Consider the following 260331-nt stretch of genomic DNA (forward strand, 5'->3'; position numbering starts at 1 on the left):
AATCACATTAATAGTAGACTACTTAAAAACGATGAACATACATACATTGTTTAAATGATGGCACTCGTATTGTTTGGGCATTATGTGCTAACAGGTTTATTGGTGAGAAAAGTATCATTACAGGAACAAAGGACAATTTACCTCACTGTTAGTAATTACTATGTATTATCGACCTTGGAAAGAAAGTTGCTATAGCATGGTTCATTTACCCTACTAACCGGGACGTAATAATACTAATTATTGCTGTTGGTGGTACCATATGTGATGATTTGGTAGTATTTACCTTTGTCATCGGCCTACCGTTGAAAGTAAGGGATAGAGAGCTTTTATAGGCAGATAACGCATATTTGATTAGTATCTATATTCATCACAAGTCTTAAGCTGTTAAAACTATTAAAATACATATTAAATGTATGTTTTTGTATATAATACTCACATAATATATTCCAAATTTAAAGTTAATACCTTGTCCACGTGGTCGTGATTTGTATAGTTACTATCTTTTATTTATATTTTTTTATTAATTAAGGTCTTAATGTCAATGAATCTTATATAAACAAATGTGGTATATAAAAACATTACAGTCGTTTTGTTTTTAGCGTAAGCTAATTTAACCTTGAGATTGTTTAGTCATTAGTAATCTTTAACTGATAATTGTTTTTTTTTCGACACAGCGAGTCAATACGTCACGGCTGTTAGAACACGATCTTAATTGAAATTTGAATATTTAAACCCAGACAAACATTATGGATAAGAAAACGTGTAAAAAATATCAAGAGAGAATCTGCTTCGGTTGGATGACATTTTACTTCAAGTATTACTAAACAATTTCGGAGTAATATAGCAGCATATTCAAATATTCCCAAGAGAAAAGGAGATACTTACCACGCCCCTTCCCCCTATAAAGACATTTACAGACTATTACTTTTTTACATTGTAGATAAACTAAACTAACGCCCTATAAAACATTTCATGGCCTTCTTGTGTCATGAATTTATATAACTAGTAAACGGGGCCATTGCGATATGTATTGTACATAATTTATTGATATCATTCATGTATAGACTGACAAAGATATTTGGGTGAAGGGTTAACAAGAGCATATAAAACTAGTAATAACCAGTGCGTTTGATAAGGAAGTTTACTAACAAAACGGTGAAGACATACCGGACGCGTAATGTCGTATCTACGCGGTAATTAGGTCTGAGTTCGAAATTTAAATCAAATATATAATTAGGTGAATAGAATCTGGTTTGGGATTTGTTCAGTAGATAATAGTGCATATGTACTCAAAGTAAAAGTCAAAACACTTACTTATTGATAGTCAAAGATATACCGGTTTGGAATTTAACACCTCGGGCCTGAGAAGAACCGGCGAACTCAGAAAACTGTTATCGGTTAACACTAGTTTATTTAATACAAGAACTCTACTTAACAGATACATACTCCACGTCAATGAAGGAGTTGTAGTGGTAGAGTTCAATAAAAAAATTTCGACTAAGTTTCATGTATTGAGTAATAATAATACAACTGAATGTGAATAGACAAACTGTAAAATCGAAAGCGATTTTCGGCAACGAATTGCAAAAATATAGATTTCAAATAAGTTTGAGGTGTTTCAAGTATTTATATAATAATTTCTTTAAAAAATATTCATAACTTCTAAATTTCAAGTTACTAAAATATTGTTACCCTTGTAAGTCAAAAACTGCAGGCCTATAAATACTGCTGCAAATTGATGACAATTTAATTAGCTTTATATAGAGTTTTCACTTTGTATTACTTCCAGTAACTTTCACTTCATGCATGGATCGAACAGTCTTGATCGGTTTTCAAAATAGATAATAGCATCACAACAATTTTTTAATGAATATGGAAGAAATTTAAAATGTATTTCATTTGGAGTCTATATGCAGTTACATGATTTGGTTTTTTCTCTATTCTAAAATGTCACAAGTCTCAAAAATTGCAACCCATTGATGCTCACTTTCGAAGCCAATAGTCTATCTATATTTATTTCCAGTTAAATATGACAGTATAATCTTCTACGTATCTAACAAAGTAAGAAGTATGGGCATGCTAAAAATATCGATAGAAATAAATGAACCGTTCAATGTAAACAAATAGGTATACGAACTCATTAGTTGAATATGTATTTATGAAAAGAGCGCGTGCAACTTGTATCACGTGACAAAATAACGTGAGAAATGTTATATCGAATTGAACTATCGTTATACTTTAAGAGTTTAAGTTATAAGCTCGTTCCGCAGAAACTATACTTCGAAAGTGTATTGGTTATTGCTTTTTGTAAGGCAAATTAGCAAATACGATTAATTTTTTCAACAAATATTGTGACAAATAAAAACTCAATCTTTTTTAATCTTTCTCTTTTGTAAATTTACTTGGTGGTAGGGCTTTGTGCAAGCCCATCTGGGTAGGTACCACCCATTCATCAAATATTCCACCGCTAAGCAACAGTCCGGTTTGAACGGTAAGTGAGCCAGTGTAAGTACAGTTACAAGGGACATAGCATCTTAGTTCCCAAGGTTGGTGGCGCATTGTCGATGTAAGGAATGGTTAATAATTCTTACAGTGTCATTGTCTATGGGTATAGTGACCACTCATCATCAGGGGGAGAATATGATCGTCCGCCAACCTATTTAAAAAAAATTGTATTTCAGTAGATATGTTTTTTGTGCCACTGGTGTATTTTATTTTGCCCGCACATTTTTACCATTATTATACTTTAAGTGTTATGTTTTTTTTCTATATGCTTTAAATGAGTATACAATAGAAGTTGTAGATTCAGACTCGGAAATGACTCGGAAAGTATCCGTTAAGATGCATTGGTCTTCTTAGACATTCAAAACGTACATTAATTGAATATATACATTCTTGCTTAGTCAAAAATGTATCAATAATTCTGAAAGATATACCTAATCTGGCACTGACGATATCATTCCATAAAATTGTATGTATATTTGTAAAATAGTACATTTTCTGATGTCACATTATATGTTACAAAATTGTAAAACTGATGGTTTTATCAATTATTTCTAATTTGGTAATTTCTCTCACACCGCAATTTGCTCCAAAACTTCTCATCAAAGGGAGATGAGGTTTTAGCCCAGCGGTGGGAAAATTACAAGATAATATATGAAATGTATGTAAGTGATCGGTTTGTTTACCATATTTACATATAAATTAGTATAACGGAGAGCATTTCATTGACTCATTTATACTACACATAAAAAACCAGCTATTCTTGTCTAATCTATTTCAAGAATTGTAATTTTCCTTTCAATTAACCGTTTTTCTGTTTATCACCATTTTTTCACGAACAACTCAAGGCTTACGTTTATAATACTCATTCTATTATAAAAAATGTACGTGAATCGCTAAAGCAAGCTATTCATGAAGTTCTTATTTTAGAATTATTTTTGCATAAGTAGTACAAATAGCAATAGTACAATCGTTAGCAAAATTACATTTAATTAATATTTTATACTAATTTAACATATAATATGACACAATATCATTTATTTTAAACGGTTTAAAAACAACATCTAAATTTATGTGTTATGTAAGTATTTACTAGTTATTTTTTTTTGGAATTAATAATAAAGTTATTTAAGTCTTATTTAGTTATTATAACTTGTTATATTCGTGAATATTATTTTAACATCCAAATAAATAGAAAAAAAATAAAAAAATCGCTTAGAGAAATACTGAAAAAAACCTTTATTAAAGGTATAACACCTTATAATATAGGGTAGTCTAGAGGATGGGAAAACGATTCAAAGCTGAAAATGCTGCTGGCATTCTTACCACCATTACACACTAAGACCTTCTCCTCCATTTAAATGGGTGTTTGAATTACAAACACAAATAAAGCACATGAAAATACAGTGAAGCTTGCCTGGGTAAACACGCGTTCTAACCCCTGGCCGCCACGGCTTACATTATTTGTACATAAACTATTTTTATTTGTATTCAATTAAGGCATTCATAAATGTTTCAGTATCTAGAACCGGCTTATTTTAAATATGTTTTGCACCAAAAACATTTACCCATTTATAATTACTTCTATAATCATTTAGCTGAAATGGACTTAAAATATAAATTGAAATGAGTAATAATTAAAATAATAAATCCAATTTTAATTGAGTATTATATCAATTGAAAAGAGAACACAACACTCATATTTCAATTAAAACAGCTTCATTTATGTTACGATATAATGTTTAACATACTTTATAACTAGAAGATTAATTAATTTTAAACGAAATACGAATGTATTCATAGTTTTAATCACTCTTTAACGTTTAATTTAAAATATTTGTACACTATATAATAAGTACAAGCATATAATGTGAAAAAATTGGCAGACGATGGAAATTATTAGGAAGAGATTGATGGCTAGTGTGGAAGACATGCCGTAGCGTGACCGTTTATCCTGGATTAACTGACAAAAGGGGGGAATCTTACAGTACAACGAAGCTAGAGAACTGTAAACTTTAAACATCTCTTTTATCATATTAGTAGAGGCCATATATGTAGATGTTGAAAATGACAAAGATGACGATAAAAATAAACATATTTCATTACAATAGCATTGATGTGATGATGGCCCAGTCGTTAGAACGCGTGCATCTGAACCGATGATGGTTCAAACCCAAGCTAGCAACACTGAATATTCATGTGCTTAATTTGTGTTTGTAATTCATCTCGTGCTTGGCGGTGAACCTGCATGTCTTATCTCGTGCTAGGTGTAGAAGGAAAATATTCTGAGGAAATCTGCATATATCTAAGCCCAGTTGTGGGAAATTTACAGACTTCTGTTGTTGTTTTTATTGCGTTGATGTTAAAATCACTTAATAATAAGGGAACTTAAGTAAATGTATGTATTTATTAAATATTAACAACTTGCCTAACCCGTGTATAACACAACTAAGAACAAACTCACTACTAACTAAGTCATCTTCTAATGAATTATTGACTTCGTAATTTGATGGATTAATATTTACAACAAAGTTTTAAGAACATAGTGAAATGTGGACGACATTAATATCGTTAGATATTGGGATCATATTAAAGCTATTAGAATGACATATAAAACAAACTAATTGATAACAATTATATTTGGTTAATTAAGGCGTCTATGTGTTCACACACACACACATAAAAAATATGTTAGAACAGAATTAAAAAATAGCTCAGAGTTTTAATGATCAGCTGACTTTGGAGACTGTTTTAAATTCTTGGAGAGTTTCACATTTAAAAATATAAATTTTTATCTATTATGAATTATAAATAATTTATAACCATCGAAGATAATAATAATGTTTAATTGTTTACAGCTTTTTCCACCTAACTGTACCAAGTGCCTCTGAAGTGAATTGATCTTAGTATTTCCATAGATAAGGCGTTTATGCGTGCACTTGGAACTATCGATTACAATATCACCTATATATTGGACTGTCTCGCGGAGCAAACGATCAGTGACACATAGTCGACTCGTTCCGAATTAATCGATTAAAAAATCGTTTATAACGGAAAAATGATCGAGACCAACGTGCCCGCTTTTGCTGAACTCAGCGAATTTGCAAGTTTGACTGTAAGTTTTTTTTTTATTTAATTATACATTAAAACCTCTTTTAATGTATTAAAATATATGTTAATTTTTTTAAAAAGTATATTTTAACGTTTTTATTAATTTAAATTAATGTTAAATTATTATGTATTATGTATCGGATATAATTGTATTGAGTGGAATTTTATGTGTTCCAATTATGTTCAGTGAATAAATTATTACTTCTGAGATAAAACTTTTGAATTGGAATAGGTACAATTAAAAAAGTGATATCTGTAGTATATATGGAAATAAATTAAACTATATCTGTGTACCATGCACAAATATGGAACTCACAGTGTATGATGTGTGTGTGTACGTGTCAATACACGTAGCAACTATTAGTTACCCTGTATTCTAATTCATGACGTAATCAAATAAAATGATATTCTGAACATCTGTTTGAGAACTATTATGCGGTATCTTAATATTATAATTAGTACCGGATATAGTTAGTAATTTTTAAACCGTCGCTTATGAGGCGGTTCCCAATTTTCGGGAAATTGGATCCAATCTTGGACAATTGATTGGATTTTTCTGTAAAACATTCTCAACACCAGTATTTTTATTACGTACATTCTATGTACTCACGAGCTTTTACATTGCCACATACATAATTGTGAGTTGTAGTAGTATTGATGTGTTGAGACTTACATATCTTATTTATCTCCAAAATGTTCTACATTAAAACAAATAGTTTTTTCTAACTTAGAAAAGCTAGTCAATATATAAAATTTTACTTTGCTTCGCTTCGCAGTTTCATTTACTTTAAACTAAGTATATCAATTCAACTCTGTTGGATTTCATATCTATAATCCATCTTTATGTGAACAAATATATACCAAAGATAACTGTTTCACAAATAATGTAAAAGTTGATTTATTCTTGACAAAAGTTACATAGTACATAACTCCACAAGCAACAACTCTGAAGTAAGCATTTCTTTAAAACGTTACTTTATGGTAGGGCAAGCTCGTCTGGATAGACCACCAAACATTATTACTTAGTATTGTTGTGTTACAGTATATAGGGTAATTGAGCCAATGAAACTACAGACACAAGAGATATAATATCTTAGTTCCTAATGTTGGTGGCACATTGGCGATACAAGGAATATTTCTTACAGCTACATTATGACCTTCGTTATCTTAGTCGTCTCGGACTCGGCTCGTATGCTTACCTGTAAAGGTTGTCATGCTCAGATTACTCAAAACTAATAATATTCCAGGCCGGTGGATCGGTGATCTTCGCAACTGATGATTTCTTCGCCCCGTGCGAGAACATGTTACTCGATACAGAACCAGTTTTCATCGCTGATAAGTACACTGAGTTCGGAAAATGGATGGACGGCTGGGAAACGAGACGGAAAAGAATACCTGGCCATGATTGGTGCATCCTGAAACTTGCCACCAAGTGTGTCATTCGAGGTAAGATATATCATAGTGACAAAAGTAACAATAGACAAAAGTAAGAATAGGAAAGGATTAGTGAACAGATTCCATTTTTGAAAAGCAATTGATGATGATTCAACCGAAAAATAGAAATGTACAGTTAAATTTCAATGATAAATGATTTTAAGGTTTCCAAACGAAATGCCAAATTTTAAAGGTTTACCGAGAAATTCGAATAAAGAACATTATTTTGGTTTCGGGCTAAATTTTCTTTACAATTTAAACTAAGGCTGGTTACAGAACTAGGGTCCTCCCTCAAATATCGTGACGCTAATAAATCACGATTTATTTTAGATTAACGGACGATAAAATGCCTCGGATTTTCATTGTAAACACGGACTCACTTTGTTACAAAATCACTGATAACATTTGGTTACTTGATTTATTTTTTTAATAAAATTCTAAACGTTGTTGTGAGTTAAGAGGCTATTAATAAAATACAGTCTTTTATAAATTTAAGTGCTAGTATTTATTATCTGTCATCAAAATGAAAAAATATCCCTCATTGCAATCATCGTAATTAATTAACCCTTCCACGTAACGTGAACTGCATCATTTCTTTCTGATCATATATATATATCTATATATCATTACCAGCCATATATTATATAATATATACTATCAATGCCTGCCACTTCTTGAAAAGGTGACTGCCATCTTTATCATCATCATCAATATCATTAATGTCAGTATTTTCTGCTTTATTTTATTACCAGTGCATTTGAAGGAAAGCGGAAAAATACTTTTTAACTTTATACTTAACGAAATAAACAAGGCTTTTTTTAATTTGGAATACACAGTAAATTACAACAAGAGCAAATCCGAATCCGATATAATTAATTTTTTTACAGAATCTTGTAAAATATTAACTAAAGTTTCGAACACGTCATATGTAAAATTAGTTGAACGATAGTCTTTAAGGTGTTAACTAGTAAAAAAAAATGAAAATATAAACGAATATATAAGGAAATTAAAAGTTAATAATTAATCTAGCAAAATTTATGTTACAGATATTCTGTCCTTTTTCATCAAACGTAAAATTACCGACATATGAGCGAGATAAAATATTAACGTAACTCACTATGCATCGTTCATTAGTAGAGAGCAAAGGCTTTGTATTAAAACTTTATATTAAATTACATCTATATTACATATATCTTCAATATCATTGAAGTATTAATATATGTTATTGAAATATGATATTAATAAATGGATATTAATTAATCAGATCCATCTGAGGTGGTCATATTTGCATGGGTAGTATTCGTTTTAATTATAAATAATAATTACTTTAACCCGCCAGAAATAAATAATGCATATTGGTTTCATTTGACAAAATGAAATTATGATTTAATCACCACGTCGTGCTTAAGCATTGGTGTTCCGTTTTTTTTTTTTAATTTTAACAAGCTCATATGCAGCAAGAGTGTTTTAATTAAATTTGTTTTTTTTTTTTAATTATGTTCGACCATAACCTGTGTGTATATTGAAACAATTCCTTGTTTTATTTTGACAATTCTATCTTATGACATTAAAAAATGTTTTTTTTTTTAATTTATATTGAAAAACCACGGTACCACCTGATGATAAGAGACAATACGCTGCTTCTTTCTATCGTTACACTGGCTTACTCAGGGTTAGTAAGTAACCCAAGTGAAGTACGACAATACCAAACATTAATGTTTGGCTGAAGAATATATGATGTATTGGTTGTACCGATATAGGCTTGCACAGAAACCTACCAAGTTAAAATACGATACAGTTTTTTTATATTAGGATATTTTGTACTGATTAATTGTATTCATAAATTTTCCTCATAGGTCTACTGGTTGATACGGCATTCTTTACGGGAAACTACGCGCCGAAGTATTCCATTCAAGCTGCGTGCTTAACACCTGAAGGTAAATATATATAACTTTAATATCATATGTAACGTTTTATCAGCTGCCAAACAAACTGCCACTTCATCCAAGTTGACATTAAATAGTGAAAATTATATTGTTTGAGATTGATTCGAAATAAAGAGGCTAAATGTATACATATAATAAAATTGGAGTGTATGTATTATTAAAATACCCCATTTTACTTAATGTTTATATATATTTTACACGGTAAATATACCAAAATAATATTTTTTACAATTTTTGTCGGTCTGTCAGTTCGTCTGTTTGTTCCGCCTAATCTCTGGAACGGCTGGACCGATTTTGACGGGACTTTTACTGGCAGATAACTGATAAAATAGGGAGTAACTTAGGCTTCGATAATTTTTCTTTTGTTATATTCAAAGGCGTACAAGGTCGCAGGCAGAGCTAGTTATTTGAATATAAAGAATAATTACGTATAAGATTAAACTTAAGAACACATCTGCTAAAATTATGCTGCGTTTTGAAACAGTCAGTAGAAGGGTTATAATAATACATTTATTTACTAGAAAAACCAAAGCCTTAGTTCCAAATGATGTCGAGAATTAATCTAAAGATATTTTAACTAACTTATTAAATATTGAAGTCAACGCGTAATCTTAAACATATAACAGTAAAACAAGTATAAAATCTATAAAATAAAACAATAAAATATTACTTATAAAATAAATATTACATATTTACAAAGCGACAATAGTTGATGCCTTGTTGTATCAAAATATATATTTAAACAGACACAGTAAAAAAACAATGAAAGATGTTAACAAAACCTGTGTTGATACAGTTTGCGGATTTTGAATTCATTATTTTATTAATTTAATACACAATACAAACTGTCAACACCGATTATTTAATTGTTTTTACAATAACATATGTAGAGAATAACAATTTTCTTTTAATAATTGAAAAATAAGCTATTTAAAAGAGCTGATATGGCCCAGTGGTTAAAACGCGTGCATCTTAACCGATGATGCCGAGTTCAAACCCAGGCAAGCACCACTGAACATTCATGTGCTTAATTTGTTTTTATAATTTATCTCATGTCAGAGGTGAAGGAAAACATCGTGAGGAATCTTATAATCTAATTTCATCGAAATTCTGCCACATGTGCATTCCACTAACCCGCATTGGAACAGCGTATTGGAATATGTTCCAAAATCTCTTCTTAATGGGAGTCGAGGCCTAAGCACAACAGTGGAAAATTTACAGGCTATTACTGTTTGTTACTGTAAGCTATTTAAAACTAAAAGGTTGAAAGCTGCATGTTATAAGGTTTATTATTAACGTGATATATTACTTTTTAATCGTGAGATTATTGGATTAACTTCATATTTTATTAAAAGCGTTATAGTTATAGTTTAATCAGTGGCTGTCATCGGAAATGTTTATCGCTTTTGCACGCGAATTTCTACGGATAAAGTAACTTGGTATATTCGCGCTGCATATTAAACTACTCATATCAGTAAAATGTATATACTAATTCACGTTTATTTTTAAAAAAAATCGTTTTACTAAATAAAAATTGTACTCATTTGTACTTGGTAATAAGGCTTATTTATCATATTTTTTACTTCAAAGCAGCAATTTTTCCAATTTGAAGGATGTGTTTATTTAGAAGGACGTAATATTTTGATTCCTAAGATTATACTAATGCGTATAGATAGTGGTGACCACATACCATCAGATGGCTGATATTGTCAAATCAAACTGACTACCCATATGGTATAACTTGCCTATATGGTATAAAGTTCAAACTTGCATTACAATTTCATACATTTATCAATCAATCAATCAAAATATATTCTATTAATAAATATATTTAAGTATACTTTTACAAGCACTTTTGAATCGTTATTTAACAACTATATTATTATACAAAATACGAAGTGATTTTATAAGAGAATTTTCAAAACAATTAAATATGTAATCACGTAAAAAACAATTGCCCTTTTTTCGAAATCCGTTTCACGCAACATACGGCCAATTATTTGGAATTTATCTTAACACAGTCCGAGCACTAAACGTCGACACACCGCTAATTATTTACCGTAATTACAGAAGAAGCATTATTGCCGAGGAGGGACACGCAAATGGGGGCAGCGTGCAGTGAATGTGACTTGAAACGGGTAGAACAGCTTAAGTCTGACAAATGGGAGGAAATCGTCCCTATAACGGCGCTGCGACCCGGCTATGAAGAGTCCAGAATGAACTATCAGAAGGTATTTTTCCTCTACTTATATAACCCTCGACAGATTTGGACATTAAGAAGTACTCTGATCCAACTGTAACTTATTAGCACATGTTATTTATGGAAAATTAGAAGTAACGATTTTACCACAACACTACTCGACCACGGATGTCGAGGAAATTTGGATATTTATGTATGGTTTATATATTATTTAGTTATTATATTTATTTCTTCTATCTAAGATAAGGATCGATACTTACGATTAATAAAAAAAATAGTTATGATAAAATGTAGAATATTTTAGAAATATATTTGAAGGGTAAATTTATGATAATACAGTCGAATTGCTAAATTATACTTTCTCGCAACTACATAGCCGTTTTGAAGATGAAAAATGAAAAATATGTTTCAAAATTTCTATCTAAAAACTTAAGCATAATACGTCAGCTTAAATTAATGATAACCCTAAAAACTATATAGTATATATATTTTTTTAGGTACTATGTGATGAAGCTTGGACATACATAAGAGTGAATATATACCCGGATGGAGGTATCGCTAGATTGAGGGTTTTCGGTGAAGCGAAGCCAGAGGCGCCCCCCGCTGATCAACTCGTCGATCTAGCTTCAATGTTATCAGGAACTACTTGCTTAGGTAAAATTAATTCCCAAATTCATTGTACTATTTTATAAGCAAATCGGATCAAATCAGAAGTCATATTTGTGAGGATTAAAATTTTTTAAGACCACTATTCTTGGTAGGGCTTGGTACAACCGGCTGGATAGGTTGAACCCAATTATTGTATACAAACGCCGAATATCCATAAAAACATCTGTATTTCATAATACTAATATTATTATGTTCCGGTTTGGTAACCTAGTACCAATATGAACAAGGGACTTAACATCTTAGTTCCTATGGTCGGCGGTGTGCTGGCATAAAGGCCTCAGTGCCAAGTGTAATCACTCACCCAATTAGGTGGTCCATTTGTGCCACCTATATTAGCTTTCACGAAAATATATTATGAAAAATTAAATAAGGTTATATTACGTTGAAAAAAATCACAAAAAAAATACACTTATCAAATTTAATGCGTTTTTACATTACTTCTAAAATACAAACAAATAGTTCCAAATAGTAATCTCACTGTACAAAAACAAGTTCTAAGTTTTAGAATTGTATTTACGTGGAGAAATTCGTGTGGTTTAGATATGCGGTAACTAATAGTATCGCGTCCACAAATTCTATCCCAGGGCGATCCAAACGAATCGCTGCAATTTCACAAACTGCACTCCTTAAGACGCCTCTTTGTCACGATAGCATTTATGCATCTAAAATGTGAATCGTCCCCGAAGCGAGCGAACAAGTTAACAGACTTAACGAGATCCTCTCTAATGAATCTGAATCTTATTAGATTTTCTTATGGTTTATACTTTGTTGTATTTTTATACTATTTAACATCGTATACGAGAAAAGTATTACTGAAATATTTAGATAGACATGTATCTAAATATAAATAAATCGGAAGTATGTTTGTTTGTCAGTTACGCATTTATAGCTAAACCTAATTTTATGAAGTTTGCCTCAAGTGAGGACATTGACCTCCTTACGCTGAAGTCACGAGCATAACTTATAATATATAAAATATACCAAATTTCTCTAAGAACACACAAGTGTATCCATATACAAATCATTTTAGGTATTTTAATCCTCCAAGAGTTCCTTCTGTATATATAAACGCACAAAGAAAATTTCTCAACCAAAATAATAAAAAAACAAGACATTTGGCTTCGTATAATTCTCATGCAATATAAACATTTTATGTTCTTTCCTGTACTACAACACAATACTTCTGTTATAGGTTATTCCAATGCACACTATGGTCATCCTAGAAATATTATCAAGCCCGGTAAAGGAGACACGATGGCTGATGGTTGGGAGACAGCCAGGCGTCTTGACAGACCTGACGTTCTTGAAGCTACGGATGATGGCACTTTAATAGTAACAGGTATACATGCCTTAAAGACATATGAGATATTTTATTCCATCTTCATGCATCTAACTATCCAAATGAACCTAGTTAACTTGAATTGATTTAACATCAGTAATTTAAGTCATTTAATTCTTAGTGGCTGGTCTTTGTACAAACCCGGGTAGATACCACCCAATCATCAGATATTCTACCACCAAATAACGGTCCTCAGTATACTACAGTTTTTCGGTTTAAAGGGTGAGTGAACCAGTATAACTACAGGGACATAATATCTTAGTTACCAAGGTTGGTGTCGCATTGGTGATGTGAGGAATGGTGAATATTTCTTACAGTGCCATTTATGACCATTAACCATCAAGTGGCCTATAAGCTCGCCCGCCAAAATATCCCATAAAAAAACGGTTTTTATTTTCGTATCGTAATTGTTAATATTGTTCGCAGGAGAAGAATGGGCAGTTTTCAAGTTAGGTTTCTGTGGAAGAATAAAAAACATATGTGTTGATACAACACATTTCAAAGGCAACTTCCCTGATTCCATCAAAGTCGAGGGAGCTCTACTGGATAAGGAGTGGTCAAACACAAGATCGACCAAATGGTACAACATTTTGAAACAAAGCAAGGTAATTGAAGTTACCTTCCTAAAAAATTACTTGGCGGTAGAAATTTTTGCAAGTATGTCTATGCAAAATGAATCCTATCTAATATAATAAATGCGAATGTAAGTTTATTTATTAGTAACGTTATCGAATTAACTATTTATGACAAGACTGCAAACATATCGCAAATTACACAAAATGAAATAAAATACGTAAAATTGACGTGTGAAGTCGAGGGAGAAAACTATTAAAGAAAAAAATAATTACTTTCCTAAGAGCGATTCCATTGAATTTATTTTAAGTCTTATTATTTTTTTTTCCAGCTCTCAGCGAACAAAGAACATTGGTTCTCGTGCAATTCTGACGCTATCTCGCATATCAGAGTCACAATGGCGCCTGACGGTGGAATTAGCAGAATAAGGACGTTCGGCCACGTTGAACCGACAATCCTTTGATTTTTTTATAGCTGGAACGCTTTTTTTTAATCTGAAAATATCGCACTTAGGGATTACTGATATGAACGAGTTACACGCAACAATGAATAGCGCAAACTTTTTGCACAGTCAAACTAAAAATGCAGAACGATATTAAACTGTCAACGGCTTCTAAAATTACAATTGATAACCTACCAACAACAACATTATACAAGTATATACAAGTATTATTCGTAGATTGACTGTGCAAACTATATAACATTAATAAATACAGTTTTAAACATAACGTTTTAAAATTTGCTGTTTAAATGTTCTTCGCGATTGAGTAATTATTATTGTTAAAAACCCCAATTAATTAATTGTGATATTATTTATGTTAAATTTTAAGTATTCTTATGGTGCAATGTATTTTTTGAATTAAGTTAATGTACTCACTCGTAATTTTGTTGTCGATTTAATTAAAATAATTGTATTGTTTGTTTAAATGTTCACTGAAAGTATTATTAATTATTAATAAATGATAAATATGTTATAAAGTTTCTTTTTTTAATTAATACTACTCATAGGTGTTGGAAAAAACTTGTGAATAATTATTTAATTATACGTTCTACACATAAAATAAAATAAGGCAATCCTGAATTGCTCCCCTAAGTCATACGATGACAAGTAATTATTATTAATAACATCATCAAAGAAATGAATTCTTGATTTTAAGCGCATATCACACTTAAATTTAAGCTGTGATACTACTTGGTGATAAGGCCTGTAAACCCAAATTACACATAAAATATATATATCTAAGTAACGAGTGAAAAAATAACTATAAATAAAATTAGAGCCCATAATTATATTTTATATTTTATTGTTCCAAATTTAAATGGGCCGAAAATGTATGTTTATCTAACAATTTGATATATTCCAAAAAAAGACGAGCTATGATGGTCCAGTAGTTAGAACGCGTGCATCTTAACCGATGCTTGCGGGTTCAAACCCAGGCAAGCACCACAATATAAATGTGCTTAATTTGTGTTTATAATTCATCTCGTGCTCGGCGGTGAAGAAAACATCGTGAGGAAACCTACATGTGTCTAATTTCATCGAAATTCAGCCACATGTGCATTCCACCAACCCGCATTGTAACAGCGCGGTGGAATATGTTCCAAAACCTCTACTTAAAGGAAGAGGGGGCCTTATCTCAGCAGTGGGATATTTACGGGCTGTTACTTTACTTTTTTTACTTTACAAAAAAATACTGATTTGATGATATACTTCTGTGTTCTGTGAAAAAATCATTAAAAGTTCGGATAAAAATCAATTAAAATCACAAGAAATAAAATTTTAACAAAAAGAAAAACCGACTTCAAACAAAATATTATTTTAAAACAAATAAAAATACACTAAAAAGCAATCAAAATAATTGCATATTTAATATATTTTTTTAGAGTCCTAGGTAAAATGAAATGAAAAATATTAGACTATTTAAAAGTCGATTTACGATTATATAACGTAGTTATAGTCATTGTTATATTTGGAGCCGGTGTCAGCCAAGAAAACCCTTTAGTATCTATCCAAAAACAATTCAAAAAAATTATCAAAATCGGTCCACCTAGTAAAAAGTTATGAGGTAACAAACATAAAAAAAATACAGATGAATTGATAATCTCCTCCTTTTTGAAGTCGGTTGAAAATGATCAGTCGCCCTAAAGCAACAGAGGCGTGGAGGCACAAATAATTATATCATGAATTAGTTGAATCATTTAATTTCAATCAGTAATCTATAATTTATTTACTTATATTTAAAACAACCTTTAAAACAATATTTAGTAACGTTATTATAATTTGACTATATCGAGAAATTTATTAACTCGTCGGAATTGAAGACCTCCGTGGTCGAGTTATGTGTTTACCGATTTTCATGGGTACGCCACTCCGAGGTCACGGGTTCGATTCCCGGCTGAGTCGATGTAGATTATCATTAAGTTTCTATGTTGTTATATGTACATATTTATTTATTTATGATTAAAAAAAAGTCCGTGTTGAGGTCCCAGGGAAAATGCCCCAATTCCCCAAAATCCGGCCCTGTAGAAATTGATAACACTTCGACCTGTTTCAACTGTACGAAAAAAGAGCCCTTGATCTTTCCTCTGTTACTTGACCTGAAGGAGACCACAAATACACTTCACATTTATAATATTAATTATAATAACAAAGTACGATAAGATCTATTATACCGAACCCTCTCCCTTCTATTGTCAGCAAAAGTAAGAAAAATATGAATTCTCCCCCCTAAGCCTGCTACGTAATACTTGAATGACCCCTTTATAGGCTTTTATTTGTCTTGTGTATGATGGCATTTGTATTTTAGATTAATTGACTTTGATATCGCTTAACCGATCTATACTTCTATGACTAAAATAAAGCATTAATATGTTTTTATTTCACAAAAATGTAGGAAATGTTTGTCAGTGGATCTTTCTTTACTTATTTTATAATTTAACAACTTCCACGAGCTCACTTTAAATCACTTTGACATTTTATATTACGCTGGACTTCGAGCTAGTTGTCTTCTTGGAAAACGTGGTCTACGTTTTCCAAGAAAAGTCACTGCCTTCCTTGGAAAATATACATTTTTTTTTTCATTATAATTACGACAAATAGAGTAAGTAACTACAAGCTACCAGTTTTATAAATTACGCCTCTTGAATTATAAGAATTAGTGTTTTAGCACAAGAGTATTCGAACTTATGTTTGCAGTACCGTCCTTAGCGTGAAGGCACAGGGGACCGGATCTAGCAGCCTTGAAATCTGATTTATATTTTTGAAAAATACAGGAGGCTTGTAGTACCACAGATCAAATGTCAGACTGGTTCTAGTTTTATATGCCGAGTCGATAACACTAAATCTTGTATTGTGAACTCTTATTGTGGGAGATGGACCTGTTTTGCTGAACTATCGACTTGGTTGCGTTTGACTATCGATACTTGACCTTGGATACTATTCAGTACATCGATACTCCTATCGATAGTATAGTTTCGATCAATATCGATACTATCGACAGTCTTGCTACCTCTTATTGACAGCGAACTATGTTATGAACCACAGAATTCGACCACCATTCTTACCAACAAGCCCTCATTATCTCGTATACTCATGTCATAATCCACCAAGTGGACGAACGTTAGAAATATGTCGTCACCGTAACTTTATTCGAAGCAATTTTAAAGCAACTCCTGGCCCGTGTTCCGTTCTATGACAAATAGGGTTATAGAACCCAACACGAGCCGTGGAACAGGTCTGCGATATCTAGACACAACTGACACTAAACCGGTTTAATTCTGATCTGAATGCCAGAGGTCAAGATGAGGTTAGGTCATGTCTGATAAGAGACACGCGTTCCTATCTTGATACCTAGGATTCAATGTAGTTATTAATTAAATACTTATAGCAACAGTTTTGTATTTAATATTATTATTGGAGCTATTACTAAGGTCAAACTTCTATGAATTCGGTAAGAAAAAATTTAGACCACATTGACACTTGCTTCCCACAACTTATATATTTTTAACGTAATATTTGGTTAATTTCATATTAATATTTGGTTCATGTACATAAATAATAAATATATATTGGACAACATCACATACATTAATCTGATCCAAACGCTTAAGCACTTGTGTTATGGAAAATCAGAAGTAACGACGGAACCACAAACACCCAGACCCAAGACAACATAGAAAACTAATGAACTTTTTCTACATAAAAAAAAATCTCATGTGAGGGACATATCGTAGTGGGAAAAAAATAAAAAAATAATATAATAACTTTCTAAAAGATAAAAAATGTCTAACAGCCTACCTGCTTCCTGCTAAGCTAACTAGGCCTTTCTTTTAAAGACAAGAAACTTTTCTTATGAAACCTATTACAAAACCTTGCTACAACGCGAGATACACGTGATTTGAGACTGATTTGCATTCGCTTAACACCAACTTTTTTCCCAACGTGTTAATACAAGGTTTACACTTAAATACATATTACAACAACAGCCTTCAAATTTCCCGCAGCTGGGTTAAAGCCTCCTCTTACTTTGAGGAGAAGGTTTTTGGAACACATTCACGCTGTTTTAATGCAGATTGGTGGAATACAAATGTGTCAGTAATTCTATGAAATTAGACACATGCAGATTTCCTTATGAAATCTTCCTTCACCACTGACCACGAGATGAATTATAAACACAAATTAAGCACATGGTTCCATGGTTTCCAGTCGTGCCTTTCCTCGCGTTCTAACCATTGGACCATCTCAAATTTATCATATGAAAATAAAGCCTCGATTGTCTAGGTTAGAACACGCAAACACCGGTTAAAATTCACGAGTGCAAACCATATCAACTTAGATGTTTAATTATAATTTACTTCGTCCAGAATATTTGTTTCTATTCACAAGTATCATTTCATACTAAACGTGCTTGTCAATTTTAATTTAATTCCTTAACCGCTGCCTATGAAGACGTTTCAAAGAAATACAAGGACGCACAAATCTGAATAGTGCCGTACGTTTTAATGAGGCACCTGCCATTCTATGTAATACCATTTAAACTATATGAAAGACGTGTTCTTTCTGCAAAATATACCCGTAATTGGAGGAAATTTGTAAAAGTCGGAAAATACTTGGAATCTAGTTATAATTCGGTAATAGAGATTATTTCTTACTTATTTCTGTATTTCCTCGTGTCGATTTTTCATCTGTAAATTTAATTCAATCGAATATTCAAAATCGATCATTCGATTAGGTTATTTTTTAAATTGACATGTCCCTAAAAGATAATTGGTTATAGCAAAAACCTGAACTAAGGAGTTTTGTTAAGCGTATAAATCGAAGACGTAATTTTTCAAAAACTACCAAAATTTATCAACCAACAGTAATCTAATTTTCCGACAGTTAGCATAAAACTTTTAGTCAGTCTAATCGTTAGTTACTGGTATGAAGTAAGGCCTACAAAGATGAAGCTAATCGCACATGATTTTTGTTTTATAGAATACTTATTGATACCCGCGGCTTTAATCGCGTTTCGTTGAAAGAGTCGGTCTTCAAACATAATATATAAAAAACATATGCCATTAGTAAGCCCATCTGGGTAGGTGCCACCCACTCATCAGTTATTCTACCGCCAAATAACAGTACTCATTATTATTGTGTTCCGGTTTGAAGGGTGAGTGAGCCAGTGTAACTACAGGCACAAGGGACATAACATCTTAGTTCCCAAGGTTGGTGGCACATTGACGATGTATGGAATAGTTAATATTAAAAAAAAAAAACAAATTTGGTTCAATAGGTTTCTCGTAAAGCGAAACAGAGACACAGAGTTACTTTCGTATTTATAGTATTAGTAAAGAATTATAGGATATCGTTTATTCGAGCCAGTTCGATGGTTCAACCTTCATGTTATTGAGGCAGGTCTGATATACTCACTCAGGGAATTCCCCCTAGGAATTAAGGCCGACCGTCAGGACGCTACGTTAGAATGCGAAAGCGATACTGTGGCGTCCACCGAAAAGACAGAGGATACTTTAGTGGTTTTTAGTGGGTATTCTGGTGTACTAAGGGCACTACACGTTTTGTTCATTGGTAAAAAAGGCGTATTATTCGATACAAGATTTTGTAGATGATAAAAAGGCGTGGAATGAATACCTGTTGACTTCCAGGCAGGATATATTAATTTAAATAATTGTATTAACTAACATGATTGTATTTTTTAAATGTTGAAAAAGAGTAACTACCGAGTTTCTCGCCGGTTCTTCTCGGTATAATCTATTTTCCGAACCGGTGGTAGCTTCACTTAATTGTTAAATGACGATTCAAAAGTGCTTGTAAAAGCCCACTTGAATAAATTTTATTTTGATTTTGATTTTTATTTTTGGGCATCGGTGATTCTCACATATATAAAAAATAATGACAAAAATATGTAGAGCATATCAACATAATCTATACTAAATAATATGAATGCGAATGTGACTCTGTCTGACTATTGATATTTCACGGTCAAATCACTAAAGAGTATTTAATGCATGAATCAAGCTTAAATTCCAGAGAAGGACAAAGGCGTTATTTAATGCATAACAAATGACGATCAACCTTTAAAATGCAAGCAAATCCAGGCAACTGGCTCGTCACGTATTTAAAGTAATTCAAGACAGTTTTTGCTCGAATTACTTTGTACAAAAAGTTGCAACTGTTTTTTGTTATATGATAAACTGCTATTCCAAAATGTTTACGCTCGGATTGCTTGGAGTTCATTGTTGAATCTTAGAATGTAAATTGTAACAATAGCTTCTTACGTCATCAGAAAACAATAACAGTTTAACTAAGTACAGTAAAGTAAGCATTAATAATAAGAAAAACACTGAAATAAAAACGAATTTGCTGATTATTTAGAAGTACAATTAAAGAATACCAATAAATACGTATTCTTTTTTCAATAACGATTTACATCAACAAGTATAAAGTAAATACACATAGAGAACAATGGCGGAACCAATGACGTCATACCCCGTGTATTATGTCATTAGTGATGGTCATATTGGTCAAGCCAGTTGAGGTATCTCAAGGTTTGTCAAATATCAATATGTTTCAGACATAATATAATAATGCAGTTACTTAATAGTTAAATCGCAACACGGCCAGATTCTATTTATTTAATCTTTGATATTGAAATTATCAAGGTCACTGTGTAGTACCACTTCAAAGCGGTGCATATGTTGACTGTGTGTAAGAAGCGTGAGTTTCATATGCCATTTCGAGAGGAAACAGACAAACAATGCCAGAGGCACGATCTATATTCAAAGGTATATCGTAGCTGCTTATCAAGTCGACAATAGACTGAAAAGCTGGCATTATCTCGGCCAATATATAAGCTTATAAAAAGGAATATTTTCCAAACATTTCGGATATTTTACGTCGAAAGCTGTGATTTGTTATCAATAATACTTTTGAATCTCGATTACTCGATATGTAAGAATATTATTTACAACACGGCCTAGACTAGTTGTTGCCCACGGCTTCGCTCTTGTTTTAGTTTGTTGGTTGTCATGTGTCAAGCAAAAAAGGTAGTCTATGTCCTTTCTTAAAGGTCATGTTTGTTTCATACAAAATTCGATCAAATTCGGTTCATTGGTTTTGTAGTGAAAGAGCGACAGATAGACAGAGTTTCTTTCTCGTGTTATAATATTAAGATAAATTCCTAATATCACTTATTTGCCAGCATCCTTTAGAACAGTAGTTCCCAAACTTATTTTTCTCGTAGATCACTTTCAAAATTTTATTGGTATCGCTGGACCCCCTGGACATTTCTACCACATTCTTAAAGTCGCCAAAAAATAAAAATCGTGTCGCTTCTGAGCTCTGTCCCTATAATCCTATAGGTAAAATAAAAACGAAAAATAGTAATTTTTCTAACACTTTACTTATTAAAAGTATAGAATTACAAGAAAAAATTAACAAGGACATATAACTAAGCTTACAATTTTGCCCTTTACTATCAAGAGCAGATAAATTACCCATTAACATCTTATGGACCCCTATTTTTTATTCACGCCTATGTAGACCCCCATCATGTCTCCCGCGGACCCCTGGGGGTCCACCTGGACCACTTTTGGAATCACTGCTTTAGAATTACGACATAGAAACTGCAGTTACACTTACAATTTAAGATAATAGAAGTATCTTAAATAGTACGTGCTATATTATCGAATTGGGACACCGTCCTGTAATGAAATGTATACAGTTTAGCATTATAAATAAATAAATACTTTTACATTTTAAACCCAAACACAACAATACTAAGGATTGTTGTCAAACGTAACCTGGCCGGTCTGGCGCCTATTGGGTAGGTTATTGTGCCAACAAAACTCTACCAACAAGAAATGTATCACGAATAAAAAAATTTTTGTCACTATATTAACCTTTATAATTATTGTAGTAAATGTATATGTTTACAGATTATATATAACTAATACGCCTGAAAAGTGGAGTGTATTTAGATTTTATATTCAACATACAATTAGGGTTCCGTACCTAAAGGGTAAAACGGGAGTCAGTTTTTGGTTACGGAACCAAAGTAATAGCTTTTTTACGAAGACTATTATCTATCTCAACTATTTCTCATGAACCATGATATTCAGACACTTGAAATTTTCACAGGTGATGTATTTCTGTTATCGCTACAATATAAAACACAGACTAAAAGAAATATTTAAGGGAGCTCCCATACAAGCGACAGTTTTTTTTTGTCGTTATAAATGAGTGGTACACAACTCTTCGTGCGCGAGTTCCATTCACGCTTGGCCGGTTTTTTTAGAAATGCGATTTGACCGTCTTATATTGATTTAAGATTCTTTATATTATGACATCACTATTTCTAATATATAAGATTCTGTTACATATTTTAAAATAATCAAACGTTAGTTAAAAATGAAATATCTGTTTTCTTGGTAAAATTGTTCAAAGTTAGGAGCTGATATGTCTCGTTACTATTGCTACTTACGACATCTTTATTTATTGAACGAAATGGCATATCCAGAATATATGTCATGTTGGCTCACTGCCAGAAAGAAAATCACATAATCCCCCATCGGTGACGCTGTGGTCGTGATATAATAGACAATACATAAGTAATAACACAAAGAATTGTTATGATATATCGTGGTATGCATAACAGCCATTAAAAATCCCACAGCTAGACTAAAATCCTCTTTCGTCTTGAAGAGTTTTCTTTTTGGCGGGAGGTGGCGCGAAATACGGTCAGGCGTATCATTATTTTAGTGTTTTTGTAATATTATTAAAAAAAAACGGAATTTGATGCGGGTTTTTTTAACAGAAAGAGTGATTCGAGAGGAAGGTTTCGTATATATTATGATACATGGACAATATAGTAAATAAACACTAATGATTTTAGAAATTTCTAATGTGATGTCGTATATAAACAAATTTTGTAGTATAACATTTATTTAGTACAACAACAACAGCGCGAAGCCAGGACGGGTTGCTAGTTAAATATATAGATCGTCGAGACTTAATGGATGGCACGGGTTAGAGAAGCGTCACGCGTTGTTTCCTCTTCAAGTAGCATTTGAGTGTGGTCAGCAGTGCGATTCTGTAAGATATCACCTCGTATTTCACTCGTGAAATAATGACAGCCGTCTTACTGTGATACACAATTTTGGTGCGAGTATCTTATAAATTTTATGATTATTATTGTTAATGTTGTGTATCGTTTTTTCTTGGTGGTAGGGTTTTGTGAAAGCCCGTCTGGGTAGGTACCGACCACTCATCAGATATTCTACCGCTAAACAAAAGTACGCAGTATTGTTGTGTTCCGGTTTGAACTTTGGAGGGTGAGTGAGCCAGTGTAACTACAGGCACAAGGGACATAGCATCTTAGTTCCCAAGGTTGGTGGCGCATTGACGATGTAAGGAATAGTTAATATTTCTTACAGAGTCATTGGTGACCACTTACCATGAGGTGGCCCATATGCTCGTCTGCAAACCTATTCTATAAATATATATTTATATATATATTTCAATTAGAGTGCTTAGTATAACGTATTTTTTTTCTATGCTACTCTTAAAGAAAAACAAATCTTAAAAAAAATATCTTATTATCTAAACGCTGGTAAGTCATTTAATAAATTAGATGAGTATGTGTAAAGGATAATGATAGTAAAATTATTATTTTTAGATATATTTATATTGAGCTTGTGTGTTCGTAATACAGCCATAAATTCTACCTACATTTCTCAATTTGTGATAAACCTTTGACTTTGTGGTGACAATAAAGCCTTTTTAGATTTTTGTAACAAATTTAATTAATGGCAGGGTTTCTGGTAGGTACCACCCACTCATCAGATATTTTATCGTTAAACAACAGTACTCAGAATTGCTGCGTACCGATTTGAAGGGTGAGGGAAGTGATACTAGGAATATAATATCGTAGTTCCCAAAGTTGGTTCGCATCGGCTATGTAAGAAATGGTTAATATTTCTTACAGCGCCATTGTCTATGTGTGGTGGTGGTGACCACTAACCATCAATATGTAATGATAATCCCTCTTATGCCTGTAATTATAAATTCTCACCAGTCCTCAAACCAGAAAACAAAAAATAGCTCTATCTCTATGACCAAGCATATATATACTTAATAAATTTGTGTATATGAGGGTATATACACAATTTTTTCCTATACTAATCCTGAACGTAATTTCATTACGGAAATTAGGAAGGGAATCAGAAAAGGCAATTAGAGTTTGCGGCGTAGGATGAACCACATGGTCGAGGTTTTAATTTATCTCCAACGAGTTATGGATACAATGAGATGGCCCAGTGGTTAGAACGCGTACATCTTAACCGATGATTGCAGGTTCAAACCCAGCCAACCACCAATGAACTTTCTTGTGCTTAATTTGTTTCATCTCACCTCGTGCTCGGTAAAAGAAAACACGGTGAGTATACATGGATATCTCTAAGTTTAACAGAATTCTGCCACATGTGAATCCACCAACGTGTATTTGAGCAGCGTGGCAGAATATGATCTTAAACTTCTCGGGAGAGGAGGTTTTAGCCCAGCAGTGGGAAATTTACAAGCTGTACGTTGTTGTTGACTTATACATAATGTTTGATATAATTGAATCAGTATATGTTATTACAATTATCGTCTAGAAATCTATCAGAACAGTAGACAAGCTTAAGAGGTACGAACCATTTTTTTTCTTTCTTGCCGTAAACTTTTCAGTTTCCTTACTTGGTTTTAGAAAATTGTATGATTCGAATTAGAGCAGTTATAGGATGATCAGCATTGTGTCTGCGAGAATCTCGCGATGTGAATTATTTGACCATCAATATCTACCGCGAAGAACTACATCGTAAGATCGAACTGATGACGAACCGTAGAAAACGATCGTTCAATATAAAAACGTTATAAGCGACATTGATTTTAATAACAATTCTGACATTTATAGGCGACAAGAATTTCTCCTGTTACTAGGGAAACGTATGTATTAAATATTCCGACACTTTGGTATGCTATAGAACGAAATTAACTATCTGTCTTTTGTGTGAAATCTTATTGATACCCTCGCGGCATCATAAAGCCAATACCTCTGGAATATTTCATAGCGAATGGCATCAATTTGACAAGGGTGTGACATGGGTTGGTCGACAATTATACATCTGGAAGCGCACTTTCAAGAATCAGTATAGTTATGGAAATGTGAATGAATTTTGATTTGCGATCGCTTTTATGAAATTCTTGACTTTTTAAATGTAATCTTATATAACACGCTTTTTTTATTAAATTGCTTTTTTTAATGTCGATTTAGTTCTGGAATTTTATACGTGATACATTTTGTGAAGATAACTAGTACAACAACAGCAACAGCCTGTAAATTTTCCCCTGGTGGGCTAACACCTTCTCTCCCTTTTGAGGAGAAGGTTTAGAACATATTCCACAATGTTCCAATGCAGGTTAGTGGAATACACATGTGGCAGAATTTCTATGAAATTAGGCACATGCAGGTTTCCTCATGATGTTTCCCTTCACCGCCGAGAACGAGACGAATTATAAACAATAATTAAGCACATGAATAATCAGCGTTGCTTGCCTGGGTTTGAACCGGTAATGATCGGTTAAGATGAGCGCGATCTAACCACTGCCCAATGTCTAGTGGTAATAAGTAGTAAGAGTTGCGAAATTTCCTAAACTTGTTCAAAGGCTTCCTGTATACTTGTTATAGTGAGGAATACAGCTGATGTATGACAGTTTATTTACGATATAATACTTTATCTCTAAACACACGTATAAAGAACTTTCGCTCCGAGAGTGTATTTTAATAGTATTAACGTAGCGCGTAGGTGTAACTGCTACGCCTTACTACTACGCCGTACTAAACATTTTTGTGTGTTAAAAAGTAATAATAAATATAAAATAAAGCACATCATTTGTAAAATGTTGTTGTTTTAAATAAAAAAACTAGTTTTAACGCAAGAAAGAATTATATATTATATATAAGCAGAATCAGTCAATTACATGCTCTTTCGTTCAATACTGCTCTATTGGTTGATTCCTTCCTTCCTACAAGACATTGCGTGACACGTGTCATTGAACCATTTTTTTCCTTGAACAGATATATTCCGTTATAGTACGACACAACCTAGATGTAGCATCGACAAATTCAGTAAAACCGATTACTTTCGATTTCTACGACCAATAGAAATAGCTCCCCATCGCGCCATTCGACGCTATTCGTCACTGTAGATTCTCGCGTCACTTCATCCCAAGAAAGAAAGTGCTTGTAAATCGACGTGTCAAATTGACGAATATTTTAAATAAACATTGACAATGCGGGATACCGTACTTAATTCGGCTGTGATAGCTTTTACAAATTTTGCAGGTGCTACATCTAAGTTGTGTCGTACTATAACACCCCACGGGGCTGCAGATGTATGAGAAAGAGCGAGAAAATGCCTTTATTAAATTCGCGTGGTCGTTTTTACGAATTATGTTGTGATACAGCGAACATATACCGTCAGAAATATATATTGTAGCATATTATTAATTTAATGTAATGTGTAAATTGTAATACTATATTTCAGACTAGTGACCCTGCCGAAAATTTTATGGTATTATATTTATATCCCACTCAGAAATAATGTAGATTTCCACCTGTGAGTTCGATCGTTACCAAACCTTTCCCTAACATAGGTATTAAAAAAATAAATTGCATATTTTTAAATATTAGTATAGAAAATTTAATTCGTTGTAAAGTTTGGTGTTGGTTTGGTGGTTTGTAAAGTTTAGCGTAGAATTTAGTTCAAAACCAACATTTTTATATTTTTCTCTAAAAATAAACGACTAGTGTAAATATATTTATACTAGTCGTTATACCCATTTTGATATTTCCTGCTCCATCAATATTATGTATAAATTAGTAATCCGGATTTATAAACATTTTATTTAACTTAAAACATTTAAGTCGGCTTAAAATATTTTTTAGAATATTATTTTCATTTACATAAGTACTAGTATAATTTATTCTAGGAGCAGTTCAGTTTGGTTTTTGACATATTACTTTCCACTCGGGCTTCGCGTGAGAGAGGTGGTCAGGGCCTTTTCCGTACCTCTGACAACGTGTATGGAAATCATAATGATCAGTTGAGTAGATGAAACGCAAAACACTGAAAATAAAAACGAAAGTAGCAGGAAACCTAGTTGGAACGATGTTGCTATCGCTATTTAGAATATAGAATTATATAGAATTTAGAATACACTATACATACACTACACTATATTATGTATTAAATAACACACACTAGAAACCCATGATAATAAAAACAATTACAAAAATAAGTATAAATATCTAAAGTAATATTAGAAATGTGAAAATTGTTCTTTCTGTCTGTTTGTCTGTCTTTGCTTTTTCGCGAACAAACCAATGAACCGAATTTGATAAAATTATGTGTGAAGCACACTTGAACTGCAAGAATGGACATAGGCTTGTTGCCTAATATATAATAACCAGCTTCTAAAACTCGAGCGTAGCCGCGTGCGACACCTAGTATTATATAAATATGTATATAATAGAAAGAAATAGAGAGAAAGAGAAAGAGGACAAAATGTCGCTTAAAGGAATTTTCCTTACAAGGCGAATTCAGCCACTTTATTGTGAGCCGCGTAAAAGGACCCCGAATTTATAATATTAATACATAAAACATAGTAATATATGCTTGTATTAGCGTTCAAATGAACAATCATTTGTACGCTAATACAAGCATATGTTACAAATAAATAACGATTAAAGTGGGAACAAAGTAGTGACCCGTAAAACGGGCACACATCTTGTTGGTCAACGGCACCCCATTCGGCTCGTTGCCAGATCCATATATGGCCACTTTGGTAGCTCATTTATACCGTGATATTACCGCAAACAATGGTCAAAATATCTGAATCACATACATATATTTATCGAGCACGAATACACTGAGATAATCATTAAATATTATAAAACAAAGCCACTCACCGCTGTCTGTCCCTATGTATGTTTTGAATCTTTAAAATTTCGTAACGTATTTTGATGCAGTTTATTTTAATAGATGAATAGATGATGATTCGAGAGGGTTTTGTACATTATACATGGATAATATAGTAAAGAAACAAGATAAGTTCTATCGTATATTTAGTATCATAATATATGTAGTACCATAATATATGCATGAGATAAAATAATTATTAATAATTGTTAAGATGACATTCGGTGAAGCTATATTTCTCTTTCTATCTCTATTCGTTGCCCTCATAAGAGATTTTTAGATGTTGGCTCCTCCGAAATAATTGTCGAGACGTCTCCTCCAACGACAATTTATTGATTAGGAAGCGCTATAGTTCTGTGTCTCTATTCGAATCAATTGCTTTTTCTTAGAACCGTTACAGCCGTCCCACCCATGGTAACCACCAATTTCTTTTTCGATGTTATTTCTTTACAAATAATGAATGCTGTCGTACATTAATAGCCAGAAACAATCAAATCGAGTACAGTTATTCTATTCCATAAAAAGAAGCTCGAAACTTACCGCAGAACACGAGCTTTAAATTTCAAAATGTGATATATATATATATATATATATAATTTTATATGATTATAATAAATTTATATCTATGTTACGTGCTTGCCAACTCACTAACAATATATTTTCTTAAATTGCAAATGTTGTTAGTAAGCTGTTTGTTAGAGCTGCTTTAAATTTAATGAATGGATTTCTCGTTCAACTTAAAAATGTACAACTAAATCCGTCGCCATTTTTTTCGTAATGTAATTAACCGCTTTATTCAGCAGAAACAATTCCCACTTAAATCCCAAAATGGCGGCCAACGTAAAGGTGGAATCTGGTCGCTATTTTGAATTTATTACCAGTGACAGATTAATGTTACAAGTTTATTCAACTCGACTATAATTGGATATAAATAATTATTGATACAGAGGTTAGATCGCGCTCATCTTAACCGATGATTACGGGTTCAAATCCAGGCAAGAACCGCTGATTGTTCATGTGCTTAATTTGCGTTTATAATTCATGTCATGCTCGGCGGTGAAGGAAAACATCACAAGGAAACCTACATGTGCCTAATTTCATAGAAATTCTGCCACATTTGTATTCCACCAACCCTCATTAAACCTGCGTGGTGGGATATGTCGGAACCTTCTTCTCAAAGGGATAGGACGCCTTAGCCCAGCAGTGGGAAATTTACAGGCTGTTGTTTGTTGTTGTTGATACAAAAACATTAAATTAATAACCAACTTATATTAATGAGAAACTTAATAATTTGTATGCTAAAACTCAATAATTCTGTTCATAATAATAAGGTTATATTATTGCAAACCAAACTTAACGTTATAAAAATAGATTTATACAGCAGAGACATTTTTCAACTTAAAAACACCCTGAACTCTTTATGGCTGTCTCTTTGAATAAGATTGATGATTCTTTGTTATAAAGCTCGACATCGTCTTGTTATTTTCATATTCCTCATTAAATTTCTGAGGTTAAAAATGTTGGGAAAACGGTGAAAAAAGTTAATTGTTTTCGAATTACGTAGTTACTTTTTAAGACACATTTTTAATTTTTATTCATTTTAACAATGTTTTTTTTAATAATAATACTAACTTATAGCAGTTGATTTTTAAAAAAAATGGAGTAGTGTACGACTTTTTTAGCAGGAGACATGAAAAAAGGATGACAAAAAAAAGACTCGCTGCGTTTCTTGCGGCGTTTCTTCTCAGGTAAATGTTTTTTTTTCTTTACCGATCTGGAAACAACACCAGTTTTTCATTTCACCATCAATAAGTGAGTTTAATACTTCCATATTGAATTACAGTATTTGATGTTGAGTTTGTGTTTGATAGGAGCAAAAAAGAATAGTAAATATAGTAAAAGATCCAAAATACTGGATATAGATATAAACAGCAACAATGCACTAGCTAATAATGTTAATTGTTAACAACTTATAATGTTTTCAATCAATTTGTGGCTTGGACCTAAATATTGTCCACAATTAAAGTGGTGTTTCTTTTTTATGATAAATTTAGGCGGACGAGCAAATGAGCCACCTCGTTGTAAATGGTCACCACCGCCCATAGGAAATGGTGCTGTATATGTAATATGTAGATATATTAACCATTTCTTACATCGCCAATGTGCCACCAACCTTGAGAACTAAAATGTCCCTTGCGCGAGTTGTTACACTGGCTTAATCACCGTAAAAAATGGATCACAACAGTACTAGGTATTGCTGTTTAACGGTTGAATATTTGATGAGTGGGTGCTAGCCTACCCAAGTAGGCAAGAAGGAAGCGGTGCGACAGAAAAAAAACTTTACATAATGATTATCACAAATATGTGAAATACTCGATAACTATATACAAAGAATGAACTAACCTTTTTTTTTTTATCGCTGGAAAAACGCGTTACGCGCTTCCCCCACGTGATGGTATGTGGGGGGGGGGTGGCACTCGGCGTCCGGTTTCCTGGACGCCGAGTGCGCCCAGGTCCACCGGGTTTACCCACTAAAAAACCAGCGGTATCCTCTCCGTCTTTCGGCGGGCGCCACGGGATCGCTTACGCATGCTACCGTGACGCCCTGACGGTCGGCCCGCCTATGCGGGCCTCCAACACCTAGGGGGTAGTCCCAGGGTACTGAGACCCCCCCTGGACCCTGCGGCGCCTATTGAGGCGGGGGGAGAAGGTGCGCGTACAGCCTTTTCCTCCTCCCCGGTCGTCTACGGCGGAGCGGGTCTGCAGCGGCATCCTCTTCCCGCTCCCGCTCCGCGGCTTCCTTCTGCGACATCACGTTTTCTCGTTTCTCGTTCAACTTAAAAATGTACAACTAAATCCGTCGCCATTTTTTTTCGTAATGTAATTAACCGCTTTATTCAGCAGAAACAATTCCCACTTAAATCCCAAAATGGCGGCCAACGTAAAGGTGGAATCTGGTCGCCATTTTGAATTTATTACCAGTGACAGATTAATGTTACAACTTTATTCAACTCGACTATAATTGGATATAAATAATTATTGATACAGTGGTTAGATCGCGCTCATCTAAAAAACGCGTTACGCGCTTCCCCCACGTGATGGTATGTGGGGGGGGGGTGGCACTCGGCGTCCGGTTTCCTGGACGCCGAGTGCGCCCAGGTCCACCGGGTTTACCCACTAAAAAACCAGCGGTATCCTCTCCGTCTTTCGGCGGGCGCCACGGGATCGCTTACGCATGCTACCGTGACGCCCTGACGGTCGGCCCGCCTATGCGGGCCTCCAACACCTAGGGGGTAGTCCCAGGGTACTGAGACCCCCCCTGGACCCTGCGGCGCCTATTGAGGCGGGGGGAGAAGGTGCGCGTACAGCCTTTTCCTCCTCCCCGGTCGTCTACGGCGGAGCGGGTCTGCAGCGGCATCCTCTTCCCGCTCCCGCTCCGCGGCTTCCTTCTGCGACATCACGTTTTCGCAGAAGGAGCGCACCTCCGACCAACACGTCTCGCTGCCAAGCATTTCATGACAATGCTCGACAGCGAGAGGTCTCCGCCCATAGACGCCGCCAAGGAATGCCTCTGGGGCCCCCACGCGGCACACTCACTCAGGGTGTGGTGCGCTGTGTCGACTGGCGCACCACACTCGTGGGAGGAGGGTGACACCTCCCGCCGCGCTATTCCGTGCAGGTACTTACCGAAGCATCCGTGCCCGGTAAGTACCTGCGTCATCCTGAAGGTGAGCGTGCCCTTCTTCCTCGCGACCCAGCGACTCAAGTGGGGACGGATCGCCTCCACTGTCGCCAGGCCCGCCGTGGGTGACCCCAAGTCCTCCTGCCATCGGGCGATCAGGGCTTGCTGGGCTAGAGCCCTGATCCGCCCGACCTCCGCCGATCCTGGACGGTCGCCGCGGTTCCTCGCCTCTACCCAGAACCGGTACACCTCCGTGAGCACCTCCGCCTGGAGCTCCCAAGGCGGATCGCCCGCGAGAAGTGTCGCCGCAGTCCAAGAATGAACTAACCTAACCTGTCTGACGAAGAGTATAAATTTTCACCAAATCAGATTTTCTATTAGATTTGAGATAAGGACCTGGAAACAAACATTTCTTTAAGTTAAAAGACGAACAAGGTAATTGATTTTATCATATATATCACTTAACATTATTGATAAAAGATTCTAACAATTAAATGTTATTAGTATAATTATGTTTTGTCTTGTACATATAACTTAAAATAATAGGCATTTTTATTTGATTTGTTTAGTCTTTTCTATATATATTATTCATGTCGTACGATAAGTAGCACAAAACTTTGGGATACCATGTCATGACAACATAAGGTCTAAAATATCATATGACCTTGGTTCTGTTATTCATTTAGAAGACTAACTCTTTAAACTGCGCCAACGATATACATGTCACTATTGTTTTGCTGTAAAATAATAGTGCAATGGTTGGTTTACTTAGTGGCAAGGTTTTGGAGCAAGATATCCTACTGCTAAACATCATATATTCTACTGGCAAGTAGTAAAACTTTTTGTCATGTTCTGGTTTGAAGACTGAGGGGGCAGAGTAAGTACAAGTCTGAGGCAACGTAACATCTTATTTGTCAAAGTTTTTAGTGTCATTATGTAAGAAAAGGTTGGAATTTCATGGGGTGCCCACTTATTATCCAGATATTTGCCAATTACACAAACGTGACAGAAATAAATAAAAACCAAGTAACTTCTTAAAACTCAATATTAGCTCTAAAAATCCTATAATCTTGAATTTCTTACCTTTTTTATATAAAATTGATTTTAAATTTCAATGAAACACCCTACCCCCTGTAGGGGGTTTCATGGGCTTACAAATAATGGAAGCAATTGTTTTGATGGATAGGGAGAGTAAAAAAGACAAATTAGGTACGTTAATTATTACATTAATGAAACTGTCTAAAATAATTATTAACTAACATTTCGTACAACTCTCTCGCATCAAATTCCTTGTGCCTAAGTTTTATGATCACCACTCATAAAGTTTTACCTGGTGATGGTACGCCATCAGGAACTACTCGTGGTTACCAGATATTGTCAACGAATGTATTGAATTTGAAAACGTGATCTTTTTCCTGCGTGTTGAGCCAACATCTTCTTGATTAGAGATCGGAATTGCGATTCAAGGGGGAAATGCTGATAGCATCTTGCCACCATTCCACTCGTTAAAAATTTGTAGATACAGTAATTATTTTTAATTCATATTTGTATATATTTAAGCACTTATTGTAATATTTGAAAAAAAAAAAACAGGATCATTACAGTTATTTGATACGGAATATTTACTATGTTGTTTATTTTTAATTTGTGGAGCTCGATTTTTCGACACTATCTACGAATGTCTTGTTCACGAGACTGATGAAATATTGAGCTCCACCAACTAAAAATAAAAAGCATGGTAAATATCCCGTATTAAATAACTGTTATAATAAAGATAACCACGTTAATTTAAAATCTTGTATAAAAATACGATCATTGAAAGTTGAATAATCCCAACCTTGTCAATATGGGTGTAGCCGGAACCAATGTAGTCGTTAAATAAATGTTTAAGGAAAATTCGACCGACCGAATTTTCCGTAAATCCCTTCCGTTATCGCTGTCACGGAAATGCGTCCGATTGCACATTTGTAAAGGATAATATCTTTCTCTTAACTCCAATTTCATTGTAACCGTTCAATGTTTAAGAGAAATAAAATCTCAAAGTACACTACGTTACGAGTTGGTAATTTTTTTTTTATCTTATTAATGATCGTACATAATTATGTACAGTCAGAGTAAGAAAACCTTCGTCAGTTTTCAAATTAATTCCTTCATCAAGTCTTAAACTCTCAGTACCTTTTGAATCTAAACATCAAATCCTTGCGACGCAATATGTCATTCTCGATCGGTACCACAGATTTTTTTATGAGATAATTGGCAAACGAGCAGGAGGCTCACCTGATGGCAAGTGACTACCACCGCCCATGGACATCTGTAGGATCAGTGGGCTTGCAGGTGCGTTGCCGGCCTCTAAGTATTTAAGTGCGGTCAGCGTGCAGATATAATAAGAAACTCGATATAAGTTCTATTAACCGGATTCAAGCGGTTACATATTAATTTATTTTTGATCTTATACTGTCTAATTCGCTCTACTATTAAGACCAGAAAGACTATAATTTTTCTCAAAGAGGTAACTAGTAACACCGTCAACCATCAAAATACCAAGTTACCTGTAATTATCCGAAAAGGCACCCCCCAGTTAGATCAAAAATCAAATCAAATCATTCTACAAACAAATAACCCGTACTCTGAAACACGTAACGTATTTTCCTACTTTTTTCAGGATAAATCTAAAATATACAAATACATACATGGTAGGTTCGATACAAAATAATTTATTGCTATAATATTTCTCTTTTCGCGGTCATTAGAGCGGTGGGGTAGGTTGTTAGTCCCTTTAAGAGGCAGGCAATGTATATAAATGGATTTATATTGAGCCACTAAAAGATTCTTTAAAATAATAATAGTAAATATGAGACAACATCACATACATTATTCTGATCCCAATGTAAGTAGCTAACGCACTTATGTTATGGAAAATCAGAAGTAACGACGGTTCCATAAACACCCAGACCCAAGACAACATGGAAAACTAATGAAAATCTACATTGACTCGGCTGGGAATCGAACCCGAGACCTCGGAGTGGCGTACCCATGAAAACCGGTGTACACACCACTCGATCACGGAGGTCATCAAAGATTAAAAATGGTTATTAAAAGTATTTCTATCTTCAAAACGAACCTAATTGTACATATTTCATTTTTTATATACTTATTTTAAATTCTTCCTTGGGATTCAATCTTGCTTTATCCCAAATTACATCCAATTTAGTTCAGTGTTATAACCGTAAAAGCGTAAGCGACAGATAGAATTATCAAGCCAATCAAGATCTCTCAGACCAATTTTTGTCAAACAACCTTATTATTTTTTTGAGAAATAATTTAGTGGTCAATTTAAACATATTGTGCACTGCTAAAGAAGTTAGCACACAGACGGAAAATTTGCACTTTAAAGACGGTAAAGTGGAGAAGACTTAGTCGGAAGGCTGACCCTAGAAATAGCTGGGATTTGTATTGGCAGAAGAAGAACACTTCGATAAATGAATTACAACCTTATATACTTCAAAATTTTCATACGAATTATATAAAAAACTATGAGTATCATACGACTTAATTTTAGATAAATAAAATGAGGATAAAAAATCCAAAAATCTTTTACTGAGAACCTCAAGGCGATTTCATTATGTAGACCACCGTTCGTATTAATATAATCGTTGGCACCTCATTAAGTTTTTTACCAATAATAAAGAAAGCTGGGAATTATATTAAGTCGCATTGACCTGTGACTTCTCACGCGATATCCGACCTTGATGTAATCAGATAATTATTTGTAACAAATGAAAACATACTCATTTTACTTTTATTTATGACTTGAGACTGACTATATATTTGTTTATTTATTAGTTAACACATGTCAATTTTGGATTAAATCATTTTAAATTCGGAACAAAACATTTTAAACAAGTAAAAAAAAAAGAAATTAATACTTATTTTATTTCAATAAAAAAAAGTATTTATTCCTATTTTTTTTATTGATAAAAAAATATTTATTTTGTTTTCAATTTCAATAATTGTAATCCTTGGAGTAGTGGTGCAAAAAGCTTCATCAAAAGTATAACACCTCGCCTCATTGCCTCCCCTGGTGACAGGAGGGCTGGTTCGTTTTTTGCCCAAAGGATCGGAATTGCGATTCAACGGGGAAATGCTGCTAGCATTCTTGCCACCATTCCACGCGGTCAAGATTTATACAGTAACTAGTTTTAGTTCATATTTGTATATATATATTTAAGCATTTAATGTTGTTAATTCTTAATTCAATAATTAATCATAGTGGAATATGCTCCTAACCTTCTCCACAAAGGTAGAGGAGGTCTTAGCCCAGCATTGGTAAATTTACAGATATACATATCGTGTTATTATTTAAATATTGATGGATTATTTGGCTTAGATTACTTTAGATATATTTTTGTGTGATAACCACTACCCATAAACATAATTGCCGTGAGAATTATAACCCTTGTGCCTTTGGTGACACTGGCTTACTTACAACAGTGCTATTGTATAACCCGCTGAATAAATAGCGCCGTCGACTACATAGCGATTATTGAGGTTGAAAGGTTTTTGTGTCGATTCTTTGTGTGACCAAAGAATAAAAATTCGTGAATATAAATTCGCAAACAGTAATAATTCATATAAGCGTAACAGCTAGTTAATGTGCCAAAACGACAGCTTTGACCCTCCTGGCAAGAATGAGCTACAATATCCAATATGATACTTGAGATGTGTAATGGTAAGTTTTGCAGAAAATGGGAATGAGTTGCCACAATACATGTTTTGGCATCTATGCTCAAAAGCGAACAAATGCCAAATAATAATTTGACTGCGTTTTGAAGCGAAATAAATATAAAATTTGAACCCAGAACCTCAGGATTAGTTTAAATATCAAAATAAAAGGATATATGTATTAAAGTAGTGTACAATTTAACTGAGTTATTAGCAAATTACACGAAAACAACAGCCTGTTAATTTTCCCAGTGCTGGGCTAAGGGCTCTTCTCTCTGTTTAGAAAAAGGTTTGGAACATATACCACCACGCTGTTGTAATGCGGGTTGGAGGAATATGCATGAGACAGAATTTATATGAAATTAGACACATGCAGGTTTCCTCACGATGTTTTTCTTCACCGCCGAGCACGAGATGAATTGTAAACACAAATTAAGCACATGAATATTCAGTTCAAACCCAGGCAAGCGCCTGGGTTTGAATCCGCAATCATCGGGTAAGACGCAAGCGTTTTAACCACGGTGCTAACTGACTTATTAGCTATTTACAAAGAATATGTAAATCTAAGTTTTGTTTATCTTTGTTCTTTCTTTCATTGGAATTCGATCTATTCATCAATAACGGATTAACACACACTACAGAGTCAATGATATAATTATTATTATTGGCCGGCATCTTGTAATTAATATTTCGATCGATGTTTATTTTATTGTTCCACGGGCATTGATCTATGAATTTTGATTCTCAAAACTCCAACCACGGAATGATACTTATTCGAATTCGTTGCATGAATATGTATTTTACAGATACATCAATTTTGATCGAGAAAAAGTTAAATAATTCGTCGATACCAACAATTTGATCAGAGCAGTGACCCCGCCTTGGTAATATTTTGAAAGCAAAAATATAAGCTATAATATTTTACAATATTCGTCAAATGTATCAGAAAATTGCATTTTTATTGCACTAGCTGCTCGTCCTGACTTTGCTTGGCTATATACAGTTTTGTGACACATGACTTTTTGCGAACAGTTTACACTGAGCATGCAATGAAATCTCTCAAAATGAATGCTATCTTCCTGTTTTTGCAACAATTTTTATTTGTAACTATTGGTCGGATATCTCGCCACCAAACTTTTACAACCAATAATGGGCTATCTAACACTGAAATATTTTTCCAAATCAGACCATACCCAGAGTATCTGCACGTGCAGTTCGCGTGTACAATCAAACAAATAAACAAATCAGCTGTATGATATTTGTATAGATACCCTTCACCTTTACAAGTTGTCTTTATTATAAGCAATATATTCTTATATAAACATGAATTCAGACGAATATACCAAATTTTTAATTGTAACGGCATTTATAAAAACAGATCACCCAATAAATTAATCGTATTTTTCTCAAATACAATCAAGAACGATTGGTTGCCGTGTTATCTAACAAGAGAAAAGTCAGAAGAATTCCAGGTATACGGCGTACAAATCAGTCGCCCCCAAAATAACAAAATTATCTTACGAACTTCTTGCGGAATTCGCCCTAACGACAAAGATCTTGTCTATCTTTTTTCATTTTACGTAACGTAATAAGCCCATTCCTAATTGGTTATGGTTTAAGTAAATTCTCTCTTTTCCGGATTTCATACAAAAATAGTCTTTAAATACATCGTCAATAGGTATTATATTTCCACCATGTGAAAATGTTCCACTCGGCTTAATTTTTAGCATTAATTTTCTGAGACAGAAATGAAAATAAAGTACAAACAATTTGTGTCATAGTAATAATACCTACTCAGTGCATATGTGTAAAGTTACGCACACAATTACAAACTATATATTATAATGCTGTAAAGTTGAAGAGCCAAACACCACATGTTCAAATATCAACATTCAAGCAAGTTGATATTACAAGTGCAATATGTCTTGTTTCATCAAGAGACGAAATATCGACTTTCGTGCTTTGCATAAATTTCCATCACAATATGCTTTCAGCTTTGTGCTTACAACACTGAACATGATATCGCCCTCGAGAGATTATTCGTCGATGGGATGTTCACCTTTGGTGACATAACAATCAAGAAAATATGCGAATTATATTTAATATTTTTGACCCGTTTTTAAGAAATCCTGATAACGAAATTCTTATATATAGCTTCACTGACTGAGTTGGATGAAATCGTCTCGTAAGCAAAAAGTCTTATGCAACGTTCGCCTTTCTTTCTCTTTCCGTTTCTTTCTATCATATACAGTTATATTATACTAGCGACCCGCCCCGTCTTTACTTTACTGCTAGAATTATAACTGCTCTCAATAACCTTCCTCTCGAATCATAATCATCTATCTCTTATAAGAAACCGCATCATAATCCGTTGCGTAATTTTAAAGATCTAATCCTAAAGAAATATAGACATATAACGATAATGATGATAATTTATGAAAAAAATTTTTGGCAAATATTTTATAATCATTCTGCCAATGTCATGTCATAGTAATACAACTCTACTCAAATTTATACTTCATTTATGAAGCAGTTGGACAATTTTAGTGACTGCCTAATGTCGCGCATGTATTATAGAGCGACATATTATATAACCCACCATAATCACTTCTGCTTCTTGCTTCATTATCAACTTCACTTCTCCATAATCGTAAAAAAACTGTTAACAAGAAAACTACACTTTTATTAAATGCGATACTAGCTTAAAATACTTACAAAGATAATGAGATAAGTTTCACTGTTTTAACGATTGTTGAAAGTAATATTGCTTGAAACTTACAATAGACATTGTAATTGTATTCTACCTCTGATATTATAAATGTTGTAGTAAGAATGTTGCTTTGTCCGTTTTATTGTTAAAAAACAAACACAAACACGCATTAATTACTAGTCACTGCGTGCGGTTTTACATTTGTGGAGAGGAAGGCAGATTTTAGGTACGCTATGCATTTTTCTCTACCCCTGATAATTATTTAGTATACAGGTGGTAGGGCTTTGTGCAAGCCCGTCTGGGTAGGTACCACCGACTCATCAGTTATTCTACCACCAAATAACAGTACTCAGTATTGTTGTGTTCCGGTTTGAAGGGTGAGTGAGCCAGTGTAACTACAGGCACAAGGGACATACCATCTTAGTTCCCAAGTTAATTTTCTTACAGCTTCATTGTATATGGGTAATGGTGACAACTTACCATCAGGTGGCTCATATGCTTGTCCGCCAAGCTATACCTTAAAAAAAACAGTTTCACTCTTTTAACCGTCCAATCATAATTAGTGTGAGGAAGTAGAGAAGGCACTTGTGACTTGTGTTAGCGCACAAACTTGTGTACTGTAAAATGTGCGTAGTCTCACACGAGATCGATTACTGTGCTAGTATCGATCAAGAGTAAATCAAATTTATGTTATAATTTTGAATCATATTTACTATAAACTTTTTTAGACAAGATTTTGGACTAGTTTTTACATTTACCGAGTTTTATATAGTATTAATTTTATTAGTATGTAAACACAACTTATCAAAACAGGAAATAATAAACGTATTAAAAGAAAAATATAATTAATACACAGCCTTTTTTTTCGAAAATATGTAGGTGAGTATGAGCGCTGCATCAAAGTTGTTATCTATAAACGCGATTTTTATCGCAACAACAACAACTGCCTGTAAATCCACTCATTTACCACAGCTGAGCTAAAGGCCTCCTCTCCATTTGAGGAGAAGGTTTGGTACATATTCCAACCACGCTGTTCCAATGCGGGTTGGTGGAATACACATGTGGCAGAATTTCTATGAAATTACACATTTTCTACGACACATGCAGGTTTACATACATGAATATTCAGCGCTGCTTGCCGGGGTTTGAACCCGCAATCATCTGTTAAGAGGCACGCGTTCTAACTGATAGGCCATCTCGGGTCTAACTCTTTATCGAAAAGATTATTATTATTGTTTTGACGAAATTAAAGTTCCAAGCTCTCTTTGTTATGTGGAAATGAAATAAGCAATTCACGCGCTATCGTTTATTGCGCAACTAAACATTTTACTATAGTTACTGCTTCTTACATGGCTACCCAAAACATTAGTGGATTTTTTTAGGGTTTTAATGTATGTCAGTTTATTACATTTCATTATAGACAAGTTGTCGCCCACGGTTTCGCTCGCGTTTTAGAATATTGCTTGTCACGTGTTAGACTAAAAACGTAGCCTATATCCGTTCTTGAACTTCAAGGTTGCATCACCCCAAATTTCATCAAATTCGGTTCATTGGTTTGGCCGTGAAAGAGCAACAGACAGACAGGCAAACAGAATTTACGTTCACATTTATAATATTAATATACACTCGCTGTGCCCGTAACTTCGTACGTGTTTGAATGTAACAAAAAAGTAATTGTGTTAGCCTAAGTTACTCCCTATAAAATAAGCTTTCTGTCAGTGAAAGTCCCGTCAAAATCGGTCCAGCTGCTCCAGAGATTAGCCAGAACAAACAGACGGACGAACCCAAAAAAATGTTATTTTGGTATATGTACTGTGTATGTACATGTTCATGTAATAAAAAGCGGTTATTTCAATATCACAGACATACACTGAAATTTTATGATATGTACACATGTCTTCTATATAATAATTTTGAATAAGTATAATATGCACATAGTGACAAGTGATATAGATTTATGAAATCTGTATGACGTCACTATGATCTATTTAAAATATTATTTATGTGTTAACGGCAGTTTATTATTTTATTCGTCGTTAACAGCAAACATGAAATTTTAAAATCTTATTTAAAAAAAAAAAGCAATAAATAAAATCATATTTAAAAGCTAATTTCAGATTTATTTTAAATTAATAATTGACCCCGCTATCGATTGTGTTTCACGTACACAAACATATAGCTGTTTAATAATAAATAATATAATATGCATGTTTCCATGAAAATTAAAACTACAAGATCTCTTATTTTATTTTCATTCCGTATGTACTTCGTAATATATAAACACACTCGACTATTTTGTAGAATGTTGATTAATTATTCTTTCCTAGAAGTATAAAATATTATTATTAAAAAAAAATATGAACGATCATAAGCATATCTATATTAATTTTATAAATGTGAATGTAACTGTGTCTGTCTGTAGCTCTTTCACGACCAAGCTGCAGAAAAGAACTTGATGAAAACCTTTCAAGAAAGGACATAGAGTACTTTTTTGCCTAACACTTGACAACCAACACCCTAAAAAGCTAGCAAAGCCACGCTGACTACTAGTATGATATAATGAACTTTAGTATTTTTCTAGATTTAAGTAAATACTTGAATATAAAACTAAAATATTTATGTCTGAATTAATTAAATTTCGTGATTCTCGTGATGATTGACTATACGTTAAGTGTAAAGAATGCTTCTTTCTGTCAAAAGAGCAATGGCTCTTTTGACAGATTGCCACAGCCAATCACAGCTACATCACATACAATAGAAAACCAGCCCAATCAATTTGGAAAACAAATTCATAGCTTATCAAAGCTTGCTTATTAAACCTCCTTTTTGTTATTCTTTTCATAATTGCTGTTTTTGTAATGACTAAGTTGTATATTCATTATTTATTTTTTTGTTGTCAGGTTTCAACAACAACAGTCTGTAATTTTCTCAGTGCTGGCTTAAGGCCTCCTCCTTTGAGGAGAAGGTTTGGAACATGTTCCACCACGCTGTTCCAATCCAAGTGAAATACGCATGCAATTTCCTGACGATGTTTTCCTTCACCGTCGGGAACGAGATGAATTATAAACACAAATTAAGCACATGAATAGTCAATCATCGATTAAGATGCACGCGTTCTAACCACTGGGCCATCTCGGCTCTGTTTATATTTTTTTCAATTGTCCCGTTACCTAAACAAACTTTGCGTTCTTTTTGTTAGAACTTCGTATCTCACTTCTGAAACATTGAAAAACGACTTAAGGAGACACGACTCTTTGATGCGTGTAAACTTTTATTTATTGTTGTAACTCCAAGTCGACTTTCTGATATTTCACGATCGTTTCCTACTTTTCGTGTTGTTTTTATATAGAACTAGCGTCCCGACCCGACTTCGTACGGATGGTTATTTTTTTAACTTAGATCTATAGATTGACGACCTCCGTGGTCGATTGGTGTGTACACCGGTTTTCATGGGTACGTCACTCCGAGGTCTTGGGTTTGATTCCCGGATGAGTCGATGTAGATTATCATTAGTTTTCTATGTTGTCTTGGGTCTGGGTGATTGTGGTACCGTCGTTACTTCTGATTTTCCATAACATAAGTGCTTCAGCTACTTACATTGGGTTCAGAAGAATGTATGTGATGTTGTCTCATATTTATTTATTTATAGATCTATATATATATATATATATATATATATATATATATATATATATATATATATATATATATATATATATATTTTCCCCACACATTGTTTTGTTATATCTCAAAGGTCAAAGGACAACGTTTCCGATGAAAACTCCCTGACGGCTTGATTTTTTCCGACATGTTTAACAGTTATCGTTTTATTTTAACTTATTAATTCAAACACCTTAATAAATTATACACCTAACACTTTCTCGTGAACTACTTCATCTACTAATGAAAACCGCATTAAAATCTGTTCAGTAGTTTTTCGCAAACATCCAGAAAAACAGACGCGGCTGGGGGACTTTATTTTATAATATGTAGTGATGATTAGTTAAGTTTTACTATTACATTAAATAAGTATTTAACGCCAGTTTTTCACTTCGGTTCAAGGAATGTAACCATTCCTTTAATCACCAAGATTAGTTGACGTTTATAGTTACTAATCCAATCCGTACGATCTTAGCATAATACTACTCTAATAGTCTAAAACTTATAACACCATAAAACTCAATAATCGCTGAATTAAATTTTCCTGTAAATCGAAGTTGTAGTTTTTGAAATAAAAACTTTCAAACAAACTTTCCGAATTTGTAATATTTACATGTCTTACTATACTAAAATCTATTACAATTCGTTTAATTTTTAAATCATTTAGATATCAATATTGCACAAAGACATCTTAAAAAAAGCATTTATTTTTTATTGGGGACTAGCAGCAATGCCCCAAATTAATTAAGAAATTACTATTAGTCCTATTAACCGCTCTGTTCCAGCTTATCACTTGAGTTAGAAGTGGGTTCGACAGTAGCGCAAGGGGTCAGGATCAATCCTGAGACCCTTTTCGATAGGCGACCCTTAAACCATTGCCCTAATGATACTTAAATAAAATTTAATAAAACATATGAATATTATTATTAAAACTGAGTATCTTCTGCTTTTCTTATATCTAAATGTTTTGTATTCTATAAATCGGCCTGGCTATTTTAAAATTGGTAAATGATAATTATATCGTCACAATGACGCTGTAAGAAATATTTACCATTCCTTACATTGACAATGCGCCACCAACCTTGAGAACTTAGATTCTACTACCCACCCTTCAAACCGGAACACACCAATACTACGTACTGTTGTTTAGCGGTAGAATATCTGATGAGTGGATGGTACCTACCCAGGCGGGCTTGCACAAAGCCCTACCACAAAGTGAATTAAATAAAAAACACCGTTGGATGGTTAGTAAACCAGTGTAAATAGGCACACACCACATAATATCATAGTTCATAAGGTTAAGGCGCATAGACGACAAAAAAGGTTTCCTATACAGTGCTACATCATCATACTCCCGCCCTTATCCCAATTTTATTTGGGGTCGGTGCAGCATGTCTTCTCCTTCCATACTTCTCTGTCGGACGTCATCTCACAAGTAAAATTCTAACTATATCCTCAGTCTATCTACATAAATAAGAAAATACGAAGTGTTATTTTACATTGTAACAAAGTATTGTTATGGTAACTTAGTAAAGTTACCATACCACGAGAGCCAGCTCCTTATGGAATTTAAGTATTTTTAACGGTCGTGTTTGAATCGTCTATTTGCGAAGGTGACGGACCAGGAATTTCTAAACAGGCGTACACAAAACACTTTGTTTTGTTCCGCAGTAAAGCTCGTTGAATTTGAATTTCGCACGTTCGCTATTTTATGTGTCCAAAGCTTTATTATAATTACAGTTCTATGTTATATCTGTATCCGTAATGTAAATACTAGTTATATTCATTTATTTAAAGCGGTTATTTAAAATTAAAATATACTTTCAAGTAGGCTTTTACAAGCACCTTTGAATCGTTTATAATAATTTTTAGTAAAGCTACCTCCTGTCCGGAAAGTAGATTCTTCCGAGAAGAACCGGCAAAAAACTCAGTAATTTCTCTTTTTCAATATTTAATAATACAGTTATGTTAGTTAAATAAAAGGTAAAAATTTGCCAAAAAAAAGTAATTTTATTAATAATTTTAATTCCATTATATGCTTGTGTTAAATATTTAAAATCAACTGTCCAACCAAATTTTGTATACAAAGTATTTAAAGTCCTCAGTAATTTGTTTTAAATACTCATTTGACATTTATTGCTGATGTTCCACTTCCTATATGTGTTATGAATTTGGCGTAGTCTGTGATTTATCTGAGGCTTTTGATCGTATAGAGCACAATATGCTTCTATTTGTGCCAGAAAATTACGGCCTCTAACGCAAAGATTTAATGCCTTTAATATGTACTCGTATAATATAGATTTGACGTAGGTATACTGCGTATTGGGTACAAGATTTTTGCCTCAAAATACTACAGATATTACTTTGCCGATCAATAAACTTATTTCATAAATATAACAACATTAGTTAGACTAGAAAATAAAATCTGAATCACTTATGAATTGTTATGTTATAGCGTTGAATTAAATGGAAAGCTTCTACCGGTTTGGTAAGATTATTCCAAAAACAACCTGCAAGAAACACGTTTTAATTACAGATTTTGTCAGTAAATTAGTGTTATTTTATATTAAAAGCCATAAATACTAAGTCGTTATCCTAAATATAATCCTGTATACATAATATTTGTTGCTGTTTTATGTGTGTTATGTTTTTTGACATGAGCTTGAAATATATCAGTAAGCCTAATTAAAAATAAATTGTTACGCCTACAGATGATAAAAAGTTTGAAGTTTTCATTGATTTCCATACAGGATACTTTCACAGGATGGATTATTTTATTCATAATAGTTCTTTTTAATAGAACCTTTATTCTGAATTTGTAATAACTTTACAAATGTAAAAATATATGATAATTTCACTAAATACATACGTATATACACGGTACATATGTATACCAAAATAACATCCTTTACAATTTTTGTATGCCTCTTTGTTCCGGATAATCCTTTGAAACGACTGAACTGATTTTAACAGGAATTTTACTGGCAGATAGATGATGTGATAGAGAGTAACTTATAACTATTTTGTTAAATTCAAATGCGCACAATTTTGCGAGCACAGCTAGTCTTAAATAAACCGTTATGAATTTTAATTTACTTCTGCAACGAGACCAATTAAATAATGAAAGTGAAGTAACAGCCTGTAAATTTCCCACAGCTGGGTTAAGGCCTCCTCTTCCATTAAGGAGAGGGTTTGGAACATATTTCAGCACGCTGTTCCAACGAGGTGTGGTGGAATGCACATGTGGCAGAATTTCGATGAAATTAGACGAATGCAGGTTTCCTTACGATGTTTTCCTTTACCGCCGAGCACAAGATGCTTCCTCACGATGTTTTCCTTCACCGCCGAGCACAAGATGAATTATAAACACAAATTAAGTACATATATATAGTGGTGCTTGCCTGGATTTGAACCCGCAATCATCGGTTAAGATGCACGCGTTCTAACTACTGGGCCATCGCAGCTCAAAATTAAATAATGAGGGACCACCTTTATTTTGGTATATATGATATACTTTTGAATACTGTCGAATAATACTCTCTAATGTTATAGTACGGTATTCATACTGCAACAGTGCATTAAGTTGTGTCAGTCCGTGCTAATAGAGGGACAAAGGACGTAGCAATTTAGATCCCATGGTTGGTAGAACATTGATAATGTTAGGAATAGCTAATGCGTGTAACAGGCCCAATGACTAAACCAAAGCACAACCAACCGTGAAATAGGTGATATAATAATTTTAGAATAGGTATTCGAAATTTAATACGATTGCACATTTTATACACATGTAATGAAATTTGTGTGTTATAATTTATACAAAATACATACGTGGTACATATACCAAAATATTTTTTTTTACAATCTTTGGCTGTCTATTCGTGTGTCAGATAATCTCTGGAATAACTGGACCTATCTTGAGCATTAATAGAATGTGTTCTTTTAAAATTAATATTCAATTATACTTGTAAGCGCCTACTCGATTTTGATAGATAAAATTTATATCTCTATGTAATGATTATTGATGTTAATTTAATATATATATTTAAGCAATTTTCAAACCTAGCCTTAAGTAGGTATATGTTACATATGCAATTTCATATCACTAGTTTTTCGAATGAAGTTATTTTTACATGGTTTACAGTAAAGAGCACTGGGAGATACGGTCAACTAAGGAAAGCCTTATGCCCCTCCTCGCTCTCTCTCTCTCCCTTTCCTCTTCTTCTTTGTCTGTCTCTTTTTATTATATGTGGTTTTATATGACATTATTTAAATTTATTTTGTTATATAAAACAAAATAGCGAAAGCAACTTCGTTCCAACTAGTGGCCCACAAAACTTCTTATTTTATAAAAATAAAACTTCAAATTTTATTTCGATTCTTTATTAAAATTAATTCAAAACATTCATTTATAATATACAGTTACATTTATCGTAATACATAATCAACACGTTCGTTATATAAAGCTGTGTTTAAAATATTTACAATCGAAAGATTTGCAAAGTAATACACTATACTATTGTATTGGTTGCACACTATCGGAAAGTTAGACTTTAAAACAAATTTAATATCACAAATACTTAATAAAATCATCGCTGACTCTACTAACATTTTAAAAATTAATTTAAATTTTCGAATTAAAATATAATCTAAATAGACTTAGAAAATATATTTTTTTAATCTATTTACTGTTTCTTAAAAAAAAAGTCATCGTTGCAAGCATTAAAAATCGCGGAGCGTTGTGTGACCACAGATTAAAATTTGAAAATGACTTATGGCGAATTTAACTTTAGAACAGAGCGAATGAAAGTGCAGACAGTTTAATTAATTTCGAATCTTAAATATCATAGAAATAACTTATAAGGATGGGGGCTTGAGCTCTTGGGTTCAAACTCTGGGTCGCATAAAAGTAATCATTGACTATTTCTGTCAAGAAAATCGTAGTATCATCCCAAAGTTGGGAATCTTTTAAGCCATCTTCAGCTACGTATACCATGGGAGAATACATCGTTAGAAAGTTTTTGTTCCCTAAATTTAGATAGAAGACAATATGACGTACGAGATTGGGATAATATAAGTTATATATGAGGTTTACATTAGGCCAGGGAGTATTGGCCGCCACGCTGTGTCACTAGTAAGTCAGTTTTACCCCCAAAACGCGCCAGTTGATGTTTCCATTAAATGATCCGGAACAAGCTATCTTTTGTTGCAATCTTTACGTGAAAGTAAAAACTATGCGTACAAGAAATATAACATTTCCAATTTCCAAGGTTGGTTGCATAAGGAGTATTTAATGTATCTCGGTCCCAATGTACCATGTAATGACCACTTCACATCAGGTTTCCCATTTGCTCAAAACATACAGAATAAAAATCTTTCGCTTGGACAAATTGTTTTATTGAATACTCGTAAATTAAATTAAATTCGTTTTGATAATTGATTTAGAATTATCTTAGACACGATTATGATATCGCAATGACTTCGCTCCGTTCTAAAAGTTATGTAAAGTACACCCTCAGTCATATTCGGTTTCCAAAGTAACCTTGAGTATCTTTATTATATTACCCCTTGAAGGTACTTTTCTATCAGATTCATGACTTCAATACAATTAATTTCTACACAAAATATTGGTCACTGCAATCAAAACAACGTAGCTAGTCTTAAGGTAAATCTTATTTTCTAGTTGCTCCTCCATTATAAATTGAGATCTAAATTACATATATTTACAGTTTTCTTTTCATTGAAAAACAAATAACGACTTACGGCTTTTTGCCTTTGCATTTACAAATACGAATTTAAGGCAACTATGAATTTATTTATTTTTAATTTATTTTATCATAATTTCGTTTTAAATAATTAATTGATAATGTAAATTAATAATTATTATTTAAAAAAAAAAACGGAGTTCTCGAATAAATTTCTGCAAATATTCACAAAAGTATACTTATATTTATTGATACTTATTATTACTGAATGACGTTTACGCCGAATACTGCCGTATAAAAAATTTAATCACCTATAATCTATGAGTATAATTTCGCTACTTATTACAGCATTAATGAACATATAATTGAGCTATAATCTAACAATCAAAACGAAACGAATCAAAGTTTGACACATTTTAAACTACGCAATTTTAAAAACCTTAAAAATTATAAAATTAACATAACAATCGTACGTTATTATTTCACCAGCGATTAATTAAAATACACTAACTCGTATTAAAAGGTAAAGTCACGTGTTATCACAAAGATCCTGAGCATAACTAGCAGTGTATGTTTAATTACACACATTATAGTTTTATCACCACATAACTCCTTCATTAAAGCACTGTTATTTCTTCATTCCCTTATTCAAACGATAAAATAATTAAAGCACAACGATACTTATTATTAGGGTTAATATCATGTTCACAAGCGGAGCGGTGAGCGAAGCGGAACGGCCAGATGCGGCAAGAGCGCTGGCTGCCGCTTCGACGCACTGACGGTACGCGATATGTTCTAAGCACGTGATGGCGCAAAAGTGTTGATGTGCGCATGCGCCGTCGCAGTTGTCAGCACTTTCATGCCTGACATTGTATGCGCGTAAATATCTAGAGAAAACAAAAAATATAATAACATTGCATTACAACCCCCGATATAATGCTATGTCTATTCTACTTATATTCATATTCAATATATTTATTAAGTTACATTGACAAAAAAAGACCTGCTGAGTTTCTTTCACCGGTTCTTCTCAAATCAGACTGTTTATTTTTCCGAATCGATGGCTTTAATTTGACCATCAATAAGTAAGTGTAATGCTATATTGAACAGAGGAATTTGAATTTCTGTTTGATTTAACATATCCAACGTTAATTGAAATCAAAACCAAAATGTTCTATTTACATCAATTCGTAGATATGACTTACTTGTAAAACATGGTCATTTCTTGAGTCGTGCCTATCCTCAGCTTGTCAGCTAGATGGTGCAACGATTCCGCAGACACGTCCCTCAGCACGTAGTATTGTGTCAGATTGTATTCCGCGACCCATTCAGCGCCCGCTACCGCTCCCGCTCCCGCCCGGTTAGCAACGGCCAAATCCAAATAAAACTGCGTGTAATCTAATACCTGTTCAATCACATTTATTATTTAAAATACTTCTTAAACTTATTATTATTCATGCGATGATAATTATCCATTACAAAATTACAAGCAATTTAAAACATGTTTAGGTACATACCTAAATATATAAATTCAATTAATTGATTTAGAATTCATCTTAATGGGACGATAAAAATTTACATTGATATCTTTGTATCAAAAGGACAAGCGAATAAAGAAAAATATAGATAAGATAAAAATAAATATTTTCCTCAACTGTTTATTTTAAATTATCAAATTCAATATCGTCGTTGTTTGTTTTATCTTTTCTTTCCTTTATTTGACTTATATACTTTCTAATTTCTATAATTATCAAAGTACTATATCATTCAAACGAATTCCATATACTATATGTCATATGGCAATACCTTATTGTTTATTTATTATGTTTGATATAAACAAAGACCTATAAAAAACAATGTAAACACAAATGTCACTTGAGGTTCTACTGTCAAATAACAATGCTTTCCTGTGTCCCGGTGTAATTGCTGGGTGAGCTGGTGTAATTATAGGAACAAAGGACGTTTCCATTCATGTACGTTCAGTACGGTTAGTAGTTCATTGTTAATTGAAGGTATTCTTAATAACTTGATATTGCTTTATAGGCTGTTCAAACGTGAGTGTATATCAAACATTTGAGGTCAGGTGATCAATTATTGACATTACTTAGTCTCGTAAAACGTAACGCTTTTTGTCAATAACAGTCAATAACAAAAAATATTAATGAATATATTGCAGTTTTTGATATACGTTTTTTTAATATTTCGTAAATTAGATTTTAAAACATAGAATTCTATATTATTCAATTTGTTTCTTTAATATTTCTTTTTCTTAATTATAAAACAAAGAAAACTAGAAAGTTGGGAAAAAATAAAAAAAATATAACTGGAAGCTAGCTGAACTGTAAGCCTTAAAGTCTAGCATAACTGTCATATTTACAATAATATTTCAAGGAACATTTTTTAATCCACTAAATTTTACATTATAGTACTTGGTAAGGTACCCAACATATTTTGTTGCTTAGTAAAGAATTGAAAAAATTGTGAAATGATACAATATTTTGTTTTGCTTTAATTAAACTGTTCTAGATTTTCAGATGCCGTATTCATTCAAACCAGCGTTCAAAAAGCATTAATGTATAAAAAGCCAAATTTAAGCACGATTTGATTCGAAAACGACTCATAATTGTAACCATTAAATACCACTTAAAAACTAGACATCTTTTTTATTTTACCTTTACATATTCTAGTACGGTAGTAGGTCTGTAAATTACCTTATAATTATAGGTTACTGAGCCGAGATGGCGTAGTTGTTCGAACGCGTGCATCTTAACCGATGATTTCGGGTTCAAACCCAGGCAAGCACCACTGAATTCATATGCTTAATTTGTGTTTATAAATTCATCACGTTGTTAGGTCATGAAGGAAAACATTATGAGAAAACTTGCATGTCACATGTGTATTCAACTAACCCGCATTGAAAAACGTGGTGGAATATGTTCCAAAACTTTCTCCTCGGAGAGAAGGCTTTAGCCCAGAAGAGGGAAATTTACAGGCTATTGTTGTTGTTTTCAGTTACTTACCTTACCATTGTCGGAGTCGAATTTGTAAAGTCTAAGACCTGGGTTGGACGATCCCGCTGGGTCGTGATGAGGGCTCACAGAGGGCGCGAGAAAAGCCCATGAAACGGGTTGTTCTAAAACAAAAGTAAATATTCATGGCATTTTGTTAAAGTAAATACTTTAACCTAAATTTTATTCAATATAATTTTCTTTTTCACGTGCCTCAAGGTAATCACGATTTGTTGTCGACCATAATTATAACAATATGCCGTATAATAATCTAAATGTTGTGTAGGTTGTTGTGCTTAATCGCGCACATTTAAAAAATAATGCTCAAGCACCTAATATAATTAGGTGCCTGAGCATATGTCGAAGCATCAAAAAGTTTATTTAGGATTTTTTTTATCGTATTAGCTGGTGACGTCAGTATGACGTAGAACACATGACGGCCAAAAAAGAGATTTTTCAGGAATATCGAAAAGAAATATTATTACGAACGTAAACCTTATATTTTGGATATCATCATATCTGATAACGAGTATATACCAAACTAACCTTACATATACCAAACTAACCTTACTTCTCGTTATATATATTATTAATTTTAGTCTAAGTTAAAAAAATATCACTGAAACTTACAATGTACAGTCAGAGTAAGAAAACCTTTGTCAGTTTTCAAAACCATTTCTTTATCAAGTCTCAAACTCTTAGTACGTTTTGAATCCAAACAATGAATCATTGCGACGAAATATGCCATCCTCGATTAGTAAAGCAGATTATCGCTCATACGGAGCACACGAAAATAGATCTTAAGGTGACAAACCTTTTCTTACCCCGAATGTACAATGTACATAAATTTCTCCCTTTTAAAACAAAACGATAATAAAACACAACTTAATAAAACAATTACTATAACTTTGGCATTTCATATGAGGTATATGTGCATGAATAAACTTTTATTACCAAGAGTCAAACTATGTATATTCTCTATAAATATATTTAGTACCAACGTACAATTTTAGTATGCAGTTACAATCATGAAAATATTTTCATTGAATTTATGTGTATAACATTATAATAAAACAATAATATATAAACAGAAATTGAAAAGCGACGGGGTGTTGTAAGTTTGACGTGTTTGTCTGTCTGTCCTCAACATCTATATCTCGCAATGTAGACATACACACATTGAAAAAAACACTGACATAATATTTCTGTTAAAAAAATATTATGATAAATAAAATTACATTTCAAAGAGTAATCGGGTCCCTCTGATAAATTAAGTGAGTAAGTATGTCGAAATCTAATGCTATGTCCACACGACACAGACTTGGCACAGATCTCTATGGCAATTTGTCTGTGCAACATAACAGCGAAGTCAAAAGTCGGTGTATTGGAAAAGTCTGAGCTTTGCATGAAAAAATCGTAGCTATTCATGAAAGCCTCTATGTATGTCTGCGTATTATTGGAAGCAAAATTATAAATAAATAAATATAAAAACGATTAGAGAATAATTATTAATTTGATTCTGTATTTTATTTTGATATTATATAAATATAAAAGTATATAAATATTGGAAAACATCACATACATTACTCTGATCCCATAGTAAGTAGCTAAAGCACTTGTGTTATGGAAAATCAGAAGTAACGGCGGTACCAGAAACACTAAGACCCAAGACAAATTATAAAATAGACTCGGCCGGGAATCGAACCCGGGACCTCGGAGTGGCGTGCCCATGAAAACCCGTGACTCCACCGCGGAGGTCGACGTAAAGATAATTAAGATTTTTTTTAACGATCTATCAAGTGATTTAATTGAAACAATTTTGTATAACACGAGTGCTTTAACTCCTAACTGGTATCAAAGTAATGAATGTGATGTTGTCTCATATTTATTTATTATTTATCATATCGAATTTAAATGCAATAAAATTTGTTTTATTGTGTTATTATTAATAATTATAGTAATTCGTATATATATATAAATCTGTTAATCCTTTCAATCACGAAGCCAGTTATATACAAAAAAATAAATAATTTAACAATAAATATAAAACAAATGAATCTGAATCCTCTAAACAATAAATAACAGAAGCGTGAAATAAAATTAATACCTTAAAAAATATTTTTTTATCCAGCACTTATCATCAAACGATATCGATTCAAAACGTTCCCGTAAATTGTAGGCTGTGTTCAACATGCAAGGCTTTGCTTCACGGCATCATTAAAGCGGTTTCGAAAAAGTTAGTTCGTGTTTTAAATACACACGCAATTATTAACTATGTTTAAACATTTTATGGTCTCGAACTAGCGTGAAGAGTTGAATTGTGTTGTTTAATATTGGGAATCGTTGTGAAAATTAGCTTTATTTGTTATTGCTAATTTTATGTCTACTAAATGTAAAATAATATATATTATTATATTTGTTTTTGATTGCACTCACAAAAGCACGCCCCTATCAATTTTTATTTATTAACAAAAAATAAAGATTTGTCGTGGGCGAACCGGTTGGAACAAAATTGCTGTCGATATATATTTTATATTAAATTAAAAAAGTTTCAGAGTAATAAAATGGCAATAAATAAAATCGTTATTAAAATACCGTGTACCTAAAAATATATATATATATAAAAAAATATTTTATATTTTTTGTTGTCTCTACTCTTAATAGCACGCACACTAACACACATTGAACACGTGGTGTTACTCACTCATCTTAATTCACGCTGAAAATAAATTAACATATTTCTTACATTTTAATTTTTAAGTTATGTAATAGAAATTGGTACATATCAAAATATGTAATCGAATATTATAGTCTATGTACTTTAGTAAATACATTTAGAATTAATTGACTCTTCAAAATTCAAGATATATGATATTATGTAGTAAGTAGGATCGCTCAAATACCAGAGGAGGCTGCGAAGGCACGGCCGGATTAGTGTCGATAGCTGTTTGTGTATTCCGAGTCCATAATAGTACGAGATGTTTCAGATTGTGGATTGCCGGTTATTGTTTAAATATAAGATTATTAAATAGATTCACTATACAAATCGTAAGCAAAATAAAAATTTATTTTATAGTAATTCACGTGTATTATTAATAATAATAATTGAAAAAAAACTAACTTCAGACAATACACAATTTCAAACCAAATTAATATGATTTAGTTACAATTATTGTTTTTTTGGAATCGATTTTTGGAGAGAAAGATCATAAAAATCGGTTTACCCATTCGTAAGTTAAAAAAAATAGTCGATTTGAGAATTTCCTCCTTGTTTGGCATCGGTTAAAAAGAGTATCAATTACAACTTAATTCTTAATGAATATAATTAAATCATTAATTAAAGGTTCATTAAAATTCATATAAATAATATCGATGAGACTTATGCTACTCGATTTAACATTCCAATAAATCGATATTTATATTTTTAGTACTGGCAACACTACACGATTATTATGTGTAGGCATTCATTAAACTTATTTTAATTCTTAATTCTATATTTAAATAAAACCTCAACGTCTTTCACACCAGTATTCGTATTTTCTTATAAAGATAGAAAACACTCAAGTAACAGTTAGACGTTTAAATCCTGGTCTTTATTCAAATATATTTCAAAACGGCTTATCGAGTCAACAGGGCACCTAAGCACTGTCCCCTGTGAGCTACCCGACCAAGGTCTAAGCTTGGCCTAACAAAGACTAAATACTGCCAACATTTCGAATATTTAGCTCCACCTAAATTCTATATGGTTGGTAGCTTACATCGAAGATATTTTTGATTTTGGAATACGATATGAATTAAATTTTGGTGTTAGGGCTTTGTGTAAGCCCGTTTGATATTTAAATTGATACGTTATAAAATAAAATCAATATAACTACATATTAAAGAATAAACTCGTAACCCTTACTTTCCGTTTGTATAAGATACAGAGAACGTTTTTTGGGCAATGGTATACGCATATACGCTGTGATGATAAAACAAAATAACTAATTCCAGTTACAGAGGTTTGCTTCGTCCCACTAACAGAGATAATTCAACGTCAAAGTGATGGGACCGCAGCATGAGACCCAGTTATGGAGGTATCCCAGTTACCCAGGTCCCACTTAACCAAGTTTCACTGTATAATAGGATACCGGGAAATAAAATAAATTTACCATTACCAACACAAAATTTAAAAAGTTTACACCAAATTAAGAAAAAAAAAAGGCCTGGATTTAGGCTCAGGTTCCATCACAGGACACTAAATATTATAAAGAACAGCATTGTAAATCTGTTAATTCGAAAAGAACAACTATACGAGTTTCTTGCCGTTTCTTCTTGCTATTGACTGCTTTCAAAACGGTGGTAGTATGTAATTATAGGCGATCCAAAAACGCTTCATTGTGAAATTACTTGAATAAAATTGATTTGATTACATAAAATGTAAATTAGAACCTTGTGAAGCCGCGACTTATTAATAATCTGTATATTATAAAATTTTAATAGGCGATGTCAGAAACGGTTCTGTACATTTTCCCCATAGGTGTCAATTTTTTACGGTTAATTTTTATGATTTTCTATAATACAGTGTTATTATTCCCGTGCCAGTACATAAAGCTGCCTAGCGCTTGATATTTCTCTGTTCTATCAGATGGGTTCAACGTACTATGAAAGTAAGGGAATGAATGCATCTGTATTTGTGCATATACTTGTGCAATACCTCCTGGTCTATTATCCGCGTGCCTATATCACAAACAGTGATATAAGTTAGCACAATGAGCAGTTTAATTTTTTTGACAGATAAAAATGACTCGTCATAGCATGACATAAATAGGTTGACTATTGACAATGGGTGTACTGTCAACATAAAAATTTTATTTGACAATTTTGGCAAAATAAATATATTTTTGCAAGCTATAATAGAAAATAACATATATATAGTGCTAGTTGACGCCCATAGCTTCGTTCGCATTTTAGGAGGTTTATTGTTACTTGTCCGGTAAACAATAGCCTATGTCCTTCCTTAGAGTTTATGTTTGCTTCACACCAAATTTCGTCAAATTCGGTTCATTGGTTTTGTCGTTAAAGAGCGACAAACAGACAAACAGATTTACTTTCACATTTATAATAATATAATAGATTATTAGTATCGCCATATACTAAGTTCCTAACTCTGCTCGTCATACTAGCTCGCAGCTTGGCTTTGCCCGCTTATAATATGTTAGCTGGCTCTAATCAAAATGTCATACAAATCACATTTATATTAATTATAGGATTTGCATATACATAAATACAATTCCATAAATCACTGTGGAATTTCCTAATTGTATTGAAGTCAAATATAATTATTATGCATTCATGTAGCGGGGATAAGTCGAATCCATTTACTCGGCTCATTTAATCAAATACCTAGAAGCATCTCGTAAGTCATAACATTTGATTATTAATTATACAATGAACCTGGAAAAGGTACATATATTTTAGCAGCCTGAAGAAAAATAGCGATGTAATAGGTGTAACGTGAATGTGTCTGTGTTATGTTTTATTTTAAAAAAATCAGCTGTTTGAAAATAATCAACTCTTTTCTAGCAGTTGAAGGGGTATGAGCAACTTCTACTAATTTGATCAATGATTTCTATAATATAACAATAACATACTGATCTGACATCTGCCCTTATGGTGCAGCATCATTTGGAATAAGCAAGATCCATTCCTTGCTAATTAACAGTAGAATAGATAGATTGTAAATTTACTTACTTCCAAGAATTATTTAAATAATAAAATTTATAAGAGATTTTCAGAGTTGTATTATTCAGTTTTAATCCAAAATATTTAATACGTAATCAGCATTAAAATTCATGATTAAAATCGAAGATTGAATAATATAATATTTATTAACGTAAATATTTCGCAGATTTTACATCTGTTTCATTAAAGAAGGCAAAGGTGTTCGTTTAAAACGTACTTTAGTTAATAATACCAATGTAATGAAACATAGAAAAGTCAACATTATAAATCTATTCACTTACGAAACCACACCCTTAAGGTTATATTATCAGTGTGCATTAGTGTGAGTGAGTGCTCGTGTTGCAAAATTTGCTAGTGTGCGTGAGTCAACTACGAGTGCCGATAGCAAGAAAAACCAATGAATAAAAAAAATATTTATTTCATTTAAACAAGAATAATTTTAGGTGGAATTGCACGCAATCATATTTGAGTAGATCTAAATGAAAAACAATATTGACCTAAATATATCGTTTATATATTGTAGGAATATGGGAGGGTAGTAGTGGGAGGAAGTGTATTTAAAGGAGGGTGGACGGTAGACAGCTCTCTTTCTATTATCGTGTGTTCGATCGATTGGTGTCATAGTGTGTTATTTTTTGTAATCCATTGCGATTAAGTTTCTTAGTGTCTTGTTGCTAGGGTTAGTTTAGAATTAAATTAGGAGAATTGTTGTTACATAAAATCATTAGTAAAAATTGTCAAATAGTTTGTGATTTTGTAAAATTGATTAAATTTATTATCTAGTTTTCTGTAATTTTGTTTTTTAAAAAAAATCCCTTCTGATCTGGTTTCTAAGATCAGAAGTGGGATACTAACTTATTCAGCCCACTACGGCTTGGCCTAGCTCATAATCTTTTTTTTTTTTTCCTTTTTGCTTTTATTATTTATTTTTGAATTACCCTCATGTGAAGTAATATTTTTTTTCTTTCTTCTTTTTTTTATAATTTTCTTTATTAGTTGTTTCGCTGGATTACTTTAAATATCATGTCGTATTGATGTTAAATATATTTGTTAGAGAAAATAGTTAAGATTAGGAATAGTGTGTGCTGAGATCGAGTGATTTCGAGGTGAGTCTTTTTGATCATTATTGATATTTTTCTTTTTCTTGAAAATGTCTGAACGTGTGCTTAATCGTCGTCGCAGTGATAGTGATCCTCGTCGTGATCGTTGCGATAGTCAGGGTAATAGGTCCCGCGAAAAATCTCTTAACGAGACTGATATGTTAAGACTTGAAATTAAGGCAATGATGTCTCGACTTAAGGCGTTAGAAGGGAAAACAAGGGCTTCACCCTTGCCGGGTCCATCGTCTGGTCGTACATTAGCGTATACTCACGACCGCGAGAAGGAAAATGTGATAATCACTAGTGCTCATGGTAGGCAATCTTCACGGCAATTACGTACGCCATCGCATGAGGGTGGTAGGTCCCGTGTACCCAATAGGATGCGACAGTTGTCTCCGTTAGGTCGCCGTTCAGCTTCACGTTCGCCTTCGCCACAACGCAATGCAACAAGCCGTGACCGGGAGCCTTGCCACAATTCGCGACAGCGTTCGATTATACCGCCGTTGCGATCCGCAGGCTTAGGAATAAGGGACGAGGGTATACCGTCGAACTCGATACAGGCTAGTGTTAACGACTACATTATTAATACCATGCGTTCGATTAGCGCGGCGGGCAAATCTTCTCAGCATTATTACATATCAAGCTTTGATCCAAACATACATAACTTTGATGATTGGTGTCTAGAGGTAGATCGTGCAAAAGTTTTAAATAATTGGACCGATTATGAATGCCTTTCACGAATAGGGAATTGTCTACTAGGGGACGCGAAATCATGGCTCAATGAATGGGTCTCCAGCGATCGTAGTTGGACGAATTTCAAGAAAGAGTTTGTATCTCTGTGTCCTAAAGTACCAGACTTCGCGTGCATATTGTTCGAAGTAATGACGAAAAGCTCTGATGACTACCCGACATATGCGGAATATGTACGGCGATCGTTGCTTCGTTTGCGTATAGTACAAGGGCTTAGTGATGAGCTTGTATCAGCTATAATAATTCGCGGTATAATCTGTATCTGTATGATCCGAATATTAGAGCCTCAGCAACGAACGCTAAACTTTCACCTAATAATTTAGTTGAGTTCTTTTCGATTTACGTTAAACCTACTACAGGCAATGCTTCTAAACAATCGTCCTCGCGTCCCGATTTACAAAACAGTACGATAGGTAAACGCTCTATGGAATATTCACGTAAACGAAACCTCAGTGACGTTAGGTGCTACTCCTGCGGTCTGTTAGGGCATAGACAGGCTTCATGCAGTAAGAGAGTCAGGCTAGAGCAATCGTCGAATAGTTTGTCAAATAGTGAAAGGGTTAAGCAGTCAACTTCCACATTTGTGCCGTCTAAACCTGAGCCATGTACGTATTGTAGGAGACCAGGACACAGCGCTGAAACTTGTTTTGCTAAGCAGCGTGCAGAAGCTTCGAACAAAGAGCGAATAAATTTTTGCAGCGAATCTGTCCAGCCAGAGATGTCATAGCGGCTACTATACAGAACCAGTCGGTTGATGTTCTCATTGATAGCGGTTCTTCTGTGTCATTAGTCTCATCATCGTTGCTAAAGTATTTCAAATGTTCCTACACACCAACATTTCGGGTTTTAAAAGGCTTGGGTAGTCAAGAAATTGAGAGTACTTTTTACGTTACCTTACCAATCAAATTCGACACTTTAACCCTTGAAGTAGATCTCTTTGTGGTGTCCTCTGAGTTTATGAACGTACCGATAATCATTGGGACAGATATTTTAAACAGGGAAGGTGTTAGATACGTTCGCACAAAAAATTTTCAGTTACTGACAAGAACAAGGGATAATTTGAAAACGGTAATGAATGTTTGCTCTGAGCCTTCAACACCAATTAATACACCGTTGGTAGGTAATGATTTGGACAAATTACTGGGAATTATCGGTAAATTCTCTCAGTATTTCATTACCGGGACTGCAACATCAACTGTAAATACAGGGTACATGTCGATTAAAGTTAAAACGAGTAGCCCTGTGTATTATCGACCGTATCAACTGTCACATTCAGAAACTCTTCGCGTGCGTGATATAATAAAAGACTTACTTGACAAACAGATAATAGAGGAGTCTGAGTCTGACTACGCAAGTCCAATCCTGCTCGTTAAAAAAAAAAGATGGGTCGGATAGGATGTGCGTCGATTATCGGAAACTCAACGAAATTACTATCAAAGACAGATTTCCTTTGCCTCGTATAGATGATTGTTTAGACCGTTTGGGTAATAATAAATATTTCACATCTTTGGACATGGCAACCGGCTTTCACCAGATTCCCCTAGATCCTCAATCTATTCCGCTTACGGCATTCGTCACACCGGAAGGACATTATCAATATCGGAAAATGCCTTACGGTTTGGCGAATGCACCAGTCGTTTATCAGCGTATCATCTCTAAGACTCTTCGCGAGCTCATTAATTCAGGGAACATTCTCGTATACATCGACGATATTTTAATTATGAGTAAAACCATCGATCAGGGCTTGACTTTGCTTAGTAGGGTACTTCATACGTTGACAAGAGCTGGCTTTTCCATTAACTTAAAGAAATGTTCGTTTTTAGCTACTAGTATAGATTACTTGGGTCGCACGATTAGTGAAGGTCAGGTTAGGCCGAGTCATGAGAAGGTGCGAGCTTTGATTGACTCAGCCGCACCGAAAAATGTAAAGCAAGTAAGGCAATTTCTGGGGTTAGCTAGTTATTTTAGGCAGTACATCGATATTGGGTTTTGCACAAAAGGCTTCCTGTATCGCAGCTCTTACCAGAAAGGGAGTCAACTTTCACTGGGGTACCGACCAACAAGCCGCGCGTCAATATTTCATAGATTGCCTTACAAGTGAGCCAGTACTTGCCATCTACGACCCTTCGCTGCCAATAGAAATTCATACTGATGCAAGTTCTATTGGTTACGGAGCGGTGTTAATGCAGGTACATGAGGGAAATCGTAAGCGAGTGGTATCTTACTTTAGCAGACTCACCCGGGGGGCTGAGAGTAGGTACCACTCGTACGAGCTTGAGACCTTGGCAGTAGTGAAGGCTCTTGAGTATTTCAGACACTATCTTGTGGGTGTACACTTCACCGTGGTCACTGACTGCAACGCTTTAAAACTAACACAGCGTAAGAAAGACCTGTTGCCCAGGGTGGCCCGGTGGTGGGTATACCTCCAAGACTTTGATTTTAGCCTTGAGTACAGAAAAGGTTGTCTGCTGTCTCATGCGGACTACTTTAGCCGGAATCCTGTTAACATATGTACGATTCAAAAACCTTTGAACTGGGCCCAAGTTGCTCAGGCAGCTGACGAGGAGACGCAGTCTTTAAAGCAAAGGCTATCGGATGGACAGTTAGACCCTAGTCGTTATATAGTTAAAAACGATATCCTTTATGTTAAGGTTACACCTACTGGTGAAAGTTCTAAACTTTGCTGTTTTATTCCCAAAGGACATAGGCTTAGCCTTATGCGCATTTTTCATGACGAACACGATCATCTCGGGGTAGATAAAACAGTAGACTTAATTACAAAACATTTTTGGTTCCCAGGGTTGAAAAAATTTGCACAAAAGTACATTTCCCATTGTATAATTTGTCTTGCTCACAAGAAAGTAGCCCGTGCTCCTTTTCAGCCAATTCATTCTTGGGAAAAACCAGATTTACCTTTTGAGACAGTGCATATAGACACTTTAGGCCCCCTGCCAGAAAGTGACGGGTATCGTCACGTACTCATTATGGTAGATGCGTTTTCTAAATTTTGTTTGCTATACCCCATGTACCGACAAGACACTGATGAATTGAAGCGACACTTTACGAACATGATTTCAATCTTTGGAACGCCAAAACTGATTGTCGCTGACAGGGGCCGCATGTTCCAAAGTGTCGATTTTCTTAATTGGGTCAAGGATATGGGTTGTGATACTCATTTTATAACACCCGAAATGCACCAATCTAATGGACAGGTTGAACGATATTGCCGTACAGTACTCAATATGGTCCGTATTGAGTGCAACCATCGACAGCAGGAGTGGCCAGCGGTTATGTGGAAGTTACAACTGACTCTCAACATAACAAAACACAAGACGACGCGATACTCTGCCTTGAACTTGCTCATAGGAGTCGAAGCGGCTACACCTCTTATACGCAGCTTGATACGGGACGTAGCTCTTGAAGGCTCCAGTGGTAATCGGGTAGCCCTTCGTGAGATGAGACGTCAGAGAGCGTTTGAACATATATGTGACAATCAAGCCCGTCAGGACGCCTACGTTAACAGGAGACGTAAGCCAACTCAAGCCTTTGAACTACACTCCTTAGTATTTGTTCGTAAGCAGGCGCAGTCAACCGGGAAGTTAGACTCGTGTATGCGAGGACCTTACCGGGTGGTGAAGATACTTCCGCACGGTCGCTATGAGCTGCAGTTACTGGCTGGCTCGTATGGCAAGTCGACTCAAGCGGCTGCGGAATATATTGTTCCGTGGCGTGGAGAATGGACTCCTGATGTTTGTGCTGCTTTCTTTGATGGTGAGTGTCTGCTCTATTTTTGCTTGCAATTTAAGATCAGCTTTGAGAATTCACTGATGATTTAAAAATCTTTATGAGCCAATATGTTTTGTTTATTTGTTATGATTGGAATACTATCCTATGGTCTCAGGGCTAAAGTAAGGCAAATTTAACAAGTTGACACGGTGAGCGATTGTCTTGGAGTGTATCGGACACGCTACTGTAGGATCCCTGACCTGGGGATAACCATTTGTCTTGGAGTGCATCGGACTGTGGTTATCCTCGGGAGGCTGGGCGGGGATAACCAATTGTCTTGGAGTGCATCGGACTTTGGTTATCCCGCGGATAATTGTGGGCCTGTGATAACTGTTGTCTTGGAGTGCATCGGACGCGTTATCACAGGAGTGACTTTGGCCTGGGATAATTGATATCTTGGAGTGCATCGGATTCATTATCCTAGGTAATTGAGTTGCTTAGTTTTGAATATATCTTAGAGAGCATCAGACATGCTATCCTTGTGTATTCGACAACTTGACTTTGTGGGTCAGTTGTCTTGGAGCAGGTTTCCTGTAAATAGAGAGCTTAGCTTATGATGGCTATCAGCATCGACAACATTGTTGATTTGCAATATGCAGAAAAATCTGTGGTTTTATTTTCATGTTACAGACGCAGATACTGAAGAAGAGGAATTAACTGCCGGTGTCGACCTATGTCCCGATGCTGTACAGCCTGTGGAAGCGACCGAGCCGCAACAAGGACCCTCAGGAATACAGAGATTCTCAGAACTAGCTGCCTCCACTGTGAACGAAGAAAATCCCCTGCTCTCCGTCCCAATCGTGGAAACGGATCATGACAGTTGAAAATAAAGAAGCCCGGGGACGGTCTTCTGTCAGGAAAGGCCGTGTAGGAATATGGGAGGGTAGTAGTGGGAGGAAGTGTATTTAAAGGAGGGTGGACGGTAGACAGCTCTCTTTCTATTATCGTGTGTTCGATCGATTGGTGTCATAGTGTGTTATTTTTTGTAATCCATTGCGATTAAGTTTCTTAGTGTCTTGTTGCTAGGGTTAGTTTAGAATTAAATTAGGAGAATTGTTGTTACATAAAATCATTAGTAAAAATTGTCAAATAGTTTGTGATTTTGTAAAATTGATTAAATTTATTATCTAGTTTTCTGTAATTTTGTTTTTTAAAAAAAATCCCTTCTGATCTGGTTTCTAAGAATATTTTATACGCACGTATCATCCCATCTTGGGTCTAGTCATTTGAAATTGTTTAGGTTTAAGCCGACAGCGATTGAATTTTCACTCGCATAATCTTAGTTATACTTACTGGTAGGGCTTTGTGAAAGCCTACCTGGGTAGGTACCATCCACTCAACAGTTATTCTACCGCCAAATAACAGTACTCAGTATTGTTGTATTCCGGTTTGAAGGGTGAGCTAGTCAGTGTAACTACAGGCACAAGGGACATGACATCTTAGTTCCCAAAGTTGGTGGCACATTGACGATAGTTAATATTTCATACAGCGTCAATGTCTATGGTTGATGGTGACCACTTACCATCAGAAAAAAAAAATAAAAAAAAAGTTTGTAATATTCATGAGTTTTTTATTAGTACGTGTAACTAATCCGTTAAGCATTTTAGAACAAACTCAGAGGTCTCAACTCAGCATTAAGACATTTATAGACTGTAAAATAACTGATGTACATTTGTGATTATGATTAAAACTATGAATAAAAAATATTATTTATAAATTAATTTACCTTTATCATAGATGACTCTGAACGTGTCAACATGTAGATGGCCAAAGAACTGTCCGGCTATGATCCGCGCGTGTCGCCGTACTAGCCGGAGGTATTTAGTGTTGGCGTCGACGGAATATGCATTATATCTGGAATCGGAGCCGGGCGCTGCGTGCCCCACTATATAGACCTATGAAACAAAAAGTATTTAGTATCGTATCGTACATAATTAGTGAAGATATATCCATTTAGAAAGTGTTACCTTAATTATTAATCAATACTAATTTTATAAATGTGAAAGTAACTCTGTCTGTCTGTCGCTCTTTCACCAAACCGCTGAACCGATTTTGAAGAAATTTGGTATGAAACAAATTTGAAGCCCAAGGATGGATATGGGCTACGTTTTAAACTAACGCATGAAAACAAACCCCTAAAACGCGACCGAAACTGCGGGTAACAACTAGTAACTTATAAATAGCCTAATATCCTTTCAAATATCTACATAGTTCATAAAAAAAGTCTGTATGCTTAGATCTTTAAAATTACGCAACCAATTTCCATGTAATTTTCATAAATAAATAGACGGATTCAAGAGAAAGGTTCATATATAATACATGCATAGTATTGAGCTGGCCAGAGTTTCCAGTCGATTTTTGTTCTTGTTCTCCAGTCTTTAAGTTCTGTTTGAAACTCTTAAAATACTTGATGACTACTTTATTAGCCAGAGATGTTCAGAATTCTACTCATTCCTTCCATCACCAATGCGTCATTGATCTTCAGAATTAAGAAGTTATGTCTCTTGTACTTGCAATTACGATGACTCAGTCATCCTTCAAATCGGAATATAATAATACCAATGAGTACTGCTCGGCGATATATTATGTCATTAGAGGATAGTATCTACTATCCAATTTATTTGAGTTAAGCGTGTGTATGCTTAAAATAAACTTTGGCGGTAAAAGTAAAGTAACAGCCTGTAAATTTCCCACTGCTGGGATAAGGCCTCCTCTTCCATTAAGGGTTTGGAACATATTCCAACACGCTGTTCCAACGCGGGTTAGTGGAATTCCAATGCGGGTTGGTGGAACCAATGCGTGTTGGTGGAACTTTGGCGGAGTTTTTAAAATATAGTCGAACAGTTTCTAAAGCTAGTTCTGGTTTTTCGACCAATAAAGCTTTTGCAATGAGGGCCCTCAACACGGCTGCAGAATTTTTTTACCGTATCCACTCTAAATCGCGTCAAATTGTTCTATACATGTTTATTCAATAAAACATTCTAAAAACCAGGTTCCTTATCAAAACGCTGAATAATAATGAAGTATATAAATTCAACAGATTCCCCTTAAAAATAACCAAGACATTCAAATGATGCTTTCGATTTATTCGAATAAACAAAACAACATCTTCAGCCTTGAAATATATTCTCGTTGAAATTGCCTCCAAATCCCCGGTTTCTCGAGGCGACAAAATCAAGCATAAATTGATTTCGCGAGCCCTTTGTAAGAAAAAAAAACGTAAGTCAAATATTTCCTTATATTTCTGAGTCTCGGAACCAAAACCAAACCTTGACATATTCGTAATCCCTTATATTGAAAATCGGATTTATTTGCATGCAAATGAAGTAAAGATAGTTTGTAAAATAACAGAAGGTAAATATTCTTGGACAAAATATCTCGTATTTCAAGAAGGTAACTTATTCCATTTGACTTGTCACTGAAGCCTAGTAGAGCTGGTCTCAAGTGGTTCTGGACATCATTCAAAACTCCAATAAAGTATGCTTCTGTCCGAGTTAAATTATTTATAAAATAACCTCGGCAAATCACAAGGGTGTATGGTTGGATCGGAAATCTTCGGGTAACTTCGGTTTTGAACACAAATCACAACGTTAATTAATAGAAACGATGAATTATTTTGTGTGATAAACAACACTGTTTTACATTAATATATTATTGTAAAATGAATCTTGTAATATAAATTTAAATTTTGTTAGTAGTCACTAAAAATTCCATGACAATATTATGTAATGTTCGAATATGTAATTTACAAAAGTAATGGTCATACGTGATCCAAAGTTGGTAAGAGTTGGGCCAGTTGAGGAAGAGCTATGTCTAGAAATAAGGTTTAATTTTGATCATCATCATAGTAGAAAAAGCATATTATTCGATACAAGATTTTATAGATGATAAAAAGCCTGGAGTTAATACCTGTTGACTTCCAAGGAGGATATATTAATTTAAATAATTGTATTTAACTAACATGACTTTGTATTTTTTAAATGTTCTTGCCGGTTCTTCTCGGTAGAATCTACTTTCCAAACCGGCGGTAGCTTTACTTAATTGTAAAATGACGTTTCAAAAGTTCTTGTAAAAGCCTACTTGAATAAAGTTTATTTTGATTTGATTTGATCTGATATGACGATTTTCTTATGTCTCTATAGTCACTGATACGGACACGGACTTCCGAAGTTATCCGCAAGGTGACAAAAACGTAGTGATAATAAAAACACAACACCTGATTAAAGAAAGAAACCAAAATCTTCCAAAAACGAACTTTCTACAACGCCTTCTATATAAATATGACACACATATCCCTTTCCTTGTCTTCACAAGCAAGCATTCGTAACATAACAATAATTATAACAACTCTTAATGTTTTGCTACCTTGTGTAACCGTGAAATATGGTTACCATATCGTTATGATTCATAATTGTGAATGCGGAAACGTCCTGAATGTAACAATAAACATGGGGCTTCTAAAATAATATTTGTATTTGCATATTTTCTTAGACAATGCAACGCGCGACATGAATATGCTAAAATAACGACGTTTCCTCTAATAAATATATCCGTTTAACATATTACAAGAATACGTGTTTAACAAATACACACATACCTGTCTTTTAAATAAATACTAAAGGTAAAAGTAATGAAGTAAAGAACAGTGACGGCCTTTTAATACCCACTGTCAAGTCCAACGCATCCCATTGAGGAGAAGTTTTGGCGCTAATTCTATGCGGCTACAAATTGGGTTTATGGGCACACTTTTAAAATATGAATTGCACTGATATTTACAGGTTTTCTAACAACGTTTTCCTTGCATGATCACCGAATTATAAAAAAGTACAACATTGCTCCACGTAAAAAAATTAATCTTCAATAATATTTTTATATAACAAATATAATTTAAATTAAGTATTATCAGTCCATTAAGTGTCATTATAGGTCGGTAATTCAAGTTTGGATTGGTTCTTGTTAGCTGACGGTATCATAACTAGCACGCCGGAACCGCAAAGGAATTCCGGATCTAGGTTCATAAATTACGAGATTAGAAACTCCTTCGTGTAATTCATACGAAATCTTTAATAAATTGGTATAATTTTACGACTTATCAGAGAATATTTGTATTACGTGATTACTTGCGATTTGTTCGTTTGTTTTTTTATTAAGGAGTCTGTTTGAATGACGTATATTTTGTATTTGATTTCTATTCTTATAGAAATAAGTTAAATCTATAACAAAAGGTCATCCATTCGGAGAGCTGAGTAGGTAAAACGCGTGCATCTTAACTTGATTGCGGATTCAAACCCAGGCAAGAATCACTATATATATTATATATATATCTATGTTATATATATGTGTGTGTATGTGTGTGTGTGTGTGTGTGTGATTATAATTAAGCATAAGTTAATAATTCATCTCGTGCTCGGCGGTGAAGGAAAACATTGTGAGGAAACCTGCAAGTGTCTAATTTCATCGAAATTCTGCCACAGGGAAGAGGAGGCCTTAGGCCAGCAGTGGGAAATTTACAGGCTGTTACTTTACTTTATTCGGAGAGTATTATTTGAAAATCCAAAAATAAAAAAATTATGTTAAAATATACTTTCGAACCAAGTTCATTACTTGTCATGCTTCAATTAATATACAGACTATAAGCGAGAAATTATTGTTCCTATTCAGGTCTACTTAGTGACTGACTGTCTATTAATATCATTACAACACTAAATTAATAATCCCAGCATCAAAATAAATGTTTTATTTGCTGAAAGAAAAAGAATAAATCCTTGTGACATCCAGGCAGGATATATTACATAAATATATAATTGTGTGTTTAAAATAGTTATGTTTAAAAATAGTTTTTATTATTATGTCATAAAAAAAGTTTATGTTATATGTCAATTTCCCTTTTGAATTATATTTTAAATGGAATTACTAGAATTTTCGTGCTGATTTTTGTTTTTCTACAATTGATTCACCTATGAATGTTGTATGCAGTAAATAAAACGAGTTTTTAAAAAGAGCATGGAATCTTTAATTTATACACATAGTATGAACAGAAAAATAGTGCAGTGTTGAACATTATGGTGCCGAAACCCGGGAAGAAATTCAGACTTGATGAAGATTGGACTTAAAACATCGTGCATTCAGTGAAAAACGGATCCTACGTTAAAATAAAGTGCGGTAAAAGACTAGAAGAATCTGTGCAATTGTGGGACTTAGAAAAATAGATTGTGTTCATCTGAGACTACGGATTTTAAAAAATGTGTTATTGATATTAATATAAAGACTGAATTACGTATTTTCAAGATTTCAAAATATAAATTAGTTGATATTGACAGTTCAGAAAATCAAATTATAAAATGGAGTCTACGATTTTAAAACAAGAAGATCAACTAGAAAATTTACAAAAAGCTTTTCGAAATTATAAAAAATCACCAAAAGAAAGGATTACACGGGCGTTCATAGAAACGAAGCTTGAACATATAGAAAAATTATATACAATATTTTTTGATCAACATGCGGAAATAATATCGAAAGTGACAGTCGCCGAAAAAATTAAATTAAATTATTTTAGAAATGAAATCTTTGATAAATATGATGAAGTTTATTTTGAATTTAAGGTAAAGTTAAAAGAAGATCTCGAGCAAATAACATCATCGATGTCAAGGAAAAATTCTTCAAATCAGTCGACGAATTTGTATGAAGTACGATTGCCGCAGATCAATTTGCCAACATTTTCAGGAGATTATGATGAATGGCAATCTTTCTATGATCTCTTCGTTTCGCTCATCCATGAAAATGGAAATTTAAGTGGAGTGCAAAAGCTGCATTATCTAAAGAGCAGTCTTTCGGGAGAACCTGCAAACCTTCTTAAAAATTTATCTACTACAGAAATTAATTATGGTGAAGCATGGAAAATGTTGATAAAGCGATACAACAATTTAAGATATAATACTAATGAGATTATGAAGAAGCTGTTTTATCAAAGAAATGTTATCACTGATTCGGCGGTTAATTTGAAACAACTCTTGGATACCACTACGGCGTGCCTGAAATCGCTTAACAACTTAGGTGTAAACATTGAGAATTGGGACTTATTCATTAATTATTTAGTTGTGTCCAAGTTAGATCAAGAATCTCGCAAACAATGGGAAGTGCATGTTAGTCAAATTGAATCAGACGCCTTACCGATGTGGAAAGATTTATCAAAATTTCTAGAAACTCGCTTTAGAACATTAGAGATGATAAATCCATCAAAACAACTAATCAAGCAGAAATCATTTCATTCTACTTATGAGAGAAATGGAGATATTTCACATACAAATACCTGCACTATGTGTTCTGGATCACACATACTACACCATTGCGAGCAATTTGCAAATAAATCTCCTGAAGAAAGAATTGAGTTTGTGCAAGAAAAGAGATTGTGTTTTAATTGTTTGGGACGTAATCATACAGTTAAGTTTTGTCGCCAATCAACCTGTTGTCGACGTTGTGGAAAACGTCATCACTTTTTGTTGCACATTGAACGAAAACAAGACTTAAATCCTTACGAGTCGAAGGAGCTTAACATTGAAACTGAAACGGAAACTAAGATATCAACTCACTTTACACAGGAGAGACGCAGAGAAGTAATATTGGCCACAGCAGTGGTCAAAATCAAAACCAAAACTGGCTATTGTCAATTTGCACGTGCTCTTATAGATCAAGGTTCTGAGGCATCATTTATCAACGAAGCTACTGTTCAAGCTCTGGGTCTAGAACGGAAATCAGTTAATGGCCTTATAACAGGAGTGGGAGACGGGGAGACACATACAAAGAGTTCGGTTTCATTTATATTAGAGTCGAGATATCATTCGTTTACAATGCCAGTTGAAGCGTTCGTCTTGAGTACATTGACTTCGTTCTTACCAAATAATAGAACTTTAATCACGGACTGGCCAGAAATGGAGAATTTATTACTGGCAGATCCGCAATTTGGAGAGCCAAACAGAGTTGATCTTATTTTAGGTGTGGACATCCTTAGCGAAATCATCTTAGAGGGTCTTAAGAAACATCCATCGAAGTGTGGCCTTATTGCACAGAACACGCAATTAGGTTGGATCTTATCAGGACGTATCGGTAAGACTAATACATCAAATAGAATTATCAATTTCCACCTACAATTGGAAGAGGATCAGCTCTTAACTAAATTTTGGGAGATAGAAAGAGGACCAGAGAATGTAGTTAAGAAAATGACAAGAGATGAGAAAATTTGTGAAGAGTTTTTTGAAAAAACAACAAAAAGAGATGAAGAAGGACGGTACATAGTAAGGTTACCATTTAATGAAGAAGATCCACAGTGTTTTAAAGGTGAAACAAAAGAAATTGCTCTTAGAAGATTTAAACTACTCGAAAGAAAACTAATTAAAAATCCAGACTTATATGATGACTATAAAAAGGTGATAGAAGACTACATAATTCAACATCACATGATTAAGGTTTCGGATTCAGAGATGAACTCTAGAGTATTTTATCTTCCACATCACGCTGTGATAAGAGAAGATAAAGAAACTACCAAGGTTCGATGTGTTTTTGACGCTTCTTGTAAAGGATCTAACAACGTTTCATTGAATAGCTGCTTTATCATAGGACCTAAGCTTCAACAAGATCTTAGACATATTTTAATGAGATGGAGACTTCATCCATACTGTGTTGTGGCTGATATTGTGCAAATGTACAGGCAGATTCGTGTACATGGTGATGATTCAGATTGTCTGAGAATTTTGTGGAGATTTGATCCGAACAAGCCCATAGAAACCTATAAACATGTAAGACTCCCATTTGGTACCTCATGCGCCCCATATTTAGCTGTAAAATGTCTACAACAACTAGCAAAAGATGAAAAGTCCAAGTACCCAATAGCAGCCAAGATAACTTTACAAGATTTTTATATGGATGACCTACTAACAGGTGGTGATGACGAAAATGAGATTATTGAGATTTACGATCAAATGAATAAATTGATGAAGGCTGGAGGCTTTTGTCTACAAAAGTGGTGCACAAATAGCGAGAATTTACTTAATCACATCAAAGCAGATAAAATAAGATCAAATCAAGCTGTAATTTTTAAAGAAAATAATATGATTAAAGTTTTAGGTATATGTTGGAATAAGAATACAGATAATTTTGAATACTTGCATCATGTACCTGAAGCAGATATGCCCATAACGAAAAGAAATGTATTATCGGATATCGCAAGATTATACGATCCATTGGGATGGATTGCGCCTGTCATTATTACAGCCAAGATTTACATGCAGAAGTTGTGGAAGTCTGGCTTAGCTTGGGATGATAATCTTACACCAGACTTGTTGAAAGAGTGGTTAGCGTTTCGATGTGATTTGGTTAACGTAAAAAGCATAATTATTCCAAGATGGTTGCAAGTAAAACGTGGCTATTACGTAGAACTTCACGCATTTGCAGATGCTTCGCAAGCTGCCTATGCTGCTGCAGTTTACATGAAAAGTAAGGATGTAAAAGGGAATATTAGAGTCCATCTAATCACGGCAAAAACTAGAGTTGCTCCAGTGGAGAAGGAAATATCCATCCCACGTCTTGAACTATGTGCAGCTCTTCTTGCAGCCCAATTAATTTTTGAAGTGTCGCAAGTTCTAAACATTCCAAAGGAACGATTACGAGCCTGGTCTGACTCTACCACAGTATTAGCATGGATAACCGGTGAACCAAGCCGTTGGACGACGTTCGTCAGTAATAGAGTGTCAGAAATATTGACTATTCTGAATAGAGATCAATGGAATCATGTCCATTCGAAGGAGAATCCTGCTGACTGTGCATCAAGAGGTATTCAAGCCGAAAATTTGAAGGATCTCAATTTGTGGTGGTTTGGCCCATCATGGCTCAAAGAGATAAATGAGTACGAAACATATAAATCCAGTGATTTTATAACAAACGAGGAACAAAGATCCATTAAGAATATGAGCGCAGTGGTTCAAATAAAGGATGAGGAATTTCTGTGGACGAAATTTTCGAATTTACAGAGACTATTGCGAGTGTTATCTTATTGTCGAAGAGTTCTGCTTTGGAAAATACCAAATAAGATAAGATTTCTACCAGAAAACATTACACCAGAAGAGAGGAACATAGTTTTACAAATTTGTATAAAAGACACCCAAAATTTTCATTTTAAGGATGATATTAATATGCTAAAGAATAATGGATATGTATCAAAATCTAGCAAATTACATACCCTTTGTCCTATTCTTGATGTCAATGGTGTCTTAAGAGTTGGTGGTCGCATTGAACATTCTCAAGCAAGTTTTGATACGAAACATTCTATTATTTTACCTGGTACTAGTCACCTCACAAAATTAATCATACAAGATGCTCATTTAAAACTCTTGCATGGTGGACCGCTGGCAATGCTGAATTATTTAAGGTCAAAGTTCTGGATATTAAGAGCAAGAGATAATATTAAAAAATGTTACAGAAATTGTATTACGTGCCTCAGGTATTCACAACAAAAATCTCATCCATTTATGGGTCAACTACCATCAGTGAGACTGAAACCTGAGAGAGCATTTAAGTCTACGGGAGTAGATTTTACTGGCTTCATAAAATTGAGATTCGCGTCAGGTCGTGGTTCAAAATCTTATAAGGGCTATATATGTGTTTTTATATGTATGGTTACCCGCGCTGTCCACTTAGAAGCAGTTTCCAACCTGTCTACTGAAGGGTTTATAGCAGCCTTTCGAAGATTCGTGTCCAGAAGGGGCTATTGTAAGGATCTGTACAGCGATAATGGTACCAATTTTGTAGGTGCTGATAAAGAATTGAGAGAGATGTTTAATAAGGCTGTTTCTGACTTTTCTAAGGAAATAAAAACGTTGCTAGCAAATGAAGGAACTACGTGGCACTATATACCACCTCAAGCACCAAATTTTGGAGGGCTTTGGGAGGCTTGTGTTCGCTCTACAAAGTATCATCTCAAAAGAGTTATAGGTGACACTACTCTAACGTATGAAGAGCTTTCTACGTTACTAACGCAGATAGAGGCATGTTTGAATTCACGACCGTTGTGTCCATTGAGTGATAGTGACGTATTGCCACTAACTCCGGGTCATTTCCTTATTGGAGAACCATTAATAACAATTCCAGATGAAGATTACTCCAAAGTCAATATTACAGGTCTACAGCGATGGAAACTTGTACAAAAAATGTTAAATGATTTCTGGAAGAGATGGTCAGCTGAATATCTGATTACACTAAATCAACGGTATAAGTGGTCATCGAAGGGAGCTGAACCAGAGATTGGTGATATAGTAATTATCAGAGACGAAAATTTGCCACCCGCCAAGTGGCTACTTGGAAAAGTTGAGAAAAAGCACACGGGGAAGGACAACATCACTCGTGTTGTTACAGTTAAAACCAAGAGCGGTCTATTCAAAAGAGCGTGTAACAAACTTTGTTTTTTACCCATGAGTGAGTCTGTCAGTGATAATTAATTTTAGTTTTCTCATTGTGATTCAGAGTGTTAATATAAATTTATTTACTATAATTATTGTTATACTAGTTTAGTTTTACTGTGTCATGGTGGGCGGTCTTTATATTGTTTAATTTAATTTTATTTGTGAGTAATTTAAAAGAACAAGTTCTTGGTGGGCGGAATGTTTAAAATAGTTATGTTTAAAAATAGTTTTTATTATTATGTCATAAAAAAAGTTTATGTTATATGTCAATTTCCCTTTTGAATTATATTTTAAATGGAATTACTAGAATTTTCGTGCTGATTTTTGTTTTTCTACAATTGATTCACCTATGAATGTTGTATGCAGTAAATAAAACGAGTTTTTAAAAAGAGCATGGAATCTTTAATTTATACACATAGTATGAACAGAAAAATAGTGCAGTGTTGAACATTGTGTTTAAATAACAAGACTTTATATTTTTAAATGTTGAAAAGAGTAACTACTGAGTTTCTTGCCGGTTCTTATCGGTAGGGTCTACTTTCCTTCCCGGTGGTAGCATCACTTAATACATTTGTTAAATGACGATTCAAAAGTGTTTTCAAAAGCCAACTTGAATAAAATATAATTTTGATTTGATTAGACATCGAAACATAAAATGAGAATTACCCATCAATAATATATAACCTAAAATTGACATACAATGTCGTTTTTAAAAGCAACAACACTCTTTAAATGAAAATATCTAAAAATATACGCGAATAATTGATAGTCAAATTGCCAGCTGAAGTTTGATGTCAGCTAAAATAGCAAAGCAAAATCGACAAAACACGATCGAGTACAAACAGGCTATTAATAAAAATACACGTTCCGTAACAGTACAATATCAATACATTTATTGTCTTTCGTATAGACTGTTTCTATAGACAAATAAAATTCTTTAATCAAAAAAAACAAAAAAAAAATCTTCGTTTAAGGTTGGTTTTCTCTAATCAAAATCAAAATAAACTTTATTCAAGTAGGCTTTTACAGGCACTTTTGAATCGTCATTTAACACTTAAGTGAAGCTACAATACCAATACATACTCGTGTCAGAGGAACCCACTCTTATATATACAACATATTTTGTTATATAAGCAAGTAATAAATAAACAAACTTTTAATTAATGTAAATAAAATTAAAGAAAGAATAATACAAATAACTGAAATTAATAATTATTACATGTGTTTTTGAGCTAGGTGAGTGTGATGTAAGTGTATGTGTGTGTATGAATGATTCATGTACATGTGGTATGTGTTTTTTATGCATACAAAATATTGTTTATCTTCTACGAACGAGTAGATCGATCTCGTCATAGCTTTTTATTATAACCATTAATAACCTTAACAAGTCCTTTAAAAATTGACTACAATACATATCCACTTAACATTCGAATTAAAAATCAAAGCAGACAAATAACTGTCTTTCATGCAAGCCTCTAAGCCTCCTCACTATTTTGCAATTATATGTTTGGTATATCTCATACAAGGTCTGACGACCTGGTTAAGGTCTCGAGAAGCCGCTGGTTGCGGGCTGCACAAGACCGGTCGTTGTGGCGATCTTTGGGGGAGGAATATATCCAGCAGTGGACGTCTTTCGGCTGACATGTATGTATGTGTGTATGTATGTATGTATGTAAGTATGTATGTATGTATGTATGTATGTATGTATGTATGTATGTATGTATGTATGTATGTGTGTGTGTATTTATGTATGTCTCATGTGCTTAGCATTGTGCGATAAAGATTTTTTTTTGTCGAATTATTTAATTAATTATTTTATTGAATTATGCTGGTCTTATCGCCGACGCTGCCTCCAGCGAATCTGGTTTCAGTACTGAGCAAATCAGAAGATATCTTAATAAACCTATATAAAAAAAGAATAAATAACAATATCAGAATTAGTAAGATCGAGAGAGTCCACAACGATAATGAAGTCTCAGTACTTGAATCCTATCATAATATGTGACCTAAATCAAAGTTGAATACAATGTTGCGTCATTAAAACGAAAACAAAAGCCTAAAAACTCATAATTGCATCGGATTTTCAGACAATAAACATAATGATACATTTTTAAACATCATTAATTTAAAAGAAACCTCATTAGCTATCTGTAATAAATGCACTTTACCAAATCATTAACATCAAAATCAAAATATTTATTCAGTATAGAATATGATTATGTTTTTATTTCTACAATTGCTGTTTGATAAATTTATATTTTTTGTAAATAAACAATTAAAATGTTGTTGTTCCATGGATGAATCAACCGCTTTATGTATGTATAAGAGCCGCTGAATTGCGGGTTCAAACACAGGTAAACCACTGAATTTTCATGTGCTTAATTCATCTCGTTTTCGACGATGTATGAACACACCGTGAGGAAACCTGCATGTGTCTAATTTCAATGAAATTCTGCCACATGTGTATGCAACAACCTGCATTGGAGCAGCATGGTGGAATATGTTCCAAACTTTCTCCTCAAAGGCAGAAGAGGCCTTAGCCCAGCACTGTGTCACAGGCTGTGACTGTATATATGTGAAAAATAGAAGTTAAGAAATTTTAAAGTAATCATTATCGTATATCGTGTATGCATGTACTTTTCTGTAATACTGCACGAAAACCTCCGTCATTTCCTGGCGCCAACTATGAGAATAATATACAATGAATATGCTTTGATTTCGACTTTATTATTGATTGAAAGTTAAGTTTTAGTACATAGTAATTTACTGGCCAATATTTGGTCGAATTATACGTATATCACGTTATTCTAAAAAAAGGTAAATTGAAATAATTTTCCATTTTACGTCATATATAAGACAATATCCGTCACCTCGTGTTATACTAACATATGATTATTCAAGCCTCGTGGGAGGACGTGTGTTTAATTCAAATTAAATTATACAAACATTTCTTAGAAATCTGACTTAAGTAAGATCGCGCTGAACTCTTATTGTAGAAGCCTTTCTTATTTCGTATTATGTATATATGTCAAAAGATATTATTTTTTAACGTATAATATTTATGTATATATGTAACAGAGCTGAGATGGGCATGGATGTATATGGATAAGAACGCGTGCATCTTAACCGATGATTTCGGTTTCAAACCCAGGCAAGCACCAATATATGTGCCTAATTTGTGTTTATAATTCATCTTTATAAACTTGCATGTATCTAATTTCATCAAAATTCTGCCACATGTGTATTCCGCCAACTCGCTTTGGAACTGCGTAGTGGAATATGTTGTAAACCTTCTCCTCAAAAGGGGTAGAAGGCCTTAGCCACTGCTGGGTATAGTAAAGTGAAGACTTTACTTTTACTATATATTTCAAAATATATTTGTTTTTAACGTGTAATATTTATGCTTGTTTTATACATAAAAACGCCTTTACCATAGCAAGCGGCATGACACTCTCTCTTATACCATGATTTAGGTGTGTATCATTCCATACTATAAAACAAAGTCGATTACCGCTTTCTTAGATCACGCAACGGATTTTAATGCGGATTTTTTTAAAAGATAGAGTGATTCCAGAGAAATCGTTTTTGTGTATAACACATGGACAAAATAGTAAATAAGCCAGAAAAATATTGTATTATATTTAATATCAACATTGCACCAAGCCGGGGCGGATCGCTAGTACTATAATATGGGATACTTGATTAATTCATATTCTTCTTTTTACTGTGAACGAATCACCGATTTAACATCCGATTATCGATACATCGTCGTACATATGTCGAATGCCAATGAGCAATTAAATTTTTAAAAATAATTCAGACATATTAATTATTTTACCGAATGATAATTTTTAAAAACGATTTTACTTTCATTTATAAGATAAAATTATATATAAACATGTTTTTACTTCAAACGCTTTATAATTATTCTTATAAACAAATTAAGAATTTTATTTCAAAAGTTAGAAGCCAAAATGTTACCTTCCCGGTTTGAACCAAAGTTTAAGCGTTAACAAATGAATGTAGCAGAACATAATTACGTAAATTGGATAATAATTATCGCTTGAGAAAATTTAATTCCACAAAACCTTTAAAGGTACAAATACAATATTACACACATAAAACATTTCTATGTGTAAATGTTGTCTGAAGCGGTTGCGTCACTACACTAGAGGATACTGTAAAGCTGTAAATCACGATATCTTGAGCTGGTATTGCAGATAAGATTAATAAAAATATTTTGATTTGTCACTGAAACAATTCTAGAATTATCTAGAAGCAACATCTGCTTCCGTTAGTAGTATTACATTAACGTAGATAGGGAAGCACGCAAAAATTTCCTGTGTGTGATATCGTACCAGTCATATTGTTATCCATTTAGACAATGAGACTAATGAATTTGTATATATTCCTATATTCAAGCTACATACTTGAGTACTGTCTTCTACGAAAGATTGACCAACATAATCAATGTTTGGTCAAAATATACTAAACTAGTAGGCGCCTGCGACTTCGCTCGTTTTAGGGTGTTGTGTGTCATATGTCAGACAAAAAGGATCATTTGTTTCTTGGAGTTCAAGTTTGCTTCGTACCAATTTTCATCGAATTCGGTTCAGCGACTCACTTGGTGGTAGGGCTTTGTGCTCGCCTGGGTAAGTACCACCCACTTATCAGATATTTTACCGCTAAACAACAGTACGCAGTAATGTTGTGTTCCGATTTGAAGGATGAGTGAGCCAGTGTAACTACAGGCACAAGAGACATAGCATCTTAGTTCCCACGATTGGTGGTGCATTGACGATTTAAGAAATAGTTAATATTTCTTACAGCGTCATTGTCTATGGGTGATAGTGACCACTTGCCATCAGGTGGCCCATATGCTCGTCCGCCAACCTTTTCCATAAAAAAGCGATTTAGTTGTGAAAGAGCCGGAAACAGATAGACTTACTTTTACATTTATAATATTAATATAGATTTAATAATGAACTTATTTCAAACACTTACCATTTCGTTGTTAGTAGTTGCTTTTTCCAGTACTTGATCCAGCCATTCCCATTGACGTCGTGCATGCACGCCATTTGCTTCACTGAGGCTAAAGAGGTTCGTGTTTAGAGCTACAATCCTCAGTTTGCTGTGTGACTGCTCTATTGTGTAGTAACCACCTGTGGGATAGATATAAAAGTAAATAGCTGTACAAAATAAATGCAATGCATAATTTTATAAGAGTATCTTTTACGTTATTCTTACTTTATCTAAGATGGCCCAGTGGTCAGAACGTGTGCATCGAAACTGATGATTTCGGTTTCAAACCGAGACAATCACCAATCTATATACATATGTGCTTAATTTGTATTTATAATCCATCGCATGCTCGGCGGAGAAGGAAAACATCGTGAGGAAACCTGCATGTGTCTAATTTTATCGAAATTCTGCCACATGTGCAATGCATGTTCCAAACCCTCAACTCTCCTTACCCCAATAAGTCTCAAATTAAGAGTGGTATGTTAGAAGTAGAACACACATTCACACAATCAAACAAACATGAGCTGGTATACGCGCGTGCACACTTAAAATTTTGATTGTCAAAATTTTGATGTACAAAAATCAAATCAACTCGATAAACTTGTAATTTAAAAATGAAAAACTCAATGTAATGTTTATTTGCATTTTAAATTCACCAAGTTTAATCAAATGTGTACAAATAAGTTCAAAACTGCATAAATTGAAACTAGAATTTACTCTTTTTCAATTTCAGTAAACATTTCGGCGGAGTCAAAGCAAAAATCAAATCGCTTATACCAAAACTCGGTAAAAATCAAGAACGTTCTGGCTGTTTTATCTTTATCCGATTAGCAAAAACTCAGAATAGCTTGGCGTCAAAGTAAAATGCACTCCATTGTAAAGTACCATTCAAATTGAAAGGACTTTTTTTAGGTATTGCAGCGAGCTATTTTGCAAAACAATCAACTGGGAACGATAGGAGATATTTTTAGTAAAGAATTTTAAAAACAGTTAAATAAACGCTAACTTTAATTCAATTTTGATAAAGCTTTTCGAAAAGGAACGGAACGAACATGTTATTAATTGAACAATGAAATAAAGGCTTTTGATATACGAATGAAATGTCCTTAGTAATAATTAACTCCACATAGGTGTTCAATAATTATAAACCGACGTATCATTCCTTCATTATTAGACATTCAAAAATGTATAACATATTTTTTAATGAAACAACTACGCAATGTAAGAACTAATCAGAAACAGACAATAAACATTGTATTGAGCTTTGATATAATTATTATATATACTTGTGCACTCAATTTCAAAACAATCTTTCGATGCATAACTTTGGGGGAGTACTTTGTCTCCGGGTATATGCTAAACAGCAATACTTTATACTCTTGTGGTCTACTTTTAAAGATGATTAAGCCAGTGCGACTGGCACGACAAGTACAGGACAGGAAGCAAGGGACTTAACATTTTAGCTGTCAAGGTTAGTTTTTATGGTTTCAATGCGCTTGCACTAGTAAATATTAACGCCCGAAATACATGCAAAAATTATGATATCAGTAAATATGATTTTTATTATTACGTACCATTTTTCAACGTCTGTAAAGCTTCCATTGGAAGCCAATGACTCCAAAGGTTGGTTAATGTTTCAGACGGTGCGGGATCCGTGTGGCCCAGGACAGGAAAAACGAAGTGGGAACTAAATGTCATTCGAAGAAGCTCCGTCACGTTTCTGATCGCCTGGTACCTGTTCTCTTCATTACTTGAATATTGATCGGCAACGATATCACTAAAATAATTAATCACATATTATAATATAGTCACAAAGTCACCAAATCACTTTTTAAGAGGTAGGTGCTATGTGGTGTGTCAAAATCGGACAGGTGATTTTTACTCCAAAATTGGAAGCCACAAAAAAGTCTTTAAGCATAAATCGATCTTCAAATTTGGATAAAAAGGTAAATCAGACACAGTGCCACAAATGAAACAGTAAAGTACAAAAGCCGGTCTTATCGCTAACGAGCAATGTCTTCCAAGTAACTTTGAAAGTGATCTATGGCGATCGTGATACATAAGTTTTTTTATAACTTTAACGACGCGAATTCTGGTATAAGTGTCTACACTCCTGTTAATTTTTGATATAATGTTTGTGCAATTATAAGTCACAAATTACATCAGACATTATTGTTAAGAGATTTTTTTAAACAATTGGATTCCACATAATTTCCTTTTATAGTCAAGCATAATGTAAGGTAAATTGAGTTGAAGATATTTAGAAGACATCAAGCAGGGATCTAAAGAGATTTGGGTATTAAGGCTTGTAGCGTTTCAAGAGAAGCTTATATCCAGTAGTAAGCTAACATGTACTGATCATTAGGTGATGATCATGATGAGAGTCAAACTATTTTCCAGTTTAGTTGGCATTAAATGGCCACTTACCCCGTCCATAGTACGAATTCAACGTTTTCCGAGTGTCTCGTCCGCATGTATCGTAACGCTGATTGGATGAGTTCGAGAGAGCTATCGCATGAGTAATCGCCGAGGCGCCCGAGTGCCCGGTGGTGACCTGAGCTTCCTCTTTCATCTGCTCTTCGACAATCTACAACATATATCTTATTTTACTATTTGAATTAGGTTTATTTATGATCTCGTTAAAAAATTTAATCAACATTAATGAATTTTATTAGGTTAATTAGCTAGCTATTCCCTACGCTTCCATCCATGTCAACGTAATTTATATGCCCTCGTCCAAAACAGGCTACCTCAATGTTAAATTTGATTACCATATGTTTAAGGTAATCATGTTTTAACAAATAGCCATACATAGCTAATTTTGGATATAAAACACTGGTTAGTTTGACGACCTCCGTGGTCGAGTAGTGTGTACACTGGTTTTCATGGGTACGCCACTCCGAGTTCCTGGGTTCGTTTCCGGGGGTCGTTCGTTAGTTTTCTATGTTGTCTTGGGTCTGGGTGTTTGTGGTTCCGTTGTTACTTCTGATTTTCCATAACACAAGTGCTTTATCAACTTACATTTGAATCAGAGTAATGTATGTCATGTTGTCCAATATTTATTTATTTATTTATATTTATTATTTACTAGCATAGATAAGACAATTGCCCTTTTTTATATACATTTCAGAAAGTGAATATTAATAGTTATTTTATGAATTTCTTCGCTATAATTTTATACCTACGTCTTCTAGTATCACCCTGTGCGGTGTAAAGTGGGTCGTAATGAAAGTCCGTTATATGCCAGAAGTATCCTGAAACAAAAACTTAGGTTATAAAAAGTCTCAAGCATCTATTCAGACCTGGAACATTTTCGCATGAAGAATAGCTCGACGAGAAAGAATGCATTGCTTATGATTATTAAATCAAAACTAAGCAAGGAATTCTAGTTGAAATGAATTAAATAGTATTTTCACTTCCTCGTTAATTTCATGGCTTATAACACTGCAAATTTAAGGCTCAAAATCTGAGTGAGTCATTAAAACGTTATAGAATTTTTCTGTCAATACCAACTCTTGGCCCGAAATTTGGAAGCCTTTAATATTGTACCCGCCCTAGAAAGTAGGTTATTTCTGTACCTAATACCTGAACTGTCTTCCATTGTGACAGACGGTCGAATTGAATTATGAGAGTGATCAAAAGTGTATCTGTTTTGCCCAATACTTATGTAATATATAATCTTCTGGACATCTGACTTGCCTCTATAGACATTCACCGTTGCTGAGACGCAACGATATACAGGATAATGAGATACAGAAAGACAGCTGCACATATAAATCCGGCAATGATTTCACTTTGAAGAGGTCTAACCGTAGGTGTGCAGAAAAGTAGAGAGGATTCTTGATTCGAATTCATTAAATTGTAACAATTTAAAAAAAAATATTAATTTTAAAGAGCTGAGTAAAGTTACTGACCAGTTAGAAAGCGGTGCTAAGCTGTATAAGAAAAAAATAAAAAAATCGTAAACAAAATTAAAGAAAATACCGACAGACTCCATCTCTAACTTAACTAATGTATACCATTTAAATTTTCATTCAAATAAAGTTTTATAATTTTGCCACCAAATTTAGATGTACATATGTGAATTTTCAGTTTAAAAAATTAAAATAGAACCTGTCAAGTTTTGAACTTCCTAAAACTCTTTTGATTTTTCGAGCGACCTCCTTTTTCAATTTTAATTGCAATGACGTAGACATTAAAAATAATTTGATTTTTATTTTTTAAGTGTTGCCATATTATGATGGTTACAATCAGGGTCAATCTTAATGGATGCAAATCGAGTTAATTTTATAATACAAAAATACATTTAGCTTTCAAATATTCATAAATGATTCAGACCCTAGTTCCAGTAATTTAGAACTGGATAAATAAAATGTACATAAATTCAAATATGTATTCAGCATCGAATAATACTATAAATAGTCGTATACAAGGTCCAACTAATTACTACATCCTAGAGGCTTGTCCGATTCCCAGTTAGCCCAAGGGAAAGTCCGGCCTACAAGAGCCTAAAACAACTGCATATTTCATATTCTAATTTAACTACGCTCCATAGCTGTATGTTATTTCAAATCCCAATTATATTACTTTGATATATAACACCGACGTTTTATAGGGTAATCATTGTCCATCACGATTTTGTACAGGTAAAATTATACAGAGTTTTCTTCCCATTCAGCTTTAAATGTAAGAATAATCAAAAAAAATCTCTGAATTTGGGCCGCTTTGACACAGCACTTAGGTATAGTAATTATTAAAAAGATTAAGATTCATAAGATGGTCATAATGCAAAGGTCTACAGGTCGCTTAGTGATGTAAAAAGGTCATAGGATTGACCCTGACCCCTTTGGCTATTGTCGTCACCACTTTTAACAAGTGATATTCTTAAAAGGAGGGGTAATAGGAATATTAGTAATTATAGTATAAATGAGCGCTTATATATATAATGTGAAAGTAAAGGCTTTGTACAACCTACTAATCAGAAATTCTATAGACAATTACAGTCAAGGTAATAAAAGGTTCGTCACCTTAAGATCTATTTTCGTGTGCACAATATGAGCGATTATCTGCTTTACTGATGGAGAATGACATATTGCGTCGCAATGATTTGATGTTTAGATTCAAAAGGTACTAAGAGATTAAGATTTGATACAGGAATGAATTTGAAAACTGACGAAGATGGGCTAGTATAACAACAAATACAAGGGACATAAAATCTTATTTTCCAATGTTCACATATCCAATTGACAATGTGATTAATATATCTTACAGCGTTTATGTCTGAGATGCTGGTGACCACTCAAAAGTCAGAAATCTTTACTCAAAATAGAAATGTTTACACATACCTATTGATAGTCAAAAATCTACCACCGGTTCGGAATTTATCACCCAGGACTCGAGAAGAACCGGCGAAAGGATCTCAGTGGGTCTATTTTTTTTATCTCATGCTTTCGACGCGATATGTAATTTATCAGAGACCATTGACCAATTTGAGAAACTAATATCTTGAACAAAAAAAAAAACAATAAAAAATAGCAGATATATTTTAAATGGCAAATATAAAGAGCGCGACCCCAATGCGAATGGATACACAATTCTAAAAATGGGGCTTGTAAAACACTTAACACAGTAGCTCCGGCCCGCTCCCTCTTAACATTCACTCTTGACATAGAATTAGCGAGCACATTACTGCTCCACAATACGAAGTTGGTAGAGAACTGCCCGGTGCTAATCGAATAGTTTTGTTTAACTCCATATTTTATGCGACGTAATTAGATACGATTTGAACCTATATGTTGGCTGACACCGGCTCCAAATATAGCAATAACTATAACTACATTATATAATCGTAAATCGACTTTTAAGTAGTCTAATATTTTTCATTTCATCTTACTTAGGAGTCTAAAATATATGTTGAATACGCAACAATATCAATAATTATTGTTATTACTTTTTAGTGCACATTTATTTGTTTTAAAACAGTGTTTGGTTTGAAGTCGGTTTCTCTTTTTGTTAAAATTTTTATTTATTCAGTAGAGTTCTATTAAATATCAATGAATGTGTATTATCGGTGAGTGTGTGTATTACGCGTGATGAAATTTGTTGCATCCAGAAAAATGGTTTGAAATTTATGTTTTTATTTCGATTGATTGTTAATGCATACTAGTTTTATAAGTAGCTCTTTATTTAAATCAATAGAGTTGGAAATTTTATTTATTTATTACTATTACCGACTATTATATATTTCTATTTATCACTGTCAAATATGTGAAAAATAAAAGGTAAGAAATAAAACTAGCTATAACGGATTTGAATCGCGTATATTAATTATTTTTAACATCCCGACGTTTCGAGCACTTTACAGCGTTCGTGGTCACGGGTAGAAGAAATATTTCATAGTATTTATTCAATACCGATAATCATATAATAAGTCGAGATGGCCCAGTGGTTAGAACGCGTGCATCTTAACCGATGATTGCGAGTTCGAGCCCAGGCAAGTACATATACATGTGCTTAATTTGTCTTTATAATTCATCTCATGCTCAGCGGTGAAGGAAAACATCGTGAGGAAACCTGCATGTGACAAATTTCATAGAAATTCTGCCACATGTGTATTCCACCAACCTGCATTGGAACAGCGTGGTGGAATATGTTCCAAACCTTCTTCTCAAAGGGAAAGGAGGCCTTTAGCCCAGTGGTGGGAATTTACAGGTTGTTGTTGTAATCATATAATTGGTTACTTACAATCTTAACAGTATAAAATATAATCGTCAATGTCGTTGGTGTCTTATCACAAGCAATTGCTTTATTCATTCAATTAAAATTATATATAGAGAAAACAGTTCGTAGCAAAAGATTGTCCCCTGTGGAATCCTTTCATACAGCAATATCTGATATTTAATCACTATTAGTTTCAATGAACTAGAGGATTTTCGGTACCGAGAATTAAGTCTTTCATTACAATATATTATGAACCTCCGATCGTTGTGTTATTGACGAAGGTAGAGGAAAATTGCTGCCGTCTCGACGACGAATATAATTATCATTGGATAAGTTTCTACGGTGAACTAACAAGTATTTTGATATGAGTCAATATTATATTACTTTCATTGGGCTACATGTGTATGTTAAGGTATTTATTTGATTGTGAAATTACTGTTTATTCAATGATGTGAGAGGCTAAGTAGATAGTTAGTACGTATCTTTAATTTGTGTTTATTGTTGGGTTTTTATAACGTTAAATATAACAATAACCATAACTACGTTATATAATCGTAAATCCACTTTTAATTAGTCTAATATTTTTCATTTCATTTTACTTAGGAGGACTCTAAAAAATATGTTGAATACGCAATTATTTTTATTACTTTTTAGTGCATAAATTCATTTGTTTTAAAATAGTGTTTTGGTTGTAGTCGGTTTTTCTTTTTGTTAAAATTTTTATTTCTTGTTCCAGTGATTATGGCACGATGGCAAAATATACAAATCTGTTATGTGTCATTTTGAAAAACTCAAATAAAAAAACGTTACTTGTCGGTTACAAGGGATGCTACGACTGTATAATATAAAAACAATTAAAAACGTAAATAGAACTAAACGTAAACTAACGTAAAGTTAAATGGTATAGACAAAATCCAATTCAAAACAGAAACAAAATATTAGACATTAAAATTTTCGATTAAACAAATTTTATCATTTTGCCGTCAAATGTTAATGAGTTACTGCAGTTTACAATGAAATAAAAAAAGAAAATATGTCATAGGATTCGAAAACCAAAACCTTTTGAAAAGAGGAAAAGTTTGGGAGGAGACCCACTAGTAATTTCTTAATGGTTAACGTTTCTTACAACCCGAAAGTATACGAATATCACTTACTGTCCGGCCGAGGCCAGTTTTTATAAACAAAAACCTATAGTGAATAGTTTTGCTGGTAAATTGGTTCTCCGCCACCATACGGGTTATCGAAGCGCTCACGTCTTGATTGATAGATGCGCTTAACATAAATTCCCTCAGGCGGCTCTTACGATATCGACGGCTTGAGAACTGCCTCCATTTTGAAATAAGTCTACTGATAATTGATTAATTTCAATTTAGGACGAATTTTGGTCGAGTAGTGTGTACAACGGTTTTCATGGATACGCCACTTCGAGGTCCCGGGTTCGATTCCCGGCCGAGTCTATGTAAAAAATTCATTAGTTTCCGATGTTGTCTTGGGTCTGGGTGTTTGTGGTAACGTCGTTACTTCTGATTTTCCATAGCACAAGTGCTTTATGCGTGCAAAATTTTAGTATTTTAATTAAAACCCCTTTTGATGATTACGGGTTCAAACCCAGGCAAGCACCACTATATAAACATGTGCTTAATTTGAGTTTATAATTCATCTCATACTCGGCGGTGAAGGAAAACATCGTGAGGAAATCTGCATGTGTCTAATTTCATCGAAATTCTGCCACATGTGCATTCCACCAACCCATTGGAACAGCGTGTTAGAATATCTTCCAAACCCTCTCCTTAATGAAAGAGAAGGCCTTATCCCAGCAGTGGGAAATTTACAGGCTGTTGCTTTTACTTTACTTTAATTAAAACCCGATGTATTCAAGCTGAAGGTAAATAACTTGTGAATTTCATCCTTTTTTTGAACGAATTATTAGAATCGTGAAACTTGTAGTCCATACTTATATTATTAATGCAAAATAACTGTCTCTTTATCTGTAGCTCTTTCAAGGCTACGCTGCTCAACCGAATTTGATTGAAGGCTTCTTATTATGTCTAACACCTAACAACTAACCCTTAATACACAAGCGAATACGCTAGCAGTAGCTAGTATGTAAATTTCATATTATTATAAACAAAATCATAAAGAAGTTTTTCATTAATATTAAAGAGTCGCATGCTAATATATGTAATGTTCGTGTTATGTTTTGGTCTAACATTTTACTATCTCGATTTGTTCTTTCCTAACATATGTAAACAAAAACGGTAAAACTGCACACGACAATAACTTTAACATACATACCGGCCCGGCTTCATATAAGTGCAATTTATTTATAAAAATAATGATATGTTACAAATGTAGCTTTCAACTATAAATAAATAAATAATAAATAAATATGAGACAACATCACATACATTACTCTGATCCCAATGTAAGTAGCTGAAGCACTTGTGTTATGGAAATCAGAAGTAACGACGGTACCACAAACACCCAGACCCAAGACAACATAGAAAACTAATGGTAATCTACATCGACTCGGCCGGGAATCGAACCCGGGACTTCAGTGTGGCGTACCCATGAAAACCGGTGTACACACCACTCGACCATGGAGGTCGTCACGTATTTCTATTTGATCACTGGTTCCGTATACAACAAATAAAAATACTTCTATTTTCCTCGTTATAATATTGATAAATATTTATAAGTAAAATTATAAACCGTTTTCAGGGTTCCGTAGCTATAAAGGAAAAAATACCCCTTTTAAGGTCATTTCGTTTATCTGTCAAGATTCTTTTCTTAGGAAACAAATTATAAAGTTACATAGATATAAGTTATACAGATATGGTGGTATATGTAACATTTTGTGTACATTTGAAAAAAGGAATCTAAACATACAGGCATTTATAAAATTTTGGCGAGAAGCAATACCTTGTAAAGGTATATAAAAAATCCGAAAATCTTAAAATATTATTACAACAGTATCTGTATCTTTCAAGCGGTACGGAACACTCAATGCGCTAACTCGAATCGCCCTTATCCATTTTTCTTTTATAACAAACGGATTACAAATTAAAAGGACTTATGTGCTTCTGCTTTTATTTACATTGCAATACTGAAATGATCGAATGTGTAATGAAAATTTGATATTGTATTATAATCAAATACGATTTTGTAGTTTAAATTAATTGTATTTATTGCTCATTACGTTTGTTTTGTTATTTAACTATTATACTAATAAAATAAATCTTAAATTATTGAATGTCTATATTATACCTAGCATTAAAAATTGCAAAAATTTTGTTTTTATTTGTTTAAGATTACTACACCGGACGATCAACACGAATTTATCAAACTAATATCCAAACGCTGGCGATTATCATCCAACACACCATCCAACGTTTTAAATCATTACATAGTATAAAAAAACGCTTACAGCTACTGTCAATACGTATGCTCCGACCTTTAACATTACACAATGAATTTTGATGCGAATTTTGAGTTTTTAAAATAGATAGAGTGATTCGAAAGGAATTTTGTATATATACATGGACAATATGGTTAACATAATCTTAGATTAATAATTTTAGAAGTTTCTGATGTGATGTCGTAAATAAACAAATTCTGTAGTATATAATCTTAGTATTACACCCACGCGAAGCCAAGGCGGGTCAGTTTTAATGGTAGTATACCATTAAAACTAGTCTAGTATAACCTTCCATAAAGAAAAAAAAAATACTTCATGAATAAACATTTAATATTAAAATTTATAACTCATTACATTTTAATCTAACCGACTTTCTGACGTTTATTAATGAAACCTTCTTTCTGAAACAAAATTAATTATCAGTTATAAAAATACGAAAAATCTTTTCCCGAGTTAATACCTAAACGTTTAACAGAACGAGTTTACATAAAAACATTAGCGAACAAAATGGTATATATAAAAACAAATTGCGCAGAATTCTCTAAGCCATAAGAAAACCGTGTCGCTGTAATTTGAACTTATCTGCAACGACCCAAGTTGAAGCAAAAACAGCTGATTAATGGCCCTTAGGAGAAAATGCGTGTTCTAAGCGGGAACAAGTCTATACTCTATATAACTTATATTATACAGTTTTATTGTTTAACCTGAAACTACAACAACAACAACAGCCTGTAAAATCCCACTGCTGGGCTAAAGGCCTCCTCTCCCTTTGAGGAGAAGGTTTGGAACATATTCGACCACGCTGTTCCAATGCGGGTTGGTGGAATACACATGTGGCAGAATTTCTATGAAATTTGTCACATGCAGGTTTCCTCGCGATGTTTTTCTTCACCGCTGAGTACGAGATGAATTATAAAGATAAATTAAGCACATGAATCAGCGGTGCTTGCCTGGGTTTAAATCCGCAATCATCGGTTAAAATGCACGCGTTCTAACCACTGGGCCATCTCGACTCTTCTGAAACTAATATATAAAGAAATATTAAACACGAAGTGTTACTAATTCAGTTGTATATAAGTCAAAAATACATATATTTAGATATAGATAGTAACGATGGCGAAATTTAATTAAACAGAAAAAAAACCGTTGTTGTGAGTTGACCTGCCTACACTATTAAATTCCAATTTGACGCATTAGAGCTCTGGTTTCCTAGAATAACAGACGCTATACAGGACGTACACACGCCACCGTGCTTGAGGTTACGATGGCGAAATTATTGCCAAGAAACCAAGCCATTATGTAACCACGGAAAACGTTTCAGAAACAATACATTTAGGTGCGGCTTAATTTTGTCACATCTATAAAAAAAAATCTGAAACAATAGACTAACTTTAAATAATGCAATGTGACGGAATTACTTAAAATAACGCAAAATAGAATTAATAAAAAAGGTGAATTGAATATTAATTTAGAAATATAATAAAAAGTCATTACACCTGCGGTGAGTAGATCAGATCATATAAGCATTGTTAAACAGCGATGCGTAACGTTGCGTTCCGGTTTGAAGGGTGAGTCTATATTTACACATACGAGGGAATCTATAACTTTGAACGTATGGTGATGCACTGTCAATTTAATAGATGCTTACATATAGTGTTCAATGCCTATGGTCGAGTAACATTTGTCAATCAGTGTAATTCAGGCCACTGCTGGAAAAATGGTACTGATATGTAGATATATCATTGTCTTAAACCCGTTTCGTTTTGCAGACTTAAATGAATCATAATCTACGGAGTTCTGTCCTAATTGATGCGAGAGATAAGTTTCGTTAAGGATTTTTTATTTTCGTTGTGCATATCAAATCAAATCAAAATAAACTTTATTCAAATAGGCTTTTACAAGCACTTTTGAATCGTCATTTTACAATTAGGTGAAGCTACCACCGTTTCGGAAAGTAGATTCTACCGAGAAGAACCGGCAAGAAACTCAGTAGTTACTCTTTTTTAACATTCAAAAAATACAAAGACATGTTAGTTAAATACAATTATTTAAAATTAATATATCCTGCTTGGAAGTCAACAAATATTAACTCCAGGCTTTTTTATCATCTATAATATTTTGTACAACTATCCTACTTTCCGGTCAGCGTTAAAAACGCATGCGTCGCGTAGCACATCGTTGTCTTGACTATAGCTCACGTTGTATGAACACGAAATACCTTCCGAGTATCACGTGACTAAATAAAACGTTACATAGAAAAGCGGTTCATTAAAATTCTACTTAAAATTTAAAAAACATCGCAAACGAAGAGGTTCACTTAATGGAACAAAAACCAGTATCGCGATGCCGCAACACCTTAAATTATGTATAAGCGAATGAAAAAAAGCTATTTTATGTGTAAACTAGCGACCCGCCCCGACTTCGCACAGGTGCAATGCTGATACTATATATACTACAGATTGTTTCTTATTTCATTACTATAATGTCCATGTATTATATATAAAAACCTTCCTCTTGAATCATTCTGTGTAAAAAAACCGCATGAAAATTTGTTGTTCAATTCCAAGCCTTTTTTTCTAAATGAAAGTACATAATATGACATGACGACGTCCGTGGTCCAGTGGTGTGTTACACCGGTTTTCATGGGTACGCCACTCCGAGGTCTCGGGTTCGATTCCTTCTGATTTCCGATTGTCATTAGTTTTCTTTGTTGTCTTGAATCTGGATGTTTGTGGTACCGTCGTTACTTCTGATTTTCCATAACACAAGTGCTTTAGCTACTTACATTGTTTCAGAGTAATGTATGTGATGTTGTCTCATATTTAAGTATATAATATAGTAAGTTCGATCTTATTATTTATCATTTCTGAATAATTGAAACAATAATCTCATATCTCATTTCTCTGAAAATAATATCACTGATGAACAATAAATTAATAGTCGAAAGCTTTTCTTTTTTATTAGTTGTCTGTCTATTATTACGTCGTGGGCGTAAACTAAAATATAATATAACAAGTAATATCTTTTTTTAGTCAAAGTCAAATTCTATATTCAAAGAGCCTGTTTTAATTCCTTTTGTATTGCCAAAAAAGTATCACTGATTCGTTGAGAAATAACTCTAATGTAAAAACTATCTAATAAAAGTCAGCGGGATTTTTTAATTAACAACTTGTAAATTTACCACTGTTGGTCTAAGTCTTCCTTTTCCTTTGAGAAGAGGATTTGGAACTTATTCTGCAACGCTGCTCCAATGCGTAGATATATATTTGACAAAATTTCTTTGAAAATCGACACATGTTAGTTTCTCTTAACGCTATTTTCTCTTAAGTCTGTGCACGAGATTAATTATAAATACAATTTAAGGACATGAAAAATCTGTGCTGCTTGCCTGGGTTTGAAACCACAATCATCGGTTAAGATGTACGCTTGTTATCCGCTGGACTAGCTCCGCTCTTTATGTTCATATGTCGGCCACCTTACGGCGAGTGATCATCATTACCCATAGATGCTTCATTAAGCTGTGAACCAAAGATGTTATGTCCCTTGTGCCTTGAGTTACACTGATTCAGTTAGCTGTTTGTTGAGAGAATATCTGAAGAGTGAGCTGTACCTATCCAATCGCACTTGCATAAAGCTATAAGCAAATATAGGAATTATCTTTTAAAAATGAGCTAAAATAATAAATTTATTCGTAATGGCCTAAACATTACACACTTGTTACGCCTAAAACCTAACGACCAACCGCTAAATCGTAAGCGAAGCCGCAGGTGACAAAAAGTATTTCATGTTTAGTGTCGACACTCGTATACGGAGAAGTATTTAAATAGATTTATATATGTTCCAACGCGACCCGAATGATGATATATTAACATTACAGCAGGTGATGAAGATTCGTCTTATTTATGGCTCGTAAAAGGATATTATTTCAAGAGTATTACGCGTTAAATATAAATATTGTGGCGCTAACGTTCTTATTACTAAATATTAAATTACCTGACGATTTATTCTTATTTATTTAGTATATTTATATAGCTAGAATACAATTTTTAATTTAATTTATCATAGCCACTGAATTCCTGAATAGTTTTCTGCATTAAATCAGATCCAATAGGTGGCACTGCGATCGATTTTTTACGATTTTTCTACGTAAATCTCTACAAAAATATGACGTTTGATGAATCTATTTTGACTCAAGCGATTGATATACAACGCATAGAATAAACCGCTGGTGATTGACACATGTTATAACATAGAAGTTTTACCATTCCTTAAAATTAATTCAGAAATTACTAATATTCCACTTCTTTTTAAGCTTATTATTTATGTGTTATTACGATGTGGGTTACGACGATAACCCAAGGGATCAGAATCGAACTTGAGACTTTGAAATCGCTAGGCGGCCCGTGAACTACTGCGCTATTCACGCTTAAAAATAATCGTTATGAATTATTAAAGGAATATTAAGTAATACATAACACAATTAAACATACTTGCACACATACATCTACATCACACTCGCCTCACACAAACACATAGGCACTCTATAATAATTATTAATTTCAGTTATATTATTTATTTTATGTTTATCTATATTAATTAAAAGTTTATTTATTCTTTGGTTGCTTATAAAACGTACGATGTAATGTAAGAGTGTGTCTCTTTGATACGAGTATATAATAAGATACATATTTTTTATATGTAAACATTTTTATATGGCTCACAATATTACTGTTTAATCCAATGTATACAACAATTGTATCATTATATATTTTTATTATATTGTTGTCCTAAATAAACTTATATTTATTATATTTCTTATTACTACAAAGCTTTATTAAAAATACCTTGCAAATATTACATTTATTACGGCGCTTGAATCTGAGAATATAATAAACATACCGAGAATTCCTCGACAAATAAACATAGTAAATGACGTCACTATAACAATCACCAACATCAAAAAAGCTGTCGTAATCGGTTTGTGTAGTTGTTAGTATGAACAATCTTGCCAATTTCACGTTCAAGTTTCTAACGATTCTATAAACTTCATTAGCGTACTGCAGACTTAATTAGTTTACACTAACCTCAACGTTGAAGCTCTGAAAAGTCAGGTTTCTGAGCATCGAGATATAAAACGTTGCAATTTAACGATTTAAGTTTTCTCAGTATTATAATTTTAATTTAATATCTCTGAATAAAATACTCGAGCATTCAGTTTTAATAATCTTCTCATTTTGGTGGTTTTTAATGAAAAATTTCAAATGTTATACAACAACTAACAAGACCAAAATAATGACATATTTTAATATCTCAAGTACTGGCTAACTACGCAGAAGATGATACAATTGCCATTATCGTATTCTTTATTTTCTTTCTTCCGCACAATATTCGATCTACTACTAAAAACTCCTTGGTAGTTTATTTTCTTTTTTATTGTTAACAATTATTCCTTTCCATGATCTCAGATAATATAATCCAAGCTGACGAGGTCGACCAATGTATAAATGCAAAATTAAATAGACGTACAAATCCTCGGTATCATCTAAATATATATAAATGGATATTGTTATCTGTTAGAAATAAAATAAGTCATAAACATGAAATATATATATTTTATGGACGAGGTTTTTATACTATGTTTGTTATAATTCACCACTAGGTATCGCTGCAGAATATTAACTTCTAAACCATCCATCTATACATATAATAAAATTGGAGTGTCTGTCTGTATTCCGGCTAATCTCTGGAACGGTTTTGAGGGACTTTCACTGGCAGTAAGCTGATGTAATAAGGAGTAACTTTTAGGTTAAAAAACCTTTTTCTGTTAAATTAAATCGCACATGAAGACACGGATACAGCTTGTTTATTTAAATAATAATATTTTATCAATGTCAAGTGCAATGAAGAAAGCAAGATGGATGTTGAATCACACATTCGACGATAGGGTTTATTTAAATTTGAATTGTTAATAGTAGTCGATTCAATACACATACATAATTAAATAAATATAAATTGTTCATATCAACATACGTCAATAATAAATGTATCTTTCTTTTTTTTTATACGTTCCAGGATGGCATATGACTCCACTCCACCTGATGGTAAGTGGCAGTGGAGTCCAAACGCGAAGACGACTAGTACGGACAGCAAGAATGAGCTGCATTAGTCACCCTCGCCATGCCAGACCACAAGCCTCTCCACGCCTCGTTTGAAGTTACAAAGGTTATAAAGAATAATAAAATAAATCTTTCATTTATATATGAAAGAAATTTCTACATAATTTTATATATAAGATTTATTTTATGCACACATGTCAACAGATACAAATCTCCCATCTGTGTATACACAGTAATGGTTCAGTAAATAAATACACGCAGACAGGACATTCTCGGTCGGCTTTCGCTAGTAAACTATGAAATATTAATTCGCTTCCTCGTATTTTAAAAGTACTCTTTGTAGAACAGCGGAAAATTATTTTTCACATTGCCATTTCTGCATTACATTACATCCGTTGCTATGATGAGAACGGGAAATTATTATTTCGAAAGAATAAAAATAAGATTTTTAAGAATCTGTTTCGAATTTAAATTGAAATTCAAAAAAATCTATTAATAAAAAAATTGAAGCCTTTATTTTACCTTACAAACCAAATGTTATCTTCTCTTGGGGGATAAGAGAAATACATTAAACTAAAAACCTTGAACTGGCCCCTTGAAATCAGCAACGACATTAGGTAGTCAAAAAATATATAATCAATAAATCATCACCTATTTTTAAGCAAAATTCCTACCCATTAAAAGGCTGTGATATCGTGTTGATAAAATGTATCCGTGGCCTTACTCGTGACTCAGCGAAACTCTTCTTAGGGGAAACAATGAAGATTAACTCAACGTAACTACACGCCTCTTTTCTGTATAGATAATCGGGCTAACAAATGGGCCAGCTGATGTTAAATAGTCACTGCTAAGAATATACCTGTAAGAAATAATAATCATTTCTCATATACCAATGTGCCAAAAACCTTGGCAACTAAAGTGATATATCCCTCGTGCCTGTAGAAACTGACTCATTCATCCTTCAAATCGGAACAGAACGATCCTTACCATTTCTGTTTGGCTGTAGAATATGATACATCTCATTTTTATATTTCCTTTCTTTTTTTGTATATATATATTTTTTTGCATTACTTAGACGCGCACGCAACACCACCAGTCATAACTACAAAATAACAAATATAATTCAGAGGTGCAAATTAAAAAGAAAATCACTCAATTACCCACACTTTAACGAGTCTAGTATCTGTCAGAAAGTTCCAGATTCTGAGCCGTTTCACTCGATTAGTCCTTCTTTCGAAGTCTATGAATAATTCAGGCACATTGCATCCCGTTTCATTCAATGCTATTCCGAACAAGTCGCCTTTGCATCAGTATCTTGTAACTTACTAACAACTAAAGATTATTCACTAGAGAAAATTGTTACAATGTAGAAATATATTCTACATTGTGTTATCAATTAGTACTTCCGGTCCTACATATACGGCTACATCTTGATGATTATTTATAAGTATAGACTAAAACTTTTGTTCAACAATTTAATTAGTAATTTCATAATCAAATAAATAGTTGATTCATATTTGTTTATACTTGGAACATTTTATTATATATTATTCTATTTATTAATGGCGCCTTCTGGTTGTCAGCTTCCGGCGCAATTAATAAATAGTGCTTGTTATATATATTTTCTCAAATTATGTCGATTAATCAATGCTATAATAATTTTGTTTTATTATGTATAATTTAAGGATTAAACTACTAGAATCTTATTTTACTGATCTGGCTAGGTTATCTGCTGCTTATCAACTTCCGGTGTAATATATTAAATCTTTAATATTTAATGTTACATAATCCTGTCTTATTAAATAATATTATTCCGTAAATAATCATTAGAATAATTAAGATAAACAATGTTTAATATTATCTTTTAAGTTTGTGAATTTAGTATTAAATTAGGTCAAGATGTTTTTGTATAAATACCGCCAGTTTTAAATATATCGGGCATTGGTATTGTAACCGTTGTAACAAGCATTACAAGTGTTTTCCTATATAACGTATCGTCATTTTCGCCGCCACCCTGATAACCCACCTTCTATACTTCAGAAGTGGGATGATGTCTGGCCCATATATCGACGGACTTGGTACGAAGAAAAGGAGACGCTGTGAGAACGCTGTACTCGACAGCGACGAATCATCAAGTTTTTTTTCTTCATCCGATGACGAAGAGATCTTGGAGAAACACAGGCGATATAAGAAGCGGCGTGTCACCCAAACCGATGCGGAGGTTATTCCAACGTTCCGGCCGGATGAAAAATCTAGCAACGTCAAGGGATGGTTGCATAAGATCGACCAATTGGGCGACGTGTACGGATGGGACAACAAAGATCGACAGTTCATCATGCAGATACGTCTTCGAGGGTCGGCTAGAGACTGGTATGACGATCTGGATGACTATGATCTCACATGGATGGAGTGGAAGGACGCTTTAGAGACCGCGTTCCCACGTTCTACTGACTTTGTGGATCTGCTTGAATCTATGCTTGCTAGAAAGAAAACGAATACGGAAACTATGACAAAATATTTCCACGACAAGGTTTCCTTATTAAAAAAATGCAATATCATTGGCGAGTCTGCAATTTCGTGCATAATTCGAGGTCTACCCATGGAAATAAGAGCCAACGCGAAAGCTTTCCAATGCAGTACTCCACAGCAACTATACTACGGGTATTTGTCGTCATTGGAAAACTACCGACAAATTGAAGCCAGCCATCCGCGACCAACTACCACGTGGCGAAGAGCGGGCGCCGTTGCTACAATTGCAAGAGGGAGTGACTTTCAACCGAAGAAATGTTACGCCTGCCGAAGAGAAGGTCATGAAGCAAAGGACTGCAAGGTGCCACGCTGCGAGGTGTGCCATCGTCCGGGTCACACGTCTGCCAGCTGCTGGCATGCGGCCAGCTCTTCACATCAAAAAGTAAGTGATGTTTTATTTACAACATACAACATATACATAGATTTGTATAAAAAGGTAGTGGCAATTAATAGTTGTAGTCTCATCGCATACATAGATACGGGCAGCAAATTAAATATTCTCAGTATGGCATATGCTGATATGCTAAAACTAAAAATTCAGCCGTCCGTTGTTACAATGAGAGGTTTTGGAGGTGCACATTCGATCTCTTTGGGAACATCCCACGTGGATGTTCACATAGACAATGTTGTTCTAAGTGGATTCGTAGAATTAACCAATTACGATATAGGTGATATAGATTTAATAATCGGACAATCAATGATAAATCAACCTAATATCAGTTTAATTATATCACAAAATTCTGTTAAATTTATTGGTAGTAGTGATAATTTTAAAAGTACCCTCAGTGATATAAAACTATGTGATACAGACTTTATAACAAATTTTCCAGTGTATTTGATACACAGTTGTATAATACCACAACAAAGTGCTGCTTTGGTACAAGTTTATCTCGATACTAATAGTAATGAAACATATCTTGTGAGTTCTGTATATGTTGAGTTAGGCTGTATGTCCTATGTAATTTTAGGGGGACTTGTAAGGTCGAAAGGTTGCTTTTTAAAAATAATTAATATCGGAAACGAAATTATTGAATGGGAACCGAATAGATTAATAGCACGCGCGGAAATTGTTACTGATAAACATGATAGTTTACAAAGTAATACGAATATTATGATACTTGACCAATCCACTGACGAGGAATTGCAATTATCTGATATAGATGTAGGCGATTTAAAAAGGGATGATTGCAGTCAACTGTTACGGTTACTGAATAAATACAGATATTTATTTGCCAAAAATACAAAAGATTTAGGATGTACAGATTTACTGGAAATGCATATTCAAACCAAAACTGAGGAGCCTGTCTATTGCAAGCCTTATCGACTCTCTCATAAAGAAAATGAAATTGTAAATGAAAAGGTTCAAGATCTCATTGATGCAGGTGTAATAAGGAACTCTATGTCTGATTATGCAAGTCCAGTGGTTCTTGTAAAGAAAAAAGGTGGTGATTATAGGTTATGTATAGATTACAGAGCTCTTAATGCACGCACTATTAAAGATCGATACCCTCTGCCACATATAGACGATCAGGTATCCCGCCTCTCTGGTAAATCTTTCTTTACAACGTTAGATCTGGCACAAGGCTATTATCAAATTAGATTATCTAAAGACTCTATTCACAAAACGGCATTTGTTACACCATCTGGGCAATATGAATTTTTAAAAATGCCATTTGGCTTAGCGAATGCACCGGCTGTATTTTCACGTCTAATCAAAATCGTTTTAGGTAGTTTAGATAATGACATAGCTACATATCTCGATGACGTCATGCTACCTACATCATCTATTGGTGACGGTCTTAAATTACTAGATAATGTATTAAAGCTCTTATCAGAAGCGAATTTGAAACTGAATCTCGGCAAATGTTCGTTTCTAAAGAAAAGCATTAATTACTTAGGTCATGAGATAACTGCAGGCACAGTGCGACCAGGACAGGCTAAGATTAGTTGCGTAGCTGAATATAGGAGACCTCGAAACGTACATGAAGTAAGACAGTTTATAGGCCTATCATCATATTTTAGGAAATTTATTCGCGGTTTCGCTGAAATAGCTAGACCTCTCACGCAGTTAACAAAAAAAGATGTTCCATGGACGTGGGGCTCTACCCAAGAAACTGCATTTCAAACGTTAAAAGACCGTCTTGTCGAGAGACCAGTGTTAGGTATATATGATAGGAATGCTCGCACGGAGCTTCATACCGATGCTAGTAAGCTAGGGCTAGGAGGTATCCTCTTGCAATACCAAAGCGATGGCATCTTAAAACCAATTGCATATTTCAGTAGGGTGACGAGTAAGGAAGAACAGTTCTACCATAGCTATGAGCTGGAGACATTAGCAGTTGTAGATTCCCTGAAGCGCTTTAGAGTCTATCTCGTAGGGATTCCCGTTACTGTAGTGACAGATTGTGCCGCATTACGGACAACTCTAGTAAAAAAGGACCTAATCCCCCGTATAGCCCGCTGGTGGCTTTCAATCCAAGACTATGATCTACAAATCGAGTATCGATCTGGTGATCGAATGAGACACGTTGATGCCCTGAGTAGGAATCCAGTACAGGATCATGTCCTATTAATAGATAACTCTGATTGGCTTGTGACGTTACAATTGCAAGACGAAAATATTCAGTCTCTTTTAACTCAGCTACGAAATGGTACAGACAATAAAAACATTATTGCTAACTATGCTTTAAAAGAAAACATTCTCTATAGAAAAACTTTTAACGGGGACCGTTTCGTTATACCTAAGTTGGCAAAATGGGGATTGTTACAAAAATTTCATGACCAGATAGGACATGTTGGTTTTGACAAATGCGAAAAAACTATTAAGGCACAATTTTGGTTCGAGGGTATGACAAGATTTATTCGAAAATATATTAAGTCATGTCTTCAATGTGCTTACGGCAAAGGGGACCACGGCAAATTGCAGGGTGAACTGCATCCAATCGAAAAGGTGGCTATCCCAATGCACACGCTACACGTTGACCATTTAGGCCCATTTGTAAAGACACGTAAAGGAAACGCATATATACTAGTTGTCATAGATTCGTTCACAAAATTCGTATTTGCAAAACCTGTTAAAAGCTGTAATTCCATAGAAACTATAAAACAATTAAAAGATATTATTTCGCAGTTTGGAAATCCTCACAGGATTATTACAGATAGAGGCAAGGCGTTTACTAGTCGATATTTCAAACAATTTTCAGAAGAAATGCAATTCAAACATATTTTGAACGCCATTGCCAGTCCTAGGTCGAACGGCCAGGTGGAACGGGTAAATCGAACCTTGATTAATGGATTAAATACAATGTCTAATAGCGAATGCACCTGGGATGACCACCTAATTGATATAGTTTGGGGCATTAATAACACTCCTCATGCAATTACTGGTTTTGCTCCTTTTAAGTTATTATTTGGGCATTCCAACTCGCGCTTACCGGCATACCCTAGTGGGGAACCCAATGACTTCGAAAGCCAGGCAAAAGCGTTAGAAGAAAGGCGAAACGCGGCTAAATTGCGTATTGACAAACATATGACACTAATGAAGGATAGGTTTGATCGATCTCATAAAAAGTGCATTAAGTACTCAGTGGGACAATTGGTACTTTGGAAGGGGGGAATAACCAGAGAAAGCACTAATATAACTAGGAAACTTAATGGGTTATATACAGGACCCTATAGAGTAAGCAAAGCAGAACACTCGTTAGATCGCTACACAATATGTAGTATTAAAGGCATGAAAGGTTATCGAAAATTTACGGCTGTTGTTCGCGGTGAAGTCCTCCGACCTTACAATTCTTCCATTCCCGATGATAGCAGCGGCAGTGACCATGAGGTTGATAGGGACGACTTGATAGATTTATTAGAAAGTTAATTAATAATCATATATGTTAGTGAATAAATAAATATGTTAAAATTTATTTTATTATTACAAAGTTATGAGATTTATAAAACAAAACTTGTGTAGAACAAATATTGTATTGAGAAAAATAAACTGTTATACAAAATATTTATCTATTCTTTCTATCAATTATCCGATAAAAAAAAGCGAACTACTTTAGGATAGAGGTTGTATAAATTACATTAAATTAAAGCTGTGTGATGTAGAACAAATAAAAGCTGTGTGATATAGGACAAATAAAAGCTGTGTGATGTAGGATAAATTAAAGCTGTGTGATGTAGAACAAATAAAAGCTGTGTGATATAGGACAAATAAAAGCTGTGTGATGTAGGATAAATTGAAGCTGTGTGATATAGGATAAATAAAAACTGTGTGAGCTAAGACAAACGAGGACTGTGTGAAGGAGGAATAATAAAAGTTGTGTTATCCAAGATAAATAAAAGTTGTATACTTAAAATTAGATAATACAAGATTTAATTACGGCTTAGACATGTCAATTTCAGGTGCCGTACAGCAGTGACAAACCAGGCGGCAATAGCAGCGCTGATCGCCGTGGGACACGGCATACGCAGGATGGCCGAATGTTATCAATTAGTACTTCCGGTCCTACATATACGGCTACATCTTGATGATTATTTATAAGTATAGACTAAAACTTTTGTTCAACAATTTAATTAGTAATTTCATAATCAAATAAATAGTTGATTCATATTTGTTTATACTTGGAACATTTTATTATATATTATTCTATTTATTAATGGCGCCTTCTGGTTGTCAGCTTCCGGCGCAATTAATAAATAGTGCTTGTTATATATATTTTCTCAAATTATGTCGATTAATCAATGCTATAATAATTTTGTTTTATTATGTATAATTTAAGGATTAAACTACTAGAATCTTATTTTACTGATCTGGCTAGGTTATCTGCTGCTTATCAACTTCCGGTGTAATATATTAAATCTTTAATATTTAATGTTACATAATCCTGTCTTATTAAATAATATTATTCCGTAAATAATCATTAGAATAATTAAGATAAACAATGTTTAATATTATCTTTTAAGTTTGTGAATTTAGTATTAAATTAGGTCAAGATGTTTTTGTATAAATACCGCCAGTTTTAAATATATCGGGCATTGGTATTGTAACCGTTGTAACAAGCATTACAAGTGTTTTCCTATATAACGTATCGTCATTTTCGCCGCCACCCTGATAACCCACCTTCTATAATTGTCATGAATATTTTTCTATTTTTGCTTGACTAATTTATTGTCATTATATTCCATTGTTCCGTGTTACACTTGCTTATCAATGTCTGATCTCCATGTTAAATACATGTAATTCTATCAAATAGCCTGTGTAATGACACCTGACGTGCGCTTTATTTTGTCTTTTTTTAATTGCTATGGAAATTTTTACGCGAATGAGAGCAAAATCTCAATTTTAGTATTCACGTGTATATGTTTTCTAGTCAACTTTAATTAAAACAACAACTCTCCCCTTTAAGGTGAAAGAATGGAATATATTCCATCATGATGTTCCAATGCGGGTTGGTGGACTACACATGTGGCTGAATTTCTATTAAATTAGACACATGCAGGATTCCTCGCGATGTTTTCCTTCACTGTCGAGCACGAGATGAATTATAAACAAAATTGAACACATGAATATTCAGTAGTGCTTGGTTCGCAATCATCCTCGGTTAAGTTGCTCTCGTTCTAACCACTCGACCAATTCGGCTCAATTTTAAAAATATTAATTAACTTTAATTAATCAATAAGAAATATTACAATGAAAGAAAAAAAATTGAAAGAGCTTACAATTCCGAAGCGACTCTAAATAACCCTTTCAAATACCTGGCGTTCATTCGTTGGGTATTTGACCCTCATATACAACCCTAGTAATTTCAGTTCCGTACAAATTATCCTCGCTAATGGGAGCCTAGGAGGAAGTCATTGGCAGCGTCAGTCAGGCCTCATCACACAAACTCGGAGGGATGTATTCATCAATCAAGGGGTTATTATGTGGTTACTGGGCGTGCGTGACCTCTATCTGCAAACGATCACGCTACCATCGCGTGTTCTATCGAAACGATACTACTCATTGTAACATGTAGGGTAATTTATTAATCGTTTATCGAACGTATATCGACAGAAATCGAATAATTTAAATATATATTACATATAAAAAAAAAAACTCACAAAAAGATTAAATTTCCGATACTAAAAAACCATTACTTTTTTTAATGGGAGGTTAGATAAATAGAGCTGTTTTCTTTTTTCAAATGTCAAATCGATGTTGTTAGAACGACATAAATAAGTGTTTAACTAAACGTAGCGTATAAATAAACTGTTTACGTGTATGGGAGAAATGTTTTTGTAGTCCCGTGTTAAAACAAAATTGAATTTTTTTTTGAACGCAACAAAAATAAAATTTAATAATATATTTTAACTTTTTACAAGTAGGAAAGATTTAAAAGCATTTACTTGACTATATAAAACTATACAATATTATACAGAATGGATTTCGAAGCAGCTACATGTATAGTACAGTCCATTTTATTTTTATTCATTATTTCTTGTTATTCCATAGGTGTGTACGTAAAGGTAACTTGAATATTAAATTCTCAAATACATTATATTTAATATACTAGCTAGGAGCTCTTGATTTTTTATGATGTATTATATAAATTTGATTATATTTATTTGATATAATTGTTTTTTTTTTCATCCATCGTTCCATCGACCAAGGATACGATGGAACGATGGATGGATTGTGTGAAAGACGATATGGCTAGAAAGAATGTTACTTGTGAGATGACGTCTGACAGACAAGTATGGAAGGAGAAGACATGCTGTGCCGACCCCAAATAAAATTGGGATAAGGGCAGGAGAAAATTTATGTATAATTGTTTTTTTTTTTGTTGGAAAAGAGTAACTTTCGGACTGAGTTTCAAGCCACTTCTTCTCGGTAGAATTTACATTTCGAACCGATGATTACTCGATTCATTTAATTTAAGCGATATATATGTTAGACCACATATAACTCCATTCGAAATTTAAACGCTCTAGATAACCAATTGTCAAATATTACAAAGAATTCTAAATCAAATCACATTAAATAAAACCACGAACTCCACTCCGAGGTGCCGGGTTCGATTCCCGGCCGAGTCGATGTAGAATACTATTAGTTTTCTATGTCGTCGTGGGTATGGGTGTTTGTGGTACCGTCGTTACTTGCGATTTTCCATAACACAAGTGCTTTAGCTACTTACATTGGAGTCAGGGTAATGTATGTGGATGTCTTATATTTATTTATTATATAGTACACATACAGTACTACTTCATTGGCGCTCCGTTACGTTATGAACCGATAAATAATATGAAGCTAGTATCTTCGTAGTAAAATGAAAATCATTAAATGTTACACAGATATAAATTATACTACTATCACGCACGTCATATAGCTAATAATTACGAAGTTAAATAAAGCCTTCATTTTACAAGTAACAGTTTAGTTATGGTTTTTAATAATGGTGTCAATTTTATATGTTATGACGTTAACGTTTATGGTTTTTAATTATGGTACTTAAAGTAATCTTGTTTAAAATATCTTGAAATAATAATGAAACCAAGTGGTGTGTTTTTAACATATAAAAAACGTGATTTTCGCCTTGTTACGTCAAATTATATTGAAATTCGACCTTTAAAAAAACATAAAAACCAATTATAAAACAATTATAAATAGGAGGTATAATGTAAGGTATAGTGGTATGTGGTAGTGGTGACCACGTCCAAAATATATTGATGCTTATAAGAAATACTAATCATCCTCATTGAAGCACAAATCTCACGAACTAATCCCATGATGGTAGAATTTATGATGAGTAGGAGGTACCACCCAGACGTACCACCAATTAAACAATTTAACGATTAATCAGACAAAAGCTAAGATATTTTGTCCTGTGACTGGAAAATGTATGACGAGTGGTACCATCCCTATTGACCACCAAGTAAACAATTTGACTCATAATCAGAAAGATATTTTGTCCTGTGACTGTTGAATGTATGATGAATAGGTGGTACCACACACCTACCACCAAGTAAATTATTTGACGCATAATTAGAGAGCAGAAGCCAAATAGCCGACTTACATAAAATGAAAGCAACTCTCCGTACCAATTCAGATAGCTCCTGAAACATTCAAAAGAGCTTGTAAAAGCCTACTTGAATAAAACATATTATTTGAGTTCGAGTGTACTTGCTTTTCTCACAAAGAACATGCAAAGTATTATTTAACATTAACTGCAGTTCAAGAATGGAAAGTCACGAATAAAAATTTTACAATATAACGCTATTTATTAACACTTCACTTGTTATTTATTTCTCATTGAAATAAGACGTAATTGTTTTTCTGACGTTTCCAGTGCACGGTTATTGAAATATTTAATACGACTATCACAATGCGAAAGTCTCATATCGAACAGATCAATCGTATATAATAATTTTTCAAAAAAAAAACTACATAGTGCACATTTTTTTTTATATTGTCACCTTTTGTTTTATCCGACAAGATTAACAATTGTCGTTCTATTTCTTATTTACAAGAACCTTTATAAACTGTATACCTAAACCTTCCTTATGAATTCCTCAGTCTATTAGTTAAATTCACATGAAAATTCGTTCAGTACCTTACGAGTCTATCGCCAACAGACAGATAGACACGGTTCGGAGACTTTGTTTTATAATATGTATTGATAGGCTGACTATAAATTGTATCACGTACTAATAATCAATAGCAATAGGCATTGGCGTTATAAGAGATGACAACCATTTCTAACATCTTGAATGCGCCATTAAGTGAAATAAGAACCATTGTTTGTCTGATTCCTCAGACTTCAAACCGGATACTAATACTAAGTAGTGCTCTTTCGTTATAGACTAGGATATGAGTGGGCATTGAGATATGAAAAATTATATTAAATCTCCCAATTGTGTCAGTTTTACTTGATTGGTTGGTTTGAAGGATAAAGGTGAACTACAAACACAAGGAACATGATAGATTAGTTCCCAAGTTTAATGCTGAATTGGCGTAGTTGAGAATGGTGACAATTTCTTAAAGGACCAATGACCACTTAGCAATAACCTTGGTCGCCCATTTTCTCATCCAACTGATGAATTACGAAGATATGCTTTATTATCAATCCATCATAATGCTTAATTAATTAAGCATTTAAACTTAATTTTGATAGAAACTAAATTACTTCTGTAGACTTACAGTCAATTTTGTATTTAGTGTACATTGAAAAACCATTTTATCGATTCTCAGTAATAAATATTTTTTAACAAAAGACACACTGTAATATTGCTTGACCCGGTCATAAAATGAATAAAATTTATATAATAAAATAAAAAATATATATACGAAAAATTTGACTCAGTAAGAGTCGTTTTTAATCAATTGACGAATATATTCCAATTAGCCTACATACTATATCGTAACTGTTAAAATTTTCTGACATGATGTTCAATTTTTCGTACACATCTAGAGTTTACGATTATACCTATCAGCCGATTCAAAACTGTATACAAAAATGTAGGTATACATTTAATATATTACATATAATTTACTAAAATAATTATAAACAAAATTCACGATTTTTGCCTTGGCTATATAATAGTATTAATAAGAACTTAAATTTTATGAGCGTTAGTTTCTATATTTTATATTTAAAAAAAAATATATTTTACATAATAACACATTGAGATGGAAATAATCGCAACCAAACCGTTTAGAATATGAATATATATATAATTGCATAATAAATACGATTTGAGGTTATACAGAGGTTGAAAAAATATATTAAAAAAAAAGGCTCGCTGAGTTTCTCTATCCAATGCTTCTCAGGACCGAGGGTTTTCAACCGACTTCCAAAAGGAGGAGGTTATCAATTCGTCTGTATATTTTTTTTTTTATGTTTGTTACCTCATAACTTTTTACTGGGTGGACCGATTTTGATAATTTTTTTTTTGTTTGAAAGGTAGTGCTTCCCGTGGGGTCCTATTTTTTTTTATTTTTTTCCGATGATGGTATCCATATGAAAATGACATAAGTCTTAAATTTGCATTATGTATACGCGCGACAAATAGGTGAATAACTGAAAATCACGTTAACCAATTTTGATAATTCTTTTTTTATTATAAAATATATACTTCAAGGGTAATTTGGTGAAAGTTTGGTAAGGTTCTGAGCACAGGATCCATGACAAAGTAACGGAACGGAAGGGAACGGAACAATTCTGAGGAGCACGTTAGCGATACTCAGTCGAATCTTTTATTTATAGGTTATTTGGATATTTGAGTCACCTTCCGTAATGTGGTTATGTTTATGTAATTATCATAGTCGAATATTATAATCAACTAGCTACCCACCCCGGCTTCGCACGGGTGCAATACTGATACTAAATATACTACAGAATTTGTTTATTTACGACATCACATCGCAAACTTCTAAAATTATCAGTGTCTCTTTACTATATTGTCCATGTATTATATACGACAAACCTTCCCCTTGAATCACACTATCTTTTAAAAAAAACCGCATCAAAATCCGTTGCGTAGATTTAAAGATATAGGGACAGAGAAAGCGACTTTGTTTTATACTACGTAGTGATGGAACTCCTATACGGCTCGCAGTTAGGGTGCGATATGGGGCAGAATTTCTTACTATCTTTAATCAAATTTTGTGTATGTGATGTGATGTCATATGATGTGCGAAATATAATTGGTCTTTTTCAAAGTTTTTTTGCTGAGTTTGATTACAGCTCTTTCGAGGGATCCTTGTAGTTTACGCCGCGTGACGTATTAAATCCGCATTTTCGAAAGTCCATTTTTGCTTTATTCGCAAGTTTCCTTTGAAATTGTCCTCGAAGTAGTTTCTGACTCATATAAACGGAACGCTTAATCTACTCATAATAAAAAAAAATAGTTAGTCAACATCAGCTTCACTTAAAATCAAAAAATAAATAAAAATTTTAACAAAAAGAAAAACCGACTTCAAACAAAACACTATTTTAAAACAAATGAATATGCACGAAAAAGTAATAAAAATAATTGCGTATTCAACATATTTTTTAGAGTCTTCCTAAGTTAAATTTAATGAAAAATATTAGACTACTTAAAAGTCGATTAACGATTATATTATGTAGTTATAATTATTGTTATTTTTGAAGTCGGTGTCAGCCAATAAAACCCTACAGTATATCTATTAAAAAACAATACGAGAATACTAAAGTATTAAGGTAAGTATTTAGATAATTTGTAAAAAACATATTTGTTAAAACAAACATGTTTTTACAAATTACCTTTTACACAATAATATACTGGATCAATCAAGGGGCTCGTATCGCTTCTTTCTTTTGATTGTTGGGGCAAGGGCACCGTGGCTGACACCGGCTCCAAATATACCAATAACTATAACTACATGATATAATCGTTAATCGACTTTTAAGTAGTCTAATATTTTTCATTTCCTTTAACTTAGGAAGACTATTACTTTTTCGTGCATATTCATTTGTTTTAAAATAGTGTTTTGTTTGAAGTCGGTTTTTCTTTTTGTTAAAATTTTTATTTATCTTTCCGAACGTGCAAATGAAAACTAATATATTTTATTTAGACCTGATCTATATTAAATCGTCATATATTAAATTATTAGTAATTTTAGTTTTATATTATAATTTCCCCATCAAAGATTGTGACCTATTTGGTTACAGCTCGTTTCTCGTATAACCTCATTGTCAAATTCGTTCCCCCAGCTCGAACAAATGATTCGTCATTACATGTTACGATTACTATTAAAGATAAACCGTGGATCGATATTGTTGATTATATTCTTTTCGTTTCGAAATAACAATATTAACTAAGGAATGTACGAATATAAATATAGAGAAATAGTAAACCAGTAAAACAATTTCAAATACTTGGTGGTACGGCTTTGTGCAAGCCCGTCTGGGTAGGTACCACCCACTCATCAGTTATTCTACCAAATAACAGTACTCAGTATTGTTGTGTTTCGGTTTGAAGGGTGAGTGAGTCAGTTTAACTACAGGCACAAGGGATATAACATCTTAGTTCCTAAGGTTGGTGGCATATTGACGATGTAAGGAATAGTTAATATTTCTTACAGCGTCATTGTCTATGGGTGATGGTGACCACTTACATTTAGGTGGCGCATATGCTCTTCAGCCAACTCATACCATAAAAATAAATAAAAACGTCAAGTGAAAGTGAAAAACGAATATTTCCGTATCATCCGATCTATTAAAGCGGCCAAACAAATAATTTGGGTAATAAGGGTAAATTCTGTTGTATATGAACCACGTAGTATTTTGTTGTTATAGTGGTAACAGAAATAAATCATCTATGAACTTGAATTGTCTAGTTAGTCATAGATAGTCATGAGATCCGGACAGACAGGATGGAGAGTGAAGTCTTAGTAGAAGGGTTTGTTACACTATACGTACGGAACCTTAAAAAAGCTTTCAATAAAAAAGTTATCAAACAAACAAATAAAAAAAGATTCCAAAGCCATTATTGAATGTAATTTGAATGTTAGTAATATTAGAGGGTTCAATATCGTAAGGCAATTTGAAGATTACCGTTCAAACTAGCGGCGTCATCAATCAAGTGCGCCCTTCGACAAAGAGACGGCCGGCCTGTGATTAGCAGGCCCAAATTATCACATACGTTCGTATTTGAGAACATAATTTTACTAATTATCCAGAATAAATATAAGGTAATAAAATAGATTTTACGAGGTTTCTTGAGCTAGAAATTATTGAGAATGTGCCTTATTTTGCACATATATTCTACCACAGATTTATTTCAAAATCCTAATAAACTTTATTCAAGTAGGCTTTTACAAGCACGTTTGAATCGTCATTTTACAATTAAGTGAAGCTACCACCGGTTCGGAAAGTATATTCTACCGAGGAGAACCGGCAAGAAACTCATTAGTTTCTCTTTTTCAACATTTAAAAAATACAAAGTCATGTTAGTTAATACAATTATTTAAATTAAATATATCCTGCTTAGAAGTCAACAGGTATTAACTCCATGGTTTTTTATCATCTATAAAATCTTATATATTATTATAGTATGCTTTTTTCACCAATGTATTTTTTAAAAACGATTTGTATTTACGAAACGGCAAAGTTAAAAATGTCTGTGGTTTTTTTTTATAATAAATACAATTATAATACATTTATAATCGAATGCATCAATACCTTAGCGTAATACGAAGAAAATTAAAAAAAAAAGGAGAGTACGGTCGCCTGTCAGTGCCAGTGGCTTGAGTTTACTTTTTGGCGGGAAATTTTTGTGCGTCGCAAATATTATTTTTAGGTACCAGGAAATATACTATTTCTATATTTTTTATTTATTTTTTGGTTAATCTTCCGATAGCTTATAATCTCAGAAGATAGATTTATCTAAACTAAAATATTTTAGGTATTAAACTGCATATTGATAACCATGTCATTAATTATGTATTATAATTAAATGCTTAAATATATACAAATATGAACTGAAACTAGTTACTGTATAAATCTTGACCGCGTGGAATGGTGGCAAGAATGCTAACACCATTTCTCCGTTGAATCGCAATTCCGATCCTCTGGAAACGAACCAGCCCTCCTGTCATCATTGAAATTAATTATAATCATAAATAAAATTTTAACAAAAAGAAAAACCGACTTCAAACAAAACACTATTTTAAAACAAATAAAAATGCACTAAAAAATTATAAAAATAATTGCATATTTTACATACTTTTTAGATTCCTCCTAGGTAAAATGAAATGAAAAATATTAGACTACTAAAAAGTCGATTTACGATTATATAATGTAGTTATAATTATTGGTATATTTGGAGCCGGTGTCAGCTACGGTGCCCTTGCCCCAACAATCAAAAGAAAGAAGCGATACGAGCCCCTTGATTGATCCAGTATATTATTGTGTAAAAGGTAATTTGTAAAAAACATATTTATTAAAGTATTCTCGTATTGTTTTTGATAGATATACTGTAGGGTTTTATTGGCTGACACCGACTCCAAATATAACAATAATTATAACTACATTATATAATCGTAAATCGACTTTTAAGTAGTCTAATATTTTTCATTTCATTTTACCTAGGAGGAATCTAAAAAGTATGTAAAATATGCAATTATTTTTATAATTTTTTAGTGCATTTTTATTTGTTTTAAAATAGTGTTTTGTTTGAAGTCGGTTTTTCTTTTTGTTAAAATTTTATTTATTTTTTGATTTTAAGTGAAACTGAAGTTGACTAACTATTTTTTTTGAATATGGATAGATTAAGCGTGTCGTTTATATGAGTCAGAAACTACTTCGAGGACAATTTCAAAGGAAACTTGCGAATAAAGCAAAAATAGACTTTCGAAAATGCGGATTTAATACGTCATGCGGCGTAAACCACAAGGATCCCTCGAAAGAGCTGTAATCGACCTCAGCAAAAAAACTTTGAAAAAGACCAACTATATTTCGTACATCATATGACATCACATCACATACACAAAAATTCATTAAAGATGGTAAGAAATTCTGCCCCATATCGCACCCTAACTGTGAGCCGTATAGGCGTTCCATCACTACATAGTATAAAACAAAGTCGCTTTCTCTGTCCCTTTATCTTTAAATCTATGCAACGGATTTTGATGCGATTTCTTTGGAAAGATAGTGTGATTCAAGAGGAATGTTTGTGTATATAATACATGAACAATAAAGTAAAGAAACACTGATAATTTTAGAAGTTTGCGATGTGATGTCGTAAATAAACAAATTCTGTAGTATAATTAGTATCAGTATTGCACCCGTGCGAAGCCGGGGTGGGTAGCTAGTTGATTATAATATTCGACTATGATAATTACATAAACATAACCACATTACGGAAGGTGACTCAAATATCCAAATAATCTATAAATAAAAGATTCGACTGAGTATCACTAACGTGCTCCTCAGAATTGTTCCGTTCCCTTCCGTTCCGTTACTTTGTCATGGATCCTGTGCTCAGAACCTTACCAAACTTTCACCAAATTACCCTTGAAGTATATATTTTATAATAAAAAAAGAATTATCAAAATTGGTTAACGTGATTTTCAGTTATTCACCTATTTGTCGCGCATATACATAATGCAAATTTAAGACTTATGTCGTTTTCATACGGATACCATCATCGGAAAAAAATTAAAAAAAAAATGGGACCCCACGGGAAGCACTACCTTTCAAACAAAAAAAAATTATCAAAATCGGTCCACCCAGTAAAAAGTTATGAGGTAACAATCATAAAAAAAAAAAAAAAAAAAAAAATACAGACGAATTGATAACCTCCTCCTTTTTGAAGTCGGTTGAAAATGTCAATAAGGGCGTAAGCCCAACCAAATTGTAGAAATATTTTTATATTAATTCTTATTAAATTGTGACCAAATTTTATTAAAAAAAAGTATTATCAACGATTATATAAACACAGATATTTCCGTGTGTTTAGACATCAAATTTATCACGTCGAACACGATGAATCCTTTAGTAAACACACACTTAATTTGAATTAGTTTACTGTGTGTAGAGCATATTTGCTAACCAGTCGATAAATCGATAAATAAACATTCCAATACTTTTACTGAACAAATTTATGATTTTTTTAATTGTCAAAATATACTTTATATTTTAATTTTGCCCGATGAAGATTGGCAATTGATAGATTTTAATCATCGTCGTATCTATATTAATATTCTAAATGTTAAAGTAACTCTGTCTGTCTGACTATTACTCTTTTAGAAACACACCGCTGAACCGATTTGATAAAATTTAGTATAAAGCAAAATTGATCTCCAAGATGGGACATAGGCTACTTTTTTGCCTAACACTTGACAACCACCATACAACGCAAAAAAAGAAGAAAAGTTGCGGGCGACTACTAGTTTCTGATACTAATAAAAATATCAGTACACTAACCATCTTCATAAATTTACAAACTCAAACTCAAATAACTTTATTCAATATAGAAGTATTACACTTTCTTATTGATGGTCAATTGAAATAGTACCACCGGTTCGGAAAAGAAAATACCCTGACCTGAGAAGAACCGGCGAAAGAAACTCAGCGGGTTTTTGTGTCTCATATATTATATAAACAATTTAATATGAAATGAAATAGCCAGGAGGCGATCGTTTCATTCCCAAGGTGTGCTATCGATCATAAACTCATTAATTACATAACCTTTTGCACATAAGCGTTCCTTAATATATTTTTAAATTAGGCAACAGAGGCATTTCTAACCAAATACAAAACTACTCAAGCTATAATAAGCCAAGAAATTACATCCAAGCAAAGATTTAAAGTAAACTATATACCACAAGACGTCCGACCGCGATAGTGCGAAGGGAAGTTTATGCTATGCAAACTTGACGCGCTACTTCTTCAGTTTGTGTAATTGTGTTTAACTAATATGACTTTGTATTTTTATATGCTGAAATTTCTGAGTTTCTTGCCGGTTCTTATCGGTGAAATACATTCCGAACTGGTGGTAGCTTCAATCGTAAAAGCCTACTGGAATAAAATAAGTAAGTTTATATCTGTAAAAATTCTTGTAGTGTAGTCAATTGATATATTCGAGGTGTTACCTACCTACTATTGATACCTAATTAATTTTTTTTCTCAATATCCTGTAATTTATTTTTAAAATACTTTTATGATATTTGAGTATGGGTGACGTCATCGTTTTAAAAATGACGGTTTTTATACTATGTAATTAATATGCGGTATGTGATCTAATAGTAGTAACAGCCTGTAAATTTCCCACTGCTGGGATAAGGCCTCCTCTTCCATTAAGGAGAGGGTTTGGAACATATTCCACCAGGCTGTTCCAATGCGAGTTGGTGGAATGCACATGTGGCAGAATTTCGATGATATTAGACATATGCAGGTTTCCTCACGATGTTTTCCTTCAACTGAGCCACGAGATAAATTATAAACACAAATTAAGCACATATATATAGTGGCGCTTGCCTGGGTTTTGAACCTGCAATCATTGGATAAGATGCACGAGTTCTAACCACTGGGCCATCTCCGTTTGAGTGTGCTCTAATATGTGCTGCTGTGATTTGATATGTAGTGGCGACAGAAAGTCCTGAGCCATTTATTCTTTATACATTTTTATTATTTTGTTTGTTTTTTTTTGTATTTTATATAAATAAAAATTACATTACATTTAATTTTCAAAGGTTATTATTAGTTCCAAAGAAATTCGGCACAATATTTATTTTATTCCAACAGTTCTTATTTAAGACAATACATTTCATTTGATTAAATAGTAATATAATTTCGGACTTCATGTTTTATTGTGAACATCAGAAAATTAATAAGATATTGAAGAGTTGTTCGAAATAAGAAAATGCTTATCAAATGAAATAATATTTGTGTTTTTTATTTGTATTTAATTTTGTTTCTTAGATGATGAAAATAGAATATAGGAGTAGGTACTCCAAGCCATTGCTCCGTGAAATTAAGTGTCTTTGAGAAAGAAACACGATGGAGTAGTCCCTTGAGATTTTTATTTTGTAGCACTTTTAAGGGTATCCACTTTCAATACTTCGTTTTATTATTTTATAAAATCGATCGATGATTTAATAATGCGAGAAAAAAACAGTTTAAAAAAATATGCATTATGTAAATATTGAAATATGTTTTGTACAGTTAAATTTATATACTCTTGGTAGGTGAGTGATGACAAATGGAATACTACTGACAATTTTATAACTAAAAAGAAATTGTTATTAAATATCCCACTGCTTGGAGAAGTCCTTTGAGGAGATGGTTGCGAGCTTCCCATCTCGTTAATCCAGTGCAGATTAGTGGATACACGTGTGGCAGAATTGATTTATATTGACACATGCGAGTCCTCACAATGTTTGTATTATGGCTTAGCACGAGATGAGATCAGTACCACAAATTAAGTAGACGAAAATTCAATAGTGCTCATCTGGGTTATAACCCCCAATCATCTATTAAGTTGGATGTGTTCTAACCATTCTACCATCTTAGCTCGAGCTGTTCAATCGGAAAACCTAATTTAATTGGCTAATCCCAGCGCCTAAACCCAGGACCTTGAGATATATGCATTATGAGCCAACAGCTACGAGGCAGTGAAATCATTTAGGTACATATAAGCTTGCAGATATTCACACATCCTTAAACTAACGGAGTGAATACATTAGCAAATCTATCAAATGCATGGCAATATTCCAAGATCGTTATAGATGGCCGATATTCTATCAAGCGGTGGAATGCTTTATCATAGGGAGAGTAAATGTGAGAGGTCATGTGAATTTTGAACGTCAGGGATGTAACAGTACCACAGCACATGTTATACTCGTAATATTTCTAAATAATGTATTTCTATAAGCTTGTATTTATTTCGTAATGCTTATTAATTCTTTCACTTCATCATCAGCTGCCCATATTCTTCCACTGCTGGTCACTGGCCTCTCCTAATGCACGCCACTGTAATCTTTCTTCGGCTACACGCATCCAGCTCCTGCCAGCCGTCTTACACAAATCGACACTTCACCATGCCGCAGTCGCAGCCGCAGTCTCCACTCTAGAACACGTTTTCCCAAACGTCAAAATGTTTAGCCATGGTCAAATCGTGGAAGCCCAATTGTATCTAATATTTTTCTATGGCACTGTTATATAACATGTAAAATCAGGATTGGCTTCAGGTGATGGTACCTCAACGGTCAATGAAAATAAGAATTTTGAAATTTGAAGATTGCTCAGTCATTTTTGTAGTTGAAATATTTAAATAAACAAACTTGCTCTGGGTAGGTTATCGTTCATGACGTCTTATATTAAGTATATCTTCAAGGTGAGAAACATCTAATAAGTACCAACACAAAGCAAGTTTGTACAAAATCTTTGAAAGCCTGAAGCATCTGTTAAGTATACTTAACGTCTACGCGATTGCGATGATAAGTTTGCTTTAAAGAATATTATTTTCATTGCGACAGAGTACTTAGAAAGTTATATCTTGAATAATTATTTATTATTATCACAGTTTTAACAATAAGTAACAAAGAACATCTTTATAAATGAGTCTCAATAATAATATTTATTTTTAGATTTTCTTGATTGTTTTGGCAAATTGAGATTTGCTTCTACAGAAGTTATTATGAAATAATTATGTTACTTAGTTACTATGACCCTGGCATTAATTTCAAAGAAATCTTGTTATTTTTCTGTAACACGCGTTGGTGATAAGCAAATAAGCCGCATAATGATACTCTATTTAAACATTGACTGCAATAAATTTTAACTATCTTTTACATATTCAATGCACCATCAACCTTGAAAACCAATCTTTAATATCTCCTATTACTTATATTTTATAATGTTAAATAAGTGAGTGGTACCTACCTCAACAGGTTTGCGTAAGCCCTACCAAAAAGTAAAAATCAAAATCAAAATAAACTTTATTCAAGTAGACTTTTACGAACACTTCTGAATCGTCATTTTACAATTAAGTGAAGCTACCACCGGTTCGGAAAGTAGACTCTACCTAAAAAATAACCGGCAAGAAACTCAGTAGTTACTCTTTTTCAATATCTTCTTGGTTCTATGTTTAAAGTCATATTTTCATTGAACGACATATCAAAAACAATAACATAGAAACATGTAAGAAGAGATTTACAAAGGCGGTCTTGTTTCAGAGAAAACTATCTATATCAAACAACCTTTGGGCAGAGAACTCGACGTGGCTGTAAATGTGTCAGCGCTGAGCTGAAGCGCTTTTTCCTTTGAAAGAGGAAGTAAGAGATAATTCGACCACACTGCTATAATGAGGGTTATTATAAACCCATTTCCAAGTTTCCTGACGATGTTCCTTAACTGTACACGCGATAAAATTTTAAACATTTAATATTAAGGATTTCGAACGGACTTTTTTTTGTCCGTTCGAAATCCGAACGGACTTTTTTTTGTAACATTCACGTCTTGTAACCACTTTGCCATCTCCCAGAACCCAATCACGACTTAACATCATTTCTAAGAAAATTTCTCACAAATATTTTTATTTAAATATATAAAGAAAATATATAAAATATGAGACCTCTTTAATGGGATGTTATTCATGTATTTTATTTCAGTTTAGTGTAATGTCTTTTAAGACCCTTTTTTATTATATTAATACTAATAAAATATTTTTTTCCACAGATCATGTGTCCTTTACATTGACATCATTACGAAGTAATATATCGAGCACTGTAACTTGATAAAATTAAATATATATACAAGAAGAACTAACAAGACAATCAATAAATGCTCTTTTATTTTACAATATAAACCTTAATTGTTATCAAACATTCTTCAACTAAGTCAGTGTTATAAAATCATAAAAAAACCTTAAGTGAATTTGAAAAAAAAAAGTAATACTAAGAATTTCTCGGATTATAATTAACTGTTATTTGACTAGCCCGACTACAGAGCTCTCGTTAAGGGTCCCGAACTAAACGAATATTGTATTAACAGGAAATCAAAGTAACCTTAGCTCCTAACAATACTTAATTGAAGAAAGTTTTTTTGAACGTATAGAGAGTACAGTATTAAATTAGATTACAGGTTTCTGGGTGAATTTCAAAATCAAATACATAGTTATTTTGTTACACTGGATTTTCTATTTTAATCAATTTATAATATACACTTGTAAATAAAAATGGAAAAAATAAAATGCCGTATGTTTTTATTGTTGTAGCCTAAGATACTGCTTATTACATCAGCTTAATGCCAGTAAAAAACCTGTCAAAATCGGTCAGGCCGTTCCAGAGAGGTAGCAGACAGACAAAAAAAAATGAAAAACATGTTATTTTCGTATATGTACCGTTTATAAACAATATTATAATAATTTGAATACATTGATTTTACTCCAATTGTAATATATGTTTAAACAATATTTAAATTAAGCACGAATAATTTTAAGTATCATTCAGTATCCGCCCTTATAGTCTGATGTTTCAAACATTAGCTGTTTTACAAGACAATTAATGGCAAATTATAGTATATGTTGTTTGTTCTGTTTATATATTACAATGCTACAACTTATTGCAAGATATCTAATCATTATAGCAAAAAATGAATTAACGTAACATATCGTTCGTTATCATTTAAATTTTTATAAAATTATATCTAGATTCATAAAACGCGCAATGTACCATCACCGGTCAAAAATCTGCTCTCTGAAACTTTCAAACTTAAACTCACGGTTAAACCGTGAAAAAAATAATGGTAATAAACTATTTCCATAACTTCAACACAGTTTTCGTTTTTTTAATGGTAGCTGTATTCATATATAATATGTTCCAAACCTTCTCCTCAAAGGGAAAGGAGGCCTTAACCCAGCAGTGCGAAATTTACAGGCTGATGTTATTGTTGTATTTTTCTGACGCAAGAATAAAATGTTAGAAAAGTCCGCACTTATATATAACCTCGCAACTAAATCAAAGCGACTAAAGACTGTTCTCACACGTGTCCCACAAACTGTAACACCGGCAAGAACCTAAAATCTCAAAGATCCATCAAACATTTAACAATTCAGCGAAGTTACAAGCGAACTGAGGTGCAAAGGTAAAATTAATATGAGAAGACGAACTCACTAAATCCTCTTACGTTAAAATTTTGATAATGTTCACCGAAACTCTAACGATATGATAATCCTTAAGTATATAGCGATTTGGAATGTACACGAACTAAGTAATTGAAGTGTTATTTGGTATGCATGAAGTTGGAATTAGCAGCTAACATAGAACGATGTTAGTGCTTTGTTAATTTTCGTTGGCATTTAAACAGCTGGCTAATTATCTATTTTATACTAGCAACACTGCTTCCTGTCTTTGTTTTTAATAAATAGTTATGTTTTTGGTTTATCTTTTTTTAAATAATGTTGGTGTGTTGGTCAAATAGTTCACCTTCGCTTGGGTCGCTTCTAACGGACACTGTAACTGACCTTTTTTTAATTAATTGTGGGTATAAAATTTGTAAAAACTAAATGTTTTGTGTTCAAGCATATACTTAAACTAGTAGTCACTCGCGGTTTTTCTCGCGCTTAAGGGTGTCATGTGTCAGGCAAAAAAGTAGCATATGTCCTTTATTGGAGTTTGAGTTTACTTCATACCAAATTTCATCAAATTCGGTTCAGCGGTTTGATCGTTAAAGAGCGACAGACAGACAGAGTTACTTTCATATTTATAATATTAATATAGATTGAAGCATTTACAAAACAAACACTGACGTTCGACGATTGCGAATATTAATAAATTATATAAAATTGTCGAAATGGCCCAGTGGTTAGAACGCGTGCATCTAAACCGATGATTGCGGGTACAAACCCAGGCAAGCACCGCTGATTCATGTGCTTAATTTGTCTTTATAATTCATCTCGTGCTCAGCGGTGAAGGAAAACATCGTGAGGAAACCTGCATGTGGGAAATTTCATAGAAATTCTGCCACATGTGTATTCCACCAACCCGCATTGGAGCAGCGTTGTGGAATATGTTCCAAACCTTCTCCTCAAAGAGAGAGGAGGCTTTTAGCACTGCAGTAGGAATTTACAGACTGTTGTTGTTGTTGTATATAAAATTATAACGACCATTACGACACGAATCATCTCCTCAGTAAAGCGCATGCTATTTCAGTTAACAGTAAGTTGTGTGCCTGTAGCAACCCTTAAAACTGGAGTCCAACAATACTTAGCATCATCGTTTTGCGATAGAATATCTGATGATTGGTTGGTATCTATCCAAGTTATCTAAAAGTGATACCACCCAGTTATCTTGTATATCTTATCTTGCAGCAGCAGAAAGAAAAGTGAATAGTATAAAAACCTTTTCCATGACAAACATTTATATTTTTTTAAAGTCATAACTCATAAAAATTTGGTATTATTACGAATATATGAAATCACTACTAATTTAATAATCACTTAGTATGTGAACTTAGGACCTGTGGACACGCAGCCGTTAACAAAACGAACGAATCAGTCAATACTAATAAATTTGAAAGCGTACTCGTGTAAATTCGCATCAAAATTTCCTATTCTAAAATACATTTACGTATATCAGAAATGTTTTTATTATACTGCAATCCAATTGACGTATAGAAAATGTATTTACGCTTAAAACATCCCATTCATTTCAGCATATAGGATTTAACCGACCGTATTTCATCTGTCATGAGGTAAAACATCGCGAATGGCTGTATATTCTCTCAAGGTCACGGAAAATACGGGCTAAAATAATCACGTATATATAATGCCGGAATGTAATATCACGTGGGGCTCGTAACAAGTTTTATCCCTCTATGAGCTTTAGTTCATTATATCTCATAGAGTTTTATAAATGTAGCACGCCTGGTTTTAGAGACCCATAGTTTTGAGTTAAGCTTGCATAATAAAAGCAGAAGAGACTGTATACTAGGATCATTAAACCAGAAATAGTGTATATTAAATGATAAAATTTTAAGATGAATTCATCAAAATCCAGATACTTTCTGGGTTGCAGCGTCATTTTTCGACATAAATAAAATATAAACCAACAGCGTGGAACGTAAATTCGGGGTAAGAGCACGCGAATCTAGACCGAATTGCAGTTTCCATATGCTCATATTCGTAATTCAGTTCAGCAGTGAAATAAAACATCGTAAGGGAAAGCTAGGGTCGGTTCAAATCCTGACACATATGTAGGTGAAATGAACTTTCTTCTTAAGATAACTGAAAAGAGAAAAGACTGGCACGGTATTGGAAAATTCCTTGGCTCTTATTTTACTACTAAGTTTTTTAATCTACATATGTCATACTGTAAACAGACCCGTTTTAAGTACAACCAGTTCTTAGGTGTAAGAAGTATCCTTTTGATACAGCCCGAAAAACGGACCTGATTGTATAGGGAATACGTCTTATTTATTAATGTTTCTAATTTTTTTTATTATTTTATTACTATGCAAATTTATTACTAAGTATCTGTATTATAGAGACGTCGCACCAAGCACACTATATATTATACGGCAGAACTATTTTATAAACAGAAACTCGACACAAAATATGAGTAAAAATGTCTAAAATTTATGAGATAAAAGTATCAAAGCAAAATGGCGTATTACAGTAAGTCAGTTGTCAACATTTCACGATTCTGTAATAAGTGAATACTTAATCGCACCGCTGCGTGAAATTCTTTTAGTGAATTTGTATATACAAATATTCTAGAGCTATCACTCAAATACATGAGAGTAAAAGGGAATACCTATATGTGTTTCGTTTTCTATTTTTTATTATAACAATAATTTATATAGTTGGCAACCAAACATTTTAAACGGTAAACAGAATCGGCGATGAACCTCTTTGCGTTGCTTTTTAGATTTTTTTTTAAATGTTTATCAAACACGACTTTATCTAACGGTGTGTTTGACAGCTCACGCGGTTTGGAAACCCAAGGTACTGGATACAAGCCTTAAGTTTTTTGAAGAAAATCCTAAAATTAATACTCAACAGCAGCCTGTAAATTCCCACTGCTGGGCTATAGGCCTCCTCTCCCTTTGAGGAGGAGGTTTGGAACATATTACACCACGCTATTCTAATGCGGGTTGGTGGAATGTACATGTGGCAGAATTTCTATGAAATTTGTCACATGCAGGTTTCCTCACGATGTTTTCCTTCATCGCTGAGCACGAGATGAATTATGAAGACAAATTAAGCACATGAAACAGCGGTTGCCTTGCCTGGGTTTGAACCCGCAATCATCGGTTAAGATGCACGCGTTCTAACCACTGGGCCATCGTGACTCTACGCAATAAACTAAACGAAATTACTAAATTAATACACATGGTTGATTAATTAACACGTTCGTTAGTTTTGAAAAATTTCGTACCATCAGTACTATTTTTGAATCTCGAACGAGTTCAATAATATTTTTATCATTTTTGCGTGTTGTTGCATTTACATTTCGGTACAGACTGCTTACTGATCACCTTCACATATGAAGTCCGCCTTTAACACAAACACTCGTTAACTAATTTGATCAATAATAATTTCTAAATAAAACAGAAATCAGGTCATAAAGAGAAGTTCGAACAAGTATATATAGAACACTCAAACTAATGACTCGTTATTATGTTAATACGACAAAAGTGCTTTAATTAGGTATTAATTATTGTTAAGGCACTGTACTACCGGGACTACTTTGTTTTATAATCTGAGACGTTACACTTGTTTATATATGCATAAGTAAATGTCTGTTTATCTGATACGCTTTTGTGACTCTGAAAACATTTTGAAGAAATTTATAACGAAGCACGCTTGAACCCAAGGACATATGCTTTTCACCCATTCAGGGTTTAATATCGTCAACAATCAACAACAACAGCCTGTAAATTTTCCCCCTCAGCAGTGAGAAATTTACAGGTTAAGGCATCTCCCTCTGAGGATAAGAAGGTTCGAAACATATTCCACCACGTGTGGTAGAAATTTCTATGAAACAAAGCACCACTATATATATGTACTTAATTTATATATATAATTCACCTCATGCTCGGCGGTGAAGGAAAACATCGTGAGGAAACCTGCATGTGTCTAATTTCTTCGAAATTCTACCACATATACATTCCACCAACCCGCATTGGAACAGCGTGGTGGAATATGTTCCAAACCCCCTCCTTAATGGGAGAGGAGGCCTTAGCCCAGCAGTGGGAAATTTACGGGCTGTTACTTTACTTTACTTTAAGCGCAAGAATAAATAATCAATGGTGCCTGGGGTTAAACCCGAAATCATCGGTTAAGATGCATGCGTTCTAACCACTGGACCATCTCGGCTCATGTTTCATCGTGACTGAATACAAGTCGTGCTTAATAAAAAATTTAAGCAAATTTGAAAGTCAAATTAAAATTTCTTTTACTTTTTAAACTAACAAACAAACACAGTTTAATTAAACGCAAACAAAACAGCTAGCGACGAATTATCTTCGTCCTAAATATCATACCGGTCTACGGCTTAGCCAGGTGCCTAAAAGGTTTCGTAATAGGCCGACAGTCCGTTAGCAGTGTATGTAGCTCATGAATAAATAAAATCATGTGGCCAACGGGGCATCAGTGTTTGCTGTAAGGCCCTAATCGATAACTCAATGGCAGACCAGCCAGTCCATCAAATATCGGAATGAGAAAACTGTAATCAATTTTAATATTTAAATCTTCAATTATATTTATGTATCTAGACATGTGTCAAAGCGAAAAGTAACAGCGTGTAAGTGAGAACGTGACATTGGCTAAATAATCTGTACCTTCTTTGCAAAAAAAAAAAAAACACGCACACCAGTGAAGTAGTATGACGTTTTGCGAATGTCAAGTGTGTAGCTGTTACGCACACTAAGATAATAAGTTGGCTCAACAACAACAACAACAACAGCCTGTAAATTCCCACTGCTGGGCTAAAGGCCACCTTTTGAGGAGAAGGTTTGGAACATATTACACAACGCTGCTCCAATGCAGGTTGGTGGAATACACATGTGGCAGGTTTCCTCCCGATGTTTTCCTTCACCGCTGAGCACGAGATGAATTATAAAGACAAATTAAGCACATGAATCAGCGGTGCTTGCCTGGGTTTGAACCCACAATCATCGGTTAAGATGCACGCGTTCTAACCACTGGGCCATATCGACTCGTATATAATCTAAGATTTTTGCCAGTCTCTTGTTCTTTGAAGTTCAATTGTGTTTCATATAAAAAATCCAACAAAGACAAATTCAGTGGTTTGTCAGTGAAAATCGACAGACAGCTGGACTTACTTTAGATTACACGATATTTTTATTTACTTTTTATGGTTCAAATTGTCTTGCGTATATTTATTAGATAATGACATTTCATTCTTACCATTAATCAACAGTTGTGTATTTGTTTGTTAGTTAATAATTCTATAGACACATTGGTTGAAATTTGACTGTAAATGAAATCGGTGGTAGAGCTTTGTGCAAGGCCGTCTGGGTAGGTACCACCAACTCATCAGTTATTCTACCGCCAAACAACAGTACTCAGTATTGTTGTGTTCCGGTTTCAAGGGTGAGTGAGCCAGTGTAACTACAGGCACAAGGGACATAATATCTTAGTTCCCAAGGTTGGTGGCGCATTGACGATTTAAGGAATATTTAATATTTCTTACAGCGTCATTGTCTATGGGTAATGGTGACCACTTACCATCAGGTGACCCATATGCACGTCTGTCAACCTATATCATAAAAAAATTGAAAATATGAGGAAATCATATATTACTTGATATGTGAAAAATATATCAGTCAACTTGCTGAACTGTTTTTCCATTGTCTATCTTTAGATAGATTAAAATAATAATAAGTATAAATTTAGTAACATAATATTTAGTATACAATAATACAAAGACAAAAGTGAAATGGATTATAGAGCACTAGCGACACGCCCACACTTCGCTTGGGTGCAAAGCTGATACTAAATGTACTATAGACTTTGTTTATTTACGACATAACATTAGAAACATCTAAAATTATCAGTGTTTCTTTACTATACTGTCCATTTATAAACAAAAAACCCTCGAATCACTCTATCTATTAAAAAAACCGCATCAAAATCCGTTGCGTAGTTTAAAAGATTTAGCCATAAATTGGGACATAGGAACAGAGAAAGCGACTTTGTTTTATACTATGTAGTGATATACGCGTTACTATATTGACAATGTTTGTCATTAAGCGTATTCAAGTTGGTTAGACGAGTTCAGATACAGCTACAGATGTATAAACACCTACAGACCTGCTTAATCTGGGCACAAAACTTCTGCCGAAATTTGCTCAACAGACACCCAGAAACGCCCAGTGTTTAAACCAAAGGTATCGAATTAAGCCAATAGATCAAAATAACAACGGCTATAACTAAAACACAATTTGAAATATAAATTTTAATAAATATTAGTTACGTTTTTTTTTTATTTTTTGTTTGAACAAAGGGTCAAATCATCCCACCGTGTGACATAACTTTTAATACAAAAACAATTTAGCCTAATATATTCCTTTCGAAACAATCCCATAATCTCGTTCAGCGGTACGGAGTGTACAAATAAACAATATCTAAAAGGCAAAAAGTATAACGAAGCTAAACCAACAAATCATTCACATTTACATATGGAAAATACGCAATTACTTTACCTGTATTTGAAGCGATGTATTTTCATAGGATTGCTGAAAAACAATCGGCATTCCTTTTATGAAAAGCTTTCAATTTTGTTCTAAAATTAAAACGCGATTGGTCATCTACGTATTGTATTTTCAACGGATTTTTAAATGACCAATCGTAATTGAAACGAAATTTGTATAGAGGTAATGTTTGTCAGAAGGCAATCTATTCGTTAGTTCTATTTTTGAATGCTGTATTTTAAATCAACGCGTATTTAAAGATGGAATGTTATTGAATCTTGAAATCGAACTTTATGTGATTTCTAAACAGGTTATGTTTTATTCATTTTTTAATTTCGAATATTATCTTCTTTTTTAAATTTCATTGAAAAGAGTTCTTTATACATTATTATTATTAATAAATTATATATAAAGACATCAACCAACGGAAATTATAATAACTTTTACAAATAATTGTTTTATTTCAGTACTAATGTATAATTTAAATTTTAAGATTTGTTAAAACCTTTAAATTAATCTATTTTTTTTAAATACGTAAGCAACTTAATATATATAATAGTAATAAATTTAACGCTTCACTTGAAAATCGCTGCATCAATGTCGAAGATTTAAGCTTTTTTCTGTGACTGTTGAGTGTAATATATAATTTGTAGTTTTTCTTTTAGTTCTATATTTTTTTTTGTAGTATAAGAGAACATTTTAAGAAAATATGTCTCAATAACGTGACAACCTATTTCATATATTAAAACTTCTCTATATTTTTAGAGACTTAAGTAAAATTAAATTTATTTTCATCAACCGATTTCGATGAGAATACTGCACAAGCACCAATTTGAGATGGTTTTTTATTAGATACCTATATATGTAAAATCATTAAAAAACCACTATTGATATAATTTCAAATTTCAGTAAATCCTTGTTTTTATTCGTTTGCAAATAGGTATTGTACAAAATAGCTATTTCAGTGTTAACAGCTAGCTAAGTTGACCACTTCCCACAGATCACGTATTATATGAGGTCCCATTTGTAAGCGATATATCTCAAGTACCGGCACATCATTTAACTAAGGAAGTTTGCTAGCCATATATCAAGACCGTCATTAAAAAAATAGTTCAAGTGAATGTTCAAGTACTTTAAGTGTATATATTTTTATTTAATTAACAAATTAATTACAACTAAAACATCACCGAACGTCCAAACAAAATTCATATACATAATATATAATGTAAAATACACATAGCGTATAATTAAATATTATGTATAAATTACTAAAATATATTGCATTTGAATGAGATAAAACAAAAGTTGAAATGACAATAAAAGATGAATTATAACTAAAAAGTATTTAAACCTCCTTTCGCAATTTACGACAAAAATTGTTTTATTAATTTATTCAAATAAATAAGTACTTTTCATTGATAATTTAAAACATCTTTATACAACACCAAAAGCTGTAGTGGTAATTTGTAGTTAGTTATGTGAGTTTATAACGGTACATTCAATGATAGAATTATTAAGCAAGATTGAACTCCAAAAAAGGATGTAGACTTAGACATATTAACCAAAAATCTGACAAAAAAACTCACTCACTCTTTATATATAGTAACACTTTATGTCTCATATCTAACAACGCCTAAAACGCAAGACAATAGTAATATATAAGATCGCGTGTTTACCCTATTTCAATCTAAGAAGTAAACGTAAACAAAATTTCGATTTACATATTCCATATTATTTGCTAATAGCTTCGCTATATAACTACAAACAGTTATTGATTATTATAAATGTATAATAATACAACACCTTGAAAGCTTATATCAACTTTATACTTCCAAAATTGCTATAACATTTTGTTTGTAATATTAATATTTTTCGGGAATTCATAAAACAATAACAATTATTCAAGATAAGCATTTGTTTATACAATAATTATTAACATGAAGTCCTTAAATACATACAAAAATGAATTAGATTTTTTTTATGGTAGGTATAGGTTGGCGGACGAGCATATGGGCCACCTGATGGTAAGTGGTCACCATCGCTCATAGACAATGACGCTGTAAGGAATATTAATTATTCCTTACATCGTCAATGTGCCACCAACCTTGGAAACTAAGATGTTATGTCCCTTGTGCCTGTAGTTACACTGGCTCACTCACCCTTCAGACCGGAACACAACAATACTGAGTACTGTTATTTGGCGGTAGAATAACTGATGAGTGGGTGGTACCTATCCAGACGGGCTTGCACAAAGCCTGCACCATATCCACGATGAATTACAACTCTCATCCTCTGGGCAAAAGCGAACCAGTCATGTCACCAATGGAGACAATAAGGCGTACACTTTTAATGAAACATTTTGTTCTGATAGATGAGACGTGATGGGACCTGAGATGACACAGTGGTTAAAACGCGTGCATCTTAACTGATGTTTTCAGGTTCAAACCCAGGCAAGCACCACTATATATATGTGCTTCATTTGTGGTCATAACTCATCTCGTGCTCCTCAGTGAACGAAAACATCGTTAGGAAACATGCATGTGTCTAATTTCATCGAAATTCTTCCACGTGTGCATTCCAGCAACCCGCATTAGAACAGCGTGGTGGAATAAATGTTGCAAATCCTCTCCTTAATGAGAGAGGAAGTCTTAGTCCAGCAGTGGGAAATTTAGAGGCTCAGGTTACTTTACAAGGGGCTAATTGTAAAATTTGACGGGAAAATGCTGCTTGCATTCTTGCAACCAATCCACGTGGTCAGATATTGACCAGTGACTTCCAGGAAATTCATCGAAACTTTTTGCTTTTTTATCCTTGTAGTTGGGATGGACAGTTGTAATATACGTCTCTGTCACATTTCTCTTAACGTGAGCTGACACGTAAACGTTTTTGTTTAGCTAATCTTGTATACAAACATTCCCTCCATCCGAGCTGTATCTCAAAGTAATCTTGCAATGCAACTCTCTCGGGAAATTTATCTCGCAACGCAAGGTCGACTGAGGCAAATGGAAAAATACGAGTGGTAAATATATGCTCTGAAAACAATTATACGACTTCAATGACGTAAACTTTTACAATTAGTTCGAAGACATATTAAAAAGAAAAAATAAAAGATTAATCGAATATAAAAAAAAAACAATTATTTTTAGTGTCACATCTCAAAGCTAAACAAAAATAAATAAAATTTTAACAAAAAGAAAAATCGACTTCAAACAAAACACTATTTTAAAATAAATAAAAATGCACTAAAAAGTAATAAAAATAATTGCATATTTAACATATTTTTGAGAGTCCTCCTAGGTAAAATGAAATGAAAAATAATAGACTACTTAAAAGTCGATTTACGATTATATAATGTAGTTATAATTATTGCTATATTTGGAGCCGGTGTCAGCCGGGAAGCACTACCTTTGAAACAAAAAAAAATTATCAAAATCGCTCCACCCAGTAAAAGTTATGAGGTAATAAACATAAAAAAAAAGAATACAGACGAATTGATAACCTCCTTCTTTTTGAAGTCGGTTGAAAAGCAGTTCTGTGTCGTTTTCTTTATATTTCTTTTTTTGGAATATTATTATTTATCATTAAACAATACTAAGCAACGTGCTACTAACATACTTGCCACCATTCGACGCGGCCAAGATTAATACAGTAACTATTTCTAATTCACATTTGTATATATTTAAGAACATTTCAGAATTACTGAATGGATTTTAATGAAACTTTAAAATAATATGGATTATTTATAGTATATATAGGTGTTTCTTTTATAGAAATATCGAACGAATTGTAATTAAATAACTGTTAAGTAAGTCCTATAAATTCTGTCACCTACGGGCAGTCTCTTATATTTATTTCTAAGATTAATCTGTATTCATAATGTTATTATAACGATGTGAAATTTGTTCGTTTGTAATCTCCTGAACAAATGATCCAGATCCAGTGTTATAAATTACACTGACACGCTACAACACGTGTGAAGTCGGCGCGGTTCGCTAGTATTTTATATAAACATATTGCTGTATTGAAAAAGTCTTAGACTTTATATTAATATCATGACAAAAATATGTTTTAATATTTTTAAACGCATTACAGTTCGTACCAGGTACATATAATACATAAACCGATTATTCCATTAGTAATTTCCGCCAAAAAATAAAATACTAGGTAAACTTTCAGCTTTACTTTGAATTTATAAAACAAAAACATTCAAAACCCATTTTACCCCCTTGGACATTCGCTTTAATTGTCTTCACGTTTTTTCACGTTCGATTGTAGGTATACAGAGAGATTTCGTGATTAATCAGTGAGTGATACTTCGCTGTTATATATGTATATAGATTATACATGTATCTACATCTAAGCCCATGGGTATCGTTAGCCGAATTTTACTAAGCTCATCCATCAATCAATCTTGTAAGCGCCAACCACTAGTACTGGCAAGAAATTATTTCACCAGAAAAAACATTCGCTACAAAGGTTAAGTGTCAGCTACGAGTCGGCATGACTGAAAGTCTGACAGATTACTATCTATATATATAATAAAAATGGAGTGTATGTTTGTTATATTAAAATAGCCACTACTAAATTTTACTAAATGCGTAGGTAATGAAAAGATTAAAGTTTCTAATGTGATGTCATATAAAAAACAAGCCTCAACTCTTCTCTACTATATTTAGTATCAGTATTACACCCGTGCGAATTCAGGTCGAGTCGATAATGTAAAAATATATGCATAATCACTTTTGAAACGTAATATTAGATTAAATTGAATGTATTTTTATTTAGTACTATTTTTATTAAATGGAATACACGTGGTCAGTTATATGAAACTAGGTGCTGTCTGTGACTTCGGACGCGTTTTTGGTTTCTTATCCGACTCGGCATAATACTTTATTTGGAGTTCAATCTTGCTTCATAGCAAATATTATCAAAATCGATTAAGTGTGGTCATGAAAGAACAACGTTAAATTAACCTTTTCCCTGGCCCGTGTCATAATATGAATAATGTCTATTAAAATATATGTATATACTGCATATAGTCCAACGTCTAAATAAAAAGACTTTTAAGGGCAGTTCCTCAGAGGCTCTCTTCTTCAATGTGTGATTCAGTTTTGAGCATTCGCTTGCAGTAGAGTCAGTTGTAATAACAATGGAAAAATCGATATAATGATCGGTTCTTTTCTGACTGATGTAATGTTCGAATCTCAACTGTTACAATAGAGGCGAATCCTTCCGCTAAGGGGCTGCTATAAGTCTTCGTATTTGGTCGTAAAATTGATTGACTTCGATCAGTTAGAAGAACCTCCCTTCTTGACTTTGTTAAAACGTGTTCAATTATTTTAAATAAATCGAATAAAATAAAAACAATCTTATAGCAGACAAAATTTTAAGCGTCATTAAATCCATCTATATTTCTATATTATAAAATTACATATGTGAAAGTAAGTCTGTCTGTATGTCGCTCTTTCACTACCAAACTACTGAATCGAATTTGTTAAAATTTTATAGGAAGCAAACTTGAACTCTATGAAAGGACATAGGCTATTTGTTTCGACTTAACGTGACGATCAACACCCTAATACGTGGGAGAAATCATGGGCGACTAATAATATCGTATAAATCACTATCTGAAGGCCATACTTTTACATAAACAGATAATATAGTTATAAGGTGTTTCGTTTGATGGGTAATAGGTAAGCATAATAAAATCATTTTGACACAACTCACCAATTTTAGCGTGCGTGACCTTGAATGCCATGACACAGACGAGTGTCAGAAGCAAGCTAACGATCTTCATCGTGACACTCGCTTACGTCATTTTCACTGGATATCTGGAAAAATAAAATTAACGTCAGTCATATTGAAGGTTTCGCGGTTACATATTTAAATATTATTAACGATAACACTGACGAGTTTTAGGATTGAAAATAAACAATAAAATTTAACTAATATGACTCCAACGACTGTTTCAAAACAAATTTATATATACTAAAAAGTAAAAAAAATCATCGCGTATTTTTATAAGAAATAATAATTCGTATCAAAATACGCAATGAATGAATGAATGAATTAAACTTACTTCCGCTACTCATTAATATGTAGATGCATATATATACGATCTACAATGATCAAAATAATTTTCGAGTTCTCCTAAGTAAAGTGAAATGAAAAATATTTATTAAGTACTCTACTTAAAAGCCGATTTATGGCTGATTTACCAATGTACAATAGTTGATAAAAAAATTCTATCAAAATCTGTTCACGCGATCAAAAAACGATGATTCAAAAGTGCTTGAAAAGCCTACTTAAATAAAGTATATTTTGATTTAGATTTTTTGAAAAAGTTATAAACTAATAAACATAAAAAACAGTCTAATTGAGAACCTCTTCCTTTTTTTAAAGTCGGTTAATAAAATACTTTCTACTTCTTCTCTTAATCCATATATTTTTGACAAACTTTTATGACGTATCTTAAAAAAGAAAACTAAAATGTCATATGCACCATTTTTATTTATACTCTATTCGCTAAGACAAGCGAATACGGTCGTAAATGTCTCGTAGTAAAACGTCTTCTCAACCTTAACAACATCTTCGTCAACGAGTTATTTTTGACTTTATTTTACGTTACACTATAGGGTTATGTATATTTTCCTGCATTTTATATTTTTCATAATATTTTCTTCCAAGGCGGATGAAAGATGGATTACAAGCACAAAGCATGTAGAAGCAAGCACATAGTGGAAGATCACTTTCGAACTAGGGTTTAGACCGACCAATTTTAGCCTTTACGCCTTCACTCTTATGTGCAAACAAGAAAATAAATATACATATATACTTTTTGAAACGATGTTCTTTTAACAGCTGTTGGTGAAATTAGAGAAGTGAAATGACAAATATCGACACGTAAGGAAAAATCATTAAGTCCCCTCCAGGCGACCCCTCCCTCTCCTTTTTTATCTCGCTGTCTTTTTCTTTTATATACGGTTTAATTGAAACTTTTTTTTGTTTTTAGTCCCACAGGACTTTTAAAAACAATCTTATTTCTTGTCATATTACTCTCAAATTTTGTTATTTTATCATTCTAAATGTGATTATTTAATATAGAATATATATAAATAGCAAAAGCGACTCCTTTCATTCCAGGTATCCCACGAAACTTGATATAGATATAAAAAAAATATTTAAACAAACATCACTACTTCCTTATACATACACCTATTTATAATATATCCATCTATGTGTGAAGATATTTCAAGGAATGGTTACAAATCCATCACGGTCGACAATTTTGAGTGCCCAACCTAACATAAACCCTACTAGATATCGGTTATTTTATTATTACAATAATAACTTTTGAAATTGATATATTTGGTACGTTTCATTTTCTACCTGTTTATTTCTTAGTGAACAGAACACTCACAAACCTTTGAATTTCTATGAAAGTCAGTGATAGTATATAAAATAAAAGTGTCCCGAGAGAATATAAAAGAACGTTATCTCCATGTTTACATAAACACAATGAACGCCGCTCGCGATTCTAAAATATATATATGTATATCTTTCTTGTTCATTCCCCACGTTTGTTATAGACCGGTAGGAAACCTAGCGTCTCAGTTCTTCTTTCTTCTTTTAAAAGCAAATGAAAGTTAGTTGGTCTGATATGGAGAGAGAGATATGATATGGAGCTTCTCAGGAGTTGAGAGATAAGGCGAGATGGCCCAGTGGTTAACGCGTGCATCTTAACCGATGATTGCGGGTTCAAACCCAGGCAAGCAACGCTGATTCATGTGCTTAATTTGTCTTTATAATTCATCTCGTGCTCAGCGGTGAAGGAAAACATCGTAAGGAAACCTGCATGTGTCAAATTTTATAGAAATTCTGCCACGTGTGTATTCCACCGACCCGCATTAGAACAGCGTGGTGGAATATGTTCCAAACCTTATCCTCAAAGGGAGAGGAGGCCTTTAGCCCAGCAGTGAGAATTTACAGGCTGTTGTTGTTGTTGTTGTTGTAATGCTAGCACATGATATGTCATTAAAAAGAAATAAATTAATAATTTGTAATCAATTAAAAATAAAGACGTTATAAATAAAAAAAAATAACAAAAAGACAAAATGACTCCAAACAAAACAATATTTTAAAACAAATCAACATGCACTAAATAGTAATAAAAATAATTGCGTATTCAAAATATTTTTAAGAGTCCTCCTAAGTAAAATGAAATGAAAAACATAAGACTGGTTAAAAGTTGATTTACGATTCTATAACGGAGTTACGATTATTGTTATATTTGGAGCCGATATCAGCTTTTGGCTGGCTTGGTTTTATACGATACAAAAACATTAAAAAAATATATAGACGATTTAAAGTCGGTTGAAAATAATGATACAGGTAATACAAAATCAATTATATGGACAGTTATAAAATAATATAATATGTCTTTTCTAGATCCCCAAGCGAAGCTCCACCAACTAATCCCAGGATGAGCTAAGTCTCTTTGTAACGTGTTCTAACCTTCGCGTATGGACGTAGTTTTAATGCGGCTAGATTCGCCTTGGCGAGGTGCGAAGTGGTAATATACAATAATATTGTATTATATAATACACATCATATGTTTACGTTCAAACAATATGTTTTATGGTAAGGTATGGAATAGTCCCTTTGGATCCGTATTATCAATTAGTTTTTCCAATTATTTTGTTTTGTTTGAGATTTCTTTTTATTTTAATTAAATCAATAAATGTAAAAATGAGAATATCCATTTGGAAATAGCTGTGTCCGTGATATTCTACGCATTTGAATTTAACAAAAAAAGAATATTATTGTCGCCTAAATTACTCCTTATTATAACAGTCAACTACCAATGAAAGTCCCGTCAAAATCGGTCCAGCCGTTCCAGAGATTAGCCGGAACAAACAAACCGACAGACAACAAAAATAGTAAAAAAATATATTTTGGTATATGTACTGCGTAAACGTGCATATGCATTGAATAAATAAGGGTTATTTTAATATTGCAAACAGACACTCCAACTTTATTATATGTATATAAAAAAATGAATTTACTGCATTTATAAGGTCGATATTCATTCAGAACACTTGAAGTAAAACAAATATATTCGCTTAAGAGGATCTCGATTTATATGCGGACGCAGAAGAATTCAATTTCCTATGTAAAAATCTCTTGAATGGTCGTGCAGCTAGATAGAATAATCTTTATTTTGTCCAGCGTTTTACATACTACTGGGACTATTCTGGAACAAAAAACTCGAATCTCACCGCAGAACTCGAGTGCGAATAGTCAGAATATATGTGACATTCACTAAAACAACATTTACTTTAACTTTGCCGTTTCATAAATTCAAATCATTTGTAAAAATACATTGGTAAAGATGGCATATTATTCAATTCAGACGATAAAAAAGCGTGGAATAAACTGATAGAATGTATTACATACATATATGATTGTATTTAACTAATACGAGTGTATTCTTAAACGTTGAAAAAGAGTAACTACTGAGTTTCATGCCGGTTATTCTCGGTATATTCTACACGCCGAACCGGTATTAGCTTCATTTAATAGAGTTGTTAAATGACGATTCAAAGGTACTTGTAAAAGCCTACTTGAACAAAGTAGATTTTGATTTTTTGTGATAAATTATAAAATTTATAAGACACACGTTTCAAAATGGCGTAACACTGCGTTAGTCGTCAACCTTTCACTAGTGATATACGAAGTGAATTTCTACAGAATTGGACTTCGGTTGCCAACCACTCCTGTCACAGTTCAGGTAAATGTAAACAAAAGCTTCAACTTGTACGTTCAATTGTTTAATGTTTATTACTATATTCAAGAAACAATTGTTTTTTTTATTATAGCGTAAGTATTTGGACGTGTGAAATGGATCAGCTGATATAAAGGTCACCGCAGCCCGTAAACACAAGCACCGTAAGAAATTTTACATCACCAATACGCCACCAACCTTCGTACTTACTGTAGTTACACTAGCTTACCAATAGCTATCAAATATAGTAATACATTGAACTCTTTTATTTCAGTTTGAATGTTAAATATTGGTTTCCAAGGTTGGTGGCGCATTGGCGATGTAAGCAATGATTAAAAAATTACAGCACATATCTGGACCTATTATTAGTTGGTGTATTTGCTCGTTGTTAAACCATGTTATAAAAATGAAAATGAAAATTAAAGTTTCGCCCAATAATAATTTCTTTGTTGTTCCAATAGTCCAATCGAGTTTACTTATAACACCTGTTCCTTTTCTTTAGTTATTATTAAAAGTGAAATTAAATTTAGTCCCTCATGAAATATATACCCAATTATTTTCTCGTTTACAAAGAAATTAGTTTTCATCACTATATAGTATAAAACAAAGTCGCTTTCTCTGTTTCTATGTCCATTTGTATGCTTAAATCTTTAAAACTACGCAACGGATTTTGATGCAGTTTTTTTAACAGATAGAGTAATTCGAGAGGAAGGTTTTTGTATATAATACATGGAGAATATATTAAAGAAACACTGATCACTTTACAAATTTGTAATGTGATGTCACAAATAAATTCTGTAGTATCTTTAGCACCAATATTACACCCGTGCGAAGCCGGGGCGGGACGCTTGTTGCAATATAAAGCTTTGCAGGTTCAAATGACGCGCAGGTCATTAGTGATGTTTTTTTGCACGGAATAGTGCAAGTCTATTCATTTTCTATTCATTTGCACAATTGCAATGAGATAAACGACTGCTAATGAAAAGATTGCGTGCTGGATTTATTCACACATTTAGAATTGAATTTTCATATAATGTTACTTTGAAATTGAGATTCGTGAATAGAATGATTTAAAAATGAAAAATCGATGGTACGGTTATTATCGTTTAAGTTCGTGGTCGTAGATTTTAGGTGTGAAAAGGTAACCGATATCCTTCTTTGGGGTTCAAGCTTCAAGCAAAGTTTGATCAGATTTCGCTCGTTAGCCACAAAAATGTGAGACAGATAGACAAACAGATGAACTGAGTGACTTTCACATTTATAATAATATTAATAAAGATAAATTTTCAGTATGTTATTTTCAGTAATGAAGGTTCAAATGTATACGTTTATATTAAATATATATGTATATATATTACTAGTAGATAGTAAAGTAAAGTAACAGCCCGTAAATTTCCCACTGCTGGGATAAGGCCTCCTCTTCCATTAAGGAGAGGGTGTGGAACATCTTCCACCACGCTGTTCCAATGCGGGTAGGTGGAATGCACATGTGGCAAAATTTCTATAAAATTAGATACATGCAGGTTTCCTCACGATGTTTTCCTTCACCGCAGAATACGGAATGAATTATAAACACAAATTAAGCATATATATAGAGGTGCTTGACTGGATTTGAACACGCAATCATCAGTTAAGATGCACGCGTTCTAATCACTGGGCCATCTCAGCTGTATCATTTAATTTAAGTCAAAATCCTGTCAACTATGCAGCAACATGGTGGTGGAATGAGCTCTTAAACCTTCTCCACATATAGAAAGACAAGTCCTTAACCCAACAATGAAATATTAAGAGGCTGTTACAAAGTTAGTCAAAACAGAATTAAAAAAGCTAAATTATATATTTTGTTGAATGAAATGCCTTTATATGGCAAAACGAAAAACGACAAGCACATATTCCAATGGATACATTTTATTACTCATATTTAAAATAAACATATGTGTAATTAGAACATACGCAAACGAATAACATACATGTAATTAGAAGGTATTTCGTTTGACAGGTAATAGATATGAATAATAAAACCATTTTGACACAACCTTGAATGACATGACACATACGATAGCAGCAAGCTAACGATCTTCATCGAGAATACATTTATAATTAGCTTTGTATTTCTAGTTTGGTTGTCATATTGATCACACAATAACTTCATGTATTATAGACCACTAGCAACCCTCCCTGACTTCGCACGGGTGCAATACTGACACTAAATATACTAAAGAATTTGTTTATTAGCGACATCACATTAGAAACTTCCAAAATTATATGTGTTTCAATACTCTATTGTCCGTGTATTATATACAAAAATCTTCTTCTCGAATCTCTCTGTCTACTAAAAAACCGCATCAAAATCTGTTGCGTAGTTTTAAAGATTTAAGCATACATAGAGACTTTGTTTTGTAATATGTAATGTAAAGAAAATTTATAATAGTTTTACATATAACTTCTATATTAATTTTCTTATAGTTAAATTTGTATTAAAAATGTTTGTGCTACATTGAGCAATTACTACCTTGGTCACCCATTTGGTGACCAACTCACCAATCAACCAACCTACCACCAAATCTTTCGTAACTGACCTACCATTAAAGTACGCCACTATTATTGGTAGAGTTTTCCCATAACACAATTCGCCAACTCAAAATAAATAAGATAAGATCAATGAAGCCTGAAGTAATGCCTTGAAAATATTCAAGATTAATTACGAAATAGCAGTTGGAATATTTTCATGCCTTAATGAAATATTTTTAAGAGCCAATCATACATAAATTTCGAGAATTTTCTACGTAAAAATATTCGTTAACGAGAGTTGTTTAACAATTTCGTTTTTTTTTTTATAAGTGAAAATACCACTAAGAAGTATGTATCGTTTTTTTATTTGATTGAAGTCGTTTTTTTTTTTAATTTTAAAATAAACTTCAGCAAGGAGAATACGGACGTATAATATTAAGTCATTTTCATCATCATCATCATCATTTCAGCCGAAGGACGTCAACTGCTGGACATAGGCCTCTCTCAAAGATCGCCACAACGCCCGGTATTGTGCAGCCCGCAACCAGCGTCTTCCCGCGACCTTCACTATGTCGTCGGACCACCTTGTGGGGTGCCTACCCACGCTGCGTCTTCCGATCCATGGTCGCCACTCTAGTCACACTCACTCACAGAACTAGTCGGCTCCATCAGCCGTCGGTTCTTCGAGCAATGTGTCCAGCCCACTGCCACTTGAATGCGGCAATTCTTCGGTCTATATCGGTGACCTTAGTTCTTCTTAAGTCATGTGATTATTAATTAAATCTTGCATTTCTTATCTGTCACACACTTGTTTTATTTTTGTTGTGATAAAGGGGGACTAACAATTGGGACATCTGGTAACTCATCGTTTTACTGGTGCTGGTACTCATAGAATATCGATTCATATCACCAACCATGGCAACTAAGATGTTATGTCCCTTATCGGAACACAACAAAACTACGTTTTGGATATTGGCGGATATATGGTAAGAGAGTGGTACCTTCCCAGACTAGCTTGCACTAATACCACCAAGTATCCATGATAGTGAGAACTTTTGAAGTGTAAAAGTATACTTTTACATTATTATGCGACTCGAATAAATGTAGTTTGAGTTTTGTTTTCATGATATTCAAAATATTTCGCATCATATTATTGACAAATACACATACACACACACATATAAAATCGATACACATATATATATATCTATCCTGAAAAAAAACTGATTTCGAAATTCGAATTAAATTTCATTTTTAAATTACGAACTGAAAATAATACATTGCCAGATTTTTATATTTTCTCAAGCTAAGCGGACATTTACGATTATGCGAGATATAAAATAATTGGCTACTAAAGTGGCTACTTGTACATATTAGAAATGTTTTGTAAAAATTCATAAAAGACAAGTAAAAAAAATTGCTTTTCAAATTGTACAAAGAAATTCAGGATCTAAATTGTACAAAGCACGGTTAATGCGGACAGCAATTCTCTTCGACTGAAAACGTGCACAGATTCTGTATTTTATCTTTTTAATTCTCATTTCGAACGGAACAACTGAGCAATATTTTTTTTAAATATTATTGGTGTTCATGATGGCAGCATAAATCAATACAGGCTACTTTCATGACAGAAATGTTCAATCTTTCGTGACGTAAGACTTGAAAGAAAAACTTGTAAATTAAAAAAGAGGAACGAATAACGTAAAAACAACACTTTCTGTGACATCGCAATTTACAACCTTAATAGTTTTAACAAGTTTTTAATGATAACTATGAATTTGCAGAGTGAAGTTTTGCTTAAATAATATACTAGCGAGCCGCAAGTTTCGCACGGCTACAATTTATTAATAAGCAAAATAATATGGCATAATTATAATTTATACCCAATGACGCACGATTTACATCTTAACTTGGAGGTATGTTCAAACCCGTCTGGGTAGGTACCACTCACCTCTCAGATATTCTATCGCCTACCAGCAACACTTATTATTGTTGTGTTTAGGATTTGACAGGTAAGTGAACAAAAACAACTATGTATAGTACGACACAAATTAGATGTAGCATCGGAAAATGCAATGAAATGAAATGTAAATAAAACCGATTACGGCCGATTTACACAACCCATAGAAATAGCTCCCTATCGCGTAATTCGACGCTATTCATTGCTATAGATTCTCGCGTCAGTTCAACCCGAGGAAGTAAGTGCATGTAAATCGACGTGTCAAATTGACGAATATATTAGGTCATATGATATTACAAGTTATTACATTTATGTAAAGATCATATTCACATGATAAATATTGATAATTTGGGATAGCGTACTCAATTCGGATGTGATCGGTTTTACGAATTTTGCCGATGTTACATCTAAGTTGTGTCGTACTATACAAGATACTTAACATCTGAGCTCCCAATATTGTTGGTGCATTGTTGTGATGTAAGGAATCGTTATTATATCTTACAGAACATATCTCTGTGAGGTGATGACCAGTTATCAGATGGCTTTACCCGATCGCCTATGTAACATATATTTTAGCAGTAAATAATTCGTATCGCAAATCAAAGCTATACTAATATGGTTGTATTAAAAAACACACAAAACTCAAGTGTAAAACAGTGTTCTGTTTAGTCAGAAAAAAGTCGAGCCATTATCCCAAACTGCACTTAAAAGCGTGGTGTTATGTTGTAAAAAAAAATAGCGAAAAGATTACCTCTCCGCAATGCAGGACAAAAACGTCGCTATAGGAGCGTTCTTTTTATTAATTCTAGCAAAGCAGACGTGCAAATGGGCCATTTGATGGTAAGTAGTCACCACTTGCCATTAACATTGGCATTCTACGAGGCTTTGGCTACTCGTACTAAAGAATTTAAGTAGATACCTACTATATTTCTCTTTGGTCCTATGTATCTTTCTAACGTTTATTCAGGATATTGTTAATGCCTTTCTTGTTTTATTATTTAAAAACTATTTGTATGTAACATATGACTCAGACATTACGGAAAAAATATTGATTGTTTATTCTTTGAGTAGATTTTATTGTTTTTTCACAAAATGTTCCGTCTGCTTATCACTTTAGTATATATTAAGAAGTACGTTTAGTGAACTCAATATAAAATGCTATATATAATGTATACGTATGAAACAACTGACGACACCCGCTTACCTCTAAAGGCGAGAAATTATTTATCGAAATAATAAGTCGATGAAACCATATATCATTTATATTGTATAAAATTATAATTTTATAATAATAATTTAATAATTATTAAATAATCTATACATATATTATAAATGTGATAATAACTCAGTCTATCTGTCTGTCTGTCACTATTTCACGATCAAACCACTGAACCGAGTTTGATAAAATTTATTATGAAGCAATCTTGAACTCCAAAAAAGTAAATAACCTGGGTACTTTTTTGCCTAACAACCAACCAACACCCTAAAACACGAGCGAAGCCGCGTGCGACTTCTAGTCACGTATATTCGCTTAAATAAACTCTACAGAATGTGTTGACCCCGCTTAAGAAGAACAGGACATTAAAATATTAAACGCCCCGACGCCTCAGATTCCTGTCGCATTCGTGTTTGCGGTGAAGATTTTTCTATTTTTAAAAGGAACGACTCTTCTTAAAGTTAAGTAGCCCTCTGTATCTTGGCATCAGTGTCGCTGTACTCGAGACTAAAATTTTGACATTGATGTACTTGTCGGATGTTTTTGCCGTCTTTGAAGACACGAACGACGTATTGAGTTTACGTTGCTTGGTTTAACATTCAACAAGTAAAAATAGAGCCGAGATGACCCGGGTTCAAGCCCATTCAAGCACCAGCATGTGCTTAATTTGTGTTCATAAATCGTCTCGTGCCCGGCGGTGAAGGAAAACATCGTGAGGAAATCTGCATGTGTCTAATTTGATCGAAATTCTACCACATGTGCATTCCACCAACCCGCATTGGAACAGCGTGGTGGAATATGTTCCAAACCCTCTCCTTGATGGGAGAGGAGGTCTTAGCCCAGCAGTGGGTTATTTATACGCTGTTACTACTGTAACTAAAAATAAGTGTCATTTTCACGTATCATTTTCATTTGTATCTAAAACACGGATAAATGTGTATTTATTACTTATTCTTTTAATTCATTGAAATTTGACAGATGCAATCTGAATTCCCATACCGATGATTACCCTCAACCCTATTTCACGTGTAGGTGAAAGGCTTTTTTCCAGCCGAAAAAAGAAAACTTTCGAAAAGAACGATGTTTCAAGACAGCAAGAAGCTAAGTAGTTACTCTTGTGCGAAAACCAGTTATTATTATATCCATATATGTGGTTGATAGGAATGTTTCTATTCAACTCTGAATCAAAGGTTTTAAAGGCGTAGATGGAAAACCAATGGGAATGGGAAGGGAAAGTCATTATGTAATTAATGAGTTTCCCTTCAATCCCTTTCATCAAAAACACTCCATTTCTCAACTCGTGCACCCCCACCAGCGGAAAGCCAGCAAAGTTATAAATGTATATCAATTTGATAACTCTCTTGTGTTTATATAACATATGTAGATGACCCAGTGGTTAGAACGCGTGCATCTTAACCGCTGATTGTGGGTTGAAACCCAGGCAAGCATCACTATATATATATATATATATATCTGCTTAATTTGTGTTTATAATTAATCTCGTGCTCGGCGTTGAAGGAAAACATCGTGAGGAAATCTGGATGTTTCTAATTTCATCGAAATTCTGCGACATGTGCATTCCACCAACCCGCATTGGAACAGCGTGGGAAAATATGTTCCAAAACCTCTCCTTAATAGAAGAAGAGGCCTTATCCCAGCAGTGGGAAATATATTTCCCATACAATATACAGATAAGGCCTCTGTTAGTTTTTTAACTTAAATATGTAGATGGACTTGCAAATTGACCACATGATTATGGTCACTGCCCATAGATATTGGCGTCGTATATACCATCAATATATGATGACTAGTACCTATACAGAACCCTACCTACCTAAAATTAATTTTCGTAAAAAAAACGTCGTACAATATTAAGAATCCGTGATGTAATTTTAAACAATATTTAAGGTTTCATAATTCGTTATAGACCTTGTTACAAAAAGCAACGTTGAATTCGACTAATTTTGAATTTCGAATACAAAAAAATTAACTCTATGCATCGTTAATAAAAGTAAAGCAATTTCATTGCACTTTATAAGTTTTTTACTGATGGAAATTCGCTTCATAAATGCAAAAGTAAAGCAGAAACACGATCTTTAAAGCCATCATGACTGCAATAAGGCAAGCTAATGACTGTCGTTCAATAAAGCGATCGGCTGATCGACCGTTTAATCTTAATGTGTCTCCTGTTTTTTCATGCTTCGAACACGCTACGAGTTTTCCCTGATCAGTTAAATTCGAATTTTTTACCAAAAACAACATCAAAATATGTACTGCTTTACTATATATTTTCAAATCTGCTCTCAGTTGGGTTTAATGGTTCAGTAAAACGAGTAATGGATTTTGTGAATCAAAAACAGGAATGGCAAAGTAGATAAATTACGTGAATCATAACTGAAGCAAGTTACTTCAAACCAGAACTGGTTGATTTTTAGAATGAGTAAAATCTGCATGTTTCAAATGACATATTACATTTTCATTCACTTAGTGGTAGGTCTTTGTGCAGATCCGTCTGTGTAGGTATCGTCCAATAATTAGATATTCTGAGGTCCCACAGGTAAAATGGCCCAATCATTTTTAACAGAGCTGTTTCTAAAATTTTTATTTTCATTTAATATTTGATAAAGGTGAAAATTCTGTACATCGAGCACCAAAATGTCCTGATAAACACCTATCTTTCTCAAAAAAAGAAAGTTTACAATGCTTTGCAGCACAATGCCAGTCTAGTTGTTATACAGTCGAGATGTTCAAAACAAATATATCCATATGAAATATAAATTCGTAGTATGTGAATCACCAGCAAAAAAAAAATAAGTAGTTCTATTAATGTGTGTGTTTGGAAAAAATAAATAAAGAAGCTAAAAACTATATGTTTACTCAGATAAAGTGGGACTGCAATAACGATACCACTTGTAAAGATAAAATACTATTTTCTCCGCGAGGTCACTAAGTGCCTCTTAAAGACTCAAGACGTAGAGAGTTTTAGACTATTATCTAAGAACACTTATCGCAAGGAATATTTACTAATACAATACTTACACCAAATTATATGTAATTACATCAGTTCAATTGAATCAGATAAATCCTATATAAATAGATATAGAGTATATACCGTTTTAAATAACTGTAACTATAAAAAAAAATATCATGAATTGACTCAAATATGCAATATAGCCCATTATGATGTCATCCTGGCCGATTGCGCAATGCCAGATTTTGGGCCAACTTGTCAATTGAACCACGGAATCTAAAGCCATATATTTGAACCAACAGACCAGCCAACATACACGATATCTCGGTAACACCAATATCACGGAATACCAATCAATATTTACCCGCGAAGTGTTTGCCCAACAAATCCAATTTCCAATCTTTGTGTTTCTTTGACGTATTACCCCCGAGATTCTATTAAAAGTTAGCCGAAATCATTATCAGACTGAGGTAACGTCGGAACTAGTATAATAATCGGTTAAACTTCCTAACGGTTCGAGTTCGCAAAGCGCAGTATTTTCGGTAATCCCCCATTCGTTATATCTCCATAGTTTCGGTGATTATACGTTTGGTAAATTTTCCTACATTAACTTAACTTTTTAGACAATTAATGATAAAATATGATTCTTCTCATAAAATTTGAATGGATCGATTTAATTTCAAGCAATAAAAGTATCTTGTAAGTAGTGCCAGTTACTACTAATACTCTATTATCATGAAACAGCGGCTGTCTTAATGCAGGCGATACTACGTTGTTTTTAGGAATAGCACTGGATTCCAAAATTCAGTGGAATCCTCATTTGGTGATATGACAGGAAAACTCTCCGAAGAAGCTCCGCAGTATATTTTTAAATAGAAAGAGCTTTTCAAGGTGTATAATGCTAAGGTACAATATTTTGATTTATCTTGACGGATTCAGCCAGATTTTGCAATGTAAGCGCAAAAAAGGTATGTTTATTTACGACATCAAATTAGGAACCTATAACATTATCAGTGATTCGCTAATATATTATGAATGTATAGACTAAAACCTTCCCCTCTACTTTATCTATTAAAATAAACCGCATCAAAATGTTTTTAGGAAAATCAATAATCACATCAGATCTGCCATCGCCCGTGACGCATTTTTTTAATACATTAAAGTGGCCTCACTGCTGTACTCATATATGGTATGGCCCTTTGTCGCATAATAGTAGCCAAATGATAGCCCATCACGCACATATGTGCAGAGTCCCACCATCTATAGAATTAATTTAACGCTACTTTAATGTCGGGCCCACGTTTGTTTTTAGTTTCTATTTTATGTAGAATTTTATCAAACATAAATAAATTGATGTTGGAGTCCATTCAGATGGACACAATGAAACATACATACACATACACACGATCTGATTGGAATTCCTGTTCTCTATATGTATGAATGAACTAAATTTTAGCTTTGGTTGAACGAAATCAAATGCCAAAACTAGTTTACATCCACAGATTCAACCGCGAGTAAGGATTAAAGAATGGGGTTAAATTAAACAAGAGGCGAGGTGTATTGACACATAGTACCTTGTGTCCTTTTCTCAAAGTCATGTTATTTAAACCATACATGTTCCCCACTACACAACTTTATTCAGTCTCTGGGATACTTTCTGTCAGAAAGTTATACGTTTTCGGCATAGTTATAAGAAAGCATAAATCTATACCTTTTATACCTCGTAGCAAGAGAAAAAGATATGATGTTGCCAAAACACCTCGTACGAGAACAGCTTTTGCCCTTAACCAATACGCTTCGCAATCAAGCTACTTGTATAACGTGATGAACAGGAAACTAAAAATATATTCATTAAAACTTCATGCTTGCAAAGACATCTTAAAAAAATATTTACTAACCCTCAATTATGATGACGTAGAATCACTTTTAAAACGCATATTATAACTTATATATGTAATATATGTTAAGTAGGTACAAAAGACACACACACACACACACACACAAACACACACACACACACACTTAATATATGTATGCTTAATTAATATTATACATAATTAATATATGCTTATGTAAGATATTGATATGGGAGAGCGGTGTCTTCTGGCACAGGTGCCCTGCTGCACTTAAAAGAAGGCTCCAACATTTACTGTTTAGACGAAATAAGCTGAATGAATAAAAAATATTTAGTTTTTTTTTTTTTTTTTTTTTCTATGCCCTTGATGACGTGTAGTGAAAGCGTAACAAACATTCAAACATTTAATTCTTGTGCACAAGAAGTAAGGATAAGTTTATAACGGCGCAAAGGCAAGATATCCTATATATTTCTACGGTAAAATTTTACAGATTTTTTTAACTTTTTTCATTTATAAATTCCAATCATTCGTAAAAAATACATTAAAAAACGATGTATATTATTAAACATAAGATTATATAGATCATCTACTGCTCCGATTTTATCACGTGGTTTATTGTGAATCTGCCTTTTTACTATAAATTATTAAAATTTGGAACACTATAGTAAATTCGTCTTAACTGATTTAACTACAGTAGGTAATTATGAATAGTCAACTACGCAGTACGTGTGTAAGAGTACAAGTGTGTACGCCAGCAAAGATGCTCTTCCTATTATATAACTCTCATAATCTGATTGGACGTCAAATCTGACATGATGGAAAATGTGTCTTAAGGCGCAGCACCAAATTTACATGTTTACCGAGGCACCGGAGTACGCTCTTCCAACACCAATCTGATTATCAGCCTGACCTCTATTGAAACCAGGTCTTCGATATTAGTGGGGACTTATAACGAACAACTAAATCAATTTTTATGATGACTATAGTATCGAAATAATAAAAATTCCTTTATATAATATTTCTAGCAATAAAACTCAAGAAAATTGAAAGATAAATACAAACATTCCTTATGTTCAGGAAATAAGCGAATATCCTGCACTGCGCTTCACAGCCGGAACCTGAGTCAGCGGTTACGCTGTACAAGCGGGTACGCGAGACATACGAATAAATATTTCTAAATAATATTATTTTATATACAACCATAAAGTCCAAATAGACTCAATAGTTTTCTTTCTTAAATCACTTGAGACAAAAGATTTTAAATTTAATGTGTATTTTGAACGCTCATGCATGTGCACGTATCCTTAGATGTTTGTTGAAAACTGCTTTATCAGACTTCAACCTGATACAGGTTTGGTTAACACCATGTTGGAAGTTGATGCTGGAACGATGTGCATAAATTCTCTATGTCAAATCTCACGAGCCCAAAGGCTTTGGATGGAGAATATATTCCAGAATTAATGGTAATGAAGCAAATAATAATCTATATATCGAAGCGAAGTAACACTCACTAAATGATTACGAAATGTCAGAAACAGACTTGAAATTTTTGAGGTTTCCCGTTAAGACGCTAATATTTTTACTAAACGCCATCCTAAAGTGGCCAAAACGCCAAATCCAAAGGGGTAAAAGTGTGGATTGGGAAGTTGGATTTTATAAATTTCGCACGTAAAAAGCCGCAGGATAAACAGGTTCAGCTAGTTGCTTATATTACAAATGCCACCCCTCCCATTTCCTCCTCTTAAAGATCCTAAAACTCCTTCCTTAATAGCAACGAAAGAAACGGCTAAGACAAATTTGGAACCAATCAGTCAATTCAAGTTATATATGTCATAAGCGACTAATTAAATTAGCCATTAAATTAACAACCTTTTTATTAAGTTCCAATAACTATCTTTTATATGCAATACTACTTAACCAGTTATAATACATATCTACATACTATATGTGCTATATACCTATTGGCACTCGAGCGGTGTTACGGAATAAGCTCGAAGGCTTATTTTTAATAGGAGACGAAAGCGTCAATAGCTCAGCGCAATACGGCGCCTAGAGATATGAAAATCGCAAGTTTGATCCCGACCCTTAGAACTATTATCGTCACGAATCCCAACACAGTTTTAACGCTTAACTGGACGAGAAAATGAGAATAGTTACTCTTTGAAAAATAATTGATAGTTTTATTTTTAAAGACACATCTGATCTCGTCCCTAAGGGAATTGCTTTTTATAATGGCCACTGATTCTACTCAAAATCAAAATGAACATTAATCAAACAGGTATTTTACGAGCACTTTCATGTTAAGTGAAGCGGCCACTGTTTCTGAAAGTAGATTCTACCGAGAAGAACCGGCAAGAAACTCAGTAGTTTAGTCTTTTCCAATGTTTAAATATACAAAGTTATGTTAGTTAAATACAATTGTGTATGTGTCTATGTATATCCTACCTGGAAGTCAACACGTATTAGATCGACGCTTTTATATAAAAAAAATATACGTGTGAGAAAAAATAAGATGAATTATAAACACAATTTAAGCACATGAAAAATCAGTGATGCTAGCTGTATTTGAACCTGCAATCAAAGTTAACACCATTGTTCTTATCATTAGACCAACTCGGCTTTTCTATAGTAACCTATAGTAACCTATATAATACATACACCTCAGTCACGACTAAGTAACCTTGCCTACATTAATTTTTCTGAGGAATAGACGAGTTACACGAAATCTAAACGAAATCGTATTGGGAACCTATCATACCCCCTTGTTTTTTACATGTCATTTAAGTTGGTGGACTGGTAAATGGACCATCCTATTTTAATTAATCAACGTTAGCACAAACATTTGTACTTTAAGAACTATTAATCATGTTTTGTCATTTGTGTCTGTCGCTGTGATTTTTGTAAACAATACAAGTAAAGATCTGCTTAGAAATGTAACAACAGTTTCTCTTGTTCGAATTTTAATAAATCAATTTATTAATTAAAAATTTTCAATTCAACGGAATTATCATCATCATTATTTAAATTGAAATTCTTATTATTTTTAGATGTAATGTATGTTTTAACGTATATTTTCAGTTCTTATTAATATTTAATTAATAAGTATTTCCTTTATCTACCTACATAAAATATTTGTATGGTTCGTAATGCTTACGTGATATATTTATTTATAAATTTCATAAAGGTTTGTTGTTGCTGAAAAAAAAAACATTATTTTATCCCACACAAATAAACTGAATCTCTATTTTTGTCTATAGTCCATTTACAGACTAAATAAAATCATTTATTATTAACCGAATAAAACCTCTTTTGACTGCCTACGCCATCTGTTGGCTAAGTTATAAATTAAATTTAATATGCTCCAGCTTAGTGAAGCATATAGAATAATATATGTTTAACATCTTGTTAACATAGTTTTAGGAATAAAAGTAATAATTACATACAAATCGTCTCAAACGCAATATAAATCCAAGGAAAATTCTTTTACTTCTATAACCAAACTTTAATTTATGCATTCGGTAGCGAGTTGACAGGAATAATTAATAATAATGACACTCGGAAATGATGAGAGAATTTAATGAATGGATGAATATTTATACGGTTCGCATTTAAGGCATTAACAGAAATGAATAGTTTTTATTTTATTTTATTTTATTTTATTTTGCAACATCCATAGGCTGGCAGTTGTCCGTGCTTTTTTACACTATAGCACATTTTGACGTTTTAAAGTTTTATTTTATTGATAATAATATTTAACAAATCTTTACTGGACTTCCAGCTAGTCCGCTTCCTGGACTTTAATTTAGTTTTCGTACATTATAATTACGATAAATAAATAGTAACTAATTTCTCACATTCCAGCATCAATGCTTAATTTGAATAAAGAACAGATGATAATAATCTAATTATATACATTATTCAATCATTCGGGGGTAAATTAAAAATCTGAAGTTATTATATTTACAATATAATAACAGGAATTTCAGGAAAAAAATAAGTAGATATTGACTAATATGTATAATGGTAAACAAAAAAAACTTTCTCGTAAGTATTTATATTATATCGTAAGTATTATCTTTAAGGCGCCATGTCACCACTGGGATATTACATCCTAGTGTTTGTAAGCACTGGGATGAGAATCTCGACTGATGATTCTGAGTTCAAATTCGAGCAATTCATCTTGTGTTCAGTGGTGAAAGTAAATATCAATGCAATCTAAACGTGGCGTATGAAAAACTGCCACCATACAACTACCCGGATTGAACCAGGTTAGCGGGGTAAGCAACTCTTTGCCTACGATGAAATGCTAAAAGATTTTACTTTACTTTTACCTTGTCTTTGTGATTGAATATATTCATATTATCACTAGACGAACGAATGATGGATGAAATATCGTAATTGAAAGTTATTGTAAGAATCCATAATGTGTATAATTACACCGACAATCATTATCATTACATAGTATAAAACAAAGTCGCTTACCACCGTCTGTCTTTATGTATGCTTAGATCTTTAGAAATACGCAACGGATTTTGATGCAGTTTTAATAGATAGAGTGAATCGAGAGGAAGTTTTTTGTATATAATACATAAACAATATAGTAAAGAAACACTGATAATTTTAGAAGTTTCAAGTTTGATGTCGTAAATAAACAAATTCTATAGTATATTTATTATCAGCATTGCACCCGTGCGTAGCCGGGTTGCTATTGAACTATAGAACACAACAATATTAAGTATATCTTTAATGGTATAGGTTGGCGGACGAGCATATGGGCCACCTGATGGTGAGTGGTCACCATCACCTATAGACAATGACGCTGTTAGAAATATTAACTATTCCTTACATCGTCAATGTGCCACCAACCTTGGCAACTAAGATGTTATGTCCATTGTGCCTGTAGTTACACTGGCTCACTCACCCTTCAAACCGGAACACAACAATACTGAGTACTGTTATTTGGCGGTAGAATAACTGATGATTGGTTGGTACCTACCTAGACGACTTGCACAAAGCCCTACCACCAAGAAAAAAGAAAACTGTTTCGTTAAAGAATATTCTATGAGTGGATGATAACTACCCATTGCACAAAGCCCACTACAATATTTACCGGCACCTTCGCGTTTTAAGTAATAACAGACATCGTTGATGTTCCGACAGGCAGGCCGCTTCCACCGTATTACTTCGTAGTATTACCGTGGAAGCGGAATAAAAACAAAAAACTATTTCGCATTTTATTTATACGTTATATGGAAGGTACACGTGCGCTCAATGTACTGCGTGACTTTACCCCGTAACGATTAAGGCGGCTTTATTTTCTCAACTCGGTTCGAGTAATTCTTTAATAGTTTAAATGTTTGTGAAGTAAATTATCATAATTTAGTTCTCACTCAGTTGCCCGTCATGTGTTTGGATAATTATGATTGTGTAATAAATCACTTACAAGTAGTGTTTATGTTGATTTTGGTAAACTCGGTTGTAATTTATTGTTTTCGCTTTTCGATTATTATTTGTTTATCTATACTATATATTATAAATTCAAAAGTAACTGTCTGTACTGTTAAAATCAAATTAAAAAAAAATTGAAATAACCTTTGACAAGCTCTTTTGAATCGTCGTTTTACAAAACTATATAAGTGACAGCCTGTAAATTTCCCACTGCTGGGATAAGGCCTCCTCTTCTATGAAGGAGAGAGTTTGGAATATATTCCACCAAGCTGTTCCAATGCGGGTTGGTGGTATGCACATGTGGCTGAATTTCGATGAAATTAGACAAATGCAGGTTTTCTCACGATGTTTTCCTTTACCGCCGAGCACGAGTTGAATTATGAACACAAATTAAGCAAATATATATAGTGGTGCTTGCCTGGGTTTGAACCCGCAATCATCGGTTAAGATGCACGCGTTCTTACCACTGGGCCATCTCAAACTATATTAAGTGAAGCTAACACTGGTTAAAGTAGATTCTCAAACTAAGTAATTACTCATTTGATTTGACACTCTAGGACTATATTTCTTACAGCGCCATTGTCTATGGGCATTGATTACAAACTGGATCACTTACAATAAGGTGGTCTATTTGCTCGACCTATATTATAAAAAAAGAATATGCTCCGAACCTCAAAAAAAGAAGCCCTTTTACAGGATATTAATATACTTTTATATTTTAACAATGACAAAACCGGAGTTAAAATAATAAAATAATTTATGAAAAGTACCTAATGAATACGAAATGAGGGCTTTTAATATAAGATGAGACGAAGATGTAAACGGGGCTTTATTAGCCTATTTTATACAAGTCTGAAAGTTGTATTAGGTATCAAACATAGCATGATCTACTGGAATAAATACAGTTACGCATGGTACTTGTATTTTATAAATTGTAATAAAAGAAAAATTATATATGTATAAATAACATTATATTAAAAACTAAAAGAAAAGTAGGTCTATTATATAATTTAAACAAAATATTACCGTAAATAGACTAGACTAGGACAACATCACATACATTACTCTGATCCCAATGTAAGCTAAAGCACTTGTGTTATGGAATATCAAAAAAAAACAACGGTACCACAAACACTCAGATCAAAGACAGCATAGAAAAATAATGAACTTTTTCTACATCGACTCGGCCGAGAATCTCACCCGGGATCCGAAGTGTCTTACAAATGAAAACCGGTGTACACATTACCTGACCACAGAGGTCGTTATTAAAAAGCTTTATTATTAAAGATAACCTATGGATAAATAAAGGCTTAAAAGTTCTTATTATAATATATATAAAAGTAAAGTAAAGTAATAGCCTGTAAATTACCCACTGCTGGGGCTAAGGCCTCCTCTTCCATTAAGGAGAGGGTTTGGAACATATTCCACCACGCTGTTCCAATGCGGGTTGGTGGAATTTTGATGAAATTAGACACATGCAGGTTTCCTCACGATATTTTCTTTCACTGCCGAGCACGAGATTAATTATAAACACAAACTAAACTCATATATATAGTGGTGCCCGTCTGGGTTTGAACCCGCAATAATCGGTTAAGATGCACGCGTTCTAACCACTGGGCCATCACTCAGCTCATATAATATAACAATAATTATGTGAACCTAAAAGAACACTTGTAAACAGAATAATGTTTTCTATGTTTTTAGTAAATCTCAAAGATAAATGAAAATACTATGTATGTGTAAAAATACAAATACATATTTTTTTTGTTTATTTATCAATTATAATTGAACAACACGAGCCATTCGCAATTAAACAATTATTAAGAGAAATTTATATTAAATAATTGAGCTAATTAATAAGTTTTTCTCAAGTTACAATGTTTTGAGGTTTTACAATTGATTAGAAAAAGTTTTGGAACTAATTTGATATTTACTTTACATTTCTATCACATTAAAATATTGTTATATTACAAAGAGTCGTGTATTTGTGTACAAGTGAGGAAGTAGGAAGCAGAGCCAAGTATGAGAGCGTATACCGTGTGCTATATCGATATACCGACACCAACAATTTGTACTACGCTAATTCGCTCCGCTAATAATTGATAGCGTAATTTAAATCAATTGATTTCAAAAATGGCCAAGATGACCCAGTAGTTAGAACGCGTGCATCTTAACCGATGATTGCGGGCTCAAACCCAGGCATGCACCACAGTGGAATACGTTCCAAACCTTCTCCTCAAAGAGAGAGAAGGACTTAGCCCAGCAGAGGGAAATTTATAGACTGTTGTTGATTTCAAAAAACATCTTTAGTCAGCGTTGTATAAAATCGACAATTTTGTATATTCCTTCACGATTTTTTAATAATTTAAAATAACATATTTCAAGCAACTTGGCTTAAAAAGACGATTTTCACTAAAATTCGAGTTAGCGTAGTATAAATTGTTGGTGTCGATATACGTCGGCCTTACACCCAAGGCGCGCCAGTAGACATCTCACATCAATACACACTTTTTCTATATATTCAGGTTAAGTAACGATGGTTTTACCTTCGCGAAGATGGAGTGTATACAATATTTTAACCCTTGATAAAGTTCCCCCAGAGTACGTACGGAAGCTTGGGTAACTATTTCCTAATTTATTTTACACTAGCGACGCCCCGGCTTCGCACAGGTGATATACTGATACTAAATCACGGAAGACATCACATTTGAAACATTAAAAATTATCAGTGTTTCTTTACTCTATGGCCGATATTAGTTACAAAAACTTTCCTCCCAAATCATTCTATCTATTAAAAAAACCGCATCAATTTCTTGGCGTTGTATTTTTTAAATGTTAAAAAAGAGTAACTACTGAGTTTCTTGCCGGTTCTTCTCGGTAGAATCTACTTTCCGAACCGGTGGTAGCTTCACTTAATTGTAAAATGACGATTCAAAAGTGCTTATAAAAGCCTACTTGAATAAAGTTTATTTTGATTTTGAGTAATTTTAAAGATTTAAACATACATAGGGACAGACAGCGGTAAGCGACTTTGTTTAATACTATGTAATGATGATGATTAGTTACGCTCGCGACATCAACTCTTAACTAATAAATACGAAGGTTTGTTTCTTAAGTTTTCAGCGTTAAACTATTCGGTCGATCGTAATCAACTCTATATATATAATAAACTCAACTCAACTCTATATATATAATTAAATTGCTTTTTACTAAATGAATATAAATGCACGGTACATATACTAAAACAATCTTTTTTTTAATATTTGGGCGTCGGTTTATTTCGACTAATCTGCGAAACGCCTGGATCAATTGTGACGGGATCACTGGCAGATATCTGATTGTAGCTTTTTTTGACAGAACATGTGAACTATTATGGGCTTATGCATTTTTTTAGATTTACAAACTTAAGCAACTGGACTGATTTTGGTGTTTGTTTAAAAATTTAAGTTTCTGGGTGGTTAAAATACAATATTACATTTGATGATCTCCGTGGTCAAGTGGTGTGTACACCGGTACGGTACGCCACTCCGAGGTACTGGGTTCGATTCTCGGCCGAGTCAATGTAGATTATCATTAGTTTTCTATGTTGTCTTCAGTCTGGGTGGCTGTGGTACCGTCGTTTATTCTGATTTTCCATAAAACAAGTGCTTTAGCTACTTACATTGGGTACAGATTAATGTATGTAATGTTGTCTCATATTTATTTATTTAATATGAGATTAAACCCACTTAATTCTCTTAACAAAAATTTATAATCTTCATTTCACCAGTACGAAACCGGGGCAACCAGTCTAGTCTAGATTAAAAAATAACATTACAATAACACTTTTATTCAATTTCCGACTCGACCTTCATCAGCTGATTTCTTTTGTCGCGTCACGGGCACATTTTGTGTGAAAATTTTCCCTTTAATGGTTGACGACGAAAAAGTGCTTAGCACTGCGACCCTTTTAGGTACAGATGAAAGTCGCTAGATATTTTTACCGTTGATATAACAGGTCTTCACAAATAAAGGCAACTGAAAAACTGCTTTTTAGTTCGGCCACGGCATAACACTCAACGTCAACGAAGTTTTAATAATCGTTGTACTATGAATTAAGTATGTTCTTTCTCTTTCTTTCATTTGGTTCATAGAATAAACATATGACAGTTATTCAGACAAAGGATGAATGAACGTATTTTTAGCCTAACTTTTGTATGTTTACCTAAGATTGATCTGAATGTAAGTATATTTATATAGATAGGTAATATGTCAAATCGAAGAAGTGTTCTCAAATATTTCGATAAAAAATGCTGTAAAATTAAACGTGGTATAAAAGTAGTAAGTAATAAATAGATTGCCATTTTTTGATTCGAAATCGGTGATTTTTTGCTTCCAGTAGGTACAGATACATATTGAGAGATATTTACTTAGAAAATGAATATATAAATAAATACCTCTAAACTCAAATTATGATGTTGGTAATTGAAATACATGCCAGCACATAAAACATAAGACAAATCCAAGACTCCGAAAACTTAAGATGCAAATATAAGAATAATAAATATACACAAAATTTTAATCGTTATTAATTATTTAAAAACAACAGCAGTTACGGCGTCTTTATTAAATATTTAACAAAATATTTCATCGTTTGTAGTATCAGTACAATTCTAAACATTTGATACTCAAAAGTACAAGTAGGTCACGATAACTCGACTACTGCACCATTTCGCCAAAATTCATTTAAATGTTTGTAAGATTCTCGGAATGGACATTCTAGCAAACGATTGAATAGTGGTTGAATGCTTATTTTATATGGGTATGCAATCTTTATAATCATTATGATACATGGGCCAAACATAGAAGCAATGGAGAGCCTTGACTCTTAGGAAACGGGTAGGAGAATATACCACGCAGCTCCCTGTATAATGTATATTGCATATGGCAACACTATAATATTATACTTGGTGATATGGCTTTGTGCAAGCCTGCCTGGGTAGGTACCACCCACACATCAGATATTCTACCGCTAAACAACAGTACGCAATATTGTTGTGTTTGGGTTTGAAGGGTGAGTGAGTCAGCGTAACTACAGGCACAAGGGACATAGCATCTTAGTTCCCAAGGTTGGTGGCGCATTCACGATGTTATATTGTATAGTTAATATTTCTTACAGCGTCATTGTCTATGGGTGATGGTGACCACTTACCATCAGGTGGCCCATATGCTCGTCCGCCACCCTATTCCATAAAATAAAAATATAATCTGAAGTTACCACTATATGATCCAAAGTTATTTCGTGAGTTTCGTATGATTATAATGAACCATAATGTCACGGTAATGTATCTGAATCATCCTCCTGCCCTTATCCCAATTTTATCTTCTTCTATACTTCTTTTTCTGACGTCACCTCATAAGTAACATTCTTCCCAGTATCGTCCTTCACACAATCCACCCATCGTTTCTTTCTTTGGTCGTCCCGTTCCTCTATATCCATCCATGTCCATGCTCAAAAACTCCCTCACAACATGGTCCCCATTCCTCTGCATAACATGGCCATACAAAGACTGCCGGCTTTTCAGAATATCTATACCAATTTTATAAATGTGAAAGTAACTCTGTTGAACAGATTTAGGTGAAGTTTTATATGGTAAGAGTTTGAGTATAGGAAAGAGTTAGGCCTCTTTTTTTAATTCACCCCTTGAGGGCGTAAAATAGGGGGCGATGGTTTGTGTGCTATGGAAAAAGTTTAATAAGTTTCGTGGGGGTAAAACTGCAGATCCAGCTAGTACTGTCAGATAGCTCTTTTTTACAAACTATCGGAAAATCATAAAATAGAAAAATCATTAACTTGGATAGTTGTTTCACTAAAATACCGACTGGTATTATTAGATAGTAACATTTTATATGGATATATTTTTATATAGAATACTTTTTTGTACATGTCACACTACTTTGTATTGATAAGATAATATAATGATAGTATTATAAACTAATTACTTATACAATCTGATCATATAAAAATATTAACAAACTGCTTTTAAAACTCATAACAGTGATGAATTACTCGGGTTAACTATTATTCGTACCGTATGAAGTATAGTTAGTTAGTTGTTAGTACAGTTAGTTAGTACAGTTGTGTATATATCACATGTTATATCTATTCAATTATATACGATCATTAATTAAATTGAAATTATTTCATAATTTACGAATTGTTCCATTGTATTTATTTATTATTTCATCAAATAAACATGTATCAAACGTTTTAATATAACAACGTATATAATAATTGGCGTCTAAATAGTCACCCTGAACATATTTATAGAACCTCTTTGTTACTTATATAAGACTTAATTATATTAACTAATACTTATAATCGTTCTTTTATACAATTTATTTTGCTGTAATCTTGTTATCTACTAAGGTACTTCGGCTTCATACTTCTATACTAATAATATAAATCTGTCTGAACCAAAAATCTGAAAAAACATACACATTAGAGCTGTAACTATACACTAATCTTAGAAACTGAGTTGGTATGGTTCTTGTGCCCTTACTACTATAGTATTACTGTTTGGCGGTAGAGTATCTGATGAGTAACTGTTAGCTATCCTGACGGTCTTGCACAAAGTCCCACCACCTAGTAAATAGCAGTTACATTACTTCCTGACTAATTCATTTCATTTAAATTCTTAATATAATATTCGAGACAAATAAAATAAAAAACCCGCTGAGTTTTTTCGCCGGTTCTTCTCAGGTCAGGGGATTTTCTATTCCGAATCGATGGTACTCTTTCAATTGACCATCAATAAGGAAGTGTAATACTTCTATATAGAATAAAGCAATTTGAGTTTGAGTTTGAATTATATGTTGAATGTATATGTATGATGAAAACATCGTATGGTTCCAGTGAATTAGAATAGAGCCACTTCATCTCAACCCGTCAGTGTCGTGAGAGCCGACTCAGGGAATTTTTGTTAAGTGCATCCATCAATCGAGTACTTCAGCGAGTCGTTTGGGAACCGTCTATATTACACATACGTATAGCCGTGATGTTCGTCTTCGCTTTGCATATCTCGGAAACAAATGAAGGTGTCAAAAATTTCAACTGAACGTCTAAGACGTTACCTATTTGAAAGGTCGATATTATTATGCGTAATTTCGTATTTCCTATATTTTTATTTTAATCTCTATGTTAACATTTCGTATATAACTTGTTATTCCGTGGCTTTGCTCGCGTTTTAAGGATTCGTCATCAGATCTTAGACATCAAAAAGTCACCATCATCCTTCCTTGGGTTTCACACATAATGAAATTCATCAAATTCAGATCTGTATTTGGCTGTGAAAAACAAAGGACAGACAAAGTTACTTCCCATTTAATTATATTGGTGATGATTTCAAAACAGGATCCCGAAAGCATTCGAAATGCATCTGTTGCTGATTTAAATAAATATATATGAATATATAGCGCATGTGTGCGAAAGGTTGTTCTAAATTAAGTTCTTTGGTGACAACTTAGTAATGAAACGACCTCCTTCTTAATAATTATTTGTGTTTATACCATAATAAATATTTTTACATAATTATAAATAATAAAAAACTAGTGAGTTTATTCCTCCAGTTTTTATGAGGATATTTTTCGTAGAATAGAAGTATTCCTTACAATTATATTCATTAATGTAGTTGGGATGGCCCAGTGGTTAGACCGCATTCATATTAATCGACGATTGCGGGTTCAAACCCAGACAAGCACCACTAAATATTAATGTGCTTTATTTGTGTTTGTAATCCATCTCATGCTCCCACCGAGCAAGAGAACAAAAGGAAAACCTGCAAGTACTTAACTAAAACCGTATTAGTTAAGTATCCTCAAATGAAGATGCCTTAGCCCAGCAGTGGGAAATTTACATACTATTACTACATTACTGTAATAACTATAATCCAGACTAGTTATAAATTCAATCCTAAATTCAAGGAACTTACCTAACCTACAGTTGTATAGAAGAATTCGCTATATAGAGATAAGGTTACCATAATAATTGTACGACTCTTTTATTTAGATTGGATTCATGTTGTATTTATTTATTTTCTTCGTGTAGTGTATAATTCAGTACAAAGTAAAGTAAAGTTAAATTAGACTATTAGATAATGAGTGAGCGAAAGCTTATCAATTAAATCCATCTAAAGAGAAAAAAAATAATAGAATTCCCTATGTGATATTTTGTGCTTCGATTAAACAAGCTACGCCTATTCTTGGCAATAATAATACTCCTATTTTCCCTCCAGTTATCAGGGTTCTATTAAGAGTAGAGCCGACAATAGCCCAAGGGGTTTTAAGGGCTTTATAATTCATCCTATACACGGCAGTTTAGGTAAACATTTTGAGAAATCGTATATCGAATAAATCCAGAGCATAGAGTGGAGTACAATATACTCCAAATATTACTTAAAAGCAAAAAGCCTTTACCCCGTAGACATTTAGATGTAGCATCAGCAAAATTCGTAAAACCGATTACATCTGAGTTAGGTACGCTATCCCAAATTATCAATATTTATTTCTTATGTGAATATGATCTTTATACAAACGTAATATCATATGACTTAACATATTCGTCAATTTGACACGTCGATTTACATGCACTTATAGTAAGACACAAATTAGATGTAGCATCGGAAAATGCAATGGAATGAAAATAAAACCGATTACTGCCGATTTACACAACCAATAGAAATAGCTCCCTATCGCGCCATTTGACGCTATTCGTCGCTATAGATTCACGCGTCAGAGAAAGCAAGTGCATGTAAAACTACGCGTCAAATTGACGAATATATTAGGTCTTATGATATTAAAAGTTATTACGTTTGTGCAAAGGTCATATTCGCATGAGAAATAAATATTAATAATTTGGGATAGCGTACTTAATTCGGATGTGATCGGTTTTACGAATTTTGCCGAAGCGACATCTAAGTTGTGTCGTACTATACTTCCTTGAGTTGAACTGACGCGGGAATCTATAGCGTCGAATGGCGCGATAGGGAGCTATTTCTATTGGTTGTATAAATCGGCAGTAATCGGTTTCATTGAATTTACCGACGCTACATCTAAGTTATGTCGAACTTTACCTTCCTTTTTAGACTTTATTTATTATGATTTTCGTTCTTAGTATATTAGCAAATATTCGTCAAAAGATATATAATCCTTAGAGACGGAAACATCACAAGTGTTGTGATTTGTATTCAGTAGTACTCATAACTCAGCAAGACTTTTCTGACAACTGTATAAAAAATTTATAGCGACGTATTTAGTTGTTTTTTTTTTTTGTGAAACTTTTGTATTACTTCGATATACATTAATCTCTCTCCCTGACTGATATATAGATGCGAGGTAAATTATTATTTTGTACATGGAAAAAAATATACGTAACGTAAATTTTATATTTCAACATTTTAATTTCCAAACACGGCTTGAAATAGTTTCTCGTTTTTTTTTCGTCATAAATTTTTGTCGTTGATTTATTACGCTTTTATATGTTTTCAAGAATAATTAGTGTGAAAAAACATCGTTCGGCTTTTTATTGTACATCATCCACCACCATTTAACTATGAGGTGACATATCACCAATTTCAAGAAAGAACATACATATTGATTGATACACTTCCAAAAGAATGTAATTTAAATTGCATAATGTATTTTCTAAACATTTAAATGACATGAAAATGTACTTTTTCAATAGGCTCTTACAAGAATTTTCGAATCGTCATTTTAGTAATTTTTTTAACGAATATAAATATTTATAGATACGTGTTTAAATGCTTAAAAAATATGCTGTACAGAGGATAGTCCTGTAGAACTTTATTGCAGATTGGCATCTGCAATAAATTTTATTATTAATAATACTCTTATATTTTATCCTCCTCCTTATTAATAATACTAGGAGTATTATTGAAAAAAAATTGTAAAAAAAAAATAATAATACCCAAAAACATATTTGGTCAAAGTAAAAACATCATAAATCATAATTTAATATCCAATACCGATTAAATTTAACTAAATCGAGTTGAGCCCTTATGTAACCCAAAAAGGCAAGTTAAACAACCGTTTATGAAAATAAGCCCCGCGGGACAGAAAGGCTTCATCCAAGTTAATTGGACCGGATGTTCGTAATAAAAGCTTTGAATTCAAGGTACTTTTGGTAATTTAAGAATTAAATTATGTCGCGTATCTTCCCTTTCTTTAGAATGTTATTACATTATACATTATTATACTTGTTTACATTTAAACAGTAACACTAACAGTCTGTAAATTTCCCACGGCTGGGCTCAAGCCTCCTCTCACACTAAGGAGAGGATTTGGAACATATTCCACCACGCTGTTCCAACGCGGGTTGGTGGAATGCACATGTGGCAGAATTTCAATGAAATTAGACGCATGCAGGTTTCCTCGCGATGTTGTTGACGATGAAATAAGCCACCTGATGGTAAGTGATCACCACCACCCACTGTTAGAGTATACCTACATACCGTAGTAGTTATACCCTAAGAATAATTTACCATTCCCTACTTCACCTTCTCTTACCACCAACCTTGGAACTAATATATACACTTGTTCACTCACACTCCAGATAGGAACACAACAATACCGAGTACTGCTACCGAGTAGAAAACTTTGCACAAAACCTTACCACTAATATATTAAGAGAATATTAAGAGTGGGTTGGGTAACCTACCCATATGGTCTTGCACAAAACCCAACCATAAAAGAAAGAACACCTAAGTCCTAAGTGGGGATTAGTGGAACACATAGATATTAACATATTTTATTATTTATTTAGTATAAATTTTCAATTCAAAATTCAGTATTGTAAGTGTTAGTAAGATAACACATAAAGATTTTACAGTTTCGGCATTGCAGGTACATACACTTTAAAAAGAAATTCGAATCTTACCACAGAACACAGAGCCTAAAATGCTAGAATTTATAATATGCGATGACGGAAATAATTGTAAAACTTATGGGATACACGAATCAAAATGGCAGTCCATGATAAGTTGGTTATCAATATTTCAAGAGTGAAATACGAAATGAAATCTTACAGTATTGCCATGCCGGACTTGAATGAAGCAAAAAAAAATATTTATTTATACATACAGAAAATAAAAATAAAATTATGTCAGTAATGTAATAAAATAATGATTTTTTTATTACTTTAAATCTGATATTTAGTGACGAATCAAATTAATTTACATTCCAGTTAATAATACCAGTAAATATTTATATATTCGATGTAACAATACGTCTACGCCGTAGACCCTCTACGAAAAGTTATGTACTATACGTACAACCCAACAATAAACGGAGTTATTTTTAATACCTTTAAAATAATTAATATATTAAAAATCAAGACTCATTTCTTGATTTTTTTTTTAAATTACACTAGTTTCTGTTCGCTGGTTTGTCCGTATTTATCGGAAAGGATGTCGGAGTGCTTCCCTGTCGTATTTAATATATACCCCTAACAGCATGTATGTCAATAAAGTCAATTTCAGTCATTACATAATATATAAAAAGCCGAATTAATGGGGAACATTGACCTTAACCAGAGAGGTTCCAATCTGAAGAAGTATCAATTGTTTTAAAGAGTCGAATTACTATTGATTTTATTCACCTTTTCAACCGACTTCCAAAAGGAGGAGGTTATCAATTCGTCTGTATTTTTTTTTTTTTTTTTTTTTTTTATGTTTGTTACCTCATAACTTTTTACTGGGTGGACCGATTTTAATAAATTTTTTTTTGTTTGAAAGGTAGTGCTTCCCGTGGGGTCCCATTTTTTTAATTTTTTTTTCCGATGATGTTATCCATGTGAAAACGACATAAGTCTTAAATTTGCATTATGTATATGCGCGACAAATAGGTGAATAACTGAAAATCACGTTAACCAATTTTGATAATTCTTTTTTTATTATAAAATATATACTTCAAGGGTAATTTGGTGAAAGTTTGGTAAGGTTCTGAGCACAGGATCCATGACAAAGTAACGGAACGGAAGGGAACGGAACAATTCTGAGGAGCACGTTAGCGATACTCGGTCGAATCTTTTATTTATAGGTTATTTGGATATTTGAGTCACCTTCCGTAATGTGGTTATGTTTATGTTATTATCATAGTCGAATATTATAATCAACTAGCTACCCACCCCGGCTTCGCACGGGTGCAATACTGATACTAAATATACTACAGAATTTGTTTATATACGACATCACATCGCAAACTTCTAAAATTATGAGTGTTTCTTTACTATATTGTTCATGTATTATATACACAAACTTTCCCCTTGAATCACACTATCTTTTAAAAAAAACCGCATCAAAATCCGTTGCGTAGATTTAAAGATATAGGGACAGAGAAAGCGACTTTGTTTTATACTATGTAGTGATGGAACTCCTATACGGCTCGCAGTTAGGGTGCGATATGGGGCAGAATTTCTTACTATCTTTAATCAAATTTTGTGTATGTGATGTGATGTCATATGATGACGAAATATAGTTGGTCTTTTTCAAAGTTTTTTTGCTGAGTTCGATTACAGCTCTTTCGAGGGATCCTTGTAGTTTACGCCGCGTGACGTATTAAATCCGCATTTTCGAAAGTCTATTTTTGCTTTATTCGCAAGTTTCCTTTGAAATTGTCCTCGAAGTAGTTTCTGACTCATATAAACGGAACGCTTAATTTATCCATATTAAAAAAAATTAGTTAGTCAACATCAGCTTCACTTAAAATCAAAAAATAAATAAAATTTTAACAAAAAGAAAAACCGACTTCAAACAAAACACTATTTTAAAACAAATGCACGAAAAAGTAAAAAAAATAATTGCGTATTCAACATATTTTTTAGAGTCTTCCTAAGTTAAATGAAATGAAAAATATTAGACTACTTAAAAGTCGAATAACGATTATATCATGTAGTTATAATTATTGCTATATTTGGAGTCGGTGTCAGCCAATAAAACCCTACAGTATATCTATCAAAAAACAATACGAGAATACTTTAACAAATATGTTTTTACAAATTACCTTTTACATAATAATATACTGGATCAATCAAGGGGCTCGTATCGCTTCTTTCTTTTGATTGTTGGGGCAAGGGCACCGTGGCTGACACCGGCTCCAAATATACCAATAACTATAACTACATGATATAATCGTTAATCGACTTTTAAGTAGTCTAATATTTTTCATTTCATTTAACTTAGGAAGACTCTAAAAAATATGTTGAATACGCAATTATTTTTTTTACTTTTTCGTGCATTTGTTTTAAAATAGTGTTTTGTTTGAAGTCGGTTTTTCTTTTTGTTAAAATTTTATTTATGTTTTTCCATGACAACAGAACAGGGCACCATTATTCGGGGTTAATGGCATTTATAACACCTTATTACCAACAATACTTATTACTTAGTATTGAGTGACTCATTAACTACAGGCATACAGTACATAACGTCTTATAACAGGCACATTGAAAAGGAATAGTTGATAACTCTTACAGCGCCAATGTATAGGGATGATAATGGGTAATTACTAACCATCAAGTCGTCTGTTTGACAATCTTACCTAAAAGAAATATAAAAAACAGAGAAACCTTTAACTTCATCGTGTTAAAACATAATTGAATATTTATTTAAAAGAACATTTATTAATCTTATTATTTAAAATTATACATAGAAATAAAACATGAACAAAGGAAAGATAAAAGAACTAGTAGTACCAAAGGAAAATAACTGCTATGATTCATGCTTCCTTCTAATCGAAATCTCACTGACTAAGAGAATGAGAGAACAATCAAGTTCTTATTATTTTAAATTATTTTTACTCTACAATGATAAACAAAAATATATGACATAAAAGAAAGTTCATAAGTACGTTCAAGAATCTGCTAAGTTTCTACTTGACCAATATTATAATCAAACCTGTAAGCTTCCTCTTTCAGTTCACAACTGTTATATTGAATCAATCTTATTTATATCAATACTTGAATACCAAATATCATGGTATTTTATTTTAAAAAGAGGTCAATGACTCTGAAATCATTGAAATGCATTGAACAATCGCGAAAAAAGATATAATACAGTAACGAAATATTCCTCCAAAATTCCATAACATAATAAAGTATAAATATAAAACGTGAACATTTAAAATTATCGTATATATATTTGGTATTTATAAAAGGGCAATGACACTTAATTCATTCCAAAGTTATTGTCCCAAAATATACATACAAAACAGAATAAATTGAATTTTATAAACAAGATAACTCTGAAATCCTACACACAATATCGGCTTTAAAAATAAAATAAAAAATACTGTCATAAATGACAATATATTAATAACACAAGGCTTAGGAATATTTTATTTTAAGATACATTTGTAACGGAAAATAAACGTAGTATTATAACGTAGTATAAGTGTTTTATAATTATATTTTCTTTATAGTAGTGCTAAGTAGAAACGACTTCGAAATAAATGACAAAAGAAAAAGTTTCGAAGTTATAGTAACAAAACAAAAACTATTTATTCCATTATCAAAATGACCTTTTATTCAACAATACAATTATGAAAAGTACATATTTGTAACAAAAATGTTATTCTTAATCCCTCAATAAATTATAATTGTTAATGATTTATCAAATGGGTATCAATATAATGCAGGTAACATTATAAAAAAATAAAATTATTTTTTATAAGTATACTTAATATATACAAGTAATCAATGTAATAAACCAAAAAAAATCAAACTACATAATAACAATTATTACTAACCTGAATAAAACCACAAATTTGTTTATTGAAATCAAACATTCACTTAAAATTATTTATTCGAAAATCTCTTCACGGAATAAATACACTCGTTCATTTCACAATCACAGTCGCGTAAGAGAAAAACTATGAAAATCCAACACGTCCTCTCGCCTCGACGGTTGAGGGTAAACTGCGCGACTTCTGTTCTTACTGCACAAGTTTAACTTCGGCTGCAATCGGTAAAGCTCGGGTGCAACACCAAACAGTATTATATAGCTCTAAGGCCTTCCTAATTGAGTTACTAAACAACAAAAACTTATGCATAGTGAGCGAGATGAGGAACCGTAGTATTTAGAACTTTGTCACAAATAAACGGACGAGTGTAACTATTTTGATCAATGGTATGTAACAAATATGAACTAAAATTAATGTAATCTATGAAATTATTTATTTAATATATATTTTTATTAATTACACCAAAAGGTACATCACATACATTACTCTAATCCCAATGTAAGTAGCTAAAGCACTTGTGTTATGGAAAATCAGACGTAACCAAGATGACGTAGAAAACTAATGATAATCTACATCGACTCGGCCGGGATCGCACCCGGGACCTCGGAGTGGCGTACCCATGAAAACCGGTGTATACACTACTCGACCACGGAGGTCATCAAAAGATGATTCAAGCTAATAACTGAAAGTCAGAATATTTAAAATATAATCTAAATGAGTATGAGTATTGGGCGCTACATATATTATAGTACCAGTAGTTACGTTTTAGAGATTGGTAGTCACGTGTTAGGCAAAATAAGTAGCCTATGTCCTTATTTGGAGTTCAAGTTTGCTTTATACCAAATTTCATCAAATTCGGTTCCGTGGTTTGTTCGTGAAATAGCGACAAACAGACAGACAGATAGTTACTTTCACATTTATAATATAGATGATTCTTCGATATAAATAAAAGTACGTGTTTGTTTGTTATATTTATTAATAGTCATTTTTTTTTAATTTGACAATCAATACATATAAAATACAAAGAACAAAACCGGTACTACGCGACAGTGTGCTATACAAAATATCGGAAAACTTTTACGATATCAATACTCGTGTACACCATAACAAATTACAGTACAATGCGCACGTATGTCCCTCTGCTTACAGTCAAGTATAAATCAAGTGCCTATTGATATGAGCAGCGCTATTCTGTAAGCACCTCGTATCCCATTCGTGAAATGTTCAGAACCGACCTACTATATTACTAGCGGCATGTCCCGGCTTCAGGGAGACATAAGAAGTTTTTATATTTTTAACCTTTTTTATTTTATTTATTACGAGTCGAGATGGCCCAGTGGTTAGAACGCGTGCATCTTAACCGATGATTGCGGGTTCAAATCCAGGCAAGCACCACTGATTCATGTGCTTAATTTGTCTTTATAATTCATCTCGTGCCCAGCGGTGAAGGAAAACATCGTGAGGAAACCTGCATGTGACAAATTTCATAGAAATTCTGCCACATGTGTATTCCACCAACCCGCATTGGAACAGCGTGGTGGAATATGTTCCAAACCTCAAAGGGAGAGGAGGCCTTTAGCCCAGCAGTGAGAATTTACAGGCTGTTGTTGTTGTTATTTATTACTTATGAAATATCTTGTCCTTATATTTCAACTTACGAATAAAAACCTTAAATTATATACTAAAACCTTTCTCTTGAATCGCTAGCCATTAGTGAAAATCCCATGAAAATCTGTTCTGTAGTTTTGGAGTTTATTGATAACATATAGACTGGGGGCTTTGCTTTATAATATGTAGTGATTTTGGCACTCGTATGCTTTGAATGACACATTTATAGTGAATGCCGCATATTACTTTTTGTCTTTTCACGACCTTATTCATAGTGAGCTCATCGGTATCATCGGCAAAATTGGTTAAAAGTATCGCATCCGAATTAAGTACGCTATCCCGAATTATCAATATTTATTTCTTATGTGAATATGATCTTTACACAAACGTAATAACTTGTAATATCATATGACAATATATTCGTCAATTTGTCACATCTATTTACATGCGCTTGGTTTCTCGGGTTGAACTGACGCGAGAATCTATAGCTACGAATAGCGTCGAATAGCGCGATAGGGAGCTATTTCTATTGATTGTGTAAATCGACAGTAATCGATTTTATTGAATTTATCGATGCCACATCTAAGTTGTGTTCTATACAGAAGTAGGTATGATGTTTGGCAAGCGTCAAGCGTAGCTGTCAAGAACACCGAGATAAAAAAGTTAGATTATCTATTTTAGTTTTATTGTTGTGCAACACTCTATTCAGATATATAAATCAAAAATCAAAATCAAAGTATACTTTATTCAAGTGGGCTTTTACAAGCACTTTTGAATCGTTATTTAACAATTAAGTGAAGCTATCACCGGTTCGGAAAGTAGATTCTACCGAGAAGAACCGGCAAGAAACTCAGTAGTTACTCTTTTTCAACATTTAAAAAAATACAGTCATGTTAGTTAATTTTTGTTAATACAATTATTAAATTAATATATCCTGCCTGGAAGTCAACAGGTATACCTTGCCCCAAGAAAGATTTATTGACTTTGCGGAGTCGGAAACTTGGCGTTATAAGCTTATCCTTACTTCTAGTGCATATACAATTATTATCACTGATTTTATCAAAGTTATCAATGTTACTGTGAATATACATGATATTGTTGTAAATATATTGCGACGCAACAGTGAGTATTCCTACTCTGTTAAAAACATCCCGAAGAGAGTCTCTAGCTCCAAGATTATAAATAAACCGAATTGCTCTCTTTTGTAAAATAAAGACAGATTAAATGTCTGCAGCGTTACCCCAAAGTAATATGCCATATGACATAATACTGTGAAAATAACCAAAATAAACTAAACGAGCGGTATCAATATCAGTTAGTTGTCTAACTTTTCTAACCGCGTATGCTGCGGAGCTGAGTCTCCCTGTTAGGGACGACAAATGGGGACTCCACTGAAGTCTGAAATCCAATTCTATTCCCAAGAACACGGTAGTATCGGCTACATCAAGCGGGCCACCGCTTAAAGATATATTATAATTTTGCTTCCTAACATTGGGTAGGGTAAAAACTACACATTTTGTTTTTTGAGTATTCAAAACCAAATTATTTACATTAAACCAATCTTGTATCCGTGATAAGGCACCGTTCACATCGTCATAGTCAGTTTTTTTCCTGTCAACCTTAAAAATCAGTGAAGTATCGTCAGCAAACAATACTATATCACAAATACCTTTAACAAAGAAAGGAAGGTCATTTATATATACTAGGAATAGAAAGGAACCCAAAATTGAACCTTGTGGAACACCCATTTTTAGCGTAGATCCAGTAGACTTTATTCCATTAATGAAAACTTGCTGGATTCTTTGACTTAAGTATACATAATCTAAGCTTTTAATATTGTAATCATTAGATTAGTCAATATCGTGGATCAATGTGATATTTTGCGATTGAATCCTGAAATAATTTTCGAGTTTATTATTACAAAATAGCTCTACCTGGGTAGGGCTTTGTGCAAGCCCCCCTGGGTTAGGTACCACCCACTTATGAAATATCCTACCGCCAAACAACAGTACTAATATTGTTGTGTTTTGGTTTGAAGGGTGAGTGAGTCAGTGTTACTACAGGCTAGTTCCCATCTCATTCACATGAACATCTTAGTTCCCAAGGTTGGTGAATGATGTAAGGAATGATTAATATTTCTTACATCTTCATTGTTTATGGGTGATGGTGACCACTTACCATCAGGTGACCGATATGCTCGTACACCAACCTATAACATAATAAAAAAAACCTGAAGGGAAGAATCAAATTGAATCGCTAGGGTGGATAGGCTTATACTTATAGTATATATTTTGCTCCAGCGTTTTTATTGATGAAAAATTAGTGCTTTATGTTATACCCTCTTTGGGGTTGATTTGAAAAGGCCTTAGTTAACTACCAATGTTTTTTCCCCTCAATTCAAGACAATTATTATAATGGGTTAGATGTTTTAATCACGAAAGCTATACATAATCGGACGGAGTAACGTCAAAGTTATATCATTGATATGGAAATAGTTGTGTCTTTGTAATGATCCTCATAACATCTTTAAGTTAATTAATACAAAAATAATTAATGTATATATCTCAATGAACTCACAAGGCCATCTAGAATATATCTATGTCACGAAGAGACTGTTTTAAATAATATCATTAAACGTGGTGTAGTATCGAATTGAGACAACCATGTCTCATAATAATATGTACACAGTTTTGTATTGTAAATAAATGAATATTTTCTTTTGACAAATCTATTCTTTATAACTTTTAAGTGCGATTTTTGAAGATATATCATACAAAATCGTGTTAAAAAGTCAGTGGTTTCGGGTATAATGAACCTAATAATAATAGAGTATTACATACAAGAATCCTAAACTCTCCTCATAAGCCCTTGCCATTAAACCATCAATAAAATAAGAAAGTATAAACTGAAGGTAAATAAATAATAAGACAAAATTAATATCATGTTTGTCTTTACTTTCTCCTAACCTTTAGCCTATTCATAAGTATAGTAGTATAGTATAATGTAACTTATATAAGTAGTAGTATAGTTATATAAGTTTATTATGAATGAAAAGTAAATAATGCCTTATTTTTTAATTCTATAATTATTTCTAGTACTGTTTCAATTCAAAGTAGTCGAAATACAGGTACTTTATTGAAGTAAGTTCGTACATGCAAATTCGCATTTTACAATGTTAATTAACGCACACATCCAGTAGTTTACTTTTCATCAATCATAAAAAATATACAACGTAATAAATTGATGTATGTTTTGTCATTATGTAATAAAATAGAATAAGTTTAGTGAAGTTTCCCACGCAGAGTTGGCAACAAAGTATCACAAAGAAAACAGTTCACTAGCTTCTCTTAGTTTAGATTTCTTTTTCAAATACAATCCGCGCCGGCAACTTCGTTTGTGGACTTTAGACTTGGAAATACAATTTTGGACTATCTTTTGGAAAGAATCTTCTTTCTTAGAAACGCAAGAAGACTTCTAATGATTATTAGTCGTTTACCATAGAGATAGAGAAGAATCTTTACAATAGCTAATATTACCATTACGTATTTTTTCTCCTGTGTGGAGGTTTTACACATTTGTACAGCAATTTTGGCGCGATTGGATAACAAACATCTATCCATCTAAACTTTCACATTTATAATATTAGTAAGAAGTAAGATAAATATAGCAGTCTAATAGAACAGTGACACATCGATTTTTCTCTTTCTGACATCAGTAATTTGACATTTGATAGAAAAGGAAAAAGCATCGTGTATACGACCGTATACACACATGACATTATATATGAAGGATTCGTTGTAAGTTTCAATTAATATTTGTACAGTCATCAATAAAGCTAAAATTTTGTTTGCGATTTTGTTTGGAAACAAAAAATACAGATATCAAATATGCCATTAATTCAAACATTATAAAGGAAACTTCAAATATGTTAAGCCTTGATTTATAAATTGAGAAAACCAAAAATTATACAGCTTGTATATTGTTCACTTATTTAGACATCCATCATATATTCTACTAAACACCAATAATTAATATTATTATATTCCGATTTAAAAGGTTGGTGATCCAATAAGGCACTAGGAACATCTGGCTGACTTCTCAAACTCAAATTGCTTTTTTCAATATAGAGGTATTACACTTTCTTATTGATGGTCAATTGAAACAGTACCACCGGTTCGGAAAAGAAAATACCCTGACCTGAGAAGAACCGGCGAAAGAAACTCAGCGGGTTGCAAGGCTTTATATTACAAACAGACACTCCAATTTTATTACATGTTTAGATAAATTAAACATCACTACTATAAGTCAATCATTCACTCAAAATTAACAAAGCTTGATATTCTAAATCAATATCAAATCTCTGTATGGTCTAAAGCTGGTTTACTTAATTCAAAGACTATTTTAACAAGCAATTGAAGGCTGTCAAATCTGTCTAGTGTAGTTTGAAAATAAATGGAATACCATAATATCGTAAACATGCATATCTAATGCTCAGAACGTCTGGTTTGATACAAATTCCACCTTATTTTCTACTGCTAAACAGTAGAACAGTTTGGTTCCGATTTGAAGGGTGAACGAGCCTGTGTTACTACAGCCTTAAGAAACATAATTACTTAGTTCTCAAATTTACCGAAATTGTAAACAATTATATAAGGAATGATCAATATTTTCCACAGCGACAATGTCTATATGTATTGACGATATAACACTTAACATCAACTATACCTTCAAATTTAGTTGGTGGTAGGGCTTTGTTTGCGTCCGTCTGGGTAGGTACCAACCATTCATCAGTTATTCTACCGCCAAATAACAGTACTATGTATTGTTGTGTTTCGGTTTGAAGGGTGAGTGAGCCAGTCACAAAATATAGTCATATAATACAGGCACAAGGGACATCACATGTTAGTTCCCAAGGTTGGTGGCACATTGAAGGAAGAAATAGTAATATTACTTACAGCGTCATTGTCTATGGGTGATGGTGACCACTTACCATCAGGTGCCCTATATGCACGTCCGCCAAACTATACCAAAGAAAAATCAAAATATTATTAATATAATACTTCAAACTATTATGAATTTAAAAACCCAGTACGATTGCTATGAAAAATTAATCCTACCTAAATGAGCTAGCACATAGCTAACCAAATTTCTAAGTATTACTATTTAATAAAATAAAATATTTGTAATTTTTGAATATGGAACGACCAAGCTATATTATGTATTTATGTCAATTTTAGTATTAAATTATATAAACAAAGAGAAATAATTGAATCAGAACGCTGAAATTAACTTTTAGACAATATTTTGCAAATATTTTTTTTTCTTGTATAGCTTCGCTGACGTAATTGCTTAGCGCTGTGAATTGTTCGGATTTAAGGAAACTCATTCGAAATTACGTATAAGGAAACGAAGCGGGTTTGGCAATTTTTGCGAACAGGGTTCCTTGTACGAACGATTACATTGAATGGGAAGATAACTATCTTTTTATGTTGGCAAGAACATATTTAGGGATGATATTGATCTAATTATTGTGATATATTAAAATTTCACTCTGACAAACATTAGCTCGTCAACTTTGCAAAACTATAGAATACAAGTTTCGAAATTTTAAACTTCTCTGTTTCATAAGTTCAAATCGTTTGTAAAAAATACGTTGGTAAAAAAAGGCATATTATTCGATAGAATATTTTATACTGTATTTTTTTATTTTGGTAATCACTAAGTTTATTGCCGGTTCTTCTCCGTAGAATCTACTTTCCGAACCGGTGATAGCTACACTTAATTGTTAAATGACGATTCAAAATGGCTTGTAAAAGCCTACTTGAATACACAAATACAGAAACTGCCAAATCTTAATTCATTTCGAGCGCGAGGTAAACAGCTTGCTTTTCAAAGCAGATATGTGTCTAATATAAACATCTAAATGGCTAATGAAGCTTGAAAGAATAACCTGACTTTTTTTCCATACCTGTTTGTCTAGCCACTAGATAAACAAGGCTTACTACTCAAGGCTTATCATTATTCCAATATTATATTGTTACTAATTCCAGGAATGAGCGTAAAGCTCGACGACGATTTTTTTTTGATTTCACTATAAATTGAATGCCACATATTGTAAATCTACGTACAAACTCTTAGCACAAATCATCATCAACCATACATATGTAGTTTCAATTGGATGATGATGAATACGAACCCAAAAAAAATACATATACAATTAATCCGATCCTGTCGGATTGCCATCCCATTGAACTTTGGGATTCAAGTATTGGAAAGAACTCATTTATTTTCGCACACAGTTGTGTACTATAATATGTGCTGAGACTATATGACTGAGATGACATCCCATCATCGATGTCTCTTTTATATTTTTATAGGTAAACATTTATGTTTGTTTTTGGTGACCCTACTCAAGTACTATTTATCGAAAATTATACGGAACCAGCGAAGTTTGTGTCCCAAGTTTTATGGACAAATTCAATTAGAGTCAACATCTGTTATTTTAGAGTAATAAATATTATTTATATTTATTTGAATGTCTCTATATATTTTCCAATTTTTACTTTACCATTAAAAGGCACCGTTTACAAAACTTATTATTAAAACTTTTGTTTTCTTATCTTAGTTTTTATCAATTTATTTAGTTTCAAAAAGTAAAAAAAAAATGAATTTATTTTCAAAAAGTCGAAACGCTTGGCCCTTGGAGTAGTGGTGCAAAAAGCTTCATCAAAAGTATAACACCTCGCCTCATTGCCTCCACTGGTGACAGGAGGGCTGGTTCGTTTTTTGCCCAGAGGATCGGAATTGCGATTCAACGAGGAAATGCTGCTAGCATTCTAGCCACCATTCCACGCGGTCAAGATTTATACAGCAACTAGTTTTAGTTCATACTTGTATATATTTTATGTTATTAATTCTTATGTTATTAATTCTTATGTTAATAAATATTTCTTTTCAATTTCAAATAAATTAGTTTCATAATTCATCATGTTCGTCAGTGATGGTAAAATATAGTGTAGAGCAGCGACGTGGAATAACCTTCAAGCGTTCACATTCAAACGACGAGGATGACTTACATCCCTTATTTCCCAATCCAATCATAACAGGTATTTTGTTGCTGACCGTACAGGACTTTATTTATCACAGGAATTTATTTCGATTTTTTTGGTCAAACTTTTGTTACAGTTCAATAAACATTAATCTCTGTTATTCGAGTTTTGCAACGCGAAAATCCTGTTACGTTTAGAGTTTTAACTATAATAAAAAAACTACACATTGATTCAACAAAAGTTGTATATCATACTGGTACGATGATAAATAACTTTTATATAAAAAACAAACGAAACAAAAGTATTTATTAAACCTTATATACTGCCATTGTGTTGCAGAAACTCTTTGTCAACTCACATATAAATACATATTTTATTTAATTTTTTTTACGAAGCCTACATAATATATTTACATGTTGGAAAAGAGTAACTACTAACTTTGTGCCGGTTCTTCTCGATAGAATCAACATTCTGAACCAATATTGAGATTACTTTTAAAAAAGATCTGTAAAATTTATATTCAAATATTGACAAAAATATATTTTGATTTTGATATATTAAGAATACATAAATTATAATACATACATAAAAACAATCTTACAAAAAATATATGGTAAGTACATGCTTGTTTATTATGTAATTCATTTACAATATAAAAAGTTATGTATCTGTTGCTCACTGCGGGTATATAAAAAGATATAGTCTAATTTTATGATGATCAGTTGAGTAGTACGTGTATCAAACAAACACCCTTCCCATTGATTCCATTGAATATGACTATAAACGACATAATAATTCAGTATTTATTGATATCATTGTCTTAATACTATGTCTTCAAAGGTTCAATAATTAATAAATAGGTTTCGAACAGGATTTTTGAAAATAGAACATCTTTTTTTTTATAAAAAGCCAGTAAGTTTTTAAGCCCCGTTTTTTTTTAAACTGCGACGTATATCACCAGTCTGTCCAATCACTTAATATTTTAAAAGCAAACACATTTCAACTATACTTCAAATGTTTCTACCCAAAACTATTCAACTTAAACGTATTTCAACAAAAGTTGAAACCTGGCAACGTATTAAGAGTACGTATCAAAACAAAAAAAAAAGTTAAAACTCGGATAATCGTTTTATCGTCGAACTTTATAAGTAACTTACCTGAAAAATTCCGAAATAATACGATACGAAATCATTCACTCATATTATGTCCTCACGGAGAATGTGATCACGTAATTATGGCACACGCGCATTTCACTGTCACAGGATACCCGTCAAGAATATGGAGTCGTAACAACCGTCTTACTTGACGGCCGGAGCAAGACTGGCTAACTGACACGACACTACGTTCGAACCAGACGCCAACAATTCAAATTTGAAAATCGAATACAGTCAGAAAATATAGCGATGGCGAAGACCTATTCCTAAGATATTTACGCGAATTGTGTTTAATTTTAATCTCTTAAAAGCATTTCAGGATATAAATAACGATTAAGAATGAATTAAGAAGTTCTTGGCGCAATCTTATGTTTTGAAACTTCCCAAATTTAATTTTCAATCTATTTGAGTTTGTTACCAGCATTAACGAATTTTGATGAAATCTATTGGTACATAATATATATAATATTACAAACAATAATCTATATTATCGATAAATGCTAATATAACACTAAATACAAGTATAGTATGAATAATATATGTAACCTATAAATTGCAAACAAAAAAAAAACAAAACTCTGTAAACATTTAGTTCCATACAACACAAATTAATAAAAAGTCATATTTAAACTCGATTAAGGAACGTTTCTTTAGCACGGGACTTTTGAATTCGAAATTTGAAATCCAGGATTATTTGGCGTTATATCTTGCCAAGAAGATTATCTTTGATATTTCTTCATTCAAAGTGATACACCGTGTCTAAGTAGCTCGCAGTTACCGTGCCAAGTTTGAACAATACGATTAGCTGTTACAAGAATACCTCTTCGGAATGGTAACTACGTAACTATGATTTATTTTACGATCATATAATTATAACATAATATCTCTTATGAACTGAGATAATCGTGATAATAAAAGTTCATGTCAATCGAAATATCGTCAAATGAGGTCCTGTTTTTGCGCCACTAGCATTGTCGTATGAATGTGAGATGTATGCGTTAGAGTGTGTAAGCATTTAATAGATTTAAATTATATGTTTAATACAGTCGCCAATAAACCACGTCCCGAGCAACACCACGTTTCAATTTTCTAAGCCCATACAAAGTACAGTAAGCCTTAAGTGCATATACAGGTCCAAATATTTTGGTTTTCGTGCTCATTTGTGAAGGAAAATACCGTGAGGAAACCTGCGTGCGGCAAATTAAATGAACAATGTAATTTGACATATGCATCTAACTATACCAATCTAGAATGGCTGTTCCAGTGACTGACCATCAAACCTCTTTTTCAAGAGGAGAGCTTAAGCAGAGAGGGAGTGTTCATTTGTGTACTTGCTTTACTTAATAATTATGTTATTATTTCACATAAAAGCAAGTGTAAATTGTATTTATTTAATTGTATTGTGTAAGCAATATGTAAATTGCTTTCAATATGAACATGAAAAAAAAACTTACATTTTAATTTCTAAAAGTTATGCTGACTGCCAGTAACAGACCTTCAACGATTATAAAAGTACTAATTTAATTATTTGTCACGCGGACTGAATGATATAAAAGAGAGGAAAATTTAATAATGTCGCTGGTCCTCATATGTTTATTTGACTGAAGTTAATAAATTTAAATGAGTTTTATCAAATTATCTGAATTTTGAAACAGATCTTGTGTAAACAGATCTGTAATATTGCTCCAGCCTACTACTGAGATTTTTTATAGAAAAATCGCTATCTTTTGTCTGAATTTCCCCATGATTGGTTAACGCAAAACTTAACCAGCGCCATTTATCTAAAGAAAGGCGTTGTTAACCAATAACATATAGTAAGTTATAAGCTGTAAATCTGCTATTATATTATAAAACTACGTTACAATGAGGGACAGCCAATGTTAAAATACGGTTTTATAGGTAAGAGGCCGAGCGAATGGACCACCAGAGCAAATGGATGAAAATAAAAAAGGGGTTGACCTGATGGTAAGTGGTACCACCAACCACAGAAATTGGCGCTGAAAGTAATCTTAACTATTCCTTTCATTGCCAATGCGCTACCAGCCTTGGGGTGTAAAATATATTGTCCCTTTTACCAGTAGTCACCCTTTAATTTGAAAACAACAATACTGAGTACTGCTATTTGGCAGTAAAACATCTAATAAATTCTTACCACCAAGTACTTCCCCATCTCCTATTTATACACTTTCATACAAAGTTATTCTATTTCTCGATATCAGTGCCCGAACAATCTTTATAAAATGTCCTTCCATAATATTATAATACCAACATTTGTAAATATCTGTGAACAAAATAAAATACTTTAAGAAAAAACTGTAAAAGTGAAGTTAATCAGCTTTCTCACCAACAGTAATACCTTGTGCTTGCTCCTCAAAGAGGGTACTTTCCTCTCATCAACTATCTTACTGGCCAAAAGTTAGTCTGTTAACGTAGCCGGTGTAACTATGAGCACAAGAAACATAACATATTTGTACCCAACGTTGGTGGTTACATAAATAATGATTAAAATTTCTTAGCGCGCCAATACGCCAGCGCCAACGTTATTGGGCTTTGGGCAGTCCTGACTTACTAACAGGCGTTCAATTCGCTCGTCTGCCTTCATATTTTATAAAAAAAAATCATGCAAATGAAGTTAAATAAAATCTTATAAAAATATCGGAGACGAGAGAATTGTTGCTCCGGAATATTTTACATTTCGTTCGTCTGAATTGAATTCTTTGAACATCTTAGTCATTCTAGCTGCAGGCGAAATTTCAACTACGTATATAAAAATACTAATACTTCAAAGGTGAAGAACTTGTTCATTAGTTTGAACGCATTAACCTTCGGACACACCAGACTGATATTTATTTAAATATAGGATTATGATAATGCTAGCGACCCACCCTGGCTTCGCACGGAATATACTGATACAAAATATACTACAGAATTTGATTATTTACGACATCACATTAGAAACTTGTTTATTTACTGTTTATTGTATAAGTGTGTATAAGTGTTTATTTACTATATTGTTCATGTATTGTATACAAAAACCTTCCTATCGAATCAATTTATCCATTAAAATCGCAACAAAATCCGTAGCTAATTTTTTTTAATCCTAGCATAAATAGGGACAGATGAGAACAAAGCGACTTTGTTTTATACTATGTAAAAAAAAAAGAGTTGTGTATAATACAAAACACGGTAGGTATATATGGATGGTACCCACGGGTGTAGTACAATATTATTTAATCCAAGTTAAAGCAAATTTCCCATCGTTGGGCAAAAGCTCTACTCTTGACGTGATGGAATAAGTTCCAAGTATAGGCGAATTAGTATACATTAGATACACATATAGCAGTATCTGAAACATGCATGTTTTCTAAAGACGTCTTTCTTCACCGCTAAGCTACTAATATTTTTGAACAGTTCCAGCAAGAAACCCCCTCTGTAGGCTTAAAGAATTATTTAATACAATCTTGTTTAATTCGAATTGTGTTTCCATTGAGTGAGTAGGATAATTAATCTATTAATTTAATCTCACAAAACCAATTACAATTTATCTCATGATAAAGCACTGGTATTTGATAAAGTCCGGATCGATGGGACGTCTGCGGGAAACCTCTCGCGATCCTTGGGATCGGTCACACTCGAAGAACGTAATTTGTCCAATGCATAGAATATCCTTCACGGTATCAGATACGACAAATCGTTTGATGTAAAAATATATGTTAACTTCATGGAATCTACTCCTATGTACTTCATTGTAAAAATTTATTTATTACATAAGAAATAATAACATTAAATGCAAAAATATAAATATAGCGAAAAATAATGCGTTAAATTGCAATCATATTTCTCTTCACAATATATCGACAGTTTGCAATCTGACGAGATAGATTATAATCTTACGATGGTTGTAATCTTACGGTAATATATATTATACAAATATTAATTAATAATATTTGTTGTATAAATCTTGACTATTGAAATGGTGGCAAAAATGCTAGCAGCATTTCCCCGTTGAATCTCAATTTTGATCCTCTGGGCAAAACGAACCAGCCTTACCACCAGTGGAGGCAATGAGGCGAAGTGTACCTTTGATGAAGCTTTTTCCACCACTACTCCAAGTGTTTCGAGAGCAAATGTTATATCGTTATAAAAATAAATTTATGTTTTTAAATAGCTTAATTAATTTTCATTTATTTATGTCAATAACCATTTATTGTGATGTTTCACATACCACTTTTAAAGGACGAGAGACTTTGTCGTAGCAATATATAATTATGTATATCATATTCTTAGATACAATTGAGTTTGGAAATCAGGGACGTTTTATTACCATGGTTCTATTCTATTTAAGAATTTTGCTTTGATGGTTTATCTCAAAATTTATCACTAAAAATAACAAGTTTTTGTCTTGGTGTAGGTGACAGCTTCACTTAACACACGAGTATCGTCATACTACTTCAGTAGTGTACGTGTAATTAGGGGGCAACAGCTGGTTTAGCTTTTTGTCGAGGCGTTAATAAAAACAATTTAACAACTACATATAAATAATGAAAGGAATTTAGTTATAATAATTTTTACAATATGTCCCTGAATACATAAAAGATTCCAAGCCTCTTTGTAATTTTATCTTAAAATATCTTCGTTAAAAGTTTAGTGATCTAATTTAATAAACTCAGATTGTTTCGCGATGGACTTGCTCACAAACAATATCATTAAAATTGAATTTTAAATCGTAACATATAGAAACTTTACATTAAAATTCGATTTTGATTTCCAAGGTTTATGCCCAGTAATCGGATACCTATAGTTTTACGTAGTAACGTACAGTACGACACAACTTAGATGTAGCATCGCTAAATACAATAAAACCGATTACTGCCGATTCATCAAAACCAATAGAAATAGCTCCCTATCGCGACATTTGACGCTATTCGTCGCTATTGATTCTCGCGTCAGTGACGTGTCAAATTGACGGATATATTAGGTCATATGATATTACAAGCTATTACGTTTTTGTAAAGATCATATTAACATAATAAATAAATATTGATAATTTGGGATAGCGTACTTAATTTGGATGTGATCGTTTTTACGAATTTTGCTGATGCTACGTCCGAGTTGTGTCGTACTGTAGTTAAGTAGTCCTTTATTAGAAGAAAAAATACGAAATAAAATTAAACAAATCTCCAATTATACGAATCTTCTAATTCTTTAATTCCAAGTAAACACAGCTCGTGATTACAACGATGTTAGCTTTGTAGTCAGACGTCTTAATTCTCTGACCTCGCATTCGCTGAAGTTCTGACGAAATGAACAATCTAAATTCATAGCTTTATCTTAGACAGTCTTGATCTACGATATTATAAAGCAAGAGATGTGTCTGGACGTACTTAGCACAGATACTGCACGTTATTTTTTTTTTAATATTTTCTGTTTATAAAGTTTACATAGCCCGCTATCAAAACCAGACAGATGGTTACCTCCTTGTTTATAATACAAACTGCCATGGCAATCGATTGAACGATACAGTGTTAGATATATGCAAACTTTCATGATAATTGAACAAACAGCGCTGAAGCAATCTCAATACAAGATGTGGCCATACGCTACGAGGGAGTGGAACGTTTTTTCAGCCTTTTGCCGTCCAATGTTGGACCAACAGGCACCGTTGTCGGTGGAGCACTATAAAACTGATTAAAAGAACATTTGTCATGATTATTAATGCAATAGTGAAAAAAATTAAAGCTTTAAATTTGGCGATAATGTTGGCATCACCTAAACGAATAATAGCACCAATATTTTAATAGGATTTTTTTATGGTATAGGTTGGCGGACGAGCATATGGGCTACCATGTGATAAGTGGTCACCATTACCCATAGACAATGACGCTGTAAGAAATATTAACTATTCCTTAAATCGTCAACGCGCCACTAACCTTGGGAATTGAAATATTATGTCCCTTGTGCCTGTAGTTACACTGGCTCACTCACCCTTCAAACTGGAACACAACAATACTGAGAACTGTTGTTTGGCGGTAGAATATGTGAGGAGTGGATGGTTCCTACCTAGGCGAGCTTGCAAAATGCTTTACCACCAAATAAATATGAGTTTAAAACGATTTTTAGTTAGGCTATAGACCGTATGACTTTACACTACGAGCCTTAAGACAGTGACAATACACGTGGATTAACCTGCTAGCTGTACTTTAATTTAGTCAATGACACGCACGTGCTTATACTCATTATATTTGAAACATGTATAATGCTAATTGAAATTGATGAAACCGCATTCATGAGTGGGTGGTACCTACCCAGAAGGGCTTGCACAAAGCCCTACCACCAAGGAAACTAACTGAAAGGAATTGAACTAGAGTCAATGAATTATATCAATAAAGATTTATAGTAATGTGTTATTTACTTCCAAGTCGAAAGCTATAAAGACTAAAGTCTGGGACAGTTGTAGCTTGCACGATAACACCCGTAACATTTGTTACAAACTGCAGCACTAATGTGCTTCGAAGGAGGATTTGAACCTTATTTACTTAATATTAGAAAACAAATGCTCGACTTTACTTATGACCATTTATATATAATGTACATTTACGATGTAAACATGGTAACATGAAAACCGAGTAATGTGATGTAGGAAGTGACGTCACCGGTTAGACGAACTACAAAAAGAGTGCATCCGTCTTGGGTTAACTCGCGGGTAAAGTGGATGGATTCCATGATATTTTTTTTGGTTTATAACTAGAACTAAGTATAGGCCGCGTTTGTTAATTTTAATTTTTTTAGTATAAGGATATTTTTAATTGAAATACTAAAAAGTTTTCAAGGATTTTGTCATGTTGCCCAAATTAAGCGAAAAACTAGTTTTAGAAGTGATTCAATTGTAAAAAATCAAAAAATCAATATAGAACTGTTACACTTGCTTATTGAAAGTCTTAAAATATACCACCTGCTTGGAATTATAAAAATAAATTTGAAGAGGCTACCTTAGCTGAAAAAGGCTCCCTTAGCGTTTTTAACGGATCGTAAATATACACTTTTTAGTGAAACTTCATTGTTTAGTTTAATTTCTTAGAAGACCTTTAAAAAGTTATCGAGAATTTGAAGCATAGCGTGGGTGGGTAGAATAAAAAACCGATTTTGTTTTTTTTTATTCTTTTACTTTCGGGAATTAACGTTTCATTTTACAGAAAAAAACATACGTTTTAAATATTTTATTTTAGATCGCGGTCATTTGAAAACTATTGTATGGCGGTGCTCGATACACGCGCTGTGACATTTGATGAACTCTTATCGCCACTGCGAACTGCTGGTTGGAACGTTTCAATCTACTATCTTTTATTTTGTTCAGATACAAACCCGGTGAAGGGCTTCGGTCTGATTTCTAACTTACGTATAGAGCAGATCGATACCAGTATTCTGTAACAAATAAATGTCGCTTACTACATTTTCTTAGTTTTTATTCCAAATTCGAATATGTTAATCAAAAAGGATTAAATTATTACAAATATTTTTTTATTAAAATCAACGAATAAAACCTTTTTGGTGGAATCATTGTTTTATTTCGTCATATTCCTTTTTTAACAACATATCTGTAGAAATTTAACCCTACTCTCATTTTAATGAGAGATGATTTTCAATGTACTTTTTAAATTTCTTTTATTAATGATTAACGCTGATTCTATTCTATCTGATACTGTTTAGTAATAATTGACAATAAACAATAATAGTAATAATTATTTATTTGTAATTTTTTTTAACAAATGGTATCGTATTGACTAAGAATCTAATAAGCTTATAAATAATATTATTGGTTTAAATTTATAATGTGCAAAGTACTCTATTAAAAATATCCTGAAGAATTGATCTCCAATATCTAATAGCCTGAACCTTTTCAAATGAAAACTTGAATTCGGTGGTAGTGCATTGTGCAAGTCTGGGTAAGTACCACCTCAACAAATATCCTATCCCCAAGTGCAACTACAGGCAAATAGGACATGACATCTTAGTTCCCAAAGTTAGTGGCTAGGCATAGGTGATGTAAGAAATGGTTAATATTACTCACACCCAAGTTACCAAATAAGTGACACATTTGCTCGTCCAAATATACCATAGACAAATTAATATACATATAATAGATAAAAACAACCAACTAAGTTATTTTTCTTCAAATTAAAATCAAACTTAACGAGAAATGTCTCAAACAAGAAAATAACTTTCCAAATTACTTCGTAAATACTGTCATAAATGAAATAAAAAAATTTAGCCGAATTGATTACCTTTTTTTTTTAATCATATAAAAGCAAAATCCAGAAAATTAAGGTGAAATTTTAAATCTGTTAAGCTGACCTGTCAGAGGACTTTCCTGTGTGATGAATATTCAAAGTATTTTTTTTATTTAAGTCACTTAGAAATATTTTAGTGAATATTAGAAATGCGGCATAAACGCGCTTAAGTTTTCGGATAACATATGAATTAATAATTAATATATGAAATTATTTATGAACGCTACAAAAGGTAAAATATATAAATATGTTCTTAATATTAAACATTAAAGTTTTACAAGTTGCGTGCTCCTTCAATTACTTATAGGAAACCTCAGCAAGGAATAAATATTTAAATACAATTATAATAAAAAGTAAAAAATTAATAATAACTGTTATATAAAGTTACAACTCATAATATTTATTATTAAAATGTTACTTTGCTAACAATATAACACAATATCACGAATTCATAATACTAAGAACAAATATTATTTCTCGTTTTAATATTAAAAAGTTTTTATATATAGTTTTTATGATTTAATAGTTTATTTCACGAACTAGTACTATGTATTGTTTCTTTTTAATACCTCTATTTAGAAATTTATATATGATTCTGGCCAGTCGTCCTACCTATCGAATAGAACAAGAATAAATATAAATGTTTATACTGATGAAAAAGTACGAAGAATTCTTGTTTTTTTTTTTGAGACATGAAACCATCACGTTCCATTAAATAATAATCAGTATGAACTATTTACATTATGTTTTTAAATTTATTGTTTATAAATAATGTGTGTTATTTATTGACTATTCTTCTTTATTCAAATGTTGTGCGAGATAGAAAATGTTTTAAAAATCGCGCTGTTGTGGAGTTTCGGACATCAAGGTGGTGGAATTTTGACGAGATGTCCGAAGGTGAAAGTGAGCAGCCGGAAATTTCTTTTGTTTCACTATTATTATAATGCTTACTCTCAAATTTAACTATTTACAATTGAAATTTGTTATCAAACCAACATTGTAAAATGAGATAAGGTGTGAAGTTGTCTATTTCGAGCGACTTGACATATCATTTGTGGTTTTGTTCAAGAAATTTCATAGTGTTTTCATGTCATTCTGCGCGCACGTGATAAAATTCACTCGCTTCATTTTTTCAAAAGGATAAAAGAAATATATTTCGAAAAAAGAACAGAAATTAATGCAATGTATTTACAGTCAGTTATTTTATTCATCAAGTAAGCTCTTACAATCATGTTACGACCGGTTTGGAGGATAGGCCTTATCGAAGAACCGTTAGCATATAAAACAACCGACTCCGCAAAGTCAATAAATCCTTCTTGGCGTAAGGTATCCGTTTATATTTAAAAAAATCCGCAGACATTTTAAACTTTGCCGTTTCGTAAATTCAAATTTGTAAAAAATTCGTTTGTAAAAAATACATTGGTAAAAAAAGCATATTATTCGATACAAGATTTTATAGATGATAAAAAAGCGTGGAGATAATACCTGTTGACTTCCAAGCAGGATATATTAATTTAAATAATTGTATTTAACTAACATGACTCTGTATTTTTTAAATGTTGAAAAAGAGTAAATACTGACTTTTTTTGCCGGTTCTTCTCGGTAGTATCTACTTTCCGAACCGGTGCGGTGGTAGCTTCACTTAATTGTAAAATGACGATTCAAAAGTGCTTGTAAAAGCCTACTTGAATAAAGTTTATTTTGATTTTGAACATTAATTTGTTACTAGACACAGCACACTCAACGCATTTAGGATGACTGCAAAACTTCTTAAATCGAACAATGACGTCACACCGTTCGAAATCTCTGACGTCACTTCATTCGAAACAAAGGGATAGAAAGTGCTCCAATCAAATGCGATGTATAACATCGGCCAATACAATTTAAGAGAATAATTTCTGTGTTCGTGGTAGCTACACAATGTTAGTCATATCCGGAGCCACGGTAGAAGTAATTTGATTTTGAAATATCGTCTGTGAAGGCAATTTAGGCGGATAGACCGATAACACGAATAGTTTCGTGTCTCTCATATAAAATTGTCCCTCGGTTTAGCTCCGATTGCTTCGACGTATCACTTAAAGATGATTGGTTTTTGATACTTGACATTTTTTTTTATTCTAGTATTCGTAGAAAATTAAAGGCAACGTTCAAGATTGTCTGAGGTTCGTGAGCTTTTAGGCATTATTAGATTTTTTATAATACTTTTTCTGCTTTATTTTCGATAAATTTCCTTTTTTATATTGTTAATAATAAAATTTATTAATTGATATTGAATAGAAGTTGTATATCTACATACAGTGCGTTATTGTATATGAATTTAGTTTTCTTATTGATCTTATTAGGACTAATTGATAATATTCTATTTTAAGTCCATCACCTATACACACAGTAAATGTTTCACTATTATGGAAATTACTCTTAAGTAGGTTTTTTCCGTCGTGATACTTTTTGGATTTTGGATACAAATATGACAAATTTTGCCATATTCATATTAACTTACATTATTTTAATCTCCTTAAAACATATTTTTTTTGGAATTGTTTTTATATGAAAGTGAATTAATAAAAATAGTCTTTTAAAAAAGCTCATTTTCATTTAATGCTAGCTGTGCCCGCGACCTTGTACGCGTTTGAATTTAAAACTAAAATTATTGTAGCCTAAGTTACTTCCTATTGTATCAGTTATCTGCCAGTTAAAGTTCCATCAAAATCGGTCCCCCCTTCCAGAGATTAGCCGGAACAAACAGACAGACAGACAAAAATTAAAAAAAATGTTTTTTTGGTATATGTACCGTGTATACATACATATGCATTAAGTAATAAAAGGCTATTTTAATATTACAAACAGACACTTCAATTTTATTATATGTAATAGATAATATATCTATATACAAATATGTCAGTAATGTTTTTGGAAGGAAAAATGAGTGATACCTGATATATATATACTAATACGTCGAATATAATATTATAATAATTAATTTCAATATTAACATAAAAACTTTACTTAGCATTTATAAACTAAAAAAAAAGCAATTTATTTTATCACTCAAATATATTTATCGAATTAAATACTTATTTCGAATAAAGCAAATACGTGTATATATTTACTAAAAACCCTGGCAGCATAAAATAAAAATAACAAACCGACAATACCGTTACGAAAGGTCATTGACATTTGATTGTTATCTCATCATACTGAATCACATGAAAAATTATTTATCGTTATTATTTTAATCAAAAGAAACGAATACAAAAAACGAGTACTTAATATCGGATAACAACAAATTAACATCGTTACACAAATAACAATTCGTTTGGAAATAATTAAATTTCAAACGAAATGAACGATAATCAGACAATTACCGAAAAAGAGCTTTTGGACGCAATAAAAAATCTTTTGAGGAAGAGCGGTCAGCTGAATAAATTTCAAGCAGAGGTACTAACATCTTTAAACAAATTCTTGCTTAAGCGTAACGTGTTTTGTTTCTTTTTTGGATAAAATTGAGTGTTTTACGTTTAGTGATAATTTAATGCGAATATTTTGACGTCATGTGTAATCAACAACAACAAGAACAGCCTGTATATCTCACTACTGTGCTAAGGCCTCCTCTCCTTTTGAGGAGAAGATTTGAAACATATTTCACCACGCTGTTCCTGTTTGGGTTGGTGGAATACACATGTGGCAAAAATTTTATGAAATAAGACACATGCAGGTTACCTCACGATGTTTTCCTTCACCACTGAGCACGGGGTGAGTTATACGCGAATCAAACACATGAATATTGAGTGGTGCTTGTCTGAGTTTGAATCCGCAATCATCGGTTAAGATGCACGCATTCTAACCACTGGGCCAGATCTCACGTGTAATCACTCAGCCGTAAATGTTTAATATGAACAAAGATATGGCTACTAGTTCATTTTTTTCTTCGTTAAACATCGCTGTTTGATGTCAGAATACTGTAAAAAATTTCCCTGCAAAGAAATTAAAAATTCCGGCTCGATGTTACGCCCTAATTGAATGTAGAGCTTAATTTTTTAGATCTCATTTTAAATAGATGAAAAGTGCAATGCGCACCTTCGCTAATTCAATTAGGCTAACATCAAAATTTTCTACCTTCGAATTAAAACATTTCTTCTATTGTAAGAGTGAGTTTCATTTAACATTGTTTTATTTCCCTCGCTTTTATTCAATAAACTCTTGTCTGCGCCTTATTTTTAACGCAAACCATCCTTAAATAAAACAGCATAATATGTCGGTGTACTTGAATCTATATTTCAAATAGATCGTTTGATGGAATCTTCATGAATCGAATCAAATAAAAGCGTCTTCATTAATTTGAATTTACACCCGATTAAAATAAATTCAGTTGACTGTAAAGAAGCGTATTAATTACTCTTTACTTTTCTATAATTGAATAATTTCATCTCCTCAATATGAACCAACGAATGTTTGGTGCTATAATGTTGGTAGAGCTTTGGGTAAGCCCGTCTAGGTTGGTGCCACCCACTCATGCGGTATTATACCACCAAACAGCAGTACTCACTATTGTTGTGTTCCATTTTGTGAGCCAGTGTAATACAGGTACAAGGTCCATTGTCTATGGACGGTGGTGACCACTTACCATCAGGTGGCCCATGTGCTCATACGCAAAACTATACCGTAAAAGAAAATGCTCATTTCACAATTTTTATTATCTATAAAATATGTAAGCAAGCAACACGCCTTACTAATCAATAGTTTCGTAACTATTCACGTTCTATGTCTTCAGATGCGAGCAAAAGTTACAGAAATTCTCCAACAGAGACAAATGTCATTAAACCCTGGATTCAAAAGTTTGGGTGCACCAAAGGCGACCGACGAAGTTTTGTTAGTCAATGAGCTTGTTAAGGAATACTTGGAGTGGAATGGGTACCTCTACACCGCCTCCGTGATGACATCAGAGGCAGCTATGCCGACTGTAAAGAGGACTAGGGCGGAATTATGTGCAGAGGTCGGTGTTAAAGATGACGAGAGGTCATCAACGTTACCTCTACTCTCGAACATCGTCGCTGCTTACACGGAAAGAATTAAACGTAAAATTAATAGAATCAGAAAGGACACTCACTAATGGAACAGCAACCAACGCGCAACAAATTATGTAATTATGGAAGTTAAAATTAAAACTTTAATCTAGACATTTCTATCGCTTTTTGTCTTATTTTTAAATTCTTAAAATTAATATTCTTGGAATACTTTAGTTTTTTATTTTGAGGTTAGACGTGTTATTCAACCTCCTTTGTTCTCTGATGAAATATTAAGTTTCACATTTTTAAACTGAAATTAATTTTCTATGTAACTACTGATCATAAAGTCATATATGTATATCATAATAATATGATTTGAAGATCAAAGTAAGTCTCGTGATACAAGAATATTACGAGAACAGAGACTTTATTTTTCTTGATTCGTATCAACAAAACGTTTGATTTATTCAAGAATATCAAAGTCGAGATAACTTGGATGTTAGTTTGAAGAATAACAAGGCTCAGACTTTAAAAAAATATTATTTTTATCCATGAAACAATCTGAGACTGTACAATAAATAACTTTGCAAAAGTTAAATTTTTGTATCCGTTTTTGTTTTTTAAAATCCTTCCAATATAAATAGAATTATAAATCACGACTCTTCAAATGGAATATTTATTTATGGATTTTATCCTTGTTCGTGTTCTTAACATGTATGGTATGATGGTTAGAAAATCCGAATCCTGAATGAAGATTATACATCGATATTTTGACAAGCACCACTGAGTCTTTAATTTACCGGTTTTTCTAAATTTCTTAGATCTCTAACCAGTGGCGGATTTACAAATTTGCCGCTAATAGCTATTCTATTTTTGCCGCCCCTACTGACTTTTGATATTCAAATTAATTACCTACTGTTACAAGAGTAACTTTAGCCTTCAATACGGTGTTATGACATTTGATTCCATATCATAATTTATATCACATTACTATTGCATATTATGAATATATCAGGGGCTACTGAATTTACTTTATTATATACAATTATTATTGTAATTAATTGATCAATCATTTGTAAAACTGTAATTAATATTATTTTATATGGCACAGCATTTAATACTGGCATGTAACACTATTTCTTATTTTAAATATGATTTAGCTGTAATTAGAAAACAATTCGACGATAGCGTGGCATTCTAACAAAAGATAGAGAGATCGGAGCATCATTGTAAAACGATAATATTATTTTGGTCATCCCAAATTACTGAAATTACACATGTATGGTATGATGGTTAGAAAATCCGAATCCTAAATTAAGATTATACATTTTGACAAGCACCACTGAATCTTTAATTTAACGGTGTTTCTAAATTTCTTAGATCTCTAGCCAGAGGAGGATTTACAAATTTTCCGCTAGTAGGCTAGTAGGCTATTCAATTTCTGCCGCCCCTACCGACTTTTGATATTCAAATTAATTACCTACATTGATTTTGAAATTGCAACTTTTTGATTTGTGTCTATCGTCATTATTACATCAGCTTTTTTTTTTTATTAGTATGATTATGAACTAGGTGATATTTCTGTCAGTACTAGTTTATTTTTCCAATCCGCTATGTAGTGACGAGAATACGGATTACGGACGTAATGTGTATACATATAATTATAAGTACTTTTTATTTCTCTGAGATCATAAAAAATTGGGCTAAATTTGCCGCCCTTCTAAATCTGCCGCCTTAGGCTCCAGCCTACTTAACCAATAGGTTACTAGGAGATACTGATTTACCAATAGGTAAATCAGCCAGTATCTCCATCTCAAATAATCAAAAAATAATTTTAATAAAATTTCGGCTAACGATATTAAAATAGTTTTAATATGTAACTTTATACAATAATGTGCTACTGATTAATTTCTCGTCTCTAACAGCTTAAAAGTCAAGCCAGTTCATAAACGCATCCTTTGAAAGATAAAAGCGTGGCTTCGTTCATAAATTACAACCGATATCTAATAAAAAGACGTGTCGGAGCGTAGAGGCCCGTGGCTTAATGAAAGACTTTATTAACGCGGACGCAGCGGGGTGCAAACTAGAATCTTAAAATTAAATATTTTATATTATGAAATAATGCGTTGTGAATATATAATATACTGTACATGAATGCGGTTTCATCAATTTCAATTAGCGTTATACATGTTTCAAATATAATGAGTATAAGCACGTGCGTGTCATTGACTAAATTAAAGTACAGCTAGCAGATTAATCCACGTGTATTGCCACTGTCTTGAGGCTCGTAGTGTAAAGTCATACGATCTATAGTCTAACTAAAAATCGTATTAAACTCATATTTATTTGGTGGTAGAGCTTTGTGCAAGCCTGCCTGGGTAGGTACCACCCACTCCTCAGATATTATACCGCTAAACAACAGTACGAAGTATTGTTGTGTTCCTGTTTGAAGGGTTAGTGAGCAAGTGTAACTACAGGCACAAGGTACATAGCATCTTAGTTCCCATTGGTGGCGCATTCTTACAGCGTCATTGTCTATTTGTGACGGTGACCACTTACCATCAGGTGGACCATATGCTCGTCCGCCAACCTATTCCATAATATATATATATAATTTATTTACTCAAAAACCGATATTCTTTAATAGAAGTCAGATTAAGATTCGATTCTAATAAATAAATAGTTTTTAATGACAAGTATGTATCGTTTCATTCGTAATTAGATATTAATATAAATAATATAAATATACGTTCAAGACACAGCACATGTTATACGTATTTACTAATGTAATATTTTATTTTAAATGTTTGAAAAGAGTAACTGCTGTATTGCTTGCCGATTTTTCTCGGTAGTATCGACAGCTTGAAACGGTTTTTGCTTCACTTCATTTGCAAAATGACGGCTCAAAAGTGCTTGTAAAACCGTACAACCGATTTCATTTAATTTCTTTTGACCAATCTTTGTTTTCTAAATCGTACAAAGATACTGAGTTCTATCAGCTTTTTTTGTGCACTTTTTTATATTTTGGCACTATTATTTGTTTCAAAGTAACAAAAACTATATGTTTTCGATAGTTTTGCCAACGGTACTCGGAAGCGTCAATTGACCTCATACGTTCGACAACGACTAGGATATAATATATTTCAACTGAAATATAAATAATAATACTTTTTTATTCTTAGTCTGGAAATTAACTCTTGCATTTAATTTAAGTTACATTACATTAACAGTGCATTCGCCGCTGCTGGGCTTTGAGGAGGAAATTAGGAGCATATTCCAGGCTGCTCCAATGCGAGTTGGTGAATACACACGTGGCCGAATTCCGTTGTAATTAGACACATGCAGGTTCCCTCACGTTGTTGTCCTTCACCGCCGAGCACGAGATGAATTAAAAAACATCTCAGCTGACTCGTATGTTAATTTTATTTAATCCTGATTTCATGCGGCCAACATCCTCATATCCTCATTCCAATTTAATTTGTCGACGCAGCATATCTTCTTCTACTATTCTTCTATTTGACGTCATTTCCAGCCATATTGCGTCAAACAATCCATCCATCGTTTCTGAATCGTGCTATTCCTCTATATCCACCTACGTCTATGCTCAAGACCTTCCTCACAACGTGGAACTAGAAAATCGACTACCTGAGTGCATGTGGTCATCACTATAGACAATGGTACAGTCAGAAATAATAACAATATCCCATATCACCACAAACCTTGGAAACTGAGATAGTTTCCCTTGTATGTAAACTATAAGCCAGTTGAATGATTATAACAAAAATAATACAACTAAAAACATTGCAAAAGAAAATAATGTTATTCAGCAGTTCTTTCTCAATCAGCGTTTCGACCCTCACGTCGTCGGTGGCCATCGAAGTGTAAAAAGGGATAGCTCGTTAGTCTACCTACCTTTCTTTTCAAATATAAAAACAATACATTGGAAACCTCGCAATACAGTGATGACGTAGTATATTTAATTGTATTTGTCAGTCTTTATCGAATAATTATTATTATTACGAAAAGTTTGTTTATATATTTTTTGGCTTTGTTTGTTGAAGGCTGCAAATTCTGAGGCATTTGCTCAATTCAGGGCTAATAAAAATGAACAGAGGTGTTTTGGAGCACTCTGTTAAACGAAGTTGCTCTCTGTCTATATTACATATTGAATTAAATAACGGACACAATTACAAAACATTAACAACGTTTGAGATGAAGCTGATATTTTTTTGAAAAATTCAAAATAAAATAGAAAGAATCAGAAAGAAAGAGAAAGAGAGAAAATGATGCCCTAAAAGGGCATAACGCTTTTCCTCGCGTGTGCTATTATTTTATAGATAGATTTTTATAACATGTCCACACATTCACAAATTAAAATTTGTTATACACTATACATCGTTTAAGCATGCCTATAAAACATACGGAACATTGTATTATGTCATAAGGAATGTCAATGGGATTTTGAATTTAGAACCTGACACTTAATTCCAATTTTTCTGGAAACTATTAATTATTATAAAAAAAAAATGTAAACGACGATCAACGACATATAAATCATATGTCGAAATCTTCTAAAATAGGTGGAACATATTCTAACACCTAGCAACACTGAACTGAGAAACGTTTTAAAGTTATTCGATAATTGTCACCCCGAACCGCCCCGTCTTAACGTCTTGAAAGTTCAGAGCGTCGACTAAGTTGACTAAACTCGGTAGATTGCTTTATAACCATATGAACAGTTGAAAGAAGAAAAGTTACCACATATTGCAGATGAACTTTGTACACAGCAAGTGTAATATTAGACAAGAAAATTGTATAATTGAGTTTGGTACTTAAGTAATGGTCAACTAAGCATCAGGTGTTTGGTGAAAGCGTATCATATAAACAGATAGTGTTACTTTCGTATTTATACCATCAGCTGCAATCAGAACATATCAATTATAGCTGTTTGTTGCAGTTCTAAGCGCTACTAAATTGTTATGTTATATAATATGTATTTCATTTCCTGCTCGATGGTGGTAGGATTTTGTGTTCATAAGTCAGTACTATTGTTTTCAGGTTTGAAGGGTGAGTGACATAATCTTAGTTCCCAAGATTTTAATATTGATATTATTAACAATCTTGTATTGTCCCTTTATTTTCGCCTTCTGTTTGTCTGTTTCTTTATAAAGTAGTTTCTTTTCAACAGGATTCGCACTGGATACCCCGATGCGAAACATTACCAATATGACATGTTTGATTACCCTCATACCATTACTCTTCAAGGCAAATCAAAGGAGCCCATACTCTATGGAGTTATGTCGTTCTACTGAGTTCCTGTTGTCTTCTTCCAGCTCCATCATCAGAACCTGGTTACCATTGAAAGACAGACTACTCCTAGAGACGAATCCAATGAGCCGAAACGCAATGGAGTTACGTCGTTTCATTACGAAGCTCTTATCACCATCTTCCAGGCCCATCATCAAATCTTGGTTACCTTTGAAAGACAAACTACTCGTTAAGGCAAATCAAATGAACCCATATTCGACGGAAATGTCATTTCATTACAAAGTTCCTATGGCCACCTTGAATCAGCGGTGCTTGCCTGGGTTTGAATCCGCAATCATCGGTTAAGATGCACGCGTTCTAACCACTGGGCCATCTCGACTCAATTTCATATTGATTTATAAATATCTTAAATTATATCTGTGACGTTCTAATTATAAACGTTGATACTCTACCTCCCTGATATTATCTAACGTTGCAATTAGCATACATTCGTACCTTGATGTATGAAGCGTTGAAGATATGAATAATATGTAACACTAAATGAGTTTCGCGTCGAATAATAGCTTTAAGCACAGTTTCATTCATGAAACTTTAGTGTTTAATAGTTGAAAATAGGTCGCACACTTTACGAAAATTGTATACATATATATCTATACTAACTAGTACACATATAAATGTATAGTATGTTTAATTATGGAATTGTTTGCTATTCGAATACGATTAATCGTTTGTGATTTTTTTTATCGACACTAAAGTCTACTAAACTTGTTGAGTCAAATGCAGTGTACCAAGTTCCTTACTTGGTACACTGCATCGCTTTGATTTATGATGGCTGCGTGATTGGTGCGTTACTGATGGTAACTTCCCTTAATACAGTTGTTAAATGAGATGGGAGACACGCTATCGTGGCGGGTGGAGTGACCCTACTGCCACGAGTGTGGTGCGGGAAGAGAATGCCGCGCTGACTCGCTCCGCAGAAGACGCCCGGGGAGAAGAATAAGGCGCAACGCACACCTTCTCCCCTCGCCTCAATAGGCGCCGCAGGGTCCCAGTACCCTGGGAATCCGTAGGTGTTGGAGGCCCGAGGCCGACCGTCAGGGCACGGTCACGGTAGCATGCGTAAGCGATCCCGTGGCGTCCGCCGAAAGACGGAAAGATACCACTGGTTTTTCAGTGTGTAAAAACAGCGTGCTTGGGCGCACTCGGCGTCCAGGGCTCTGGGGCGTACGAAAATTACAAAGATCTCCATTGTTTAATTTGGATAATATATTTATCATTAAACAATTGAATATCAACGGTTCATCAAACAGAAGCCGTTATAAATAAAGACAAACTAATAAATTATTCGTATACATTTTATGAATTGTGTATATCAATTAATTTATACTTTCAAATGATTTGAAACAAAGCTTGTTACATACAAAGAATTTCTTATATAAATACTTTATTTTCTATGAGAGCTCTCGTCGTTGCAGCGCTGACTGAAGCTCGATGAAATACCGCGGATGGATTAAGAGGGATTGAAACTAGTAAATGATTATAAAATAGCATTAGCAATGGAAAAAGCTTAGATAAGGAATATGAGAAATATAATTTAATTTAGCAGTGACGTCATAGTCATAGCGTAAAGCGATGCGGTGCACCAAAGTCCAACTTAACGATAGCAACGACGAGCACGAGAGGAAATACAAATATAAATTAAGTACTTGGATGGACAGTGGTGCTTGCCTTTGAACCCGCAATCATCGGTTCATTGAACGCGTTCTAACCACTGGGCCATCTCGGCTCAATAATGGCCATCCTCGTGGGAAGCCAGTCGTCAAGCTGGACTAATTTGACGGACCAATCACATGAGAATCATTCTAAGATTAACAACTTAACAAGTGTAGTAAATTCGCAATCCAGTAAGTAAGCAAGTATGAGATGCGTCTTCCAAACAATTCCACAATTACACGTGCTCATTGAGACCAAACAACAGTGGTATTATTTAATTATAGATATAAAATATAAGATTCAAAAATGCTTCACTGTGAAGTTTACTTGAGTAAAATTGATTTGATTTGATTTAAACAGTATCTTCTCATTAACATAGTTTAATAATATTTAATTAGTAAGTGTAGTAGTGACTTTTCGCAAAAGTTAGAACAAGTTAAAACTTGAAAATACAGTGTTTAAATAACGTTAAATTTATAAATAAAATATTAAATTAACATGCAAAGAACTATTTATATAGCAGCATTAAACATGACTTTAAAGTAAAGGCAAGTAAGAATAAATAAAATAAGAACTAAAGCTCTTAAGAATAAACACTAAGGAAATAAAACTTCAACTGCCATTTCCCAAGGTGCTTACTGGGCTATGATGACTAAAACGCTGCTTTATTTACGAACAAGGCACTATATTATAAATTGTTTTCCTTCCGCCCGTTACCATCTTGTCCTCGACAATCCGATCCACAGAGTAGCTAATACTCAGAGCTGATTTTAGGTAATTAGTTGCAATTATAAATATTTAATTTGAAAGGCATAGTACTTTTGTATGGTATAGGTTGACGGGCGAGCATATGGGCCACCTGATGGTAAGTGGTCACCATCACCCATAGACAATGACGCTGTAAGAAATATTAACTATTAATTACATCGTCAATGTGCCACCAACCTTGGGAACTAAGATGTTATGTCCCTTGTGCCCGTAGTTACACTGGCTCAGTGAGTGAGCGTAAATACAAACTCCTTTTTAAAAGTGTATCTACATCGTATCTTGTGTTCTGTAATCCTATTCATAATATTCTAGGATCCCAAATTAAGTCTGAAAATCATTACTGAGTATTTAAAGAAATTATAAAGTTAAAAATCTATGTTTAATGTCTGTCATATGATTCCTGAAATAGCAAAGAGATGCTATGTGTTTTTGTATATAGCAATATGTACAGATTTGTTATTTTTAAAAGAAAAGCGATAAGAAATTACTTAGTTCAAACTATCGCTCGTAGATAGTTGCCAGTAAGAATTAGGCGCTAGATTAAATATTAGTGACTGTCTTACCCTTTCAATATTAAAACAATAGTACATAATATGTAGCTATTATCAGCAGAATCATCGGTAAACGTGTGCCAGTCATATAAGCTTGAACAATGCCGCTACGATTGAAAGGACAGGACGTATATTATCTATAAATATAAATTACTTTATTTTTTTATAAAATACGTCAGTGGGCGGTGAAATGAGTCATCCATTGGAAATACTGATCAATATTGTTATATAGCATTGGCATTGTAAGAAATATTAACCATTCCTTACATTGTAAATGCGCCACCGGCCTAGGGAACTAAGATGTTGTCTTCAAACCAAAACACAAGAATACCCAGTACTTGCTACTATGGCTGTATTATATTTGAAGAGTGATTTGTAGCTAGATGACATTTGTAAAAAAGGCATATTATCCATTATAAGATTATAAGGACGATAAAAATGGAATTAATACTTGTTGACTCCAGGCAATATATCCCATATTACAGACATATGCTGTTGTAATATTTAATTGTATTAAACTAACGTGGCTGTATCTTTAAATGTTGGAAAAGAGTTCTTCCTCTTCACGATAAAGTTTCCGAACCGGTGGTTCACTTAATATAGTTGTTAAATGACGATTCAAAAGTATTTTTTAAACCCTATATAAAACCTACTTGTATAAATTTTGATTTTTTTTTAATTTGATAGATAATCTGTACCTTAAAGCGAGAGATGCAGATAGATGAGAGAAAGTGGACACAATGAAATGCGTTTCAACACAGCCGAGCGTAAAAATGCGAACTCTTGAGATTTATCGCGGGCCAACAAAATTTGCGAGGCCCCTTCAAAACGCCCCCATCACGTAAACAAAAGTTAATAGTTGGAGCAACTTTAACGCTCGCTGTAAAGGCGGTCGTGCATAAAAGACGAGGAATTCTAGTATTCTTTCCGTTAGTGGGAAAACTTTGTATTCCTGAGTTTGTAATGCAAGCTGACAAGTTTTCAAATTACTTGCCAGAGAAACATTATTATGAAATCTATAATCGAAACACGAAATGCATTGTAATGTTATGCCAAAGAAGATCGGTGACGAGTTATCCTCAACGCCAAACTAAATCATGAATTACAAAATTTTATAGACCGTAATATTTATGAATCGAGATTACCCACTGGTTAGAGTTCATCTCTAAATTTACCCAGGCAAGCACACGTGAATTTTCATGTGCTTAATTTGTGTTTACAATTCATCTTGAGCTCTAGGTTGAGGGAATTTTTTTTTTTTTGAATTTTAATTATATATATATATATAATTTTTTTTCCAATTTTTTTATTACATATGTCGGCGCGAAACCACGAATTTAAGAAAAACACCTATCCAGAAATGATTATTTTAATAATTTAAAACTGTTTGTTAAATTAATAATTTTTAGCGAATTTTGAAATGTTAAATTAGTCTGAAATATTTTAGTGTTGGTAAACAGCTGTTATGTTGAGTGAATAACTCTACCCACCTATTTTTGTTATAAAAGATCAAGCGCCCGCCGGTATCGATAGGCTTGGTCGAGCCGTCAGAGCGATCGGACCATTCCCTGGGTTTAATTTCAAACCTCCGAGGATGGATAAAGATCGAAACCCTGACACTCATGAGGTCAGCTATGCTGATGTCATGTTTTTTTTAAAAACGGGCTCGGACATGCTGCTCCGTTATATATTTTTACACAGCCTTGTAACCGCAGTGCCACATTACCTATTTATACCTACAATTTGAATTTTTCGTCGTTTTTTAATTTAAGTGACGTAATTGATTTTAAAGGACAGAGACTTTTTGTTTATAAATTATAATATTATTTATAAATTTGGAAAAGCCGAATTAAACAATTCAAAAAGTAATCTAAATATATGAATTGACACAGTCTTGAAAACAATCTAATTTATTTCGATAAGGATTTAAACAGAAGTATGAACATGGTCTCATTTTGGTCAGTTTCTACTAACTCTTAAAATGGTTAAGTTGTTTTTGTGACATATCGACAATAGTTGGATATATGGTATCCGAGTTTTTTATAGATATTGATATGTCCGTTAATATTGTAGAACATATTTTTGGTCTATCATCAATAGTGTCACCTTTTTTACACCTTCTATACAAGTTCTTGTAAATCCCTAATCTTTTCTGCAAATGTAGAATTACACGGTTAAAGAATTTTTGAAATCAGCACAGTTATTTTTGAAGTTATTCATTTCATACACACACACACACACACACACACACACACACACAAAATACAATGTTTCCTCGTTATAAAGTACTAAAGTAAAGTAAAGTAACAGCCTGTAAATTTCGCACAGCTGGGCTAAGGCCTCCTCTACCATTAAGGAGAGGTTATGGAACATATTCCACTTTCAATGAAATTAGACACATGCAGGTTTTCTCACGACGTTTTCCTTCAACGCGGACAATATGAATTATAAACACAAATTAAGCACATATAGTGCTGCTTGCCTGGGTTTGAACCCGAAATCATCGGTTAAGATGCGCGAATTCTAACCACTGGGCCATCTCAGCTATAAATAATAAATGTTTTTGGAAACAGACATATCCCATTTCTAGTATATATGTGACAATTTGATGTATATTCGTTATCACGGAGTTATGTAACAGTCTTTACCGACAATTCGAATGACAGACCTACAAGTTTGCACTAGAAAAACGAATACTTTGATATATCGAACAGTAAAACAGTAACTCATATGCTTGATGCAATCCAATCGCAAAGTCTCGTCAAAGAAAAGCATCGAAATATAATGAATACAGCTCAATAACGGAGAACGATGTATTGTCTGAGAATACATCTAGAATAACAAACGGATGAAATACAGAAAATACTTTATCGACACGTCGCGCGAGGCATAACAAAATGTACGCGAACGTTGATGGAGCGACGTCTCAAAGCTAAAAGAATTTGTTTGAAATGGAATCTAAAAAGCGATTGCTATAGCAGATATATCAACAGCCTGTAAATTTCCCACTACTGGGAATGGATTTAATGTTCTGTCTCAATCAATCCAAGGACACGTTCGATTAGTGTAAAAGGGATAGAATACTATTGTAGACCCGCTTTAATAGTGTATTTAATTATAAACGATTTCACTATGTATTGATTGGAGTCATCAAACAGTAACCCTCAATTTATAACCTTTAAATAGAATATTAGAAAGTTAGCATCTTTTGTGTTGTCATTTATGACAAGTTTAAAATGACGACAAGAACAACAACAGCCTTTAAATTCCCCACTGCTGGGCTAAGGCCTCTTTTTGAGAAGAAGGTTTGGAACATATTCCTTCACGCTGTTCCAATGCGGGTTGGTGGAATACACATGTGGCAGAATTTCGTTGAAATTGGACACATGCAGTTTTCGTTCACCGACGAGCACGAAATGAATTACAAACACAAATTGAGCACATTAATATTAAGTGGTGCTTGGCTTCGTTTGAACTCGCAATCATCGGTTAAGATGCACGCGTTCTAACTTCAGGGCCATCTCTGCTACAGTATATAGTCGAAAATTAATCGACGTAGAGGTTTTTGCGTGTGAAACGTTAAAACGATACATTCAAAACACTCACACTAATCATTTTCGTATATTTCGCGAGTGAATTCCATTTCTGAATCAATAATAATTCACAAGCTATTGAAACACGAATTGTTTATTATTCTATTATAGACCTTTTAATATTGAACGACTATTCTGTTTGTATTGAGCAGACAAAATAAACTCGATTGAACTCAGACAGAAAACTGTTTCACGCGAATCCGTTTGAAAATGATACGATTTTTTCAAATCGTATTCATAAAAATAAATATGAATCTCGATGATGTAAGTTTTTCTTGGTAGTCTTTGTGTTTTGTTTATATGTATTTATCAATAACTAGTATTCGCCTGCAACTCCGCTCACATATTTGTTCGTAGATTTTAGGTAGGAAAACCAACTTGTTTTTTCTTGTGTCCAAATTACATAAAATTCGGTTCAGTGGCTTAACCGTGGAAGCATAAAAGACAGAGTTACCTTAGCATTTAAAATATCAACACAACTGTTCCAGATTGAAGTGTGTATTGGCGTAGCTAAACCACGAGAAACAGATCATCTTAGATTTTATAATTATATGATTAGAAGCCTTAACGGTACATATATGATATATAATTTTTTTTAAATGCCAATGAATATGGCAGTCATGAATTACCATTGATTCGACTTTTATTATACATATATAAAAAAGGATCAATTTAATATCGACGTAGATTTAAACTATTCATTTTTGTAATGTTTTATTTTACACAAATAGGCTGCGCCCAAGAAAAAACGCCCTAGCGTAACCTTATAGGATTAATTACAGTAACAGTTATTAAGTGGTATTACTTAATGGTAGAGTTGAGATGGCCCAGTGGTTAAAACACGTGCAACTTAATCGATGATTTCGGATTCAAACCCAGGCAAGCACCACTATATGTATGTGCTTAATTTGTGTTTACAATTCATCTCGTGCTCGACGACGAAGGAAAACATCGTGACGAAACCTACATGTGTCTAATTTCATCGAAATTCTTTCATGTGCATTCCACCAACCCGCATTGGAACATCGTGTTGAAATATGTTCCAAACCCTCTCCTTAACGGAAGAGGAGGCCTTAGCCCAGCAGTGGGTAATTTACAGGCTGTTACTTTACTTAGTGGTAGGACTTTGACCCAGTTTTTACAGTCATCAGCTAATCTACCAACAAACAACAATACTTAGTATTAATGTTGTCTTAATTCCCAAGGTCGGCGCATAGGTCACCAAGTTACTACTTACCACCAGGCAGTCAAGTGGCTTATATTGACGTCATTCTTTCTCAAATAAAATATCAAACTAAATTTACATATTCTTCATGGAAATCAACAAATGCTAACGAATTATTAAAAGCTATTTTAACACGTAATTTATATTTACTAACAGACAACGCAACTTATGTTACTTCTATTATTTCAAGTGCAGACAGACACATTATTTATTACAAGTACAAACGAACGAACGGATCCAGTGAAAATATATCAATAATGGCAATTAAAATTTTCCATATTTAGCATTCAAACAGACACGGGCGTGATTTGCGTAGTTTTAGCTTTTCATATTTAATTATATTTAACTCATATCAATTATTTATTGACCATTTGTATTGTTTCGAATCGGTCGAACTGGCAATAATTAAATTTGTCTGACAGATTTTAATTGTTACAAATTTCAATAAATATACCTATTCTAAATTTAAATGCAAAGCGTATCTATCATAATAATCTATACGTATAACAAAATTGGAGTGACCATTTGTAATAATAATAAACCCATTTACTAAATGCACCTATGTATACCACTATACACGGTGTTTATACCAAAATAACATTTTAAAAATTTTTGTCTGTCTGTCTGCTTGTTCCGGCATATCAATGTACCGATTTTGACGGAACTTTCACTGGCAGATAGATGATATAATAAAGTGTATCTTGACTACTTTTATTTTTGAATTATCTGTAAAATAATAATAAAATCACGCAACAATGTTCAAATGCTTTTTAGTACCGCATGCCTTGCCCTGAATTAATATCACAAAAGCTGCCAAATACAGAATTAATAAGTTATAGCAAAATCTACCAAAAAACAATATATTTGTTAAAATCAAACACTCACGAAGCTGCGGGTACAGCTTGTATATAGTAAACATAATGTGTATCTTCAATGGTCACGTTAAAATCTGTCATCTGATGTCATACCAGTAAGAACAAAGATGATTCAGTGGACGTTGCATAGATTTAGAATTTTTTGAAATCCCGTTTTAAAAATATATGCTTGTAATGTAATGTTGTGTTAATTATATTTGCACACTTAATTACTAATTTCGTATAACTCTTATAACAGAATACAGCCCTAATTTTGAGTTAGAAGAGTGAGCAACTCAATCTGTAAGATGAGAAGGAACCAACTCACTGACTCAAGCATTTCCATAGATGGGCATCATACTAGCAGCCGCCATAAAATAACCCAAATAAAAATATAAGACAGTGAGTATAAATTCATCAAACGAGATGATCTACTTGACCCTATTTTGTAATTTTGATATTAATATCAAAGAAGCTAGATTGGAATACAAAAAAATATACAGATTAAACGTTTATTTGAGGTAACAAAACACGACTTGACAATTACCACAAAGGTAATACCTAAAATACCTTAACATATACGGCCTAAAATTTAATTTTCGAACACACTAAATAATTGCAGAATAGGTATGCTAATATACATAATAGGTGACTAGATCAGTCATCGTTCAGCTGTGTTACAATTGATATATTTTAGATAATGACATTATGAATATAGATGAACTTAAAATTATTATGCAATTATGTTTGCCAATATACTTTTTTCGAATATTCACCATCAAGCGTACAGCGCCGTTGCAGCGCTTGAAATACTAAGTTGCGCCAATTAATGAAACTAACGAACGCTGTGTGGAGATAACTGATTTTGATTCATCATTGAGAGAACAGGTCAGCCGTTATTGATGCCTATCACAATTTCACTAACTCGTTAAGTAAACACACATCGTTAGAATAAAATGTCCAATGGAAATATTTAAAACTGTTCCAAAAACATATTTTTTGCTACTTTTAAATCTGGAACAACTGGAGTTATTTATTTGCTAAGTTTTATTTAACTATTTAGAATCCTAATCAAACCTTTTAGATGATAATTGAGGACGCACTTAAAAAAATATTGTTATCGTAATAAAATTATCATTTTTGCTAAAATATAAAAAGTAGATAATGGAAAAAATAGTATGAGCAACCGAAGTGTTTCAGATAACACTCACAAGTTATTTAAATCAAAGAAGTGCCATTAAGAGCGTACCTTTACATATCACGTAAACCACATGCAAATTTATTCAAAGTGAGTGCTTTCCGTGTTCATCAAATGATATTTCATACATTTTCATTTGGAGGGGTTTATACAAATTTCGACACAACCGCAAACTATTTAGAGCATAAATTTCGATGATCGTCGAAAAAATATTTCACTATAAATACTGGTAATTTGAAATGCAGAATACCAACCGCTCAATGTAGACACTGCAATATATCTATTCAATAAAGTGACAAAAAAGAAATCATAAAAATCTGATGGACATAAAGAAAGGAACTAGCTGCTTTCAAAACGCGATAAGGCTTTGTCCAGGCTACCGCAAACAAGTATACGTTCTATTTCGATTTGAAAAACGGATTAGCCAGTAAAGAATACAATCGCAAAAGACATTACATCTTAGTTCCAATATTTGGCATATTCTCATATTAAGCAATATTTATTTCATTTTAGTGAACTGGTTACATACTAAAAAATGGTAAACTATTTCCTCATCTTTAAAATGTCGTCATCATCATCATTCAGCCAATTACAATTGCCGAAGCTACCGTCTGGTATTTGCATCCAGGCAGGTCTTCCAAAATGTACCTAAGCTCCCAGTTCTCAGAACATCTACGCCCAGGCAGATTCTATAACTTTTTTCAGGCCAGTCTACCTCCTGGAAAATACCCTTCGCAGGGTAAACAGCAGTCTAAATCCGTGGCCACTATTCTAAGACTAACTTAAATGAAGGGCTCTTAAATTTAAAGCAGGAAATTATAAATTTAGAAAAATGTCCATAGCACTCATTGTAAAATCTAAATAATCGCGTATTTAGCCAACGTGCCGGTACAGTGCCGCTTGCATTTTAGAAAGCTTAATAAACATTTTCTTCTGGCCCTGGTCGTTATTTAAAGAGCCCCGCGTTACGCTCCTAGCGGCTTAGCGCGAAATAATTTGTTTTACATTTAATTATTTTTGCATAATTAAATAGCATCATCGTATTTTAATTTAATGAAATATATTCAAGCAATCTTTAAGGCAATGCTTACAGCGGACCACTTAAAAATAAGATATTTAAAATATAACAACAACAGCCTGTAAATTTCCCACTGCTGGGCTAGGGCTTCCTCTCCCTTTGTGAAAAAAGTTTTGAAACATACATATTCCACCACGCTGTTCCAATGCGGTTTGATGGAATACACATGTGGCAGAAATTCTATGAAATTAGACGCAGGTTTCCTCGCGATGTTTCCTTCACCGTCGAGGACGAGATGAATTATAAACATAAATTAAGCACATGAATATTAAGTGGTGCTTGCCTAGGTTTTAACCCGCAATCATCGCTTAAAATGCCACGTTCTAGCCACTGGACCATCTCGGCTCTAATATATATCTATAATAACTTGCCGAGATTTTTAAAATGAGCGTTTAAAATTCCGCCAAGTTTAAGAATGGTAGCGCGGATATTTACCTTCTAAAGATTGCAATGGTCTTGTAATCGGAATTATCTAAACTCTAAAGTATCACTTGTGCTTTTTCGTCATTAGCGTTGATGACTATGGTACAATCAAAACTAATTTAGCATAAGGAATTAAGTGACATTTCATTTCATTCAGTGCGTACCAGCGACTTTTATTTAGGCACCGTTTTAATCACTGAACCACTTCAACCCATTTACTAATGAACGATATAAATGTATCCTCGATCGCGTCTGTCATATCCATACATACATCCATGAGATCAGAGTAGTATAAAAATAACTAGTGCACTTTTGTTTGCACACTTTTGTCTTGTCTCGCGGATTGTTTCCGTGGAGAAGTTTATGCCCACGGTGGACAAATTGTCACAAAGACGTAATAAATATTTGTTAAAGAAATATAAACTAAAAATCATTAAAAACATTTTACAACAATTCACGAAACAACTCGCGATGTTGTTGTTCTTATCTATCTCATGCCTTTGAGGAGATGACTTGGAGCATATTCCACGACGCTCCTCCAATGCGAATTGGTTGATACACATGTGGCAGAATTTCGTTTAAATTAGTCACGTGTAGGTTTTGTCACGATGTTTTCCTTCACCACTGTGCACGAGATGAATTATAAACACAAATGAAGCAAATGAAAATTCAATGGTGCTTACCTGGGTTTGAACCCGCAATTATCGGTTAAGATCATACGTTCTAACAACTGGGCCATCTCGGCTCATTTTAGTAACATTAAAATTATTAAACACTGCGTTCAAATATATTTCCATAAATTATAAATGTCTATTTACGTTTATACTGGAGTGCTAGTTGATTGAAAATGTTCATTTATATTCGATGAATAAATGTTTCGAGTGGTTGGTGGAATTAATGCTGATATGAATATGAAAAGTATATTATTATTATTGTATAAAACTAACTTGATCTTATTATCTTATAGGATTATTTATAACTTAAAGACCTGGCAGGCAGTAGCGTGGCAAGATCGAATCTTAGGTAATGTGGGCAAGATACAGTTTGCGAGGCCCTGGTTTTTTTCCAGTATTGTGATCCCAATGTTTTGTTGTCCTATGTCAATATCAAATTACGGCCGCGAGGCCGTGGCTGGTTGTTACCAGTGGCAGCACAAGATCGAATCTTAATGTGGTAAAAATCTTAGTGTCGAATCTTAATTCAGTTTGCGAAGTCCTTGTTTTTTTCAAATTTCGGGCGCGAGGCCCTTTACACCGCGAGGCCGTGGGCAGTGGACCACGCCGCCTACGCCTTACGCCGCATCTGCTGATAGGAGCTGGATGCAAATAGCCGAAGAACGATCACAGTGGTGTGCAATTGGAGAGGCCTATGTACAGTGGACGAACATGGGCTGTTGTCGATATTGATGATGAGTTCAAGATTGACTTGTATACCTTGACAGTAAGGGTTATGACGCTTCTCCAAGCTGTATCTGGAATTGAAAATATGTTGGAATTAGTATATACACTATATACGTCATTTTTATATAACTTTCTTTGTAATAATAAGAAAAAAAATTATTTTTATTACGAAACTTTATTTTTATTGAAGTTGCGAATTATTTGTATATTGGTTTTCAATGTTTCATTTTACATGGCTTCATGTTTCTGTTTTTGTACCTCTTCATTACAAAACGAAATTTCTTTGTCAATCAATTTATTTTCAACACAGTCTAGCGAGATAGCCTAGTGTTTCGATTTCGTGCATCTTAACAGATCACGAACTCAAACCCAGGGATGTGTCAATGAAATTTCATGTGCTTAATTTGTGTTTACAATTCATCACGTGCTAGACAGTGAAGGAAAACATCGTGAGGAAACCTGCATGTCCTATTTCAACGAAATTAGCTACACATCTACCAAGCCGAATTGGAGCAGCGTGGTTTAAAAACCTCCTAACCTTCTCCTCAAAGGGAGAGAAGGACGTTAGCCCAACAGTCAAAAATTTTCATGTTGTTACTGTACTGTAATCTATCATAATATGAGATTCATTCATTTATGTAGTCAAAATGTTTAATAATATGTCCTTTGTTATATTAATATTTTGGCTTAAAATAATAATAATAAACAATTTAGGCATTATTTACCCTTACACATTATTTAAACATGAACCTTCTGAAATATTCATATTGAATTTTCTTCTTTAACAATTTCTTGTTTCATTTCAACTGATTTTTTGTTAGGAGCAACATCATACTCTTTTCTCCACAGATCATTAGTATGCGTCCCTTTTGAAGGAAAACATTTCGAGACAATGTCTGAAGATCTCCTAACAATATTTTCCTTTACCGAAGAAAATGACGAATTATATATATTTTTAACATCCGTATATATTTATTCTTTAGCATAACAATTGTTGACATTTCGAATTTAAAAAAGTGTTTACACATAATTAACATTATCTATTTTGACTGCGAGGAATACAGACAGGAATCATATCATGTGGACCAAAATACAAACTTTTCGGCCACCAGTAATAAGACAAGGTTATATTTTTAATAAGAGTTTTCGCTCTTACCAAGGTCCAAACATTTCAGCTGCAAACAAAATAGTGGTATGAATAGAAGACGAATATTTAAATCGTTGGTTAGCAAAATTTACTTCTTTCCAATTAACTGTTACCGCGAAAATTTCACGCAAAAGAGCCACTGTCCTTAGATATTGCCTCTGCATTTTTTAATTAACATCACATCGGTGATTTTTATATGGAACGTTTCAATTTTTTTATCGCCATCAACCTTCGTAACTGAGATATTATATCCCTTGCGCCTGTTATACTGGATACATCATTAAAAATCATATACCGAAATTATTGAAAAACTCCAATCTTTATCATTGTTAACAAAACCATGAAATTCACGCTTGGTGAGTTAAATTTACTCTTAAATATGCAGTCAAACTACTCGTATAATAATAATGTACTTAATCCTTCTCCGAAACGCAGGAGGTTTTTCAGTTAGGCATTACGAAACAAACACATTTTGACCGACTTGAATAAAGTTTATTTTGATTTGATTTGATTTATTTACGAGACATTTAATTGGTCTAAGATAGTAGTTTAGTTTAACGTGGTTATTCATAAACCCGAGCTTTCGATTTATTTATTTATTAGTAAATATAAAAAAAGTTTAGTACAGTAATAGCTCATAAATTTCCCACTGCTGGGTTAAGGTCCCTTTGTAACTTATTCCTATTATACTTTTGTAGATAATCTTTAAAATTAGTAAAATGCAGGTTTCTTTACTATAGTCCTTCACCGCTGAGCATAAGATACATTATAAACACAAATTCAACACATGAAAAATTGTTGCTTGCCTATGTTTGAACTTATCATTATCGTTTACGAAACCATTGGGTCATTTCGTTTACTAAATATAAGATGATCCGCATTTTATTAAGCATAAAATTTCACAAGTTACTAATATACAGGTATAATAAATTGAACTCGTAATCTTGTAAAGTAATCCGTAAATATGATAAGTCGTACAACAGTGCCGCAAGATCTAAGATTTAAATTACAGATCATAGCCAACATTATTTCACCGCTCTGCAACAGAAGCGATTCATTATTCCCCTAGAATTATCCGGCAAAGCTTAACAGTATCATAACAGATGTTTTTATTCTTTTACAGTCGCCATACAGCTGTTCCTCGTTCCGTTTATTGCACTGCAATGAACATTATTTTAGCTGCATTACATTGCGAAGATTTCCTGATAGTGGCTTTAAGGCTTTACAGCACGAAACGTTTTGATACAATACATGATTATTAAATGTATTTAAACGGTCATGGTCACAACTATGATCACATACAGTTAAATAAATATTTTTTCTACAAATAATTTGGTTATTATTGGCACAGAGGATTTAATCTGTGAAATCAAAGAATGCAGATAATTAATCGGAATCCAGACAACGCTTTTGTCTTTTAAATTTATAAATCTTGCTCATATCATCTTGAAAAAAACCTTTATCTATTAGATGAAATTCTGCTTACTCGGGCTTAAGTGTTAGAATAAAATCAAAATCAGAATATACTTCAAGCAATAACTTGACGTAAAATAATTTTATAATGGTCTAAGAAATAAACCGTACTAACAATATTATACTCAAAAAGCCCATTATTGGTAATACAACCGTAACAATTCCAAGAATACCTATTCCGGCTAATGCGATGCCCCTTTAAATTTATTTGTAAACAATTGACTTATACGATTCGCGATTGAACATTTTTTTTTATTAACTATATCTCATCAGTTTTGTGCCTGTGCCTTTTTCGAGAGATTTTCTTTATTTCATCTTTGTGCATATTAGACATATCATCACAAAATTTTAAACACCGTTACAGATTATAAGGCCCTCTTAACACAGGGTGGTCAGACTATGGTCGCATCGTGTACGATGTAGTTGTCTTGCAATTGAAATACTGAAAAATTTTTTGGGGGTAAAAGAGATTTCCAGAGCCAAATATTGATAATTGTCCTTAAATCGGGACTGACCGTGACATACTGCTTACAATTTAACGTATATTTTTCGTGATATGAAATGTCTTGATGAATTTCAGTTAGGTACCCAAATCTATCCTAAAAATTATAATTTTTAAATGAATAAAACATAATGCTGAAAGAAACTATGATTTAACGTGATTAAAAATCGAAGTACTAATTGTTCGGAAAATCTCTTCTCAGAGTCAGTCATTTTATTTGATTTCTAAGTAAATTAATCTGTTGAAATGCTTCTTGTAAAAATCATCAAATTCTATAATGTTGTCTTAAATTTTCTCGATTATTACACATTGAAATAAAACTAGTTATAACGGATTTGAATCGCGTATATTAATAATTTTTGACATCCCATGACATCAATAATTAATATACGCGATTCAAATCCGTTATAACTAGTTTTATTTCAACATCAAATTCTATTCGACGAAAATATCTAACAAATGCAGCTACAATTAAATCGTAACTTGAACTAAAAATGCGTTAACATCAGTTAGCAAAGCGTGCCAATGATCAACTTAACTGGGGCACACGCGTGTGTCGCACCGCTCGTCATTTCATAGGGACACGGCATTGTTTGACTCGCGAGCTATCCTATTATCAACTGGAGTCACAAAAGCGGATATTGGACGCGTTGGAAGCACTCGTAACGAATGCTGACATTGACAACTACGTTGAGAACAAGTGCTTAACTGATGGGTTAATTTTCATTATTGCTTTATGTGTTTATAAAGACGTTTATTAATACGTATTATCTTTACATAGTATAAAACAAAGTTACCTTTTCTGTAAATCTTTAAAAGTACGAAACGGATTTTGATGAGGTTTTTTTTAATAGATAGAGTGATTCGAGAGAAAGGTTTTTGTATATAATACATAGACAATATAGTTAAGTAACACTGATCATTTTAAATGTTTCTGGTGTGAGTGATGTCGTAAATTTTGTAATTTTTTGCGCTTACATTGTAAACGCTGGCCTTGTATTGTAATTGTAAACCCTACTAGATAGATCAAAATTATGTACTACAGAATTGTACATTACATAAATGTCTACAAAAAAGTTAACGATGATATATGTCTATCTCTTAAGGATAACCCACAATAAACATTTTTTTATCTTTTATTTTTACGAGAATAAGCCATTATGGCTTATTTATTTTGAGCAATATAGCATTAATTCTCATCAAATTAGGTACCTTATATAAATGGTGCATTCAATATAGATCAATATGGCCCTGTACATCATTTAATTTAAACGAATATTTTCGAAGATATTACAGTTTTAAAACGCAGGGACATAGCGGTTTATATTTCCTAATAAATGAAAACTGTGTATATTGTACCTAATTAATATTACTACATAGTATAAAACATAATTGATTCTCGCTGAGTGTCTTTTCCTGTCTATGCTTAAATCTTTAAAACTACTTGATGGTAGGGTTTTGTGCAAGCCCGTCTGGGTAGGTACCACCTACTCATCAGTTATTCTACCGCCAAATAACCGTACTCAGTATTGTTGTGTTCCGGTTTGAAGGGTGAGTGAGCCAGTGTAACTACAGGCACAAGGGACATAACATCTTAGTTCCCAAGGTTGGTAGCACATTGACGATGTAAGGAATAGTAAATATTTCTTACAGCGTCATTGTCTATGGGTGATGGTGACCACTTACCATCAGGTGGCCCATATGCTCGTCCGCCAACCTATACCATAACACAAAAAACAAAAACAAAACACTACGCAACGGATTTTGATGCGGTTTTTTGAATAGATAGTGTGATTCGAGAGGAAGGTTAGTGCATATAATACATGAACAATATAGTAAAGAAACACTTACCATTTTAGAAGTTTGCAATGTGATGTCGTAAATAAACAAATTCTTTAGGATATTTAGCATCAGTATTGCACTCGTGCGAAGCCGGGCGGATCGTTAGTACAATAATAAACATATTTATAAGTACCGGAAATAATCAAAATTAACTAAATTTTAAGTTTAATCTATATATATTATAAATGTGAAAGTAACTCTGTCTGTCAGTCGCTCTGTCACGACCAAAACAATGAACCTAATTTGATGAAATTCGTTATGGAGTAAGCTTGAACTCCAAGGAAAAACATAGGCTACTTTTTTACCTAACTCATGACCCAACCCACTAAAACGCAAGCGAAGCCGCGACAACTATTTTAACTATAGATTCGATAAGGAAAATTTTTGCTTCGTTGGTCAAATAACGAACATTAAAAAGCTTGTTTGTCTAAAGCAGCGGTCGGCAACACGCGGCCCGCGAACATCTTCCTTGCGGCCCGTGAAAGTTTTGTAAAAAAGTTGACAAATATATTAAACATACAAGAAATAGCGTCTCAAATGCAACCTCAGATATCACACTAAAATTTGTGTGTCTTATTTAGGTCGTTTGTAGCCGTCATTTCTTTTATTTTTCTCTTATTTTTCTAAGCCCAAATATATAATCATAAAGTAAGTATTATGTGTACGAATTAAATTCTGTATCTTTTAACAATTTTCAATAGATTTTTTCTTTTTTCTATGGAATATGACTAATAATGCGTAGTTTTCTTGGGCTTCTATGGTTAATATCATGACTGCGGCCCGCCTATACTTTATTTTGCCACCTTGTGGCCCTTGCCTACCAAAAGGTTGCCGACCGCTGGTCTAAAGTATAAGGATGCAGATCTGTCCCAATGTCCTTAATTCATATACAATATCACATCATTAATAATAATACGATTTTTGTAGTTAAAAAATTATATTACTTATAACCGTAGATCCGACGTTGAGTTTGACAAATCCTCTTCCCATCACAACGATGATCTACTACGACATAATACTTAATAAAAAAGAATACTTAAAAATTACGTCATAGTCGAATAGCTGATAAAATTATATAAGTGATAAAGATTACTTCCACAAAATGATAAAATGATTTATCTACATTTCATTTCTGAAAGGAAACAAAGCAATCGCACAAACCTCATAAAAGATTGGTAAGTATAAAACATAACCGGCATTATTTGATCGCGCTATATATCAAAGGAATGGGACAGATCGCAAAAACAAACTTGCCCAAATATCCAATGAAAAATCAATCCATCAAACGGGATAAAAAAAATGTTAGGGAAAGTTAATATCGTTTTATGGCTCGGAAGGATTTTTCATAGTTCTTTTTCAGGGCGAATTCGGTACGTCATAACTTCTTTTCAATCTTATAAAATGCAAGTTGAAATCTCTGAGAGATTTAATATGAATTGGCATTTTGACACAATTCGGATTCAATGCGGTCATTTCATTTTTTTCATACAATTTTATGTAAGGATCCCTTTTAGAATTTATCTGAATTGAGCCTTATTAGAATAATTTCATTAATCTATTACATTAAATAAGCTTTATGGGCCAAGGTGGCTCTGTGCATAATATGTATATATGTACAAATAAGGCGGTCATAACTCCGCAAGCTGACAAGAATTACTGTCAGTAAGACTTTAAAGCACACCGTGGCATGTGCATGTGTGTAATATGTCGAATCTTAAACTTCGTACCTCGTAACTTCTTAATAATATAGTACATATTAGGTTCAGCACTGAGGCCAATGAGTACTTATTAGGAAATTCTTTGAACATGATAATTTTCATCACTCACTCATGCAAATACCGATATTGTAAAAAAACTACGTAACCTGTCGTAGGGTTAGGTATGTTTCTTTTTTGTTTAACTTATTATATTCATTAGTAAGAAATTTTTAATTTTTTTATTTTTTGCGTCCCGCTATACTTGTACTAAATATACTACAGAATTTGTTTATTTAGGACACATAACAAACTTCTAAAATTATTAGTTTTTTTTCCTAAATAGTATATAAAGTAAAGAAAAGTAAAGTAACAGCCTGTAAATTTCACACTGCTGAGATAAGGCCTCTTCAGGAAAATAAATAAGGGCAGAAAAGAATTTAAACCAATAACGTCTGCTTGTAGAGATGGGGAAGGCCTAATTTTGGGAGATAAAGGACAAATATTAGAGAGGTGGTCCCAATATTTTCAAAATTTGCTGAATTCTCAGCCTAACAATGAATTGTTTCCATCAGGCCAGCCTGTGGTTGACACTCATAATACCACACCGTCTCTGGAAGAAGTGAAATCCGCCATACAACAACTTCAGAACAACAAAGCACCTGGAATGGATAACATACCCAGTGAACTTATAAAATATGGCGGAGCTTTTCTAGCGAAAAAGATTTACAATCTCATTAAACTAATCTGGGATAGGGAAACAATGCCAGGCGAGTGGAATGTCGCTCTTATATGTCCACTCCATAAAAAGGGCGATATTTTAGAGTGCAGCAACTACAGAGGCATATCACTTCTCAACACCTCATAAAAGCTCCTTACCAACTTACTTTTCAAGAAGATTCGTCCATTTGTTGAGGCCCGTTTGGGAGAATATCAATGTGGCTTCCGTCCTAATCGTTCAACGATTGACCAGATATTTTCCCTTAGGATGATCCTTGAAAAGGCACACGAATTTAACATCGACACACACCATCTGTTTGTTGATTTCAAGGCTGCCTATGATAACGTGAGCCGTGACTTTCTTTACAAGGCAATGGAAGAAACGGGTATACCAGCTAAACTCATCAGTTTAACAAGGATGACTTTGAGTAATACTGAATGTAGAGTGCGGATTCAGTCAGATCTCTCGAACATCTTTCGTGTGGTGACCACAACGGTCTTCGACAAGGTGATGCGCTTTCCTGCCTTCTATTTAACATTGTTCTTGAGAAATGTATTCAAGATTCCAAAATAAACACCACGGGAATTATCTTCTATAAATCTGCTCAGTTGCTGGGGTACGCTGATGACATTGATATTATAGGAAGATCCGCCAAAGCTCTCGAAGATGCATTTATGGCCTTAGAAAATGCCTCAACTCCTGCTGGACACCACGTCAACACTGATAAGACCAAATACATGAACGCTTCAAAACACCAGCGAGAACACCAACCGCAAGTCATCTTTGGTGACAAGAACTTTGAAAAAGTTGACCAGTTGTATTTGGGCTCCCTAATAACAAGCAGCAATGAAATAACTGAAGAAATAAATCGACGACTTATTGCCGCAAATAGATGCTACTTCGACCTTCTTCGCTATTTACGATCCAAACTCTTATCGAGAAGAATTAAAATACTTCTTTACAAGACCTTGCTTAGACCCATATTAACCTATGCATCAGAAACGTGGGTTCTGAGCAAAAGAAGTGAGGAGATGCTGCTTGTTTTTGAGCGCAAAGTACTGAGACGCATATACGGTCCCTTGAGAACGATCGGTGGCGCATAAGATACAACCACGAGCTGTATGCCCTGTATGCCGAGCCAAATGTGGTTGGGCACATAAAAATTGGACGTTTGAGGTGGGCTGGTCACGTGCAGCGCATGGATAATACCAGAATGCCTAAACTACTTGCAGAAAGCCAACCAAAGGGTCGCAGAAACCCAGGAAGACCAAAGCTTAGATGGCAAGATGGTGTTAATAAGGACGCAAGATCTGCGGGAATTTCGGACTGGAAAACAACATCTCTCGATAGAAAAGTCTGGAGAGACCTACTTGACCAGGCCAAGGCCCACAAGAGGCTGTAGCGCCAGAAATGATGATGATGAGATAAGGCCTCCTCTTCCATTAAGGAGGGGGTTTGGAACATATTCCACCACGCTGTTCCAATGCGGTTTGGTGGAATGCAAATGTGGCAGAATTTCGATGAAATTAGACACACGCAGGTTTCCTCACGACATTTTCCTTCACCACCGAGCACGAGATGAATTATAAACAGAAATTAAGCACATATACATATACAGCAGTGCTTTCCTGGGTTTGAACCCTCAATCATCGGTTAAGATGCACGCGTTCTAATCACTGGGCCACCTCAATTGTATATGCGAAAATCTTTCTCTAGATTCACTCTATTTATTAAAGAAAGCCTCATCAAAATCCGTTTCGCAGTTTTAAAGATTTAAGCATACATAGGGATATAAGAACAGATTGAGATATGTTGGCGGACGAGCAAACGGGCAACCTTATGGTAAGTGATCAATACCGCCCGTAAACAAAGGAACTGTAAAAAATATTAACGATTCCTTAAATCACCAATACGCCACCTACCTTGGAAACTAAAATGTTATGTTCCTTGTGCCTGTTGTTACACTGGCTTACTCACTCTCATAGTAATCACCACTGATCATAGTCAATGGTGTAATGTATATTTACCAGTCCTTACATCGCCAATGCGCCACCAATCTTGGGCACTAAGATGTTATGTTCTTTGTACCTATTTACACTCTCCCTCACCGTTCAAATCAGAACAACAATATTGAGTACTGCGGCTTAAAGAGAGAATATCTGATAAGTAGGTGATACTTACGCAGATGGGCTTGCACGAAGTACCACCAAGATTATTTTTTGTTTATGTTATTACATCAATTATAGTAGAGCGGAAAGATTCATTACAAAGTGAATTAATAAAAAAAAATGTAATAGCAGAATTGGGACATAACGTTAGAATGATTAAGAGTTATCATTAACACAATCTAAAATTTTGAACTCATTTTTTATTTTTTAATAAGTTACATACTATTAAATAAATATTTTTAAAAGTTATATAACAATTTTTATAACAATTCAGAACCTTTGCCTAAAGTCAAGACGTCACTTTTTCAACTAACTTATAATTGTCAAACGGTTTTTTTTTTTCGCTTGCGTTAGCTTTGGTTGACACACGTGTTAGTGAGATATCTGTGTTTTTATATCAATTCTTTGTATCTATTTTGTGAATTTTCAGTGCAAATAGTTTCATTTTATGGTTTCTGGGTTTTACTAACATAATTCGGTTTCGGTAAGTGTTATTTTTCTTTTGATTATAGATATAGTATATTAGTTAAGTTACAGTAGTTAGTGTATAATGGATGTCGATCCGCCTCCCGAACCGCCTGATCCCGGGGGTTCGGTATTACAATCTGATCCTTCAACATCCTCTTCTCGCAAACGCTCCGGCGATAAGTCTTCTTGCTCACCTGACTCTTCAAAGAAAACAGTAATCCACCCATCTACCGCTAGTCCCTCTATCCAGAATGTTTACGTTAATCCTTCGTATATTGATGGCCCAAAAAGTTACACGGATGACGACAAAGGTCCCTTCATTGTCCACGTCTCTCGGGAAGTAGCTGATCCAGCTGCAGGCAATTCAATTAGAGCCATTAAATTCGGACAATTTCTTCATAAGCACAAGATTGGTTCTATTATGAATGATGGTGTCAAAAATGTTGGAAGGAACAAAATAGAAATACAGTTTGCTTCAGCACAAGCTGCAAATAGTTTTTTAAAGAACCCAGTCTTAGCATTGTGTAAGTATACGGCTAGCCTTCCTACTTATAACATTACCAGAATGGGACTAATAAAAGGCATCCCAGTGGACTGGTCTATGGAGGATCTTATGGAGTCAATTGAGCTTCCTCGTGGATGTGGGGAAGTAATAAAATTGAGGCGTCTTAACCGGAAGACTATTAACGAGGGAGTTGTGTCTTGGATCCCAACTCAATCGGTAGTCATAACTTTTAAAGGTCAAATCCTCCCTGGCAAAATATACTCATTCCATACATCCCTTCCCGTTGAAACATACAATCTCCCCACAATAATATGCCTAAACTGCTGTCGTTATGGCCATGTTCGGACTCAGTGTAGATCTACTCCCAGGTGCTTTAAATGTTCTCAATCTCATACAGGTGATTCGTGTGAGGTTACTAAAGACAAGGCTACATGTTTACATTGCTCTGGCAAACACTTTGCCACAGACAAGGATTGCCCTGAGTATTCTCGTCAGCAATCAATTAAAATTGTAATGTCGCAAGATAATGTTTCATACATGGAAGCTGCCTCTCGCTTCCCCAATGTCCGTAAATCCTATGCTGAGGTAGCAAAAGAGTTGTTCTCTGCTCCTAAATACGTCCCACCCTTCCCTGGTCCTTCAAAGTCCACCTCCAATCCTACTATATCTTATAGACAAACCATTGTCCGCGCTCCCTCCCCTAGACTTCCGCAAGGAAAGGGGTATGATAAACATGCCCATCAGGCCATACTTGGCAACTGCCCCTCCTCCTCTCCTAATGGTTGCGCTCTAAATGTTCCTCATCCCTCCCCACCTAATAATAATCCAAATTTATTGGAACTACTCACCAAAATTCTCCTAAATATCCTCAGTACATGCAATGATGTCCCATTACCGTCCAACGTTGCCAATGATTTATCCCAATTATTTACCATCCTTCAAAATGGCCCCAATCAGATTCCTTCAATGGAATTGTCAAAGCATCCGTCCTAAGAAACCTGAACTCCTCTCACTTATCAATTCATATAAACCTGTCATTATTGCCATCTCTGAGACATGGTTGATTCCTGGCTCTCGTTTTCGGGTACCGGGTTTCTCCTGTTTGAGGGATGACAGAAATGCTGGGTATGCTGGTTGTGCCATCTTGATCAGGCACTCCATTCCCTTCTCCCAAATTCCCTTACCTCCTTTTAGCCAGCTCATCAATGCTGTAGCTATCAAAGCCTTCAACATCTCCTTTTTGTCTATTTACATTCCTCATCCTAGTCCTTCACTTGCTCCTGAATTACACTCCATTTTTTCTTCCCTCCCAAGCCCTGTTCTTGTTATGGGGGATTTTAATGCCCACCATACATTATGGGGTTCCTATTTCTGTGATGGATTTGCCCCCTTGTTGGTGGACATCGTTGATGATGTAAATTTTTGCATTCTCAATGATGGTTCGCCGACTCGTAGGGTTTATCCTAATCAGAATCCTAATTCTGCTATTGATTTATCCATAGCCTCCCCATCCCTTTCCTCTCAAATATCTTGGAATATCCTCCCATCTACGTTTGGTAGTGACCATTTCCCTATCCTTCTTTCATTAAACAACAGATCCATTGCTCCATCCAAATTATCCCCACTTCTAAAATATAGGCTTAATAATGCTAACTGGTTAGGATACTCTAACTCTATTGATGTCATGTTAAGCTCTCTCCCTGATTTTGTGAATGGTGAAAATGCTCTTGCTTACTACGAGCTTTTTCTTAATATTATTAAATCCTCCGCTGATTCCCATTTCCCACAAAAAAATCTTAATAAAAAATTTTGCATCTCTCCGCCTTGGTGGGATGAAGAGTGTTATTCCTTAGTCCAACAGAGATCTGAAGCCGAAGAGTCATATAATGTATCTATGACTCCACAAAATTTTATCAAATATCAGCATATAGATGCCAAAATTAAAAAACTATTTTCCAGAAAGAAAAAACAGGGTTGGACCAATTTCTGTGAATCCCTTAGTCCTCGGTCTCCCCCTCAAACAGTTTGGAGAAATCTTAAGAGATTTCGTCGCTCCCTTGATTCTGATAACCCAAACGCCTATAATCCGTCCGTATGGCTTAATGATTTTACTACCAAACTTGCACCCCCCTTTGTTCCATGCCAGGATAGTTTTATAAATTTTACTCAATCATCTACCTCAGATGATATGGATAGTCCGTTTACTATCTCAGAGCTACACACAGCTCTGAACGGACTGAAGGACTCGTCACCAGGGGAAGATGGCGTGCCCTACTCTTTTATAACAAACCTCAGCGATAAAGCTAAATGCGTCTATCTGAATATAATTAATGCTTTTTTCTCAGCAGGAATCGTCCCGGAATCTTGGAAGTCCCAAATTATTATCCCCATACTCAAACCAGGAAAAAGCCCTTTGGACCCCAATTCTTATAGACCCATTGCTTTATCGTCTACATTAGTGAAAGTTACAGAACATCTTATAAAAAATCGTTTGGAATGGATAATGGAAAGCAGGAATATTCTCTCGCCCTCTCAATTCGGCTTTCGAAAGGGTTTGAGTACTCTTGATAGTCTCAGCATTCTCACGACAGACATTCGAATAGCCTTCTCTAGCGGAGAGTACCTCGTGGGTGTTTTTCTAGATATTTCTTCGGCATATGATAATGTTCTTCTTCCGGTACTCAGGCAGAAGCTGCAACAGCTGAGTATCCCTCCGAGGATAACTCATTTCATATGCAGTCTGCTATTTTGCAGATCAATTTCCATTAAACATCAAAATCGTATTCTTCCCCCCAGGTTTGTCTGGAAAGGTCTCCCGCAAGGATCAGTTCTAAGCCCTCTGCTTTATAGCATTTATACCCATGATCTCGAATTGTCAGTGAATAACTTTTGTAACATACTTCAATATGCTGATGACATTGTTTTGTATTTTAAATCTTCATCTGTTCAAAATTTAACTTTGCATCTAAACTCTGCTTTACATTATCTTGACCTATGGCTCTCTGACCATGGCTTGTCTTTGTCTATTGAAAAGACTCAGGCAGTTGTTTTCACTAGAAAAAGACATTCGACTTGTTTTGTGGGGATCAACGTATCAACTTTGTCAACAAGACGAAATTTCTAGGCATTATTCTCGATAACAAACTGAATGGAATTTTTCACTCTGAGCATATTATTAAAAAATGTGAAAAGGCTATTAACGTCCTTAGAGCAGTCTCAGGAGTCTGGTGGGGAGCTCACCCCTATTCTCTCAAACTACTGTACAATGCAATAGTTCGTAGTCATTTAGACTACGGACTGTTTGTCTTAGAACCCCTAAGTAAATCCGTGTCTGAAAAACTCAACAAAATTCAATACAAATGCCTCAGAATAGTCATAGGAGCTATGAAAACTACTCCCACTAACGCTCTGCAAGTTGAATGTGTTGATCCTCCGCTTCAACTGAGAAGACAATTTTTATGCGACCGTTTTGTAGTAAAATCTTTACAGTTATCCTCTCATCCTCTTTGGTCCCGTCTAAGCGAACTGTCCCAACTCTGCGTTCGCTCTAGAAGTCCTTCCTTATTATTAGATAGTTTCTTCAAATTTACAACACTCCCACACCCTATCTTAAGGTTCCAGTCAAATCCTCTTTTTTCTACTCCATTCAGATCTCTAGTCTATAATCCATCTATTATTACAGATCTTGGTCTTGTTAAAGGGGCCCCTGATTCAAACTCTAAATTTCAAAGATTTCTTCATCAAAATTGGTCAAATCATTTACTTATATTTACTGATGCCTCTAAACTATCCCCTGACAGCTGTGTCGGCTCAGCCTGTTGGATACCCAAATTCAAAATTGTTCTTCAATTTAAATCCCCTCCTGAAACATCCATCTTTTCTGGTGAAGCAATTGCAATTTTAGAAGCCATCCTTTTTGCCCACTCCCATGACCTCAAACACACGTTAATTTTGACAGACTCTTTGAGTTGTCTGTTGACTATTAAGGAAAACCCGTTTCGTAGTAAACGAAAGTTTTTCATCATCCTTAAGATCAGGGAAGCATTGTTTTCTTGTCATCAAAAAGGGCTAGATTTATCGCTTGTCTGGATACCAAGCCATTCTGGTATTCCCGACAACGATACTGCAGATTCGTTTGCTAAATCTGCTATAACAACTGGCTCACTTGATCACTTTAAAAATTCAACTCAAGACTTGTGTGCTCTAGCGAAAACTCATCTTCTTAAATCCTGGAACTCTGATTGGGAAGTATCATCAAAATCTAAAGGTAGATTTTACGCAACTCTACAACCAGGTATTCCAAGGCGTCCTTGGTTTTCTCATCACAGGCAAGCTAATCGTTGGGTCACCACAACTATCTGCCGTTTACGCCTTGGACATGCATGTACGCCCGTTCATCTTTGTAAAATTAGAGTAAGAGATCACTCTTTGTGTGAATGTGGCCTTGACGAAGGTTCCTTATCCCATATACTGTTTTCTTGCCCCAAACTCCTCCATCCTGTATACGACGTTCTCCCTCCCAAAGTTCCTCGCCCTATTAATGTTGAATGTTTGTTAATGTGTGTGTTTAGTCCACTTTGTAAATTTTTATGTAAATATATTGAGCGTAATAAAATTAAGTTGTAAATATTTTTGTGATCGTTCTTATTTGATGTTTTAATAATCATTTTATATGTTTATCTAATTATGTATATATTATTGTATTGTTTTAGGTTATGGGTTAACAGAGAGTCCACTACTATTGTGCCCTTAAAATGAATTTAAGCCTGCAATCTCGACTGCACCGTTCAATCTCCATCGTGTCTTCTCCATCGCACGTGACATTGGCGAAATAATCTGTGCCCTCTTAGCACAAAGAAAAGCCATAAAAAAAAAAAAAAAAAAAAAAAATTGTCAAACGTCAATTTTGACATGAAAATATTTTGATCAGCATTCAGCTGATATAGTGAATAATTTGCGTTCCTCTTTATAATTTATATACTTGAGAAGGCAAAAATATTTATGCATCATACGCTTCGCCTAGGTGATTTGGTGTTCTAGAAATTAATATCAATACATCAGTATTCAGTAATCACGTGTATATTATCTTTATTGTAACACTTTAGGTTATTCTAGATCAATGAGTACGACGGGGATAATTACGAATGCTATTAGAAGTAAACTTCAATCAGCTTTACAAACGAAACATTTAGAAGTTATAAATGAGTCCCATATGCACAATGTACCCAAAAACGCTGAGACGCACTTCAAAGTTGTTGTTGTGTCAGACAAATTCGATGGACTAGCTTTAATAAAGGTGAATAAATTACATTAAAATTCATTTTTATCAATATTCTTAACTATAACTAACAAATTTAGCAGCACTTTCGTGGAGTTAAATACTAAATTGTACATAAAAAAATATATTAGTTATCGTCCACGGCGCCTCTTTCGTTTTAGAGCTTGGTTATCTGGTGTTAGACATAGAATACCTTATTACCTTGTAGTTCAAGCTTGCTTCATAACAGAATTCATCACATTTGATTTGGTGATTGGTTTGTGTGTGTGTGTAAGCCGAAATAGCACAGTGGTTAGAACGCATGCATCTTAACCGATGATTGTGGGTTGAAACCCAGGCAAGTACCTCTGATTCATGTGCTTAATTTGTCTTTATAATTCATCTCATGCTCAACAGTGAAGGAAAACATCATGAGGAAACCTGCATGTGACATATTTCATTGAAATTCTGCCACATGTGTATTCCATCAACCTGCATTGGAACAGCGTGGTGGAATATGTTCCAAACCTTCTCCTCAAAGGGAGAGGAGGCCATTAGCCCAGCAGTGGAAATTTACAGGCTGTTGTTGTTGTTGTTGATTGGTTTGTGAAAGAGTAGCAGTAATAGAATCCCAATATTAGCCATACATTGTACTCCATCTAATAAAAAGAAAGACATTCTCAAGAATTGATTTGTAAATGTGTCTTACACTAATATCACTCGTTGCTCAAAAATTTACACTTATTCACCTGACAATATCTTGGTTAAACCCACAAACACAGCACTGACACATTAACCCATCAAAAATAGTATTCATCTAAAATTTTAAATTCAACATAGGAACAATGTTGTTTAAGTAATTTCATACTACTTACCTATAATACAACATGAGTGTATAAAAAAGTTAAGTTAAGACAGGGATTTGTTAATATTCCATGCAAAATAATAAGTATTTAAAAAAATGTCGACATTACAGACATTTTTTGTTCTAATTGTAGTTCTTTTTTCTTCATTACAAGGAGTATTTTGGACTAATGTGCTCACAAATATAACTAACAATATAAACAGTGTTTGAAATATAAATTATTCCATGTGACTTACTCCTTCCTTATCACTCACGCAAGTAAACTGACTCACTCATTACTCAAACCAAAACAGAAATATTAAGTATTCCAACCTGCAATACTCCACAATTGCTTACCACTTATTGAATTGTTAATAATATTATTCAATTCCTATTTCAGAGACATCGGCTAGTTAATGATATACTGAAAGATGAACTTCAAAATGGTGTACATGCTTTATCCATAGTAGCTAAAACACCAGAACAGTGGGATGCAAGTGATAAAGTGGTAGAAAGCAGCCCTAACTGTAGAGGTGGATTTGGTAAATAAAATCAAATATAGAGTAAAAATCTAGTTACTCACAAAGGCACACCACAAATATTAAATTACTATCATCATGCATTAGTATGAGTGACTCTCATGCTTATAAGACATCATAGTGTGTGTGAGGCTAAGAGTAAAAACAGCAAAAAATATATAGTTGTTTTTTATTATTAATAATTATTTTGATGTGAAGGGCACACCTTTATGAGTGAATAGATGTTTATATTTAGTTAATGTTATAAATTAAATTTAGATATTTAAGTTTAATAAAAGTATGAAAAATATACATTGTGTTTTAATTCTATCACAATGAACATTGCTTTGTACCCTAAAACACGAATGAGATCTTGAAACCATGATAAAATACCAATAATTGTATAAAAATAACCATTTGACTAGGACCAGCGTCTTATATGATCCACCTGACAACTACTCTCTACTACGTACTACCACCATAATGATGCTTTTGATACTTTCGGGAAACAATCGCTTACTTTAAATTAAAGCTTAGGAAATCCATGCAGTCCTCAGAATTCCGGCATGTTAGGTTCTCTATGACATTGACCTCACTACTACAAGTAAATTCTCCTATTCCGGAAATCGAAATATATTTTTTTTATGGAATAGGTTGGAGGAAGAGCATATGGGCCACCTGATGATAAGTGTGACCACTTCACCCATAGACAATGACGCTGTAAAAATATTAACTATTCCTTACAACGTCAATGCGCCACCAACCTTGGGAACTAAGATGTTATGTCCCTTGTGACTGTAGTTACACTGGCTCACTTACCCTTCAAACCGGAACACAACAATAGTGCGTATTGTTGTTTAGCGGATGAATATCTGGTGAGTGGGTGGTCACTCACCAGGCGGGCTTGCACAAAGCCCTACCACCAAGAAAATATGTATGCTTGAGGAATAGTGTCAAAACCTTGTTCGAAGATTGCCTGTATACGTAAAAACTAGCATGTGTTCTTCCTTGCAGCTCAACCTTCATACCATATGTTAGCGAGTAGCCCTAGCCTTCACTATGGTGTTATGTCATTGCATTATACCATTCATTATATCACATTATTATTAGTAGGTACATATTATAAATATAACAGGAACTATTACATTTACTTTATTATTCACACAATTATTATTGTAATTAATTAATCAATCATTTGTACAACTGTAATGAATATTATTTTATATGGAATAACATTTCATACTGGCACATAGCACTGCTTCGTTCTTTGAAAATGATTTAGCTGTCATAAGAAAAACAATTGGATGATTGTCAAGCATTGTAAAAAAAAATATGAAAGAGGTTATCATTGTAAAAACGGATTCATCACTATATCACGAATTACTGAAATTACACATATTTCATTAAATATGGTTCAGTGGCTTGACCGTAAAAAAAATACTTTACTTCTATATTTACAATGGTAGTACGATATATCCGACGACCTTAGATAAACAATTATAAATATATTTTATGCCATAGGTACGTACGGCTATGTTTAGCTACAACAAAAATATATAAAATAAAGGATCAATGCTAAGTTATAATATCTAATTTAGATTCGAATGCCCTGTTTATATGACATAATTATTATCACTGTTTCAATGCAGTCTTAATCCACTGACTTACTTTTATGATATAGATATAATGAATGTAAATGAAACATAAACCATTTGTAAACATTTTATTACATTTAAAAAGATTCAAATATCTTACAATCAAGGAATACTTTTATTCATACACACTGTACATCACTCTTCAACCCCGTTTTTATTTGTGATCACAAAAATATTTTTTACCAATATGTATTCTCTTTAAATTATGAATATTTTATTTTTATTTCTATGACAAAAGTTCATATTAAACTACATAGTTTCAAATGATATTCAATTCAACACATTGATACACTAACAAACAATTATTATCAGTGAAAATATCATAGCAGGTGGCTATTATGCAGACACAAAAGTCACATTTACAGATATACACACATAATTTGAATAAATATACATAAATAGCTACTAACAGCTGCTCGGTATGAAATATTCACCGAAAACTGTAAGATCATACCTAATTTAGTAATATGCATTAAAATCTCAAGTACAAAAATATGTTATTTTAACTCAGCATCAAACACTTGTAATGACTTTGAAAATGAACATATGTTTCATTTCTTGTGTCTTAAAATTTGAGGTATAACATACAGAGCCTAGTATTAATTAAATCGTTTTATTATCTGTATTGCTTCGATAGACAAAACAAGTATGTGAAAATTATCTGCCATGATTTACATTTTTCTAGAACATTTCTTGTAAAGATATTTTGATTATAATTTATTTAAACAGAAACACTGATTGAGTACCACGTTATATGCGCTCTTTTTACAACCCTTTTGGGGACAAATAATTTACCTAATTTTCATGTTATTTTTACAACCCAGACACTTCTAAAGCCTGTATTACAGATACAGCTGTTTGAGCCAATATTATAACTCTACTGACAATATAATAAAAACAGATTATATATTTTATTTCTACATTTCGACCACAGAGGCTAAACATGCATGCCGGATATTACATAACACAAATAAATTTGCAAATCCTTGCACTGTCAATTCCTTGTTGTTAATTCATTCGTATGTCTGATTCTGTATGACACTACTAATAAAATATCACTATTGCATTGAATAGGGACGTAATTGTCACAGCACAGCTTTTTACCTATTCTTTTTATTAACAATTCGGTCCAATTTTATATTACAGCACACGGTGACATCATATCGATTTAATTTCGATTTTATCGATATACAATAATCGATGTTGGTTTAATGTGCGCTGGAATCGGTAACATATCGTAGCTATTACAATTTTACAAAACTCCACGAAAATAGTTAAATGACATACTAATTATCATCCTCTGGGGATATAGCTAAATACACATTTTTATACAACAGTTTTACTTTGGCCTGTGTGTTCTTGCCACTATATAAGAATCATTTGCACTTACATTTAACAATGAAATATTTTCTTATTTGCTAGTAATACCGGAAGTATATAAGTTGCTATACATAGAAACACAGGTTGTTTTATTAAACATCACGATAGATGCTTTACTTTTCAAATCCCATCAGTACTTACTATATAGTAATACTTAGTATTATTGTGTCTGAAACTTTAAGGGGCAAAGGAACTACTGACACAAGGGACTTAACATCTTAATTTCCAACATTTGGTGACGAGTTGGCGATGGAAAGAATAGCTATTATTTCTTACTACACCAATGTGTATGACCAACCATCACCAATTGGCCTATATGCCCAACCTAACCATTTCATATACCGGTGTACTGATGAAACACTCGCCATTTTCTTCACTATAAAAATTCACAATATCTTTAACACGAAAATCGTGTCATAAAATATGACCACATCCACAACTGCTATATTAACCAGTGTATATGCTTACTTACATAATGCACACATAGACAACGACGGTAGTTAACGCTGCAGTGACGTCACTAGTAACACGCTTGTGTGAGTGCGGCTCGTATAACCGGTACAAATTAAATAGCACTCGTAATACACGTCACTTATACTGGTTATCAGATCAATTTAAAATGTCACATGCCACATCGTCTCTCCAACCACACTAGTCTATATTGATATAACACCGTTAAACGGTGTTAGTTGTATCAGAGATTAAACGTGTCCAATCGTAGTTTCCCCTCGTTCTCAGTCAAGAACAGCAGATCAGCCATCGTTTGCTCGCATATTGCTTCTTCGGCCTTTTCTGACATCTGAAATATTATTAAAAACCATATAAAATATACACTCTATTCCAATGATAACAGGAAAGAAGGCATATAAAAAACATTTGTCGAGAGCTTGATTAATCTATGATATTCACTATGGATATGCAAAGTAATTGCATTTCGAACGTCGACGAATCTGTTGTCTGATTTTAGAAGTAAAATTAAAGCAGAAATAAGTGGCTAAGTGCAGTATTTAGTAAAAGTAATTTGGTAGGAATTTGTGTTATAAATAAGGGTTATTAATTCACCATCAACGTCAATAGACAAATCACCTTCACCGAAAAACCTTCAGTATACGATCAAATCCATTATCTAAATAGATTTAATACTGAATCAATCCTTATTGGTCGCGTATTACGTCACTAAGGTCCTATATGTACCACAGATTAAAATACAGCAAAGTGACGTCACCGACCCCATTGCAGCGCCATATTGTCCAAGTAATGTTTTTGCGCGCTATTTAAATATGGAATTTTTAATTTTTTAATATGATATATTTCGACAAATATGTACTAGAAATAAAAGACACAACTTTTGCTGGGTTCCTTAATTTCTACCAAATAATATAATATGGATTTTAGAAACCAGTCAAATAGCCTATTACTAAGGTAAAATAAATAAATAAATATGAGACAACATCACATACATTACTCTGATCCCAATGTAAGTAGCTGGAGCACTTGTGTTATGGAAATCAGAAGTAACAACGGTACCACAAACACCCAAACCCAAGACAACATAGAAAACTAATGGTAATCTACATCGACTCGACCGGGAATCGAACCCGGGACCTCAGAGTGGCGTACCCATGAAAACCAGTGTACACACCACTCGACCATGGAGGTCGTTAATAACGATACATATACTACTATGTACCTTATAAATTTGACAAAAAAAAAAAATAACAGAAAAAAAAGACCCGCTGAGTTTCTTTCGCCGGTTCTTCTCAGGTCAGGGTGTTCCTTTTTCCGAACCGGTGGTAGTGTTTATTTGACAATCAATAAGTAAGTGTAATGCTTTTATATTGAATAAAGGACTACTTGGTGGTAGGGCTTTGTGCAAGCCCGTCTGGGTAGGTACCACCCACTCATCAGTTATTCTACCGCCAAATAACAATACTCGGTATTGTTGTGTTCCGGTCTGAAGGGTGAGTGAGCCAGTGTAACTACAGGCACAAGGGACATAACATCTTAGTTTCCAAGGTTGGTGGCGCATTGACGATGGTGACCACTTACCATCAGGTGGCCCATATGCTCGTCCGCCAACCTATACCATAAAAAAAAAAAAAAAAAAGGAATTTGAGTTGAGTTTGAGTTCGATAATAACAACCGTACCGGTCTGTAGTTGCAGTCCGTTGTGGGGGGGAACTTGAAGTTTGGCCCGAAGTTGACGCTGACCGTTACGTTCTTGTGCAGCGACACCGTGGGGTAGTAGCAACCCTGGTAGATGTCCGCGAAAGCCTCGCCCTGACACTCGCCGTTCTTGAAGAAGTATATCCGGCTGCCCGGCAGAGCCTTCAAATTGTTCAACGACTCCTGAATATTGTCCTTGTCCTCGTAGTAGAGGTGACTCTTGAATTTCACTAGAGGCTGAAACATATAAGAGGTTCGATTGTATTTAAAGTGATAATATCACTATCACATGGTTCATTCAAGTGAATGATTCATTTTTCTTTCATTCCATGTTCACACGGTTTAGATGGAATGACGTAAAAAATAACATTCATCTGTAGTTTCTTTCAAGATGGCGTCGATTGAAGTCGTGTCTCCGTCTGCTACAGCGTTCGAGTCAAAATGGCTAAATTTGAGTGAACGTTCACTCTGTGTTCAGACTGTTCATTTTTCATTCATTCGGAGTGGGATTGAAAGATGCGAATGAACCGAACCAACGTGGTTGGATAAGTTCGATAATGAATTCATTCGGCACTTTTGTTTCACTTTGTGTTTAAACGTGTCACTTTGAGTGAAAGATGCAAAATTAAACACGAAAATGAACAAAAAATAAACTGTCTGATTCCACCTTTAATGTAGTGTACACAAATTTATAAAACACATGATTTTATAAAAATGCATATATTATCTGTGTATGCATCTGTCATCTTGAGTGACAGAAGTCGCAAAAACGTGGGAAAATAAGATATAACGCAATGTGCGCGAAGTGAACAGGCCGGGTGTATAGCGAGCTGATATTTAAATATAATATCTATTTAATCTACTTGGTAAATCTCACGTCAAATTTATTTACAGTTATTTATGTAATTACAAAGCAAAATAAAAAATAAATGAAAAGTGTCGTGGAACAGTCGGTTGGAAGAAAGTTGCCGAAAAATATAAACCAATAGTAAAACAGTATAGTTCGACACAACTTAGATGTAGCCACGGAAAATGTAATGAAACCGATTACTGCCGATTCACACAACCAATAGAAACAGCTCCCTATTGCGCCATTCAACGCTATTCTCTATAGATTCTCGCCTCAGTCAACCATATCGACGTGTCAAATTGGCGAATATATTAGGTCATATGATATTACAAGTTGTTACGTTTGTGTAAAGATCATATTCACATAAGGAATAAATATTGATAATTTGGGATAATTCAAAATGAACTTTATTCAAGTGGGCTTTTACAAGCACTTTTGAATCGTCAATTAACAATTAAGTGAAGCTACCACCGGTTCGGAAAGTAGATTCTACCGAGAAGAACCGGCAAGAAACTCATTAGTTACTCTTTTTCAATATTTAAAAAAAATACAGTCATGTTAGTTAATACAATTATTTGTATTAACATATCCTGCCTGGAAGTCAACAGGTATTAATTCCACGCATTTTTATCATCTACAAAATCTTGTATCGAATAATACGCCTTTTTTAACAATGTATTTTTTATAAACGATTTGAATTTACGAGACGGCAAAGTTAAAAATGTCTGCGGAATTTTATTATTTTATTAGCGTACTCAATTCGGGTGAGGTCGGTTTTACATGTAAGTGTGTCGTGCTACGTGTAGTGTCGTGCTGCGTGTAGTGTCGTGCTACGTGTAGTGTCGTGCTGCGTGTAGTGTCGTGCTGCGTGTAGTGTCGTGCTACGTGTAGTGTCGTGCTGCGTGTAGTGTCGTGCTACGTGTAGTGTCGTGCTGCGTGTAGTGTCGTGCTGCGTGTAGTGTCGTGCTACGTGTAGTGTCGTGCTGCGTGTAGTGTCGTGCTGCGTGTAGTGTCGTGCTACGTGTAGTGTCGTGCTGCGTGTAGTGTCGTGCTGCGTGTAGTGTCGTGCTACGTGTAGTGTCGTGCTAGGTGTAGTGTGGTGGTGTGTCAGTGCGGGGGGGGGGGTCACTGTGTCGTGCTGCGTGTAGTGTCGTGCTGCGTGTAGTGTCGTGCTGCGTGTAGTGTCGTGCTACGTGTAGTGTCGTGCTGCGTGTAGTGTCGTGCTGCGTGTAGTGTCGTGCTACGTGTAGTGTCGTGCTAGGTGTAGTGTGGTGGTGTGTCAGTGGGGGGGGGGGGGTCACTGTGTCGTGCTGCGTGTAGTGTCGTGCTGCGTGTAGTGTCGTGCTACGTGTAGTGTCGTGCTACGTGTAGTGTGGTGGTGTGGGGGGGGGGGGTCAGTGCGTCACTCACGCGGTCCTTGTAGGTGTTGGGCGTGCAGGCGGCGGCGGCGGCGCGCTCGGGCAGCACGAGCAGGAAGCCCAGCGTGTCGCCCTCGCCGTACGCCGCGCTGTAGTGCCGCCCGCGCGACTCGTGGAACCTGCGCCCACGCAGCCTTAGGGCTTAGCCTCACACCATCCGAAGACATTCGTGATGCATTATGATGTATCGTGATATAAGATTATGTTTGATGGCATGAAAATGATTTCATCGCGACTAAAATAGGCTCGAATTTAAACATCACATGTGAAATTATGTATGAAATTGTCTATTTAGAGCGGCTCTACACTTAGGGACAATTTCATCATGTAGTTTTCACGTCACTTATGAGCGTATTTGTGATGCGGCACTATTAGTATAACATCGACTGATTTCGTAATTGCAAATTACAAATCAGTCTTTGTTGGTGGTAGGGCTTTTTACAAGCCCGTCTGGGTAGGTACCACCCACTCATCAGTTATTCTACCGCCAAATAACAGTACTCAGTATTGTTGTATTCCGGTTTGAAGGGTGAGTGAGCCAGTGTAACTACAGGCACAAGGGACATAACATCTTAGTTCCCAAGGTTGGTGGCACATTGACGATGTAAGGTAATATATCTTACAGTGTCATTGTCTATGGGTGATGGTGACCACTTTCCATCAGGTGGCCCATATGCTCGTCCAACCTATAACATAAAAAAAATATATATGGATTGTTTATAAGGATAAGAAATTTTTCGAGTGAGTATTTTTTTCATATCATACGATGTTTTTTCAATCGTACTGCAATTTAAAAAATATGTTATTCAGACCAAAATCAATATGACTGGTCAGTATGTAAGTAAAAAAAAATATGGATTGAACATAAGGATAAGAAATTTTTCGAGTGAGTATTTCTTTAAGTCATACGATTTTTTTTCAATCGTACTGCAATTTAACAAATATGTTATTCAGACCAAAATCAATATGATAGCTCTAGGTATCAGTATGCAAGATGGCGGCCGACCTGGTGCCCTTGCGGCTGCGCCACGAGTAGCCAAACTTGTCGTAGCCCAGCGGCGCCTGCAGGTTGGCGTAGCGGCGGCCCCAGCCCAGCCGAGCCGCCGCGCCCTCAGGCATCTCCTCCACGCCCGCCTCCCAGTACCACGCGCCGCGCGACACGCCTGCACACACACACACACACGTTACACACGCACACACACACACGTTACACACACACACACGTGACACACTCCCGCACACTCGCTGTCTACCAACGGGAGGCACAGTCGACCGTTCGATAACAGTCAGTTGAAGACAAACATGCATAGAAATGCTATTTCGATTATTTGTTTAGGTGAAATCTTACAATTTTGAATTGAAATTTTACAGTAACACTTTAGACACGAAATCTTGTTTGTATACATTTAATTCAATCATTAAACTTAAGTTTTTACCATTTTACATTTTTTACGATGGAAAACAGGTAATTTAGTGTCCCTCTAAACCTCAACGGCATTGTAAGTCTCGGCTTCACAGGAGGAAACGATGGACGTCTATGTGCCGTAAGTGCGCACTCAGCATTTATTGTACGAGTGTTTTACGAGGATTTTAAGGATTTTTATTTCAATTATTCGATTGAATTACTCGTAGCGATGGCTTTCGAGCGTATATGTAAATAATGTATGTGTAAATATACATATATGTGTGTCTATAAACAAATATAAATATTGGACAAATCACATACATTAATCTGATCCCAATATAAGTATCTAAAGCACTTGTGTTATGGAAAATCAGAAGTAACGACGGTACCACAAACTATCAATCATCATCAACCGAAAATCTCACCATGCGTCGCCCTGACCATGCAGTATCCCTTCTCGCCCGTGACCGCAAGTCTGTCCTCAGCGATCTTCAGTTGCGGAGCGCGGTCGTGCAGAGCTAGCAGCACGATACCGGGGCACAGGGAGCGGTAGAGCCAGCCCGGGATCGGTTTACCACTCCATTCGTTGCTCTCATCGAACTCCTAAAATATACCACGCCCGTGATAAGAATATCGTGTGCAAAGTAGTATCAGAAATATTAATTAATTCTTTGACATTGTGCAAACTCGTCTGGGTAAGTACGATATTGTTGTGTTCCAGTATGAATATTCAGCGTGTTAGCCAGTCAGTGTAACAACATGTATAAGAGATATAACAGATAATTTCGTGTAATGGCTCATATTTCTAACATCGCCCATATCTATGTCTATGGGTGATAGTGACTGCTTAACATCAGGTGTCAATAGTAGGGCACGTTTAGACATTTCTTAAATAAAATGAGGTCACTGTAGTGTTTGTATCCATGCAATAGATATAATACATTGTCTCATGTACACGAGTAAAGGGTGTTACATCAGAGTAGTCAGGGTGTTAGCCACCGTACTGATTAGACGAGCGCCTGCGCCCCTATTGCGTGTCGTAGTGAGCCAATGAGTTACTGAATACTATAGTCACTATATATTTGCCTCCAACACATTTTAATAGGTTAGTATAAGTAATAAAAATAATTGATTTAAAACCGAAAAAAATAAAGAATAAAATCAAAATTTCAAATTCTTATGAATACCAATTGAAGTTATCATTCGTACATATGAAACAACAGAGCTAAGCCATTAGCAAAATATGTAAAAAGGTCTGCTTAACTTTACACCTCCTTAAATCAAAATGGACTAAAGTTTAGCAACTCACCTGTCTGAAAGGCGCATGGGGGTCCGGCTCAGCGAGTATGTACCGATAGCCGTCCTTGTTGAAGGGATGCTCGGTGGGGTAGCCGTGTGAGGGAAGTTTCAACGCGCTCAAGTCAGCCGACCGACCTTTCTTGCCGACCGGCGCGCTCGCCTCGAGTCCTACGGCCGGACGACGCTTTCCCTGACGCCCTTTTACATTGCCACCTAGAGGAACTGCAACAAAATTAAACACGTAAATATAATGATATTCTAATAAACAGATATGTTATATCCATACTAAACAACAGAAAGAAGTGTGCCGCACGGGGGACCGTTTATTTTACATTTCGTTACAAGTAAAAAGGATAGCTTGATAAAAACAGCAAGTAAAAGGGATAACTAGATGTTTTAATTACACAAAACGTATTACTACGTAATTATTATGTATAACAACGTATTACTACGTAAAACGACTAAAGGCAAACGTCCCAATTAGGACGTTTTCTAGTCTTCACTTTTTACGCGTTAATAACATATCTGTTTACTAGAACATCATTGCGTAAATATATAACAGTTTAGTATTCATTTTCATATGTACGTTACTTTACTATAACATTAGAAACGTGATAGCCCAGTATTTTGCCATAATGAACTCATACTTGCTGACTTCCAGGCAGGATATATTATATACATTTATAATTGTATTTAGCTAACACTAAGTACATTGTATTTTTTAAGTGTTGAAAAAGATCAACTACTGAGTTCCTTGTCGGTTCTTCTAATCTATTTTCTGAACCGGTAGTAGCTTCACCAAATATAGTTGTTAAACGACGATTCAAAAGTGCTTGTAAAAGCCTACTTGAATAAATTGTTTTAATTTAAGTTAAATCTGCTTTTGTAAAAATTGTATTTAATTAATTATAATTCATCTAAAGTTCGGCAGTGGCAAACATCATGAGGAAACTATCGTGCACATAGTGGAAGAGAATCCACCACGAACCAGATTAGAACAGTAAATCTCAATCTCAATGAATGAATGGATTCTGATGAAAGGGTTTTTCTGTGAAACTCTTACCGTTCTTATCGGATTTGCTGTAACATTGGATTATGAGTTAGGGAATAGACAGCACACCTGTGTTTGCAAACACACTTGGGTACAATAATAGGTGCGGCAGTGGACTGATCGCCCTTGAGATTAGTCGTGACCAAAATTGATGAAGCCAACATCACCATCATCAGGACTCCATAGATTCAGTTTAATATCAAAATGCGACATTGAAAAGTGCACATATAGTACACGTATGTCGTAATGTAACATTACAGCGTTTATTTCGGTGTCGTTTCGTGTAATGACTAAGACGGACCGGTCAATGCCATTTGATAGATACATTTTTATAGTCTAGACAAACGGAGCTCATTTAAAACTGCTCTGCCAAATTTCAAAACTAAATATGTGCCAATTTTTTATCGCACATCTTATATTCAATGTAAATTGGACATACCAATAATTATAACAGGATCTAATTTTTTTTTATATTCTTCAATAACATTCATTTTGATCGACTTTTCGGCATATAGTAGGTATTATTGAATTTTTATATGAGACTAGCTGTCTGACAGATAGACAGACAAAAATAGTAAAAAATGTTATTTTGGTATATGTACCGTGTATATACATATGCATTGAGTAAAAAAGGGCTATTTCAATATTACAAACAGACATTCCAATTTTATTATGTGTATAGATGTATAGACAATTTATTAGACTGTTGTTTACATAAAATATCAGAGTTACGTAATAACGGGACAAATATTATAGGTACTATAAAATAAAAGTAACAGCCTATAAATTACCCACTGCTGGGCTAAGGCCTCCTGTTCCATTAAGATGAGGGTTTGGAATATATTCCACAACGCTGTTCCAATGCGGGTTGGTGGAATGGATATGTGGCAGAATTTCGATGAAATTAGACACATGCACCTGCATGTGAGGAAACCTTTCCTCAAGATGTTTTCCTTCACCGCCGAGCACGAGATAAATTATAAACATAAGTTAAGCACATATATAGTGGTGCTTGCCTGGGCTTGAACCCGAAATCATCGGTTAAGATGCACGCGTTCTAATCACTGGGCCATCTCGGTTTCTTTTTTATTTTTTTTTATACATTCCAGCCGTATATCATTTGATATTAAAACCTTTTGAATAAAGTCTAGGTGAATCCTTTTTGAAGGGCATAAATTACTTGTCTTCAAAATTAGTATCCAAATGAGAACAATGGCTAAAAAATTTGGCGGTTACAACGTTCTTTCACTGACTTATCGTATGTACGCGAAACGAAAAATATTATGCAATAAGTTTTTACTTCATAGATAAAACAATTTACCGTCAATTATAGTATGGAAATATAACATGCTAATTAGGTTAGGACATCGCATTTAAGAATCAAGAAAAACAATTCAAACGTTATATTTTAACCATAATAATATTATTTAAATATAACAAATTATTATGAACGAAAATGTTTGAGCAAGCTCTCAATTATTTCATATTTATTCAATTAAGATAATTACGATTAATACGATTATGAGGAGTCATTTTACAAAATTAAATTAAAAAGTCCCCGTTTGTAACAGGTTTCGTATATTTTTCCAACTTTTGTTTTTTGGCGTGTTAATAAAAGTCTCCCAAAAACTATACTTTTCGTTTTTTAGTCTCCAATATTTCAAAAATAAATCATCTCAAATCTCATTAAAATATATTATTATTATAATTAGTTTACTGATATTCCTTGTACATTAAACATCTATAGTTGTCATTTCAACCCTTATTATAGAGATTCGGGAAACTAAAATATTCGTATGGCTTCTATAGCAGTTAGGTACTGAAAAACTATGTTTTACGCTCAGCATTATCACCCCCATAATTCCCTTGGTAGATGAAAAGTTATCAAAACATGATACAAATCTCTTTACACACGAAAATGTGACGCACCACTTTGAATCGTGCATTAGTATGAGTGAAGCTCGTATTTACAAGATGCATTAGTGTGCGTGAGATGACTAAAAAAAAGTAAAGTAATAATTCCCTTGGTAGATGAAAAGTTATCAAAACATGATACAAATCTCTTTACACACGAAAATGTGACGCACCACTTTGAATCGTGCATTAGTATGAGTGAAGCTCGTATTTACAAGATGCATTAGTGTGCGTGAGATGACTAAAAAAAAGTAAAGTAACAGCCTATAAATTTCCCACTGCTGGGCTAAAGCCTCCTCTCTCATTAAGGAGAGGGTTCGGAACATATTCCACCGCGCTGTACCAATCCGTGTTAGTGGAACGCACATGTGGCAGAATTTCAATGAAATCAGACACATGTAGGTTTCAGCGCCAAGCACGAGATGAATTATAAAACACAAATTAAGCACATATATATATAGTGGTGCTTGCCTGGGTTTGAACCCGCCAATCATCGGTTAAGATGCACGCGTTCTAGCTACGGGGCCATCTCAGCACAGCTAGTGAGATGACTAACGAACAAAAAAAACTAATTAGATTATGTTTGTTAATGCAGACCGATTCAGAATAGACGTGCCGTGAAGGAATAGATCTAAAAGATCCCTTTATCACCCGCGAGAGCAGTTTTCATATTATAACCCACAAGTCCCTTAACAGTTAGAAGTATTTCGGAATATTAAGCAAAACACTTAAAATGTATTATTAGTGGGCGACCTCCGTGGTCGAGTACTGTATACACTGGTTTTAATGGGTACGCAACTTCGAGTTTCCGGGTTCGAATCCCTTATGAGTCGATGTAGAAAAAGTTCATTATTTTTCTATGTTATCTTGAGTCTGGGTGTTTATGGTACGGTCATTACTTCTGATTTTCCTTTAGCTACTTAGATTAGGATCAGATTAATGTATGTGATGTTGTCCAATATTTAACCAAATTTCAATTTGATATAGGTATTTAATCTGCTAATTTTATACAATTAAAATATTATTTATCGTTATTGAAACTCATTTTTATCACATCAAACCAAAATAGACTTTATTCAAGTACACTTAAATTACATATTCGAAATTTTAAATTAATTCTGTTTTATACATTATATTCAAGTTTATTTTGAGTTCTATAAACGTTAATCAGAATAGTAATAAATGTATTATTATCGTACGAGATACAAATTAATTTACTAACAGAGAATGAATTTATTAATATCGCAATATTGACGAGTGTTTTGTGATTCAGATATTGCTATTCATATCTCATTATACTATATTCCAATGTAGGTGTAAGAATAAACAAATCTAATTTATACTATGCGATTCGCTAATAGTATCGCTCTACTGTATTATGCACTACAAATAGTTCTTGATGAATATATTATATTTATGTATATATAAAATACTATTTCATTATTACAGCTATATGTACCTACTTTGATTTACATACTTCCTAAGATCAGTATCGAAATGTTTATTTGTCTTGGATTAGTTTTCACTCCTGTGATCATAATATGTAATAACGCCTATATCTAATATGTGTAAGGTTTTCTTTAATAATTGCGGGCAATGTGAGGTAGATTTATTAATAAAATATTTTTATCAACTGGTCACACTGGTGGCCTCTTCGCGGACGCGCGAAGTGGAGTTTTTGAAAAGTCTGTTTAAAGTTTAAAGTTTTGGAGTTTAATTACAAACTACGTCGACTCTTACAGTGTTGTAAAGTCTATTTACAATATAAAGTGATATTTAAAGATATATTGTATTTGCAAACTGAATATTGGAGTTTAACTACAAACTTCGGCGACACCTACTGGAAAAGCGTTCTTACATATGTATACTGCATAAGCGTAAACCGTTTTTGTCCCAGTGATTATGGCATGATAGCTTTACATAATAAATCGGTTATGGTGTAATTTTGAAGAATTCCAGCTTATATCTCTATAATCTTCTTTTTCAGCAGATGTGCAGAAAAAGAAGATTATAAGAGGATTCTTGATTACAAATAAGTCAAATAACTATTTTATTACGAATGAATTCTAGGGAATGGAATAAGTTATCAGCGGGGTAGAGAGTGGAGCTGTTGATGTTTGTAAAGCAAAAAACAAATGAAAAACGTGCGAGCATACGTTCTCAGTTTACAGTGAAATTATATAAAAACAAAACCTCTTTGGGATATTCCTTTATTCCCAAGTTGGGGAAGGTATAAAAATCTATTGATTAAATGCGAAGTTGCGTATGCAACCCGCTACAAATACAACTAACAGTAACTAAGCACTAACATTATAGTAGTATATTTTAAAAATAAATATACCCAACGGACACTTCAATCTCAAATTTGTATTTTGTTGGTTGAACATTTTTGAAAAACTCACTCACGATAAAAGGTATAATGTATCTTTGCTGTATTATATTATATCTGCGTAATATTCTGTCAATGACACGTCAATCAATCTTTTTTTTTACACAAATTTGATAAACGTTTAACAAAGAGTTTTATGTGCCCCTGATTACTATTACAGACTTTTTCTTTCCACGGTGATTGAAAGAAGATAAAAAATGTCTTAACAAACATTACTCAGTTTGAATTTAATTTTTTTTCTTCTTAATAATAAATTCGCATTACATAATGGATATAATAAAGATTTATATCATTGACATACAATAAAAAAAACCCAAGCGTGAAGTGATCGTTAAATGTCCATTATTATTATTTAAAATTCCTTAAAATTAGTATGAGTATGTAATTATGGTACGTTAAGAGTAATATAGTAGAATAATACACGATTAAAACATCGAAACGATTAATAACGAGTTTATACTTTTTAACGCCAAATTAATATTTTTTTTTTGGTAATGTTTCAATTTGCAAATTAATTCAGATTATAAACATACCTATTCGGTTTTTTATTTGTCTTATTAATTCACAGGATTAGAAATCTTTCTTATTGATTTGAGTATAAAAAGATAGTATGTATTTAACAGAAAAGGCCCTCCCCTTTTCTGTTAAATACATGATTAGACGAGTTACTCTAAGAAATGACATAAAATCAAAATTACTTCATCAACGATTTATGAAAGCAAGGTAATTAAAATCGCTTGGAACCGAAAGTAATCCATTTCTAATGAATAAGTAAAACACTATGAAATGTATTTAATATATTCTTGATGGGATTGTGATCAAACCCCTCTGAATGGGTAGCTACCACTCAAAACATATTTTACCGCCAAATATCATAACTTTCAAGTTGAGATAGAAAGTAAGAATAGAGATGGCCTAGTGGTTAGAACGCGTGCATCTTAACCGATGATTTCGGGTTCAAACCCAGGCAAGCACCACTACATATATATATATATATATATATATATATATATATATATATATATATATATATATATATATATATATATATATATATATATATATTATTTATATATATGTGTGTGTGTGTGTGCTTAACTTGTGTTTATATTCATTTCGTGCTCGGCGGTGAAGGAAAACATCATGAGGAAACCTGCATTTGTCTAATTTCATCGAAATTGTGCCACATGAGCATTCCACCAACCCGTATTGGAACAGCGTGGTGGAATATGTTCCAAACCCTCTCTTGAATGGGAGAGGAGGCCTTAGCCCAGCAGTGGGAAATTTACCTGTTATTTTACTTTACTTTTATCATAACGTTGTATTGTGGGGCTTTGGTACAAGCCCAAGGAACAAACACTTAATGATCAAGGTTGGTAGCGCAATCTTTAAACTACCAATGCCTACCCACTACTTGCATTAAAAATCAATAAAACCTCATCGTACTAAGTAACATAACTTCTTTTATACTTTTCTAAATAGAGTTTAAGTTGTGTTTAAATCAAACTTTGTACCTGAATGTCTAACTTGTAAATGAGTTTTATTCAACTAACATCTATGTTAAATAATATATTGAATCTAGTAGAAACGGAAACAAAAATAGTTTAATCTTATATTTGAAACAATACCATTTTATGGTAATGACATTTGCAGCTGTTGAAATAAACATCAGTCCCCTACGTGTATACTCTATCATACGAGACATTGGCTGAATATTATACGCCCAGTAGCTCAGATACACGACGATAAATAATAATCCTCAAAAAAAAAAACAAAGTGAATTTTCATTTACGTATATCCCATACCAAACAAATTATACAAGATTTGAAATTGGAATTTGGAGCTATACCAACGTATGAATTGAAAGCCAAAATAATGAGCATTCATTTAAATTGACGACCTCCGTGGTCGAGTAGTGTGTACACCGGTTTTCATGGGTACGCTACCCCGAGGTCGAGGTTCGATTCCCGGCCGAGTCAATGTAGATTATCGTAAGTTTTCTATGTTGTCTTGGGTCTGGGTGTTTTTGGTACCGTCGTTACTTCTGATTTTCCATAACACAAGTGCTTTAGCTACTTACATTAGGATCAGAGTAATGTATGTGATGTTGTCCAATATTTATATTTATATATCTTAAGGTAGAGCTACCGTGTCACTGTTAGACGTATTTCTTAACGTTCTGGTATAACTATAGTAACATAAAGCAGTGTAAGCTTTTGAATGTACTTGTGTAAAATCATAATCGAATATAACTACTAAACTACGGTAATGAAATTGTAGTTTTTACGACTGCAATTTTTAACTCTACAGGCTGTTAAAATACGATACGAATGTATTTAAAATTGTAAAAGTGACTATTTACATACATTTCTTACCTATAGTTCTGCCGAGAAGAATCTTGAAAATTACAAAGAATATCGAAGAGTCTTCTCCGACGATTCAAATTTACAATAAAGTTTTCGAGTCTTGAATAGAGCATATTTTGAATTAATTTTTATATTAAAGTTGTACAAATAAACAAAAGCATTCCACTCGTTTTCAGAAGGTTATGAGCTTTTCCATGATGGTCCAAAAAGGATTACTGGATGGACATTGTAATTTTTTCCTATACTTTCACAACGCTGGATCATAATTTATACTAATATTATAAAGGTAAAAGTAACTCTGTCTGTCTGTCGCTCTTTCACTACCGAACCGAATTTGATGAAATTTGGTATCAAACAAATATGAAATCCAAGGAGGCATATAGGCTAATAGATTATATATAAATTGATAATATAATTTTCCCAAAAAAAAAAAGAAAAAAGTAAATTAACATCCTGTAAATTTCCCACTGCTGGGCTAATAGCCTCCTCTCCCATTAAGGAGTGGGCTTGGAACATATTCCACTACGCTGTTCCAATGCGGGTTGATGGAATGCACATGTGGCAGAATTTCAATGAAATTAGACACATGCAGTTTCCTCACGATGTTTTCCTTCACCGCCGAGCACGAGATGAATTATAAACACAAATTAAGCACATATATATATAGTGTTGCTTGCCTGGGTTTGAACCCGAAATCATCGGTTAAGATGCACGCGTTCTAACAATTGGGCCATTTCGGCTTTTTTGCCTAACACAAGACAATCCCTAAAACGCAGGCAAAGCGGCGGGCGACAACAAGTCTGATAAAACGCGGATTAATTATTATAGCACTATAAAGCCCGGACTTGAACCGTAATCTTCGGTTAATACTGACGTGAGACTACATGGTAAAAGATTACCATTAACTAAATGTCACATTCGATTAATAACTTAGCAAATAGGTATTAAACGTATTCATTACCTATTTGCAAATCAATTCAAGGATTTCCATCTATTAAAGTCTAACTTGGTATATTCGATTTTTAAATATAATTTTTTTATTATATTTAAGCACTGGAAAGGAGCCAATAAAGTTTTTTGTTATATATTAGCTTATATTATTTTATGTTTTTTAGTCCTTGCAATATTAGTTATTTGTTATTGATATAGCGAGTATCTGTAATAATGTGACCCCTTGGTTTTTAGCGTCTATTTATCTGTAAAGGGTTTTAAGGCCAAATATAAAGGTAGATGACCAAATGTCACTTAATTGTACACTGTCAATACACGGCCACCCTTGGGAACTAATGTAATGCCCTTGTACCTGTAATTATACTGGCCCCGGGTTAGGGGGTAAAATTACTGGATTGGTCGATAACCATACCCATCTCTAAATAGTATTAACAAGAAAGTATCATGTTTTATTCTAAATTATAATATCATTAAGAAAATAAAGAAATTCGATACAATATTTTATTGATGATAAAAAAGCGTGGAGTCAATACCTGTTGACTTTCTCGAATTGTATTTAACTAACTTGACTTTGTATTGTTTAAATGTTCAAAAAGAGTAACTACTGAGTTTCTTGCCGGTTCTTCTCGGTAGAATCTACTTTCCGAACCGGTGGTAGCTGCACTTAATTGTAAAATGACGAATCAAAAGTGTTTGTAAAAGCCTACTTGAATAATGTGTATTTTGATTTTGATTTTTTGATGTCTAAAGCTTTCTAGCACATTTATATGATAGGTAATATGCTTCTTTTTTAATCTCTGTCATTTGAAAAGGCTTGAATTTGTGCCTTTTCAATCTTAATAACATTTTATCAAAACTTTGAATGTATTTAGTACTCAATCACACCTGAAGGGCTGAATAGAGCTCAATTAAATTTAGTACGGAGATAGGTGTATCCCAGGAAAACGTATAGTACGACACAACTTAGATGTAGCATCGTCAAAATTCGTAAAACCGATCACATCCGAATTAAGTACGCTATCCTGAATCATCAATATTTATTTTTTATATGAATATGATCTTTACTTGTAATATCATATGACCCAATATATTCGTCAATTTGACACATCGATTTACACGCACTTGCTTACTCGGGTTGAACTGACGCGAGAATCTATGGCGACGAGTGGCGTGGAATAGTGCGAAAGGGAGCTATTTCCATTGCTTCTGTAAATCGGCAGTAATCGGTTTTATTTAATTTGCCGATGCTACATTTAAGGTGTGTCGCGCTGTACATAACATCCGTAACCCCTAACACATTACCACAATGCTTCCCCCCTTATATCGTATTTTACGGAGTAATTTTCGGTAATCAAAAAGAGAGTGCTTGTTACTAGTTGATGTTACAAGATTAATACCTATTTTAATTACTTTATAAATAAATAAGGTAATGAACGAAGTAGTAGAAAACGCCAAAACTTTGTCGTTTATTCATTTAGGTTCTAGTACTAAACATCTTTCTTGATAATTAAATCACAATGTTTGTACTTTTGAATAACCAGCATGGACCATGACCCCAAAAAAACAAAATAATTTCTCTGTTTGTCCTTCGAAATAATCGTTTGATGTACACCCTTTTTCTATTCATACTGAATCGAGACGAGTAATTACAAAATATATTCGATTATGAATCTAATCTCAACTGTGCATTACGTGTTTCAAACTTGTCAAAGCCGGTCCGTAACCCTCAAATATGCAGATTCTGTGAGAAATCACTTCGTAACTCACTCGCGAAATATCGGCTACTGACATACAATACGCCGATTTGAGGTGTCAATTACATTACATAGTATAAAACAAAATCATTTACCTCTGTCTGTTCTTAGGTATAGATCTTTAAAATTACACAACAGATTTTGAAGAGGTTTTTTTAATAGATAGATTGATTGAAGAGGAAGATATAACACATGCACTTTATAGAAGAGAATGACTGAAAAACATTTTAAGACTGTCTTCAGTATATTTAGTATCAGCATTGCAACCGTGCGTAGCCGGGCGGGTCACTTGTATCCTATAAATTTTACACTCATTGTAGTCAATGTCGTATGTGTGTCAGTGAGTTTCGATTTACAGAATAAGTAAATAAATATAAATATGAGACAACATCACATACATAACTCTGAATGTAAGTAGCTGAAGCACTTGTGTTATGGAAATCAGAAGTAACGACGGTACCACGAACACCCAGACCCAAGACAACATAAAAAAAACTAATGCTAATCTACACCGGGAATCGAACCCGGGACCTCAGAGTCAGACCCATGAAAACCGATGTACGCACCACTCGACCACGGAGGTTGTCAAAGTATTAACTAACTGTACCAAAAACTTACAAACCCGATCTCCACAGCTAGTAATTAATATTACGAGCAACTTACAACGCGCGTGGTGCAGACTCGGTCTATAAATAAAGAGCGATCGATATCACAGCACTGAAGTTGCAGGTACGACGCGATATTAAAAACAAATATTAATTCATTCGAATTACATTCGTTATGTGTTACGTAACATATATGTGAAGCTGTTTTCGTAATTTATGGTACAATTTGGCACACGGATTCTTGGAGATAGAGGTCGTGAACTCAATACGAAAATGCTTACTTTTTTCTGTCCTATCTCCACAGATACGGTTGCCGTTCCAAGTTTATCTTACATATGATTTGGATTTAAGTTATTTTTACGTTTATTACCTATGGGACACATTTGTTTTTTAATTATGTTAGCTTAAAATAATTACGTCATATTCATTTTCTTTTTTTTTTAATAATGTTTTGTAACTCAAATGTATGTGTTTAACAAATAAATTCGTTTACTAAGAGATCTTATCCCATAATCGCTGACAGAACGCTTGAAGCACGATCTTCCCTCTTAACTAGAACATTCTATGGGAACGCAAAATGACTGACTTGTGACACGGTTGCATCAATCAATATATTAAAAACATCACAATATGCGCTTGTCTTTGGATTTTTTGTTTGGATATCATTCAATTAAAATTAATCTATGTTATAAAAAAATACATAAGAATAAATAACTAATGAAAAACAAAAGAAAGCTCTCTACAATATAGAGTGTAATTATATAATACGTTTTTAAAATGTCCTAATTTATCGTACGGAATAAGAGACATCTAAAAAAATTAAGAGCCAACTCCAAGTACAGAACATAGTCAAATAGAATTTGTAATATATACTGTTTAGGATTGTATAATTTCCTAGGGGTTTCCTGCCATATATGACGTCACTGCGAACTTAATTTACACTTGTAACGCCATATCATATATATACCACCCTAAAAAACACGTATAAATCACATAGGAAACTTGCAACCAAATTTTTTAACACTTTAATATAAGACACTCGCCGATAGCCGAGCTATTGTTTACATAATCATCTTAACCAAATACATATGCAAAATACACTACGAAATACACATTTAAATTCCAAACCACTTAATATTTAATTGATGTAAATTAACAATTAATATCTCCACAACAAACATTCGTATATCATTATACGAAGCTTGTTTCGTTCATTCGTAAATCAAAATATTATATATTATATTTCATAATACAACTTACTATCCATGTTGTATTCGGGTTGTAATCACCTCCGTTTAAAAATTCTTACGAAGCATTGATAAGATAAGTTATTGGGTCGTTCGCGTCCCAAATACGACATATACAATATACCTATCGAAACCGTATAGTTTTCCGGCCACTGCTTGATAACAAACATTCATATACTAATTACATTAAATACGAATCATTACTATGTAACATGCGTTAAGGAATTAATTAAAGAAAAATTTATCTAAAAAAAACTTACCAGCCATGAAGTGTGAATTAAAATAATATGGAATCGATATAGAAATCGCGGAGTGAACGATGCTGCCTATGTGAGAGTTAAGATCGAAGTAATGTTACACACAAGCGTCGGCCGCGCCTGTGTGCGTGACGTCCGACCGTGTAAACGTGTACGATGTTTACAAACACAGTCGCATACAGAACAATGTCATTATTCAATACTTGAGCGGTCTAGAGTTTTATGTCGCAGTACGCTGGTCTGGCGTTACGGTATTCGTTATTGTGACGTATCGACGAAATTGTTGTCAATTTGTTTTAGCGAATCTTCCGAACTACACCAAAATGATTTATATGCATGAATCTACATGCATGTACATGCATTTTTGACGATGGCTACCCGTTTCCTTTTGTGAAGACGCTTTGTACATATCATATACTGTTATCATTTTGAATCCTTATCGTTACGTTCATATTTTGTATAAGAGAATATTAAACAGTTATAAGATTATTAAAATAACCGATCGTGTGTATGTTTGATGAACGTTGTTATAGTAACGGTAAGACATTAAAAAATCATAGTATAAATAGAAATGCTCAGTATTTTTGTATTGAGATTTGAGGGCTGAATGAGCGATTACAGGCAACAACAGTACAAGGAACATCTTAGTGATCAAAGTTGGTAATGCAACTACTTCCAAGTTTAATCTTTAAGCTGGGGACAAGTATTGATCTTTATTATATATATATACACCGGTTTTCATGGGTACGCCACTCTGAGGTCCCGGGTTCGATTCCCGGCCGAGTCGATGTAGATTACCATTAGTTTTCTATGTTGTCTTGGGTCTGGGTGTTTGTGGTATCATCGTTACTTCTGATTTCCATAACACAAGTAATGTATGTGATGTCTCATATTTATTTATTTATTTATTATTAAACTTATAGTAATAAATTAATAAAAGTACTAAAATAAATATACGCATTATTTACTTTTATTCATCTCGCGCTTGGCGGTGAAGGAAAACATCGTAAGCATGCCTGCACGTGTATAATTTAAATAAAATTCTGCCACGACATTATACAATATTTATCACTTTATGATATATATTTTGTGTTTCATTTGAAATAAAAAAGAGTAACTACTGAGTTTCTTGCATCTTCTTCTCGGTAGAATCTTCTTTCCGAACCGGTGGTAGCTTCACTTAATTGTAAAATGACGATTCAAAAGTGCTTATAAAAGCCTACTTGAAAATGTTTATTTTGACTTAATTTATTTAGAAATAAATTTAAAAAAATGCACTTTTATACAGGTCGAAGTAAGCCATCTTATTTCATCAAACACTGACAAATCACATCAACAAAAGTTCAAGAGAACCTTAATTTCCATTTACATTACTTTATTATTAAACAATAGACTGTATTGTGCTCTCCGAGAACAATACTCCTAAGTAATAAATCAAATATTTATAATGTAATTAACTTACATATAAGTATATAGATGACAAAAAAGCGTGGAATTAATACCTGTTGACTGATATATTAGTCCTGATATATTAATTAAAATAATTGTATTAACTAACATGGCTGTATTTTTTTAAATGTTGAAAAAGAGTAACTACTGAGTTTCTTGCCGGTTCTTCTCGGTAGAATCTACTTTCCGAACCGGTGGTAGCTTCACTTAATTGTTATATGACTATTCAAAAGTGCTTGAAAAAGTCCACTTGAATAAAGTATATTTTGATTTTGATACATTCCCTATTCCAATGGAAGTAAGAAAAAAGGTAAATAAGTGTTAGATTAACGTATTTCATGCGATTTGCTAATAACTCAGCTAAATTATTAACTAAGAGTTTATAATTAATATTATCTTAATAATACAACACTATTGCACTTGATTACTTATTTCCATTTTAATTATACTTCCAAAATGCTATTTTTCAATTTTTAATCCATAGTGGATATCATAGAAACAAGCTCTCGACCAATCACATCGCGCTAACCTGCTAAATCTTACTGATTTGGAATTTTATCCTCTAATATTTGGAATCTAGTTTTTTCTGTTTTGCAACAAAAACAACAACAGCCCGTAAATTCCCACTGCTGGGCATAAAGGCCTCCTCTCCGTTTGAGGAGGTTTGGAACATATTCCACCACGCTGTTCCAATGCGGGTTGGTGGAATACACATGTGACAGAATTTCTATGAAATTTGTCACGGTTTTTTTCTGTTTATTTTTTTTTATTTCTCATTATGTTTTAAGACATCGTTTATATTCTTACTATATAGATTTATATGCATATTTAGATTGTATACTTTTATTTTATATGTATTGATAATATAATTTACTATTTGATATATAATTTATGTATTCTATATTTACATTTATTACATAATTTTAATAATAAACTTATATTATTTCTTTTATTATTACAGCACCACCCACCTCATATTCCATGACCTATCCTACCATCGTTGGTTGCCTGGAAGAGATCGCTATGTAGCGATAAGGTCGCCAATATTGTACGCCTGTTCTATTAAGGCCAACAACAACAACAACAACAGCCTGTAAATTCCCACTGCTGGGCTAAAGGCCTCCTCTCCCTTGGAGGAGAAGGTTTGGAACATATTCCACCACGCTGTTCCAATGCGGGTTGGTGGAAAGCACATGTGGCAGAATTTCTATGAAATTTGTCACATGCAGGTTTCCTCACGATGTTTTCCTTCACCGCCAAGCACGAGATGAATTATAAAGACACATTAAGCACATAAATCAGCGGTGCATGCCTGGGTTTGAACCCGCAATCATCGGTTAAGATGCACGCGTTCTAACCACTGGGCCATCTCGACTCCCATTAAGGCCAAACCTATGTATAATTTATTTTCTGTGCGGTGTACAATAAAGAATACAAACAAACTACCTGCCCGTCCTAACTTGGTATGGGTGAAACTTTTGTTTAATAATTTCTAAAACACCACGCCGAGCGACAGCGTCCTACCGCTCCATCAAAACAGTTTCAACCACAAAAGTACACACATACAAAAACCGTTGCAAGCATTTAGGTGTAGTTCATATACACACGAGTGCAGAAGATTGTTATATACACACATAGAGATGTTATTTTATAAAAAAAATAACTAGTTTGTCCTTGTGGTTAGAACATGTGGATATCAACTTGATTGTGGATACCTTAACACTGAGCTTTTGTTTCTCGACAGCGAAGGGAAACATCGTGAGGCAAGCTTTACATTGTATCGGATAAACACCTACTTAGCCATCAGAGTAATGTGGCGGTATTAACTCAAAACCTTCCCCTAAGAGGAAAGGTAGCCGTGACCTATTACAGCTGGATATTTACGTAATTTCTTGAAACCCGTACTCATTTTTTTTTAACATAATGAAGCCTTTGAGCACTATGTCTGTATTAGGAGATTTCGCTATTAATGTTGTCTTAAATTTTCGCGATTACACATTGAAATAAAACTAGCTATAACGGATTTGAATCGCGTATATTAATTATTTTTAACATCCCGACGTTTCGAGCACTTTACAGCGTTCGTGGTCACGGGTAGACTACCCGTCTACTATATTAATATACGCGATTCAGACTTCGCTTTTCCTACATACGTAAAGTAAATGTGAATTCTGTAGTACAATTAGTATTAGTATTGCACACTTGCGAGACCGAGGCGAGTTGATAATTAATAATAAGAAAACAAAATAGGAATTTAATATATAATTCATATTCTTAAGTAAGGAACAAAAATTATAGACTACCTATCATTCCCGGCTTCGGTCGGGTAGAATAAGAAACTGCGTGAAACGTTCATATTATGGGACCAAAACACATGGAATCTGTATATTTAAATTTTTACAAATCAAAATAACTTAACACAATACGGGAAGGTCGTGTAATATATTCTTATAGAACAACACATACAATATCCATATCGTAAGGTATAAAGGGTAAATTAATGAGGAAGGATGTAGGTCACTCGTGTAGGATGAAATTGTACCAACTTACCAATTGTACCACATCTAAGCAATCTCTCGTTATGTGTCAATCTTAACTCACATTAAATAATAACAATTCATTATATTATACGTAAAACTTGTGTTACAGGTCTGGTATCTTTACTTGGTGGTAGGGCTTTGTACAAGCCCGTCTGGGTAGGTACCACCCACTCATCAGTTATTCTACCGCCAAACAACAGTACTCAGTATTTTTGTGTTCCGGTTTGAAGGGTGAGTGAGCCAGTGTAACTACAGGCACAAGGGACATAACATATTAGTTCCCAAGGTTGGTGGCACTTTGACGATGTAAGCAATAGTTAATAATTCTTATAGCGTCAATGTCTATGGGCGATGGTGACCACTTACCATCAGGTGGCCCATATGCTCGTCCGCCAACCTATACCATAAAAAAAAACTCCTTTTCTTAGATACCAATACATATGCAAGGTGCAAATTAGTTTGCCTCCACGTATTGACCCTTCAGAAAAGGACAAAGGTTACCTAAGATCTGTTTATAAACACAAAGTGTCCCTGCAAATTGATTAATAGGACACCGTTTTTATTGATTATACTTGTTCAGTCAGTCAGAGTCGGGAAGAGCAACTAGCTCTAAAAAAAAAAAGATTCCAACAAATTGATAACCTCCTCCTTTTTTGAAGTCGGTTAATAACAGTAACATGTGAATGTGTCTGCAAGGATTACTGGACTAAGGCCTGTTCACATTTTTTAGAAGGTGTTTAAGATTACTCTACTAGTGGTGATTGGCAGATTTTCATCCGCAACTTGCAGGTTTCAATGGAATGTTGTCATTCGTCCAGTATGAGATGGATTTATTAAAAAAAAATTAAGGATATAAAAGTTCAGTGGTGCTTGACCCATATCAATTGATTCAATTTGATCATTTGGCAGAATTATATATCGGTTGGGAAGAAAATTATATTTGCATGGCATAATCTCTAAACTCATTAGGTTAGGTTAGTATAATTTTCGTACACCCTAATTACTTACAAAAATCTATGAAAAATTTACGAAGTACTGCAAGTATAGCAAATAAAATTTTGTTTTTATTCTATTAATAGGTCACATTTTAGATTTCTTTATATAAAAATATAAAAAATAAATATATATGGTATTTATACCTAATCACTGTTAATGAAACACAAATAATACCAGGTGGCGCTGTACGATCTAGGTACTTAGTATTTGGTATGCTTTTAGGTCAATTGCTTACTGAATATTGGCATATGAATTACCTAGCTAGAAACTAGTATATTACAAAAGGTGCTTAGTAACTTATTGTGAGTTATAATTCTTAACTATAAAAAAAAAAAAACAAAAAAAAAGTATTAACAATTTTCTAACAATGTATAATATTGATATTTATATATATAAAAAAATATCAATATTATAATATAATATTGATATTTATTTTTTTTTTGTTTTTTAGGAAAAAAAAAATTATTAACAATTTTCTAACAATGTATAATATCAATATTTGACATTTTAGCCCAAACTCAATCTCATTATACACAATACTTACTAAACTTAAAATCTCTGGCAAATTTCCTAGATATAACAGAAATAAATACATATAACGACTTCATGCACATAAGACTTACCGGTTGCGACGCCCATGTCAGTGACCTTCAGCTGCCCTTGTTTGATCATAGCTTCATAGTTAGGCTTTATGCTCGTCAATTCTATATTAAACAGGCCAAACATTGGCCCAAGGTTTGGGTCTTCCTCATATGTGAAGAGAACTTGTATATCTTTGACGAGCGCTCGTTGCACTGTGGCATACCAAGACTGAGTTACCCTGCACATTATAAAGATTCTTTAACTTCAGTTTAATAATCATATTTCTATAACCCTTACAAGGAAGTTAATAAAAAAGAGTTTTTATATTAATCAATTAACAAGAAATATCATAAATAAATAAAAATTACAAACAAATTACTGGCAGCAGATAGATTAAAACATTAGTTGCCTTAGTATAAAATAACAGTTCCATTTCAATGATTCAAAATCATATTATATCATATACAGGCAACACCTAATTTAATTAATTAATTATAAAGATACTTTAATTACAATGGGATTACAATGAGAGTTTTCACTATTCTAAAGGGTACATTTAGCAGTAATTGAATAATACAAAAACTTAGTAAAAAGTTTTTAATGTCTATAGTCTATATATTGGCATTGTCCATTTGAGTTTTTGTTGTATTTCCTGCAATGCTAACAAAGAGGTTGCATTAATCTCTTTTAAGCTTTATAAAAAGGTATCTCCATAAAAACAATTTTCCGGTAATATTAAGAAAAGTTTTATTAAAAAAACTTCTGTAGGTTCAAGCACACAGATCATTGAATTTAATAGAAAAACATGAATATGAAATATTCAAATATTCTTATATTTTCTGTATTTGGTTGAAATGAAATTGCCAAAAATTGAAATTAAACAATAGGCTATTTTTCATACCATGAGGCATAAATTTGGGGTTTAGGAGTGATATTTAAGTTTTCGAAGCAATTTTTAGTATTATAATTTACCTTATAGGTAAACATTCATATATAACTGTGAGACTACTGGAATATAACATAGTTTAAATGAATGAATTATTTAATTTTGTTATAATAATTTACCTTCTCGGCATTGTAGTCATAGCTTCCCAGTACTGATCAATATAAGGAATGATCTCCCTGTCTTTACTGAACATATTTTTGTTACTGCCCTCTTTACAGCTCTCCTGTTTAAGGTTAGCTATCGCTGTGAGGCACATTTGCGGAAAGGCTATAAAAAAGTTAAAAAAAAATACAATCAATCAAATTTGTCTAAAGAATATCTTATTTTGTCACTAAAGTTTTTATTTATTAATAACTACTATACTGCAGTGAAGAAAAATAATCATAACATCATTTACAAGTAGCTGTACATTCTTAAAACATATATATATATATATATATATATATATATTCTGCTGTTATATATATATTCTGCTGCAGGAAATATATTCTGCTGTTTTTGTATTTTGATACTTACGAGCTTGATTCTTCTTAAAAGTTTCTAAGCCTGTTGGTGAACAATTTTTGCAAATGAAGAGATAATTCGTCATAAACGGCACCAGTTTGCCTAACTGATATCCAATGCACGACTCATGATACCATCTGTTGCACGACGCACATAACAACTCAACTATATTAAGGTTGCGATCTTTACCACTAAAGACAAAAATAACATATTAAGTACCGCTGCATCTATCAACAAATAGTTTTCAATGTATAAACTAATTTATTAGTGTTTTTACCAGTAACAGTTTCCCTGAGATTCCGAAGAGAGTTTGTTTTTACTCTTATCGCTATTTTCCCCCGCTTTTTGAGATTCTGAATGCATGTTTTGACTATTGGACGCAATATCCATTTCAATTGATTTCTTTGTTGATTCCATCGATTGAGCAAATGTTTTGCATTATATGACACTTTTATATTAAAAAACCCCTAGATTCACACATAATAATCATGACTTTTAACGTAATTTATTAAATTATTTCAAGTTTAATTACGACTTTATTACAAAGACAACGAATTTGACACTTGTACTTGATTTGACATAAACTTTATAGTCGCAAATCGCAACTTGCAGACGCAACTATAATAGGTTACTTTTTATTTATTTTCTTTACTTCAATAAATCGAGAAATGATTTTTAAAAAGCAATAAAATATTTTTAAATTATAGATTTAAGAATTTTAACATACATAAATTTTGAATTTAACATTTTAAGAAAATCATCACAGATACTTGCCAGTATTGAATATTAAAAAAGCGAAATTTAAATCCCAACGAATTTCAAATTTTGATTTATTTATTTGCAAACTGTTGGCAAACTGGAAACTTGGAAAGTAGAAACTGGATTATCATCTGATATTTTCATTCGATTTAACTTGTTCTATTTGCTCGGTTTGAGAATACTTGCAACCGACTCTTGATTGTTCTCATAACGTAAAAAATACAGATTTAGACTTTAGTGACAAAAAGGTAAAACATTGCTGTAAAATATGGATATAGTTACGAGTACTGAAGACCTTTGCCCTGATAGTAAAACAATTCAAGAGAACATCCTTTTTGATATTATAAAGGAAGTGTGTGGTGATCAAAATTGTGTTCTTTCACCAAAGTTGGCAGGAAAAGTAAGGAGAATCATTGCTGACTGCGATTTATCACACTATTCCAGTTTACATAAACTAAGCACCGCTGATGAAAGTACTTCTACTTTACTAGGTATGCTTACTTATTTCTAAACACGTAAATAAATAAAATTTTGAATTCAGTCATTAATATAAATTTACATAATTTATTAAGGTTTCAAATTCATTATCTCTTTCCAGGATTAATGCACAAAACTGACGCTGAGTTAACATTTGATGAACAAGCTGAATTAAACCAAGCAATCATAAACAAAATACAGAATAAAATACCAATATTTGCCACTGAATTAGATAAATTAAAACAAAACATTGGCAGTGGGAAGAAAACAAGGAAAAACGAAATAAAAGACCTTCAAGAGAGTTTGGATGATAAACTTAATACACTGAAGGAACAAGAAAATGAAAAGGTTGAATTGATGGTGGAATGGCTGAACCATCGTCTGCAAGAAGTTTCAACGTTTAGTAACAATTCTAGTGAACTATTGACACTCAAAACGAGAATATTAGAATTAAAATCTAAGTAAGTATTTACTTGTCAAGTACTATTTCTTCCATGCCAAAAACTAGTTTTAACTGATGCTTTGCTGACAGGTTCCAGCTTCTAAATGCTATGTAATAGTTAAATGTTTTAAAACAAATAGGCTATTTGACTGGTTTTTAAAATCCATTTCATATTATTTAGTAGAAGTTAAGGAACCCAGTAAAAGTTGTGTTTTTTTATTTCTAGTACTTAATTCTATATTTAAATAGCGTGCAAAATGCTACTTGGACAATATGGTGCTGTAATGGGGTTGGTGACGTCACTTTCCTATATTTTAATCTGTGATACATATAGTAGAAAAGCAAAGTTTACAAGAAAGTGACATCATAAGCCCGGCCAATCAGGAGCGTTTTGTGTCACGTGACAAATGTTTGAAAAAATGCATTTTTATTTATGGATTTTTGAATATATTAAGTATTATTTTCAACTTTCGTTAGTAGATAACCATTTTTAAGCTCATAATATACACTGATTACAATAATTCACAATTTATTTTTTGCATTGTCAAATAGCCTATTATAGAGTTACAGAGTATTACAGAGTGCTGATATATTATAAATTTTCATCATCAATTATTTGCAGTACAATATGCACAGGAATTACTGTTTGACATTCAATAAGAGAACAATTCAGCAATACCATTTTTAATTTTATTTAAATTAAATTAAATATTACTAGAATGTTCTGCGATATAATGTTTAGTATTTTTAAATTTGTATAGAATGTAATTAGTGTAAGTAGTTACAAATTATGATGTTTATTTTCAGAATATTGCATCTCCAAATTCTACGAAACATCTACACGGAGACAAATCAGTCTATTAAAGCCTACAGTGAAATACACAAGGATCTTAAAGAGAGCATCAAAGAAACCGAACAGAGAATCAAAAACTTCAGAGATATTATTGAAAGTGATTACAATTAATTTTTAACGGAAGAGTAACATTATAATTTCCATGAATTGAATGTTTATTTGAACAGTATATTAAAATGTTACAAACTTAAAATAAATTCTAGTTAATTGTATTATTTTTAATTATTTATTTTGTAAAGTATAAAAAATTAAAACATACTTAAAATATTGTATGTATTTTCTTTACAATTTTTGGGAAAATATTATATTAATTATTTTTATTATATATATATTAATATTATATTATTAATTAATATTAAACTGGTAATATTCTACATGGTTCAAAGTTTTCGAAGATGTCTGTTTTAGATTTTAAATTAACGTGGTTATTAAAGTTATTGATTTGGCGATATGTATGTTGGGATGTCTATTTGCTACATCTACTTTTACTTACTATTTTTACAATCTGCAGTATTCGATATTAAAATTGGTCAATGAAAATAATTATAATGTAATTATTTCTCTTAACTCTCTTTAAACTCAATTAAATGTGGTTATGTACGACATCACCTAAGAAACCTCTAAAATTATCAGTGTTTCTCTACTATATAATTAATGCATGAAAAGACTATAAACCTTTCTAATAAATCAGATTATTCAATAACTATTTAAAACAAAATACATCTAAATCTGTTGTATAACTTTAAAGATCTAAACACAATACACAGTGACAGACGGACAGCGGTAGCGACTTTTTTTCTTACGATGTAGTGATTAAGTATAATACAAAATACAGGGAAAATGTGCTATATAAGTTCGCGTATGACATTTTTCAATGTTCTTATATATTATTACAACTAAAAAATAATATCAAGGACATTGCACAATCTGATCGTCATTAGTGAATAATAATTTTAAAGTCCAAAATGACCTAGAGTCAAAGTTCATCATTAAATAGGTAATGAATCATATTTAAATATTTCAAGTCGTTTCATTTAAACTAAAAACCTTAACGTTATTGAAATCGAATTAGTGTATGTACGATAATCAAGTAGGCTCTTTTATGCAACGTCATGTTACAGGATCGAATTGAATGTAATGCTAATACGGATTCCAAAAAAAAGATTCTACCGAAAAGAGACAGTAAGAAAATCGGTAAGTATTTTCCTCAAATGACACATCTTATTTCTTAGATGTAGTTCAATTTTCAATATGTCCAGCTTGGAAATCAAAGAATACTATATTGAAAATCGCCGCTTTATATAAAAAGTAACAGATATAACGATGTATTATTTATTTTTGTTAATAAAGATTTGAATAAAGATGTAAATTATTTGAGGTAAGAAGTTGCCACAGGAAGTCAATTTATAATGTAATCTTAGCTATATTGTGCATTCCTAAGAGTTTATGATTAATTTTTATTTATAATACAACACTACTGCATTGAACAACTTATTTCCAATTAAATTTTTCGTCATAGATTCGCAAAACCATCGTGAACACCATAGATTAATCAATCTCCACACCGATGGCGTCGCGTAAATTTGCTGTAAAATGTTTTTTAGTTATTTGGCTTTTTTCCTACTATGGTTTTCAGAGTATACCTACATTCCCCAAATAGTAAGGTACCTACTTATTTCAAATTGGATTGAATTTTTTACTGTGATTTTTTTCAGTGATTGTAAAATATTTCTATTTGTAATTAATCTACGTTAGAAATATTTCTATCTCTTACAAAACATGACTCGACTGAGAAATATGTAAGACATCAATGTCGCCTTTGTAGGAATGGGTTAGTTGGCATAGTAGTAAGGCTGAAGCCATCTAAATTGTCCGTATAATGAAAATTTATGAAGAAACCTGAGTCCTGAGCAATTTATTTTTACTGCACGTTCAAATATTCTACGTCTACATTAAGAAAGAAAAAATAGCAAGCACAAAATTAAGAGTCGAGATGGCCCAGTGGTTAGAACGCGTGCACCTTAACCGATGATTGCGGATTCAAACCCAGGCAAGCACCACTGAATTTTCATGTGTTTTTTTGTGTTTATAATTCATTTCGTGCTCGGCGGTGACGGATAACATCATGAGGAAGCATGCATGTGTCTAATTTCATCGAAATTCTGACACATGTGTATCCACCAACCCGCATTGGAGCAGCGTGGTGGAATATGCAAACCTTCTGCTCAAAGAAAGTAGAAGCCTTAGCCCCGTAGGGATTTACAGGCTGTTAACGTATGTTGTTGATTTATTGTTTACTTATGAATTACAACTATACATAATAGTAGTATCTAACTTTGATGTAATTTATTCAAGAGAATATGCCGTATTGAGATTAAACTGATTATAATTATCTTACAATACCCTACTACGTTACATAGTTATATGTATATGTGTAGTAATAGAATAAAGATTAATATTAAAAATCTCATATGTATATTCTGAGAATATTTATATTAGTGGTAGGGCTTCGTGCCCGTCTAGGTAGGTACCACGCGTTCATCATACACCTATCACCAAGCAGCAATTCTTAGTATAATTGTATTCTGCTTTAGAGGTTGAGTTAGTGTAATTACAGGACATACAAATATAACATCTTAGCTCCCAAGGCTAGTAGCACATTGGTGATGTGAGGA

General features: G+C 33.5%; 6 protein-coding genes across 9 annotated transcripts; 4 read left to right on the forward strand and 2 right to left on the reverse strand.

The window, feature by feature from the left end:
• The first annotated feature begins 5461 nt into the window (after window positions 1-5461).
• On the forward strand, window positions 5462-14656 carry LOC124532386 (allantoicase-like). Its single transcript, XM_047107283.1, has 8 exons — window positions 5462-5617; window positions 6861-7059; window positions 8904-8984; window positions 11064-11224; window positions 11691-11847; window positions 13055-13201; window positions 13628-13806; window positions 14106-14656. The coding sequence occupies exons 1-8, from the start codon at window positions 5561-5563 to the stop codon at window positions 14235-14237; spliced, it is 1113 nt and encodes a 370-aa protein (XP_046963239.1). The 5' UTR covers window positions 5462-5560; the 3' UTR covers window positions 14238-14656.
• Window positions 14657-47486: 32830 nt separating this feature from the next.
• LOC124532271 (acid sphingomyelinase-like phosphodiesterase 3a) lies at window positions 47487-177035 on the reverse strand. 2 transcript variants are annotated; one of them, XM_047107081.1, is made up of 10 exons: window positions 176901-177035; window positions 132278-132381; window positions 82793-82861; window positions 82035-82194; window positions 81182-81384; window positions 79590-79747; window positions 64862-65030; window positions 51788-51900; window positions 49973-50172; window positions 47487-49654 (listed from the first exon to the last, which is right to left on the reverse strand). In XM_047107081.1, exons 2-10 carry the CDS (start codon window positions 132345-132347, stop codon window positions 49432-49434), a joined length of 1365 nt encoding a protein of 454 aa, XP_046963037.1. In that variant the 5' UTR covers window positions 132348-132381; window positions 176901-177035; the 3' UTR covers window positions 47487-49431. The 2 variants fall into 2 exon arrangements, with proteins under 2 accessions (XP_046963037.1, XP_046963038.1); XM_047107082.1 differs by lacking the exon at window positions 176901-177035 and having other exon boundaries at window positions 132278-132395.
• Window positions 177036-188377: 11342 nt separating this feature from the next.
• Window positions 188378-190329, forward strand: LOC124532635 (centrosomal protein 20). Its single transcript, XM_047107661.1, has 2 exons — window positions 188378-188623; window positions 189957-190329. Exons 1-2 carry the CDS (start codon window positions 188528-188530, stop codon window positions 190293-190295), a joined length of 435 nt encoding a protein of 144 aa, XP_046963617.1. The 5' UTR covers window positions 188378-188527; the 3' UTR covers window positions 190296-190329.
• A 33360-nt stretch (window positions 190330-223689) lies between these two features.
• Window positions 223690-225666, forward strand: LOC124532526 (bolA-like protein DDB_G0274169). 2 transcript variants are annotated; one of them, XM_047107461.1, is made up of 3 exons: window positions 223690-223805; window positions 223898-224078; window positions 225284-225666. In XM_047107461.1, the coding sequence occupies exons 2-3, from the start codon at window positions 223902-223904 to the stop codon at window positions 225431-225433; spliced, it is 327 nt and encodes a 108-aa protein (XP_046963417.1). In that variant the 5' UTR covers window positions 223690-223805; window positions 223898-223901; the 3' UTR covers window positions 225434-225666. The 2 variants fall into 2 exon arrangements, with proteins under 2 accessions (XP_046963417.1, XP_046963416.1); XM_047107460.1 differs by having other exon boundaries at window positions 223888-224078; window positions 225284-225664.
• A 2345-nt stretch (window positions 225667-228011) lies between these two features.
• Window positions 228012-255710, reverse strand: LOC124532385 (set1/Ash2 histone methyltransferase complex subunit ASH2). Of its 2 annotated transcripts, XM_047107280.1 has the most exons (10): window positions 255403-255710; window positions 255138-255316; window positions 254741-254888; window positions 253717-253913; window positions 235585-235796; window positions 234701-234878; window positions 233877-234033; window positions 232863-232989; window positions 230585-230839; window positions 228012-229235 (listed from the first exon to the last, which is right to left on the reverse strand). In XM_047107280.1, the coding sequence occupies exons 1-10, from the start codon at window positions 255540-255542 to the stop codon at window positions 229131-229133; spliced, it is 1698 nt and encodes a 565-aa protein (XP_046963236.1). In that variant the 5' UTR covers window positions 255543-255710; the 3' UTR covers window positions 228012-229130. The 2 variants fall into 2 exon arrangements, with proteins under 2 accessions (XP_046963236.1, XP_046963237.1); XM_047107281.1 differs by lacking the exons at window positions 253717-253913; window positions 254741-254888; window positions 255138-255316; window positions 255403-255710 and adding an exon at window positions 248112-248222.
• Window positions 255711-255952: 242 nt separating this feature from the next.
• On the forward strand, window positions 255953-257854 carry LOC124532391. Its single transcript, XM_047107289.1, has 3 exons — window positions 255953-256375; window positions 256483-256822; window positions 257611-257854. The coding sequence occupies exons 1-3, from the start codon at window positions 256153-256155 to the stop codon at window positions 257765-257767; spliced, it is 720 nt and encodes a 239-aa protein (XP_046963245.1). The 5' UTR covers window positions 255953-256152; the 3' UTR covers window positions 257768-257854.
• The last annotated feature ends 2477 nt before the right edge of the window (window positions 257855-260331 follow it).

This window comes from Vanessa cardui, chromosome 9 (genome assembly GCF_905220365.1).
Source record: "Vanessa cardui chromosome 9, ilVanCard2.1, whole genome shotgun sequence".
Lineage (NCBI taxonomy): Eukaryota > Metazoa > Arthropoda > Insecta > Lepidoptera > Nymphalidae > Vanessa > Vanessa cardui.

Coding starts and splice junctions, on each gene's coding strand:
- LOC124532386 (XM_047107283.1), top strand. CDS start 5,561: ATGATCGAGACCAACGTGCCCGCTTTTGCTGAACTCAGCGAATTTGCA. Junction 7,060..8,903: donor CACCAAGTGTGTCATTCGAG/GTAAGATATATC, acceptor TTTTCCTCATAG/GTCTACTGGTTGATACGGCA. Junction 11,848..13,054: donor ATCAGGAACTACTTGCTTAG/GTAAAATTAATT, acceptor CTTCTGTTATAG/GTTATTCCAATGCACACTAT.
- LOC124532271 (XM_047107081.1), bottom strand. CDS start 132,347: ATGAAGATCGTTAGCTTGCTTCTGACACTCGTCTGTGTCATGGCATTC. Junction 82,195..82,792: donor ACAGGGTGATACTAGAAGAC/GTAGGTATAAAA, acceptor TATATGTTGTAG/ATTGTCGAAGAGCAGATGAA. Junction 65,031..79,589: donor CAACTACTAACAACGAAATG/GTAAGTGTTTGA, acceptor TTTGTTTCATAG/GTCTATATAGTGGGGCACGC.
- LOC124532635 (XM_047107661.1), top strand. CDS start 188,528: ATGAACGATAATCAGACAATTACCGAAAAAGAGCTTTTGGACGCAATA. Junction 188,624..189,956: donor TGAATAAATTTCAAGCAGAG/GTACTAACATCT, acceptor CTATGTCTTCAG/ATGCGAGCAAAAGTTACAGA.
- LOC124532526 (XM_047107460.1), top strand. CDS start 223,784: ATGCATCATACGCTTCGCCTAG. Junction 223,806..223,887: donor GCATCATACGCTTCGCCTAG/GTGATTTGGTGT, acceptor GTAACACTTTAG/GTTATTCTAGATCAATGAGT. Junction 224,079..225,283: donor ATGGACTAGCTTTAATAAAG/GTGAATAAATTA, acceptor TTCCTATTTCAG/AGACATCGGCTAGTTAATGA.
- LOC124532385 (XM_047107280.1), bottom strand. CDS start 255,542: ATGGAATCAACAAAGAAATCAATTGAAATGGATATTGCGTCCAATAGT. Junction 234,034..234,700: donor CATGGTCAGGGCGACGCATG/GTGAGATTTTCG, acceptor GTGTGTGTGCAG/GCGTGTCGCGCGGCGCGTGG. Junction 229,236..230,584: donor CGGACTGCAACTACAGACCG/GTACGGTTGTTA, acceptor ATAATATTTCAG/ATGTCAGAAAAGGCCGAAGA.
- LOC124532391 (XM_047107289.1), top strand. CDS start 256,153: ATGGATATAGTTACGAGTACTGAAGACCTTTGCCCTGATAGTAAAACA. Junction 256,376..256,482: donor AAGTACTTCTACTTTACTAG/GTATGCTTACTT, acceptor ATCTCTTTCCAG/GATTAATGCACAAAACTGAC. Junction 256,823..257,610: donor ATATTAGAATTAAAATCTAA/GTAAGTATTTAC, acceptor GTTTATTTTCAG/AATATTGCATCTCCAAATTC.